Source organism: Truncatella angustata (genome assembly GCF_020726525.1).
Source record: "Truncatella angustata strain MPI-SDFR-AT-0073 chromosome Unknown BKA67scaffold_3, whole genome shotgun sequence".
Taxonomy (NCBI): Eukaryota; Fungi; Ascomycota; class Sordariomycetes; order Amphisphaeriales; family Sporocadaceae; genus Truncatella; species Truncatella angustata.
The window spans coordinates 3326081-3585985 of NW_025763383.1; the positions used below are offsets into that span (position 1 = coordinate 3326081).

The 259905-nt window shown below is 48.4% G+C and overlaps 89 protein-coding genes across 89 annotated transcripts in view; 39 read left to right on the plus strand and 50 right to left on the minus strand.

Moving 5' to 3' along the window:
* Positions 1-248: 248 nt before the first annotated feature.
* BKA67DRAFT_592076 (putative protease S8 tripeptidyl peptidase I) lies at positions 249-2578 on the plus strand (the record flags this gene model as incomplete). Its single annotated transcript, XM_046104799.1, has 6 exons — positions 249-318; positions 372-407; positions 462-1390; positions 1444-2232; positions 2286-2382; positions 2451-2578. The coding sequence occupies 6 exons, from the start codon at positions 249-251 to the stop codon at positions 2576-2578; spliced, it is 2049 nt and encodes a 682-aa protein (XP_045960199.1).
* Positions 2579-4007: 1429 nt separating this feature from the next.
* BKA67DRAFT_516514 (Tannase/feruloyl esterase) lies at positions 4008-5633 on the minus strand (the record flags this gene model as incomplete). Its single annotated transcript, XM_046097818.1, has 1 exon — positions 4008-5633. One exon carries the CDS (start codon positions 5631-5633, stop codon positions 4008-4010), a length of 1626 nt encoding a protein of 541 aa, XP_045960200.1.
* An 841-nt stretch (positions 5634-6474) lies between these two features.
* Positions 6475-8196, plus strand: BKA67DRAFT_592061 (Tannase/feruloyl esterase; the record flags this gene model as incomplete). Its single annotated transcript, XM_046104797.1, has 3 exons — positions 6475-6969; positions 7035-7811; positions 7867-8196. The coding sequence occupies 3 exons, from the start codon at positions 6475-6477 to the stop codon at positions 8194-8196; spliced, it is 1602 nt and encodes a 533-aa protein (XP_045960201.1).
* A 3352-nt stretch (positions 8197-11548) lies between these two features.
* Positions 11549-12675, minus strand: BKA67DRAFT_562217 (uncharacterized protein). Its single transcript, XM_046102583.1, has 2 exons — positions 12183-12675; positions 11549-12130 (listed from the first exon to the last, which is right to left on the minus strand). Exons 1-2 carry the CDS (start codon positions 12510-12512, stop codon positions 11747-11749), a joined length of 714 nt encoding a protein of 237 aa, XP_045960202.1. The 5' UTR covers positions 12513-12675; the 3' UTR covers positions 11549-11746.
* A 2964-nt stretch (positions 12676-15639) lies between these two features.
* BKA67DRAFT_592062 (catalase-like domain-containing protein) lies at positions 15640-17656 on the minus strand (the record flags this gene model as incomplete). The annotated part of the gene is made up of 5 exons (XM_046104798.1): positions 15640-17007; positions 17061-17131; positions 17181-17218; positions 17280-17336; positions 17391-17656. 5 exons carry the CDS (start codon positions 17654-17656, stop codon positions 15640-15642), a joined length of 1800 nt encoding a protein of 599 aa, XP_045960203.1.
* A 2518-nt stretch (positions 17657-20174) lies between these two features.
* On the plus strand, positions 20175-22107 carry BKA67DRAFT_562231 (uncharacterized protein). The gene is made up of 3 exons (XM_046102584.1): positions 20175-20423; positions 20540-20903; positions 20959-22107. The coding sequence occupies exons 2-3, from the start codon at positions 20541-20543 to the stop codon at positions 21616-21618; spliced, it is 1023 nt and encodes a 340-aa protein (XP_045960204.1). The 5' UTR covers positions 20175-20423; position 20540; the 3' UTR covers positions 21619-22107.
* Positions 22108-24588: 2481 nt separating this feature from the next.
* BKA67DRAFT_622298 (putative cytochrome P450 monooxygenase) lies at positions 24589-26658 on the minus strand. Its single transcript, XM_046105495.1, has 4 exons — positions 26361-26658; positions 25495-26289; positions 24947-25428; positions 24589-24884 (listed from the first exon to the last, which is right to left on the minus strand). Exons 1-4 carry the CDS (start codon positions 26418-26420, stop codon positions 24683-24685), a joined length of 1539 nt encoding a protein of 512 aa, XP_045960205.1. The 5' UTR covers positions 26421-26658; the 3' UTR covers positions 24589-24682.
* Positions 26659-27415: 757 nt separating this feature from the next.
* On the minus strand, positions 27416-29058 carry BKA67DRAFT_562233 (alpha-galactosidase). The gene has a single exon (XM_046102585.1). The coding sequence runs from the start codon at positions 28996-28998 to the stop codon at positions 27694-27696; it is 1305 nt and encodes a 434-aa protein (XP_045960206.1). The 5' UTR covers positions 28999-29058; the 3' UTR covers positions 27416-27693.
* Positions 29059-29749: 691 nt separating this feature from the next.
* BKA67DRAFT_252465 (cytochrome P450) lies at positions 29750-31760 on the plus strand. The gene is made up of 5 exons (XM_046095754.1): positions 29750-30214; positions 30266-30368; positions 30434-30502; positions 30564-31151; positions 31205-31760. The coding sequence occupies exons 1-5, from the start codon at positions 29864-29866 to the stop codon at positions 31633-31635; spliced, it is 1542 nt and encodes a 513-aa protein (XP_045960207.1). The 5' UTR covers positions 29750-29863; the 3' UTR covers positions 31636-31760.
* Positions 31761-32270: 510 nt separating this feature from the next.
* BKA67DRAFT_534850 (uncharacterized protein) lies at positions 32271-33454 on the minus strand (the record flags this gene model as incomplete). The annotated part of the gene is made up of 2 exons (XM_046099926.1): positions 32271-32800; positions 32860-33454. 2 exons carry the CDS (start codon positions 33452-33454, stop codon positions 32271-32273), a joined length of 1125 nt encoding a protein of 374 aa, XP_045960208.1.
* A 1405-nt stretch (positions 33455-34859) lies between these two features.
* BKA67DRAFT_562236 (uncharacterized protein) lies at positions 34860-36116 on the minus strand. The gene is made up of 2 exons (XM_046102586.1): positions 35850-36116; positions 34860-35769 (listed from the first exon to the last, which is right to left on the minus strand). The coding sequence occupies exons 1-2, from the start codon at positions 36043-36045 to the stop codon at positions 34949-34951; spliced, it is 1017 nt and encodes a 338-aa protein (XP_045960209.1). The 5' UTR covers positions 36046-36116; the 3' UTR covers positions 34860-34948.
* Positions 36117-36285: 169 nt separating this feature from the next.
* On the plus strand, positions 36286-37977 carry BKA67DRAFT_562237 (chaperonin 10-like protein). Its single transcript, XM_046102587.1, has 5 exons — positions 36286-36751; positions 36811-36833; positions 36894-37010; positions 37079-37638; positions 37700-37977. The coding sequence occupies exons 1-5, from the start codon at positions 36620-36622 to the stop codon at positions 37903-37905; spliced, it is 1038 nt and encodes a 345-aa protein (XP_045960210.1). The 5' UTR covers positions 36286-36619; the 3' UTR covers positions 37906-37977.
* A 407-nt stretch (positions 37978-38384) lies between these two features.
* On the plus strand, positions 38385-39598 carry BKA67DRAFT_675954 (glutathione S-transferase). The gene is made up of 2 exons (XM_046108793.1): positions 38385-38881; positions 38958-39598. Exons 1-2 carry the CDS (start codon positions 38828-38830, stop codon positions 39564-39566), a joined length of 663 nt encoding a protein of 220 aa, XP_045960211.1. The 5' UTR covers positions 38385-38827; the 3' UTR covers positions 39567-39598.
* A 527-nt stretch (positions 39599-40125) lies between these two features.
* BKA67DRAFT_516524 (uncharacterized protein) lies at positions 40126-41221 on the plus strand (the record flags this gene model as incomplete). The annotated part of the gene is made up of 4 exons (XM_046097819.1): positions 40126-40434; positions 40519-40735; positions 40812-40974; positions 41065-41221. The coding sequence occupies 4 exons, from the start codon at positions 40126-40128 to the stop codon at positions 41219-41221; spliced, it is 846 nt and encodes a 281-aa protein (XP_045960212.1).
* A 5201-nt stretch (positions 41222-46422) lies between these two features.
* Positions 46423-48071, minus strand: BKA67DRAFT_534855 (uncharacterized protein; the record flags this gene model as incomplete). The annotated part of the gene is made up of 6 exons (XM_046099927.1): positions 46423-46436; positions 46760-46790; positions 46882-46934; positions 47082-47221; positions 47281-47960; positions 48057-48071. The coding sequence occupies 6 exons, from the start codon at positions 48069-48071 to the stop codon at positions 46423-46425; spliced, it is 933 nt and encodes a 310-aa protein (XP_045960213.1).
* Positions 48072-48766: 695 nt separating this feature from the next.
* BKA67DRAFT_675964 (uncharacterized protein) lies at positions 48767-55160 on the minus strand. The gene is made up of 13 exons (XM_046108794.1): positions 54629-55160; positions 54464-54574; positions 53649-54415; positions 53368-53606; positions 52548-53309; positions 52085-52354; positions 51549-52032; positions 51173-51479; positions 50766-51114; positions 50513-50714; positions 49794-50453; positions 49162-49652; positions 48767-49061 (listed from the first exon to the last, which is right to left on the minus strand). Exons 1-13 carry the CDS (start codon positions 54788-54790, stop codon positions 48877-48879), a joined length of 4989 nt encoding a protein of 1662 aa, XP_045960214.1. The 5' UTR covers positions 54791-55160; the 3' UTR covers positions 48767-48876.
* A 1253-nt stretch (positions 55161-56413) lies between these two features.
* On the plus strand, positions 56414-58405 carry BKA67DRAFT_515771 (uncharacterized protein; the record flags this gene model as incomplete). Its single annotated transcript, XM_046097750.1, has 4 exons — positions 56414-57375; positions 57552-57732; positions 57783-57910; positions 57967-58405. 4 exons carry the CDS (start codon positions 56414-56416, stop codon positions 58403-58405), a joined length of 1710 nt encoding a protein of 569 aa, XP_045960215.1.
* Positions 58406-60866: 2461 nt separating this feature from the next.
* On the minus strand, positions 60867-62901 carry BKA67DRAFT_562245 (putative betaine aldehyde dehydrogenase). Its single transcript, XM_046102588.1, has 4 exons — positions 62626-62901; positions 62200-62568; positions 61695-62105; positions 60867-61632 (listed from the first exon to the last, which is right to left on the minus strand). The coding sequence occupies exons 1-4, from the start codon at positions 62662-62664 to the stop codon at positions 61003-61005; spliced, it is 1449 nt and encodes a 482-aa protein (XP_045960216.1). The 5' UTR covers positions 62665-62901; the 3' UTR covers positions 60867-61002.
* A 541-nt stretch (positions 62902-63442) lies between these two features.
* On the plus strand, positions 63443-64753 carry BKA67DRAFT_534859 (uncharacterized protein; the record flags this gene model as incomplete). The annotated part of the gene is made up of 3 exons (XM_046099928.1): positions 63443-63742; positions 63799-64252; positions 64308-64753. The coding sequence occupies 3 exons, from the start codon at positions 63443-63445 to the stop codon at positions 64751-64753; spliced, it is 1200 nt and encodes a 399-aa protein (XP_045960217.1).
* A 362-nt stretch (positions 64754-65115) lies between these two features.
* BKA67DRAFT_515647 (cytochrome P450) lies at positions 65116-67069 on the minus strand (the record flags this gene model as incomplete). The annotated part of the gene is made up of 4 exons (XM_046097745.1): positions 65116-65345; positions 65420-65880; positions 66009-66788; positions 66846-67069. 4 exons carry the CDS (start codon positions 67067-67069, stop codon positions 65116-65118), a joined length of 1695 nt encoding a protein of 564 aa, XP_045960218.1.
* An 897-nt stretch (positions 67070-67966) lies between these two features.
* On the minus strand, positions 67967-69290 carry BKA67DRAFT_562256 (uncharacterized protein). Its single transcript, XM_046102589.1, has 3 exons — positions 69032-69290; positions 68550-68970; positions 67967-68487 (listed from the first exon to the last, which is right to left on the minus strand). Exons 1-3 carry the CDS (start codon positions 69112-69114, stop codon positions 68266-68268), a joined length of 726 nt encoding a protein of 241 aa, XP_045960219.1. The 5' UTR covers positions 69115-69290; the 3' UTR covers positions 67967-68265.
* Positions 69291-69323: 33 nt separating this feature from the next.
* BKA67DRAFT_603703 (UbiA prenyltransferase family-domain-containing protein) lies at positions 69324-70793 on the minus strand. Its single transcript, XM_046105347.1, has 2 exons — positions 70006-70793; positions 69324-69933 (listed from the first exon to the last, which is right to left on the minus strand). Exons 1-2 carry the CDS (start codon positions 70623-70625, stop codon positions 69495-69497), a joined length of 1059 nt encoding a protein of 352 aa, XP_045960220.1. The 5' UTR covers positions 70626-70793; the 3' UTR covers positions 69324-69494.
* Positions 70794-70995: 202 nt separating this feature from the next.
* On the minus strand, positions 70996-72704 carry BKA67DRAFT_516327 (putative FAD-binding oxidoreductase; the record flags this gene model as incomplete). The annotated part of the gene is made up of 5 exons (XM_046097800.1): positions 70996-71810; positions 71868-71958; positions 72011-72072; positions 72134-72468; positions 72526-72704. The coding sequence occupies 5 exons, from the start codon at positions 72702-72704 to the stop codon at positions 70996-70998; spliced, it is 1482 nt and encodes a 493-aa protein (XP_045960221.1).
* Positions 72705-73612: 908 nt separating this feature from the next.
* On the plus strand, positions 73613-74746 carry BKA67DRAFT_657854 (uncharacterized protein; the record flags this gene model as incomplete). The annotated part of the gene is made up of 2 exons (XM_046107181.1): positions 73613-74402; positions 74532-74746. 2 exons carry the CDS (start codon positions 73613-73615, stop codon positions 74744-74746), a joined length of 1005 nt encoding a protein of 334 aa, XP_045960222.1.
* Positions 74747-75175: 429 nt separating this feature from the next.
* Positions 75176-77706, plus strand: BKA67DRAFT_562267 (cytochrome P450). The gene is made up of 8 exons (XM_046102590.1): positions 75176-75566; positions 75625-75809; positions 75879-76003; positions 76062-76284; positions 76338-76405; positions 76471-76542; positions 76605-77100; positions 77172-77706. The coding sequence occupies exons 1-8, from the start codon at positions 75338-75340 to the stop codon at positions 77277-77279; spliced, it is 1506 nt and encodes a 501-aa protein (XP_045960223.1). The 5' UTR covers positions 75176-75337; the 3' UTR covers positions 77280-77706.
* A 1659-nt stretch (positions 77707-79365) lies between these two features.
* On the plus strand, positions 79366-80280 carry BKA67DRAFT_534865 (glutathione S-transferase; the record flags this gene model as incomplete). Its single annotated transcript, XM_046099929.1, has 4 exons — positions 79366-79408; positions 79464-79540; positions 79587-80075; positions 80182-80280. 4 exons carry the CDS (start codon positions 79366-79368, stop codon positions 80278-80280), a joined length of 708 nt encoding a protein of 235 aa, XP_045960224.1.
* Positions 80281-80730: 450 nt separating this feature from the next.
* Positions 80731-81558, minus strand: BKA67DRAFT_636298 (A cutinase-like protein from cryptococcus Sp; the record flags this gene model as incomplete). Its single annotated transcript, XM_046105674.1, has 2 exons — positions 80921-81558; positions 80731-80853 (listed from the first exon to the last, which is right to left on the minus strand). The coding sequence occupies exons 1-2, from the start codon at positions 81488-81490 to the stop codon at positions 80731-80733; spliced, it is 693 nt and encodes a 230-aa protein (XP_045960225.1). The 5' UTR covers positions 81491-81558.
* A 2041-nt stretch (positions 81559-83599) lies between these two features.
* BKA67DRAFT_562271 (uncharacterized protein) lies at positions 83600-84982 on the minus strand. The gene is made up of 3 exons (XM_046102591.1): positions 84166-84982; positions 83964-84110; positions 83600-83907 (listed from the first exon to the last, which is right to left on the minus strand). The coding sequence occupies exons 1-3, from the start codon at positions 84487-84489 to the stop codon at positions 83824-83826; spliced, it is 555 nt and encodes a 184-aa protein (XP_045960226.1). The 5' UTR covers positions 84490-84982; the 3' UTR covers positions 83600-83823.
* A 25-nt stretch (positions 84983-85007) lies between these two features.
* Positions 85008-86923, plus strand: BKA67DRAFT_252646 (MFS transporter). Its single transcript, XM_046095755.1, has 5 exons — positions 85008-85350; positions 85404-85418; positions 85479-85871; positions 85924-86119; positions 86187-86923. Exons 1-5 carry the CDS (start codon positions 85114-85116, stop codon positions 86729-86731), a joined length of 1386 nt encoding a protein of 461 aa, XP_045960227.1. The 5' UTR covers positions 85008-85113; the 3' UTR covers positions 86732-86923.
* Positions 86924-89041: 2118 nt separating this feature from the next.
* BKA67DRAFT_603717 (pyridoxal phosphate-dependent transferase) lies at positions 89042-91135 on the minus strand (the record flags this gene model as incomplete). The annotated part of the gene is made up of 2 exons (XM_046105348.1): positions 89042-91036; positions 91076-91135. The coding sequence occupies 2 exons, from the start codon at positions 91133-91135 to the stop codon at positions 89258-89260; spliced, it is 1839 nt and encodes a 612-aa protein (XP_045960228.1). The 3' UTR covers positions 89042-89257.
* A 935-nt stretch (positions 91136-92070) lies between these two features.
* On the minus strand, positions 92071-93191 carry BKA67DRAFT_657860 (Alpha/Beta hydrolase protein; the record flags this gene model as incomplete). Its single annotated transcript, XM_046107182.1, has 4 exons — positions 92071-92381; positions 92426-92790; positions 92845-93137; positions 93186-93191. The coding sequence occupies 4 exons, from the start codon at positions 93189-93191 to the stop codon at positions 92071-92073; spliced, it is 975 nt and encodes a 324-aa protein (XP_045960229.1).
* Positions 93192-95004: 1813 nt separating this feature from the next.
* BKA67DRAFT_515839 (uncharacterized protein) lies at positions 95005-96453 on the plus strand (the record flags this gene model as incomplete). The annotated part of the gene is made up of 2 exons (XM_046097758.1): positions 95005-95321; positions 95355-96453. 2 exons carry the CDS (start codon positions 95005-95007, stop codon positions 96451-96453), a joined length of 1416 nt encoding a protein of 471 aa, XP_045960230.1.
* Positions 96454-97502: 1049 nt separating this feature from the next.
* Positions 97503-99401, plus strand: BKA67DRAFT_534872 (polysaccharide lyase family 1 protein; the record flags this gene model as incomplete). The annotated part of the gene is made up of 7 exons (XM_046099930.1): positions 97503-97565; positions 97708-97836; positions 97923-97987; positions 98082-98101; positions 98141-98712; positions 98773-98941; positions 99001-99401. The coding sequence occupies 7 exons, from the start codon at positions 97503-97505 to the stop codon at positions 99399-99401; spliced, it is 1419 nt and encodes a 472-aa protein (XP_045960231.1).
* Positions 99402-100287: 886 nt separating this feature from the next.
* Positions 100288-101753, minus strand: BKA67DRAFT_252844 (uncharacterized protein). Its single transcript, XM_046095756.1, has 3 exons — positions 101431-101753; positions 100493-101359; positions 100288-100444 (listed from the first exon to the last, which is right to left on the minus strand). The coding sequence occupies exons 1-3, from the start codon at positions 101550-101552 to the stop codon at positions 100375-100377; spliced, it is 1059 nt and encodes a 352-aa protein (XP_045960232.1). The 5' UTR covers positions 101553-101753; the 3' UTR covers positions 100288-100374.
* Positions 101754-103397: 1644 nt separating this feature from the next.
* Positions 103398-105641, plus strand: BKA67DRAFT_562290 (family 76 glycosyl hydrolase). The gene is made up of 3 exons (XM_046102592.1): positions 103398-103938; positions 104039-104760; positions 104815-105641. The coding sequence occupies exons 1-3, from the start codon at positions 103854-103856 to the stop codon at positions 105376-105378; spliced, it is 1371 nt and encodes a 456-aa protein (XP_045960233.1). The 5' UTR covers positions 103398-103853; the 3' UTR covers positions 105379-105641.
* A 1386-nt stretch (positions 105642-107027) lies between these two features.
* BKA67DRAFT_515013 (secretory lipase-domain-containing protein) lies at positions 107028-108352 on the plus strand (the record flags this gene model as incomplete). Its single annotated transcript, XM_046097691.1, has 2 exons — positions 107028-107254; positions 107308-108352. The coding sequence occupies 2 exons, from the start codon at positions 107028-107030 to the stop codon at positions 108350-108352; spliced, it is 1272 nt and encodes a 423-aa protein (XP_045960234.1).
* Positions 108353-110329: 1977 nt separating this feature from the next.
* BKA67DRAFT_534876 (thiamine diphosphate-binding protein) lies at positions 110330-110815 on the minus strand (the record flags this gene model as incomplete). Its single annotated transcript, XM_046099931.1, has 1 exon — positions 110330-110815. One exon carries the CDS (start codon positions 110813-110815, stop codon positions 110330-110332), a length of 486 nt encoding a protein of 161 aa, XP_045960235.1.
* Positions 110816-112554: 1739 nt separating this feature from the next.
* BKA67DRAFT_562310 (alcohol dehydrogenase) lies at positions 112555-113969 on the minus strand. Its single transcript, XM_046102593.1, has 4 exons — positions 113402-113969; positions 113250-113340; positions 112845-113199; positions 112555-112792 (listed from the first exon to the last, which is right to left on the minus strand). The coding sequence occupies exons 1-4, from the start codon at positions 113822-113824 to the stop codon at positions 112609-112611; spliced, it is 1053 nt and encodes a 350-aa protein (XP_045960236.1). The 5' UTR covers positions 113825-113969; the 3' UTR covers positions 112555-112608.
* Positions 113970-115546: 1577 nt separating this feature from the next.
* Positions 115547-116562, plus strand: BKA67DRAFT_657868 (uncharacterized protein; the record flags this gene model as incomplete). The annotated part of the gene is made up of 2 exons (XM_046107183.1): positions 115547-115699; positions 115777-116562. 2 exons carry the CDS (start codon positions 115547-115549, stop codon positions 116560-116562), a joined length of 939 nt encoding a protein of 312 aa, XP_045960237.1.
* A 234-nt stretch (positions 116563-116796) lies between these two features.
* Positions 116797-118515, minus strand: BKA67DRAFT_253045 (uncharacterized protein). Its single transcript, XM_046095757.1, has 3 exons — positions 117769-118515; positions 117467-117719; positions 116797-117408 (listed from the first exon to the last, which is right to left on the minus strand). The coding sequence occupies exons 1-3, from the start codon at positions 118050-118052 to the stop codon at positions 117031-117033; spliced, it is 915 nt and encodes a 304-aa protein (XP_045960238.1). The 5' UTR covers positions 118053-118515; the 3' UTR covers positions 116797-117030.
* Positions 118516-119836: 1321 nt separating this feature from the next.
* On the minus strand, positions 119837-121073 carry BKA67DRAFT_645385 (uncharacterized protein). The gene has a single exon (XM_046105877.1). It carries the CDS (start codon positions 120940-120942, stop codon positions 120094-120096), a length of 849 nt encoding a protein of 282 aa, XP_045960239.1. The 5' UTR covers positions 120943-121073; the 3' UTR covers positions 119837-120093.
* Positions 121074-121411: 338 nt separating this feature from the next.
* Positions 121412-122592, minus strand: BKA67DRAFT_562320 (thioredoxin-like protein). Its single transcript, XM_046102594.1, has 3 exons — positions 122485-122592; positions 122406-122426; positions 121412-122197 (listed from the first exon to the last, which is right to left on the minus strand). The coding sequence occupies exons 1-3, from the start codon at positions 122529-122531 to the stop codon at positions 121534-121536; spliced, it is 732 nt and encodes a 243-aa protein (XP_045960240.1). The 5' UTR covers positions 122532-122592; the 3' UTR covers positions 121412-121533.
* Positions 122593-123915: 1323 nt separating this feature from the next.
* Positions 123916-124893, plus strand: BKA67DRAFT_534882 (uncharacterized protein; the record flags this gene model as incomplete). Its single annotated transcript, XM_046099932.1, has 3 exons — positions 123916-124181; positions 124333-124642; positions 124714-124893. 3 exons carry the CDS (start codon positions 123916-123918, stop codon positions 124891-124893), a joined length of 756 nt encoding a protein of 251 aa, XP_045960241.1.
* A 505-nt stretch (positions 124894-125398) lies between these two features.
* BKA67DRAFT_657871 (uncharacterized protein) lies at positions 125399-125814 on the minus strand (the record flags this gene model as incomplete). Its single annotated transcript, XM_046107184.1, has 2 exons — positions 125399-125510; positions 125609-125814. The coding sequence occupies 2 exons, from the start codon at positions 125812-125814 to the stop codon at positions 125399-125401; spliced, it is 318 nt and encodes a 105-aa protein (XP_045960242.1).
* Positions 125815-129835: 4021 nt separating this feature from the next.
* Positions 129836-133009, minus strand: BKA67DRAFT_516077 (RNA dependent RNA polymerase-domain-containing protein; the record flags this gene model as incomplete). Its single annotated transcript, XM_046097780.1, has 3 exons — positions 129836-131925; positions 131978-132736; positions 132796-133009. 3 exons carry the CDS (start codon positions 133007-133009, stop codon positions 129836-129838), a joined length of 3063 nt encoding a protein of 1020 aa, XP_045960243.1.
* A 1535-nt stretch (positions 133010-134544) lies between these two features.
* Positions 134545-135284, minus strand: BKA67DRAFT_515188 (P-loop containing nucleoside triphosphate hydrolase protein; the record flags this gene model as incomplete). Its single annotated transcript, XM_046097708.1, has 2 exons — positions 134545-135188; positions 135248-135284. Coding segments are annotated over 2 exons (681 nt in total), but the record flags the coding sequence as incomplete, so codon positions are not given.
* A 536-nt stretch (positions 135285-135820) lies between these two features.
* Positions 135821-136322, plus strand: BKA67DRAFT_657874 (uncharacterized protein; the record flags this gene model as incomplete). The annotated part of the gene is made up of 2 exons (XM_046107185.1): positions 135821-135997; positions 136092-136322. 2 exons carry the CDS (start codon positions 135821-135823, stop codon positions 136320-136322), a joined length of 408 nt encoding a protein of 135 aa, XP_045960245.1.
* Positions 136323-136700: 378 nt separating this feature from the next.
* BKA67DRAFT_515637 (protein MSF1) lies at positions 136701-137252 on the minus strand (the record flags this gene model as incomplete). The annotated part of the gene is made up of 1 exon (XM_046097744.1): positions 136701-137252. The coding sequence occupies one exon, from the start codon at positions 137250-137252 to the stop codon at positions 136701-136703; it is 552 nt and encodes a 183-aa protein (XP_045960246.1).
* Positions 137253-139210: 1958 nt separating this feature from the next.
* BKA67DRAFT_534888 (uncharacterized protein) lies at positions 139211-140696 on the plus strand (the record flags this gene model as incomplete). Its single annotated transcript, XM_046099933.1, has 7 exons — positions 139211-139292; positions 139450-139454; positions 139576-139738; positions 139792-139980; positions 140041-140261; positions 140324-140459; positions 140617-140696. The coding sequence occupies 7 exons, from the start codon at positions 139211-139213 to the stop codon at positions 140694-140696; spliced, it is 876 nt and encodes a 291-aa protein (XP_045960247.1).
* Positions 140697-141204: 508 nt separating this feature from the next.
* BKA67DRAFT_657877 (uncharacterized protein) lies at positions 141205-142654 on the plus strand (the record flags this gene model as incomplete). Its single annotated transcript, XM_046107186.1, has 2 exons — positions 141205-142218; positions 142286-142654. The coding sequence occupies 2 exons, from the start codon at positions 141205-141207 to the stop codon at positions 142652-142654; spliced, it is 1383 nt and encodes a 460-aa protein (XP_045960248.1).
* A 1315-nt stretch (positions 142655-143969) lies between these two features.
* On the plus strand, positions 143970-145108 carry BKA67DRAFT_253314 (uncharacterized protein). Its single transcript, XM_046095760.1, has 2 exons — positions 143970-144474; positions 144579-145108. Exons 1-2 carry the CDS (start codon positions 144108-144110, stop codon positions 144686-144688), a joined length of 477 nt encoding a protein of 158 aa, XP_045960249.1. The 5' UTR covers positions 143970-144107; the 3' UTR covers positions 144689-145108.
* Positions 145109-145328: 220 nt separating this feature from the next.
* On the minus strand, positions 145329-146851 carry BKA67DRAFT_534891 (methionine aminopeptidase 2-like protein; the record flags this gene model as incomplete). Its single annotated transcript, XM_046099934.1, has 4 exons — positions 145329-145385; positions 145437-145523; positions 145574-146727; positions 146809-146851. 4 exons carry the CDS (start codon positions 146849-146851, stop codon positions 145329-145331), a joined length of 1341 nt encoding a protein of 446 aa, XP_045960250.1.
* Positions 146852-147744: 893 nt separating this feature from the next.
* Positions 147745-148196, minus strand: BKA67DRAFT_253170 (uncharacterized protein). Its single transcript, XM_046095759.1, has one exon. The coding sequence runs from the start codon at positions 148040-148042 to the stop codon at positions 147776-147778; it is 267 nt and encodes an 88-aa protein (XP_045960251.1). The 5' UTR covers positions 148043-148196; the 3' UTR covers positions 147745-147775.
* Positions 148197-148351: 155 nt separating this feature from the next.
* Positions 148352-149929, plus strand: BKA67DRAFT_657880 (uncharacterized protein; the record flags this gene model as incomplete). The annotated part of the gene is made up of 1 exon (XM_046107187.1): positions 148352-149929. One exon carries the CDS (start codon positions 148352-148354, stop codon positions 149927-149929), a length of 1578 nt encoding a protein of 525 aa, XP_045960252.1.
* A 4339-nt stretch (positions 149930-154268) lies between these two features.
* BKA67DRAFT_253668 (uncharacterized protein) lies at positions 154269-155544 on the plus strand. The gene is made up of 3 exons (XM_046095761.1): positions 154269-154514; positions 154570-154681; positions 154740-155544. The coding sequence occupies exons 2-3, from the start codon at positions 154675-154677 to the stop codon at positions 155375-155377; spliced, it is 645 nt and encodes a 214-aa protein (XP_045960253.1). The 5' UTR covers positions 154269-154514; positions 154570-154674; the 3' UTR covers positions 155378-155544.
* Positions 155545-156379: 835 nt separating this feature from the next.
* BKA67DRAFT_516173 (uncharacterized protein) lies at positions 156380-157720 on the plus strand (the record flags this gene model as incomplete). Its single annotated transcript, XM_046097791.1, has 1 exon — positions 156380-157720. The coding sequence occupies one exon, from the start codon at positions 156380-156382 to the stop codon at positions 157718-157720; it is 1341 nt and encodes a 446-aa protein (XP_045960254.1).
* Positions 157721-159367: 1647 nt separating this feature from the next.
* On the minus strand, positions 159368-160497 carry BKA67DRAFT_592093 (NADP-dependent oxidoreductase domain-containing protein; the record flags this gene model as incomplete). The annotated part of the gene is made up of 3 exons (XM_046104800.1): positions 159368-159865; positions 159914-160421; positions 160472-160497. The coding sequence occupies 3 exons, from the start codon at positions 160495-160497 to the stop codon at positions 159368-159370; spliced, it is 1032 nt and encodes a 343-aa protein (XP_045960255.1).
* A 1913-nt stretch (positions 160498-162410) lies between these two features.
* On the plus strand, positions 162411-163638 carry BKA67DRAFT_562395 (uncharacterized protein). Its single transcript, XM_046102595.1, has 4 exons — positions 162411-162530; positions 162593-162645; positions 162707-162875; positions 162930-163638. The coding sequence occupies exons 1-4, from the start codon at positions 162490-162492 to the stop codon at positions 163558-163560; spliced, it is 894 nt and encodes a 297-aa protein (XP_045960256.1). The 5' UTR covers positions 162411-162489; the 3' UTR covers positions 163561-163638.
* Positions 163639-163849: 211 nt separating this feature from the next.
* On the minus strand, positions 163850-165435 carry BKA67DRAFT_534896 (alcohol acetyltransferase-domain-containing protein; the record flags this gene model as incomplete). Its single annotated transcript, XM_046099935.1, has 2 exons — positions 163850-165305; positions 165365-165435. The coding sequence occupies 2 exons, from the start codon at positions 165433-165435 to the stop codon at positions 163850-163852; spliced, it is 1527 nt and encodes a 508-aa protein (XP_045960257.1).
* A 2340-nt stretch (positions 165436-167775) lies between these two features.
* Positions 167776-169273, minus strand: BKA67DRAFT_516010 (pyridoxal phosphate-dependent transferase; the record flags this gene model as incomplete). The annotated part of the gene is made up of 2 exons (XM_046097776.1): positions 167776-168320; positions 168448-169273. 2 exons carry the CDS (start codon positions 169271-169273, stop codon positions 167776-167778), a joined length of 1371 nt encoding a protein of 456 aa, XP_045960258.1.
* A 726-nt stretch (positions 169274-169999) lies between these two features.
* On the plus strand, positions 170000-172816 carry BKA67DRAFT_562403 (dethiobiotin synthetase). Its single transcript, XM_046102596.1, has 4 exons — positions 170000-170256; positions 170365-170455; positions 170509-171836; positions 171894-172816. Exons 1-4 carry the CDS (start codon positions 170069-170071, stop codon positions 172675-172677), a joined length of 2391 nt encoding a protein of 796 aa, XP_045960259.1. The 5' UTR covers positions 170000-170068; the 3' UTR covers positions 172678-172816.
* Positions 172817-180258: 7442 nt separating this feature from the next.
* BKA67DRAFT_562423 (uncharacterized protein) lies at positions 180259-182401 on the minus strand. Its single transcript, XM_046102597.1, has 4 exons — positions 182080-182401; positions 181333-181986; positions 181088-181222; positions 180259-181017 (listed from the first exon to the last, which is right to left on the minus strand). The coding sequence occupies exons 1-4, from the start codon at positions 182131-182133 to the stop codon at positions 180364-180366; spliced, it is 1497 nt and encodes a 498-aa protein (XP_045960260.1). The 5' UTR covers positions 182134-182401; the 3' UTR covers positions 180259-180363.
* A 153-nt stretch (positions 182402-182554) lies between these two features.
* Positions 182555-186147, plus strand: BKA67DRAFT_622378 (major facilitator superfamily domain-containing protein; the record flags this gene model as incomplete). Its single annotated transcript, XM_046105496.1, has 5 exons — positions 182555-183580; positions 184374-184398; positions 184854-184887; positions 184945-185527; positions 185596-186147. The coding sequence occupies exons 1-5, from the start codon at positions 182789-182791 to the stop codon at positions 186145-186147; spliced, it is 1986 nt and encodes a 661-aa protein (XP_045960261.1). The 5' UTR covers positions 182555-182788.
* Positions 186148-187226: 1079 nt separating this feature from the next.
* Positions 187227-188498, plus strand: BKA67DRAFT_657891 (uncharacterized protein; the record flags this gene model as incomplete). Its single annotated transcript, XM_046107188.1, has 1 exon — positions 187227-188498. The coding sequence occupies one exon, from the start codon at positions 187227-187229 to the stop codon at positions 188496-188498; it is 1272 nt and encodes a 423-aa protein (XP_045960262.1).
* A 1258-nt stretch (positions 188499-189756) lies between these two features.
* On the minus strand, positions 189757-191823 carry BKA67DRAFT_676046 (uncharacterized protein; the record flags this gene model as incomplete). Its single annotated transcript, XM_046108795.1, has 2 exons — positions 191540-191823; positions 189757-191177 (listed from the first exon to the last, which is right to left on the minus strand). The coding sequence occupies exons 1-2, from the start codon at positions 191580-191582 to the stop codon at positions 189757-189759; spliced, it is 1464 nt and encodes a 487-aa protein (XP_045960263.1). The 5' UTR covers positions 191583-191823.
* A 1639-nt stretch (positions 191824-193462) lies between these two features.
* Positions 193463-194501, minus strand: BKA67DRAFT_676049 (uncharacterized protein; the record flags this gene model as incomplete). Its single annotated transcript, XM_046108796.1, has 1 exon — positions 193463-194501. The coding sequence occupies exon 1, from the start codon at positions 194234-194236 to the stop codon at positions 193463-193465; it is 774 nt and encodes a 257-aa protein (XP_045960264.1). The 5' UTR covers positions 194237-194501.
* A 157-nt stretch (positions 194502-194658) lies between these two features.
* On the minus strand, positions 194659-196401 carry BKA67DRAFT_515594 (major facilitator superfamily-domain-containing protein; the record flags this gene model as incomplete). The annotated part of the gene is made up of 4 exons (XM_046097742.1): positions 194659-195306; positions 195362-195818; positions 195876-196124; positions 196181-196401. The coding sequence occupies 4 exons, from the start codon at positions 196399-196401 to the stop codon at positions 194659-194661; spliced, it is 1575 nt and encodes a 524-aa protein (XP_045960265.1).
* A 978-nt stretch (positions 196402-197379) lies between these two features.
* On the plus strand, positions 197380-199229 carry BKA67DRAFT_515976 (cytochrome P450; the record flags this gene model as incomplete). The annotated part of the gene is made up of 7 exons (XM_046097772.1): positions 197380-197620; positions 197679-197878; positions 197931-198292; positions 198347-198472; positions 198517-198805; positions 198860-199060; positions 199113-199229. The coding sequence occupies 7 exons, from the start codon at positions 197380-197382 to the stop codon at positions 199227-199229; spliced, it is 1536 nt and encodes a 511-aa protein (XP_045960266.1).
* Positions 199230-199769: 540 nt separating this feature from the next.
* On the minus strand, positions 199770-200941 carry BKA67DRAFT_515964 (uncharacterized protein; the record flags this gene model as incomplete). Its single annotated transcript, XM_046097770.1, has 8 exons — positions 199770-199823; positions 199877-200013; positions 200067-200123; positions 200173-200258; positions 200311-200390; positions 200445-200611; positions 200665-200672; positions 200730-200941. Coding segments are annotated over 8 exons (801 nt in total), but the record flags the coding sequence as incomplete, so codon positions are not given.
* A 969-nt stretch (positions 200942-201910) lies between these two features.
* On the minus strand, positions 201911-203013 carry BKA67DRAFT_690700 (uncharacterized protein; the record flags this gene model as incomplete). The annotated part of the gene is made up of 3 exons (XM_046109143.1): positions 202575-203013; positions 202230-202509; positions 201911-202167 (listed from the first exon to the last, which is right to left on the minus strand). The coding sequence occupies exons 1-3, from the start codon at positions 202854-202856 to the stop codon at positions 201911-201913; spliced, it is 819 nt and encodes a 272-aa protein (XP_045960268.1). The 5' UTR covers positions 202857-203013.
* An 812-nt stretch (positions 203014-203825) lies between these two features.
* BKA67DRAFT_676064 (uncharacterized protein) lies at positions 203826-205113 on the minus strand (the record flags this gene model as incomplete). The annotated part of the gene is made up of 4 exons (XM_046108798.1): positions 203826-204052; positions 204117-204251; positions 204307-204972; positions 205023-205113. The coding sequence occupies 4 exons, from the start codon at positions 205111-205113 to the stop codon at positions 203919-203921; spliced, it is 1026 nt and encodes a 341-aa protein (XP_045960269.1). The 3' UTR covers positions 203826-203918.
* A 373-nt stretch (positions 205114-205486) lies between these two features.
* Positions 205487-206191, plus strand: BKA67DRAFT_515779 (uncharacterized protein; the record flags this gene model as incomplete). The annotated part of the gene is made up of 3 exons (XM_046097753.1): positions 205487-205591; positions 205646-205771; positions 205823-206191. 3 exons carry the CDS (start codon positions 205487-205489, stop codon positions 206189-206191), a joined length of 600 nt encoding a protein of 199 aa, XP_045960270.1.
* Positions 206192-207256: 1065 nt separating this feature from the next.
* On the plus strand, positions 207257-215126 carry BKA67DRAFT_515368 (uncharacterized protein; the record flags this gene model as incomplete). The annotated part of the gene is made up of 12 exons (XM_046097720.1): positions 207257-207431; positions 207499-207970; positions 208025-208333; positions 208387-208511; positions 208564-208649; positions 208765-211820; positions 211892-212108; positions 212175-212864; positions 212914-213120; positions 213167-213669; positions 213731-214205; positions 214263-215126. The coding sequence occupies 12 exons, from the start codon at positions 207257-207259 to the stop codon at positions 215124-215126; spliced, it is 7179 nt and encodes a 2392-aa protein (XP_045960271.1).
* Positions 215127-216734: 1608 nt separating this feature from the next.
* Positions 216735-219920, minus strand: BKA67DRAFT_253944 (uncharacterized protein). Its single transcript, XM_046095762.1, has 3 exons — positions 219720-219920; positions 218398-219535; positions 216735-218346 (listed from the first exon to the last, which is right to left on the minus strand). Exons 1-3 carry the CDS (start codon positions 219788-219790, stop codon positions 216814-216816), a joined length of 2742 nt encoding a protein of 913 aa, XP_045960272.1. The 5' UTR covers positions 219791-219920; the 3' UTR covers positions 216735-216813.
* A 175-nt stretch (positions 219921-220095) lies between these two features.
* On the minus strand, positions 220096-221055 carry BKA67DRAFT_503304 (uncharacterized protein; the record flags this gene model as incomplete). The annotated part of the gene is made up of 1 exon (XM_046097099.1): positions 220096-221055. A coding segment is annotated over one exon (960 nt), but the record flags the coding sequence as incomplete, so codon positions are not given.
* A 798-nt stretch (positions 221056-221853) lies between these two features.
* BKA67DRAFT_534913 (uncharacterized protein) lies at positions 221854-223931 on the minus strand (the record flags this gene model as incomplete). The annotated part of the gene is made up of 2 exons (XM_046099936.1): positions 221854-222977; positions 223028-223931. The coding sequence occupies 2 exons, from the start codon at positions 223929-223931 to the stop codon at positions 221854-221856; spliced, it is 2028 nt and encodes a 675-aa protein (XP_045960274.1).
* Positions 223932-224636: 705 nt separating this feature from the next.
* On the minus strand, positions 224637-226738 carry BKA67DRAFT_562441 (cytochrome P450). Its single transcript, XM_046102598.1, has 4 exons — positions 226404-226738; positions 226189-226339; positions 226080-226108; positions 224637-225985 (listed from the first exon to the last, which is right to left on the minus strand). Exons 1-4 carry the CDS (start codon positions 226482-226484, stop codon positions 224690-224692), a joined length of 1557 nt encoding a protein of 518 aa, XP_045960275.1. The 5' UTR covers positions 226485-226738; the 3' UTR covers positions 224637-224689.
* A 691-nt stretch (positions 226739-227429) lies between these two features.
* Positions 227430-229177, plus strand: BKA67DRAFT_534915 (putative amino acid permease; the record flags this gene model as incomplete). The annotated part of the gene is made up of 3 exons (XM_046099937.1): positions 227430-227555; positions 227657-228652; positions 228752-229177. The coding sequence occupies 3 exons, from the start codon at positions 227430-227432 to the stop codon at positions 229175-229177; spliced, it is 1548 nt and encodes a 515-aa protein (XP_045960276.1).
* Positions 229178-230536: 1359 nt separating this feature from the next.
* BKA67DRAFT_603780 (sterol 24-C-methyltransferase) lies at positions 230537-232138 on the minus strand. Its single transcript, XM_046105350.1, has 2 exons — positions 231655-232138; positions 230537-231568 (listed from the first exon to the last, which is right to left on the minus strand). Exons 1-2 carry the CDS (start codon positions 231897-231899, stop codon positions 230659-230661), a joined length of 1155 nt encoding a protein of 384 aa, XP_045960277.1. The 5' UTR covers positions 231900-232138; the 3' UTR covers positions 230537-230658.
* Positions 232139-235911: 3773 nt separating this feature from the next.
* On the plus strand, positions 235912-237174 carry BKA67DRAFT_592110 (Sialidase; the record flags this gene model as incomplete). Its single annotated transcript, XM_046104801.1, has 2 exons — positions 235912-236432; positions 236544-237174. The coding sequence occupies 2 exons, from the start codon at positions 235912-235914 to the stop codon at positions 237172-237174; spliced, it is 1152 nt and encodes a 383-aa protein (XP_045960278.1).
* Positions 237175-239712: 2538 nt separating this feature from the next.
* On the minus strand, positions 239713-240621 carry BKA67DRAFT_534918 (family 11 glycosyl hydrolase; the record flags this gene model as incomplete). The annotated part of the gene is made up of 3 exons (XM_046099938.1): positions 239713-239996; positions 240068-240198; positions 240341-240621. The coding sequence occupies 3 exons, from the start codon at positions 240619-240621 to the stop codon at positions 239713-239715; spliced, it is 696 nt and encodes a 231-aa protein (XP_045960279.1).
* Positions 240622-243911: 3290 nt separating this feature from the next.
* BKA67DRAFT_515172 (alpha/beta superfamily hydrolase) lies at positions 243912-244908 on the minus strand (the record flags this gene model as incomplete). Its single annotated transcript, XM_046097706.1, has 2 exons — positions 243912-244700; positions 244798-244908. 2 exons carry the CDS (start codon positions 244906-244908, stop codon positions 243912-243914), a joined length of 900 nt encoding a protein of 299 aa, XP_045960280.1.
* Positions 244909-245710: 802 nt separating this feature from the next.
* On the plus strand, positions 245711-247469 carry BKA67DRAFT_562449 (chaperonin 10-like protein). Its single transcript, XM_046102599.1, has 5 exons — positions 245711-246145; positions 246196-246263; positions 246309-246613; positions 246696-246892; positions 246952-247469. The coding sequence occupies exons 1-5, from the start codon at positions 246036-246038 to the stop codon at positions 247331-247333; spliced, it is 1062 nt and encodes a 353-aa protein (XP_045960281.1). The 5' UTR covers positions 245711-246035; the 3' UTR covers positions 247334-247469.
* A 535-nt stretch (positions 247470-248004) lies between these two features.
* On the plus strand, positions 248005-248538 carry BKA67DRAFT_592114 (uncharacterized protein; the record flags this gene model as incomplete). The annotated part of the gene is made up of 1 exon (XM_046104802.1): positions 248005-248538. The coding sequence occupies one exon, from the start codon at positions 248005-248007 to the stop codon at positions 248536-248538; it is 534 nt and encodes a 177-aa protein (XP_045960282.1).
* Positions 248539-249340: 802 nt separating this feature from the next.
* BKA67DRAFT_592115 (beta-lactamase-like protein) lies at positions 249341-250183 on the plus strand (the record flags this gene model as incomplete). Its single annotated transcript, XM_046104803.1, has 1 exon — positions 249341-250183. The coding sequence occupies one exon, from the start codon at positions 249341-249343 to the stop codon at positions 250181-250183; it is 843 nt and encodes a 280-aa protein (XP_045960283.1).
* A 137-nt stretch (positions 250184-250320) lies between these two features.
* BKA67DRAFT_657912 (Alpha/Beta hydrolase protein) lies at positions 250321-251341 on the minus strand (the record flags this gene model as incomplete). The annotated part of the gene is made up of 3 exons (XM_046107189.1): positions 250321-250391; positions 250444-250870; positions 250925-251341. The coding sequence occupies 3 exons, from the start codon at positions 251339-251341 to the stop codon at positions 250321-250323; spliced, it is 915 nt and encodes a 304-aa protein (XP_045960284.1).
* Positions 251342-254419: 3078 nt separating this feature from the next.
* BKA67DRAFT_657913 (NADH-ubiquinone oxidoreductase B18 subunit-domain-containing protein) lies at positions 254420-254831 on the plus strand (the record flags this gene model as incomplete). Its single annotated transcript, XM_046107190.1, has 3 exons — positions 254420-254450; positions 254510-254634; positions 254727-254831. 3 exons carry the CDS (start codon positions 254420-254422, stop codon positions 254829-254831), a joined length of 261 nt encoding a protein of 86 aa, XP_045960285.1.
* A 255-nt stretch (positions 254832-255086) lies between these two features.
* BKA67DRAFT_507319 (voltage gated chloride channel) lies at positions 255087-257283 on the minus strand (the record flags this gene model as incomplete). Its single annotated transcript, XM_046097149.1, has 2 exons — positions 255087-256379; positions 256432-257283. Coding segments are annotated over 2 exons (2145 nt in total), but the record flags the coding sequence as incomplete, so codon positions are not given.
* A 1093-nt stretch (positions 257284-258376) lies between these two features.
* BKA67DRAFT_657915 (uncharacterized protein) overlaps positions 258377-259905 on the minus strand; it is a gene marked incomplete at both ends in the record, with an annotated part of 5328 nt that continues 3799 nt past the window's right edge. The window contains one exon of the mRNA XM_046107191.1: positions 258377-259905. This exon is cut by the window's right edge and continues 3467 nt beyond it. Coding sequence (XP_045960287.1) covers positions 258377-259905 — 1529 coding nt within the window.

The window sequence follows — 259905 nt, forward strand, 5'->3', positions numbered from 1 at the left end:
ATGACTTGGCAAATGACGACATCTCTCTCTTTCGACTGCCGAGTCATCCGTGTGTGCTCATTCCTATTCAGGCAGCTGTATAAAGTACAGGCTAATGCCGGCATTAGTGGAGTCGTAAAGGTTGATCACTATTGCACCACCGACCCAGCCTCTGACAAGGCTCCGAAGGCCATTTCCACTTCTTGTCGTTCCTCTCAGGTCTTCCCGAACCTTGGCGCGAGTATAGCTTCTCGGCGTGAACACCAATGATGAAGTTGCTTTTTGCGGTCAGCTTGGCGCTATCATGCTGCAATAGTCTCGTTGCCGCATCCCCATATAGTGCGCTTCAGTTATTCCAAACTTAAAGGACTCCACGCTAAACGAATGTCTAGGTGAGCATACTGTTCATGAATATCGCGATACCATCAGTGAGTCCTGCTGCTTCTCGACAGTTGTTGACTCATCTGACTAAATGGTCCAAGGTCTGAGATGGACAAGACACAACCGCGTGCCAAGCTACAGGCGTCTTCCGGTGAGAATCGGATTGACTCAATCCAACCTCGACAAAGCGGAAGATTATCTGCTTGATATCTCCCATCCCAAGTCGCCAAACTATGGTAAAATTTGGACACCTGAGGATGTCATCGCAGCATTTCAGCCTAGCGACACTGCCGTTCAGGCGGTGCGCGATTGGCTGGCTAGCCACGGTATCGTCGATGTGACACATTCCGAGAACAAGGGGTGGCTTGCATTTGATGCACCAGCGTCGCAGGTCGAGGCATTGTTGAAGACTGAGTACTATGAACATGCAGACCAGATCACAGGCGGTGTGGTGCCCGCGTGCGACATCTATTATGTTCCGGCAAAGATCCAGGAACATATTGACTACATTACGCCTGGTACCAAGCTCATGGCACCGGTGAAAAGCGACATTGACCTCAAGGTAAAGAGAGAAGGCCGGAAGGTCAGCCGTGGAGACAGACTTAAGAAAACAGCCAAACAAGAGTTCTCGCAAGAGCTTCTCAATGCTCTTTCGGCCAATGCCAGTGATCTCAGTACATGTGATCAGGCCATCACGCCGGCTTGTGTCGCAGCATTGTACAATATTCCACCTAGCAACGTCACTGCCCCTAATAATTCGTTGGGTGTTTTCGAGGCTGAACTACAGTACTGGGATCAACCAGACCTGGATCAGTTCTTTGCGAACTTCACGCCCTGGATTCCGAATGGCACTCACCCCCTCAACGAGGAAATCGACGGTGGTGTGGCCCAGACCGACAATATATCGCTTGCGGGCGGCGAGTCCATGTTAGATTTATTGCTGGCTTACCCTATTGTCTATCCCCAAACTATCACAGTACTCAACGTGGACGATATCCATTATCAGACATGGGAGAATGATACCTACACTGTGAGCAATCGTGTCTTTCCACGCATACCAGCTCTGACTAATAAATGCTGAAGTGGGGCTTCAACTCATTACTGGACGCCATTGATGGCTCTTATTGCACGTACAGCGCGTACAACGAAACTGGTGATCTGCCCAATTGGGATCCGACATATCCTGATCCTGGGCCCGACGGGTACAATGGTACCCTGCAATGCGGCGTCTTTGACCCGCCAAACGTCATCTCTTTGTCGTATGGCGGCCAGGAAGCAGATGTCCCCATTTCGTACCAAAAGCGTCAGTGCAATGAGTATCTGAAGCTTGGTCTGCAAGGCGTGACGTTTGTTTTCGCCTCTGGTGATTCGGGCGTTAGCAACTACCCCGAGCCCTACGGCTTCGATGGTCCGACGGGCTGTCTGGGTCCAGAATTGAACATTTTCAACCCTACCTGGCCAAACAATTGTCCTTGGCTTACCAACGTTGGTGCCACGAAGGTCTACGCCGGGTTTAGTGTCTTTGATCCGGAGAGTGCTGCTCTTGACATCGGCAAGAAGCTGAACTACTCTTCCGGTGGTGGTTTTAGTAACGTCTACCCGGTCCCTGACTACCAGAAAGCGGCCGTGGATGTCTTTTTCCGAGATCACGAGCCTGGGTATCCATTTTACGAGGAGCTGGTAGCAAATGCTGACAACTACACGTTGCCGAATATCACAGCCCTGGCGGGCGACACGGGTGGTATCTACAACAGGAACGGAAGGGGTATCCCGGATGTCGCTGCCAACGGCGACAACATTGCCGTCTTCGTCGGTGGCGAGTTCGGACTCAGCGGCGGCACAAGTGCGAGCACGCCTATATTTGCAGGCATTGTAGGTCTTCGGCATCTAACATAGTGCCTACGATAATGCTGATGAGACTGCAGATCAATCGGATCAACGATGAGCGGCTAGCGGTAGGCAAGAGCCCGGTTGGCTTCATTAACCCCGTGCTGTACGAGCATCCGGAGGTGTTTAATGATAGTGAGTCTCGCATTGTTCGCGGTCAGGTCCCAACCATTGCTGGTGTTTGCTAATATTGTACGCTTTAGTTACCAATGGTACGAACCCAGGTTGTGGTACTGATGGATTTAGTGCTGTTCCTGGCTGGGATCCAGTGACCGGCCTAGGGACGCCGAACTATCCCAAGTTGCTGGAGCTCTTTTTGTCCCTCCCATAAGCTAAATATTTCAAAGTGAAACCATGATTAGGAAATTCATGTTGCTCGCATAAAGGGAATCTTCAACTTGATTCCATCTCGTCTTTCGTGTCTCTTTGTTACTGTATGATCCATATCCAGATCTGTTTCTAATCTCTTTTCATTACAAGGGCGTAAAATATGTTTCATTACTGTGTCAAGTCCAACTTGAGCCTCAAATTCATCGATCCTGTCGCACAAACCTAGGATGAGGACGGAGTCGCTTTTTCATAGCAAATTCAACCACGCAGAAGATGAACCGGGACATTATCAAAGCGCTGAAGGCGTAGAGAATGGAAAGAGCTTGTTGCAAGTCGATATCCTTAGGTATGCTAATTGCCGGTACGTCGCGACGCATTCTGAAATGGAGGAGAGCGGTCGTAATCCAGAAGAGTGCGAACATGATGATGTGCACGAACAACCTCACAATGACGATTTTTTGACCTGAGTCCACTAATAGTAGTATTCTGGGAATAAATTCTCCAGTCTTGTCATGAGCTGATATTCAAGCCGCGTAACCGATAATTGTCATTGAACACCGATGATCGGTTGCTAATGTTTCCACTACGGATTTAGCCAATTTCGAATGTGGAATTCAAGTCACCTACTGCAACCACCAACATTTAATAGAATGGCACCTACTTCTGAGTTCTATACACCGCCGCAAATGCGCCGCTATTTTGGAGATTAAGAGAATGAGGAAGATGACGGCGAAGGGATGGATGGCAGATATCTCCATGGGTGACAATTTTCGATTTAAGGCTTGAGGACTGCCGTTTTGATGTACAACGCCACTGGCCGAAAGAGGATAATAATCTGCTCCAACAACTATTGTAGCTGTTAGAAGACCTCGAAAATGTCCGATCCGAAAGTTTGCGACCAGCTCGGCTGCCGTTCACATGTGTGCTGAGTGTGTTGATCCTTTGGGCCGTGATACCAAGTTGGATATATATCGTCGACATATCACCCAGTGCGAGCTGAAACAAGACTCCTCGCTTAGTTATATCTCTTGAGTTTCACTTTCAGCAGATGTCCTGCTTCCCTGACCGGCGAAAACTTTAGGTTCGGAGGTTATTAATTGCGGTTGACTGTCTTTGATGGTGCTATGCACCAAGCTAATTTCCTGTGTATTGTGAGTCTAGCTACAATAGATGAACCGTAGTTACGTCTATAATTGGCTGGCCAGCGTCCGCGGCAACTGAGGCACACCTGTTCATCCTAATCCTTTGGGAATTTCCCTAAAACTTAAGATATTTAACTACTCCACATTATAGGAAATTTAGATATTGGAAAATAGATCAGTCTGACAGAAGATTTCTGCACAATATAATAATCAAGCTAACTGTGCGTAATTGAAAGCATGACTAAAGGTATTTACAATCTTTCCGACGTTGCGTATGATATATTAAGCTTAGAAGAACGGAGCTTCGCTGGCAGGTGTCCCAACTTCCGCCCTTGGAGCGCAGCCAAAGGAAGAAGAATCAGTTATGCTACCACCCAGATATATTTGCTGGAGCGGGTATGCACAGAGACTTCTAGTGTATCCACTTGCGCTTACCGCAGTCAACGTTTCAGGGGCTACGCCGTTCTCGACCCATGAGATGAGCTGATCTAGTGCGCCGTCGGGAGATGGGCCTGTTCCCCCAAAGCAGTGGGCTACCCCAGGGGCTTCGTAAACGCGGAAGAAATCTCCTGCTTTAGAGTCGAGTTTTAACACCTTTTCATAATACGCAATTGTTCCGTTTGGTGGAATAGCATCATCTGCGAGTCCGTGCCATGAAATCATCTTGCCACCTTTTCTTCGAAATGCAGAGAGGTCTGGATTTGCAGCTCCAAGTGGCGAGTCGTAGTCTCGTTGTGACTGTCGTAGGTAGTTGAAGAAGTCCTCTTTGGTCATGGTGGATGGGTCCCAGTTTGGATCCTTGACGAGCAAGTATTGCAAATAGCTACTTACCAGTGGGCTCGACGATGCAGCGCACGTGCCGTTCAATATGTATTGCGTAATTATATAGCTGTCCAGTGCGGCATCTTTGTTCAAGCCAAACCAACCGACCCTCCCATTATCATTCTTAGGACCTGTCCATGCGGCTTCGACGATAGTAGCCCCGGGCTCAGTGAACTGTTGAGTAAAATTGTCGCAAGCGAAGCTCTGGCCTACAACGGTATGCGGATCAAACGTGCAAAGCTCCGGCAAGCCAATAATGCCATCTATTACCCCGTCCAACTTGTCGCATGCAGCAATCGCGGCTTCCGTGAAGGCTTTGAATTCACAAGGACTCGGGAAAACGCCTAAGTCATGCATAACCTGCGTAGCCCAATACCCCGCTGGAATGAAATTCTCAAAATTGATAGCCGGGGCCGTGGCCAAGATACCGTCGAAATCCTCAGCATACCTCTGTGCGATCATCAGAGCCTGGCGACCGCCTCCAGAGCACCCAGTAAAATATGAGTACTGTGGTTGAGAGCCGTAATAGCTTGCTGTAACAGCTTTCCCAATAACGGCCATCTCGTGTAACGAGCGAGAGCCGAAATTCTCTAATAAGTATAGGTTGACGTTTCCTGAACTCGTCAATGCCCATGACTCGGGGCTTTGGGCGGCTTCGGCTCCCTGAACATGACCAGCGTCGGTGTCAATAGTAACGTATCCTAAAGACACTGCCTGAGTCGAGTACAACGCACCAAAACTAGCGCTGTACCCTCCTCCTCCAAGTGCTTGGAGTCTCCCATTCCACAATGAGGCAGCGGGCAGCGAGACGTGGACGGTGATGCTATCACCCCAACCCGGATGCGTGTACGTCACGGTGACATTGCAGAAGTTGATTGTGTATGTACCTGCCACATTGCTCCCGGGGGCCAGCGAGAACGTGGTGTAATTAGAGACTGGGCTAGCGCTGATATCGGTAGCATTGGCACCAAATATCTCTGGGAAATTGAAAGAATTCGAGGAACACGGGAATCGATGGCCAAGAGGGGTACTGGATCCTAACGAGGACCAAGCAAGGATCGACGACAATTTGAATAGCCTACGGAGTGCCATAATCAAGAATAGGAGACTGGTGCAAGTTCAAAAACAGGATATGTGTCTGCGGAGAAGTTGAAGAACCCAGAGAGTTATATAAACAATCACGACATATGCACTACTACATATCTGATAAAATCAGATTGCGAGTGAGGAAAACTAGGCCCTTGTGCAGGTTACCAGAGCACGAGAGACACCAATGCCACGGTAGTATAGTATACGCGTACAGATCGCGACCTAATTAGCTGGCGCCTAGCTCAAATGTAAGTGGTAACGGACAGCGGATCGCCGCTGGAGATGAGGAAGGGTGGGGGGCATCAAGTCCTGGGAATATGTAAAGGGACAGGACTTTGCACTGCCAAGCCCGCTATAACCCTTTAGTGCGAGTGTAAACGTGATGACATGGGGTTATATTAGTAGATCTTCAGCCAATAGAACGATGCGCAGTACGCGTTTAGCAGATGATAGAGCTCCCTGTAACCCCATACTGTGGGATTCTACTAGTAGCGTGGAAGAGCAAAGAGGCTCCACGTTTGCCAAGTAAAAAAGGAAATAGGCAGGTTCGGTCGTTTGATATCTGAATGCCCACACTCTATACCTGGAACTAATTTGACATGGAGTGGTGTACACACATATGACCGAGCCTTAGAAATTCCGTTGGCGTTGATGATCTATTGACCAGCGAATACTGCTCAAAAGCACATCGTTTCCCTGTTTTGTTCGATTATTGTACCACGTCACTTCAACAAAATTTTAGGCCCATGGTTGTGCATCGTTATTGCCTATATATGACACCACTGGCTATACCGGGATGAATCAACACCCTCTTATTACCAGCTATCCAGCAAGCTCCTACATGATGGCATATCCAACTATCCCACCCTCGTCATGCTCCTCTGGAGTCATTCCAACGCCTTTTCTGTTCGGGGCGGAGATCATCTCCTTAGCCGCCTCCCCGATCCTCAATTTCACGGGTGTTGCTCCTGAAAAATATTACTATAACCACCCAACTGTTGTGGCAAATCAGGTCAACTTCTGTAACATTACCGTTACATACACGCACCCTGGCCAAAATGACGTTATTAATATTGAGACATGGCTTCCTCTTGACACTTGGAATGGCCGCCTTCAGGCCGTTGGCGGTGGCGGCTGGACACTTGGTCGTTTCCCACTTTCGACTATGGCAATGACAGGTGCAATCGGCCAGGGCTACGTAACTACTACCACGGATGCTGGTATACGGGGCAAAGACGGCCAAGCTGCATATGCGCCAGATGATTGGGTCCTTGTGAGTGAGGGAAATATCAACCTATACAATGTTCAAAACTTTGCCTCCGTGTCCCTCAACGATCAAGTGAGTGACTTATTAAAGCTGGCGTGTCACAATGTGTTTGACTTTCTACTGACCAAAACCTGTAGGCGATCATTGCGAAGGCTTTGATCAAGAGCTTCTATGGCCAGGGTCCCGAGTATTCTTACTGGAGCGGATGCTCACAAGGAGGGAGACAGGGTATGATGCTTGCGCAACGTTACCCCCATGCATACGATGGCATTGCTGCGGCTGCTCCGGCTATCAGCGTTTTAGAGCTCTTCGCCGGTACTCTTTGGGCGCAGGTTACTATGTTGGACCGAGGGGAGTATCCTGCCCCTTGCGAATTTAATTTTATAACCAGTGCTGTTATTTCATTCTGCGATCCCTTGGATGGAATTATAGATGGGCTTATTTCGGACGAATCACTCTGCCAATTTGATCCAATGGCTCTTGTTGGAGAGTCTTTTATATGTCCCGACACAAACAAAACCATCACCCTGAGCGAAACTGCCGCAGTGGTCGCAAAGGCTGCTTGGACTGGTCCGCGATCCCCAATGAATGATTTTATTTGGTATGGGCCTAACGTGGATTCTCGGCTATCTGGAGAAGTCAATGGCCCCGTCGCGACACAAGCTGACCTGGGTTATGCCCAGACAAAATGCCAAAATGAAACGTGCACCGGCGTTCCAGTTGGACTGGGAGATGCGTGGTTCAAATATTTCATGGAGAAAAACTCTACTTGGTCATGGACAAACCTGAATAAAAAGTCATTTGCGAAGCTATACTACGATTCAGTCCAGTACCAGTCGATTCTTGGGTCAAACGATCCCGACTTGTCGGAATTTCATGCTGCCGGTGGCAAGATCATCACATATCATGGCATGGTACGTTTCTTCTATTTTTTTTAATAGCGGATATCAAGTGGTTGATAAAATTCAGGCGGATGGTCTGATTCCCCTAAAGGGTACAGTGGACTATTATAGCAAGGTCCAGGAGCTTGTCCCGCATGTCCAAGACTTTTATCGCCTTTTTGAGGTTCCAGGCCTAGCCCACTGCTCTGGTGGTAATGGCGGACAACCAACGGCTACTTGGGACGCTCTCCTTAGGTGGGTAGAAAACGGCACAGCACCAGATACATTGCCTATCTCGCTTACTGACCCAGATGGAGTGGTACGAAACCGGATCCTCTGTCCCTATCCCCAAAAGTCAGCAATGAAAACCGGCTTCCCGCCTAACTCAACTGCATCAGAAGCCTGGGAGTGTCGGTAGATGGTGTAGCCGGGTGGATTTATATTTTGATGTTAAATGCGTGCAATGCCGTTCTTCGTCTGATTACATGATGGATTTCAAAATTAATTTGAATCAACGAAGAAATCATGGGTAGCAATAGCAACCAACGAAGACAGGCTTCAGCCAACGGTAATTCTCTTAGCTTCAGACATAGTACATAGTCTTCAAATTCAGCTTGGTGTTTTGCAGAGCTTTTTGGCCACTGCTGCACGATCAACGGTACCGGGCGGCTACACTGCTATATCCAGTAGTAAAAAATGACTTTTATAATTACTCGTCTGGTAGACTGCCGATAGAGGTGTCATTTGGTGTATCCTCGACTAATCTGGCAGGTAATACGGAGGATGTCTACCGTCGAAGGTCCCTCCACAAGAGCTTTCTGAATAGATGACATCTAGGATATCCAGGCTATCCACGAGATTCGCATTAGCAATTTCGATACCTTGGTCCTTTTGGGTAGCTCGATGGAGTAACCGCAAACGAGGCACGGAGACAGTGCTCATGGAATTTCTAGTGTCGTGCTATAGGCTCTTCTGAGATGAGCGGTTAGTTACGTAAGGTAACTGAAACCGTCCCGGAATGTCAATCATTGCTGTGTGGGAATCTCTGAAACCATTTCAGTCGATATTGCTTCAGCCGGTCAGCTTAGCTCGCCCAGAATTACAAGAGCTTGCACAACAGCATATACCGCCTGAATTTCAATTGCCACTACAAAACGGTTGTGCCTCCGACACTCACGAACTACGACATTAGAACCTCGTCAAGCTCTATCAACACACTTGATACATATCGCAGTCATCGATCCATCCATACCGATATTGACTATGAATTGGCCAACAATCAGTTTCGGAGCCCAAATCCTCAGGAAAACTTGTTTAAACAAGTAACTAATATGTGTGACGAACGACTAGTTTAGTCAATTTGGACATTTCATTTTGGAAAACAGTCCCGATCCCCGATGAGCTGGCCGCCAATGCTATCTCGCTATCTTTAGAGCCTGATCACCCTCTTCTCGGCACATTCAAACCATATCTATATGTCGCAGACCTAGTAAGCCATCGACAGGCTTCTTATTCTTCTTTTCTCGTGCAAGCTCTACTATACTAGGCATGTGTATGTTTTGGATATGTCCGTTCTTTCTACTATGCTCAAATAAGCTAGTATCATCTCGGAAAATGTACAGTGCTAATGAATACGTGGAAGCGGTATTCGTAGAAGTAGAGAGGCTCTGGGTTGTCGAAAAAGACTTCTGACTCAATACTCAACAAGGTTGGCATCCAGATACTAAGTCTAGCGTATATAGGCTAGGGAATTGATCGCCGTGTGCTAATCTACCGAGCAGAATCGGTGAATATGGGTATCCGGCTGGGTCTATTAGGAGTCGAGAACGAAACAATTACATCAATTCTTGCCGAAGTCCTAGCAGAAATGTTACAATCCCATGCATTACAACCTAGGGAGTCTACAATTGGCAAATGTAAGTGAGTATAGCTCTAATACGATAAGAAAGAATGATGTTTACCATATAAGCTGGTTACAACTTTTTACCGATAGCATAGACTCTCGTATCTAAAGTTTCCACCCACGTTACCGATACCGGGGGGCTTTGGCCACGACAGCCCAAACGGCTCTAGCTCGTCCTCCCCTAGTGACAAGATAACGCGTTATGTGCTCCCGCCGTATATAGGGAACACATTCCCACCTATCTGCGGATTCTGGTGGATCATTCGCGAAGTTCCACTTATTTGTCCTAGGGAAAGAATCTAGAAGAAAATGTGTCTATCGATTTTGCAGAGTTCAAATATCGTGAGTTGTTGGCATGGATAGAGAATTTGCCTTTACCGGCTATTCGTGGCATCAGACGTCCGCATTATGTTATAATATTCCAGTAAGTCAAGTATTACCAGAGCCTGGTCAATTTCTAGACTCGTAGATGCTAATAGCTTTAGTATATGGATTTATGTTGTTATTTTTGATATCTTTCGTCCGTTTGTTAATCGAGAGCAGCTAGAGCTGTTACGACTAAAACATTCTCCGCCATAGACAGCATACCTATGGCGGTATCCTAAGCATTTTTTAACCAGATTAAGCAACTCATCTTCCATTACCGTTCTAATTACAAATTATTTAGCGCACATGATCCCCTAGCAAACTACTCTATCATACGTTACTATATCAGTCCCGCAGGATTATAGAACCACCTTTGGCGAGACTGGTTCCTATTATGCATTTACGGTTACGAAACACTAAGACGTCCTTGAAGTATCGCTAAAACCATCAGCCATGGTCCTTCTTACTATGAGATTGCGTGATCCTAACATAACGAGTAAGGATGCACGGATACTTTTGGGTCAAATCGAAAACCGTGGGCTTGATAGTCTTGAGAATATCATAAGAGATTTTATTCATGGCCAAAAGGACGCCGAGATGAACTAGTATTCATCTCAAATCCGAGGAAGACGTTTTCACGTCGTTTTAAATGTACAAGAGAAGTCAGCGAACGACCCAAAGCGATCTCGTTTAGCTATATGCTTAATCACTTTGTCTTCTTAGTTTGGTGAGGTTGAAATCGCCCCAAGAACTTTACATCAGCTGCCGTCACCGGATCTGCTACCTCTAGAAGCGCATTAGAAGACAGAGAATGAGCAATCTCTCCGGCTTACGCCCGTCATGACATTCATGATTTCTTCACTGTCGGCCAAACCCGCTGTTTTGATGCGGTGGCCAGTAGGGTTAACTAGAGAATCGAGAAATTTCATCTGATTTGAAGCATCAGCTTGCCTCCTTGTGTCAATATCTTGCAAAGGATCCACACACTCACGAATCAAAGGCCTAGGGAAGGTTTAGCGATCCAGGGAAAACATAGAAATGTGGACTGAGGCGTCACTCGGAGGCATCGATATACATCCTTTGCGTAACACCAGTAGGTGCAATCATGTCTACGTGCTTAGTCCGTGCCCGTTGGTGTAGAGACACATTATTTGTGACTAGTCATGTTAATCGCATTCTCTCCTAGTCAAAGCCACATCTTTCAGTGGTACAGCTCCACTCATCGCTGCCGCCAAAGGGGGACGAAGGGGCAACGCAATTGTGGTTACTAGTAATCCCTCAGATATGACTTTCATAACATATACGGGGACTTCTTTTGTACTTAATCGGTCCCAACTCGGAGCGTTTTAATAGAGCACTATTTGAATTCGTGGTACGTGGTTATATTCCTCGTGGTTTTGTGATCAGTAGGTGCTAGCTAGACTGATAGCTTTGGTGATAGTGGTTTAGTTCCACCGGCCTCCTGGCTGCAATCAAGCTGGCAAACTGGAACACACCAGCTGGGGTTACGACGTTCAATCGATGGCAGCTTGGCTATATTCAATGAAGAATAAGGAAATATAAATAAACTCTACAGTAGACTGCATTCTTGACCCTAGCATTAGGCGCGCCTTGGATACGACACTCGTTAAATCGACCACATCAGCCTAGAGAGTTGATCTATAAGCATGGTCTTGTTAGCGGGCCATCCAATGATCATTCACTTTTTTGTTGTTGATTCTGCCACTTTCTGGGGTTGCAAGAGACCTATTCTAGGGCTGCTTCGTATCGACGCCGACGAGAGACTCATCCCTCTGCTAATCTGATCCGCACTATTTCTGAGATAATTGTCAATCACCTGGTGATTACACCCTGAGTGACAGAGTAGCTCGTGCCTTAGTGCCAGGACCTCGTTGCTCAGCTCGTCAAAAGCATTTCGTAATAATTGATTTCCCTCGCGTTCGATTTTTCGTTTCTCCTTCAGGGCTTCCTCTGCTGCTTTGCCTTTGGCACGGCATTTGGCTGCGGCCTTGCGATTGCGCTCTCGTCTAACAAGCTCAGTTATACCTTTGTGATGAAGTTCTTCGTGTAAAGAGTCATGGTGCTTTTCTCGTAGTCAGCGTCGCATACAGGGACGGCCTGGCAGGTGACTATACCTCAACATATTGGGAACTGTTAGGCTTATTGGTGCCCTGGTTTGCCCTTCGTCGTTTCGTTTTGCTGGGTGGGGTGCAGCTGTTGTCCTCAGCGCTTTGAAAACTGACTTGGCTCGTGCTTTTCGTGGAGAAGGATTGTAGGCAGTCTGGATTAACGGAACGGGCCGAGAATATCATCGATTGTAGCTTTTGTTCCAGGGTGGGGAGTATTGGTGCTGTGAATGATATTGATGACGCCGGGTCATGCTGGTACCGATCATCCCAATGAGCGGAGTTGTCGAGGCGGCTGTTGTCGAATGGGGAGAAGTTGTTGATTATACTGGCTGTCATGATCAGTTGGTTGTTTGATAACGAACAAAGAAAAGATGCCTGTCGGAAGGTGGCAGCAAGCTCTTTTATGCACAAAGGCAGATTTGATTGCCCTTGAATTTTGCTAAGTATTCCAATGATCTATGTCTAATTAGATCACCAGTAATGGGCGGGAGCAAAATGCTTGGGGAGTTTAGAGGTGGCGTCCCGAGGGGGGCAACATTGAACAATTGAAGCGCGGAGGGAGCGCCGAGAGCTCTGGTTGGTTGCAACTTCGGACGTTGTTCCAGCACTTTCAGCTAGTCTTCTGATTGGTCGTCAGGGTCACTCGCTCTTTGCTGATACGTAGAACTTGAAGGAGCACTATCCGTCATGGAGAGCGCATTATTTCCCATGCTTGCAAACTATGATGCAAATTTGCTGTTCGCATTTTTATGACAGAGTACTTGGAGTACCAAGTTGATTGTCAGTCAACTCCGCCCAAATCCCCATAGGTGTATCCGCAGATAGCCACATGAGGTCAGTAAGTTGTCTTCACTGGGCATACGAAGGCTGTACAAGATCATCTAAAACCTATAGTAGCACCTGCTCTCGATGACAAGTTTCCATGAAGAAAGATAAAAGTCCGCTGTTGCAACCCCGGGGCCTTGAACTCAATTTCCTGTCCCTCAATCCCCTCTCGGTTGCTCGGCTGAAATAGCTCAACGGTCCGTGCAGAACATACGGGAGACTGGGTAGTTGACATGGCAGCCCATACAAATGATTGGCCCTTCCGGGTCCAGGGCGGCTTCGCGCGCCACGTCATAATCAATGTATGAAATAGTATGGTTATACAGATTCACGAACATATTTGTGTGTGACTTGAATGGCTAAGACATAGTTTTAGAAAGCTGGCCCGGCTCTATCGTCTTCACTCTTTTCTCAAACCTTAAATTGAAGCCATCTACTGGTTAATAAATTCCACATATAAACGTTTTAATTAGTCTTCCTAGGTTTCGCGGCTTTTAGTTATCATTTCTAGGATATCGGCATTGCCCGCTTGTTCCGTACCCCTCATCGCTAGGCGGAACCCTTGAACCACACGCTGTAATAATTCATCCACTCGTAGCATACCTTCTAAGGTTGGTAGATGCTCCCCAAATTGCATAGAATCCTTACAAAGATCTTCCTTCTAACCCTTAGCCTCCTGCTTTTTGAGCAACATTCTTTCTTTCAGCGATAACGGAGGCACCATCTTGGGGGCTTCCAGATTATCCTGAATGGCATTGGTGGCATTTGACGCGCCGTGCGCTTCGTTGATGATCTGTTCCATGCAGCGGGGCGGTAATGGGCGATTCACATCTCTAGTGGCAGCCAATGGGTGTTCGTTTTGGTTGCCGTGTTAAAGCCCATGGTCGTGGATAGAAAGCCTCGCCCGCTCAATCTCTTCCCTATCTTTACGAAAGTTGCAAATGGCCAACTAGCACAAGTCCCCTACATACTAGACATCTTTCAATAGCTGCTCTCCTGCTCGCATAGCTTCCTCATAGGACGTGAGCTGTTCCTTATAATGAACCACCTCGCGCTGTCTAGAGTTGATCTTCTCTTCGAGGGACAGTGAATTGTTTTGCTTATTAGGATGGTAAGTGTCGGTTGGCCAGGTGTCAAGTTTAACGGCGTGGCTCACCTGGGCATTATCGCACCTAACGTGAAAGCTACTGATCACAACTTGTAACAAACCCTTGATACATTCAGTGTCCTCTCATAAAACGTCTCCTAATCATATAAACTCGCTGTAGAATGGGAGCTCTTTTTTGTACTCATTAGCTTCAAACACTACTAATACGATTATCTGTTAAAGCATGAGAGTAACTAAGCCGGCCATTTCCTCCTGATCAACATTAATCAAAGATCCATGCACTGTTGTGGCGGATAGACGATCTGACGATCTAGGCGAGGGGTCAATGCAGTGTCCATATTTGTGACACAGGTCTGGCTTGCCGGACAGTGCTGTGGAGTGTCACCGTGATGAGCGTCACTACTCTGTAGGGTCATGGTACTGATCAAAAGTATGTATTGATCCTCAGTAGAGTGTTGTTCAGTGATGTTGTTCCTCAGCTATTTTGAGGGATCCCTGAAGGCTATCTATCAAGGGTGGACTGTGCACCTCAGGCATCTACCCAACTGGTGGCACCAGGCAACCATTAACCTTAGTTACACCTGCCTAAATATATGGTCGACGCGGTTAGGTCAGTGCAAAACAGGTGGTGCACAGGACAAAAACGCCTAGGAAAACATAGCTAACAATCGCTGTGGCTTCAGTACATTCGTAAATCATTACATATCAATTCTGGACGGACGCTCTCCACTCTGTGACGCTGTAAGGCCGTAGTCCGCATCTATGGTGATTATTGCCAACCTCTCCTCACCTTGACCCTACGCTCTCACTCATTTCGCCCTACCGCTGTGAGTTTCCCTTGCTTTGTAAGGATTTCGCTCCCGTGTTAAATCGCGTTCCTTGAGTACGTGTATCGTGATGACGGCATTGAACACGTAGCGCGTCGAGTTCCACCTCTATGATCATTAATTTTCCTGCCCAACTTCAAATCTCCGCTTCCTTTGTATCCCTTTGCCCTGTGGTTGACGTCTTGATGGATATTATATCAAGTTATTTCAGCATCAAGCGGCTTTGGGCGGAAGTCGTTGTAATGCGAGGTGTCGTATCTATCCCCGGGTACATGTCTATTTTTGCGAACCACTTACCGTTGAGGCGACACCAGCGAAATCCGTGGTGCAGGATTGCGGGGCCTGTCACTAGGTGATAATGTTTTCATGTCATATGTACGGCGCTTTTAGGCCAGGTATCGACGATTCACCCTCAAGCCTAGGTGTTCTACTGAGATGAGTAGCAGTTAACTCTGATAAGAGTCATAAGCTGGAAGTGCTTGAACTTGTCATTGTCGAGGTTGTCCGTACGCCTTTCACCAAAACAGCGCAGACCGTACGTGAAGAGATTAATTTATCGCCCATACACAACACAATGTGAGATAATGCAATGAGATATCATTTCGCGATCATTCATAGGCGATCATTCCTCGGCAGCAAGAAATTTCAAATTAAGATACCCGCATCACATTTCAGCTCCGGTACTCCTATTCCGGAGAGCCTCCTATACATTATAGACAGGCACCTGAGGCGCGTATCCGGTCAACATCTCACCCGTAGGTGAAAACTTCTCCTCCTTGTACCACTTCTCGCAACCCCTCGAGAGCTCGACAACCTCGGTGAAGTCGAAATCCTTCTTCAGCTGCTCGTACACTCCCTGCGAGTACTCGGGCGCAATCCTATAGATCTGCGCCAGGTACTTCTTCTGGATGAGCGGGACGTTGCACAGATTCAAGAACTTGCCCGTGTTGTAGCAGGTGTTGGTCTTCTCCTTAACGCTCATAACGCGGGCCCACAGCTCGCGGGCCTGGTCGTAGTCGTTGTCCTTGCCCTCGTGCCAGTAGTGGCTCTTGCGGCTCATGATGCTGTCGCTGACCTGCATGGGCGCCTCGGCCGTGTCCGGCCGGAATTTGTACGTCTGGCTGTTGGGGTTATACTGCGGGTTACCGGCGTGGTTGGCGTCAGACCGCATGTTGCCGTCGAAGTTGATGCTCGAGTAGCTCTGCGCCATAAACGGGCAGTTGACCGGTATCTGGTGCAGGTTCGTGCTACCCATGCGGTGGTACTGTGCATCGCGGTAGAAGAACATGCGGAACTGCAGCAGCGCGTCGGGCGAGTCGCCGATCCCGGGCACCATGCTACCCGGCGAGAAGGCCGCCTGTTCCACATCCCGGTGGAAGTTCTCCGGGTTCTTGTTCAGCACCAGCCGCCCGAACTCCTGCATCGGGAACCGGTCCCGCGGCCACACTTTGGTCACATCGAATGGGTCGAAACCGAGCGTCTGCGGGCACGCGTCCTGCGGCTGCATCACCTGCACATACGCGGTCCACTCGGGCGTCTCGCCCGCCTCGATCGTGTCCCAGAGGTCACGCTTGGAGTAGTCCGGGTCCTCACCCATGGTGCGGATGGCCTCGTCGTACGCGAACTGCTTCGTGCCGTGCTTGGCCATGAAGTGGTACTTGATGTAGACGAACTCGTTCTGGGCGTTGACCCAGCGGAAGGTGTGGCAGCCGTAGCCGTTGTTGTGGCGCCAGCCCACGGGTGTGCCGTGGTCCGAGAAGAACATGAGGCCCGCGTGGTTGGCCTCGGGCGTGTTGGCCAGCAGGTCGAACAGGGAGTTGTTGTCCAGCAGGAAGTTGCGGTGCGAGCGCCACTGCGAGCGGATCACGTCGGGCCCCTGGATCGGGTCGCGGCAGAAGAAGACGGGGAAATTGAGACCGACGATGTCGTAGTTGCCCTCCTTGGTATAAAACTTGATGGCAAAACCACGAGGGTTACGTGCTTGGTCAGGGTACTCTCTACCCAGAGTTACCGTCGAGAAGCGAGTGAAGACGGGTGTCTTCTCACCGACCTTTTGGAGGAAGTTTGCTTTCTAGAGACGGTGTCAGCATAGCGAATGAGATTTTTGAGAAGATAACGACTTACCGTAAGATCTGAGACGTTCTTGGTCACCTCGAAATAACCGAAAGCACCACTGCCGCAAGGGTGGACCATACCTGAGCTATGTTAGAAGGTTGGTATCAATGAAACACTGGGCTTATATACGCTCTAAGTTCTTGGAACGGTTAAATGTTTGTTGCTTCCTGCTCAATTATTAGATCGCCTACTCATGTTGGTAGGATATAGTCCTAAGCGCAAACTTACTGGAACAAGTAGACATCACTAGCAACCGGAATACCACCAATGGTCTTGCTATGAGAGCTGCGAGAAGGTTAGTGATGCAATTCGAAATCTTGTCAGACTTAAGGAACTCACGCGTCGGGCCAGGGGATACCCTCATTGTTCGTGAAGTAGGGAGCATCATCATTTCTAATGCCCCCTTGAATAACACCCGAGATCTTGGCAGCTACATCGGCGGGTCCTTCGTTCGCACCCATCATATGAGTTGTTCTCGGTAGACGAGTCTCCGAGTGTCCAACACCCATAATGCCCGTGGCGATAGCTTCCAATGGGTGCTGAGTAATGGAATATTGGTTACTGTTGGACGCAAGTGGTCCGGTGCCGCTAGGTGCGAAAGACATGCCGGACACAATTCAGATCATGGGCTTGTAGTAGACTGAAGAAACACCCGACTTGTCTTTTGCTAATAGAATGGGCATTCAGTTATACACAGTTGTAGAGCCTTGGCAGCGAGGAGTCGTACGACTCCAATTTGACAACGAACAGTCGTGACGTTGGCCACACGGCATGAAGTCTATCTCTCACCTACCCTAGGTCTCAAAAAGGCCGGTGAGACTGTACAAGCACGTGAAAGGCGTAAATGAAGTTGAACCCATCGTCAATGGCTGCTTACCGTGACTTGGCGTTGAGTGTAAATTAGAAGGGGCTTTATTGGTCAGAACCATATTTGCAACAAGCTAGTCACGTATCGGTTCCGTCACTATGATTGCGACCATGGAGAGGTAAGGCACGACGTGTTCGAAATGGCCTATACCTGCATATCATACCTGAACAATAAGGCCTACTAACCACTTTTATTAGTATTGAGACGGCGTTACCAACTTTGGAAAGAGTCCCCGCAAATGCCCAGAGACAGGGTTGTTAAGCGGCATTAGTGGCCGGAGAGTTCTCTCCGGTCCACAATTGCCTCTGATAGGCCGAACTTGTAGAGTGTTGATCTGTCTGTATCAAGGGTGTGTCCCTACACGATGTCGACATGTCATACCTTCGTTGTCTAGAGAAAACATTGACCAATCATTCATTACCGAGATCTGGTAAACGCTCCGGCAAAAGTACCCAAATGGAAATTGTAAACTTCCAACGGTTTGAATGGAATTATCTTTACTGTGGAACGTTTACCTAATTAATCATCAGCATCGATCTCCCTTGATGCCCTCTCAGAACTAGGTTTACTGGCAATTCGTTGTATTGTGTGGCTGGGTTTGACAGTAAAGGAGCAGTTAACAACGCTTGTAAGATCTTTTCCCAATCCAGCTCTCTTACATTACGGTGATGCGCGGAAGGGATACCGGGTGGTCATATTTGCAGCTGTAAAGTACCGAAAAGGTGTTTGACCTACATCTAACTTCTTTTCCGAACGGCGACTGCTGATTATTTCACGAGAGCCCATCAAAGCAATGCACTTTCAATCACATTATCTCCTAAATCCATCCATGTACGGTCAGTCGTTAATACGGCAAGATGATAAGCCAGCACTCGATGGATTAATTTTCTCGCTAGATCCCATCCATTAATATGAAGTGGTGTACTGGGCATGCCGCGCTTTAATCGTCAAGCTTAGGTAAAAGAGAAATAAGCTCTCCCCTCTTTGTCTTTCAGAACGTTGTATCCCACGGCAACGCCTTCCTAAAATGACGCTAACTAGTACAATAACATAAGAAAATGTCAGTATGGATTGACCATAAAAAATGAAGCTGATTTCGATTCCTCCCGAGCCCCAGCTACCACGAAAATAGCCTAAGCAGCCATTATTCAAAGTGAGGCAACGCATGGCGTTTATGCCATGCTAGAAAAGTTCCATCTCGATGAGTATTGCCTCTTCACAGACCTCCAAACAATAGCTCACAGCCTACTACTTTGTAGGAACATGCCTTTTCACTCTGAAAGTACACCTTGCACGGTCACTCTGATTCGGAACCTCGGCCATGTGACGGCAATGGCCAATCGTGTACTCGCCACAAAGTCTAAAGCAATGATGCCTGAATAATTGACATTTGAATATATGAAGAACATCATCGGCAATTCAATGCCACGATTCTTTTATTACCACCATCACTCTGAGTGGACACATAATCGACTTGCGCTAGAGCTGCTTGTCTGCACCCTTTGGCCGTCTTGGAGGCCGACAACAAACTTGTCCTTCCAGCCAACCTATCTTGATTTGAAGACATCGAACAACTGTTGGGAACATATTCAAACCGGAGTACCGCAGACTCATGGGTCAAATAGTAATGGACGGGCATGTTTTCCGACGGATTCGAGGTTGGATACTGATTACAACTCATTTGGCAGCGCCAGCATGGTTCCGCAACAACGTGGATCAGCACGTGAGCGGGTCTGACATGTATATACTGTACATACACTGATACCTCCATAACCCTGCGATGTATGGCTCTGGGAGGCGTGATTTGCTCTAATAGTCCCGAAACCCATATCTCCCTCATCTTCTTACCGAACCGATTTTTTGGCGCACTCTAAGTTATACCAGCTTCTTACAGAATACGTACGCAGTATATGACACTGTTAACTTAAAGCCTGGCAAAACCCAATGGAACTGAGACTAGTCAGTTATTATACAGCATGCATCTAGCATATGGGCCCGCCGGTGTTAGTATAACTCACTGCAACCTAGCTTGGATGTTGACTTTATGCTTAAGCTTAGGCATTTTTCTTTGGCGAAGTGTTTACTGTGTAAAATCAACAATGGCGCTATTACGTACTTACTTTCGTAGAGGGAGAGTTTGCCCCGGGGCATTGATGACGGCAGTGTTACTCATTGCACCTGAATGACGTCATAGTGATAGGCTGGAATCTTTCCCCAAACGTCAATTCAGGCCGACCCCATTAGATCTCCAGGTCGTTCTAACGCATATACTCCAATTAGCCAGAGATGATATCGAAGACGCAACAGTTACGACTTCATTTGCTCGTAGCTGGTGCATTTAGAGTGGGTGGCTGACGTGATTATCCATTTCAGTAACTGCTTGTAGTTTCGTTTGCAAACACCTATCATTAGTACACGTATAGCTTGGAGAGTGATGCTTGAAATCGTCATTGGTTTGAAAATGGCACCGCTGATGGAAACTGAATCAACTATAGGTCCTAGAGGTGAGTTCACGATATATACCGACCAGCTTGTAGACAACTATTACTTAAATCTCGCATCTTAATACCCTTTACTTAACATGATACGCTTATTACTTAAATACTAAGAACTTAAGTAGTATGTATTACCGCGCCATTCGTCTAGCTAGTAGCGCTTTGCAAACTCTACAAACACAATCCCAGAGTGTAAGCAGAAGCCTCAAACCCCAGCCACAGTTCCAGCGTATAGCTGTTATCTCCCAACGATTTGCCTCCTCCAAGATAATCGAAGCAATTAAGGAAGACCACCGTCAGCTTGAATATTACCATGACCGTATTCTGAATGGGAAAAACGATGACGAGAAGATCCGCTATCAGAACGCTTTCGTTTGGGAGCTCACCCGCCATTCCATTGGTGAGGAGCTTGTTGTTTACCCGGCCTTAGAGAAACGACTGCCTTATGGTAAAGATATGGCGGATAAGGACCGTGAAGAGCATCAGACTGTGAGTTCACTAAATCGCACACGAAGATTTGGCATGTATGCCTGACATTGATTAGGTCAAGAATCTTCTCTACGAATTTCAGAAGCTTAAGCCTAGTGACTCCAATTTCCAGCCCACCTTGGATAAGTTGATGAAGAACTTGAAGCAGCATATCGAGGAAGAAGAGCATTCCGATCTGGTTGAGCTTGAGGAAGCACTCGATAATACCGAGTCGAGCGAGCTAAGCAGCAAGTTCGAGAGGACCAAGTATTTGACACCAACTCGCAGTCATCCTAACGCACCTAACAAGCCGCCGTTCGAGACCGTTGTTGGCTTGATGTCAGCCCCGCTTGACAGGATTGGCGACCTTTTGAGACGCTGGCCAAATGATGCTTCGCATCAAAGCAAGGGCGATCAGATTGAGGATCCGAACAAAGGTTTCCCGGCTGGTTTCCAGGTCTCAGACTTGACCTCCAACGCTACGGCAAAAGCCAAAGAAGGTGCGGAGACTATCTCCTCAAAGGTAGGAGATATTGCAAACAAGGTACGAGAGATGAGAGACATCTCGAAGAAGGTGGGAAATAAGTCTAGTCCTAAAGTGGGAGATTTTGCGAGCAAAACAGGAGACGCTGTGAAGAATGTCTTTGCTGGTCCCGGCGAAGCTACAACTGGTGCAGGCAAGAAGCAGGGTAAGGATAAGCGAGGTCACCCAGCTGCCGGCGGCCCTCCCATGTGATATGGCGGCACTGCTGTCATATGTCAAGTTATGAAAGCAACGGACTTCTGTGATTACATTCACAGAGGATGTGCAATATTCAAAAGCGCTGGATTGTAACTGAAATTTGTTCGACATATGTCTGGCCATGCAGCTTCTCCAGGCTACTCGAAACCTACAGGAAGCGCAGGTGGTCGTGTCTAAATTTGAATGACATGATGATATCTCACTCGGGCTTCTTTTTGCAGTATACTACCGCGGACACATTCGGTCGCAACCTCGAACTTATTATTCGCAGACCTCCAATATGTCGTTATGTAAAATAAGGGACTGGCACTAGAATCTGCTAAGTACCATGAAGCTATCAAGAGTATATCGAATAATTTAGTATGAGTCAAGTCAGATCAAAGTATATAGTTAGGCTAATGATTGTAAAGAGTGTAAGTGACATTTGTTTAGTTTGCTTGTGCGACATTCAACTGAACGCAGAGACCGGAGGCAGAATATGGTGGTCAGCAGCAGCTGAGACGCACTAAAGCAGATGTCAATTCAATGGAAGGTAAGAGGAATTGAGTGGGACCACAATTATAATACTTAGGTGCAGGTGGTCCAACTGATCAATCTGTGCCGCCACTCCCCAATCACAACTCAACAGCGTGGATCGGCACGTGAGTGGCTCTGAATGTACTCGGTATTCCACAAGCGCGAACTCGCCAATGGAGATATGATTCCGTCTTTCCCACACTGTACGGTGGCTCGTTTCTTTCTCCATAGTCTTCCTTTGGACACTAGCCTATCTTTATTGATACGAAGACGTCCATCACTATAATTGCTGATGTGTTCTGCTGCGAGTGCTTGCAGCTGGGAACCCGCCGACGTAGCTCGTTTGCACGAATCATATACCATCAACACGCGGAAACACTAACTTAGCCCGTCCCTACCATGCATCCTTCATCTCTCAAGAGCAGCGTATCGGTGATGGCGTATCGTGCACAATAAGACACAATTCGAAATAATCCTATCAGTAAAAGGGCTGGACGCTTTCCGTGCCTCATTCAAAAAGGGGCGCGACAACTAGCATACCCTCCACTTCCGAATCACTGAGCAAGCTTCGTCATGATGGTAATTTGGTCTAAATCCGTTGAGGCGTATTGCTACTCTCGATAGAAATACAAAATATAGTCCTAGCAATACTGTCTCAGAGACTCCGGCAAGCTTTCCCATGGACACCTCAGGATCGTGAGAGGGCAAGCTTGATCACAAACGGAAATGTTTTCGTTTACAAAGAGCACAACTGTGACATCAAGCGTTGGACCGATGATGTTCTTTGGAGTCTAAGCCGCATCCTAGGCAAGTTTTGTACTTACCGGCAGCTGGACAAGCCCACTCGAGCATGGAAAGAGGAAGAAGACAAAGTCAAAGGAGGAGAATGATGTTATCAGGGTCACCAGCAACGAGCGATCAAATTTCATTGGGCATGCAAAAGGGGGGAGGGGTCATAGGATCAGCAATGAATTCAATACAGCAGCAAAGATTCAAGATGAGATAATATGCCTCTTCAAAGGCAGGGAAGTCTGTAATAAATGCTTGTTTCGCAGCCTTATTGCACACATTCGAACATTATTTTACAGTGGCAATATGCTCCTATAGTTATTGCCCAATCTGGGAACCCTGAGTTTGATTTACCATTGAATTCTTCCATCGCAGTCTGAATTCCTGGCAGATTTGGGCACAACAACGAACAGTGTATTGAGATCGTCGTCTCAATGACAGCGACTAGCTTCGTCAAGCTTGAGATATTCAATATTTTGCTGTGTCCTTTGTGATTCTGGACCGTGAATATAATCTTTCTAGGGATTGAACACTGATGTGATGAATAGCTGACAACGGGATTTCAACACTCAAAGCGTCTGTCATGTTTGGATGCAAAGCTACAGATGATCGCGTAGTAGTGACGAAAAGTTTGTGCATCGGAAGATCCTGAGGTTGTACTATCTGGGTTAAATAGAGTCAATCTGAATGAGCGCTCTACAATATTGGGTAACAAAGATTTGGGACTAGTTTATTGAACTACATGCATGATGCGACGTTGGGCACGCCCCGGAGAAAAGAATTGGCGCCTTAATGTAGGTACAGCACTAGATGCAATGCAGCCAGTCAAACCTTATTGTCTCCTTGTTATGGTTCACCGTTCCTTTGTTGCACAATAGGCTTTTGGACAACATCAATACCACCAAAAACCGCCACGGCACCCTATTTAAAAATGAGGGGCACTAACTGAGGATGCTGAAGGCTGACGCTCTGAGTGTATTCAAGAATAGCATCAATTAACTTAGCACTACCCTTAAAATGGATCCGAGTTATTTTGGGGTTTAAGGTACTATAATCCGTGTCGTGGACTAAACACGCAAGTTCTTGTAGCGTTACAGTACTACCCGGGGACCTTGTTAATCAATTGCTTAACACTATACAAAGTCTATCTCTATAGACTTGTTCTATGGCCTGGTCTACTCTGCTAGGATAAACCCATCAAGTTTATACTCTTGGCAGTTTATATTACTACCCTTGGTATTAAGCTTGTCACGATAAAGTTAACTTCCATATTGAGTTAGCGTTCATACTGTCATTTTCAATTCTAGCTGATCCAGAGCCGGGTATCCAAGGTCATGAATTATATTCCTCAATTAAGCAAGTAGTTCTCGTGATAGCTAGGAATGTTTTATGGTGAAAAAAATCATGCTCTTGTTGTGGCAGGCACACTTTCAGACTGTTGTTTACATACGTTTCCCCCAATCTTTCGGCTTGGGTTGTACTGATTGGCCGACCTAGGCTCCCTTACCCACACAAGGCTAAGTCCGCTGGTCATGGCTTGTAACTATAACGTAACCCGTTTTGCAGCGATGTGATAAAACAATAGCTATTACGGCAAAGTAATATCACAGAAATTCACGGAATGGATTCTTTATGCTCTAGCAGAAGAACTCAATACTAATAGCATAAAATCTTTTGTAGGGTCCGATAGAGTATCTTATGTATTCCAGCTGCCTATACAATGAATCACTCCGTTGATATGCGGCGTAGCCATTCACGACACGGCTTTAAATACTTCGGCGCCTTGTAAGCAAATTTGCCCTGTCACCGGTGTTAGATAGACATTCAAGTTTGGTTTGTCCCATAACGTAAAAGCCTTCTGGCTATCCAGCCATCCACGACTATCATCTGCAAGCTTTATATCAAAGCTGAAGATGATCCTAGCCAAGATGAGTCGCATCTCCGCATATGCTAAGCTTAACAGTCTAATTAGCAAATATGTCGTTATATGCAATTTGGATCGTTAAAGAGGACCTACTTTTTACCAATACAATTGCGAGGTCCAGTACTAAATGGTTGCATCGCATCCAAATTATCATTGCTGAATTTAGGATCTCCCAAGAATCTCTCAGGGTGAAAGCCATATGGGTCTGTCCAACAGGACGGTTCGTGATTGATAGCCCACTGCCACACTGCAGTCGTCACACCTTCTGGGATGAAGCGGCCCGCCACCCTGGCGCCGCCTCTTGGAACACATCGAGGCATGCCAGTTGCCACTGGGGGGTAGCAACGCAGTGACTCGTTCAGGCACGCAAGCATGTAGTGCAGGCTACTGACAGAGGTTAGGGTGATCTCGCTCTCGTCCTTGAAGGCAGACCTGACTTCCATTTCGAGCTTCTTGAGAACTTCTGGGTGCGTAGCCAAGAGGAATGTAGCACCGCTGAGGAGTGTAGCCGTGGTCTCGGATCCAGCTACAATTAAGACAGCAGCATTACTCGCGAGCTGTGGGACAGTCAACTCCTGGTTTATTGTCAGCACTTATTCCTCATCATGCTTGTCAATATCGATAGATGAAAGTGAATTTACCAATTCGTTCTTCTTTTTAAGTAAGCCTTCAATAAGGTCTGGCCGTTCAGCACCAAGTTCCATCCTCTGCTGGACCTTGGCCAGCGTCAACGCCTGATGCTTGTCACGGCTCTTGAAGACCCCACTCTTCAGGATCCATTGCACCACAAATTTCATATCGACTATTGCAAACGACCGTAGCAAACTACCAACCTTGAACTGGGTGTTAACCATCTTGACCCAAGGGTGATAATTGGCATCTGCAAGGCAACCAAACGAGCTGCCAAATCCCAAGTCTCCGATAATATCGAAAGTCGCCCAGTTATACCATTCCCGTAGATTTACAGGCATTTTACCCCCGGCGGAATTCTCGTGTAACCTCTTGATCAAAAGATCGACGTATGAGCCGATGATGGGCTCTTGTTCACGCATGCTGCGGTCACTAAAGCCGTGCGCCAGTTGCCGCCGGATAAGACCGTGAGCTGCGCGGCTTGGCGTGTTGATGATGGATACCGGTACGTCATCTAGCATACGGTAGAATGCTGGATCTTTGATGAATTCTTCCTGTCCCGCAGATCGATGCCCATAGATGTCCTTCCATGCCTGCGGGTCGGAAAAGGCGAGCTCGTTCGGCCTGATACGCACGACTGGACCATACTTGCGGTGGAGATCCGCGATGTACCTGGGTTGTTGACCACTCATGAGACTAAGGGCGTGCGGGACAGGAGAGACACGGTGAGCTATTGGACCCGGGAACGATCGAAGAGGATGGAATACGAGGTTGTAGATGCTCTTGTAAAGACAATACATGAGGGCCTTCAGAAAAGAAATGTCATTATTGACGCCAGGTATAAGTAGGCTCACTATCAAGGTTGAGGGTGACTTACCAGAAACGCAGCCACGAGAGCAACGTCAGTTATGTGACTGTTTGCTATAGGAGGCGCCATTTCGGGACTATCGAGCAAAGTTGATGTCTGGACAAACTACTATAGTAATTGCAAACATACACTGGTATGCGCAGTGACGAAGGTTGGCATCTTGTCTTTGACTTAAGAGCGATGGCGATGACGGGAGGTTAAATACAGAAAAGTCAAATCAAGCACAGCGAGGAGTATGAGCGGACTTTGCTGATGCCGATAATGTCTAGCATAATATGCATAAATTGAACTTTCGACTTTTGTTTCGGCCTGCTTTGCATCTAGCGCTAGCCGGCAGCAGCCAGTCCCGGAGGTCTTAACCTTAGTACAGTAGGTGTAAGAACTTGTGCTACTCGCTCTATTACCTCCAAGCCCCTAAACCAAATAGGGCTAACACACACGGCTTCGAACGCTGAACACCACCGCAACAATAACAACACGTCTATCTCGCTGAATCGACTCCGCGCCCGACACTCCGAAATTAAGCTGGGTACAATCAACTCCGACATGTTCCTCTGAGCAGAATCGTATTCTCGGGAGTGGTAGCACTTTTAGCGTTTCTCGACTGTCGAGTAATTGATATACCATTGTATCCAGTGTGCGGGTCATCCTTGACGTCGTTTATCAGGTCTATATCACCTGCCTTGATATTGTATAGCTTATTTAGCGTTAGGAATAACTAGGAGCGTGTCTACCGTGTTATATCGTGTTGCGCCAAGCCATTCGAACGACCAGGAACAGGGCTTGTGGCGCCTAGTCGGATCTACATGTGATAATAGTGAATATTTTTCTAATCATCATTGAAAACCTTACAAGTATGAAATAACAATAGAACTACTGATTTAAACAGCATCCAGGAATTTCAAAGAATCGTAGAGGTAGGCGTACAGTGAAAACACGAGTATCTGTAATAATGAAAAGCATGAAGAGTACGTTGCCATGTTTTATGTCAAAAGCCCTGTAGACAAGGATTATTGACAGCAAAAGAAGGAAGTTAGTAGGAGCCTTGAAAACAGTTCCAAGCTACGTCTTTTTAGGAATAGAATGGCTAATCAACCGTTTAGTCTATTCCTCAACAAGAACATTGGCAAACATTTCTCAAGGAGGCTGGAAAATTACCCATGTTTTTGAAGAGTAGCATTGCAATAGGGAGCCAGTCCTTCAATAAGCAGCTCGTGAGAGCCGATGTCATATTGTTTTCAGAACGTGATTTTGTGTTCAATACGATAGAGGGTCTTCGTCAAGATGATTTCGATTTATCCAAATTACTTCTCATAGCACCCAAAGGAACTCAAATCAGATCTCAATTTGAAGAGTAGGTGCCATTAGGGAAGGAACATTGGTAGTAGAATCCGCAGTGCGGAAACGAAACTTCAGGCTCCGGTCCATCATCATTCAAGAGGAGGGCCGCAACACCGTGTCTTGGAACGGTGGCTGTCCAGTTGCGAACAGCGATCCCGACATCAGCGTGGCTCCACATATCGTAAACCCTGTATTGCCTCCCTGCACGTAGTGCCCACGATTCCGTCAGATTGAATGACATATCCTGTGTAGTGTCGAGAGTATTGAGGAGCATAATCACGACACCATAGGTGGAGTTACCAGACCAGAATTGCGCAGGATGGTCAGAATCTGATGTGTAATCGGGGTTCAATCCCCAACGGAAAGGCGAGATAGATTGGCCAACATTAGGATCCTGATTAATCCTGATCAAATCTTTGTTTATCAGAATGTCGACCGTTTGACTACTAACATGCGATAGGTCAGTTCCAATAATAAGTGGTGACTTCAATAAGGCCCAAGCAGTGAAATGAGTCTTTGCTTCGTCGTACGTTAGATTACCAACAGGCGTGCCTGTCCCAGTATTCCCAACTTCCAGGATGTCCATATCATTGTGGCCATAGAAGTCTGAGGCCCACCAACTAAAAGAAGCCTGATTGATAATACTTGTTATTGAGGACCACCAGGGTTTGATGTCACCATTGATTCGCCATGATTGGGAGATTTTGGGTCCCCACACAAAGACCTGTTGCCATCCCCATTCACACAGAGAATACTGGAATGGCGGCCGTCCCGTAGAGGCTGCTACTTGGGCAACTGCGTCTGCCATTAATTGATAGCGTCCGAACAGATTTTGCTGGGTGACGTTGTCAAAGGGAATGTAGCAATTGTCGTACTTGAGATAATCGAAACCCCACTCTTGCCAGGTGATCAGGTCTTGCAACTCGTGCCCATAAGATCCAGGATAACCGGCACAGGTCTGATAGCCGTTATCCGAGTATGCAGAGGCACTGATATTCATTGAGTTGATAGTTACTGTGAAGTTCTTCAAGCCATCCGGCCACTTGTCTGGGTCAGCGACGAGAGATCCATCCGTGCTTCGGGCCTTCAATGTGTAGCAATCGTCTAAGATGATGGAGTTGTACCCGGCATCTACCAAGCCAAGTTTAACCATGGCCTCGGCCTGCTGAAGGACAATATCCTGATTGTAATCGCAACCAAAGGCGTTAAAGGTATCGTAGCCCATTTTTGGAAGTCTTCCAACTCCATTATCCAGAGCTTGTGCTGTTCTAAACAGAAAAGCTAACTTGAAATAGTAAGTTTGCATCGTGGATTTTAGCTGCCGAAAATCGAAATGTGGAAATTTCGACGAGTTTCTCCATGATCTGGCGACAAAATCTTCAGATATACCAGAAAGCGGGCGCTCATGCTCCGCGTATCCCGATTGAGATTTCCGCTAGCTCTACATAACTCATTAACATAACTGGGCCACGCTAAAAATGAAAACTAATATTGACGTGACGCGCCTTTTCTGCTCCACCAACAATTACCGGTCAAATCCTAATCCCATGATTTGTGCCGAGTTCACTACCCAGGCTGGTGTTCCGTGAAGTCAAGGAGTACACGTTATATCTTACAACCATGTTCAATAATCTGTGTTCCACTCGTGTTTGGTCAACTCACCCCGACAAAGTTCTGATAGATACTGATCCGACCCTTGCCCAGAAGACTCCCGTCAATCGATGGACTCGATCAATGAATCGACTTCGCGATCACAGCGTGTGGGAAGAGGTTCAGATAGCAGCGAACTCTGGTCGATTATGGTAACAATGCTAGGCATAGCTCTGTGCATGATGTTGCGGGTTGGGTCGGTTTCCCTTAGCGTGAAGCGCATTTTGTGCTGCCGCAGGGCCGCTGCCTATACAGTTATGCACTGTGATATCGGTAGCTCTCTTTCCCGATAAAGTTATGACTTACAAGTTGGTGGGCGACTTCGCAGCGCATTATTTGCATATCTATGTGTCTCGATTTATTCGTGGTCCCGGGATAGCATCATCCGGTATCAAACATTTATTTCGCTTCACGTTGTGGTCTCACGAATGTCCGGCTCACTAGTTTTTGAATCAAAAGGTGCATCCAAAACTCGAGACAGCGTATTCATTTTTCATCATACTACAATATTTTAGCTTGCGATGGCTTCTTTCATAGAGACTCTCCTGGTTGGCAGTTCGCTTTTCCGGGCTTTAGCCGTTTTCTGCCTTCCCACTTTCATATTTCTTGTCGTTTTCTTTTACCGGAATGATCCAACAAGAGCTTTATATCCTACATTGAATGACCGGGGCCCATTTGAGTTCTCCGACGTGCGCTCGAAGAAGAATTTCGTTCTCAGAGGCCGTCAACTACTCCGTGAGGGCCTCGACAAGTTTGGTGGCAGGCCGTTCAGAATCCTTACTGATCATGGTCCTACCGTAATATTGCCCCCTTCGTATATACAGGAGCTCCGCAACCTCGACAATCTTAGTCACGTTCGGGCTATTGCTCAAGTTTGTTTATTCCTTTACTTTCTACGCTAGGCGCAGACTAATTCTATCCAGATTGTCGATGCCAAGGCTCCAGGTTTTGAGGCATTCTACGAGCTGGCCTACGGGGGGAATATAATTCAGGACGTCGTCAAAGCAAAGATCACACCAGCACTGAGTATGCTTAAAACCTGTATTGCGATGTAGGCATCTTTTATATGCTGACCACCATAATGCCTACAGATTTCGTATCGGCACCGCTCTCTGTTGAGACGTCTATGACTCTCGAGCATTATTTCACCAACAAGAAAGGTAGGTCCAATATGGAAATGATAACCTACCAAGTGAAGCAGGGAGCTAAGCTTTTACGCAGAATGGCATGCTATCCCTTTACATTCGGTTCTCCTCCAGGCTGTAGCCCGCGTATCTTCCCGCCTATTCCTCGGCGACGAGCTCTGTCGCGATCCAGATTGGCTTCGCATCACTACCACATATACCCACCATATAACGAAGGCGGCACTCGAACTAAAGCGTTGGCCGGCGTTCTTACGGCCAGTTGTCATTCGAATTCTCCCGCATGGCCGCGCACTGATCGGTCTGGTCCACGAAGCTGAAAGAGTGATGGGAGACGTACTCCAGAAGCGTCAGGCGCTTAAGGCTGTCGGAGAATCGCCCGAGTATACGGATTCCATCGAGTGGTTCGATCAGGTCGCCAACAGCCGCAGGTATAATCCTGTTCATGTGCAGCTGACCTTATCTTTTGTTGCCATTCACACAACCGCCGATTTGCTTACTCAAGTCATGTTTGACCTTGCCCAGCATCCCGAGTACATTGAGCCTCTGCGGCAAGAAGCTATCAAAGTTCTTGGAGAGCAAGGATGGAGGAAGCAATCCCTGTATAATCTTAAGTTAATGGATAGTGTCTTGAAAGAAGTTCAGAGACTGAGGCCGATCAACGATAGTACGTAAAATCTATCCCTCATACAGGTAACAAACTAACATGCCATGAATTAGCGTCTCTCCAACGACTAGCTTTGAAGGATGTTACGCTTGCGGACGGCATGAAGCTTCCTCGCGGCACTCTGCTAGCCGTTGCCTCAACACGCCACTGGGACCCTAAGGTCTACCATGAGCCCGAAAGGTTTGACGGATATCGTTTTTACAAACTTCGAGAGGAAAAGGGCAGAGAAAATACTTCACAGTTTGTCTCGACCAGCCAGGACCATCTTGGTTTCGGACACGGTGAGCATGCGTGCCCCGGCCGCTTCTTTGCCTCCAACGAGATTAAGATCATATTGTGTCATATTCTCTTGAAGTACGACTGGAGGTTGATCAAAGGTGAAGAGCCAGAGATCATCGTCCATGGTTTCAATTTGATTGCGGATCCCAAGACAAGGCTCGAGATCCGCAGACGAGAGGAAGAAATGATTATTGACAATCTGTAAAGGGATGAACGCTCTGGTGCCTCTAGCCCTAGTAGTGAAGACAACTGTATACATGAAAAGGACTTGGACTACGACCTCGTCGCCCAGCTCAGGCCGGAGGAACCACATAAGAAGCTAAGACGGGCTCATCGGTGATTCAAAGTTTTGTATACTAGTCTAGAGTATTATCCTATCTAAGAAAGAGCTGAAAGGTTATTCCTGACTAATAAACCCGAAGCTCTTAAAGCCATAAGTTTGAGCAAGATGACACTAATCGCCCTTCCAGTTTTTAGAGAGCCTAGTCATCTAATCTCCACCATCAAATCGCCAACAAATGCGGGGCCTTTCTCAAAATTCTTTCATCCATCGTGAGTTGCCGTCAACAAAGATCATCGCGCCATTGTCTTAGGTAAAGGTAGCACAGCCCCTTTCCGATGTAATTAGTGAATCTTAAAAACATTGTGTTCTGATTTGGTTTCCACCACGGTTCATTATCTTCAAATTATCGAATTCCATACCGTGCGCAACATGTTCCATTCCTCGACTGAGTCGAGGACGGCCTTAAGGATGGTGCTCAAGAATTCGCGATGGGCATAATTGTGGAGATGCAGGGCCCCAACAGAAATACACGGGGCATCTGGGCCCTATTCATTGAATTATAACATTGCCTCTAAGTGTTTATGGCGCTTGAGAGCATGATCAAAATCAGAATAGGCCTTGGTATCTTCACGGGCGTACGCATCATAAAGTCCGGCAACACCCCGCGCCGCGGCCGGAAGCTGCTGTTGCCAGGAATTCCAATTCCAGCCAATATCTTCGACTCGACCGGTGGCAAAGTCATGCACCACGATTTTGATTGGCATAGAGGCGATCGTGCGTGGTGTCGTGCCCCCTTCGGCTGTAAACTTGATCTCGCCGTGTTCTCCGTTGATGGTCCAAGTCACATGGGGCTCACCAGGGAATGGTTGACCTCGGCGGAAATTGACGAGCAGTGAAGCACCTTCTTGAATGAATCCATTGCCTTTCAACGTGGCGGTGACAAAAGCAATGTCCGGCACATCTGACTTGACGGTCTCAATGACTGTGCCCGTCTCTGAAGAGACAAGCCCTACCTCGAGCCGCTGCAGCTGACACTGGCTACGGATATCTTGGGCATCCCCAAGAACATGCTGCAGGAATTCCCATACTAAGGAGTGTCAGTATAGCAAGTATGGATTCGTAACAATCGCAAGAAGGAAAACGTACGGTGGCCGAAACCAATCGTGATCGCATTACCTCCCACTTCCAGATTCGTAAAGTATCTTAGAGACTCGGGCATAGTGTCCCGATCACTGGTGCCTCCCCTCGCCCTCACCTCAGAGCTGAGCACCTTTCCTATGCGGCCACATTTCAGAATATCTTGCACTGTATCAATGAAGGGCGCGGTGGGCCCTTGTAAGCCGATCACAGACTTGACCCCCTGCTCTCCAGCCAACTCAGCCAGCTCGCGGACCTGCGAGATGTTTGATGCTAGAGGCCATTCGACGAAGACGGCTTTGCCGGCGGCGATGCTCGGCTTGATCGTCTCATAATGCTTGTCAACGCAGGTGCTGCACACTACGAAGTCGACGTTAGCATCCTGAGCCAAATCATTGGGACTTCCGTAGGCTCGAGTGTCGGCTGGCAGCTGGAATTTCTCAATTGCTGAACGCGCTGACTCGACGCTCGAGTTGCAGAGGGCCACAATTTTGTACTGGGCCTGGCCGCGCGGAGAAATGAGATAGGGCAGGTGAGCGGCGCCAGCCCAGCTGCCAAGGTTAGTGGCAGACAAGCCGATGATTCCGAGCCGGATCGGAGCCATATTTCTAGGGAATGGGAAGAAGAAGAAGAAGAAGAAGAAGAGAAAATTGGCTCAACTCAGAATCGACATAATCTTAACAAACAACTTTATCTGCGGGCGTTTGGTCGATCTAATGTGTAACTGTTCCTCGAAGAGTTCCCTACCCGCATCCCAGACTCGAATTAAACTAATTGACTCGTGAGAGAAAGGACGGAAGAATATGGACCGGGCCGAAATTTGAGTGGTATGCTGGACGTAGGTGATAATGAAACCCACAATCCTCATCCTCATCTTGGTTAATATAGCGCGTCAGTCGATTGCAGTAGCGCCAAAAGCTAACGCAGCAGTACACCAGAGATCAATTGATGTTGCAACTACTACTACTACTACTACCAATGGTGCAATCATAATGTATACCCTGTTGAAAGAGTTTGGAGACGGGGCGTGATGTTTGATTTACAGCTCATTTAGTCGTAGTCCAGCTTCGGGGCGTAGGAATAAGTTTGTCGTCGAGCAAACCATCTATTGCAGAAAATAAAACCAGTCACCTGCTACATCCCCAGGGCTAGTTCCTCGAGGTAACCACAAAAGGCTCGGAGCTGAAAGTCCCCATGAGCTCTGTACAATGTCCTTGGGACTTGCAGTATCCGAATTTCACCAACTCTGTCTGTTTGCACCAGAAGTCGTTCCCCGACATAGAATAAGACAGCAGTCTCTGAATAGGTTTTCAAGTCTCTCTCAGCCTAAAAGCTTTCCACCTTTTCTATAGAAGTAACCTCGCCCGAAATCAAGGACAGCACTATGTCTAGCCTTATCATATACGTGGTCAGGCAGCTTAGGAAACAACAAGAAGCCAAGGCCCGTCAAGCGGATACATAGCATATACCTAACTACGGTTCTGCCTACGGGCTTGTCGCCCTAGGGCGCGATATATCTTAAGCCCCTACTCGTCATTCGTCTCTCTCGCCGTCCCCTCGGTGGCACCATCGCGCTTACAGTCATGTCTACTGTGTTTAATGACAAGAGCGGGCCTGATAATAGTAATTCAAAGACCGGTATTATGTACGTTTTCGTCGCTCTGATTCTTGTTATGTGGTTCTGCTTATTTTTACCAGTTTCCTGGGCAATGCGTGGATACTCGATGACATGGAGCATGAAATAGTGTACGGCATTTGTTTCTGGAGTTTGGTCACGGGAAAGAAGTTGAATAGAAAGAAAAGGTCTCGTGGATATGCTAGTACATACTGGATTTGCAGAGCAAGTTCAGGTGGCACAGGTACGAGTACTGGAGCTTTCGGCAATTTTTTCATGTCAGATGATAGCACTTGTGCGCATATAGCTATGTAATTCGTTATTGCGAGTATCTCTAGGTCTATTGTCGACAGGAATCTTATAGTTATGGCACTTTCAAATCCTTGAAAGCATCTTAGAAGGAGCAAGACTCAATTTGTTAACGTAATTAAACTTAATGCTTATAGTGAAGCCCCGGGACTGCCATTCAAGATAAAGACTCCATTATTCCGTCACTTCACACATAGTTGGCTCCCGACCAAGGTCCTTTTGCGTCCATTTGCATTCCCCTCGCATGGTCCTCCAAGAGTTAGTAGACTCCAATAGCTCATAACAGTCTTGGATCAGCCAAGGCCACTTGGATGCAAAAGCCTCGGTGACCTCCCAGCCTCGTGGGTCCCACGGCTCACCCCAGGCAATTATACCCCCGTAGTTGCTGCCAGCCACTTTCTGAAACCCTCTTAAGTCGCGACAGAGCTCTTTCTTGTCATATGATGACTCGTCATGGAGCAGCAGGTTATCACGAACCTTGGACCACGGTAAGATGTCAATCCACGGGTGATGAGCCACAGTGAGTTGGAACTGGGTCGGCCTCAAGCTTGAGGGCATTGAAGTGTCCGAAGTGAGGCCACCGTTGTTTGGAGCTATGAATGGGGATCGGGAATCTGGCGCCATGAACTCTCGAGTAATACCCAATGCTCTGGCGTTCACCACGAGTGCCCTGGTGCTGTTGAACTGAATAAGGCTGAGTAACATGTCTGCTCGTGGTGAGCAGGATAATCTCTGCTGTACTCTGGCGATAAAATAAAGCATGAACCTTTCGGTGCGCTCATGGTCGGGCTCACAGGCCGTAAACGATTCGAGCGTTAGAGGTTCATTGTATGGCGTCAATTGCATTACGTGACTGGCCGGACTACGTGGGATTGTTTGATGCTGAATGGAAGACTCAATATAGAACGTCCCATTCAAGCCCAGAAGACCCAGCGTATGGCAGGTCTCTTCTGGCGGCTGGCACGTGAGTTTCGTTTTCTCCTTTCTACGCCGACCTGCTCCGCACCGAATGCATTGCCACAGTCAGCAAAACGCCTGTCGGATGGAATGCGGATGGAATAAATGGAGAACTAACGCAACTTCCTCTGATGGATCCTATCCTGCAGCTTTTTTCTGGTTTTCGGATTGCTGATACCCGTCCAATCATCTCCGAGATCCCCGTCGATTTGCTGGGGCATAAGCTGGATTGGGATAGAGCGGATGGCAATTGCCTGGCCTATTGGCTCAGGCGGAGGGTCCCAGTGAGGCAATGGAACTGGCGAAGTCGACATGTCGTGGATTTGCAACCTACTGATGCAAAAACAAAAATCTGGAAGGCGGTGGAGTCTTGGCTTAAAGTAGCCGCTCCAGTTTACATACGTATAAGTAATCCAGATGTGTGGCGAAGCGCGCCAAGACGGTCTTGTCCTAGCTCAGAAGATTGACTTTCAGTCAATAGCGAAAGGTTTCCCCTAGACCAAAGTTTAGCAAAAGTGGATAAAAGCTAATGCAGCTGGCTGCTGACATCCACTTGATATTCCTTCATGAGGTGAAGGTACGCTTCCACAATCTCCTCCGCCATACCAGTCTTGCCCGCCGTCATATACTTCTGCATCTCGTACGAGACTCGACGTTATAGGCTGCGATAACTCCTGCCGGTGGAAACGGAGATACGCAACATGGGCACTAATGCATGACGTTCCTCGTATCTCAACATGGTGGAAATTTCTCGCTCTTCCATTTAGCCCGGAATAGTCAATTGAGTCTCGTACTATAAATGACTTCGGCAGTTTTCTTGCAATGCCAGTCAAATTCGCAGCTCCTTCATCACTCTAGATAAACCTGCACCTTCATAAATCATTCAGAATGACTAGCACTGTGAAAAACGAAGCTGCCTGGATCAAATCCGCCTCCCAATACCCTTTGGTTATCGAGGAGGGTCAGCTGCCCAAAGCAGGTCCGGGAGAGATTGTCATCAAGAATGCTGCAGTATCTATCGTAGGTACCATCACCAAATATCACTTGGAATCATCTTCTGACGTGGAGGTCTATTGCAGAACCCAATTGATTGGAAAATCCAGTATGTTGTCAAGTTCTTCACAAGCCACTATATGCTGTCTCAGGTTCTTACGTGAACTAGAGCCTATGGATTCTATTTCTCTAAGTACCCACACATCTTGGGTACCGATGTGGCTGGTCACGTAGAAATGGTCGGGTCCGGCGTCACTCGCCTCGCGAAAGGCGATCGAGTCATTGCGTAGGTTTCGATCCCTCTATGCACCGTGGCAACCTAACCCACGTTACTTACATTCACCATGACTACAGCCACTGCCATGGCCTACATACGAAGAACCCTGCCAATGGCGGCTTCCAGAACTACACCGTGGCTACGGATGCGCTGATCTCCCCGATCCCTGACTCCCTAAGCTTCGAGCAGGCTGTTGTCCTCCCTCTCGCCCTCTCGACTGCTTGCGCCGGTCTTTATCCAAAGCACTTGCTGAACCTTCCATTGCCGTCTGTCATCAAGCCCGAAAAGACAGGCAAGACAATCTTAATCTGGGGTGGTGCTTCCTCCGTCGGAGCGACTGCCATCCAGCTTGCAACGTTTTCGGGCGTGAGAGTGGTTACCACAGCATCTGCCGCTAATCACAGTTTCGTCAAATCACTTGGTGCTGACGCTGTCTTTGACTACAAGTCGTCCACGGTCATCGAGGACGTTACCCACGCCCTTACCGGGACTGACTTTGCCGGCGTCTACGATGCCGTAAGCATGGATTCTAGTTTCGATGCCGTAGCCTCTATCTTGGACAACCTTGGCCACAAGCAACCCGTGGCCACAGTCCTACCTGGAAACAAGAATATTGAGCGTTACAATGCTGAGTATGGTGAGTTTTCCTAAAGTCTAGATCACCCCATTGAAGAAGACAGCCTAATAATGATTTACAGTGCTTGCCTTTGCCACTATCCAGGAACCTCATCAGTATATCGGCGTATGGATCTGGAAGACCTTCATCTTTCAAGCACTAGCCAACGGATCATTCCAGGCCAAACCTGATCCTCTCGTAGCTGGCCACGGCGTGAGGGATATCCAGAAGGCGCTTGATCTACAGCGAGAGGGTGTTTCCGCCAAGAAGGTCGTGGTCACCTTCTAGAGCGATGCATTATAAATCCATAGCTGTCACTGCAAAGCATTGCCAATAAAAACATTGTTTGCATAGCAAGCCAGTTATTTCAAATTTTATGACCGCCACTACGATGAACAGACGCCTAAAGTTTCTACTATCTAGCTTCTAGCTAGATTGATCTACCATTTCCACTTTGGTCATTTTGGTCATATTCGATTTCGCGCGGGGATATCATCAGCGCAGTCACTATTAGTAGCAGAGCAATGAATCCGATCGTCTCACCATGCATGGAGACATGGCAAGTTCACTTTTGTCATGATGGTGTGTTACCTACCTAGGTTAGAAGTAATTGCCAGCGGCACCAGCCGAAGCATCCACTTTTTGCTTGCGGCGGGCTGGCGAAGTTCAAACGCTCGACTAAGGTAACCTAACCTTAGACTAATGCAAGTTACTGACGCGCTAATTTCATGCAACCTACTGACGAACCCCCCCCCCCCCGTCCCGGTCCTGTGTCATTATAGGTCATGGCACCGTTGTTCTCTGTTTCGAGACTAATGCGAGGCACTGACGTCCTATGTTCTCATACCAGTGTCCAGTTGGAATTCTAGTTCGTGGTGACCCCGTGGGTGGAAACGAGGACGCTTAGAAATCAACGAATTGTACAAGTACAGCAGGCATGCAGGGATCATTGGGAAGAGATATTCGAAAATCTAAGAATATATGACGATGGGGCTAGCGATGGAGCCTCAGTCTGTATGCTGCTGACTGACCGAGAGAGCAATTACGACGTGGGGCGAGGATGCTATAGAATTCTGCCGCAGCTGACTGCCGAAAACAAGTCAAGCATTACGATAGATTTTTGGGCTTAAGAGATCCCGTGCAGTCTGCCGGCTCCTAATTGAGCTTTTACTTTTTACTTATCAACTTGTCCAACGAATGATCCGTCAAAATGAGCTCCCTAGGTACTATTTGGACCTACCCGTCCAACCCCAGAGCGATGAAGGTACAATCTTGATCTACCCCATAATGGCTATACTCATCCATGAATCACGTCCTTTCGCTAATAATCACCTCACCAGATCGAAGCCGCTGCAGCCATGAATGGTCGGACGGTCGAATATGCCCCCAATTTTGTCATGCAAAAGACCAATAAAACGCCCGAGTTCCTTGCCGACTTTCCTCTGGCGCGCGTTCCGACCTTCAAGTCAGCTGGGGGTCTCACACTCTACGAATCAGACGCCATCGCCCTGTATGCCGCTGAGAGTGGCGGGGCATGTGAGCAGCTTCTGGGTACGAGTGTCGATGAGCGCGCCGTCGTTCGTCAATGGATCGGATTTGCCGACCACGAACTGTTCGGACCGCTCACGACCCTGATCCTGTGGCGATATGGAATGGGTCATTTTGATGAAAACGCCGAGAAAATTGCGCTGCAGCACCTGGTTTCCTCGCTCGACGTGGTGGAGAGACAGCTGCAGGGTACGCAGTATATCGCTTCCGAGAAACTAAGTCTGGCAGACCTTTCGATGGCGGCGGCGATGTACTGGGGTTTCGGCCAGGTCGTGGACAGGAAATTGAGGGGCAGATATACCCGGACCACGGAGTGGTACCTCCGAGTGATCCAGGACAAGCGCATTAATTCTGCTTTTGGGGAGGGAGATTTTATTGAGATCAGAAAGGAGCGCCCTTGAGTATCACTTGAGAGGTTAAACAAATATTACAGAGTATTAACTTGTATTCAAAAATAAATGAGAACATCACTTCTCAGCATGTTGAGTGATTCTAGTATATTGCTCAAAGTTACTAGTGCTATAGTATTAAGGACCGGCCGCGAGTTTAGAAATTGAGGAAGTTCCATCGAGCCGTAAACTTCTGGTTACCACCTGATGGGAATTTGCAGCTACGTTTTTCGCTTCTGGGCCCTCGTTACTCATTTAATCTCCGAGTTATGGAGGAAGCTGATAGATTTCACATATATTACTTGCCCATGTCCCCTAGAGGACCGTAAATCCAGTTCCGTTAACTCCGTATAACGGGACAAGAAAGTAGAAAATTTTTCGACTGCTAGTTCGCCTCTAGCCATATATAAATACGTTGTACCATAGTCAGTAAATCCCCCACCACCTTTTTTTCACGATACGCTACATCTGTCTCAACAAGTAATTTCAATCGCGGTTCACTGTCACCTGACCCGTCGATTCTACTATCAAATCCATTGTATTCATTTTGCAGTTTACTTCTCTGTTCATCATGACTATTGTCGTGGGAATCGCTGGTCTCACTGGCAAGTTCGCCCAATGCGTAGCGAAGGAACTCCACGCATATCCCGGGGTGAAACTCAAGGGCTTCTGCCGGAGCCAACAAAAGCTCCCGCAAGCGGCGCTGAAAATGTACGATATTGAAGTCGTCCAGGGTGATTTTGACAACGTGGCAGCTGTCGAGAAATTCGTGCGAGGCACCAATATCGTTGTTTGCTGCTATTTTGGCGAGCCAGACTTGATGATTCGGGGCCAGAAGATCTTGGTGGACGCGTGCTCCAAGTTCGACGTCCCGCGCTTCGTACCTAGCGACTTCGCCGTCGACTATACCAAGATACCTGTTGGCATGCTGTTCCCCAAGGAGTCGGCCAAGATCATCAAGGAGTACCTAGTAGAGAAGGGGGTTGCCGGTGTGCATGTTCTTGTCGGTGCGCTGACAGAGACGTTTTGGAGCGAGTACTTCCAGGTTTTTGACACCAAGACTCAAACAATTAGGTACTGGGAAACGGGTGATGAGAAGTGGGAGCTCACAACCTACGAGACTGCTGCGGCTTATACTGCGGCACTCGTGGTTGATCAGAATGCATCGGGTGTTTTCCGATGTAAGTTTGAATTTGATTCTCCAAGATACTGTGTTCCAGAAAGAAACACGATGCGGTAGGCTAACAAGAGGACAAGTTCGAGGAGATTGCAAGAGCATCTTAGAAATACGGGAACTGTACCAGCGTGTCTACGGATCCAGTCTCCCCCTGCAACGGTTAGGGTCTCTCGACGAACTATATCACACTGTCAACCGGGAGTTCGAAAAAGATCCCAACAATGCTATGGCATGGGCCCCTGGGTAGGCTTCCCTTGATGTTTCTTCGCTATGGTTTTTCCTGCCAGACAATTATTTTCGTCACCGCATGAACTGACGTAATTTCATACCTAGATGCTTCTCCTACTGGTGTATAAACGGCATTGCCTACCTCGGCGAGGACCTCGACAATCACAAGTTCCCCCACATCAAGCCAGTCGATATGGAGAGTTTCTTGAGGGCTCATGAGAAGGAGAGGGTCCCTGTTGCATTTCTGTCACTGGGATTCTAGGTTGCTTGATGTTTTTAAGTGCGCTGCCTGTGGGTTTGAAGTGAGGATACAAGGAAACACTACAATGAGGCTGATAGCTCACTTGGGTCGGTTGTGATGAAAGACTGCCTGATATGGCTTTCTCGTTACGTAAGGTTGTCTACAGCCCAGTTTGCTTGAATTCCGTTGTTTTGTCTTTAGGATTGAGCGTCGCTTTTGGAAATTGCATTCACAGCGACTGGTAGAGAAAGCAATTTTTAAACAATATGCATAATCTTACCGTGCCAACCCCTAGTGTCGTATTAGAAGATAGCTACTGAAACCAGCATGCCTGACGGACGCGAACAGAGATTCTTGCAAATATGGGAGTTCGTCATGTACTAATTTGGTACTGTATTGATTGGGTCTCCGGTTGGTGCGTACTTGCATGTGGCTCATCATCACCCGTAGGGGCGGGGGGGCCGCAGCGATTCTTTGAAAAGGGGTTGGCGTAGGAGATGGGTGCACTAAATAAGGACACGAATAGAACCATCAATCAATCCTAGATACACCTCTGACCTCTTGTTCTCACAAGTAGTACTGGACAAACAAAATAAAGCGGAAAGAAGCGCGTGTTTACACTCCTGCTGCATGCGTATTGTGGGCTTCACGTTGATTGGCTATTGCTGATTGTGCTCCCAATTACAACAAGTGGATAGCTCTTGATGGTGAGTAGGGTGTGTAGTGGTTGTGTCTGATTGGCAGTGATCCAGCAAGACCTAGAACTGCTTAGATGATTTCTTCACTTATTTGTGCTTATCTAGAATGGACCCTTCGGCTCATAAGTTGCGTTATCTTCCGGTACGCCATTGCAGTGTTAGTCAGTCACACAGCGGGGACCAAAGCAGAAACCTGCATCGTGCGGCTGAGGCCTTTATGGAGCACCTTAGGCTTGGGCCGCCTCGTTGCGAATGAGCACCAACGCCCATTCAACCAAAATGTGCTTGACCCGTTTTTACAATTCATGGGAAATATGGGAATCAATGTGACGATCTGCTTTAAGTTTCATTACATCAATACATCAATTAACCTGCACCCATGCCGTACACTTCTATCTTCAGCATGAACTACACGTGGAATCCAACAATATGCACCTTTCTCTTTCGTCTGCCCAAGACGACGAGCAGATGCACTGCATATGCTCTGTTCATACAATCCTTGCCTGTCCACGAAGCCAATCTCGCTGTCAAAAGAGATTTGGTTATGACATTACCGACAGCGAAAGCTACGGGTCTGAAGCCATCACGCACCTGATCATCCGTTACCGCTTGTACAAAAGTGATTGACCGAAATCTAGGCCAAGGCCCTGATATTCTTCGCGTATTCCAAACATAGACTGTTACTAAGCGTTATGGTCTCAAGCTAGGCAATGGTTTGTTGATTATATGGAGAATCAAGACCATGCTCTTTACCGGGGGGCAATTGCAGAATTCCGAGCACACCGACCCATCTTATTTCTGTGTCTGAGAACGGACGATCTCTTCGCCTCTGCGCCACAAAAGACATGAAAAACAGCGACTCTATCAAGTATCTGGCGCACACCCATTGTTGTAAAAGCAATCCATGCCCTTGTTACAACGCGTGATAACTTGGAGGCACTCTCAGAGAACATGACGAAGACCTTTCAGCACGCCATAATAGCTACGCGCCGGGTGCGATATCAGTTTATCTGGTTAGCTCACTTTGCATAACTCAAAACGACAAGGAGACTGGGCAATGGAAGCTTCTCTCATGGTATCTGTCTATTCTGGATGTAATCTGAACTTCGTCGCCGCTGATGCACAGGACGAATCATTCGGCTGTTTCATTGATCGCAGTGAATCCTGCTAGCTCACAGCCATACATTTCAAGAGAACTGTATCTGAATGTCAACCAGGTAGTCACAACTACTTGTCACACGAATGAATTGTGAGGCGGGGGTGGTGCTTTCAAGAGACTCCTCTAGCCCTGAGAAGCCTCTACTTTTGCAAGTAGCAGTTGTTTTGGGAATGGCGAGAACTCCAGGGTAATAAATCAAGCCTCACGGCGGTGACTTGGAATGCAGCACCACTGCGGGTTTCAATTGTACAATGGAGCGAATCAAAAGCAGCCGAACACATGGCTAAACAATGGCCAAGCATTCGTTTACTCGCAAACTGAAGTATCATATCCAAAAGACAAATTGATTGCCATCTACGGTGTAGCCCATCTATTTGCTAGAGCCAATAGTGTTGGATACCTCAACCAAGTTCCACCCTACGACAGCGGTTATGTTGCGGGACTGAGGCGTAATAGCCTGGAATGGCACCTTCTTTGGCACGTGCGTCGGTCTGCGAGGAGACCAAAAATTGAAGCTCTTGCGGCTTTGTCCTGGTCGTGGGAATCTCTTAATGGCGCTGTCAGAAGCAGGTTACTCCTCACTTATTCCTGACTAGTGATGCAAGGAGCTTCGTCATTCGAGATGAGTTCGGAACAATTCGATGTGGTGTCTGCCCCAAAACAAACGGTACTTTTGGAGAAGTCAATGGAGGATACCTCTGTGTCAGATGCACAATCCCAGAACGAATGAAAGCATATTTTAGAGTAAGACAGGCTGATATCAGCAATATACGCTGGGGTGAAGTATACCACAACCATTCTGATGAGCAATTATCGGCATATTTGATGATTCCTATCTGGAACAACATCCAGGGCACTTGCGGAATCATTCTTTCGCACGAAAGATTACGGATAACTATCGGAGGGTTGGCATATATTACGATCGGGTTTCAAGGTCAAATCTCGAGGGTGTCTATTCTATAGGTCGAGAAGTGTATACATGCAATACTGCGAGTGGGCCCATGCAATACCTCCCGCCAAGTCGCTGCGAAACTGTCCACTTATCAGAACTATTTGGCTGAAACGCCCAATGATGACACCTAGTGTAAGATAAATTACATACCCGGAAACTGATTCTACACTTGATGCACACGGTCATTCCAAAATCGCGATTACATCATCTCGAACGCAATGATAGTCGCGTAGGTCTAATCCGGAGAATCTAGTTTGTCTCGTAGTAACATGCGCAAGCAGGCTTAGACTTTAGACCGAATTTGGTCTTGCACAATCCATCCTGTTGCAATTTCATAAGGAAAGATACCGGGAACTACATTAGACTTGCAGCGAGTTTTTGTTAGGAAGAAAGTTTGTGAAAATGAACATAAGGAATGAGTGGAATGATGGACCAAGCCATTTTGTCCATGGCAATATCAAGACTGATTGTTAAGCCCTATTTTCCCGCCAGATCCCACCGGCAATGCAGCATGACGAGTTCCCGTATATGTGGTCCCATCGGAATGGAAGTTCCCCCAATCAGATGTGTACTTTCAGAACCGGCATCAGAGATAAAACTCAGTATCCAGATGAACCATAATTTCTTTGCAAAAAAAGTCGTCTGATTGATGAGATCGATTTAAAAAGAATGATATCCAACACCATTGTTGCACCCAATGACGCGACGCAATCCGGCGTTTTAGCCTCCCAAACTAACACGAAATGTATGTTAATCAAGCAGCTGATATAGCTGCAAGGATTCTGGCATTTGTTTCTCCTATTGCAATAGGAACGGTCACTCGCCCAGTATCTCGATCACCAGGCATGTCTCGAAAGTCTTGAACATGAACTGTCATGACTATAGCACATGCAAGTACGATAAGCCATTGCAAAAGTCTGCCATTGTGGCTTGTTGGATCCTGTAGAAGCATTTTGAGAGGGTCAGCCAAAAAACATGTGATCCCAATTCCGTTCAAGAAATTTTACAGGAGTGGGTCAGCGCTGCCTCTGAACTTATTATACCACAAACACGCAGCTAGCTCCAGTACAGATACTATTAAGCCGCCTATAGAAGCAGACATGCACACCACAAGAGTATAGAGGAAGTACAAGAGCCGGACAGTCTGTTGTTCACTGATTTTGCCTCTCGGTATTGGTCTCCATGACTTGTTGATGGCATCTTCTGCGCAACCTCGTAGTTTATTCTGTAAGTTGGAGACCAAAAAAGCACTCCAAGACCATAACATCATGATTGGGATTGCGTGGAAACCTGTTTTAAAATGTGATGGATGGTGACTGTAGAGCTCTTGGGCCACTGACCCATTTAAGATTGCGAATAGAACCCCAACAGTAGGCAGAGTATACATATCGTTGCAAATAAGGAGCCACATCGTGTACAAGTGATAATGTATGTAGTATTTGAAACCTGGATTGAAAGTCCGAACTGCTGTGTATCGGAGTTCCGGTATAAGGCGCTTTTGGATATGAACTTTGTTTGCTGAAAACATGATGAATCTGATAAAAGTTATAGATTCGAAACATATTGGATTATAGGCTCAGCCAATGCATCGACAATCATCGATAGATTGGTACATGTAAATCGACGCTGCTGAGAATAGAAGGAGTTTTAATAGATAGACGATGTCCGTCTTTTATTATTCTCAATTACTGGACCCCGTTTGACCTTTAGTAAGTAAAAAGAAAATCGCTCACGAATTCCGTAAAAGTGCTCAACTCTCAAAGTAAATAACATACTCTACAATACCGATATAGGATGAATGCGATGGTTTACCTAGTGTACCAATTAAGTAGATACCTAAGGTGCACGGTCCACCGTTAATAGAGCCTTCGGGGATCCCTCAGAATAGTTGAGGGACTACGCCAATCAACAACACTGTACGGAGGATCAATATACACCCTTTGATCAAGATAATATTCTACAGGGTTGTTACGAGCATCAGAATGAGATTGTTAGACCTTTATTCAATGGATGAGAGTGGTTGGGGGCGAGAGGAAAAATGTTTCCACAGAAAGGTCCGAAGGGGATTAGGCATATTGGTTCTAGGGGCAGTCTCTCCGCTCCGTGCTGCTCACCGAAGACTTTCTACCCCATGCATGAAAACTGCTTGTCACCATCCCACTGCGGCCTTTACCTCAAAATCGCGGGGAATAGAAATCATTAGTGATGCCGAAGTACATGTCAGCTTCTCACCACTAGTCTTCAGATAATTTCGTCGCCAATATTAGTATGATGGCCGCACAGCATACATGCTTGCCAGAAGTGCAAGAATATCTGCTATAAAACTACGAGCTCGCTGCCAGTATTTCGTGGAAAGGCTTCGCTAACGGCCACACCGCCCTGAAGCAACCGCATTTTCACATGCAAAATGCCGCTAACGCCAGCAAGCTGGAGACGTAGTATATAGCTCATGAGAATACGATATATAAATATATCCAAGTACACCGATCAAATTGAATATCCTATAAATAGAAGTTCTTTTCTCGACCAAGAGACGTCATAGTTGCAGTAAGGCTGTAGGAGTAAGCCTGCCCTAGCATTGATGCGTTGTGGTGAATTGATATTAGAAAGACTGTCCGACACATGTAGTTCTACGGTTGTGTAATTTGTTGTCGACCGCACAGGCTCACTCGAGACAGCGCATTGACCTAAATTAGGCGACAAAACTTGCCTTACTGAAGCACTTCCTCTCGATTGGACATGGTACTTACCTTGTGACGAAGAATCGCCTTCGGTCATTTGCTTGCGAATCAATGCCATAGTCGCATAACCATTATAAGCACCGCCATATTAAAATAACCCAGCAAAGAAATGTTGCGTGACTAATACTCACAATCAAAGCTGTAATAACTCGCAAAAAGCTCCTACTTAGGCCATGGTGGCCCCCTGAGGTACCGTATTAAATGTGCTACAGTCGTTATTAAGTCCCGTATTCAAATAGAGTCAACGTTCCTTATAACCGAAAGCTCCGTCGGGGATCTATATGGCTGTTGGTATACATAAAGTTGGCAAAATCATAATCAGGCGCCATACCATTACCCTCTGCCTCCATTTCCAAGTAACCCGGAGCATATTGCTCAATGGCCTCCGTCCAGTAATCGACATCTACATCATTATCGAAGTATTCTTGCTTTTCTTGAAGTAGTTCCAGGATTGGCAACTCCATATTGAGACTGCATTGATTTTAGCAATCACGACGCAGAACATTCCACAAAATATAGATAGGGCTTACGCTGCGTTTGCATCATCGTCGCCGCTGGCGTAGTCATATTCATCGATGACACGACTGCCGTACCACCCTAATCCGAAAACATAACAATAAACCATGTAGGTCCAGAGGGGCCACATCCGAGATGAGGTCTTGACTTGACCGTTATTATCGAGATCGCAAAGAAGCAATCTTCCGGTTTCAAGTGACTCTTGATCAGCGAAAAGCATTCCTCTGTCGAAGCTATGGAAGAAGACCGTGCCCTGAAGCGTCATGGCCATGTGATCGAAGTCAGCCGGCTCAACGAAACAGTGAGTATAGTAGTTTTCTGGCGTAATCACGGTATTGTTGGCAGGATTGGGATGCACCAAGACAACTTGATCCTTGCCGAAACTGTGGTCGGTGTCCTCGGCATCCAGGCGATACAACATAATGCACAACTTCGTCCACAGTGCACGATTTCGAGGGTCAAGGGGCTGCTGGACGATGAGATTGACGAATCCGCGTCGGATATGTTGTAGCGGGTCAGCATTCTTTAGCTGGTACGGGTACCAGCAGGCACCATCTGCGCGGTCTGGCGCCCTGCCTTGATACGAGTCCCGGTCCGCCTGGCTCATGGATGCCCATTGGTCCACCAGCTTGCGCCGCTGCTTCGTCTCGAAGTCTTTCTCTGTGATTCTTGAATCACGGGCCATGAAATTTTCCTTTAGCAAGTTAGTAAAGTATTCATCGTGTTCTACCAGGCGTGCTTCGAACCTCGAGAAACAATTGCCAGCCCCTGGTTAATTCGCTGAAGGCACCATTGAGAGGTTCATGATGGCATCGAATGTGAGAAGGGATGCCACCTGGCCAGTAATTAATAGGGTCCGTCATTGGGTATATTTTGCTCGTGAATTGTTGAGTCGTGACCTTTGATTGACGGGGAATTCAAGCTATTTAAAGTACCTGAGATTATACGTACTAGGTTAGTCTAGTCAGGGCTGGCGGCTAAGGTGTGGGATAGCCTGGCAGCGTATGTACTTGCAATCTCTCGGACCCGTTATAATAGTGGAAGCTCCGAAATAGTGTCGGGCTAGAAATCATTCCCCATAATTCTGACCTTGCAGTACCAGGTCTGCCAGGGAACTCACCAAAAGCCCAACTAGTGGTCCATACACAAGTGAGGTCACGGCGACTTGAAGGAAAAAGTGACTCATAGGATCATAGACAAAGACTGATACTCACAGCTGAGCAGATCAGCGACTGCCGATAGCATTGAGCTTGGCCCTTTATCGTATCAACAATCGCATGCATGGATGGACAGCGACTCAAATATGAGCAGCCCTGGAATCATGATTAAGGCAGCATTCTTTAGATGTGAGTGGACGCCTTGTACTTATAGATCCTTGTTTGACCTCTCATCTGATGTGTCCCATGCCAGAGATCTATGTTCGTCGTAGATTCAAGTCAAGACTGAATGACAATAATTTCCAATAACATTAGCGCTAGTATTTGATAACTTTCTACGCCATGCCTCGCCACTGTCCAAGGGGCTACCTTTGCCTCCTACTGCCTCCTACCTATATTACCAAGGGTTCGTCCCAAAGACAAAAGATAAGAGTCTTGAATTCATTCTGGTCGCTAATGAGATTTACTGTGTATGTGCTGGTGCAAGTGCCTCATGATATCAATTTTGGCATTACCCAACTCAGGAGCTGGCGTCACCAAAGCCTCTGCCTCACTTGAGCTGTCCGGGATCACATCTGGATCCACACTGCCGTCAGGATTAGTCGAGGTTTTCTCCCAGCCTGGTAACAGTTCCACATCTGTCAAATTGTTAGCGTCCAATTCTCATAGTTTGTGGCAAGAGTATAGATGATGATAGAGAACAAGGGCGTCGTATAGGTGTTAGAAATGGTGACTTACTCTCAACTACCCAGTTATTGCCGTCTCTAGAGTCCAGGCCGCGCTTGTCTAGAGAGTCCGCACTTGTGAACGTGATCTTGCAAGCAACAGTCTTCCACTTGCTAATCTTCTTGCTGCCGGAAATTGACTTCACTGTCTGACCCAAAATCTGGCAAACACCGTTGTTGCCAGTGGTTGTGCCAATTCTATAGTTGGTGGTGCTCATGAGGTTAATGCCACCAATGATATTCGTGATTTTCCAAGTAGAGGAGCTGTCGACAGATCCAGCGAACTTGCCAATATAACTCTGCCCTGCAACGGTGCTAGTCCCTCCATACATAAGCGTGACAGTGTACTTCCTTTCATTATTGCTTGGCCACGACCCATCATCCCATCTCTTACCAAGTGTGATGTCGTAGACTTGGGGAATCTTCGCGTTGACTTGGCCTTGGTACGTTTGGTACTCGACAGGGACACATGCTGCTTCAGCACCGTTGCCGCCTTCTTCGGACCTATTTCTAGTTAATAAGTACTAGAAATATAGTATTACTCCATAGCTGTTATAACATATGGGCTTCGCTAGTAGCACCGACAAGGCCGAACTTGAATAAGAAAGAATGGGCGGTATCGCAAAACGAGACATGTTGACTTACGCATTGAAAGGAAACTCATCACACGAGATGGAATCGATGTACCCTGCCATCCCTTTGTAGCTTTGCTTATTAACGGCTGCATTATATACACCCGTGGGCCACATGGCGGATTTAGTACTGGCACAAGAAGATGACACAGCGCTGCAGGCATCGGCGCGATTGCCGCCGTTGCCGCCGCTAGGAAGGTACGTCAGTTCCATCCAGTTGGAACCAGCAACGACGGCCTTGCCACTTGGTGTCTGCGTCACACCGCTGTCGAGGTAGTTCCGAACGTTCTCACAGATTCCAATGAAGGTGTACGAGGGAACGGCAGCCTGCGTGTTCTCGTTCAGGTTTGTGAAGCTCTGACTACCTCCCATGAAGTCACAGTTATAAAAAAGTGCCGGTATATCGACTGTGCAGGCTCTCTTGGATGCGGTGCTGTCGTCGTCGCTGCTTGAGTCGCAGCTGAGTTCGTCTTCCTCGGTACCGCAATTGATGAGACCGCTGAAGCAACCGGAGCTGGCGGTGCTGTTCTTGACCAACGAGGTCGTACTGCGCTTGGCATTATCCGAGTCCGAATTCGAGTAGGCGTAACACTTCTCTTCAACCAGGGTGAGTGGTTCATCTGAAGAGTATACATCGTATGCGCCACCCCAGTAGATGAGATCATCAACAAACCTGGTGGCCAAGAATCAGTACACGACAGAAAAGCGGAGACTTTGGCCAACTGGACTTACGAAACATCAGCTGAAATGAACATCTTATAGGTATAGTCAGCCCAGTAACAAAACTCTGCGGACACATCGCCACTGGTGCTTGCACTCGTCGATGCGCTGACTCCCATTTCGATGGTGTTGGTGACACCGGCGGTCACATAGCCTTCCATGAGTGTGCCACCTAGTACAGAGATGCCGAACTTAACTTCAGGCGTGAGAGAAACTAACAAATATTAGTCAGGTAAAGCACAAGAATGTAAGGGTAAAACCATACGGGCCAGGTTCCCAGTAGCTGAGATTGCGGCATCAAGAGAGGCGTCAACCGAGTATGTCTTTTTAGCATCGGCCAGGGCGTTGCCATCGGAGCCAGCCTCGGCATCATCTGCAGCAGCGTCCTCCGTGTTAGGAAAGTAGACGGTCGTCTTATCGAAAGCGAGGGAGACACCCGCATTGATCTCTCCCGAAACGCTGAGAGAGGCATCCATGGAGCCAGTCAAGGCAAACTCCGGACCAATGCTGATTAGACCCTTGATAGAGAGACCCGGAAGACCTACACCACTGATGATGTTCACGACGTCGCTGCTTGTCTGCACAGTCGCTTCTCCACGGAGAGTCATCAGAATCTTAACACAAAGTTAGACTATCCTACGGTGATTGGCGAGACGTTGAGGGTAAACTCACAGCTGCCGCTGGCTCAATGGAGAAGTATGCGTAGGCGCTGATCAACTCTGGGACCGGAAGAATCGAGCCCTCAAAATAATAACCGTATTGGGAATAAAGCCCAATATGAATGTTGGCGTCCAGGTCAAGTGTGGAGGTACCGAGTTTTGGGCAGGTTTTCTGGAAATGAAACAGCTTGAGCGTTTTCTCGTACTCCAAGGGAAGACTACCCTCTTCGTCCTCGACGATGGTAGTCATCTTCTTGAGCCAATTACTAAAAGAACCAAACCATCTCTTGCGGTCTGCAGGTGAGTCGGTGATTTCGTCCCTTGAAAAACCACGTATTGATCAGCTTCTACCACACTTAGAAGTATTTAAGCAACGGGATGGGACTTACCAGTACTCAAGAAGGTTTGTGTAGTCTATACGGAAGTTTACATTGCCTTTATCTTCCTCTGAAGCGGCAGCAAGGTCGTAGTCGGTGACCAACTCAAACTCTTCCTCAGTGGTGTCTCTCTTGGCTGACAGGATCCGTTCAAGGCTGACCACTCGGGCATACGGGCCAGCGCCAATGTGGTCCGGCATCTTGACAATTGTGTTTCGTGCACCACCGTTGAAAATAGATTGGCATCCTGTCTCATTGTTGTATCTAACGAGGGAGCTGCACCGAATGCGGTGTGTTTCCACAACATTCTCGAACGTGTCAGTCGCCGTTTTGAAGATGCTGCGCTTCTTTGTGTTTCCATTGACGTCGCGTTTAGTGATCTCCGTAGAGTCCTCATCCAAAAAGGTCCACTGGTCGACGAGAGACTCATCATAAGCGTCTGTATCGCCAGTGATCATGACAAGGGCAAAAGGGTCCTTGGAATCGTCATTGGTGGCTATAAAATTGGTTAGTAGCATTCAAGTATTGATGATGAACCTGCTTCTTACCATCCTCATTGGAACTCTCCTCGACGTTATAGTAATAGCTAACGTCGTCGTCATCCGGGTATTGGAAGAGGTCCTCTGGGTCAACAGGTAGATCAACGGTTGCGTCTGGCGGATCGCAGCAGAGTTTGACATAGCCATCACTGCAGGTCTTTGTATCTGTATCGTCATCAGGATTCACGATTCCTGGTCGCTGCGTAATCAAGACTTTATCATCTGGACATGTGTCCATGCAGTAGTCACCATCTTTCCACTCGCAGTTCTTGTAAGTATCTAAGAAATGTATTGTCAGCATGATTGAAACCGAGATGACCAGGCAACAGAAGCGCTGTACTTTCAGAAGGACAACAGAATGTCGCTGTGGATCCGAGCGTATACATTCGATAGTCTTCACACTGCTCATCTTCAGGGCTGAGGTCTTTTCGAAATTAGTACAAAACAGTGGAGTTTTAGCGCGGTCACTTACTTGGTCCTTCCCAATAAGATTCGTATTTGTAGGCGTATGGGAGGTCGTCTGAGCAGGACCCCATACAATCCGTCCAGGAGCACAATTCGAGCTCGGTGTTGGTGTTGCAACAAAGAGAACGAGCCCCAACAACGCACTTAGTATCACCAGTACTCTCTGTCCAGCTGTCCTGGATCAGTTCATATTTACCTGTGCCACAAAAAGCAGAGGTGCCGCCAGCGCACATGCCGTCTCCGTAAAGGGTATCATCACCACTCCAGAGGCAGCCTTCCGGCATTGCGCTCGTAGGACAACAAATCATACGATAGTCGCCTTCATCACAAATATCATCGTCTAGGTTCTCAATGACACCGTAAGAACCATCGTGAACATACTCCAAGACGCTGTAGTCCGTCTGGCATTGGCCTTTGCCAGACGCAAAACAGTCCGTAACATAGCAATCAGCACCAGTGTAAGCAGAATAGGCAGTGGCCAATTCTTTTTTCGTGGATGTGGTCTCGCTTCCGCCTGTGAGGAGGGAATCACCGTTGACGTCGTCATCAAGCAGGGCGCTAAGGGCCTGCCAGTCGTAGGTATCCTGGTCCACAGCCCAGATCATGATTCCGCCCAGACAATGGTCGTTGGCAAAGTCAATCTTCTGTTGAAACGTTTGATTCGTATCGAAAGAAACCCACTGGTCCTCGCCATATGTCATATAGTTGACTGCAGCATCCTCGTCCCAAACGAGGAGGCTGTTCGAATCAGCCATCAGCTCCACAATCTCTGAGACATAGTAAGTATCAATGATCCCTCTATCGTTCAATAGGACGGTACTACGCACCCTTGTATGACAGTATACCTGCTGTGGCAGTGCAATCGCCAGCTTGGCCGGCTCCTGCCCAAGCACAACCTGGGGTACTGCATTCGGTGTCGTCCAATGTGAAAGTGCGCCCATAGAATCCCATTCCCAGAACGATTTTAGAGGGGTCTACGTCGTTCCTCCAGAGAAGATCTAAAGCAATCTTGATCTCTGTGAGATTGGTGTGTCCCGCCAGCACTGACTCTGTCCATCTGGATCCACTGGTGAGAGAAGAAAATTACCCGACTCCTACTTGAACTTACTCGTTGTTACCATCCCAGGTACCATGCAAGTCATAGGACATAACATTCACCCAATTGACGCCTGTTTCTGATACCATGGCAGAGATATTGAAGTTTTGAAGATACCAATAACTGGTGGGAATCGTGAAAGTGATGCCGTAAGACGTCCCTTCTTCATCGAATACTGACCTAAGCTCCTTTAGCAGCTTAATGTAGTTCTCCGCATCTTCTTCGCTGCCACCTCGGTCGCTGGCCACTGGATATTCCCAGTCAAGGTCGACACCGTCAAACCCATATTCCATGACTGTATGGAGTACTGACTTGGACCAAGATTTTCTGCCAGCTGCGGTAGACGCCATTCTGGACCAGTAGTCAGCCGTATCTCCATCGTTGAAGGACCACCCTCCTATGGAAAGGAAACATGACAGGCCTGGATTGGTAGTCTTCAGGTCGATGAATTCGCTAATCAACTCAGCTAGATCGTTCTCGTCAGTTTGGTCCCAACTGATCGCCCATTCATCGTCATCGAGTTCGGTGAAAAGGGCAAAGGCGTAGTTGATGTGAGTCAAGCTAGAGGCGGCAATGTTGCTAGGCGTCCAAGAATCACACACGCGACTTGTGGACCAGGATTCGTAGTACCCAATAACCTTTTTCAGCACGTTATTGGAGGAGCAGGATGGCTCGGTGGGGGACTCGCAGTTGCTCTGGCAGCTGTGGTCATCATCGTCGTCAACCACAGTACAGAAGTCGGAAGTTGTTCCACAGAAACCATAGGCAGAACAGCACACCTGTCCATGGTAAGTGAAAGAAATCAAAATAATAACTGCGGTTCATACATTCAAGGGGCAAGTGGTGCCTTTCACCTCTGCATATTTACCGCAAGGAGCAGTTGCAGTGCAGTTGCTCACACAGGTATCCCCACAATATTCAGGTCCATAGCCACATATCTGAGAAAATTGTTAACTACTGGGACACATGAAATCAATAGAACTTAAACTCACACCCTGCGTCTCGCCGTCTTCAAGGCCACAACAAGCGCCGTTGGTACAACCGATGTCTTCGGTGCAGTAATAGGTTTGTGCATAAGCCAGAGAGAGAAATGAAAGTGAAATTAGAAAAAGAGTGACTGTGACACTTGACTGTGCCATTGTCTGACGATACATGATGAAAGAATGTCAGAGCGTGGCTTAAGGACTGACCAACAACCCAATACTGTTTCGCGATAGCTGCGAGAGTTAGGCAGAAGAGTGACAGTGTAAGCTGAGATCACAGGACTCCCTGTACTTAAGAGAACACAGACAACAGATGAATAAAATAATGTTCCAGTCTTGATACCCATGGGGACCAATACAGGAAGTATGATCCGAATCTAGTTTGCTATACGCACAAATTAGGCCATGCACTATGGGACCCTAGGAACAATATCAGACAAAATCGAATCATGTCCACCAAAGGGCCGACAAAAACTCGGCTCAAGTGCATCCTTCCGGAGTATCAAGGGCATTCCCATGCCTGCTCCAGACTAGATGTTGCGGATCAAAACTCGGATTTAATTTTCCGAAGTTGATGACAGCCCAGAAATTCCTATCGTGCTGACGAGGCTTGAGCGGGGTTGAAATGTCACCGACTTCGCGCTATTGAGCAATACCCGCTTTCTAGCCAGAAACTTATGTTGTAGATGGCCAAAGATATGACTATCCGTAACTATAATAGTAAGGTTAGATTCTCTATCCACCGGGCATGTTAGGAACAGGTAATTAGTGGACCATCTGTATATCCGCAGTGGATGCTTGACGGGTTAGCCTTGAAGGACGCGTAACACTTATAAAGACCCTCAATTAGGATTTAGCTGCACCAAATACTTGTGGAGAATATCGGCGCCCAGGGTCTTTTCAAGGCTGAGGCATCTCTGTATGGTGGAGTTACTGACAAGCGGCAGGCATGAGAGTTTGCACGATGTCCTACGCTCTCAGCAATATTTGCAACATGGTAGAAACATGAGAAACTGTTGAAATGTTTCATTTATTACTTGTGAAGATCTCGATTATGTGCTTTTTTCTCTTTTCTTTTCGTAGATTTTGTCGTGTTCTATCACACTTCGGAAAATTTAAACACGATCCCCAGAAAGCCGCAGTACACTAGTTTGACCCACGATGCGGACCCTTTATTTTGGTACATCTTCAACGGTAACTAATTTGGTGGAGCTGATGTAGTGCTTGTTGTGAGCCAAGAACGCTTGTCGCTTTTGCCCCGACCCGGTTCCAGAGGTTTTGGAACAATACTGACAGAACCCCTGCTACACGCTCAGTCAGATAGAGCAGTCTATGCAAGCATTACACCAGTTTAAACGGTCATTCAGTACTGGGTATCCCATGGAAAATAGACCATTCGACGGCTATATTATTGTTACTACGCGAGTTCATGCCCAATATGAACAGTCCCTGTGTGATCGGGTTACGAGAATTGCTAGTTATAGACTTTCTAAAGCTCAATTGTGCCGACCTCGGCTAAAAATATATAATCTAGCATACTCCACAACACACTCCATTAAAAGACCCCAAAATGTCAAGTTCTACGCCATATATGCACGATTAAAATTGGGTAATTCTTCGGAAATACCTGCAGAATCTAGGCTGGTGCCATGCTCCTTGGTCATTCAGACATCCCAGGCAAGAGATAGATAGTCTCATGGGCGTTATCAATCGTCGCCCTGGCATTTCTTCGTTGTGTTATTTCCTCAAAATCGTTCTTTACCTACTAGGCAACAGCCTACGAAGCGCCCGAAAATGCATTGTTCCTCTAGTATACAGTCACTCGTTTGGAGCTGCTTATTGCGGTTCACCATTGCCTCAGATATTCTCAACATCTATACCACTACCTCTCTTGGAAATACCACTGCGTCAGATTCGTGTATCTCGGCCTTAGTTGCTGACATCAGTTGCTACTCCAGCCTCAGCAGAGCGGTAACGAAGACAAACTCATGGGGTACGACTGCCCTAGGGAGACTGTGCACCCAGAATTGTACAGAGTCTCTGCAGCAATATGTCACCGCTGTTGAAAATGTCTGCGGCTCTGATATGTATAACATTTCAGGCACTCTACAAACAGCATCTAGTGCAGGAGAAAGGCTTCTCTGGAGGCAGTCCGTTACTTGTATAACCGACGATTCGTCGGGTGAATACTGTAACACCGAATTCCAGGATGCAGCCAATGGAACTGGATCTTCGAAGATCGGCTGCAGTCAGTGCTATCTTGACTACCTGTACACCATTGCCGACTCCGAGTATGGTAAGGGAATTGTCTCTGAATCCTACTTCGAGGAGAGAGCTGCTGCTTGTTCAGCTACCAGCTACTCTTTCATACATACTGCAACTGCCACGACGACTTCAACGGTGGTTTCGGCGACTTCCAATGCTCGCTGCAATATGACTGACACTGATACAATTGTGTACGAGGTACAAGCTGGCGATAGCTGCATCAGTATTTCAGCGGCCCAGAACGTGTCAACTGGACTTCTCGCTAGCACAAATGCTTTGAACCAGAACTGCACGTACCTGACAATAGGTCAGAACCTATGTCTCCCAGAGTCCTGCGAGGTATATATGGTGCAGCAAAATGACACATGCGACTCTATAGTCGACAGCCTGACCAGGGAGGTCACTGCAACAACTTTCATATCTTGGAACACCAATCTCAATAGTCAGTGCTTAAACATTGCAAGTCTTATGGGGACATATATTTGTATCAGGTTAGTCAGCGCACTGCATGGAACTCTCAAGCGGTCGCTACATAGCTAACGCACCTCAGTCCGCCAGGTACAGCCAGTATTCCATCCTATTTTCCCCTGATGACAGCCACTACAGCGGTGTAAGTCTTTACTCAAAACCTTGCTTGATTACGCGTGATTCTGATTCGAAAAACTAGTGCCGTTCCTACAAACGCTGTGACAACGTCAAACACTGACTGTGGTTACTGGTATACTATTGAGAGTGGCGATGAATGCGAAGACATTGTTGACGCCTATGGCATTTCTTTGGACGACTTTTATTTTCTCAACCCTCAGTTGGGTGGTTCTTGCAGCTCTCTTTGGCTTGGAAATGCCTATGTGAGTAATTAATATCTTGAATTCAATGGGTTTTGCTGACTATATATAAGTGCGTTGAAGCCGTTGGGAGTATCAAAACTTACTCTGGGTATAATTCAACTACCAGCAGCAGAAACTACACCACTCTTGGAAGTACTATAGACACGATCTCGACGAGGACTGTCAATCGTACAACAACGTAAGATATAGATTCTCTATTTGACATCTTGTTCTAGTTACCTGATGATTTGATAGCCATTTCTTTTACTCATGGCCTGCAGTCACCACCACAACCGTGACCTTCAACTCAACCGTCGCATCAATTTTGGCCGACTATAATCTCTGCAGCTCGGTGTTAGCCTACTACGATCTTTCCGAAGATGATGACCTTTCGGATGAAGCCTATGGCAATGATGAATGGATGGATGAGTATGAGCGAGTATGCGTGGTTGACCCGGACGCACTGCCGACTGTAGCCTTCAACACCGCCATCGCCCTCAACACCACCACCTCTGCCACGACGGGGGCGACAGCGACTGCAGGAACTGCCACTTTGACAGAAACTTCTACCAGCACCAGCGCCACGGCGACGGGGCTTAGCATCTCGCTGGATGGAACCTGTGGCTACGATACAAGCTATACCTGTTCTGGATCCAGCTTCGGTGACTGCTGCAGTATTTATGGATATTGGTAAGACTACTTCTTTACAGATGGAATTACTTGACTTTAACTTATATGATCACATAGCGGTTCCGATCTGGACTATTGTTCTACATATTGTGACACTCGTTATGGTAGTTGCAACGAATCCATTGCCACTGCCACTGCCACTGCCACAACGGCATCAGCCGCTGCGTCTTCCATCTCAACCATCTCTCCAGACGGTACTTGCGGCGAGGAAAACGGATACACTTGTGCTGGCTCAGAGTTTGGTGACTGTTGCTCCATATACGGATACTGGTACGGCCATGCCTACCTTGCATATTCATATAGTTGATCTTGGTTCGCTAATCTCTTATCTAGTGGTTCTACCGCCGATTACTGTTCTTCTAACTGCGACTCTTCGTTTGGGACATGTGATGCTTGATTCATAGTTCCCTTTATGGTGGGGATTATAAATAAGGAGTGTGCGGTCATGTCTAATTCGCCACCACGTTTGTTAGGGCGTTAAGGAAGGCTGTTTTGAACTTATAACACCTTGCCCTACTTTTCGGTTTTACTATATTCAACTATATATTTATACACATGTCGATACGATAATATCAGCCAAAAACCCAATGTATTTTCCATTGAACCTCCACTCCTATCAAAATGGATACGTCGCACGGCCAAAGGTAAGAGGAAACGAAGCAGGCTGGCGAAGCTGTACCTAAATGTGATTGCTAGCAGTGTCACCCCTCCTGGGCGCTCTTCCATTGAATTGTGCCTCATGTAGTTTCTTATGATGTTGATTCACCCGATTCACAACTACATATGCAAGATAAATATGGTGAAATCACGGTTACAATGAAAATCACAGCGTACTGGCTGTATCGGGTTTCAGAGATACTCATTAGCCATGAAAGAACTTAAGCAAGGTCTTCAAATGGGCGCCTTATCGACCCAGAATACTATAATCGGATTCTTCGAGCTTTTCTCGAAACAATCTTTCGTTGAGCCGTCTTTTGAGCATAGCGATGATAGTTTGACCTTTGTTCTGAATCACGAGCTTGCGGGGACAAAGCCTAAAACCATCTAGGTTCACATAGCTAAGTGCCTAGTGGAAGTTATGAAGCTTTTATTCTCCTGCATTGGGGCCTCTGATCAAGATTGATTGATCTATTCTGGTTCTCAGCCGACCCATACCACAGCCAACGATTAGTCTATATCTGCCGTAAGTCACTTTTCAACACAATGAGCTTGAATTTTCAGAAGATCATTACCATAATACGTACATATCTCACCAACCATTCCGTTGACTGGCTACAGAAGGTCGATTGTCAATCTTCGGGATCTTAGAAGGCATCTAGTCTATCTATATGAGGGCAATTCGTCAACACTATTCAGCTCCAGAGACATTAGGTTCCTTTTGTCTTTAGTATCATAATTTTAAGCCGACTGATCTGCTCCTAGGATCACACGATGATGCGGGTGCAATACAAACCCAATCCATAATTGTCCATTCTCCCTGGTGGCCGCTGGATGGAATATCCGAGATGTGGCCGTCCGGTATTCAAGAATGGACTAAAGCCTACGACGCCCACTCGTAGATATAGCATGAAGTATTGAAGACAAAAGAGGAAAACAATTAATTATTATTCCTTAATGTTATACAACTCGCAGAAAAATACGTTAGAGCTGGAAAAATGTCGTACCTAGCTCAATTATACAGCAAGAAAGAGATGGGTGTTCAAACCCGTTTCTGGACATTCCTGGATGAGGTGCATTATTTAAAGTAACAGGAGAGCACATCTTATGCGTATTTATACTACACCTTTTCACGGCGGAGTAACAATGCGTTATGGAGCCCTTCGTACAACAAAAGATGTGCAAGTCTCAGGAACGGATCCTGTTTGACTGAGTTGTACCCGAAGGAAAGCACCGGCTATCTCACCTGCTCTACCAAGAGTCTTGTCCTAATTTTGGGACCATTGAGACTCAGCTCTGTCCCTGTGACCGCAACACAAACACGAAATCCTAGGCTTCAGTTGCAAAGGGACCAAAAATAAAAAGGTTAACTGCATCGAATTCACAAAGTAAAAGCAGGTCAAGCAATCAAAAATGCCGGCGTTGCCATTTATTGTTGACGAATCGGAACGTGATCAAAGTAATGAGAGATGGTGGAGGTTCTAAAATAGGAGATCATGATGCATTCATCCAGTCGCTTGAGCATTGGGGTCCTGGAAAACTGACTACCTTCATGAAAAAACGAGTAATAAAGCATTCGATGATAACAAGACGGGCGGACAGAAAAACAGTTTGAATACAAAATATCTTAACGTCAGCAATAATGACTGCTGGCAGGATGCAGGTCGATAATGTCTTGAATTTAACGTAGCGTAACGGTTTAGTTTACATAATCACTGAAAACAAACTAGAATGACGCCTTAGACCCTGCCGAAGCAAGCGAGCTGGTACATTAAAGAAACTGAATGCTTTGCATGAGCTCAAGCTTAGTTCTAGCTGTTGTCTGAACAAGGTGAGGACACTGAATATGTTCTACGTGCACTTTCTCATTGTTACTCTAATTTACCCCCAGAGTTATGGACGAAAAGGGGCAGTGGCCAACAATGGCGTAGACGAAGGCATCCTTCACTTCCTAACCCAAACGGCCTGAGCATTGCACCACCCTTTGAGCCCATCAAGACCGGATTCGACACCAATTCCACTGGTCTTATGACCTCCAAACCCAACCTGTGGACCGACCTCGAAATGAGAGTTCACCCAGACAGTGCCGGCCTCCAGCCTGCGTGTTAGGCGCTCGGCACGCTTTATGTCTTTGCTCCAGACCGAGCCACCTAAGCCCATCAAGGACGCGTTAGCGCGTTGCAAGACGTCCTCCTCGTCAGACCACTTAAGAAGCGGCACAATGGGCCCAAACTGCTCCTCAACAACAAGACGCGAGTCATCAGGGGGGTTGTCAATCACGGTGGGCGGGAGGAAAAAGCCACTACCGGTCTTGGCGGATGATGGCTCGCCGCCATGTGCAACCTTCCATCCCTCTTTAGAGACGTGGCTATACATATCGAGCAGCTTGGCGTATTGCATGCTATTTTGGACAGGCCCAATTGCGGCCTCAGCATCCTCAGCACCTCCACTTTTGAGACCCTTGACGAACTCAACAAAGGCTGCAAGGAAAGCGTCATATATGTCTTCATGGACGTAGATACGCTTGATGCAAAAGCACACTTGACCGGTATGCAGGTAAGCTAGGGTTGCTACCTATTTGCAGGTGGCGGGTCAACTCTGTTGTCAATTTCCTTTTCTCAAGGGACTGTGCTTACCTTGGGTACGGTTGTCGCGAGGTCGGCGTCCGGCAAGATGATAGCAGCATCGTTGCCTCCTAGTTCGAGGGTTACACGCTTTAAAGTGCTGGCACTGGCTTGCATGACCTTCTTTCCAGTGGCCACCGACCCTGTGAAACTGATCTTTGCGACACCCGGGTGGGCTGTGAACATAGGACCTAGATCTTCTTCGCCGCTAAGGACATTGAATACTCCCTTCGGAAATATCTTGGCGCCCAATTCTCCCAGTTTTAAGGCTGTGTAGGGGCTGTATGGCGACGGCTTCCAAATGAATGTATTTCCGACAAGCAGCGCGGAAACAAGCTTAATAATTCCGAGCAGCATTGGGAAGTTCCATGGAACAATGCCAACACCTACTCCGATGGGGACATACCGAAGCACAATGCTCCGCTTCAAGTCACAAATAGGTCAGCGAGCGATAGAAAAAAGATGTGAAATATGACTTGACTTGTCCCGCGATGGTACGCGGTACTTAAGAACATACCTCGTCAGTATCTTCGATAATTTCCTCGGTCAGTCGGAAATTGAGAACCTGACGAATCTGGTGGCTAAGCAGGAACAGCTCGATGCCAACGGCTTGCGGGGGCTTTCCAGCCTCCCTTCCCAGCAGTTGAGAAAACTCCTTCTGATGGGCGTCGATGGCATCCACAAATTTGGTTAGATAAGCAGCACGATCGTCTTGAGATAGATCACGCCACAATGGGAAGGCCGCTTGGGCTGCTGCAACGGCACGGTCGACGTCTTCCTGTGTCGAGACAGGCACTTCGGCAAGCGCCTGTTCAGTACTGGGATCAACCGCCCTACGAGTTCTCACCGTGCCTGTAAGCTCGTTGTCGATCACATTATGGAACGTCTAGCGCGAGGATTAAATAAAGTGTGGCGAGTTGTTCTGGGAACAGGGTAAACGCACCTCGAAGTCAGCGAGCTCGTACTTGGCAGCTGTCGCCATGATGAAGAATTTCTTAGTCAGGAGTGCAATGTGTTTCAATAGCGGTCTGTTTGATTAAGCCACTGCGTGCTCGGAACATTGTAGAGGAAAGGAAACGAAAGACGGAGCTCGGATAATGATCAAATGAGTGGGAAGGAAGGCTTGCAGGCTCCAGTGAATTCCTAACAAGCATGCAATATTGCGACTAAAATCGGGAATCGGTACGGATCGGTATGTTGCGCTAAGGTTGTCATGAGGCGAGGAGTATTAAAGTACAGTGACTTGTAAAGTACGTAGATACCCCACAGGGGACTATGCAGGGCGGCCAGGATCTCTGGCACGATGTAACGTAGCCGCCCCTGACTCTCAAAGCAGCTATTTCGCTTTCTGTCAGGCCGCGTTCATACCTGCATAAAACCACTAAATACTTACTCAGCTGTGCCTTACAGTTGCACATCAAGATTATCTTTTTTATTGTGTCTTGTTCACTTCATGTGCTGTAACCCACGCGGCAGCAGGCTGTCAAGCGAGACCACATCCAATCGATGCTCTGCTGACAAAGATCCTGCAGGATTTTCAGACATGTTGCCCTCTCCCACAGCCAAATAAGCAGTGAGAGTTACAGGCTCCCTATTTTACATTACCACCCCACTATGTCTCTCTCACCCTCCACTATGTCTCTCTCACCCTCCACCCTCAACCAAGCAAAAAGCCTCACACAGGCAGGCATAAACAAGTTCGGCAGTTTTTCCTCTGCTCCTGTTTAAGGACCTCAGAGCCTTTGGGCCAGGATCTCGAAATGTCTTCTCCTCCAATTGAATACCCACCAGAATATGCCAACTATGATGGCGGTCCTCAAGTAGTTCGGATCATGACTGCTGTCATCGTTCTGGCTACTCTCTTCGTTGCGCTCCGACTCGTCATTCGACTGCACCGCCGTGTCGGATTGGCTCTGGATGACTGGCTCTCTGTGGCCTCGCTCATCTTCTTGTGGGCTGAATATGTTGATGGATACTTATGCATCAAGTACGGCGGCGTCGGGCTTCATCTTCCCATCGCCCTGGCGACTAAGCCTGACGCCTTGAAAAATACATTCATTGTCAGCTATGCACCCCCAATTCGCCAACTGGAAGTGGCTGACATAGGATATATTAGTACATGTTTGCCGGCGAACTGCTCTTCTTCACCTGTCTCGCTCTTATCAAGTGGAGCGTCCTGGCCATGTACTACCGCATCTTCCCGACACGCTTCATGAAGTGGGGATACATTGTGCTGGGCTCCATGACTGGCGCCTGGTGGATTGCTGTCATGATCGTCACGGTCTTTCAGTGCTCGCCTGTTCACAAGTACTGGGACCTCGCTACCCCCGGCACGTGTGTGAACGCCGCCGTGTTCTACATCAGTACAAACGGCGTGCCCAACATTGTCATGGACGCGATGATCCTTTGTTTGCCCATATACGAGGTCTACAAACTCCATGTTGCGCGAAAGGTGAAGGTCGCCATTGGCGCCAATTTCCTGATTGGTGCACTTGTAATTATAGCCAGCATTATCAAGTTGAAAGTCATGGTGGATATGTATAAGATGGGTTCCGAAGCAGACGTCACTTGTAGGCGCACCACTACCCTTATTTTCCCCGTCTAGGCTAACCATTTGTTTGGCAGACTATCTGGCGGAACTAATTATCTGGGTCGAAGTTGAGCCTGCTATGGGTATCATCTCAGCCTCTCTTCCCACCCTTCGCCCAATTCTGAGCTTTTTCTTACGCCATGTTGGACTAAGTCAGGACGCATCTGATCGGGCGAATACGCCTGGCAAATCACTCGTCACGTTTGGGCGGGTCAATATGCGGAAGAAGAGAAGCGGCTACACAACGGCGGTCAGCATTGACCAGGATCAAGAGTCGATGGAACGCCTTAGCGGATGGCCCGAGGAACACCTTGGTAAGACGACCGCTACCGTCGGTGTCGGACACGGAGACGTAGAACTCAACCGCATGGAATCCAACCAGCCGCAAACCACCAACGTAAAAACCGAGATGGCATGGACTGAATCTCATGTCAAGGAACAAAGGGACAAGGAAGAAGTCAAGTATAATCGGATGCAGTAGAGCCTAGCTTTCAGGCAACGAACTACGAATTATGTATAAAGGCGATAATGTAAGAAGACGAAATTGTATAAAGACGAAATCGCATAATTGAGGAAATTGTATAATCGAAATATTCTATGAATGGTACACAAAATAAAATGGTATAGTCTATAGCAGCGTGGCAAACGATCACCTTATAATTATATTCGAAATATTCTATGAATGGTACACAAATGAAACGGTATAGTCTATAGCAGCGTGGCAAACGATCACTTTATAATTATGCGGATTAATGTTAATCTCGGCCCATGGCAAGATTCTGTCGTAGGTAGGAGCGCTTTGTTACACGTCTTATTATCCATTGTGCATTCCAAAAGCAAGATTTATTTCGGCGACCGAATCTTTCGCCAACGGAAGGAAAGATCACGATCTGGAAACATGGCGATACTACCCGCATAGCGCCCATCGTTCTGTGCTGGCCTATCTGATTCCGCACCGTCCAAGTGTGTCCATTGAACAAACTCGAGATCGAACTTAGTAACAATTAGAGCCAGTGCCAGCATTATCTCCATTTTACCGAAATGGCGGCCTGGACACACCCAATGCCCGCCGCCTACAATTTCCCAGTCAGCCAGCCAGCCGGGCAAAAAGAAAACAGTGTCCAGACAGCAGAAGAATGGGGCTCACCATAAGGAAAAAAAGACGTCGGCCTCCCGTTCATGGCGAAACGCATCCGAGTAGTCGTGTCCCCGGTCCGTTCATCCCGGGACTCCTCAGTTCGGACGTGACGCCAGGCCCAGAACTCACGGGCAGGGTGCCCTTCAATAGCCCATACCTCCTCGTCCAAATGGGCTATGGTCGAGCACGTCTGCACAATTGCGCCCTTCTCTATCCAGCAGCCTGGTGCGATCTCGAAGGGTCCGTCGCGCACCTCGCGTGTCACGGCGAACGACACGTGCAGCCGCATAGTCTCGGTATAGAGCGACTGGAGAAGCGGAAGGCTCACAACGCGCCGAGCATCCAGCTCGCCCGTCTCGGCATCGATTGATTCCGTGAGAACCTCAGACCGCACTGCATTGAGTAGCTTCGGATCTTGGAGAAGCTCGGCCAAGGCCCAAGCGGTGATGGGCACCGTGTTGCCGTTAAGGCTTGAAACATATGATTGTCAGCCCCCAAGGGTCTTACACATAAAGGATTAATATAGACGGTGTCACGGGGGATTTCCTTCCGAAAGAAAAGGTCATGATAAACGGAAAGAATGAGAGCCATCGCTCACCCAAAAAGAGTTGCTAATGTGTGTCCAGCAGCAGTATGATCTGAAAAGCCTTGCTCGCGAAGCCACCGAGCGCTCTCTCTAGACAGATGCGAGCCGAAGTGCGGCTCCCATAGCGACTCAACGTCTACGCAGCCGGAGTCGAAATTGGCCCAAGCAGCATCGATGTGGCGGCGCACCATCGCGTGGAGGCGGTGTTTGGCACGAGCAGCTCGTGGCTGCAGAAAGCCGGGCGGGCCTGTAAGAAGCCGTCCTGCTACTTCATCATATGCCCAGTAGCATTCGGTGAAGCCGGGGTTGAGGTCGAATAGTCGTGTGCCAAACAACGTCTCGGCTGCGCACTCGGACATGTGCTTTCTCAGCGTGCCCAGCAGGCGCATTGACGCCCACCCCCCATCATGTAAGCCCTCACATTGCCTGTCAAGTCGCTGCGCGAAACGACGTGAAAATTCCATCGCTAGAGCGTCCGAATGCCTCGTATCGGTCAGATAGTCTGTGTAGAGCCGATTGTGGTTGCGCCAATACCGTTTGTCTGCTGCCAAGCCTTCGAATCCGGGCGCCGGCTTCGGTAGTCTACCAGACCTATCCTCCCTGAACTTGGCCATCTCAGCTTTGGTCATGCCCCATTGCTTCCCCATAAGAAGGTAGTGGATGAAGTTGCCATCCAGGATCTCAGGTGATCCGAATAGCCTCTGAACGTTCTGCGGGCTGGCAACGAAGTAGCAGGGCCGAAACCCAACGTAACATTTCACTACCTCGCTGTTAGTAGCTTCAAAGACCTCACTGGATATCCGAGCGTTAGAAGTAGAGGTCCCTGTCAATAGGATACTTGGAGCTCACCTGACCCGTTCCAGGAAAGCTGCCATGTCCGTCATAAAAAGGAACGTGTTAGAGACATAGGGAATGGATTCCGGCAGGTATGATAGACCATTGCTGCTATGCGACGTTTCCCGGCCAAATGCGTAAGACGAGAGCAACACAACACTTAAAACTAAGATAACTGGGATGGAAAAGTATGACGACAATCCGGTCAAAAAGGACGAAAAGCCATTGGTTGCGTCCATATTGATACACCTCTTGTGACACGACCGCCGAGATGTCTAGGACCACAGAAAGAAGGCATGGATAGGCAAGCCGTTGTTGACAATGATAAATTAGATGGGAGACCGTTTGACCCTGAAAAGCCTCGGCAATGCTACTGTGCCATTAATGGAACCAGCCTCATTTAACGTGTAGAGACGGGTACGAGTACAGCTCGAGAAGAATGCGAAAGTATTGGTCTATACCGGTCAAAATCATGCCACCCGTTTTAGCCTACATATCCGGAGTGCTACAGTAGGTGCTGCCCGAGACGATAGCTCCTGCAGCCGAGTTGAATTCAAGAGTGCGAGACCCGTAAGCCCGTACAACCTTGCATGCGTCCTCATATCTTAAATTTAAAAGAACCCTGGCAAGCAGTGGCCACTCATGGGAACGATCACATTGACCTGAGGGGAAGTCCAGGCAGGGCGACGCTGGCTGACCGGGGAGTTCACGGCTTGATCTTCCACCAGCCGAAATTGCGTGGGTAATCGTACCATCCTTGTTAAGGCGCGACACAGCTCTGCGCCGCAGCACCGCAGCACCGCAGCAGCACAGCATGGGCTGTCGCACGCTTGTGAGAAACATCGATCCTATAACTATAGGCCCCACGCGAGTTTTAAAGTTTACGTAGCACACAGCTGACTAGCTGACCTAGCCGACCCTTCCACTATCTTTGTGCTCTCGAGTAATGTTAGTCTAGATGAGTCCCGGCGCCATATATATCGATTCCATCACTCATGCTTGCACGGCCCGCACCGTTGCTCCGACTAAAAAGGTGGGGGAGAGAGGGAGGGGGTGAAGAGGGGGAGGGGGAGTACGATAACGGGGTAACTATACCAACGCGCTCGCCATGGAAGCCATTCACAGATGCAAGGGATATTTTTCGGCAACCAATCATGTACTGTATGAAAGAAAGAAAGAGATATTTTGAGTTTGAAAAAAGTATGAGTACATCGGAACGGCGGCACAGGTCTCTTGCCAACATCACCACGGTCCCCAGTCTTAAAGTGTGCGCAATAGCCGCCAAATCACGTAATTAATCCATGCAGGCGACTTTCATCTGATGATCTTGCATACATATCAAACCACTAAGCAGAGCAGTACGGTACTGGTCTAGACGGACGACATGCATTTGATCCTTGCAACTGTGCTGACATGCACTGACAGGCCAATCTAGCTACGCAGTTTTATTCTTGTCTGAAAATCGTCTCTGCAGGATGCAAGTCTCCATTTTCTCGCAGGCGAGATCCCAATCCGTCGTCCACTCCTTGTAGAAGGGCTGATATCCCAGCAAGCTGCCAGCCCACCTGCCGAGAACAATGCTCATGACACGGGAGACCAGGGAGCGCATAGGCACAAACCAGGGCAACGTGAGGTACGAGTCACCGGCATCGAACATCTAGATCAATGGAGATTCAAGGTCAGCCTTGAGTCAATGTATCAACAACGAGGACATCTTACACTCATAACCTGGATGAGGTCCAACTTTGCTCCATGTATAACCACTTGCTCCTGGTATGCGTACCAATTCTCAAAGAAGACCAGGTCCAGCGCAAAGGCGCTCGATATTTCTTCTGCCGACAGGAGGCAGCGCACCCTACTACAAATCTCGCTGCGGAAAGGGTAGAGGCGATGGTTGACACCGCGCCGCAGAGTAAATTCCGGGTCGCCAGGTCGCAAGATGTGCTCGACCCCCTCGACCTCGACCGCCAGGGCGCCTTCAGACACGCTCACATACTCTTCTTGAAGAGGGTGAAAATGCTCCGGCGGTTTGGACGGCAGATTGCGAAGGCGCGGGTGATCAGGGTAGAAGATGATCTCAAAAGAGAAGGCACGCCGAGCATCGGCGGGTAAGACGCGGGTGAGGATGGCGCCCTCAAAGCTGATGCAACTAGCTTGAGATAACTGATGACTAAATCTGGTTCTAAAGTTGGAAAACTTACGCGGTAATTGTGACTGTACCATCTTGGTTCCGCTGATGGGGTAAAGCGGCTCTCAGCCTCTCAGCAGCCGTCATAATCACCATCGTAGAAAAGAACAGCAGAAATTTACGAGCACACAGAGGAAATCAGAAATAATTTTCATTTGTCCTGGCCGTCGCAATTATGTAACAACATCGTCTGAACGGGGTTTTGCACCTCACGCGTGATGACTGAGACCATTGCCCTTTCAGGCGCTCGCAGGGATTGGTGAGAATTCAGCTGGCGACTTCAAAAACGCACGAGCTGCAGTGGCGTGCTGACCGCGCTGTATATAGTACTAATCTGGGGTCTCCGCGTCTAATGCCTGCCACTGTCCCATGCCGCCCATACCTTCTTGAAACGGAAGTTGAGTAGTGCACATCCGACCAAGCAAATGCTGACCCACGCAAGGGGCATTGACACCCCCTGTCTAGTCTCATAATCTTCACACAAATAAGCGATGCACGATATACTCGGTAGCCAGGGCACCTGCCATGGAAAAACCAGCGGTCCAGAAACCATGGCCGAACCACCACCAGCAGCTGCTTGAGTCTTTCAAATTGACATAAGCAATCATGCATCCGAGGGACAGCACACATCCACCTGGCGCGATAATCAGGTACGGCCACCATCCCATCACCCCCGAGGAGGTGGCACATGCCACGAGCATGGTCACCATGCCGCACAACAAGAAAGATAGTGCGGGCTTTGTGCCACGGTCACCCAGCATGACTGCCAGGCTGCGAAGCCCAAGTCTTTTGTCATCAACCAGGTCCTGGTGAGCGTATATAGTGTCGTATATGGCGGTCCAGAGGACACATGCCAGCGTGAGGTAAATGGCGGGAGGCGAGATGCGGAGCATCGATACGAATGCCGGCGACCAGCTATCTACGTTGGCATGCGAAAGGGTGAGGTAAGGTCCCACTGCAAACGGCTCTAGTCCCATGGCCGCACACCCAATGACGACGCCCCAGGCCAGACAGAAGCCCAGAACGAATTGAGCAAAGTGCGTGTGGCGCTTGGCGTACGGGTAGTACACCGTTGCGAAAGCGTTGGGCAGGACATAGAGAGCGGTCCCCTGCCCCTCGCGGCCGGCGAAGCCAACGTAAAGCACGGCGATACCCAGGAGAGCCTGAGAAACTGCAAAGGTAAAGGCGGCGCGGGCCGAGACGGCGCCGCGGGGGATGGGCCGTTGTCGGGTGCGCGCCACGGCCGCGTCGAGGGGTGCATCGACCAAGTCATTCCAGGCGTGTGCTGCGTTGGAGAAGAACAGGCTCCAGGGCAGCAGAACGGCACATGTGCGTAAAACATGGCCAGGGGGCGAGTCTCGGACAACCGCGGCAAGCAAAGCACCGAACAGGTGTGGGAAGTAGATCAGTGCCAGGCCCGCCGGGGGGCTCAGGCGCGCCAGTTGCACGTAGGGTATCCACGACTCCGGGAGCCTGGATACCCAGCGTCCAGAGTGCCGGCCTCCGTACTGCTGCGCGAGATCGGGTTTGGATCGTGCACCAGAAGCCTTTCCGTTGTGCGGAAGGCGTTTTTGGTTTCTCCCAACTGTCCGGGTCTGTTCTTGCATGCTGATGTGACTATGACAATGCAAACGGGATTTGAACAACAATAAAGTGTATGGATTGTGTCGAAGTACTTTACGATTAGACGATCAGGAGAACAGAGTATCTATGGTGAGATGGAAAACGTAGCCCGAATAAGGACATAAAGTATGTAGCAACCTTACGGTGTTCAGAGTACTTTGCACACCAAGTTGCCCACGAACGTTGCACGAGGTAGCACCAGTGATACTCTACATCGAAGTGGTCCCGAGCACAGATATGGACTATAACATACATGATGCAGCACAACACGTGACTTTACCAGGTCCTTTTCGCCCTCCCCCACGGCGATAGCCGTCTCATCCCGGAATTTCTTTCCGATGCAGTGTATCTAGTCTACAGCCCTAGCTTGAAACCCCCCGGAACCAACCTCTGGAATACCATGTGCGGATCATAACGTGCCTGCACGTCCTTCATCTTGGCCACATTTTCGGAGCCGTAACTCTGCAAGACTGCCTGACTATAGCTAGCGTCATTCGCGAAAATGTACTCCACCTCCAGGCCCCGCTCTACGGCTGCGTCCCAAATAGACTCCTGTATGTCAAGTGTGGCATTGTGCCCCGGGTCATCCTCCGAAGGCAGCCACCAGCCGGAATCCAACACAAACCAGGTTTGGTTGATGGCTGAGAGCCCAAATACATTGCCGCCACGCTCCTGGCCAGCGAGGACTAAGCTCGCCGAAATTGGCTGTAAGCCAATGGCCATGGAGCCCGCAGTGAGGGACTCAATCGGTGCCAGGTTCGCTGCCGAGGTTGTGATGTTATTGATAGCCTCGTACAAACCGGCGTCAGGCAGAAAACTGGTAGCAAACCAGTCGATTCGAGGAATGTCGGGAACATACTGGGCGCTCATCATATCAGTCAATGTTTGAATCTGGGTGGTGTCGCCAGTAGTTGGGATCGAGTAAAATGGTGCAAAGGCGGCCGGGTCCGCTTCAGGCTTGAGGTATACAATATCAAGGACAGCACCATTAGTTGCATTTGTTGTAAAAGCTTGTAGCATGACGTTGGCGTATGGATCTTTGTTCGGTGCAGCTTGGTATTCAGCCATGGCGGCGTACAGAGCTGGCAGCTGATCGAGTGCGTAAAACTTGAAGCCGCCCCATACAAGATGGATTTGATAGGTAGATAGCTTAAAGGAGGTGACTACGCCTGCCCCATAATCTAACTTTCAGTTCAAGTATCTTAAAGTCATGCAAATTCACTGACCAAAGTTGTTTGCTCCACCTTTGAGCGCCCAGTGCAGATCTGGGTGTTGGTCGGCGCTTGCAGTGACCAGCGATCCATTAGCAAGCACCACCTACGGTTTATTCAGTGCGAGATCCAGAACAAGCGGCGATGAGGCTACTAACCTCATGTTCTACCACGTTATCACAACCTAAACCATATAGATCTGAAAGGTACGAGAGACCACCTAAGCTCAGATAGTATTAGCACTCAGCCTATAATCGTTCAAGAATATAGAAACGACTTACTTTGGAGGAGAAACCCGCCTACTCCAACATCGACAACCCTACCACCAACAACAGTAACGTTATAGGGATCAAGAGCAGTGTAAACGGCGTTCCACCTATTACCGGTGCCGACCACTACCGTGCTCGAGGCTGCGTCATATGTAATTCCATTGAGATCAGCCAAATCAATCAGCACGCCGTTGTCGATGTTGGCAGCCCCAGGAGAAGGACTATGGCCACCGGAGCGAATGGCGAACTGGACCTGCTCGCCCACAAGGAGCTCTACAATCTTCTGGACCTCTGCCGCAGAGGCCGGCACGACAATGCATGCGGGATGGGCCGTGGCCGTGGCCGACCTTTGTTACATGGGTCAGAATCAAACTACATTTTGCAGTGGAGGGCTTTGTACTGACCAGTTCTCGCTGACCAGGGTACTGTAGTTTGCGCTGGAGGATAAATGAACTGCCCCTGGCAATATTTTAACCAGATCTTCGCACGCAGTCTCCACATTACTTTGATCAGCGCCTGGATCAGCTGCTGTAGTACCAAGGAGCAATGTAGTCACCGATACAATTAGAAGTAATAGAGACATGACGAGTTGCTTTATTATATTTCCATGATCTTGACCCAGCACGCCGCTCACTGCCTTGTAACTTATATACTTCGACTATACGGTATGCGGCGTCCATTCTGACTTTGCTTGTTACAATTCCTCATCCTCCGGCTGTTGGGGCCATTCTGGGACCAAGTCAGCCTAACAATGTATCTTTAGAAGTCCTTGTGGCTACAGATTATCTGTGAGCGGCATAGGATAGGATCAAAATCCCAGCATTTCGTCAGCATGGTTGACAGCATGGACGCACAATGGCCTGTCATGGCATGTCAGCCATCGAGGCACAATCCTGACAATGGGCGGACGAATCGTGCTGCAAGTCATAGCGGATACGTGGGATTTCTAACATTCATACATGATTAGTCTAGCCGCCGAAATGAGACTGAGCTTGGCGGCTTTCGCGGCTTTCGCGGCTTTCGCGGCTTGGCCCGCATTCAATGTCTTTGGCTATGTTCGCTATGTTCGATATATGCAACTATATGCTGCACCGACAGTGCAGCGGCGTGGTTGTGGCACAGCTTATCTAGGTTGTTCTCATTGGATGAGCGTATGCACCCAATGTGGAGATGGCCCGAGATCATTTCGCTTAAAATGGGAGTGGTCTCGTCAAGGCTGCCAATACGGATCCGTATGCAGTCCGCAGAGAAGTGATGAAAGGTCGGGTAGAGGTATAGTAAGTACCTGTACATGCTTCGGCAAGGTACCGGATTGCCTGCCTTACTGTGTAGGCATTATATGTGGGAAGTGTCCATCCGCCGAACGCGCGAGCTCCGGGGGCCAGGAGCAGTCAGAAGGTTAGCGCGGTCCTCCTGTTTTCAACTTCCCCACGGTTTCCGCTGAAAGTTAGTCTCCATCTTCGGCTTTCATACGTTTGAAGTCAGTTGGTCATGTCGAACACCATCATCATCACTGGAGCCAACGGCTCGCTGGCCGTCCCAGCTGTGGACTACCTTCTTGAGCATTCGCCGAAATCAACTTTGGTGCTCACGGTTCGCGACACCAGCGACGGCGATGCGAATACTAGCAAGCTGCGCAGCGTCGTTGCTAAGCATCCCGGAGCTCTCGTCTCAATCCGGGAGCTCGACCTTAGCCACCTCTCCGCCGTGCACGATTTTGCTCGCGATATTGCGGCAGAGGTTGCCAAGGGGTCCCTCCCCCAGCTCTCTGGCATCGTGGGCACCGCCTATTACTGGAATCTGGTAGGTCCGCTTGAGCTGACCGACGACGGCTACGAGAAGACAATTCAGGTCTCCTATTTGTCGCACTTCGCACTCGTCCTCCGCTTGATTAAGAGCTTCCGGCCTGAGGGTGGAAGAATTGTCCTGTTCACGAGCGACGGCCACGAGCCCGGTAAGAACGGGCTGGAGAAGATACCGCCAGCGATCTCTGCAGACCCGACCCAGCTTGAACTTCTCGTCAAACCCGCCAAAGATGCATCGCCCGACGCCCTTGGCCACGGCTTTCACCGCTACGCTAACTCCAAGCTCGCACTGGTCATGTTCACACATGCGCTCAACCGCCGTTTGCAGCAAGACGCCCAGCTGAAGGACATCACCGTTGTGGTCACAAACCCTGGAAACTTGGCAGACTCGCGCGCTCTGCTTGTCAACACCCCACTCAAGCTGACCATCTTGTCGAAATTTGTACTCCGGCCCTTGCGGCCGCTGCTTAGCCTGAGTAAGTCGGACCTGGCTGCAAAACTCACACATCATGCTTTTTACAGAAATCAAGGGATTGCTAGTTCTGAGGAGCTCCATCCAGCAAAGTCACTTGAGACAGGAAAGTGCTGACTCTTTTCCGGAATAGTGGATCCAACTGCACGAACTGCCGCCGCCGCCGGGATCGACGTTGCCCGCCTGGCTACCAATGAGGCCCATCCTGGCGAGCGTGGTTACTTCACGCTCCTCACGCCAGACCAGGGCTCTAAAGAGAGCCGGGACGAGACGGCACAAGACGCCCTCTGGTCGAAGAGCGTGCAGTGGGTGGGCTTGACAGCGCAAGACACGCCATTGGTCAAGTAAGGCGCTTTTGAGATATCGTGGCCATTGTGCCCTGTTTTAACACCAGCTTCTTGCCAATATTCACAACCGGCTGATGTGTTCAATAACCCGTATGGAAGATGCGCGGACATCTGAGTGGTGAATGTGATGAGATGGAATGTAATATGACGGTTGGCCCTATGAAATTGCTTTACAGCACCCCATATGTTTAGCTGCGCCCTTAAGGAGATACGACAAATAATCTAATGGAAGAAATGCAGGGAAAAAATGATCTTTTCGTACCTTCTCCAAGTAATCAATACGATCTTTGTCTTTATGCTGTGCAGAAAAATTGTTAATTTCGAGTATGCAAGCGGACGTCAATGAATCTCCAATTCTCCAAACAAGAAGGTTTGCTCTGACGGAGCATGCACCTACCGCTAACCTTTGGGCTACGCGGTAGGGGTATAACTGGGAATTCAGTACGACGCTACATCATTTCAAGTACACACTATCCACATTGGCCTATTGGCAGCAAAACCATCTGCGGCACATGCCGTAATCTAATTCTTTAAAACCCGAAGAGAGTCCCAAATCTAGTCTTCCTTTATTAATAATCTCACTTGTAACAATATGGAGCACGTCCAAGCATGGCTGAGCCTGGACACGGCCAAAGCAACCTTGATCGCTGTTATTCTTGTCGTGCTCCCTATAGTGCTTATTGCTACCGCATGGAGGGAAAATAATCGTCTCTTGTCGTTCCCCGGGCCGCCACTCGCTGCATGGACTCGCTTATACTCAGTTGGCATGGTTCTAACTGGCAGGGAACACGAGATATTATTAGATGCGCACAAAAAATACGGTACGAGTTATTGGCCTTAGAAACTTCTTTTCGGGTGTCCTAGCTCATGCATTGGTAGGGCCCATCGTGCGCTGGCAGCCCAACTTGCTGCTCATCAACGACCCGACCATGCTACCTAAGATTTACCACCTGCGTGCGAACAAGACGCCGCACTATAATCACTCACCCAGTGATGTAAAGGGTATGGTTGAGGAAAACGACTGGCAAAAGCATCGGGAAAAGCGTCACCGGATAGATCCCGCAGTAAGTCGCCTGGCAAAATGGCGTGCGCACCAAGATCGAGAGGATTAACCTGATTGGACTACTTCGTAGTTTTCTCCCAAGTCCATTTATGACAACGAAGCTTTAGCAGATGGGTTCATCGCTCAATGGATCAATGCCCTAGGGACCCGATTCGCGGCAACAGACCATATCTTCGATTTCTCAGACTGGGGAAAGTACGTCTTAGTTCCTGTGTGGCCCTTGTCTAACTGGCCAGCTGGACTGATTCTCTAGCTACTTGGTGTTGGACATAGTCACCAAGTTCTTTTTCGGCCAAGAGATAGGCTTCCTCGAACACGGAGACAAGAGCGGCATGTTAGCCGATACCCGTGCCAATGGTCCATCCATCCATGCACTTGCAAGGCTTCCACGGCTCAAGATGTTCTTACTTCGGTCCTTGGGGAGATTTCTGATTCCGACAGCTGGGGATGGTTCTGGCCTAGGAAATGTTCTCAAGGTGAGATTTAAGATGCTTTTGCAACCTTATATCCACTTACATTCAAGTTCTAGCTCAGAGACGATCTTTATGAGGAACGGTTGGCTAAGGGAAACAGTGTATCGCATATTGGGTTAGACATGTAAGTTGGCGACGCCTAGTCACTGGCAAAGATTTGTTGATTTGCTGATATATATGCCGCGGAAGGATTCTCTCCAGCAATATAAATCTTAGCGCTCACGATCACGAGGAGCTAAAAGAAGATGTCTTGTTTGTCATGTAAGCATTGCTCACCTCTTCAAACCAAAACAATCACAAGCTCATGCGCTTTACCTCACCAGTCTCGGCGCCAGCGACACCACTGGTCACGGCATCCGCTGTCTGGTCCGCAACCTGCTTCAAAATCCTGACTGCCTCACTCACCTCCGACAAGAGATCGACGCTACTGTTTTGAAGAACGGCGGCATCGACAACTTAACTTTTACGCATATCAACACTCAGATGCCGTACTTGTCCGCTTGCATCCGCGAGTCGCTGCGCTTCGACCCTCCCATTGTCAGCTTCCTGCCGCGGTGGGTTGACAACCCGGGCGGCGTCGAGCTGTGCGGCCGGCTCGTACCGGCTGGCGTCGAGGTGGCAGGCTCACCGTACGTGGCTAGCCGCAATCGTGAGCTCTTTGGTGAAGATGTGCACTTGTTCCGCCCTGAGCGCTACAGCGATGCTTCGCCTGAATGGGTGGCCAAGGCGGCGCGATACGACTTTACATTTGGGTACGGGCCGCGGCATTGCATTGGCAAGACTCTGAGCCACCTCATCACGGTCAAGGCGATTGTGCAGGTAAGCGCTACTGTTGTCATGATACAGTCTTTGAAACGTATTGTTGTCATCTCTGCTGATACTTGAACTAGCTTTTTCATCACTTCGATGTAACCTTAATCGAGCCTGGTTCCGGGAAGGCGTTTCTGAATTGGAACTATTCAGGCTTGAACGTAAAACTGGCAGCTAGGGTGCCTTGATTTATCCCAGTAAGTAATGATTTTGAAGGCAGTAATTAGGGATCAAGCGCAATCGTTCAAATGTCTTTTTTATGTATGCAGCGAATTCAAAGCCTACCACAAAAAGAAACAATATGAGGGCCAAATGTCTGGTGGCATAGAGCAGGTGACCTTGGATGTGTGGCCATTTTAAAAGAAAAGGTGGTCAGACAATTGACTGGGATATTTCTTGGTCATACGTGTGAGATATGCTCTTGAAATGGAAGATCAGTAGAAACTCGGGGATTGTTGGTGCCGCCCAACAAGGATCGATTTGGGAGCAAACCTTCCTCTATCTGCATATGTTTACAGGACATCCTAGAATTGACTTCATTCTAGCTCATTCTAGCTTGTACAAAGGATCACAGATCTTGGGACGTAGTTAGTATCAGCATTGCTTTGAGGGCAGACTATGCAAGGTCCGTAAATGTATATCGGATCAATGGGTTGATACCAAATTACCCGAAATGAGATATGGCCGCTTCTTCAACGAAAATGTCGGCGAAACGTATTACGGATGTATGACTGTAGAAACAGTGGTACTACCGTTGTTTCGAATAGTAGTTGTCATGATATATATCCGTTGCTATAGGATGCAAACTCATGTTCGGGTGAAAAGCACTCGCTTTCTAATTACATGCTCACTGAAACGTAAAAGAACACCTTTATCAGATAGAGTCATGGGCAGCGACGAGTATTGATGAGAATTAGATATTTCTTTTAGACACAAAGTGCGAAGATTTGTTATCAGCGAGCAATAAGGGTTAAATATCAGTAATAAGGCAGGCAGCGAGTTATACTACGACACCCCCGTTTGTAATCAAATCCGGTCTCGACTCGACTCAATGTCTTTGATATGTTATTCGATACCACGCCACCACCTCAGTCGTTCCCAATCAACGTCAAACTTCAATACTGGGATGTCAAGACAAGTATCCAATATGGCCTTATGGGTGTGTTTAACCTAGTATATCTGCGCTTCTTAGTGCTTGTTCTTCTTAACAATGAGATTTTTGATATTACCACAAAGCCTTCTCAAATGTTGAGTAAGTTCAGGGTTATTATATCGATTTTCAACTGGAACAAATACATTACCGACTTCAACAACCTTCCCAGAGCCTAGTGGTTATTTGTAGTGCGAAGAAGCGCACATGAAGAAGCCTACGCTTCAACAAGGCCAGTGCAGACTGAAATTTCGACAACCTTGATGAACTCTTCAACCTCTTGATTATTCAGGGCCCTCGCTTAAAGCCCACTTGAGCCTATAATCTTCTACAGTTCTTTTTGGAGGCTAGCTTCGTAAATGTGGAGAAGAATACTAAAGATGTACTGACTCGTCTCGCTCTTCAGACCAACGAGTCGAAGCGTCTTCTCCCAGCTGCCGTCCAGCAGACTAAGAACGACGCTTATGGAACATCTTTAAGCTCCACAGTGATTAGAGAAAGCCATAACCATTGCCTGTGTTTCTTTTAACACAAATGATCCTTCCCGATACGGATGACATGATAATCAGAATCGTCGTATCTTAAGTATTTCGATGTGTATTGCGACGTGTCACAATTCTTCCAAGGAGGCTGATGACTCCCCGGACTGGGCTTAGAAAACCACACCACATAGAACTCATGCGGTTCGAGCCGTTACTTTTCCGTTTGGAGCTATAGTAATACAAAGGGTCATCCCTTAATCCAGTGATCAATTTACCTCGGCATCTCAGGTAGTTGAATAACGTGGAACTTAGACCTGAACATCTTGGCGCATCGACAAGTGTCCGAAATACATAAGCATATCGTATTGAGCTAATAGCAACCCTGCAGGTATGGTGATGCGCACATAAGTTTATTTGACATAGGCATCATGGGTACGTACAAAAGGCCCGCGCGAACAGCTGCAAGCCGGTTGGTTACATAGCAAGCTATGATTACAAAGCAATCTTAAAACAGTTAGCTTATAGTAACCATGAGAACTTCCTAACGTTAATAACATATAGAGGTGTTCTGTACAAAGAAAGGGTATTTGTTGATCGACGGTGCTGATCCAGCTTTGAGCAATATTGACCTGGCTCCCCAATATGTCGGTCAATCCATTAAAGCCAATTCGTATTTTATTCACTCGTATGATTCCCATCCCATCGCTGTTTTCGGAATTGTTTCGCTGATTGTCAAGCAGCACCTGGCCCCAACCCGTGGAATGTGAACGCCTTTTTAGTGAACTGGAGTCTATTGAGCGAGCGTGAGCGTTATGCTGTTAGTGATACTAAAATTTCTGGAGTAGGCTATCTTCCTGTTCGAGGGACTTGGACTAAAGTATGAGATCGAGTCCTTCAGTTGGGCCCAAGTGAAGAAAAAGCCTTTCATTGATTTTAATCCCAACGGTCGAGTGCCGGCGATCGAAGACCCTAACACAGACCTAACTCTCTGGGAATCAGGTGCGATTTATCAGTATCCGATCGAGCATTACAACATCAATCATCGTCTTTCCTACGAGACCCTAAAGGAGCGCCATATCAGCAACCAATGGCTACACTTCCAGATGAGCGGGCAGGGCCCTTATTATGGCCAATGCGTCTGGTGCCGGCGCTCATACCCAAAGAAGATCAAGTCGGCGATCGACCGATATGCCAACGAGATCGAACGAGTCATCGGCGTGCTGGAGAGTGTGCTGGCTGCTAAGCCCCCAGATGCGCAGTGGCTCGTCGGCGACAACATGACGTTTGCTGATATGGCCTTCGTGCCTTGGAACGTTCACTTGAGTGAGGTCCTGCAGAAGTCCTGGGATGAGGTATGGGGGTCTCTCCTCATGTCCGCGCTTGGCATGAGCGCATGATCGACCTTCCTTCATGGAAGCGCTCCATGGTGATCCGGGCCCGCCTGACTGGATCCTCAAGGACTGTAGTGGAATAGTGTCCTCAAAGGCATCAAGTTATTTCGCAGACTACGAGAATCAGACTGCTGCCGATAAGTCAGACTCGACGAAGAAACCGTGAGATGATGAATAAACTCAGGTCATTTGGGAGGCGTGGTAGTCTGTATGAGACTCGCACCTCGGCTGACGCTATTCTTATTTCTCGATGAACATTGTAAAATGATCGGGCTTAAGGCATGTTTGTGTAGTGTTCAAAGGCATATTAGAGATTAATCACGTGAGTCGTGGGCGCTTATCACCAACCAAAACAATTTACCGGTATGTCCTGGATGTGAACTGTGCATATATTGATAAAACCCAACTATATCCCGAAAACTCCGTTATTGTTACGAATACATCAGGTCTGATACTATATCTCGGGTCGACAAAGAACAAGACTGGCAATAAGAAAAAGAAAAGATACCACATAGAAAAGCTATGAACATTTAAATCGTAAAGCCAGTAAAACAGTCACCCTTTGTCAAGTATTGAAGTAAGGGTGAGACAGTCTAGTCAAGTTGTGACAACTAGTCTAAGCACCAAGTTGCTTGACCGCAAAGCTGATTCCAAGCTTCTGAGTACCTGAATCAGTAGGATACGAGAGATGCTGCATATTGATGCCAACACCATGGGTAGTGTCACAAACTCCGTCACCCTAGTCATGTGGTTAGTAAGTCAACAAGACTTAGAAAGAAAAGAAAAGAAAAATGGCAGTCACTCACATAGATGCAAACATCCAGAGTCTTGGAAATCCAGTCATCAGGAATGCTCTTCCCTAAAGCTGCCGACAGCCCACTGACGTTCTTGGTTGTGGTGCCGCCGTTGTTGTCGACGTTGCACGCCAACCCAGCTTTGCGCTCGGGGTCTCCAATCAAGAACACCCCCTTGACCGCATTGAAGCTCGTACCGGTGAGGCTCGGAAGTGCGTTGACCGTCGCAGCGGCGCCTTGTGAATAGCCCTGGAGGATGAAGCACTCGTTGGGCGATGACTGGAGCGTAGATGTGATCTTGTTGATGATATCCTGCGTGCCGGCCGCGGAGTTCTGCGAGTAATCGGCAGCATAGACCGTGTTGTAGATCTTGCCCCCAGAGAGCTGGGAGGTGACCTGAGAATTAATTGACGTGAAACCAGCAGACTGGCCTTGAAGCTCGCCCGTACCGCGTGTGTTGATGATGGTGTAGGAAGGGCAGGCGCTTGAGCTGGCTCTGACCTCGAGCGAGGCATCGACCGGCGCTGCGCTTACAGACAAGGCCAACAGCGGAAGAAAAGTTAAGGACGAAGCGTGATGCATGATGGCAGATTTCAAGATTGATGAGGTACAAGGAGAGATTTAGATGTGATTTCAAGATCGGATGCCAGATGTGAGTGAATGAAGAGTAGCGATTCTTGGATAATGAACTGCCATTTATTTCGTCCTTTATATACAGTTGCCTCGTCCAAACATCACGCTATGGTTCCTCGGCTCGGCATTTGTGCTACGATAAGCTTAATTCCATGGAAATAAAGGAGTCTTGAACATGCAAATCTACATCATTGTAGGTCACGATGTGGAGGAGGAGTTTCAGGTCACTGGACCGGGCTCCTATGTGGCTCCAGTCTTGCAAGGCTATATCTATCGGAAAAAGATTGATTCTCCATAAATGAGATTCGGGATACGGCTCTGGACCCAGTGACTAGAGTTTAGGTCCCGAATTTCCAGTCCGGGAGTTTGGACTACGTTACTAGTCTCGTCGTTCGCTGTGCTAAGTGTGAAGTCTATTGGTCGCTAGTTACCTCGGCACTTTATTGGAGGCTGAAAAGAAAGCTTCTAGCGCTGTCAATCAGTGCTATAACGTCTTAGTGTTAGGATAATGGGGGGAATTGCTTGGAACGATTTGGAGGGCAAGTGACCCATTATTCGCGTTGAAAGCCGCATAGAGGAAAGTGTCATTATTAGGCTGTTTCCTGATACTGCGGGGCGCCTTTCACACATGGCGAGCGGGTCCGCAAATCATTGGGCGATGCACAAACTCAAGAGCTTGGCATGGCCTTCGGGGAATAAATGGAAGTTATAGCCAGGGTTTAATGCGTTTATGCGTCGTGGAGACCATGGATTCACGCCATTTATCGCGACGCAATAGAGATGGCCTGTGGTCTTTCGCGACTTTCACCCAAACAGTACGAGATGTGTCTTTCCTGGGGTTACACGGTAATCTATTAGTTTATCCTTCGCGTCATCAAATCATGATATGTAATGGCCTCATTTTTCGTCATGATGGGCTCTCTCCAATTGCCGTCTAAAGTTGCCTTCCATACGTATCGTTTTATGCTATCCCGGAATACTGGAAACTCGAATCAGGCTCATATACGAAGCCCGATATGCGTTTAGGGTTCGAATCACCGCGCCAGAGTACATTGCAGCATTGATCATTGTTTTGTCTCATCTGAAGGTCGAGGAGCAGGATTTGGCTTAATTTTGATATGAAATTCCTTCCTATGTCCACATGAAGATGCGCATCCGCCCCCAAGCCGTGCTTAGAGTACTTTTGACCAAAGTCATCGGGTCGGTATGGCCCGTTAGGCCCTGACGCGGTTAGGCCTTTACGCGAAGATCAGCGGTCCGAATCCGAAGCGGGTTGGTTTTAGTGAAAGAGAGATAATCCGTATGGAACCGAGGTATTACACTTAGCGCAGCCTAGGTCCGGATGTCGAGGACGAAGGCCGACTCAGTACTGATCTCTGCCTAAACGTTGCGATTCGTCTGAATGATATATATCTTCTTGAAGCGTCTATAAATCACATCGATGATATAACGAACTAGTCAGTCCATTAATAATGTTTCGCTTGCCAGAACAGCGAGAAAGCCGGCGATTATCGGTGGCCTTTTCTAGATTTGCTGGTGTATTGTTTATGGCAATTTGATGCACAACTTACGACGAATATGTTTCGTATGCTTCCAAATGTCAACATGCTATAGATAACCATTTTTGTGCTTTTCTCAAAATGCGAAAACACGTATGACGAAACATGATACTGAGAACGCAGAAAATGGGGTGATCTCGTAATCAGTAGCCCCAAATGGAAGAGAGTAGCTCTGACATGGTCACATTGGGTATAACTTGGAGACCATTGAATAAAGATCTCGAGGAGAATTTTTATGTATGATCCCAGAAACAACTACCTACGGACCTGGGTATGTTGAGTCCTTTAAACTTGATTTGATTGTAGTTCTACTCCTTGTGACTCTAGGCTCCGCTTGATGGGCGTCACTACTCTGTAGGGTCATGATACTGATCAAATGTGTGTATATTGATCCTCAGTAAAGTATTGTTCAGTTGGCGTGGTTCCTCAGCTATTCTGAGAGATCCCTGAAGGCTATCTATCAAGGGTGGACCGTGCACCTCAGGCATCTACCTAATTGGTGGCAACCACTACCACTACCATTGTTGTCATGACTGGTCCCCATGTGCCAGCAATCGACTCAATCACTCTGTGAAAACTACTTGGCCTGCTGTGCATAATTTCTGAGAGCTTTAGCTTCCATAACTTAGTCCCAGCCTTGGATGTGGAAGACCGCGCGCCGGGTTCCAATGAATGATAAAAACATAAATACCAGGCGCGTGCCTGGGGTTTCTCCTGTCCTTCTCAGGTCCATATCTCTCGTATGGACTTGAAAATCTTACAATCGGATTTGTGTCCTCTTTCGCTCCAGCCTTTGACTTGACAATCCTGCCGTTGCCTGGTGAGCACTATCCATCTCAAACAAAAGCAATCAATGTACTTACTTTACTGCAGTAAACAACAGTTTCGCATCCTGTGCATCTCATCAATCCTCCTACAGTACCCTGACAAGTTTCACACGCTTTACTCTTGTCATCATCGGTCAATCCTGATCCGAGCTCAAGCGTCTTTGTTAAGCTGCCAGGTATAGCCTGTGCTAATGTCAATCTTCGCGGCAGAAAATGGAGTCCAAAACCCTCTACCTACCTTGACTTTCTCACAATCTTCCTTCTCGATCACGAGCACGTCCTTTCTGCCTGGTCCTTTTTCTAACCTTCGCGCTTTAGGCAGGACGATCGTATTTCCTTTCTTTAAGCCTCTCGCCTTGAGGTCAAAATTTCTGTCCTCCTCAAAAGTCACTGCAAAATCCATTCCACTTTTGTCAGTGACGATCAGCGTCGGTTTGGTGATGGTCATGTTGTTTTTGACCTGTGCCACCATATACCACTCCCTATCTGATTCCACACTGTCTGTTGTTGTGGGTAGTGAGTAGAAGGTTGGGAAGGTTGAGTTGTTTGTGAATGACGGCATTTTAGGTCTAGCTCCAGTTGTGCTCCAGTGGAATCAATAGCAATTTACAATACCAACGGTGCGAGTCGCCAAAGGCCGCGGACGTGCAGAAGTGGTGGGTAATGATGTGATGTCTGAAAGATGGGAATAGAAGATTTGATGGTAAGAATTTATTTACAACCTCAAACTGAGAGATGTGTGTTCTGCCAGCCGTGGTGCTGCTCAGTGCAAGATCGCTGAAACATCAGGGGCCATGCATAGTGGGGTCGGTGGCCGAGCCATCTCATCCTCCTCAGAATTCACTCCGAGACCGCATTGTCGGTCATGTCAATGATGGGTGTCACAATATAACTTCTTCTGAACTCACAATTGAGTGTTATTGAGTAGAGATGTACAATTGAACTCTATTGGATTTCGTGCAAAGCATTTGTTGGTCTACTGCTTTCGACCTAGTTAGACCAGATTTAGGGTCGTTCGACGCTATGCCATTTGGCCAAGGTTAGGTTAGTTGGGTCCGATGTGCTCCGTACCGCGGTTAAACTCCGACTTTCCAGCTCGTCCAGGTAGCAACACGACAGGGCCCTAAGCTTTTGTTTCATCCATCTTGGTGCACTGCCAGTGTCAACACGGAACCGCCATACAGTGATGCCTCCTGCAAAGTCGCCGGAAGAGGTGGAGCCACTGCTTGATGCCGACCTTCAAGAATCAACATCTACAGGCGATGCGACACTTTCCGCGCCTCGGTTGAACCATGACGCGTTGACTGGTTCGGCACAGCACCACAATGACAGCCACGCCACGAACACGGACTGGTTGGGGTTGAGAATCGTGACAGCCATGTTCGCTTTCCTAGTCATGGGAATGATTCAGTCAACGACTGGTGTAAGCAACCCATCTTTGACTGTCGACAGACTTTGGCGTTGACATCTACCTAGGTCATGATCCCGCATGTAAGATACGTGGATTGCTGTCTTCAACATAGCAGCTGATCGTTGGAGTAGTGGGAAAAGCACTACGGCCTTTCAGATACACTTGTTTCCCTGATCTTTCTCCTGACGCCTCTGGGTTACTTTGTTGCAGCTTACTTCAATAGTGTCATACATCTGCAGCTGGGCCAACGGGGCATCGCTGTTATCGGACCAATATGTCAGCTCACCTTCGCAATCGGTCTCTGCACGCACCCACCGTATCCAGTTCTGCTTAGTCTCAGCATTTTCGGGGCGATAGGAACGGGCCTCCTTGATGGCTCTTGGTGTGCATGGGCTGGAGCCATGGAAAATGCCAACACGATCCAAGGATTCCTCCATGGGTCCTACTCTGTCGGCGCGAGCTTTGGACCATTCATTGCCGGAACCATGATTTCCGCTGCCGAAACTCCTTGGTGGCACTTTTACTATGTCTTGGTGAGCCGAACTATCTCACTGTAACTAGAACAATGCTTATCCATCTACATAGTCCGTATTTTGCGTTATTATGCTGGTCTCGTCGGTCTATGCGTTTCGCTTTCAAGATGGTAAAGCATATCGTGCAGAGAAGCATGACGGCACAGAGCAAGACGCTCATGCCCGTAAGCAAGACGACCTGGCAATCTTCAAGCACATTGCGACCTGGATTTGTGCAGCGTACTTCTTGGCATACGTTGGTATTGAGAGTCAGTTGATCTTGCGCCGCCCATACTGGGCAAGCAGTAATCCTTTCCTATTAACGTTAGGTGGTAGGCTCCATTACCGGCTGGATTGTGGTCTACATGATCCGCGCCCGCCACGCATCAGGTTATCTGGCAAGCATCTGCTCCTCCCTCTTCAACATTGGAATGGCAGTCGGGCGACTTTCTTTAGGTATCCTGACTGATAGACTGGGGGTGAGGCTAGCTATCATGATCTACCTGTCCACTGCGGCCATTCTACAAGCCTTGTTTGCGCTCGTCGAGCTACCCGCCGTCTCAGCGGCGATCATTACTATTATCGGCTTTCTGTTGGGGCCGATGTTTCCTTCTGGAGTAGTTATGATCACTCGACTGCTGCCAACACATTTGCATGTCGGCGCGGTCTCATTCGTCGCAGCGTTAGGAGAGGTTGGTGGTGCATTGCTGCCATTTGCATTAGGGGCTATTGCCGACCGTCTGGGTATTGGCGCATTTCAGTACATCATTTTGGCTCAACTCATTGTCACGTTGCTTATCTGGATGTGTTTTCCCCGATTACCGCCAAAGACTGTACTTGTTGACGCCTATGACGAATACGGTTCCTTACAGCGGAGCTAAAGAATAACTTCTTGGCCAATTGCCGGGTCGATTACTGAACAGACCGTGCTCCCCACATGCACAGAACAAATGATTGTCCTTCCAACAAATGACGCAGACCCGCAAATCGCGATAGCAAGCCTGAGCACAACGCGTGCAGCAAAGTAATATGGACCAATACCTACCCGTGCGGTCTTAGCGTCCTCACCTTTGTGCACTGTAAGAGCCTGGATCCCGTTTCACGACCTATAACTGGCAGCGGGCGTCATTGGCATTTAGGATGGTCTTGGTGCCGAGTTCATATCCATTACGCCAACAGCGTTGCTGTCATAGTTCGTTGTGTAAAAGAACAAGACCTCGTACAGATATGGGCGTGGGCCAGCGTGGTAATCATACATGATGTCATGGGTATTCCTACAAAAAAGTACCTTTTTGCCTTCGATGGCCGCAGTACTTCCTTGGCAATCGGTCCCATTAAAGATGTTTGGGTCATTCGATGGAATGAAAGACCATCCATCGCCGAGTTCCGTATGAGTCTGGCCGGCATTACCGGGATTTCAGCCCAGATCATTGGGATTTGGTTGGCCAAGGTTAGGGTTATGCGAATCGATGGGTTATTGAAGCAGCGTGTGGGCGGTCCTAGAAGTCGAGGCAAAGCTGGAGTCGGAGGAAAGAGAGAAGGAAAAAAGAAATAAAATAACGGGTGACTTTCTTCTAATCACAGGTCTGAGCTCTGCTATTATGCTGACCACGGCGGTACGGTGCATTACTGCTATAGGAAAGTCGCAACTCCGGGCTCACGGCATTCTTTCCATTACTGTGTCATTTCATTCATGCTACAATGCTTGAGCAGGCAATGCAGACTTGTCATACGACACATGGTGTAAACGGGTGACTATCATGACTAAAAGCCTAAGCGGTGTGGCATCACATGTCGAGCACGATCACCGTCCTGTTCCATAATTTTGAACCTCTGAGTGGCGGCCCGGAAAGGAAAGGCGACGTTCCTTCAGCCAGAGGGTATAGGCGAGGGCTTAACGACCGTGTCCACACCAACTCGTCCCACAGTAGCTAGATAACACAGGAGACACATGTTCAGATAGGTCCAGACCACCTATATTTCGGGCTTACCAGCCACGTACCTACGATGTACATATAAAATGTGTTACGGCACACATAGCTAAAATAGTTGGAATTTTACCTGGTCACCAACCCCAGAATCACACCACAATCCATTATTTTCAATCACCTCATATAAATCCAGAATAAATTATAAAGTTATACCTTCGTAATAAATTTCCTAGAAGTACCTATCTATAGGTTTTGCTCAGTATTCTTTATAAAACATATTTAACTATTAAAGATATCAGCTTTTCAATTGAAGACTTTTATTAATCCGTTAATATTCTCGGGGAAGTTATTAATTGCGCCAGAATGCCGAGCCTGCAGATGGCAATATATTACACAAGTACATCGAATTCCCATCCTCCGGCAGCATTCCTCCAGCAGCAGCATCCTCCAGCAGCATTCCTCCGGCAGCATTCCTCCAGCAGCATCCTCCAGCAGCATTCCTCCCCCGATGTGAAACTTAAGTTCATGTAAATATAATTGTAACTTAACCACATGATTGAATAATCTACAATAGTATTTATAAGATTACTGGGATGTTTTTAAGTAAACGAAATCGATTCATATATTTCTAAACTTTCTCTTCTAGAGATCTGTGATGATGAACATTATGAGTTCTACTGGGAAACAGAGGTGGTGACTAGACAAAGCTCAGGTCAGTGAACTCCCTGATACTCAACCAGCTAATTAATCATTCTACTGGGAAACAGAGGTGGTGACTAGACAAAGCTCAGGTCAGTGAACTCCCTGATACTCAACCAGCTAATCAATCATTCTACTCCTCATAGCTGCGTCTCATTCTAACGATACAGATAGTTCTCACCATAATAAAACGTGCTTAACCATGATCGAACTATTATAGCCGTGATCTATCACGATGTATAAAACATATATATATAAGCCGAGCGGCGCAGTTCGCCACGTTGATGGCCCAGATCAACCAGAATATCGTGACCGTCAGAGCTTGACCTTTCTTATCCGCCTCTGCTGCGCTTATTCTGACCGCCGGAGCATGATTCCATAGGCCGACTCAATTTGCCAAAAAGGTGGAATGAGACCCAAAACAACATCCCGAAAGAAACGTGACAGATATGGCGAAGCCTGCTGGGAACTGACCAAGAGCTCAGCTTTGTTTCTTAATATTTGTGCCAGAGAAAGATGAAACTATAATTTGTAATCAAGTCAACATATGGAACTTCTGGTAGAGCACAAGATGGTAGATAGCCAGGAATTTGAGAGTATTTACATTCAGTATCTGACAAGTAACACCTCCACCTAATGCCAATCGTTGTTATAGGCAAAGAGAGATCCGACTGCCTTACTTTTTACACTCTGCCTGGATGCCAGGAAATGGCCATTCCCTCACTTCATCCGGGCCTACTCTCTCCAATCATATGCGTCTCTGGATATCGAACGAGCCTAGCTACCTGCCTTACTACCCACGCCCTCCGTAGCCTCCAAAGCTTTCATAAACACCGACCTGAGGTATTCCGTCTCTTCTAATCCAACACTGATTCTCAGGAGATTCGGATTTACTCCAAAGCCTGCAGCCCAGTGCAGCTCCATGTAATGTGCTAGGATAACATATGGTGATGTCAATGTAAAATTTGTTCCCAAGCTTGGTCCTTTGGCCGTCTCAAGGCTGTCATAGAAGACAACTGCTTGTGCCTTCTGCTTGAATGTACATGAGAGCAGCCCACCGTATCCGCCGTGTGGCCGTTTACATGTCTCATAGTACGCCCGTGTTTTATTGTATTTTGGGTAGAAGACATTGTCGACGTTGGGATGAGCTCGCAGCATGTCCACAATAACCTCTGAATTCGCGTTGACTCTGTCAATCCTTGATCTGAAATCGCGGCTGTTTCGTTCCATGAAGATGACATCCTCGGGCCAATACGTATCCTCGAATTCTCGGTGCAATGTTGACTTGAGCGCACTGTAATACCGACTGTTTGGGTTTAAGACCAGACTTCCGCCCATGACATTGCAATCTCCTGAGAAGATCTTCGTAAGGCTACTTACGACAATGTCTGCAAACGGGAGTACATTGATGTTAACAAATGTGCCGACAGTCTCGTCTACCACCACCGCAAAGTCGTAAGTATCTGCCATCTTCCGTATTCTCACCAGATCGGGGCTTTTTAGCAACGGGTTACTGGGAAACTCGCAGAATAGTGCTTGGAACCTCTCCCCAACCTTTAGTCGAAGCTCGAGGTCATCCAAATCTCCGTCAGCTCCATTACCGTAGAATATGCAGCCGGGTCCAAAAATCTGAAGAATCTTCAAAGTATCGGCGTATGGAAAACCGAAGCTGATGCTCTTTCTGGGTGTGCTAGATTTGAGCAGAGTCTGGTGTGCCGTGAAGATTGCGCTCATGCCGCAAGGAAGGAGGTAGATGTCATCCTCCTTAAAATTAGGAACCCAGCGAGTATTCGTGTCCTGAGCTGGAAGATGTCCGGAGGTGATATCATTCTCCTTGAAAAAGCTTTGCGCGATACGTCGTCGAATTGCAGCCTTTGCATTGTCTACCAGGGATACATCCAGGTTCCGGCCGTACCGCTCCTCGAGAAATCGTGAGCTTTCCAAATCTTCGGTCTTCTCATCACCGAAACCATTGTTTCCTTGAGCAGGACTAGTTGCTACACTATTCGTAGTCCCAATAGAAGACAGCCGTTGATAACGCCGCGGCCCACGGAATGGCTTACCCTGTGGTTGGGGATGAGGAGATTGTGGCATCTGCTCGCGAATGAGCAACCCATCCCGAAAGAGGCTATGGCAGAACTCTGCTCGGCGGCTTGATATACCGTCACCGGAGCGCTGCCAATATTGTTTGAGATAAGGATACGCATCCACAGTACATAATACTGCGGAAATCGCCGGCGTAATCTGCTGAGTGGTCTCAGTGGTCCTAGCGAAAGGTTTCAAAATTAGATGGACTAGTTCCAGATCCGCCTGGACGGGCTTGGGTGCCTGCTCGTAGACAAAGTCCAGGCAGCGTTGTGCAATCCTCTTGGTAGGGAACAGCATGACGCGCTGATGAGGGCGTCCGTGGCTGGCCAGAATATCCTCACCAAATGCAACGATGCTTTTGTGGACGAAGAATCTTGGATAACCTGTGCTGAGTTTTCCAACCACCCACTGCTCTCCTTCTTCATAGCCAACAATCGCCTTCCATGTGGGCAATGAGACACTTACGGCCTTATCTATAGTCAGCCACTACGCCTCGATGATAAACACCATTCGACTCACATGGGTAGTGTTTGATGGTATTGAATCGCCCAGCTCAAATTGCGGCATTTTGAGTCTTGAAGCGATGAATACAACCAAGGTATTTAATTCTTGTGATATAGGCTGGCTAGATTCTCTGCACGGCGATGGGACACTCTAAATGTTAACTTTAAGCACTGATAGAAGCAGTGAGAATAGTGAGGAATGGCCTAACCTTTAATTTGTTTCCCAGTATTACTAAGATAGAAGAATGCGCCATTTGGGATTATCAACAATAAGTACATCTAGTGGCCGAAACCGGCGGGAGGTCTGGGACAAGGCTATGACTAGTAGGTAAAAATCTATGTTCGCTGCCAGTCAGTCGGTTCAAGCCATGCAAAATACGTCAGGATCGACCCGCTGCCAAGAATTGTTCTAGCACAACAACAGCAGTAAAGGAAGATGAAATAATGCTCCTCAAGTATTAGTTAACTTGGTCAACTCATAACGCAGTGTAATAACCTGCGGAGAGTTTCGCAAACCAGTTCTCCGCCCTTCATCTCAAAATTGACGAACAGAGAAACGGGTGCATTAATATAGCCATAGCAAGTTTTTCGGCACATGATGGTCATTCGGGATATTTAATGTTGCTCCGTACTGCGTATTATCAATTTGAAGCTGCTTCCGAATTGTCAATTCAAGAACAGGGAAGAAACATATTCGTGACGAGCAATTATGCTTTATCTGTTCGCTTATAAGACCCTTTTACAAATAACCACGACAGGCTGTACTTCGTCTCAATCAGTAGCAACTACCTAGTAACTAGTTTTAGAGCATTTTCAAACGTAGTCAAGCATAAGCGGTGCCGGAATAAAGCTCATTCTCGGTATCTTGTTAGTGCTAGGGTACCCAGCCATACATAGCCCAGAAGACACGTTGAGCACGACACCCAGAATCTATCCTAATACCATGAATGATTTATCATTGACGATTATTCTTTACCAAATATGGTGTAAATCCTATCATCAACGCGTCGCGAGTTTGTCCAAAAATGACCAAATCTTTGCTTTGACCAAGAGGACATCGTCCTCCTCGAGACCGTCCCAGAAATGGTCTCTACCTTCAAGCAGGTAGGTTTCATTATAGAGCCCTTTAGAGTTCAGAAACTCAGAGAAGAAGATCGTCTGCTCACAGGGAACCGCAGTATCCCCTTTTCCATGTGCAAGGACGATAGGCGGGTAACTATCTTTGACGGAGAACTGGGGGAAAAGATAGTGAAGATCAGGACGGGAGGCTGCTTCTTCCATTGACCCGACGCCGAAGGTACGCTTAAGGACTGAACCAGTTAGCATGAGAATAAACCAATTGAGCAGAACATACATTCTCCCTTCCGAAGCAAGTAGTGGTAAAACATGGAGTGAACTTCAGTCCCATCCTTGAAAGGCCGGCCCGTGACCGGCTTCCTGCCACCTTGAAAGTATTGTTCTATCTCAGCAGAATGCTTTTCTATGTCACTGAGTCGTTTATGGCCAATGATAGCGTCCGCTGGATGGGCGGTCGCATACCAATCCCCAACGAAACAATCGCCATACAATGCGACAAGGCCAGCAGGACGGGGGGTGAGGAGGTGGCCAGCTTGGAAGGTAAGATATCCTCCAGCACTCCCTCCGCTCACGAAAATGCTGTTAAGATCGATCGGGGTAAGAGAACGTCGCCTAAGTTCATCATTGAGATGGTTGTGGACACTTCATCTAGATGTCAGCCTCGAGTCTCATGCACCACCCAGCAGGAGCTTTTACTATGTCCACATATCCTTTAGATCATGCATTATATCAGCGATTGAACTCTCCGGCAGCAAACGATAGTCCACCGAACAAATCGTCCAGCCTCGTTCGTTGCAGCCATCCCGTAACCAGGTTGGGAAACCGAGCTTCCGAGAGCCAAGGTAGGTGGCACCAGCGTGATAATAGATGATTAGTGCGCCCGGCTTGTCGTGCTTCTCGGTAGGACTGTAGAGATCAAACTCAATGGGGATAGGATCGGTTTTGTAGGCGATGGTGGCTGTAGGGACAGCTGCAGTATCTGTCGGCACCTAATAAAGGGTAAGATAATTGGCATGGCATCAGTGCGGATCACTTACCGCCATCACGATATACCCAGGTGGACTGAATGATCACAAGGGCAAGTATGAATCGTCTAGTTGTACACCCAATAATGGAATGATTTTTTATAAAAATGAAGTCGTTGATACGATTTGAATTATCAGCGTTCACTATAAATATTCTAACATAGAACACTCCAGGTGACGGGCAGGGTACGTGTGCAACTCTGCGTTTTTATTACTAATGCGGTATTTTGACCATTGCGCAAGCTTTTCAAGAAATAGTCGTACTGCCTTCGACAGCGATGTTATGGCATGAGTAGCGTCTACTAGGCTGAGCATGCGCCGACGCTTATTTACCCAGTGGGTTGACTGCGTGCGCAACTAGAGAGCAATAACCAAGTTCGGCGTTGTGAACGAGAAGAGGAGATCATGCTCTTTATCGAGGATTTGCCAACCCGTCCCACATTTTTAAGCTCTTCCACATAGCGACCTAAAATTTAGGAACTACCTGATTACAAACCAAGCTCATAAATCTGTGCTCCTAACCCGGCACTATCTCGACGTTATTTAAAAAAGCACGTAATGGCATTTCGGGAGCGGATTGTTAATTTGGGGGAGTATGTACATTACAGGAGAGTCTACCCGAAACGTAGTTCCTCATACTCCCGTTGCAGTCCGGGGCCTCTCTCGGGACCATGAAAGGGCGGTAAGAGGCTGCGTTCCTCGGTGGCCTGTCGAAAATACAGTCGGGGAGAATAGTATAGTTCTCGCTGCAGAGGCGCACATGGGAAGGGCACTCCAGAATCAGAACGTGTTTCTCTCACAGAAAGGGGATATAGTAATGCCCGGTTCGGCGTGAAAGAAGGAGATCATGTTTAGGCTTCATGGAAGACAAGTTCCGTTTATCTTGAGCCCGACTCAAGAACACTATACCTTCAAAGATGAGTGTTACGTCTACGGTTTGAAAGGATGGAGAAGCTATGTATTACCCTCATGCTTGGCAAGACTTGGCTCTTCGATAGGGTATATTATGCAATGCTTGTAAAGACTACCGAGAGAGCGAGATGGATCATGGGATGGCGCATCACTTCATGAGGGTGGTTGGCGGGCGCCGAGATGCATAGAAAACTCTTGCGGGCTATGGCTCCAAAAGAGCGATGTGATGATTCCTACTTATAAGTCAAGGTTCTCGTTTGATTTAGGGCTTTGGCTTAGTCTAATCGGTAATCTGTACGGAGTTCTCCGTACTTGGTTCTTGATACGGATCCGTATACGAATTGTTCACCCCCGTTACCGAGTTTGTGGCGCAGAGGACGGCGCCCTAGCGATTGCTTTTGCAAAAGCCACGAGCCTGGCGGCAGTCCACAAAGAGTGGAGCTTCTTTTGGAGGGGGTATGGAGTTCTCTCCCGGGGGAGGGGCGCCCTCCAAGGGCCTTCTCCACATTTTTCAATCTTGGAGATGTTCTGAATCTCCATGGCTGAATGCTCATGCTCATGCTCATGCTCATCTCTCTCCGCAACAACGCCAGGACACATCGTCGCCCCTGCCTGCTTATCTGCTTCTGTTCTTGTAAATCATCAAGTGCCCGCGTAATGGTTGGTTACCGCGCAGTCTGCTCTGCCGTGGAGGTGTGGAGCTAGTTGGCACACAGCTTTGTCCTGTCTCGTCCCGGCTGACCTTCCGAGAGCCACATCAATCTTGGATATACACCGCCCCATCAACCTCCACGTCGTCGCCATGGCCCAGAATCGAGCCCACGCAACCGCCAAGAGGACCCTCACTAGTCCAGAGCATCAGGGTAGGTTTCAGGAAGCGCCGCCCAGGCCCATAACTGACGTTCAACAGAGCAAGACCATGACACACAAGCGCCAACGTCGGGCGACATTTCATAAGTCGTCACATCATCCTCCCATCCTAGGCAGGCATCGAGATGGACAGACAATCGAATCTGCACCTGAAAGCAGTCCCAAACCCCCTCATAAGCCACCGCCGATATCAAGGCCGCCCGCCAGTGACGATGCCATCGGCAACACTGCAGCCGGTAACGTGGAACTGAATAACCCGATAGAATTCTGGGCAAGGGAAGGACTCTGGCCGCCGCGCTTGTTCGAGCCCGACGTGGATCACTTGCTTGCCCGGAAGCGGTCCTTGTCCGCCTTGGGTGGATGTAAGTGATTGAACTCTGCTTCGTCCACAACACCGAGCGACCAGAAGCCACGCGAGGAGAAAAGTGCACAGTATCGAGATCAGCGTTACGAGACATTGCTTGCCACCAAGGGCAGTTTCATGGTCGAGTCTTCTCTAGACATAACCCTTCCAAGCAAGGTGCAGACCCAGTCGTTGCTCGACGAGTCACAACCTCCCCCTCAAGACACACTCTTCCGTGACGACGTCTTTAAACAAACCTACCGGAAAATTCACAATAAAAATGAGGCTCGAATCATCCAAGATGTGTCTCGGCTCATAGTCCCTTCGGCCGAGAGTCTTGCCGCATTTGACGGGGAGCACCTCGAGGTCCTGATAGAAAGTGTCAACGAAGGATGGAACAACTCGATTCCTCTCACCGGGACACGCCCGCAGCCCGACTATTCCGTTGGGTTCCAACGCGATGCATTTACCCAAGAACAGCTTGAGAAGTTATCACCGTTCATCAGCGACTTCATCGCCGGCGATCTATCCTACTTCATGGCTACGTATTACATGTACTTTCCTTTCCTCGCCTGCGAGGTGAAGTGCGGAGCTGCAGCACTGGACGTCGCGGATAGTCAGAACGCCCATAGCATGACCCTTGCGGCACGGGGCATCGTCGAGCTCTTTCGTCTTGTTGGGCGTGAGGATGACGTCAACCGGGAGATTCTTGCCTTCTCCATCTCTCACGACAACCGGTCTGTGCGGATATATGGTCATTACCCAGTGATGAATAGAAAGGAGACCAAGTATTACCGCTACCCTATCCATACGATCGACTTCACGGCACTTAATGGTAAGGTGAAGTGGACTTCCTATCAATTTACGAGGAATGTTTATGATACTTGGATGCCAGCTCACTTTAAGAGAATCTGCTTGGCCATAGACCAACTGCCGTCAAAGGCGGACTTTGATGTCCAGGCGCTTTCTGAGTCGGCCAGCCCCTCCCAGGGTGAAGAGCATCTGGCGCGATCTATGGCCGACGCCGCGTCGCTACTTGTGGATATGGACAATCAGTCCAACAAGGCTGGCCAGATGGACACTCCGGCTACATCATTTTCAAAACCGGGTCCTTCCAAGAGGAGGAAGAGCCCCGCCAAGAAGCCGTCGAAGTAGACAGTACACTATATAGTTATATTATACCCAGCACTAATGATGCCTAGTTCCAATAATCTAGATGTTGTTTTTAAAGCACCATTCTATACTCGCCCTGTCTAGGGGCAATTTGACCGTCATGGTGGCTCCATGGTTAAAAGCCCGACAAAACGCAGGAGGAGAGAAATCGACAAACTGAATAGGGCACCTACCGATGACTAGATCCTCTATACTTTCAAAGGCTACGGTCACAATGATGCATATAAAAATTCGTGATTATGGCGCAAATTTTTTTAAGTGAAGTACCAGCAAAATTTTACTTAGCATGAATACGAGCTCCAGGACGGGCTACAAGGCTAAGCGTTACATCTCAATACCAGCGCCGAGATAGCAAGCAATTCATTCTCCGACCAAGTAGTGGTGTTACGCATTTTACACCATACGATATGGTATAATTGATGTTAAAATCTGTACTCAAAGGTGAAACATTGGAATGAGCGCCTTGTTCCAACTGGTTACGGACCCTTCATAGTTTCAGTTCAAGTCAATAGCGCATCAGGTTGGCAGAATCAGCTGGAAGGGCAGATACGTCACTGCACCAGCTAGAAGAGGATGGATGACACGGTCGAAAAAGCAAGACACACGATTCGGACCGTGAGCTGACGTGCAAGAGTAGCTTCTAAAACATTTTAAGGTGTAATTTCATAAATTGGTCGTGCTAGTACAACATCTATCAAGGATAATTCAATAATCGACATATGCAAATCCCTACTTTGACTTCGGGACATTATGTGTCCATCCTATAATCAGGCGTTGTCTATTAAAATAGCTGTGTACTGCTTCGAACTACTCGTGAAGTTACATATGCTCGCAGGCTCGATGGTCGTCCTTCTGGTCTAGGTAGCCGAAGGGCAGCAAGGGAATATTAGGGTCACAAATCACCGACGGCCACTTCCTTCAAGACACTCTATCCATGATGACAAGAAATCCATGTTGACATAAAAGGTAGTATACGTAAGGCCATGCCGCAGAGATCGAATTCGGATATAGTTTTGAGCCTCCAACCAATTATGGCGGTGTCGAAGATTGGCGGACCAATGATGCTCCCGGGCAAAGTGCCGCCGCCGGATCTGGTAAGTAATTCGCAGACTAATTAACCTGACGCGCATAAAATGATCGCGACCTTGTTTCCCCGCGTCAGCGATGGGCATTTTGCGTATCATTTTACCTCGGTAGCCATCATGTTAGTAGGGCGTCGTTGCTTTGTTTGACAAGTGCCCGCCGTATGCCAAGCGCAGCTCGACGTGTAGAACCTGGTACTTGGGGCATACGCCAAGACTCTTGCAACGGCGGTTGGAGGAGGGAATTTTCCGACCTTCGGAAATTCTTCACTGTGCAACTGGAGTAAGTCTCGTGAACCACGCATACCATGATAATCAAGCCCAGGACCACAGCTCCGTGTGAGTCGAAGAGATGTAAAATGTTTGTAGAAATCAAAAGGCGGAAGCTCTGCTTCCGCCGATATCACGAGTCGAAAGGTCGTTGCTGGCGAAATGTGTGTCATTCTTTCTTTCTAGATCATGACAGTCTCGACTATTTAAGAAGCCAGTAGTAAACGTGATATAATTACATTTGCCTTGGATTTCAAGTCCGCACAATCTTGGCAATCGTGAGTTGGCAACAATGATGTCTCTCCTCTCATTTGCAGCTGTTGCCCTAGTGGCTCTGAGCAGCTTTACAAACGCTGCGCCTATTGAGGGCTCAGATAAACGTGCCATCTCCTCCATCGTCAGTGGCACACCCGTTGGAATGGCCTCTAGCGTCACTGGCGGTGGTACAGCAACTGTCGTCTATCCGACCACCATCGCTCAGCTGAAGGCGTACCTGACATCAGACGACCCGCAGAACATTGTCATCTCAGGTACGTTCAACTTCGTGGGGTCTGAAGGCACCACTTCCTTGACGGCTTGCGATGCATACCCGTGCACTACTTCAGCTGGTGGTCAGGCTCTCCTCAACACGCTCGGCGGGTGTGGGTCCAAGTCGACCTACAGCGTGTCCATCGACACGGCCGGGTACCAGGGCATTAACGTCAAGTCCAACAAGACGCTCGTTGGTAAGAACGGCGCGACGCTCAATGGGAAAGGGTTGCGTTTCGTGGGCGTCTCGAACATCATCATCCAGAACATTGCCATCACAAACCTCAATCCGAAGTACGTCTGGGGCGGCGACGCTATATCTCTGAGTCAGACCAACAATATCTGGATTGATCATGTTACGGTAAGTTTTGCTTCCGGAACCATGGATGAGGTAATGCCGACTAACGTTTCGTCGCATCAGACTTCGAGCCTTGGTCGACAGCATTACAGTTTTGGTACCAGCTATAACAATGCCGTTACGATATCCAACAGCTTCATCAACGGAAAGACGTCATACTCGGCATCATGCGATGGACACAGCTACTGGGGCCTCGAGCTTGTCGGATCCGGTGACCAGATCACATTCTACAGTGAGTTTCCATTTCACGCCAGACACCCCCCTCGGCGTCGCTAAATAGCCCCCTCCCAGAGAACTACGTCTACTACACCTCGGGCCGCAGCCCGGCCCTGTCGGGCAACACGCTCTTCCACGCCGTGAACAACGTCTGGTCGTCCAACACGGGCCACCTGCTCGAGGGCGACAGCAACGGCATGGGCCTGTACGAGGGCAACTACTTCACCAGCGTGCCGACGGTGGTAGCGTCGGGCTCCAGCATCCGCCTCTTCAGCTCCAACTCGGGCGACGTCTCCAAGTGCGCGTCCTACCTGGGTCGGAGCTGCGTCTCGAACAGCCTGTCCAGCTCCGGCGCCTTCAGCTACAGCGACACTAGCTTCCTCTACCTGTTCCAGGGCAAGACGAACATCGTGTCTGCGGCTTCGGCGTCGTCCATTCAGAGTACCGTCCCCAGCTCCGCAGGCAACACATTGTGATGACAAAAAAAAAAAAGGATATGTGAATGATGGTGAACAATCGGTTTGAAGAAAATGTTGTCACAGCTATTCATATCAGATATTTACGTCGTTGGTGGATCTATATCTATATATACAGATACAGTCAGGCTAATTATCGAAATGATATCGCTCGCAATTCTTACAAAATTTCAGTTTGCTACATCGGATAATCTAAAAAGAGGCGTTGTTTTAAAAACAATTCAAATGCAGCCGGTTGGTAGATAGGAGATGCGGGAAGTGTAGGATTCCTAATGATCGATTTGACCTGTCAGAGGAACACATGACACTTGGAGTGGATCCTCTGTCGCCCGACGGATAGGTGAAATTTAAATGAGACTGATCGTGGCAGAGGACGCAGTCAGCCAAAGCTTTTGGGGCGGGTTAAAACTGCAGTGAAATTGAAGCTGAGCCAGTGAGAGCGGTAGGAATGTTGCCACCGAATGATTCCGAGTCATGCGGACGTACAGACCGATAACTGAGATTTTGTAGCACTGGCTCATGGATTGCTTTTGAATACTAATGGGAAGGATGTGGATGGAGAATCAATGAATGAAATCTCAGTAGGACGTAGACGTTAACTCTAAAAGGCGTGAACTAACTCCTTAATTTCGACACTCGGTGATAAAAATTTGGCCATGTGTATTTTGTGCGTGGTTGTTCGGTCTGTAGGAGAGAACAAAAGATCGCAGATTTACCACTCCATCTAACAAAAGCAAGAAGTTGATAAACCAAGACGATTCCAAACCAAACAAATTTCGATTTGACTCAATTTGACTCATTTTGATGCTTAATAGCCTCGCTAGACAGGACGGCGACCACTTGACGTTCCAACGTCTCGGGCTATCACGGACCTAACAATCCATCAGATTCAGACATGGCAAGGTTATGAAGTTGGAATATATTCTCACTACTCTATAAACAATCTTTAGATACCAATCTGATTATTCATCGATCAATGGGCTGATTGTGACTCCAAGAAATTTGCAATGTCTGGTACCAAAATTTTATGCGTGTGGGAAGCCCTGCCATCATTAGCGAAATCAATGTGTAAGGAGAAACAGAAGACTCACAGGTGGCCAGAATTGTACCAAAAATATTCATCAAGATCAAGGCATCCATATTTCCCCGGGTTCGTCGCGGCCTCTAGCTGCGCGTAATCGGGGCAGTATGTCAAGTTGGTGATGCCGTACTGTCCAGGATTGTCCATGACCGCGTTCAAAAAGGTGTTGGCATCATAAACCATGGCCTTGACGGTGTCATGTTCATCAGCAAAATCCTGAGTGTGATTTGCCAAGATGCCATCCCATAGATCGATCTGCTCCTTACTCGGACTAGGTGTCGCCTTTGCCTGGTTCGCTGCTGTCCGGTCTAGGGGCGGCAAGTTGACAAACAAGAAGTTTCTGTACCCGGCGTGGAACAAGGGCGTTACCGATTGATCGAAGACGGCGTTGACCTCTGCCTCCCAGAAGTCGGCGAACGAGATATTAGTAGGCTTTTTGCTTTGGGAGTCGTTGACGTCATTTATACCGATCCAAATCGCAACCAGTGCCTTCTTGCGCTTATCGCCGATCCGCGGACCCAGAACCGGCTCTGCCCAAGTCAGGTACTGTGCCGTCTGGTTGACCAGGGGCGTGGTGTAGTTATGGTGCAGTGGAAGAAACTCTTCGGCGATGTCAGCGCCCGCGAAGGCAAAGTCCCAAAGCTGCACGTCACAATCCGAGGGCAGGTGCTCGCCAGGTTCCACGGCACAGTTGGTCAAGTATTCGACCCAGTTTGGACCGCCCTCGGCTGTACCTGTGAAGTTCTGCACTATGCGGTTGGTGAGTAGCTCGGTTGGCGTAAATGACAGTTCGCCAGGGAGGTAGTTCCCGATAAAGCTGTAGTTAGGGTAGCCATAAGTTCCTTGCACAAAGGTGTACGAATCACCAAAAGCAATCCTAGGTCAAGAGGTTAGTGTCCGTCGTTCAGGAGGACAATGTCGCCAGCCACTCTTTGGCCTGGAACTTACAGATATTCTATATCACCCCAGTTGAAATGGGACTTGTCCTCGTGAGGAATACACCCGGCACTTGCTATTGGTAGACCGAGAGCGATGAGGCTTAGCAATGAGGCTGCAATGGAAGGCGCCATTCTGACTGGTACTTGGCAGTCCGCGATATACTTCACTGCACGAGCCGAGCAGCCTCATCTTTGCTTCTTGAAAGTTGGGGTCACATCTATATAGCGTTCCAGACCAAGGGATACGCACTCATTAGTCCATCTTGAAATCATCGTGCGAAAGTTACCCCGATCGCATAGTAGCCAAGCAGAGATCCATTGGTGGAATATAGGGACTCGCAGACCCGCAACCCCAAATCCCCGCATAAACCCCTGATTGACCCAACCTTTCCCCACGCCATCCGTTTAGCCGGACCTTGCTCGTCATGACGATACAGCACCACGTTCTGGAGAAGAAGATCGTGGGGAGGTTGGACGATGCGTGCCATGGTTGAGCTTCTTAATACATCATCGCCAGCAGTTTAGTTTGGTAATTCAATGCCTTCTGGTTGTGACGCGGTCTGAACCCCTAGACAGGACAGAACCCCAGTTGAGAAGGTAGCGGTGATCCGATGTTGTTGGCGAGCATTCAATTGACCTAGTGTCGTGGCTCCGATGCATCTTACGGTACAATGCTTTAAAAGTAGAGATCCTCATTGTTACTGCTTGGAAACTGCCCGGCTTTTCTCTATTCCCAACGAGCTGCTATAGCATCGGCCATATTGCACACAGCATTATTCGGCGGATTCGCATCTTAAGCTATGATAAGAGCGTCTCGCAGCCTTTTTGCAACCGGCCGGGTCTAGAGTGTGGATCATCTCATGACGTAGGAATAGACGGCTTTTGAGAATATTAATTTTCGCCGGGTTGCCCGTGTGGCACGTCGAGTTTCCATATCTCTCGTGGCGATGAGATGCCAGACTAGAGCGAGTCACACCCTCTGGCAGCAGAAATACTTCAAGCCAGGAGGGACGGACAAATATGTCGAGAGTGCGGGTGCTTCGGCTTGGATAGCAAAAAGTAACACTTCAATCTCCAAAAAATCGAAATCAGGACCTGATAAAAGGCAACAGAAGAATCAAAAGTACATATTGGTTAGTCAAGGCGACGACGTGGTCTCGGTGCTAATTTATTGTTGATGAGAGATGTCACATGTCCAGAGTAAGGTATGGCTGGCTGTAATCACGTGATAATCACTAGCACCAGACTAAGATTAGACTAGTCTAGTCTTAGTTTGGTGTGTGATCTTTTGTCTCATGCAGGCACAAACAAGCTGACGCCGGGGGTTACACCAACACACCTAGATTTTGTTGGTGGATGCATCACTCGGGCATTGAAAGAATCTATCCCTGGTATCCTGCTTTGCGCGTTCTAGCAGCTAGTTCGCAAATGCGAGCGGTAGTGTACCGTTACTGTGTGTGGCGGCGACGACGAATTTGTTTGTAGCGACGCAAAGCCGCCTGCAATGGATTAGATAAGTTAGAGTCTATGCTTAACAATAGGCATGTTAAGCATGATTCTAGAACCTGTCCACTGACTATGTCCACTGTGTCCACTGTGTCCCCGGACCCTCACCTGGGGGAAAATTGGACATGGAAACGCCAAGGCAATCCACTCTCGCCACTCCCCACGATTGCCCAGACGGGCACTACAAGCTGGGCAAAAACACCCAAGCAATCCCAAGAGATTCAAGCAACTGCCGGGGGGAAAAGCTTGGACGGAGGGAACATGTTGAATGGCCACATACATAGAACATGGATCCGGGGGCCTAATACACGGCGACTGAGTTGCATAAACCCGAGCTAGATGGATACACTACAGAGTACTGTACGGCTTGTCGATTGTCGTCATAAATGTCGGAGACATGGGGGGGTTTAGATATGGGCTCTAATCAGGGAATTTGCGCGCTTCAGCTCTGATAGATTGCCCGCCACCTTTCTCCCTTCTCCAATGGAAGCTCGATCTCCCGCGCGTACATCTTACACACACACACACACACGCACAAACACATGCCTTTTCGGAATGGCCACTTCTATCTAGTCTTAGTCCAAAGTTAACTACCTGTTATATGCCCTGCTCCGAGTGAATCTGAATCTGAACCCCAAGCCTGCGAACCTGAACCACGCACCTGACGTTTGAACCTTAATCATTCACCCTCTTTCGGCTGCCCCTTGCGACCTGCATCCTCATCATTCCCTTGCTTCAATCAACAACCACAATCCTGCCCTTTTGACCTTCACATCCACCTTTTGCGATAGTGAGTCAAGCCCGACAATTTATGGTTCGCATCATTTAGGCGTCTTCTCTTCGCCCCCCTCGACGTTCTCGTCTTTGCCTTCGTAACTAGTCGCTCGTTTTTTTTTTTTCAAGTCGTCCACACAAACAAACACAACCATGGCGTCTTTCGTCCAGCGCGCCGCCTCGGCGCTTCTGCTCAGTGCACCTTTGGTGTCTGCAGTCTTGTCCATCGATTCCAACGGTATGCAGCCTTTCAAGTCTCGCCATGGCCACTCTCCATCTCTCTCATCTGAACCGCAGCGTCGCTACTGTTCCCTACTAATGCACTGCGCCCTCTCCAGATGCCATCAAGCAGACTGCGGCGGCACTTGCATACGATTTAATGAGCTACTACAGTGGAAATCAATCAGGGCAAACACCCGGTATCCTGCCCGGCCCCCCTCCCGCAGGCGATTACTATTGGTGGGAAGGTGGTGCGCTTTGGGGAACTATGATCGATTACTGGCATCTGACAGGCGACACCACGTACAACAAGGTTGTCACCGAGGCCATGCTATGGCAGGTCGGCCCCAACGAGGATTACATGCCCCCCAACGTCACTGCATCTCTCGGGAACGACGATCAGGGCTTCTGGGGCATGACTGCTATGCTTGCCGCCGAAGAGAACTTTCCCGACCCGCCTGCGGATCAACCCCAATGGCTCGCGCTGGCACAGGCCGTCTTCAATACTCAAGCTGCTCCAGATCGCCACGACACCACCTGCAATGGCGGTCTGCGATGGCAGATACCTTTCTCCAACAACGGATACAACTATAAGAACAGCATTGCGAACGGCTGTTTCTTCAACCTCGGCGCTCGTCTAGCTCGTTACACCAATAATGAGACCTATGCCAAGTGGGCCGAAGACACCTGGGACTGGGTCACAGGTGTTGGCTTTATGGATGACCAGTACAACATCTACGACGGTGCCCATGTCGAGAAGAACTGTACCGACATCAACAGGGCCCAGTTCTCGTACAACAACGGTGTCTATCTGCTTGGTGCTGCATACATGTACAACTACGTAAGTGTCTGTCGCGTTCCTGCCCCCAGAAACATGCTGACAGAACTCCCTTAGACCGATGGAAGCCAAGTCTGGAAGGACCGACTCGACGGTCTCATCGCTGGAACGCTTCGCGTCTTCTTCCCCAACAACATTGCCTTCGAGATAGCATGCGAAGAGCACATGACCTGTACCACGGACATGTTGAGTTTCAAGGGCTACGTCGCCCGTTGGATGTCAACCATCACTCAAATTGCCCCATACACTGCGGACCAGCTTCTGCCAATCCTGAAAACATCGGCGACTGCAGCAATCAGCCAGTGTACCGGCGGTACAAACCAGAGAGCTTGTGGTTTCCAATGGGCCACGGGTGCCTTTGATGGCAGTGTTGGTGCTGGCCAGACCATGAACGTACTCGGAGCTGTCTCGTCGTTACTTATTGGTCAATCCAAGGTCCCCGTTACCAACACCACCGGAGGCACCAGTGGTGGAAACTACAATGCCGGCCAGGACAGCGACTCATTCACCAACACGCTGACGCCGATAACGACCGGGGACAAGGCTGGTGCCGGTATTCTGACCGTGCTGATCTTGGCATCTGCTGCCGGTACCTTCGGCTGGATGAGCATGGGCATGTAGATGTGCACACCTGATCAATTGGTGAATGAAATACGAGTTAATGTTGTTACTTACATGTACCGAGCGCCTATATTTGCGCATTCGATGTTTTGAGTTTGGGATTTGGGTACCGGCGTCAAGGAAGCGAGGGCACGAATTGCCGTCTGACGACGATAGCAAAATGGACCTGGAATCGGCTGTTTTTTGTGTTAGCTCAGTCAGAGCTTTTAGTATTGATAATATAACACCCATTGATAGAGATCGCACGAAAGGAGATGTTACCACTTGCCTATGCCCAAAATGAACAATGCTGGTTAAATGTGGTCACAGGGAAACTGCATATCTATTATCACTTCATCTTGCGTGTAACACATGTGCAACTCAACCAGCTTAGCTTGCCAAGACTGCAGGTCGGCATCTGCATTTGGATATATGGGGCGCAGGACAAGTGGACGAGATCTCCACATGTTCGGCCCCAGCAGCTCGAGACTACCCATACGAGCATCTGGAAACGATTTCCGGGCAGTGCGTGGAAAGCTGAGCCGACCAGTGACGCCGCATAGAGAACATCCCACGCGTAGATCGAAGCAGATGACCGATTACCCATGAGTGAGAGCAAAGGTGCGCATGAGATCGGTAGACCAGTAGAGCTGGCGGGATGATTAGGCAGTCGAAGGTATTAATGCGAGTTATTATTGTAAGCTGGCTATGACTTACTTCTGGTATCCCTGAATAACCTACACCCGGTACCGATGGACACCGTGCGTCAGTCTCACTAATTAACGTTGAGCTCTGGGAAGGTGCTGAGAGGTGTTATCAAACACTTGGGCATACCCGTGTTCCGCTGCTGTGCCTTGGTAAATTACGTTATGCTGAGTATGGCAACGAACACCACGATTCTTACCATTACAGGAAAGTATTTGTAGTGCAGTCGATTGCTTATGTTATCAAGATTCAAGTGCTGAGCCGAACAGAATTTATCGCGGGAAGAGGAGTCTAGTCGAGAAAATAGGAATACGGAAGGAAGCAGTTTGGCTTAACATGCACGGAAATCAGCCCCTTGTTAATCATCCATGATTCTATCGTTTCCAAAATTGAATCAAGGTAAAATAGCTACACTTACTCTAATCTAACCTTTGAAACTTAACTACTGTTTCTGGTCAGTCCGAAAGGGAAACCTCCAAGAGACGGGAGACTCGTTGAAGAATGGGCACCATCCCCGACTTGGGTATACTTATCTGAGTAGTCACTATGTTCATCGGACATTGGTCACCACAACTTTGCAAATTTAAGTATTCCCGTTCGTCGACATGATGACAACGCGTTACCCCTCTCTGCCGTGTCACCCCAACTGTAAGACGACATGCAGCGACCCCCGAGTCCGGGCAATAACAACATTGTAAACATGACGGAAGACGGAAATCAACATTTCGTAATGCTCTGCCCCGTGCATACTTTAGACCTTGGGTTTCAGGCAAGAATCAGCTACCTAGGCAGCCGGTCAGCCAAATAGTTAGACGCGCGCCCTCCATATTAGAAATTTTTAAGCTCTTCAGAAGCAGCAGTTCTCATTCTACACGTACCACGTTAGTCCATATACATCATACCAGTAGGTTGATCGATGTGGGCACTTATTAGGCCTTCAATTCCTGCCGTTGTAAAACTGAGTTATGGCGCTATCATCTCCCACTGTCGCCGCTGGACCGGATGAGCTGGTTCTTCCGAGCCAGGACCCATGGTATACAGCCTTGCCTGGCTTTGAAGCGTGTAGCCCAGGAACTGTGCTCCGGGTCCGCACCTTGCCGGGAAGTTCTATCCCTTTCGATCATACCTCAAAAGCCTATCACATTTTGTACCGTACTACTGGCTCGCGATACCAGCCCGCCTGGGCAGTGGCGTGAGTGCCTTTAATACCTTTTGTGGATAAGCGTTTTATAAATGGTTAATTAGGTCATTATTTATCCCCGAAAACCCCTATACTCTGCCCTCGAGACATAATGTCTTACTGTCTTGCCAGGCTGCATATAACTCGGCGAATGTCGACTGGAGCCCCTCGTACCGGCTTTTCCAACCTGCACCCGCAAGTTCGCATGGAATTCCCACTGGCCACGACAGGTTCAATAAGATGCTGAGCCGTGGCTGGTACGTTGTCGTGCCCGATTTCGAAGGGCCCCGTGCTGCCTTTGGAGCATCTGTTTTGGCTGGCCATGCCACCCTCGATGGTATTCGCGCTGTGCTTTCGTTGATAAGCAACGACGATGTCTTGCTACCCAACGACGGGAGATTCAAATACGCAATGTGGGGATATAGCGGCGGCTCCCTTGCTTCCGAAAAGGCTGCCGAATTGCAAGTACAATACGCTCCTGAACTTTCGGCAGGCCTAGTAGGTGCGGCACTAGGCGGTTTAGTAAGTAATCTCGGAAATACGTTCAACGTTGTCAATAAGTCCCCTTATACGGGGAACCTTATCCTCGTCTTACTGGGTATTATGAACGAATACCCCGACGCTGATGCCTACATACGTAGCCGTCTTCGAACCGACGGTTCCCACAACGCTACCGGCTTCCTTGAGGGCCTTGACATGCAATCATTACAAGCTTTCCGTGCTTTCGCAAACCAGGATATTTACGCCTATTTCAAGAATGGTCAGGCTGATCTCAAGGAGTCGAAAGTCTTGCGCAGGATTGAAAAGGTTGAATGGATGCTTGGTTTCCACGGTACACCGGAGATTCCGCTCTTTGTTTATAAAGCGATTGGGGACCATATGACGCCTATTGCCGATACGGACGAGCATATTGCTCAGTATAAACGGTTTAACGTATCCATATTGTACGAGCGTAACACGGTTGGCGACCATATTTCCGAGATCGAGAACGGTCAAGAGCGTGCGATAGAGTGGTTGGCTAGTGTTTTTGATGGCACTTACGACGGTCTAGACCAAGGTGTACGGATTCGCGATGTCGCCGTGGACATCTATAAACCTCCTGTTGCCTAATGTCAGAAGCACCCCGATAGTGGGACATCGTTTGCCTGATTCGGCCGATTTATTCATGTGACTATGGGTTGCTTTGCGGCCGATCAAAAGCATACAGGTAGCTTGTTTGTAATGTCGGGCGATTCCCTATAAGCACAGCACTGCCACAGCACCAAATGCGGCATTGAGCATGTCAGCGCGACTGCTAACATCCCAAACATATTGAAACCAGAAGTATTTCTGGCCTCCTCAGTAGGTATATTAATACGTGGTGCAAGCAGAATAAAACGCGAGTTGTCGATATTCAACCAGACGCGACCCCGGATGCTGTATTTGCGCAAATCTACTCATGATGGATCCGTATAATGCCCATTTGAGACGATGCGCCTCAATTCTGGAATTTACCAGCAAGGTCGGAATTTTGGCAAGATCGCGGGGCCGTGCCGAAAACGCGAAAGCCTTGTCCAGGCCGCATGCAAGAGTAATCAAAGTCTCCACCAGCATGGGACGGATATGCAGCCGGTCGCCACGCGTTCTGCATAGGAGTACAGAAACTCCGCAGGATAGTCATGTCGTCGTTTGCAGGATTGGTGTGCAAGACGCATGTGCTGATTAGGCTTTGATTGAAATAACAACGCGTTGGAAATGAACGATTGTCATGTCAGACAATTCCCCGTGCCGGAGTGCGAGCGTTGCCTTTTCCCTGGTCAGAGATTGAGATGAGCAAACATGGGGGCTCACGTTTTCGTCTGAAGTGTATGTGAGTACAAACTTATCCTGCTTGTAGTTTTCTGATAATATAACTTCGAAGAAATCTACGGGGCTCCTGAGTATACCAAAACCTGCCATTAGCTCAAGCAGCAGCCCCGCCTCGACTTGATACTTGAAAGTGCCAGGAAAATATGTGCTCAATCATATCCTGCCTTGATAAGTTGGAATTACAACAGAAGGCGATTCTGTATCACAGCATGATTATCTTATTGCTTCCTGTCCGCGAACGCTTGACTAACTTATAACCATCCCTATGATAGACGATGAGAGGATCGGTAAATTACCGTTCTCGTCTCAATGGTAATGCTAGGCGATGTGCAGTGATTGTGATCGGATTCATGGCCAGCCTCAATATCTTTCCACACCTGACTGCTTTATTCTGCCTGCAGGCTGCCATCTTCGAGAGACTGAGCCTTGTAACAAAGTAAATTAGTACTCGAGCTACCCCAGCCTGTATGGCTTCACGCGTTGCCTACTCCCGCGCTGCAAACACCTATGGGATGCTTGAAACAGATCTGATTATAGCGTACGAACGAACTTGGCATTTATTTTCCGCACTGGCTCAACGGAACGTCAAACAACATCAAACAAAACATTGCGATCCATTAAGTCTCACCAGGCGGCGTGCAAGACCAAAGAGGTTGAACTTGTGGCTAAAACTCAGTGGATACAGGTACACATGAATGTTAAGCATATTTACGGCATGTGTATGTAGACCCATATATGCCGTCTATGTCAATTACCGTATTATTGCGAATAATATTCCTATGATTACCCCAGACATAGCCAGGCGCGCAAGGCAAAGGTACTAATAAGGGTCTATTTATACAAATGCGGTATTTTACTCATCTGAATGGGGGTCCGATACTAAGACCGTTAAGATGGGTTGTGGTGTGGCTGGGAGACGATGTACCTAAAGGTTCGCTCACTACCTAAACGAGTCCGGCATTATGAAAATACTTTTAGCGACCATTTCGAGAGTACCACAATAGTGTGTCATGTATTAAATATGCTCTGAATGCACAGATCTTCAAACAGACCAGCTGTTACCTGTCCTCGCACCAATCTATTTATAGTCAAGGTTTGTCGTTGGAGTATTGTTTGTACCACTATTGTCCCCAGTAAGAAGGCACGTAGAACTTATTAGTACTATCGAAGGGGGTTTTTCGTGATTTTTGAGACGAGTAATAGTGATAGTCGTTGATTGTCTATCACAGTTTTATTACTTCAATAACTAGGGCCTCTTTGGCTTGCAAGTCGCATTCTCTCGTTTTCCAAGAGACTTGTGAGCGGTCTAGTAGGTGCATCTTCACGGCCTGTAAATACCTCCACCATCCGAAGGACTAGACTGCTTTGCAGCAGCTCATCATTCAAGGCTGCTTGTAATTCGCCGAACGTCCTGACCGCGGCTGTGAAAGTGCCCTCTTCGGCACCGAAAAACCCAGGTGTCTGCAGGTATCGCCACGGTGCGACATCATTGTATTTCTGCTCCAATCCGTGGATGCAACTCTCGATAGTGTACCCACTGTTTTTCATCAAGAAGATGAAAACATTGAGGTTGTGACGAATTATAGTTCCAAGCTCTTGCACCATCATCTGCAAGCAGCCGTCTCCGATGGAAAGAACGGTACTCGAGCTCCAGGCAAGACTGCTTTCGGTAGTAGCGTCGAGTTCTCGTTGCGCCAATACGGTACCCTGGGCTACTGGAAGCATGTATCCTATTGACAGCTATATTACAGGAGTAAAGATCGTGACGTTCTTTGGTAACGATATCCGCCGAATGCCGTAGGCTGCAGTGCCAGTCTCTCCAAGGACGATGTCTTCAGGACGGATAAAGCAACTCATGATATCCCACAGCTTGTCTCAGGTGATGAGCGCATCGCGTAGTATAATAGTAAAGACGAAGGTCGTAGACTAGGGATATTGGGATAGATGGAGTATGATCTTGCTTTGGAGAGATCAATCCTCTCTACCATCAAATATAGTGCCAACCGGGTGGGAACGTAACAAATACAGAAATTACCAATCTGGACCTCTGTATCTCTGAAAACAATGGCTGTTTCTGTGTTTGGCGAACTGGTATATTCAAAGGTGTTGGTTGAACTAGAATGCGGCCCGAACCACAGAACCAGTCCGCTTGGTCGAAGAAATTCTTGATCCGGGTGTCAGCAAAACAACCACAATAAATTCCGTGCACATCTTTGCAAGTTTCATCTAATAATCCCTTGCCGAAAGATGTAAACCAGGTTGCTCATCCTGTTACTTGGACGAGTTTGTGTACATCCGCCGTGATACCCATGGCTCGGGCCTTGCTGTCCACCAGGATGACGGGCTATTTTAAAACAATTGCACCAGTCTAAACCCAGTCTCAAAGAAGCTAAGGTTTGTTGCTACTGTGTTGTTATGTCCTAGAGGACTTTGCGCTTTCACGGTGCCCTCGAGTGGTTGATCATGCGAGTCTTTTTTCGGGGCGATAGGCTGTAATTTGGTTTGCCCATCCTTACACAGAAATTGCCGTGTTGCACCCTCCTTTCTTGAATACTACATAAACCTCGAACTCGGGCGGAAGGATTTTCTGGAAATGGAACGTATCAGTCTAGCGACGATGACAGTAATAGACCTCACCGTTTTGGAATGGTGGTAGTTCCGCGGGTTGGACTAGTGATCCAAATTTGACTGGTTCGCAATTTTTTCAATCGATCATATACATACATGAGACAACGTCATATCTAGCCACAAACACGATGTTTATTCTCTCACGTCACAAAGGCATTTGAGTACATTTAAGGAACGTTGTCTTGACCCAAATCTATGTGAACAACACTTCGGATGGGGAATTGATTTCTTACAAAACATTTTGAGAAAAGCAAGTGAAGATTTCTTATTGAGAAAACTGTAGCTTACCACCATAATAGGCTTTCGCACTTACCCCATCTTTGAGACATATAGCCGAACATCTCTCCGGAATACAAGCTTACTTCGAGGCAGGGGATCGGATAGATCGCCTGCAATGCTTTTTTCTAAGTAATCCATTATTATCACGCTTTTTATGGTTTACATCGAGACACTAAAGTACCTGAAGTTGATGTGGAATTCTTCCGTTCTGACCGGTGGGATGTTATCTAAACAAAACCTTGGGAATAGTTGCCTTTGAGCAACGGACCGCGAAGTTGTCCAGGCCAAGAGAAAGCCCTGGTTCAGGCGATGTTATCTGTAAAGTTTTCTCAACGATCTAAGAGGATTTAGGGCCGGGACGATCTGGAATGGGCTGGTCGGTGAGCAAGAACGGCCAAAAGTTCTAACGGACGTAAAGTCGCATTTTTGAGGCTTGATACGATACGACCATTATAGTTTTACTATTTGAATGGTACAGGAATCTTCCCTTCGGTTTTGCCACGCAAGTATTGAAGTTCATGGGGCAGCCACCAATAGTATGTTAAGAAAGATAGGGACTTAGTCAATCTCATTTATTTCACAAGAACTAAGCTAAAGTACGATTGTAGAGCTCAAGAATCCCCTATCTTGATAACAACTTTTCCGACATGTCCTCCCGACAACAAAAGATCAAAAGCATCCTTGGACTCAAGGAACGGAAAGACCCGGTCAATCGTACTGGAGAACCGGACCTGTTTCTCTTGTAGAAACTCATTCATACGCAAGAAATCTGCTTTCGAACCTACAGCGATACCCCTATAGACATCTGTTAGTCTAGTACCCAAAAGTTCGGTTGAGTCCTACTTACTTCAGGGAAGCCCTTTTCGACATCAAACCCAGCAATGCAGCAGGGTTCCAATCGGCCGCCAACCCCTCAAGGAATCCCACGAGCGACACAACGCCGCCTCTTGCGCGTAACATGCTGATGTCTGTGAGGATCGATGCCGGCCCGGTGTTGTTGACCACGATGTCAACACCCTTGCCATCTGTGATGCGGGCTACTTCGGCAGCAACATCGGGAGTGGTTTTGTAGTTGATGCCACGGATCTCGGGGTTTAACCTTTTGATGTTGTCCAGTTTCTGATCGGACGATGACGTGATTATTGGTTGGATTCCCGCGGCGAGACAAATTAGCAGCGCGCACATGCTGACACCTCCGGTACCTGACTCATTTAGTGACAAGCATGCGGAATATGCAGGAGGCATATAATACCTTGTAGAAGTGCACTGCGGGCTACGCCTATGGAGGCCGGCGCATTGAGCGCTGTCCAAGCGGTGAGCGCCGCACAAGAGAGGACGGACCCCTGGGACCCAGCTATGTCAGGGCATGTCATATAACTAAAATCATATGGTGAGGGAACTTACCTCCTCCCATGTAAGATGCTCGGGTAACCTCAACAGCAATTTCTCGTCGAACACAGCGAACTCACGTAACACCCCGGGAACATCTCCACCGAGAGCTTGCATTGACGCATCTTCGGTTCCAGTGAAGTTGGTGGTGTCAAAAATGACGGTAACACGGTCCCCGATGCCAAAAGACTTCACCGCTGACCCGATCTTGACTACCTCGGCCGCGCAATCTGAGGCTGAAATGCCATGTTCCTCAACCTGGACGGGATAGTTGCCGACCAACATGCCGACATCGCGGTAGTTCAACGATACGGCATGGATCTTGATTAGGACCGCGGTCGGGTCCAGATCATCAGGCAGATCTTCAGATGAGAGCTCTATCGTCCTCGGGAAATCGCCCGAGGTTCGTCTGAAGGCTTGATATGTTTTGGGCGCCATGGTCAATCATGGGTTTTGAGAATTCGGAGACAATGCAAAGTTTGGTGTTTTATAAGCACAAATGAGTCTGCGTGTAGTTTCACGTATATATTCATTATATGTCAGTCTGTGCCAGTAAGATTAAGCACGGCACTTTTAGTCCGGATCTTTCGGAAATGGAGCCACGAAACTCTCCAATGTGGCCGATGCGGCTAACGACGCCGGCTTACCAATCGATCCGTATGCGTTGGACTATGCCTCAAATGTCTCCGAAAACATAAAGTTATAGAGTAACGGTTTAGTAACCACTCAACCGTGGACTGAAATTATGTGATAATCCAGCGTGATAAAACATTATTTTAACGAATAAAGTGATCATCGAGGTTTGGGGTCTCTGTTCAAGACCAACTTTTGCCGCCCACTAATGAATGGTAGCTGTCGGCATTCTACCCGATCCTTGGCGAGATTTGTGGTGCGCTCACTCGTTCGAAAAGGCTGGCTGGCCTTTTCAGTCATAATACGCGTTGTGGTCAAGATGCAAAAGCTTCCCGTGACGTAGAGGATACTGATCATGAAGAGGACTAATAGACTATGAAGAAGCCGTTCAACACTATCTTTGACTACCAGAGTTTGGCCATTTTCGTGTTCAGCAGGCGACAACTCTCGCCTAAGTTTTGATTTGTTATGCTAAGAACTGCGGTTATGATATCTCTTCATGTCCTATATGAGAAAGACGAAGAAAAAGGCGTTTATTTAAGGGTCCGAATCTGTTTTTTGTTTCATAGAAGGATAAATTCAAGGTATAAGGAGCTCTTCGTCGACGCAAGAACGCCGGAGAAATGGATACCGGGCCGAAATTGTTGGGACGAGTCAGCAGATCTCAATTATCACTGATGATTCGCGTTTATTATGCAATACCGGCCGAAGACTGCGCAGTAAAATACACCACAATCAGATGAGCCGTGACGACCTCTTGTGCGTGGACAACACTCCTGCTTCGGCGTCTGGTCAAACAAATTCATTGTTTGGAAAAGACTAGCTTTAAATCATTTCGGATAAACTGCTCGGGTTATTGAGTTTGAAGTGATAGAAATGGTACTTCTAGCAGTTACAATAGTAGAGTTGTCTTTTGCAAAACAAGGTAGTGGGTGTGCACAACAGACAATCCAAGAGCACGTGCCATGTGTATCATCTGCTCAAGCTTATAACTAAGTCTAAACAGCAATGGCTAGCGCAGCCCGCCACCCCAGCGCGACCTGTAATCCGTACCGTCTGCGCAGGCAAACTAGTTGTTGATACTCCGTACAAAAAGCCTAGACTGCGGGACCTCGAGGGCTGCCCTTCAGCTTTAGCAATCATAACATAATATCATATTATTGTATCGTGCATACTCAAAATGCATTCAAACCGGCCGGCAGGCAGGGAGTGGTCAGCTTCCAGCTATTGCCCATCGTAATTAAGCCCAACCCACCACGGTGGGTCGACTGAAGCGGTACCTGCTCTGCCTGCTCTGTTGTACCATTGACAATCGCCGCCCACGCGTTGCATGGCCCCTTGTCAACAATCAACGGGGGATATCAATGCGTGCATGAGGATCTTGGTAGGTGACGGAAAAACAGGGTTTCGTATCATGTTGGAATGGTGTGTCCCGCGAAGATCTTTTCTATTGATTGCACCTTCAATTGTCCGTCCACAATACTTGTAACACTGTTTGGGTTTTCTATTTCATTTATCAAAATCCTTATGGCTCCATTGAAGCTTACGGCGCCACTGCCAGCACTACCTAAGGTTAGGCAATACGGGCGCCGCCGAGAAGGCCTCGTCTTTGTCCTTCTCCTGGCTTTTTTCTTCATCTACAAGTCTGCCTTTATAGATGTTGTAGGTAGTTTTCTCAAGGTTCGTGCACTGCCAAGTCATTTCTCACTTTTGGATCGCAAGCCAAGCTCCAGAATTGCTAACCAGGGCACACTAAGATTGCCGGCCATGCACAGACATGCGGGCCCCCTGATGCCGAAGCTCGACATATTGCTCCATTGGCCCAGACCATACCTTCCGGCGATCGTCTGGCCATGATCGTTGAGAGCAATGCCTCGCGGTCGCCCAACTTGATCCCCATCATGCTGCACTTTGCCACCGTCCTGGGACCTGCCTGGTCGGTCGTGCTGTTCACGCTCGAAGAACACTGGGAGGTGCCCAGCTCGCCCGCATTCGCGCGGGCGGTTCAGCGGCGACAGATTGAGGTGCGGTATCTGCCACCCGCCACAGAGCTAATGAACAGCCGTAACGTCTCGACTTTTCTGACCCGGCCGTGGATCTGGGAGCAGGTCGGCTCGGCGCGTCGGGTGCTTATGTTTCAGTCGGACAGCGTCATATGCTCGCGGGCCGCGAACACCGTCGAGGACTTTTTTGAGTATGATTTTATCGGAGCACCGGTGGACGCGAAATATGGAGTGGGTTATAGCGGGGGGTTATCGCTTCGAAACCCAAAGTTTTTCCTAGCCGTCACGAGGGAGGCAGATGTTCAGAGGAGCCCTGAACAGCATGAAGACGAGTGGTTTTATACGGAGGCAAGGCGACGTGCTGACCAGGGTGTTACGCTACCGACTCAACGTGTCGCCGGACAATTTTCTGTCGGGTCGATCTATTATCCAAAGCCATTGAGCTATCACCAGCCAGGACGTTGGCAGCATGACAAGATGAAAGAAATTAGGGACTGGTGTCCTGAAGTGGGTATTCTGACAGAACATCGCGTAGTATGAGTTATACTATTGATGGGTTGGTCTTGTTTAGTTCCTCCGATGCAGCACAACTCCTGGCACATGTCCCAAATTAGGCCTTGGAATATTCCCTTCCACCAAGGATGAACTTGACCAAAACTCTCGTGTGTGTATATCCACTTCCAGCATTTTAGAGTCGCTGGTTATGTATGCACACTGTCGGATTATGCGTGCACACACTAGTTGCACCTGATTACTCTCCTGTACATGCAAAAATCGTGTACTTCAGTAGTAGCCTTGACTCCAGGTTACCTGGTCCTCTTTCCTTGTAAGGGACATTTTGGACACATAACGTTGGGTTCGACTGTGTGGGCTTCAGCCAAGCGTCGAGTGGATAAAGGCTGCTTTGCGTCCCGTGGAACATGAGCGTAGGCTGTTCACAACTGTCATGGACACGCAAATCCTCCACTATTTTGATTATCGATTACTAATTCGCTGTTTCTTGTCTTCCTACGTAGCCCTCGTCCAGGCTGTCCCGTCCATCTCATGCACGGTCTTTGGAGTGTGGTACTGCATATCCGGGGCTTCGTATATCTCTCGCGGTGCATTGTAGACTTCAGCGGCGTATTTCGGGGTAGGGGCCGGGTTGCTATCTAGCTGGTAGGTGGGTTGCGCAAACTGCATCTGTCTCTGCCGCTTCCGTCGCCTGAAAATAAAAATTATTGCAATGACGATAGCGAGCAGTGCAGCGAACGCTCCGACGCCGATGCCTGCTGCTGCACCAGCGGTCAGCCCACCGCCGGATGTGTTCTCTACTGCACTCGCACTCGCACTCGCACTCGCACTCGCACTGGAACTCGATGTATTCGTCACCGCATCTGCTGAGTTCTGAGCACGTGTCAGCTTATTATCCTCGCTCAAAATCGCGATGGAAAATTTGTCTTACCGTGCGAGAACCCGTCGAGGTAACAGAACTACTGGATGTCGAAGTGACGAGGTTACTGGCCTGGAACCGAACCTGAACACTGTACGCGTTCATGCCACCTGCATAGCCGGTGCTTGTTTTTGTTTCCGTTATGCCACTTTCAATCTCAATCACTGTCCAGGCAGTGGTGAGCGCAGTGTCCACGTGAAACACGCAGCCTAACGTCGTCTCCCAGTCGTAATAAACAGAGGTCTGGCATACATATTCGAATTGACTATCTTACGAATTAGAACTATCTCGATTAGATGGTCGTAGATGCTCACGTTGGACAGCATGTATATACTGTCTCCGTGACGGTGTCAATTGCGTTTATGCTGCCACACGCAGACGTGTACCCGAACGGACATGATGGAGCTGGGGAGTAATATTGCGAGGTGAGTCCAGCGTAACCGCTAGGGTAACACGAGGTCGCTGAAAAAGGGCCGTTGAGTAAATAGTAGAAACCAGCAGAGGGAACAACTTTGTAGACCAGGTCGAGTTCGTTGGCACAGGCAGAAGGTAGCGCGGCTGCTGCGGTTAGTGGGCCGAGGTTCTGGCCGACGGCCATTTTTTATTTTGTTTTCCTTTCCTCGCTCGCAGCTAAACCTGCGCGCGAAATGGATGGAAATGCCAAAAAGATCGGAAAGCACAGAAGTAAAGAGGCCTGAACCATGGTGCCGCACCTTATGTAGCGAGAATACCGCTCGTCTGACCACATGGCAATATTTCGCTTGCAGATTGAGGATTTCCTGTGCCACACTCCCGCATCAAGCTACAGGGGTTCTGGGGACTTTGCATGCTATGTACATAGCACACTCCCTGGCAAGGACAGGTACCTAGGCATGCGGGACGCCTAACCGAATTGGCTGCCGACGACTGAAGTCCTATATCACTGTACTCAACAGCTGGTAGCTGTCGATAATATTCAGCAAATACCTGGAGCGAACGGGACACCCGTGAGCCCTGTTACCAATCGGTGCTCTCGGAGCCGACTTTTATGGCCTCAAATTCAGACCTTGACTAACTCACCGGACTGAGCATCAAGTTGATATGTGATTCAAGTCATGGGATTTTTAATCATTTATTATAGTCTTTTGTTCAGATGTTCTTTTTTTCTGGATTTCCGAGTCTAAAACGTCAACGAGAAATATCTATCAGAACTCAGTAGTGGTGAAAAGGAAATGGTGCATGAGCGCAGCTGAACGCCTAGACTAGCGCTGTCAAAAGCGTAGCATGACAACGGACACTCAATTGCAGGGGCCCTGGTTCTCTAGTCACACAGACTTGACATGGCACCGCTGGGCGATTGGCTAAAAGGTCCCCCTGCTGAGGGTCTCTATCATTAATTTATCAAGTCCTGATGCAACAACCCCTGCTCCGTAAGATTCGCCCAGGTTGCTTCATTTCAGCGAGAAGTGCGCTTGGTACGCTTGTAAACTTATGAAAATACACAAACTGAAGGCTTGTCGCTGGTGGGGTCCATTTAAACTGCGACGACGGTGATTCAAACTCTCATATGGATCTGTACATATATATATAAGTAAGGCTCAGGCTTGAGTGTACGACGATATCCCTACGACAATGTCCCCATGGAGCCTCGCCGTTCGACAGCTGAACCTGCATTAGGGCGGCCGCAACGTCCGGGATGCCGCCAATCAAGTAGACAAAGACTGGCACCACCCACTGCACCCGAAACTTAATCTGCGACTATTCGCATGATGCGTCCGAGACTGTCACCAAGAATTCCGAACATCAATCGCAGTCCCCCCTTAACAGTAATGCTGACTGTTTCAAAATGGCGGAGTGAAGCATGAAGGTCAATCCTCCTGAGAACATAATACAATGAGTATGACTGCTGCCTCTTTGTGTTGAACAACCAGATCTGTGCTCGGTTGAGCTTCCGATTTTAGCTCGCTTGGATCATGCATTCAGGGTCGTTTAGGGCTAAGAGCCGCTAATGCACAAACCGTAGAACACGAGCGCTCGGGTCGCACTATAACGATGGTTACAGTCTTCTGTCACAGAGATCAGTAACTTAGCTTTGTTGTATACTAGCCCTCATTAATTGTATATTGCATGACGGTTTCCATGTTTTGTTTAGTTCAATTCCAACCCGGCCAGCAATAATAGATGCACTTTCGTCATGGTGTGTCTTCGGATTCCAATTCACTGAACCGCATACCATGGCTGAGATCGTTTGAATCGCAGGGTCCCGTCAAATACACCAGGTCATAGGCCCTAAACCATGATGACTAAGGTTCACTTGAATATATATAGCCAACGAAGGATATCTGGGTGGCTAGTAGATTATAGCTTGAGAAATGCATGAGCTTTTCAAATGCACCAACCAGCGCCGTTGTACCCTTGTCATCATACAGAAACAAACATTCAGGATACGGGTAACAACCCAATACATGTACGATAGGGCTAAACTCCACATATTAGATGAGTTGCATTTACGCTCCAAACTTTGTAATCCGAGAAGGTCCGAGATCATAATTCAATCCGCACGAATACGGACCAAAATATCTCCAAGTGTAGCAATCCTTATTCAAAGCCGAACAACGCCAATTTTTGTTATCATAGCCGGTCTAAACCGCAATTCTCGCCTAGTTAGAAACATTTAGTCGCAAATACGGGTCGTCGCCAAACGTCTTTCCTTCCCCGCGGCCCATTCTTCCAGCCGAGCTTCTCCATATCTCGTGCTTTGCATCAATCAACAAGTTCCTCCATTGGCCATCAGCGCTCTTAATCTTACATCTTCCTAATCCAATGCTTGGTGTTTGCAAATAGATTGCCTCCCAATGATTCGCGGGGACGTCATAAGCCTCGTGATAGATCCCGATGTGTGGCATTGATTTGACGTTGGCACTCCACCAATTCCAAGCATTCCTATGCATAGGTCCATGAGCGAATTTATGAAGGTCTTCCATCGTTTTAAAGTATCCGATTATGCTGAGATGGTCGTTCTTTAAGCCTGTTCTCGTGCGCCCGTTGATGAGCGAACCACCCAACCACCCATGCTCGCTCGGATGAGCATCGAGGTCTTCAACAAGAGATCTAAACAAATCACCGGTTGCTTTCGCGCCTGGGGCGAGTATACCCAGAGGGTGACTGATTCTGATACCGAGGATGAGCAGAGCAATGCCTTCTCCTGATGGGTTCAGTCCAGAGGAACCGCCTGGTCTAGGGAACATGACGCTCGCTTTATAGGGATTAACCTCTTGTAATTCAAGATTGGTTAGTAGGCCATAAGATACTAGAAGAGCGGGTATGAGGCGCAGCAGTAGAGCGCCAATGGTGATAGACACCACGAATCGGTAGGGGAATATGCAGGCAAGAAGTTGGAATATGAGAGCGCCAAAAACGATCCATGTTGTCGGACGGAAATTTCCAGCCACTGTTGGGTTATCGATTATCAGTACAACCGTTTGTGGTAACTTGAGTAGCCTGAGCATTTTCCCCCACCCTGAAAGATGGATTATTGGGTGTTCGTGGAGTAAACGTAATGTAGTTCTAATGCCGGGTGAGACTTTGCGAAAAGCTTTCCTTTTCTTTACACTTGAGGTGATCAGTGAATGATTGGAATATGATGGTCCGCTACACAACTCGTAAACCCACCCCGCATCTTACGAAGGCAACGCTGTCGCACAGGATCACGTGTTACCTGCATCGTTCCATTCCAGTCGACAGATCCATGGGTTCTAGATAGCGCCAGACGGTAACGGACTGACGCCTCTAAGAGATGCTGAATCATAATAAACAGATAGAGATTTAGAAGCAAAGATTTAATTATGAGGATGGGAGGGTAGTGATCGTCAGACCTCATTTATATGCCTACAATTTGGCAGACACTATAATTACAATCACACAGGGCTTTGTACTCGCAAATAGTCTTGAGAAACAAGAATTTTTCAATCATTTTATGTATGATCTCCTTTCCTGATTTAAACTGAACTAGTGACCGACCACTGCTACTCGGTGTTACTCCATGGCTTTTGCCACTTCAGTCATGTTAGATTATGCGAAAGTATTCTTTTTCTGGATTATTAGATACTTTCCTTAACTATAGTAGCGAGTGCTTTCTCATACTCTTCGACCTCCTTAGCACCTACAAGCGTCAAATCCCTCCTCCGGCCTTCAAAGATAATCGTCGGCACCGAGTCGACCCCGTCGATTCCTGCCATTTTAACCATCTGGCCAATCTCCCTCCTCCCCATATCTCTTTCCTCGACGACAACCCGCCGCGCATCAACTTCTTCCACCCCTGCTTCCTGACAAGCCGCCAACAGGGTCGCGTCGCTGCTGGGGTGCTTCCCTTCTTCGAAATACTGCCTGTACAGCGCTGCCAGGATTCTATTCGCTGTCTCCGGTCCATACTTTTCCCTGGATTTCTGCCCGTCCTCAAACACGACAGGGTTGTCTTCGAACTGTTCTGCCGTACCCTGAAAGATCTGGATCACGCGGTGCGCATCTACGGTGTTGGCCACCTGCCCGTCCCAGTTGAACTTGAAGTTAAGGGCAGTAGCATAAGAGTCCATCACGGTCTCATAAAGTTTGAACTTGGCTGGGTCCGAGTTGTATTTCTCGTGCGTGTACCATTCCCTCTTGACCTCGCCTGTGCAGGCCATAGTTGGGTAGAGCTGGTATGGTGCAAGACGTAGGTGGAAAGTTACGTCTTTCGAGTCAAGTTTGGAAATTGCTTTGTCCAGTCTAACAAAATATGTGTTAGTAGGGACTTTTTGCTCATTGTTCTGGTGTGAGTCAGAGTTCTGCCGCAGTTGTATTGAGTGGGCGTGTAATAATTAAGAGTGAGTGAGCCCAGCGGCGCTGACGTGCTTGGAACTAATTCAAGGAAATTGTGCTATACATAGCAGCTGGAAATTTGCATGGTCAACTTGAAGTTTTGGGTGGCCGATACCTTTTTTTCGATAAGTATGTCCTTTCAGAGAGCAACAAGTCAGTACTCGAAAGGGTTGTCAAGACACGCGATAACATACCACGGACATATCGTGTCAAATGTGAACGTTATTGTTGATTCGTACATCCTAGAAGAGGTGAGTATTTCAAAAGTACCCTTTGGTTGTATGCAAAGTGTTGAATGTACGGTGCGCGTTGAAATGCCTCGAGATGGTGTATACTCCGCAGAGTGAATGACGTCATATATGCTCCTAAGCTCCGGCGAACGGAGTATAGTTCGGACACAGAGACCTGTCACTGATTGGTACTTTGACACAATGCATTCACATTACTTTGCTTTTAACATGCTTATTGAGGAATATAATTGTATAACCAAGTATGTATACTAGTAAAGAATTGAGGTTTGTTGTTATCAAAACATCTTTGCCTCATTCAGGTTGGTGTGTTGAAAGTTGTTTTTCATTCATGTCCATCCTCATAGACACTTTCGACGTATATGGATTTCCAGGCAGTTAGTCTACGGCCAGTACAGCTCTTGGCATGTCTTTGTAGCTTTTTCCTGCCGTAGTTGTAACTCGACCAGCCACAACCGCGCATCTTATAAATACTATCCAAGCTATGTTACTAGCCTTTGCGTTTGCCACTCGCTTCCTTTAGTACATTGCAGTGCTGATTGTTATTGATGAGTTTCATCCACCCCAGGTACTCACCATGACTCCGATTTCCATGCAAATTCCAGAATCAAACTTTTGGGGCTGCTGTCGTCCTAAACTTGGCTATTGATGATGTACTCCAAGATTTCTAGGCAATCATTTTACGCTACGCGCGACAGAGTGTCAAGGTCCAATATGGCAGCGCTCACATCCACGATGGTCTGCAGCGCATGGGAAACGCCGATGCAGTGACCAAACATGTCGGGGTGGAAGTTCTAATCATTTCAATCGTGTAGACCGGCACTCTGTGGTCGGATCTTGTCATCACGTTCGCATTTCAATGAAACTGCGCTAGTCACAATTGCCGGGTAATTCATAGACAATGTACACTTGGAATGTGGCGGAAATGTCAATTTTTAGTCGTCACTGACACTCCCATTTGTACGATCATGGTTCTGGACATTGCTCTTTGCATGACTGCAGGTCTTGAGTGAAGAATTAATAGATCATGTTCCACGGGCAGAAGCGAACTCTTAGACATGCCACATTGGAGCGAATGTTTTCTAACCACTCCTACTTTTCTCCAGACCCCTCAATTAAGATATTAAATAATTTGGAGGTAGATCCTAGAAGGGCAAGGTGTGGCTCAGAGTCACAACTACTTGTCGTTATTCACATTGGCTTACAGGACACGGTCTACCAGGTTCGATAATCTTATAAATTATTCAGTCTATTACATCTGAACTCCCTAGGTGTCCGAAGTAATTCACTTCGTCGTTCTTTCCTCTATGATTCACTCATTAAGTCATGTATTTAAGAGTACAATGGGATATTGTTTTTTGACGACCTTTTACTACCATGGAATACCAACATGTTAACGAATCTATGGGAGAAGAGACTCCATTATCAACTATCATGGCTTCACAAGAGCTACAGCCTCTTGAGTGTTTTGGGCTGGTCCGTCGACAAGAAGAGCTTGACATACACGATCTGGATTTATGGTGCGGGTTGTTGAGTATTGTGTTTAAGAAGACAGAGTGGACAGATTATCTTATCACACCGAGTGATGATACCAATCTACATCTGCACCAATACTCTGTTTCCAAAAAGCATCATGCATACATGTAAGTCGTACTGAGCAGAAGTTCTTCTACATTCAAGCGTTATAAAACTAAGGCTAGCAACATGCGGAGAACACCAACATAGCCTCGTACAATACTGTTCTCATATATATTTCTAGCGAAAGTGATGGAGGCTAATTCATACTACCCGCAGTATTTCTTGGGCTTATCTCACGTATGGCCCCGACCGCACCAGAAAAACCGACATGCGTCTCTTTCAAATGGTCATTGATAACTGGAAGAAAGTCACATCTAAAAAGCTTCGTTGGATTGTTATCCGAGGTATTTCCAACAATGAGGCCAAAGAGTCGATGTACAACGAGTTCTTAAGGCAAGGGGTGGTACTTGAGGGTAATAATTGCGTTGAGGTTAATGCAACGCTGGAACAAAGCCTCTATTGTGGGAACCCCTTTATGAAATGCTTGTTTAAGCTAGCCGATGGACTCCATACGACGGTCAGCAATGTAAGATATTGCCGCTACTATGGATGTTTTACCATGTTTGCTGAACTGTTGGCTTGATACATTGGGGAAAGATAAGAGCAGAAGCTCTTCTCAGGGCTAACTCAATGCTGTATATGGAACATTGTGCTTGGGTGGTAGTTTCTGCCATTGGAAGTCTTGAAGATGAGCAAATGGGTATTGCGACATGTTTTCGGGGTAGCCAACCGGAATTACCTCAGAGAGTACTTCGCATCAATAGACTTCGCGACTAATAAGTCCACCCATGAGTTCGCTTTTGCGTTTGAGAGTTTAGTCATATCATTCTTGTTGAGATATTTCCCAAGGATTGTTTAAACGTATCTCAGGACTTCGCAGTCTTTCACATTTGCCCAATATGTATATTATACATTCAAAGACATGTTTATGGCGTTGATTTGACTCTATTATTGTTCTTTTATATGTCCATAACCCTTCCAATAAACTTTCCATTGAAGAATCGAGACCAGCAAACCGTCCTTGATTATGAGACACAGGATGTAATGTTACTGGCTGTGACATGTATTTAAGTTGTTTGGGTTTCGATCGTTATCTAATAGGGGCTTTTAAAAATCACTGCAATTGCTATGAAAATTTTAAGAAATTATGAATGACTATCCCTAGGCGCCATTGTTGAAAGGGACACCTGCCAGCCTCGGACCTCTGCCACTTGCCTTCTGCGGCATAAATCATATTTTTCATATTTCGTTCATACACTCCTCCCTAATCCTCTTGACACTTCTAGCACTGAACAGAGACAGAGCCAAACAGCACTGATGTGCATTGGTCGCCGTTGATATGGAGGCTCGAGCCCTGGCAGTTCGTGCCGCTCCAGGTATAGGTTGCGCAACCGCTAAGGTCCATAATGTCAGCTTGGCTTGTTTTCCGCTGACGTTATTCGACTTCGGCCTTGTGATTCGGGCTAGATAATTGAATAGTAAAGGGACATACTTCTCCGATACCGAGATGGAGGCCTTAGCACCACTAACGGGTTGGCATCTGTATCCATCCGTGACGGTGAAGCTTTGGGTGCTGCCACCGCAGGAGCTACCGCTGTACATGTTGACATTGGCCACATTGGCTTTGGGAACCACTGCGGGCGAGGCTGACGCCCAAGCGGCCAAGATGCTCAGGATAACAGCGTTCATAGCGTACATGTTTGATGTTGAAGGAAGAAAGATCTAGAAGTTCGCTGGGTGTATGAAGACTCTGCTGATGTGTGAAGATTCCTCGACTGTTCATCTGGGCGTGCGAAATGAGCTTTATATATTTTCTTCAGAGGCGAGTGTATGAAAATTTGACAAGAAGTCTCCACAGAGGCTTGAGATCACTCGGGACCGTAGAGATGGTTGAAATATGGCCACGAAATTTCTATTCGTAATCTTTAATCTGCTTAGTGAAAAGTGTTCTTCCATACCAATGTCTCGGTCCCGAAAAATCTATGCCGTACAACCAGAACCAAAAATACCCAACTCTGATTCGTTCAAAATGGGCAATGCATATGTGACCCTATATTTTGGTGTAAACCCAAAGGCCCGTCCATATATCTAGAAAGAAAACTTTTATCAAAAGTTTTCGTAGTGGTTATATCTAGTTGTACAGGTAACAGATCGAATTTGGTCATTCCATGAATATACCAGGAAGTGCAATTAAGCCTGTATCTATGAAAATAAATCATTGTCTGGTCTCATGCCTCCCAACCTATTAAAACACCTAGGGGTATTGTATTGGCTTGATTTCACAGTTAGCGATCAATATTTCCAGAACAAGGCCGGCACTCCCATTTACTAATATTGAAATTTCACTGTGGACTTTCGTCTGATCTCGTGGTAAAATACACCGAGCTCGTCCAGTATTGATGGGAAGTCATGTATAATCATACAGAAATTCTGCAAGCCACACCATATGCTCACATGTGATGATTCAAGCGACAAAATGGTGATCTTACCGCACCACACATACCCGCACGTCGTACAGGCTGTCTTTGTGTATGCCTACTTTACAATCTTTGGCAGTTTTATCAAGTTAGGATGTGTCCGACATTCCCAAAGCTCGTCGTAAGTTCCAGCGGAAGGATTTTACTCCATGATACTAAAATCAGCCTGAGCAGAATCATATCCGAACCTTACATGAAAAGTCGAAATCTTTTTCTATCGCTCACGTAAGACAGGGTGCCGCAAGAATCCAATCTCACAAACGTAGTGTTGTGCTCCTGCTATTGGTTGCAAATAATCAGCTAACCTAGTACAAAAGCGAAATTATGGATCAGAATCTTTGACTTTCGGCATTTAGCAAAGCACATGAGTGTCTGAAGGACCTTGCCAACGTGACTATGCGCGCAAAAGGAAATTGGCAATTCTCGCACTTGTGCTTACGGTCGTCGGTCATGTTTGATTTCAATTGGAGTACCTGTCATCCCACAGGAACGGGCGGAAAGGTTCTTTCGTTCCCGACACCCGAAGGCACAGCGTGACGGCATTCATGACGGTTGATTACTTCCGTGAGATTTCCGTGAAGCCCAGCCTCGGATACTGACTACTGACACATGCATATGTGTGGTTCTTTCGGTATTTACCGTCTTCGGCCCTCGTCGATCTGACTACTGGAGCCGAGTTTTCGATGTTCAACCTCGCCAATATTTATATCTGCGTGGGGGCGAGAATGTGATTAGCTATTTCGTGTAAAGCGTTGTATCAAATTATAACGCCATATGTTTTGATGTAGATATTTCATTAAAGCTGCGAAATACAACTTACTTGACTTCTTTGTCTGCCACATCCGTAGACTTTTACGTTGCGCCCATAGTCTAGATCTCTATACTCTAACTTAATGACTAGATTAGCCTCAATCTAGAGTCCGACTAATGCTCCCAATAGCTACGTATAGATCGATTAGCAGCGGTCCACGGCTGCATAACCATCGCTGGCGGGGCCCTTCACTAATTCTAGACACTGATGAGATGATGCTAAAAACACGTTTGGTAGGAGAGACAGCCGAATTTCTTGACCGACCTCATCTAACGGCATGTGTAAGCGGCATTGCCCTACGCATTAAACACTGCATTGCGCTGGGATGATCTATAAGGCGATCGGATTCGGATGCGGATCTATGGCGGTGAGGTCAACAGTAAAACACTAAAAGCTGCATAAACTTTACGTATTTATGGCTACTCACTGTGATCCTTTGGTCTTACTCTGCACCGCTATTGGTTAATCATTACTGCATTTCATTTACTATACGGTGCCTGGCGGTTCCTCCTTTGGTATCTGAGTAGTTCAGCGACGGTTGATGAAAGATATCTAGAGGGAGTTGAGATGACCGATCTTAGGTAAATAGTCAAAAAGATTCCAGTAGAGATGTCTCAACGTATATCAAGACAATATCATATACTGTACAGTTCTATCCAGTCAATCGGGCTCGTTAGTTATAATATATCCACCCCTGTCAATGGTAGATGCTCAACAAGATCTTATTTCCATGATTCCCTGCTCGGTCCTGGTTCTGGTCCTCTCACTGCGGCGTCTAAATGCGCATCTTTCAAAAGCGATGCGCTTTTCTTTGCAAAAGGCTTGCAGGCTAGGCCATGCGCTCAACCACTGAAGAGTCATGTACGGCTGCATAACGATTGCCCACCCAGTTGCGTACTGGATCAGACTATGATAAGGAAATCGTCGAGCGCCGCAACAGTTTTTGTCTAAGATAATGTTCTAATTTGTCAAATAGATTTAAAGCGCTACACCGCTTGTTCCAAGCGAAGAATCATTGAATCAGCGTCTCGACCGTACAAATCACCAACCTAACGACGCTTCCCATTTCTAATCAAGTTAACAGATATCAATAGTATTTAGTTCTTGAAGTGACGAAATTGATGTACCCTCCCTTATTTAATGACGATTTGGAGATTTACTTTTGAATCACAGTGTTTTCTTTTAAAAAAATAAAATTTAAAAAAAATGTAAATGCATATCCTTCCAACCTTCCTGCAACCTTACATTCACAGAATAGGCTCTTCTCCTATAGACTTCATAGCAAACACGTTCGCGGCTTTTATCGGTAGGGAATCAGAAATCATTTTAACCTCCGGGACAACAGTCCGAACCGCGTTTATCTGGAAGCAAAACGGCATGCCGGTGAATCTCCTTGTACCATGGACATCCGACATGAACGTGCCATGAGCTCCAGAGGAGCACATCGAGCTCTAGGCATGATGATAGTTTGGCAGACATATTGTGCTTGCTAAAAGTGGTCATATGTTCAGTAAAAAGGTTCTATACTTCAAGGCCGTTGCTACAAGAGCGGCCAAAACAGGAATTGAATATCCCTTACCCTGATGACGTGATGCATTCGGTTCCAGACGGAACCCTTCGTTGACGCGGAGAGCACCGCTGCTTTCTAACTGAAGATTTGCAGCAAAACTTTCCGCCTAAACTGAGCGCCGAATAGCGGTGTAGGAGTCATGCCGAAATTGTTCAAAGAATGTGTCATATACTGGGGCGTTGACGTGGTTGTTCTGCCTCTCCATGATACTCAAAAGTATCCCTGAGGGAGGAGACTTTATGGCGGGTTGCGCCGCCGACAAATCGCTTCTATTACGTTCGCTTTGAGCCTTAATGCAGGTGCTGGACATGCGACATCTGCAATAAGGCAAACTCGCTGGTTGCCTTTCTGCATCGAACGCTGCGTGGTATTTGTGAGTGGCTCGACAAGCTGATCAAGGGCTGATAAGAGAAGAGGATCGAGTTAATTTTGCTTGTGTTTGGTACGTCGTCTACCTACTGATTTGCGAGTCTGCCAAAAAAGCGGTGACCAAGAAATGCAACGAGTCTGGACGCGGACAGGTTGAAACCTCAACCTGGGATAAATGCATTCAAACAACAAGCGGGCCACGAATCTTCCACAACTCTGTGGCGCTGCATTATTGGGCTCGCTATCGCTGTGCTGATGCCCCCACAATCCTGCGAGCGTGTACTTAAACAATTTAGCAGAGTTAGTACCCGGCACAGATGCAAGACTAAAGTAGTGGTTGAACGTTAGGTCAATTTCAAAATAACTTAATTTTATTTTCGGACTGGCGCTGGACTGGCGCTGGACTAATTGATGCTTGCAGAACTAGTCTATGCAATATTCATCAAGCACTCAATCCCAATATAAGCTGACGAAGGCTCGTCTCTTCATGGTTCATCCTGTCTCCGAATTTGACGACTCCTCAGCAGCCCTCATACGCTGTATATATTTGCTATCTGGTCGCAGCACAGCTAGCATCTCCGCACTAACCAGGACTGGTGGTTTTCCTCCACCACTTCTCATTGCCTTGATGTATTGCAGTTGGCGCCCCGCTATCTGCCACACAAATCGTGGAGAGGTATTATTGTGAAATAACTTAAAGGTCAAGCTGGCCTTTAGCAGATTCCATTGCTGAAGCTCGACCGGTATGCAGCTTTGCTGCTCGAAGAGGTTGGCGAGGCGGTCATTGAGCTGGCCCTGTACTCCTGGACGTGGGCTTATCTCAAGCCATTTTGCATACACATACTGGACATTTCGTTGATAACTTGTATCATTCGATTGCGGTCTCATGACCTTTCGCCATTCAACTGCAGTAGCGTGTAGGTCAGCTTGGAGACAGTTTCGAACATTCGCAAGGCACAATATTTCGTCCGACTGTGCGGTAAAGATATGGAACACCCAGTCCTCGAATGTGTCCCAATAAGTTGAGAGATCAGCGTCGTAATTTTGAGCCAAGACTGTTCCGTCTGCTTTCCGTGGGGTCATAGAATCATAGATTGTCTTAAGCCCATCGTGTATTGTAGCCTTTAAGGTTTGTTTCAAATAATCAACAATACACATTGTGCCTTTCTCAAATCCCGGGCTGTTGATTTGAGGCTTGGGGCGGTGACATTTCGCTACTACCTCTTTCAAGTAAAGATACCATTTTTCAGTTGTCAAGTTGGAGCCTTGCTTGGCCTCATCGGCTAGTTCACTGAGGAGCCAACTCAACGAGATGGTCGCCTCATCGCTGACGGAATTTCCCTCGGCGCAAAACCTCTCTTTGTGATTCGTACAAATACCAAGGAACTTCTTCTTGAGGCTGAAGCAAAATGCTGCCTCTATCATGGAGGCAACATAGTCTCTTTCTCCATATTCGTGAATCATCTGCCCAACCGTTCTTTGATCTCGCGCAAAATAACGATCCAACTCAGGTTTCGGTGGCACTACCGAATTTGCAAAGTTGTTGACTATCTCAGGATCCCAACATACCCAAGCTTTATCACCATCGTAATCGCCGCCGGAAAGAATTTTCGCCAACGGCTCGTCGCCCGTGGTTGGGAAGACCACAACATCTCTGAGGTGACGGAGTTCTCTCTTGAACACTGCAGTGACCTTTTGAATATCACTCGGTAAATGGGCAGGACAACGGCTGACCAGGACATTCATTCCATCCAGGTCCATGAACTCATCTGGTCCATCTATAAACTTGGACGAGAAGCAAAGGTGGACTTCTCGTGGTCCCAACACGCGTTCAAAGTCAGCGATCATGAATACATATGCGGACCGGTTAAGCTTAACATTCATTTTTGTCGAAAGGGTGTTGTATTTTTGTTTTTGCAGGTCGAAGATAAGATCTTGGAGAAACTTGAGTTTAAGTGGATTGAAACCTCCATTAATGAGGAAATTCAGAATGTCGTGAGTAATCTCTGGAAGTCCGCCAAGAAATGGGATGCTGCCATCATAGCTGCCATCAACTCGGCGCGGAGCATTCTCATATACCCATTTGCTGAGCTGCTGAGGATGATCTAATGCTGATCCTAGGTCAAGGAGGTCGTTTCTAAGGTGGTCTGATAAGCGTTTGCTGATTGTCTCCAGTAGTAGAGCTTTGTTTACTGCTCTGTCTTCCAGAATTGGAAGAAATTGTGTGTTCAGAGTGGCAGGTCGAGGTTCTACTGCCCAAGTTTTGACCTCAAGAACTCGCTGATCATTGTCGGACCAGTCACAATTCCACTTGCGTTGGCGTTCGTATGTCTCGATCCAGTCCTCTTCATCGGTCGATGTCTTGTCGATAACCCACAGCCCTTTGGCACTGCCAATACGACCTTGAATAACACAAGGAGTGTATGCGATATTCAGCGTGTCACGTATCCTTACCATGTAGCCTTTGGATATCCGGCCAACACCATCATTCATTACCTCTCCCGTGGAAGACATTAAATTATCGACATGATTGCGTATTTGGGTTTCTTGCAGCTCGCCAATTGGGTCGGTCTTGGTTAAGCCTGTCAATCAATTTAGCGTTATCATTGGAGAATACGAAGGCGTACTACTTACCAAGTTGGATACGGGAGAACAGTTTTAGATAGCATTGATCTTGGTTCTGCGTGAATTGCAGATGCCAATTCAGCATTGCTTCCCGACGACACGATACCTTTGACGATGGTGCTTCATTCGAGGAAAGAGAATCTTGTAATTGGCTTGAAGAAAGACCAATCCCTTCTTCTGCGAAGAAATGAATTTTCTGCTGGACCAATGGCTTCGACCCAGGCGCAGGGCTATCTAGAGATTGAGAGGATTGTGGTGGACCGATCCAGAAAGCTGTCCACTTCCGGCCAACCATGGGATGAAGCTTTTGTGTAAGCCAGTGGGCAGTGACTTCCCTCGCATTGGGGGAACTCAGTGAGTTCCATGAGTCAATTGTTGGGAGAGTGATCTCAAGGAACCTATCCGAGCCGAACCGTCTATGGAGTCGACAGCTTTTGCTAAGCTGCAAAGGTCGAAGCCGCAACTTGAAGGTTGGCGTTGCTTTTTCTTCAATAGATACAGAAGCTTTTAGCAAAACCGCGCTATTGCCTGATCGAAAACTTTCCTGATGGCCGACGGACCAAGCACTAGGGTCCGACTCTTGAGGAAGTAACTTGCCCCTAAAAGCGTCATGCGACTGAAGGAATTCCCAAAATGTGTTTTGATCTATCCACTTATCATCATAGGCAATCTTCAAGTCCTTAAGGTCGACTTCACAATGTAAAGCCGCACGAGTGGTTTCCCACAACACTATAAGCGGAGCCTTCTCGAGCCCGACAGGAATACTTGCTGTATGCCCAGTTAGTCCAGTCAAGTTGCAATGACAAAATTGAAACTGGAAAACCTACGCCAAATAAGATCAAGGCGACGTTCAAGAGCTGTCGGCAGCTGATCAAAGGTCAAGTTTTTCTGCGATTCCAAATGCTTATCTGCTCGAAGTGAGGCCAAGCTGGATGATGTCACAACACAAGCTTCTGAATCTGATTTAACATCTTCAGACCCTGTGATCGACGGGCATGTTTTCGCTTCTGTAGCTTGAATTCTTAATAACTCATCGAACATATCCTCCAGAACATCTATGTCAGAGGATGTTGGGGAATATGAATGATTTGTTGGTGCGCGCAAAACAGTACAACTTTGCCCTACGTTTGACGAGGTACCTGAAGGTATGATTCCGGAGTCCGTATGTATTTCCTTTAACTCGTCCGGAGTACTTGGGACGGATGATACCATACTGTTATTTGAGCCGGTTGTGTTCGAGCGAAAGGTTAGATGGGATGCTTCAAATGTAGAGGCGACGCTCACATTATTGTCGGCTGTCTGAGTCATTTGAGAAACGGTTTTGGTAGGCATAGTGACACGATGTTGTTTTTACCACGAAACGATCTGTGGAAAGGCTGAGGGGCGGGCTTAGACTTTTGTGTATTTTTAATTAGGGACTAGACTACTGACTGAGTAATGAGAGGGGGAAAGCCTAACCTAGAACATTCGATCACTGGCAGTTGTGCTGGCTGCGAGATCGAGGATTCCAGGATAATACGAGACAAAGTGAAGTCTGTACTGGGCGAGACTGTTGAATATGCAACACTTCTGATGCCCATCTTCGCTCTGGTCGAATAGGAAAGAAACAAACCTCGGGGAAGGCAGGTCTGTCAGGCTAGAGCAATAAAAGATGCATGCAAGGCGATCACAATTTGATCCGATCAAGAAGAGCGCCAAGCCTCACAACTAATGCGTGTGCGTGTCCAGCTCATCAGATATTTAGCTTGATTGGCTTGTTTTTATATCACAGCAGTCAAGTTGGAGCCAGTCAGCCTCGTCCATGCCACACTAATGCAGGTAGGAGGCCAGCCAGCAGGCTTGCCTTGCATGGATCACAAACACTCGCACAAGGCTCTGAAGTCGCTACTGGACGAAACTATCATTGCAGCATCGCACTTGAGAGGCCCTCCATCGGGAAGAGTGGCGTCCCCTTCTTGCTAATTGTTGTCCTCGGCTGGCGTAAAAGTAGATCTTTCTCTAGAATAGCTCTTAAAACGCACTTAGTCACCGAACAGGCAGTAAATATCATGTTACAGTCCACGCAGAACCAGAAATATGTAGACATATTTTAAGCACAGTCGACTGCCGATTCTTGAACGGCCCTTGACTAACAAGACTCCCTACATCCATGAATTGGAGAGAGGCGCTGTCTGCTGTACCAATCGTTTCAGCCATCGCCGGCTGACTGTCGCTGTTGACCACATCGTCCAGAGTCTGATCGAGGGCGGGCAGTCTGGGCTGGCTTCGACGAGGCTGATGGAATCGAAAAAATGAAACACACATACGGTTATCGTCCAGAACCAGGTAGATTTACCAGTGGAGGCTACATTAAGAAAAAGACTGTTAAAGCAAGTGTTGAAAGGTCGGCAGTCAGCTTGATATAGCGAAGAAGTAGAATCTCTGGGCCTCAAAATACACCACGACTCTGTTGGTCGAATACTTCACGTGTACTTAGGAACCTAGGCACGATAGGTAAGATTCCTAGCCTGGTTAATTCCACCTTGGCTGAGAATACCGCGACGACTTTGCATTTCGTATCTTGTCAACCCGCTTCCTTATGGCTGAGCCCTATCTTCCTCGTCCTCTTTCTCCGGTGCCCACTCCTCATCCTCCAGGCTAAACACGATTTCATCGATATTGGGCACCTTGTGCGCTGCAAGGTGCTGCCCATTCGGAATGTCATTTCCATCCGCCCTCTTCAGCCCATCTTCCCTATTCGTCACAATCTTGGCAACCACATGCCTGTCCGCCAGCCTCTTCCGCGCAATATTCTCGTCCACTTGCACAAACCAGCGGAGATCCATCAGGTCTGCCGCCTGCCTCCAAGAGCCCTCGTCGAGGCAGACGTAGTTGCCCTCAAACACCACAATCCGGTGGCCGGGCTGGATCTCGATGTCATTGTCCACGGGATCCTTTGCCGCATGGTCGAATGACGGTGCGTAGATGGGGACCGTTTTGGACTTATCGAGAGGCACCCGCAATGACTGGACTAGTTTCAAAAACGACTGCTCGTCGAATGTGAATGGGGCGCCCCGTCGGTCGTGGGCCTCCTTGGGGTCCTTGAACGTATCCAGGACAGCCCGCGGCCAGTGGTAGCCGTCCATGGGACAGTATGCAGCAACAGGTCCAGAACCAGGGTACAATTCTGAACATCTTTCGTTCAGACGAGCCGTCACTTTCTTAGCCAGATGTGTCTTGCCTGGGCAGGAATCAGCGACGGTGTAGGCAGACGGTCTGGAGACGAGGGATACCACATACCTGAGCCTGGCATTCCGGCTATCGCAATCACTATACGGGATTAGATCGAATCATTTCTAATCGGCATCATTCAATTTATCTTCCCGAATTTAATATGTGATATTGGACGTTATCGTGGGGCGACTCACTGAGACGATGGTCCTCGGGAGTGCTCTGGTAGCGCTGCCACGCTTGATCAACGAGCCGGCGCACTTGTTCCTCCATTGTGGCTAAAGCTGATTATAACGGTGTAGTATATAAGTATAGATATAATCTTTAGTACAACACAACACAAGATGAGTTTGTACAAAGAGCTATTTCTGAGCATGTGCAAGCGTCTTGAGTTCCCATTCAACCCGTCCAGGTCTCCAAGAACATGCCCGAACCTGCCCCTCAATTGCCCCACCGAGCGCTGATGTCAAGCACGCTTTCAGGGACCACTGAACAGCGGGCCGCGGCGGAGACGGCGACACTCTTTTTTTCTCTCTCTTCTTCCTGTGGCCAATAGAACAAGCTAGCAAGAGCCCGAGGACACCATCGCGAAGATCGAAGATATATCTTGCGTAGCTATATACATATGCACCATACATAGGCATGGAAGATCTCGACTCGGGCTTGCTGGCCATTGGCCTTTCCGACGGCGACGACAGCGCCCCCGAGGCCGCAGAGCCCTCGAAGATCAAAATCCCCGGGACGGCCCGGACTGAGCAATCAGAAGAAGCGTTCCAGGCCGTGCAGCGGGGCTACACGGTCAAAGTTGAAAACGGCGAGGTAGGTGTTGTGACTGCTGCTTGGTTGTTCAAGATTGTGTTGTCCCCGTCGGCATGAGATTCGAATGACTCACTGACAGGGATCGCACGGATAGATATGGAAGGAGATCAGGTTACCCTTAGGACGCAAGGTCGCGAAGCCGGAGGCACAGGCGCTGCTGCACGCCGTGGAGGAGTTGTACTTCTTCAGGCGATATGATGAGGGAGCGGCATTTGTGAAGAAAGTGCTAGACGGTGAGGGTGGTGCCGGTGGGTTGGACAAAGACACGAGTAAGACACTCAGGTATTACCAAGACAAGTGCGAGCAGAAGGCTACGCACAAGTGAAGCAGGACACTACACAAATATGATACCCGTGGGGTGTAGGACGGCAGATGTTGCATGTGTGCGGTAGCATCAGAGGAGAGTTTGACATTATGTGAGAGGTCTCTGCTCTATATCTCTAGTCTCTATCATGTCTTCTAATTCTTCGCGGAATGGTAAAGACGTTCAAAACCAAAATCCACCAAATCTATTAACTTTTGGTGGGTATACCGGAACTCCATACTTTTTATCCCCCAAAAAAAAAACAATTGCCAAGTCTCTAAAACGCCGTCGCCAATGTCAACCATCTATGCAGAGTGCTTGTTGAAAGGATATGCGGAATCTCAAAACCAACTGCGACGCAGTAGAGTTGGAGAGGTCGTGGGTATCGTAAACATCCATCTATGCGAACTGCTTTGCCCGCTCTTCGGCAAATGCCATCCGGCTCATGGCCAAGACGGCCTCGAATCCCTCCTTGCCCTTGGCGGCGTTCTCCCTGAAGCGTGTGACGAGGGTGTCCTCGATGCTGTTCTTGATGCGTTGCCATCCTCCGCAGAGAGCGGTAATCCTCGCGTCTTGTGTGAACTGTGTCTGGTGGGCGTTGAGAGGCTTGTAGACGACGGTTTCTTGGACGTTGATCATGTTGGACAGGGTGATGTTCTGGGAGACCATGGTGACGGTCTTCTCGGCGGGGTTGACGTAGCTTGTCTCGAAGACCTGGCTTGTGTCCATGCCGCCAAAGATGGACTTGAGCCACTCGGGGGCGGCTTGCTTGCAGGTGATCAGTCGCTCAGTGCGAAGGATGCCGGTCGCGGGGTCGACATCGCGGCTGATGGTGTCGACCGCGATGACATGTGCCGACTTGTCGTTCCAAGGACCGTATTTTTGCCAGTTGGCGATGGAAACCTCCTCCCACGAGTAGTTGAAAGTCACAGAGTTGGAAAAGACCTTCATTTTGATCTGTCGCGTCGATGCAGTAGAGTCGAGGGGATGGATGTGTCGATAAACCAAAAAGGTTGTGGTTTGTTTGCTGTGCCGGGGCAAGTCGACAGGACGCAGAGGGGCGGCTTACTACGGCGCAGAGTTTCCTCTCGAGGGGAAGCGTCCGAGGTGCAGATTAATTAACAAGTGACGCTGGGCGGGATCTCTATTGATTATGAGTGAATAACACAAAGACAGAAACAAGGTCGTGACTGTTGATATAATGAATGTAATACGTGGCGTTGATTGCAAGGCAGGGAAGCGACGGGGATGAGCGCTTTAAAGGCAAGACGAAGGAAAAAAAAAAGAGCTTCCTCGCTTCCCGCTGTTCTCCTTTCGCAACTCTCCTCTCCGTTCGGCGTCAACCACGAAAAATTCCTTATCGATTTGAGCCGGGAACGCGCAGAGGCCAACCCGCATTCGCACTAAGCCGCGGTGAACTCTCGGGTCGCCACAGTTCTCGCGCGCTAGCCCTTCCACGGACTAGCCCGGGAGAGGACAGAGAATTCAACGGAAACAACAGGGCTTGGAAGGGGTCATTTGCAGTTCTCTGATTGGCTCGTGGGGTGTCTCCGATCTTTGTCCGCACCCTCCTTCCCATCCAGACTCGGCCATGATTAGCGGCAGCATAGGATGCAGATCTGGAGAAAGAGCGTGCTGATCTGGAGCAAGCAGGCAAGGCAGGCAAGCAGAAGCAGCAGAGGAGAGGAGAAATACTGGAGATTATTATGCATCACATGCACAAGTGGTATTGATCGGCCTTTTACTCCGTACCGATTCATCATCATCAATTCAGGGTCCTATTTCTTACGTACGTTCGTCGTGGTGATTTCATCTTGGTTCGAGGCTGATCAGCTCAAGCCTCAGCGTCAGCCTGTTGTAGGGCACGCTGAGTTGACGTCAAATGTCGACACAATTCCAATCTGAAAAGATGGGCAAGACACTGACAGCCACCAGCCACAAGGGCGACAATCGCGCCGAAGAACCACTGGGCCGCCATATGCCCGAGGCGGGCCGCCGGCTTCACTCTTCCAACAGTTGCCCTGCAGCACGCGACAAATTTTGTACTGCATGTGCACATCGCATACCTCACGTGCATCTTTCCGTCAAAAAGCCTAGCCCACACACATTTGCTTGTTAGTCTAGTCGATTCTGTAGCGTCCGTTGCACCGGCTCCTCCGCGCCCCGCTTCCAGGAAGTCGCCAAGCGCTTCCGGGGCGCATTAGCTCCCATGCGCAATAGTTCAAAACAGATCTCGGTCGCTGCTCGTGTGGTTTGGCCCTGAGCAACATTGATGCGAATGCCTCACGTCAACGGAATTCTTTGAGGTCTCCAATTCCAGACATTACGACATAACGACATGGACTTCCATGGCCTTGACTCTGCTAATTCCGTGACCATGAACGACCAAGTTAGTGTGTCGTAGCTCTCTTACAGTAACGAGCAATGTCATTTCTTCCACCACTATGGAACGCTGCACACGCAGGTGTTAGTGTTGAATGATGAACTCCTACAGTATTGAGGTGAAGTATCTCCCGTGAACGGTGGATGTTGTAGCTGTACTATAATCCATATTATGTTTTCCTTACCATAACAATTGCTTTCCTCCCGGTTTACGTCTTCCGACTATGTGTCGAGGCCGGGCCAGTCGCAGCTGAAACGATCCTTGGTCAACCTTATTGTCCTTACTCGTGCCAATACCCCAGCACGGGGAAGTGTGGATTGAAGCCACATATATCCCTGCCGAAGCGTTAAATCCGCACCGCTACGGTGGAACAGCCACCACTTGTATATCGTGACCATGCTGACCAATCGTTGAAGCCAATGATCAGAGACAAAGGCTGAGATCTTTCCATGTGGAGATTGGCATATTAGCGATAGTTCTCGAGCGGCAACAAAGTGTGTGCACCTATCACAAAAGAACTGGTGTCATGTTTTTAACGGTTAAACTTTTCCCCAAGAACTTTCGCTGGTGCCACGCTGAATTTGATGCTCAACTGATTGGAGGAGGAGGTAAGCACACCATGATTACTACCAGGCGAATAAGCATATGAAAATTCGGGATGTGCTTGGGGCGTTATGGCCAACGCCATTAGTGTCTCAAGACGGGTGTTGTTGCTCTCGTGGTTGTGCTCATTACGGTAGCAGTAGCAAAAAAACCATGATATAGCGGAGGTAAGTGAACTATGCTTGAAGTATTTAGGCATATAAGGATGTGGCATTTGGTGTCGTTTGGGTAGTAAGGTTGCAACCTCTCCTCTATACTGTCGTTCATTAATCAAGATATTATTAGCAGCCTGTCGCCATGTTGAAACGTGTGTTTACTATTCTCGCCAGCACGGTGGCCCTCGCTGCAGCGCAGACAATCGTTGATGGGTTCGACGACATCGTAGTCGGCCCACGCACTATTGGGCAGTCTCTTGATACTTACCGAGGACTGAGGTTCAATGGTGGTTTCTGTAGGCTGCATTCCGGTTTGACCTGAGATGCCGCCCGCTAAACTCCCTTCTAGATGTCCAGAATCCCCAGGATACGAATGGCGCCGTTCGCTTCGGCTTTAACCCACCTTCTGGACCTAACGGCCTTGTTTATTTCACATCTTTGGTCTCGGGTGCCCCCACACCCAACATCAAGGCTCACTACTCCGGCTCGACAACTAGCAACTTCACCTTGGAATCCTTCAAGTGGGGATGCGTAGTCGGTAAGAGCGGTGTTCCCTATAGCATCTCTCGTTGCAACTTGGCGGCTTTTGGCTACATAGCTGGCCGCAGGGTGGCCACCCAGGCGTTCTCGTTCGCCCCGAATGCACGCCTCCTGGTCGCGGACATGATCACAGCTACTCTCAGTGCGGACTTCCAAAATGTCGATACAGTACGGTTCGCTACAGTCTATGCACCTTCAGTGGCGGCTTTGGCTGCTTCAGGTTTTTCTGGAGGAACCTGGTTTGACGACTTGCAATTCACTCTGTACCAGAAAGAACCGGTAAGGAAATCCCACTGAGCCTCTATTGGATTCGGATACTGATGAATTTGTATTTGCTACAGGCTGGCATCCCGATCAGCACCGATAATCGTTGTGGTGAGGAATTCAACACGCGCTGTCCTGACGATCTATGCTGCAGTGTCGCGGGATATTGTGGTCCTTACGGTGGGTTGGACCCTTACTATTGGTGTGCCGCTAGTGAGTGTCAAATCGGGTTTGGAAGATGCGACCCAGCTACTACATAAGCGCGAGCAAAGGTCCGCCTCACCCGGTCATGCAAGTGCTTTGTTTACCACGACGTCCTGACGGCATCCGCGGTTTTACCATATTGCGATCCGCAATGAAGTATAGACAGCCTACTGCCTGGCAAAGGTTGACTCAGTCGCTAGCTCCGACAAGACCAACCTCGAAAGCGAGTATAAACAGCCATTCTGAAGTTCTGAGGATAAAAAGGTTCTCGGTCTTGGGGCTCCCACGTTTGACCCCTTCTTAATTAAAGTTCGATTGTTATCCATTCCACCAGCATGTATAGTATCCGAGAGGGTTTCGTGATAATATCTCGGTGACTTCTTGCATCCTCGTCGATTTCTCTATCGTCAATAGTCATGTATATGTGATCCAAACTCGCTGACGTAGAAAGTACCTATGCATGTTACACATGTACACACCATCGCGCTAGTACCATAAGTGGATACAACCCCTGAATCTGGCGGATGTGCTAACGGGAGCCCGGGCGTCGCAATCTGAAAAATCGACGATGACGAGTTCATGCTGCTGGTCAGCGGCCAGTCACTCATAATCACGTCTCTATATATCACGACTGTGCGAATACTAATGTGAGCATTGCAGCCATTCCTGCGAGCATGGAAATAATTGGTCCTGCTATCTCACTAACTCAAGGTTAACGGCGGCTGGCTGGATTCCTCACCACTACCCCCAAATAATGCTTGGCGCCTTGCAGCGGCTGCTGAGCCAGCGTGTTCCGCTCATCTTTGTCCTCCCGGTCGTTTTGGTCTCGGTCTATTACATATACACACAACAATCCGCATCGCTGTCGCAGGAGAACTGGCACCCTCACGCATTAGACGGCGATGAGCCCGTCCAGAAAGAGAGTCCTCAGTACCATGTGGTCGAGACGCACGAAGACGTGCGATGCAAGACCTTCCCGGATCCCGGGAACCTGCTGGTCGTGGTCAAGACGGGAGCCACAGAGGCCTACGAGAAGCTTCTGCCACAACTCATGACGAGTCTCACGTGCCCGAAGCGGCTGGAGATCTTTTCGGACTTGGAGGAGACGATTGGTACTCATCACCTCCACGATGCACTGAAGGATATCGACGAGGAAATGAAGCTGAACCATCCTGATTTCGAGATCTACCGCCTGCAGCAGGAGTACCAGAGCACGGGGCAGGACATCTCGGAACTCGCGAAGAAGCACAAGGTGGTCTGGAACCTGGACAAGTACAAGTTCATGCACATGGTGCAGAACACTTGGGCCATGCACCCGGATCTCGAATGGTACCTGTTCATCGAGTCCGACACCTATGTCTTCTGGGGCAACCTGAATCTGTGGTTGCAGCGCTTAGACCCGGCCGACAGTCTCTACCTTGGATCCGAAGCGCAGGCGGCCACGCACTGGTTCGCTCACGGCGGCAGCGGGTTCGTGATTTCCGGCGCCCTCCTGAAGAAGTTTGCCGGGGACGACGCGCAGATGGCCAGCCGCAACGACAAGATCCTAGAGAATGCCTGCTGCGGAGATATCGTCCTTGGGCGCGCCCTGAAGAAGTACGTGGGGGTCGAGGTGCAGAACCAGTGGCCGTGGTTCAACGGCGAGACGCCCTGGTCGATACCATACGGCCCAGACCGCTGGTGCCAGCCGGTCATCACCTTCCATCACCTCCAGCCGCGTCAGCGGACCATGATCTGGAACTTTGAGCAGAAGAGGAAGAACCCTGCGGTGAGGCGACGCCCCCTTCCGTATTAAAAACTGCTGTTTGATCTGGTGCTAACAAGGTGTCTCGTAGGAACCGCTCTTGTTTGAAGAGATCTCGGAACTCGCGTTTCCTGCGGGTGGCCTGAAGGATGAGAGGGAGGACTGGGACAACCTGGCAGACAACCTCATCGAGAATCCTGGAGGATCTCCGCATACGCTCGAGAGCTGCAAGCGAGCATGTAGCTACAGGGAGGACTGCTGGCAGTATCTCTGGTCGGATGGGGAGTGCCGCATCAGCACCAACGGGTTCCGCATGGGAGCCAAGAAGCCGTCGACCGGAGGCAGGAGGTGGATGTCCGGTTGGAAGACGCAGAAGATCGAGGCATTCAGGCGGGAAAACACCTGCAAAGAGCCATACTGGAGAGAAGACGGCTACCCGATAAGGAACTCGATCTTCTGAGAAAAGCAAATCAACAAGCAAAGCAAGCTGGAGTAATCACACAAATATTATCTGGGCTATGTTAGCCTGGGCGAATCGGATCTTTTTGGTATCGAGCTCGAATGCCATGGCCTGTGATCCATGTTATCTAGTCATGGTGTGTGATGTGGGGTCCCGGTGACCGATTTGTGATTGAAACATGTTACGAACATCACGACGAGTTACCAAGTCCTGAATTATGCATCGACGTTAGATACCAGACAACTCGAACGCTCCAAGCGAGAAGAGGTGTCCACAGTCTCAAGCAATAAATACGGTGCAGGGACGGGGCTCGCCAAGACTCGCTGAGCTGTGGCAAGCTCTTCCTCTCTAGAAGGCCACACACTTTATGCGCACCGCCCACACGACGGGTAAAGGTACCATGCACTCCGCCCCCACCCCTCCGAGAGACTTGTAGGAACCTGCTTACACGGCCCGGAGAACAGCTGCACACAACCATGTGCGGACCCCGGCACTCGCAGGCATCCTCTGTCACATCGGAGAATTCCAGCAATCTGTTTGGGTGACATCCCGCCACGGGTACATTGTTCTCGTCCTCGGTTCTGGGTAGGGCTGCTTACGTAGCTTGCACCTGGTCGCTAGCGACCGTGCGGTGCAGAGGGGGAATCAGCCGGGCCGGGAGCCGATGCGTGGCGCGCCCTTTTCCCTTTCTTACCTCAGACCGAACAATAAAGACCAGGCCTACACCGACAACCGATGAGATGGGTTTGAATGTACCGGGGGTTTGGTTCGCGAAAAACGCCACACTTCCTTTCTTGGCGCCGTTCAGAGCTCGCGGTGGACGACTAAGAGAGGCCCTGCGACGAAGCTTGCAGAGGCTTTTGGGAACTTTCAGGCACACGGTGACAAGTGCAACTTTGATTGGGCCGGATCGGCTTTTTGCTTAGTGAGGCTGTGGACATTCCCCAGCAGAAACTGAAGCGGAGCAGAAGGGTTTGCCGGGGGTGGGGGAACGTGAATGTTTCTTGACTGTATGACGCTGGCAAGCCTGTGGCCAGATATATTGGAGCATGACGGCGATGTGCCGTTGATAACCTTTGCGAGATTCAGCGCTGCAACTGCGAGCAAGCGTTTTGGGAGAAGTATTTGCCCGGCGAGACTGACCGAGTGTGTATGACACGCAGATCCGGAATGTCATGCTGTCGAGGTTGCATTATCGACAAGCAATGCTGTACCTCTCGAACCATTGACAGCGCCGCGGGCTTAACCCACCACATATTCTGGGTAGGATGCATCGAAGAAGATGCAGAACCGTTGGTAATACGAAGTCATGTGGCTGACAGGATGAGAACGCCTCTCACCTCATACCGTGATGCAACAGACAAAGCACGATTACTGATATTCCGCAGTGCCGCGCGACGGCATCAAGACTGCACGATTCTGGGTTATAAAAGGGGAAGGATCTCTCGACTTGATGTTTGTCTCACTCCCTAATCACAGCAGAACTCGGAAAGAACATCCTTCAGATCTCCTCAACCACAGACAGCCAAGCACTTCTCCCGGCAGATCAAACCCCCAAAAGAAATCCCCAAAGACAATGCAGTTCTCCAGCATCATCTCCCTCTTCGCTGCTGCTGCCGCTAGCGTGCAGGCCCTGCCCAGCGAGAAGCGCCAGGACGCCGCGCGCATCTACGCCAGATTCTACAGCGGCAGCGGCTGTGACGGGACGTGGGTCGAGGACACGGTGTGGCTCCAGGAGCCCGCCGGGACCTGCCTCGACGTCAACATCCCCTTTGGCTACAACAGCACCCTGTTCGCCGACAACCTGGCCACCCGCACCCGTAAGCCTCTCCAGATGAACAGCGCAACCCCTTTTGTGCTCTGATAAGATAAATAAATAAAAACTCCTCGAAAAGGTCCGAGACTAACGCCTTGAGTGTCATAGTGCGTGTCTACAACACTGATAACTGCAACGAGTCTGGCAACTTCTACGATGTCCCCGCTGGCAATGAAAACTGCTATGCCCAGCACATTGAGAGCGTGAAGTTTCTGTAGAGGGTTGCCTCAAGATAAGACAACTTCCGAGGTCAAAAGTTCTTCTGGGGCATGTGGAGATATGAAAGGTATGGGACATTTTGGGCGAGGATTCTTTGCTCTTAGATTCTTCTAGATGGGCGCCAACGCTCTGTTCTTTTCATAGCAGTCACTTAAAAACATCAATTCCCGAGAACACCTGGTATCGTCTCCTTGGCCAATTTCTATATCGGACAAACGCGTATAAGCCCTAAACAATAAATGAGAACAGGGCCATGACTCAGATGATGTGGTTTTCAGGGGGGTTGTGCCGCTTCCATGAGTAGTAATATCCTGGCTAAAGGATTTGGATACAGTGATTGAACCTTGGGCGGTTCCCGAACATACAGGAGTCCGGTTTTTTTTTTGTTGGAAAACCACGGCATTTTGGTCATCTAAACCACTTTGCGAGTGGGACGGTGCTCAACCATGACTGAGCTATGCTAGACTCGGGGTGGAAGGGTTCAAGAAGGATCGCGGAGCTTCGGGCTGTGAACCTCGTGAAAAAAATAAAATTTTGTAGATAGTTTCGTTCACTCATTCAGTAGCATTAAATCACTGAGTACTATTGCTTGTGTGCATCAATATAGTCGACTGCATGGTTATCCAACAGTCTAGTAACTTAGTAGTCGTCGCCACGGCTGATGACCTCCTTTACGGTCGGTCTCAGCAGGATGGTCTACGAATAGTCAGTGTGGCGCCCGAGTGTGTGCATTTGGGGTGTACTTACATGCTCGAACTGAGCAGTGTAGGAACCCTTCTTATCAACCAGAGGAGGGTAGTCCTCGACAACACCAGTCTTGACAAGATGGTTCAACTACCTTATGTTAGCCTGGTGGCAGGGCAGCAAAGGTGGGAGAAACTTACTCCGAGCAGGTATTTCTCCTGTCCGATTCTATCCAGGTATCTTCGGCACCAAGGGAGAGTACCAAAGTTCTTCTTGATGACATTCAAGAGAGGCTTGGCAGAAGCAATGCGCAGACCACTCGTTGGGGCATCTGGATTCAAGGCATAATGAGAGACTTCGCCCTCATCCCAGACCTTTCCGGTTCCAGTGCTGCCGAAAGTCTCGATGGCGAAGACGTCGCCCTCCTCCATCTTGGTGGTGTCGTTGGTCTTGACAATGGGCACGCTCTTGGTGCCGTGGATGCTGTAGGGCAAGATGGTGTGTCCACTCAGGTTTCTGATGGACTTGATAGGGTATGTGGTACCGTTGATCTCGCACTCGTAACTCTCCATGGTCTCCTGGATGAGCCCACCAAGCTCACCCAGACGAACGTCGATGCCGGCCTCCTTGACACCGGTGTTGGTGGCCTCCTTCACGGCCGTCAACAGGTTGTCGTACATGGGGTCGAAGGACATGGTGAAGGCACTGTCAACGATCCTTCCGTTGACGTGCACACCGATGTCGACCTTCATGACGTTGCTCTGCTGCAGGACGGTCTTGTTTCCGGCGTTGGGGCTGTAGTGCGCAGCGATGTGGTCCAGGTTTAAGCCGGTGGGGAAGCCCATGCCGGCCTTGATGGCGTCGCCCTCGGCGAGACCATCGTGGCCGACCAGACGGCGGACGCTGTCCTCGATGCCATTGGCGATCTCCGTCAGGGTCTGGCCAGGCTTGATGTTCTTCTGGGCCCACTGGCGGACCTGTCGATGGGTCTCGGCGGCGTGGCGGTAATCCACGAGGAAGTCAGTGTCGAGGTTGTCGAGGTGGCGCTTCTCCTCGCTCGTGGTCCGGTAGCTGTTCTCGTTCAGATAGGGGACCTCTTCGCCCTTGGGGTAGGTGTTGTTGCGGAACAGCTGCGAGAGGAGGACGCTGGGGGGGTCGGTCTGAGCGGTGGGAGCCTTCTTCTTCTTCCTGGGCTTTCTCTTCTTCTTCTTCTTGGCGGCCCCCTCTCCGCCCGGGCCGTTGGCACCCTCATCGGCATCATCGTCGGACTCGGCATCGGAGTTTTCGGCAAGGTTGCCGCTGGTAGCTGCTTTCACGTCTGGCTTACCGTTGGCGGCGCCGTCGGTCTCAGCCACTAGCAAAGGGATCAGCACCATGCCGACCATGGCTATGGCTGCGCGAGGTCGCTGTTGTTACAACAGAGCAAACGACTTACCACTGAGCTTTTGCAGCTCGTCGGCAGGAGCTTTGGCGGCCATGGTGTTTGAGGCTCGGATATGCTCTATGTTGAATATGGGAGGTGGCCTCGACAACTTTTTGCACTGGCTGTGACGACAATGCGGACGGTTTGACATTTCACCCCACCCAAACTTTTTATGCGCCCTGTCAGACGCGAAAAGGCGCGGGGTATCCGCACCTTCATAGTTCATATTTCATCGTTCATAAGTTAACTTAAGTTATTTCATATTCAATACTTCCATCCATATCTGGCGGCTTGTATCTATCGGGTATATGTCCCAACCGGGGCTGGTCTAACAACGTCCAAGTCCCACAAATAATTCGATGAACAGGTAGCCACGGATACCATAGAAGCCCCCGGAGGCACGGACTCCAGCCTGCTTGTCCAAGAGCTCCTGCCGACTTGAACCATGTCCGTGCTAACGGGTCCATGTCGGTAGTCACTATGGGCTGTTAGCAACGGGTTCAATATCTCTGGCATGATTTTTCCAATAAGACAACATGACGGCCGGGTACTTGAGGACTTGGCCAATGCGAGTACTCGCTATGCCGACCACGTTGCAGCCGAAGAGTACTATGCTAGGAAGAGGCCGGAAACTGTCTCTGTTATATAGTGAAACTCTAGCGTCGACAGGCATTCTCTATTTGAACGTCAAGCTAATTCCATGCTCGCCATGGAATATCTCTTATCCAAACATTTCACATGTCTTGTCCAGTTCTTTTACACAGCACCCATCAGAAGAACCTATCACTTACGAGCCGGAGCTAGTATACAACAGCGCATCCAGAAGTCACTTGAGCCAATTAAGTCGCAGGGGACAGCATAGTTCCCACTTTAGCACGTATGGTACGCTGTATTGCAGAAACAAGACGACCGTCTAATCAGAGACTGCAGTTAGTCCCTGAATCTTCACTGTTGGCCACTAAGCCCTACCAGGCTTGGTCTACCATCCGGCACTTAGCCCTCCAACGTATACAGTCATCGAACGTAAGCTAGGACACGCCGATACGACCAGCCGTTGCGACCAGGACGACCAATACGACTCGCCCCATGTAAGGAAACGGCCACGATATGCGTGTTCAGGTAACAGAGGGTGGTGGTCACAAAATAACAGGACTTGAAGTTGCCTGGCTAGGCCCCATCCAAGAGTGAAAAGTGATATTGGAGGAACACCTGGGCATTGTGGCGCTAGCAAGGCTCGGAGCAGCATGCCCCTGGCAGCCGCCTGGCTGGACAAGGTGAGAAACCAGCTTCAAGAAAGTCGGCACTTAACAATCCGTCAACTTAGTGGACGGTGGCCTATACGAATACGTACAATCAGGAGTACTATGTCCAGCTGCAAAAGACCCATGCGCCCATTCCCATCTCCGTAGTTTCTCACGTCAGCGCAGTTAGCCAGCGCCCGTGCGTCGTATTCTCCTCCATTCTAAGCAACTCAATCATGATGCTGATGGACACGACCAAAACACTCTCTTAGGCGCGCTGCTTTACTTCTCATCTGGTGACGCTCGCCTTAATTATGGCAGAACTTGCACCCACACCCGCAACCCGCAAAAGACAAAGCGCTCCCAAAGGCCGAAATGGGTGCCGAAGGTGCAAGGTGTCACACGTGCGGTGTTCTGAGGATAGACCAAATTGCAGCCGCTGCCTAAGGTTGGACATTCCATGCTTCTATGTGCCCTCCCGCCGCGAGAGGGAGCAGGCACTCGCACTCGCACCTGTTAGAGGCATTCGACCCAAGCCGTCAAACGATGGCGTAAGCCCCGGTAGCATAGACAGCCGCGAAGCTGACTATTACTTCCACCGATTCGTAGCTCATGTGGCCCCTGCCAGGAATATGGAAACTATGGGTAGCTGCCTCGATTTCTGGCTCAGAACCGTTCCCAGGGAGTCAGCCTCGAACGAAGGCGTCCGATACTTCACTATGGCACTTGGTGCGATGGATCTTGCCATGCATCAGCTAAGAGTGAAGAGTCAGCCCAGAAAGTCGGTAGAATATTTGTCTGCAGAGTATAGAGCCGCTCTGAGATACTACAATATAGCTCTACAACGGGTCCGGACGGAACTAGCCGACCAAGAACACCGGATGCAGCTTAGGACTTTTTTGATCTATTGCATGCTGCAAACGCTATTCGAGGGCTTGCAAGGCAATCTGGAGGCCTTTCGGAAGGTTTCCCACATGGGTTTCGAAATTTTGAAGCACCGTATCATGCAAGATGAGCTTCCCATCGCTGCTTCCGTCGATGATCAGGGCATAGAAGAGGCGAAGGTGTATTTGTCCCGAATGGTTGTGGTGATGTGCCTAATGGGCCCCGCTGCCAACCATTTGGAGATGGCGAAGATCAAAATCGTTATCCCTATTCGTGTGTCGATGCCTGATAGGCACGCCTCGGCATCGGAGTCCTGCAGACTCTTCAACGATTTCTACTCCCGTGCTGTGACTTGGATTCTGGACGTTGTCAGCTCGCTGTCCACGGGAGTGTGCACGATGGCGCACTTCTCCGGCGAATTCGTGACTGTCATAGGTCAGCTGCAGGAGTGGGGAACTTGTCTCGAATCCTTGGCTGGCATAGCTACACATCCCACCGATTGTACTCGATTGATAGTTCATCAATTGGATGCGAAATTCGGGGTTGTGTTCTTACAGTGTTTCCTTCATGGTTGCAGCTGGGATTTGTACAGGGAGGACTGCCTTGACATTCTCAAAATAGCGAGACACGCAGTGCAGGCTGTGGTTGAAACTCCGGAGGGGTATGGCTTTGTTCGGCAGGCTCTCCTCAAAGAAAAGCTGAACCCGATACTTACCCGACTTATCGAGAACTGCCAGGACCATGAAGTCCGTCGACAAGGTTTGGACATGATGATCCAAATAAGTGACGTCGCAGATTACCCGATATCACAGGCTTCTTCCTTTCTCATTGCCAACTGCACTCCAGGCGGCGTCGATGGCGAGACTATACAACTAGGCGATACTTATATGGCAGTCGGATACACCTGGGATAGAGAACGCAACCTGTTCAAGGTCAAGCTGGGCCGATCTACAGGGGCCACTGCTGATGTAACAAAGTTTGAGGGGCAGACGGGGCACGCAGTCTAGTCACGAGCATCACAACGATTATAGAATGTTTATAATAACTTAGGCAACCTCGGAAATTAAAGTATATGCGATACAATCAATCTCGCTCCTTCCGCAACCCATTTCTCAGACAGCATACTTCGTCCTCATTTGTTCTTGGACGTTGCGTGGTGAGTCGGACTCCTTGACGTGAGCTATGATGCTGATGTCATCCTCTGAAAGCATGCTGCCATACTGAGTTCGAACTGCAACATGATTGATTGCTGCATCCCCTCGCTACCCATACCACTTTTGTGACTGCTGCCTAAGCATGTAGAGTCCAGAATGTCTTATCACCCGGAAGAGAAAGGATTGACATTGATTAATATAAAAATGGAAAATATTAGGCAAAGGCTTGTGACTCAGCCATTGCAATCAATCCTAAAGCGCGCGGCTATATTTGGAACCATAATGCCAATTGTCTGATTACGTGGGACTACAACCTGATCCTTCCATGATATCACCCTCTATTGATACCGCGCAAGTTCAACCAACCTAATCTTCAATTTCTTCCAGCTTCAAAGCATCCCTTCTATCACCGGGCAGCGGCTAGTTCGGCATGGTATTGTCACCTGACACGTAATGTTGCCAATCTCCTATAGCATTTGCTCAAATGCGGTGTTGGCCTGGTTATCGGTATTCAAATTTACATCGGCCCGGAGCGCCCGTTCCAAAGGCCCGGCGGCCGCCAGGATCACGTCACGCCCGTGTCTGCGCCCTCTCGCCGAACAAGGTCGAAGAAGTCCTGCGTGAAGACGTCCCAGGGCGCTCCCGATCGCCGGCCTGGCTTGCCGGTGATATCCATGTTCCGAGAGCACGGATTTTGGTGGAAGGAGGCTTGAGGAAACAGGAGTACCGTGTTCCAACCAAACAAGCTTCGTTTTTGCTGAAAACACGGTCTTTGTCCGACGAATACCTGGATGTGCTGAATGCGTCACAGAGCATCAGTCAAACTTAGAGGGGGTGGGTGGCTTGATTGGCTTGGAAAATAAAAAAAGCTCAAAGAGTCAAGGGGAACAAAATGTAACGGGCCATGGGAGGCAACGTACTAGGACGTATCGGTAGGCACATTCGTGTATGCTTCTAGACGAAGTACGTACCCAGGTAGTTTAATAAGGTTGGATACTCATGTTTACGGGCGGCAATCGATGATCTAACGTGAGCCCCCCCTGTTGAACATGCGTAAATTGCAAAGGGTCAATTGATCAGGGACCAAAACGTTTTGAACAGGATAAGACCTGGCGCCTGAGTAGAAGCTCTGCAGGTATGCCGAGTCACGCTAAGGCGTTAGGCTCTGGTTACTACGTTCTTGTACCTGGTCTTTACCTGGTCTTATACCGCAATGGGGCAGGTATTTCCCCAGGGGGTAATACTCCGTACACGTTTTCTTATGCATAGCAGCACACTGAGCCAATCACATGGGTCAGTCGGTAGTTAAGGAACAGCAGACCCTCCTCAGCTCAAACCCGCTTTCTTTGTTCTAGCCTAGTTGAAGCACTAAAAGAAAACCTGCCCACTCATACTTATTTTCTTGAACTCCTCTTCCTTACTTACACGCAACCTGTCCTTCCCAGCTCCAGGCGCACCATCGAAGCGCACACCTTCAAGCCCTACCTGACATAATACTGCCGACGGCATTGATCGCGGCCTGCACGAAGATCGCGACCGTGTCTGGGCCTTCGTCGTCTAACGCTGCTATAACAGGCGCAGGACCAGCAGAAGCATCACCTACCCTGATGCTGATGCCGCCAATCATGATGATGATGACGACGACGTTTCATGATCCCGGCTCCTCGCGACGTTGGCCCGCTGCACACGCCGCTCGCTCGAATTTCACAATAGATTGGATCTCCTGGACGACCGGCATGGTGCGGCGCCGGTGCCGTGGCGCAGGAGCAAGGGGGTGGGGTTGCAGCGGGTTTATCCCAGTGATATCTGTACTGTATCTGGGTAGATGACGAGGCGTTGGAGTGTTTTCGGCTGGATGTGGACGAGAGTGGCGAGGAAGCAAGCGAAGATGACGACGATATACTTGTGAAGTGTAGAAGGATTGGGAGCCCCTGAGGCCGGACCCGCGCGAGTGACCTGTGGAACCCCGTGTCGAGGGATCCACTTACCCGGACGTCGGTTGGATGCGGGTCGAGCCGGCAGCGTCCCGGTGGTCGTGTACGAGCTTTTGCGGGATCAGAATAGCTGGTATGGGGGGTATCGCCGGCCTCCGGAGGTCGTGTGCAGGTAAAGACAGAGCAGCACCGCTGAATCATTCGGGGTTTCCAGACTGATGGCCGGGAGGTACAAGACAGGCCGTGGACTATGCTTTGAGAGCCATTCTATGTCTCACTACGGCGTCAAGAGTACCGACCCATGTGCAGTGTGCACGACCGAGCGCGGACGGATTTTGATTCCATGTATCTCTTCCTCCTCTCTCACCTCAAGCCCCTCGGCCAAATCTTTGACAAGATTGGAGAAGCCGCGAAAAATGACCTGGCTTCACACATCCGACCGATCGACTCTATTGACGAATGGTAATGGAGTTCGCGCATGCATGCAACACAATACAACATTGCCACTCTTCCTTCCAATCCCGTCACAGTTTGTATCCTGGGATATTACTAGACGGCTTCATATGTTCGATGGGCAGCACGACTGACAGCCAAATCGCCAGCAGCAATGGCCATGGTCCGAACGCAGTAGCAAATGAAAGCCCAGCAGCGACGAGACCAGATCGGGCGACAAATCAGCGTCGAAGCATGCCACGATCCTCGAATGCTGGAGACTGAGTAAGTTCTCCTATCTCTTGCCTTAAACTCACTTTTCTTGACGGCGGTGGTTTGAGTGTTGCATTGTGCCTGGTCAATATTTTAGGACGTGTTGGCACGGTGGGGATGGCGCGGGGAGCACTCAACTCAATCCAATGTGCGTATCTCAAGTACGAACCTCACTTTTCAACATCAATTCATTATATCGTTATTATCTAATTATTATATTAACAATGTTAATATATACGGTAATTAGACACATTTCTTAAATGATCCAAGGTTTAGTCAACCAGTTCATAACTCCACGGGATCTCTTCATAAAAACCGCCCATGTTCGGATTAGTCATTTGTCGGATGCCTGCGTACGCACTGACCATCTCCACTCCCTCGCCGCGTTCTTCGTTCGTCCCTCTTCAATCTTCATCTCTGCCATCATCGCCATCATCACCGCCATCACCATATCGGGCGTTTCCGTCCTTCTTCCTACCTTGCTGCTCGTGGCTTAAACCGACTAGCACTCGCACCCTTGATCATCTATTGACCGACTCCTACTCAGCGAGCGTGCGCGCAAGCAAACGAGCACCTTCGCTGAAAGGATTGGGATCTTGGGTAAGGAGCCTTCGCCGGCTGCCGGTAGCGAGCCTGGGTCGTGTTTAGGCCATCGACCGAGGTCTTTTGCTTTCAAACACTATAGGGCACTGATTCCTTCGTGCCGCCTTGCTGGTCGTGGCCAACAACAAACCGATCAGCACTCGCACCCTCGATCATCTATTGACCGACTCCTACTCAGCGAGCGTGCGCGCAAGCAAACGAGCACCTTCGCTGAAAGGATTGGGATCTTGGGTAAGGAGCCTTCGCCGGCTGCCGGTAGCGAGCCTGGATCGTGTCTTGTTGTTGGTTTCCTGGCCAGGCCAACGAGAGGAGGAGCCGTCTTAGCATGCCTATCGGCTCACTTGATCGCGAACTAACCGACTGATCCTTAGCCAGGCTATCAGCCAAGTTTGTTTGTTTCAACACGGTAAGCACTCTAACTGGCTTCCCTTTCATGACCGCTCTGTGTTTAGGTTCATGGGTGAGTCGATCATGCCACCCACCAAAGATGATACGTGTCGAGTTGCGGTGATAAACGAGCCTTTCTGCAAGGAGGCGTCAACTGTCGTCCTTGCGTTCAAGTTGGCGGACCACGAAAGCGACAGACAGACACTGCGCATGGGATTCAAGGCATGCTATAAACCGCCGGTTGTTACCTTTAGGTTCAATGTCAAAGTCTTCGGCTATGGCAAGAAGAAAGACAAAACGACGGTCTACTTCGATGTTCCTCGACAGCACATTTCATCACTTGAACAGAGCGACCACGTCGATATCACCACCGTCCCAGAACTCTACCGAGATAACATACCAAAGCTCGTGGGTGGTATCACGCGTGTTCGATTCTTGCTCAAACGCCCCGGCAACCTTATTCAACCCATCGGAGAGCAGTCCCTCAAGCCCGCCTCACAACGCATTCTCGCATCGATGACCTTGTTAGCCGAAGCTCTCGAGTTTGTTCTATTCATGCCGCACACAACCTTATCCAAAGAGCAAATCCAGTGCCTCAAACAAGCCGTCTCATCACCAACCTCTTCCGACGATCAGCAGCAGCAGGAGAAGGAGCATAATTGGTGGCTGAAGGCCTTGTATGGTGGTGCAGGCGGCAAGCTACTCAACACCCACACTACCACCGTCAGTCCAACAGCGATCGACAGTAACGATATAAGCACGGCTTCCGAGTCGGGCGATTCTACCATTGCTACGGATACTCCGCCAGCATACAAGAGGTCAGCGGTGCCCACCGATCATGGTTCTATTGGTGCCGAAACCTACGACTTGGCCACGGCCGCCGACTTAGGCGACGAGATCGCCACGCCTAGTCCACCCCCTTATAAGTCATTGGAGCCTCCGGATGGGGATCCTGCTTCAGCAGCTGAGATGACAGGTGTGTGCATATCTGCCCCCGACAAATTACGCTCGTCCCTCATGTTAACCAGTTTGTTGCCCTCCATCAGGGAAACGACTACGTGACTGTGAAGGCTTGAACGCTAGAATTTCCCGTAGGCGCTTGGGTAGTGAATCACGACCTGCAGATGGTGAACAATCATACTCTGAGGGCATCCTTGGAGCATCAAAGCTCAAAAGGCAACAGGACGTCGACACCTGTTCGCCATACCCTGTAACCCTATTTGTTTCGAAGCTCAACGAAATCCTCAGGAGAACCCAACACTTGGAGGAGGAGAATGGTGTTCTCAAGGCTGAGCTGTCTATTATGCGGAAAAGCCAACACCAAATGAATGCCAAGGTGGAAGAGATGATTGATAGGGATCACAAATATGTGAAAAGAATCCAGGACTTGGAGAATGAGAGTGCTGCTCTCGCAACCCAGATTAACAATCTGAGGCAAAGTCATGACGACATGGGGGAACGCCAAACTGATCTCGAGGATTGTCAAACTGATCTCGAGGAACGTCAAGCCGAACTCCTGGAACGTCAAACCGAACTTGAGGAAGATCAAGCCGAACTCAACGTCCGTCAGGAGAAAACAGAGGAAAAGTGTGATACGATCGATGTTGAGATCATGGATCAAGTACACACCGCGGTGAGGAATAGGCTCATAGGTGCCTTGGAAACAATGTGAACGTGACCGAGCCCCTGAAACGCAGTCCTGTTTCTGTGCCTTGTCCAACTACGAAGTCAACATCACGTTATGTTTGACGATCGTGTGGGATGGTAATATGTATAAGAAGTGCTGTACCCCAAACTTGCCCAGTCACTGCTTACAGAAATGGTCGGCTCGAAGGATTCGCTTGACAGACATGCATTATTCGGAGAGGCTTTTGGCCCTAATGCATATATACCAATGGTATGTCTGCCCACCGATGGTCGGACATGTAGACTTTTATTAGTTCGTGAAAGTATGGTTCAACTAAGGCGCCTTGTTACTTTCGTATCAGGATTTTTGTTGCCTTCTATTTCCTGGCCAGCATGTCTTTGATTGCTTCGCTTAACCGATTTAGCATCTAGTCTGCTCTCCCTGCTATTGCTTCTTCGCCTAGCCGCAAAATGATTTTATTTTATACTTTTGATGATTCTTTTTTAAAATTGCTGCTGCAGGTTGTCATGGAAATTCGGCAAAACCCCACATACGCTACCTTGAACTATGGACTGAAAAGGATGACAATACCTTCGTTATCACTAGCAGCAGTAAGTGAGGCCGCTACAATGAACAGAGACCTGACCCATCGATTCCAATAATGGTCAGACTACTCAATTGATGCAGTTAACAAGACTCGCGAGGAAGCCAAGGTGTTGACTTCTTCATCAGGCACCACTGCAACCATTAGTCAATTCACAGCGCCTGATCTGCAGGATATGTGGTCTGAGGTTCGTCTTTCGGAACATCGCGACTTCGGCTTTATCTATTTAAGACCGTGCTAACCTTAGTGAACGAACTGGGTCAAGTGCACTAAGAGTATGCACATATGATGATCTCATTCGCCAATACCCAAAACCGTCTCCGGTTCCAGTGATGCAGACAGCATGACGATCTCTTTCGTTGTATTTATGAAGCTAACGAAATCAGCGGCCTGATTTCTCCTCACTCATATTTCATGCATCAGAACAAACAGACTTAACCATCATGAAGAGCTCTGCAAATTACCCGCTGCGCAAGTGCGGCATCTACCGCAACCTCCCCGACTTTGATCCATCTATCCAGGGTCTCAACGCCATTATATGTGGTGCAAATGGCATATCTGGATTCGCCACCCTGCGTGCTCTTCTCGATGCCCCCGAGCGATGGGCCTGCATCTATACTCTGTCACGAAGCCCACTATCGAAGGAGCAAATGTCCCTTATTCCGCCTGCATTACATTCTCACATCAAGCATGTCCCAATCGACTTGTCTTCGCCGGGTGAAAAGATTGCAGCGGTCCTGCGGGAAGCCGACGTCCACGCAGACTACGTCTTCTTCTATTCTTATATACAGCCGGCGGACACCGGAGACTCTGGTATGAGCGTCAGTATGGCGGATGCACTTTATGAACTCAACGTTCCTTTGTTCAAAAACTTCCTCCAAGGAATGGAAATCGCTGAGCTTGAGCCCAAACGCGTCGTTTTGCAGACAGGAGGCAAGAATTATGGAGTCCACATTGGTCGCACCCGTACCCCATTTGTCGAATCTGATCCTCAGCCGCGACACCTACAGCCAAACTTCTACTACGCACAGGAGGATCTTCTCTTTCAATACTGTCAGAAGCATCCCGGGACGGGTTGGAATGTTATTCGCCCCGTGGCGATCATCGGTGTAGCCCAACGTGCCCCGCTGAATGCCTTTTACCCTTTCGGCATCTACGCAGCTGTCCAGGCACAAAAGCAAGAGCCATTGTCTTTTGGTGGGGATTTCGAATCGTGGCAATTTGAGCAGTCTCATTCGACCGCTCGGTTGACGGCATATTTGAGCGAATGGGCTGCGCTGGAAGATGAATGCAAAAACCAGGCCTTTAACGCACAGGATGGAGGGATGCTCAACTGGGATCGCTTCTTCGTCGAACTTGCACGCTGGTTCGGTGTAGACAAGGGTGTCCAGAATCCTGATCCTGAGGAGGCGAGATTGCGTATTCAAACTTTTGCGGGAGGCAAAGACGGCCCGTTGGGCTACGGGCCACCGACTGCTCTCAAGACGACCTTCCGATTAGCCGATTGGTTCCAGCAGCCTGAGAACAAAGTTGCATGGGAGCAAATCATGGCAAATTCCAATGGTCATGTCAAAGTCAATGTCTTCGAGGATCCAGCCATGAAAACTATTATTTCCGAATTTGATTACGCTAGACGGGGAAACCTGTCCATGAACAAAGCCCGGAGAATGGGATTCTGTGGGTTTGTTGAGACTTTAGAGAGCTTGCACGAGATGTATAAAGAGACGGGCGACTTCGGGGCGCTTCCTTCAATGAAGGTCGCTGGCGCGAACCCTTTGATTTAATATACACATGTTAATGGATGCTCCAGCTATCCATCTGGAAGCACCCACATAGGTAGCGTTCAGAGTATCAGAGGTTAGCTTGGATCCCCAACCGCAGCACCACACTCCGATCAATAGAGTTAATTTTGATCACTATCCGTGTCACGCGTCCATTACATGTTTTCCAGACGTTCAAATCATATTGATATTAATCGCAGTTATTACCTGCTCTAACATTCATTGGAATGATAACACAACTGTGCAATGTCAGCTTTTTATACCACCATTTGACATCTGTTGTGGGCGGTAATTAGCAAGAAATCATTATCCAATGAAGTCTTTAAGGTCCTCAAGAAGTTACTCTGGCAGCAGACCATGAAGTGAGGTCGTTCTAGACCGTGTGAGTTAAATGACATCCTAGATGTGCGACGTTTTGTTACTTGCAGCACCAAGGGTTCCATAACTAGCTCAGGCTTCATCTCTTCAGCCTTTCGAATGCAGTGATGCGTACCTCCCAAATACGTTCTTTTAGGTATTGCAAGGCACCGACGTCAAGAGGAAAGGAGCACACTATGAACTGATGTTGGTTCCAACGTGAGGGCAAGCTATAAGGGGGTTGAAGGGCGGATTCTAGTCGCACAATAGATTGCATATCAACTAACTACCAAATCGACTATCTTGGCTTTCAACTTTGCGTCTTGAATTATGGATCGCCATCCTGATGTACCTGCCTCACGGCTTGTGATAACAGTGGCCCGGGGGTCCGACCAGACGGGGAGCGTTAAGGACTGCGTCCCCACATGGTTGTGGTAATATTCAATTTAACAGCACCGTTGGTAGTAAAACTTGAAAAAGTATGGTGAAGGCGACTCGGTATCAGCTATAGGCGATATAATAGTGGGTTCAGCTCTATCAGTGACTCGGTAGCAAACGGTTCTACCGATTCTTGCCGAAGATGGACTGTAGCGGCAACCCCGTACAGTGCGCTGACCTCAGGGAATAATTTAATCTTAAGCATCGGGAGTCCTATGCAACTTGCTGACTTTTGCTTGGCAGAGCTGACTTCACTCCACTCAGGTGATCTAGGGCCGTCTCTAACTGGAGCCGTAGCCGCTAATGCAACCTGCTGACGTCCTGCCTGTAAGGCACTCAGTGGAGCAATGCTCAAATGCGACCAACTTCATGCAACCAGCTTACCTACCCAGTTACATCAATAAACATTTAGCACAGCATTGTCATTAGAGTCGCTGGGGAGAAGTGACTTCCATGTTATGGCATGAATTGATAAACATTGGTTGAGCTGCAACTCGATCTAATTATTCGGCGATGTCATGGCTCACTTAGCCCTATGCATGTTTGCATTGATGTGGGTGAGTGATTTGTATGTACTGAAACTGTAGCCCAGTAAAAGTCTCCATACGGTTTATTCGTTCTACTGTGAATACTCACGGTCCTTGGAGACTGGGGTTTTAGAAAAGTAGGTGCCCATTGCCGTAGCGGACGAGAATTGCATGCACTATAACAACTATCTACGTACGGGCTGATCCCGTCTTGTGTTCATAGCGAGCAAGCTACATGCAATCCTTTATAAACATGATTAGAAACTAACGAATACTTGTCCCAACCAAGCAATCAACCGTGGAATTGCTCCTTCACTGCTTTCCTCGCCTAGAATGGTATGGCGGGCTTTGGCACGTAAGGCTCCTCCATATATGCAATATCCTCTGTCGTCAAAGCAACTTTGACAGAACCAACGGCTTGATCAATCCTTTCCTTGGTCTCTAGACCACAAATAGGAATGCCTCCTTTTGCCATGATCCATGCTTGTGCGACTTGGGCCATGGAAACACCATGCTTGGCTGCAATGTCTTCGACGCGTCCAACAATGGCCTTATCCGCACCAATTTCGCTACTGCGAAAGAGCATGTTCAAGAAAGGATCGCTCTGCTCACGAGCGTCCGAGCGATCTGTCCACGAATGTGCCAAGACTCCTGCAGCCAAAGGCGACCACGGGAAGAGGCCCACACCCGTGGCATTACAATATGGATTCATCTCTCGCTCTTCTTCGCGATATAGTAAGTTATACAAGCCTTGCATCGAAATGAACTTGTGCCAGTTGTGCTTCTCAGCGACGTTTTGCAACATCTGAAACTCCCATGCGGCCATCTGATCGACGTGAGTAAGCCTGTCGGTGAGATGAGCAGAAATGCTTACCGAACTAGCGCCAATGTAGCGCACCTTGCCACTCTCGATGACATCGTTCAAAGCCTTCATGATCTCCTCAGGCGGAACATCACGATCCATGCGGTGGATTTGCAGGACATCGATATACGTACCCAACCTCTCCACACTTCGATCAACTGCATCAAGGATATGTTTCCTCGATAGGCCAACGCGATTAACTCGTTCATCATCATTCACCAGCAGTATGGCTGGGTCAATTGGACCTTTGTTTTCGTCGACAAACTGGCAGCATTTTGACATGATGACAAGTTTAGCTCGAGGAATCTTGTATTCCTTGATGGCAGCCCCAAGGATCTCTTCGGCATGGCCGTTGGAATACGTGTCGGCCACGTCCCACGTATTGATGCCCTTGTCGAAAGCATATTTCAGGATCGGAAGTGCTTGCTCCTTATCGAGCAACCACGGCTGCCATTTCTTATCGCCAAAGCTCATACAGCCAAGCACTACCTTGGATACTTTGAGCCCGGAGTTGCCGACTCTACTTCCAATATCAATATCATGAGAAAGGACGGAGGTGGTATCACTAACCGTGTGTATTCCATTTTAGTGGCCATCATTAATTGTTACCTTCTGTAATTAACCAAGAATTTGACTCAATAACTAAATAACATACCAAGTTAGATATCCAGCGGGGATTTGCTCCTAATTTATACGATAACTTAAATAATATCACGGTGTTAAGCCGGTGTTAAGTAAGATCTCTTATGATCGAACTTCGTATTTATATCAAAAGCCGGAGGGATCAGTCTCGTGATACCGTCTTTTGGTTGGACAAAAATACTACAACGGTGGAGACCGAGTTCAAACAAGATTAGATTTGCTACGCACTTCTGGCCATTCTGAATCGTGGTTTCTATTGAAACTGTTCCGATAGCATATTCTCGCATGCAACTTGCTTACTGGCATTAGCCTAGGTTCCCTTTCGTGCTAGACTAGACCATAAAAATATAGTATGGGGTAGACGACACCCTTGGTAACGCTTTGGTAATGGGTTGTGGTAGAAAGCTAAGCTATTGGAGTAACTTCGAGCTTATTACTACTATGTCGTTGTGTGCATGGCTTTATTTAAGGTTTCCGAGATCCGGTAATTTCCGCATTAGCTTCACATTGGACATAGTGCGCCAGTAATTGAATTTGCTTCACTACATAGTACGACTCACAATGCCAAGCCAGGTAAGCCTAACGTCCCGAAGTCGTCGTGTCCACTGGGGGAAAACTGAAAATATTAGATATCAATCCGTCGAGGTCTAGACTTGAGATGAGGTTTGGCATATCGAGCTTCGGGTAGCTGTCTACCCCATGCACGGGAGCTTGATTGTTCCCTGCCGCCGCAGTTGGCCGCGGGTTGTGATGGCAATCACTAAAGTAGATCAGCTCTTTACCAGTAGCGGGTAAAGCCTTATCGCGTGATTGAAATTGGAGGCTCGTTTACTGGTCGATGTGAGGGTCACGAAGCAGCGATACACCAGACGGTGTCGAAATTTGAAAAAAAAAAAAAAAAAAAAAAAAACCCCCCCGAAAGCTCAGACAGAGCTTTTCGGAAATTGGAGCCCTGGATTACCACTCACGTACACTTGTTGTGTTCTTCTGGGAGTCGGTGGACGGCTTTCATCCCAAAACCTCGGCAGCGGGCCTATACTTTGTCAGGCAAATGACCCTCATCATAGTCACAACCCTCCGGGACGCTCTCCGAAGTGGAAATGGTGTATCTGTAGTCGAAGCCTGCGCTCTGATACGAAGTGTTCGCTGGTCCAGCTGTTGGGCGCGCGGACCTGGTGTGGGCTTTATGGTACTTGGCGTCGTCCCCCACGGTCTCAAATACGATTAAGCTCCAGGAGCTGCAAAGTGCTTCGCTTCTAAGGTTAGCCTCTCCCCGCGCCGGAGTCCTCGTGGTTCCCGCTGTGCTGGTTAGCTTCGTGGGTACGTCGGTCCCCATGGGGTGCCTTCGCCCACAGTCGTGTCCAATGACTGTCAACAATGGACAGTACTCATCTGAGACGCGTTCTCACCGATCGTTATTATGATTGTTCAAGGGGCAACTTCGTACTGAGCACTGAATTTCCTGACCACCGACGGCAGCCCTCTTCCCGGCTATGTTCGCCGCAGGGTACGCTGCGCAATCGCGTTCTCGGCCTCTCGCAATTCAGCCGATATCTGTGTTACACAAAAACGTATATATATGAAAATATCGATAGTTAACGATAAACATATAGAGCAATGAGTTTAAAAGATTAGGTTTGTGAGTGTATTAATCGTATACCATTATAGCCACTGATTTCGCATTTTCTAAATTTGTATGAAGATACTGCATTTGAGGTGAGAGCGCTGAATTCATATGTACCTTAAGCACCCTTATAAGGCTTTAGGGCAACCTGGAGGCTACTACGGGTATGTGCGATTTCCCGCGGAACCCGGCCTCATTAACCTTGAAACCCCCACATTGCCACTCCACGAAATAAGTTCATGAACCTTGAAGTCTCTAGTTTTTTTGCTCTCATAACAACGACCAATCAAGTCTGCTACATTCTCACGATATCCTGCTCGCAATGCCTTTATTACACAACCAGAAATCCGTGCTAATCACGGGGTAAGCTCTTTCTTCTGGTTTTCTCGTTCTTACTTCAAAGAATAAAAGCCTAATGTGCGAAGATGTACGCCTGGCGGGATTGGCCATGCACTAGCTCTGGAGTTTCAAAAACAAGGTAAAATCCATTCAAGAGGTATTCTTTGCATCGCATATCTGATGTAGAGTATCTTTGGAAGGCTACTATGTGTTTGCGACAGCGAGGGACCCAGCTGTGATAGCTGATTTGGCCGGTCCATGGTTGAGCGTATTGCAGCTTGACGTGACTGATAGCGGAAGCATCGCGGCATGTCATTCGGAAGTCGAAAGAATCGGAGGCGGTCGATTAGACATACTCGTGAACAATGCGTGAGATATGATCATGAAGCATCCATTAAAAGGGCACGACTGACTACTCGTTAGTGGCCGTACACATACTCACCCAGCTCTTGACATCTCCATCCCAGATGTCCGAGAAACGTTCGAGACAAATGTCATAGGAGTCATGGCGATGGTGGCTGCATTTGGTGGACTCCTGATCAAAGCGGAAGGGCTGATCATCAACATTGCATCGTTGGCAGCGGTCACGCCTTACGTCTTCGGCAGTGTGTTTGGTGCGACGAAGGGTGCCATCATGAGCTATAGTCGGATCTTACGGCAGGAAATGCGGCCCTTCAACGTCAGGGTGATGGTTTTAATGGCAGGGTTTGTCAAGTCCAGCACAAGATCAACCCACCGGACGCTACCCGCAAATTCCTTTTACGATCGCATTCGCAACATGTTCGAGAAAAGGGTCACTTACAGCAAGACTACCTCTACACTAAGCCCAGCAGACTTTGCCGCCGACGTTGTCAGCAAGGCATTAAGGCCGGAATCCCGCTCTATCTTTCGCTCTTGGTTTGGTAGACCTGATTGGTATTGGAGTGGTGGTAAAGCAAGAGAGGTATGGTGGGCCAGGACAATCTTTGGAGAGTGGCTTACCGATATCATCTGTTGGAAAACCTTTCAACTAGAGAGGTTACAAGATATGGTAATTTTGGACCGCAAGCGCTAGCGTCTTTTATCAATATCATTTCTTAAACAGTGAATTCCATGAGTGCTCGCGAAACGTTTCAGAGTTCGCTACCCCAAACGCTTTGCCTGATAATTTCGAGTGAATACAACTTTGCACACATCAATTCCAAAAGATTGGTGTCACTCGAATATCTAACTACTGATAAGTGGGCGGCGACTGATAATCTGCAGGTTCTTCATAATTATGGACCCAAAACGAAATGGATTTAAATTATTGTTTCGTACAATATCTATTCAATCGTTTTGGTGCGCTAGCAAATATTTCGACGTCAATGTTTATCATGTAATACCAGACTGTGAATCCATGACCTCAAGTCTTTAATGATTCCATGCATCAGCTCCTCGTCTACGACGTCAACTTGCCAACTGAAGCTTATCACAAGCCCCTTGCCTTGAACAGTAACTGGATTAACACAAATTGCAGGCCCAATTGCGGTTGCGCTTTGGGAAAACAAAGCTCCTTCGACATTCCATAACTGATCGTTTTCTTGCACACCACTGTCCTCGATCAGTGTATTGTCTACCTTGCCAATATTGCTCAGCTCCCAGGATAGGAGTCGTGGTTTCTTAGACTCCGTTTTGAAGTAAGCCTTCCAGTCAGTGACTAGCTTCGACAGCCCCACAAGATCATTCTTGAGACCGGCATCCAATTTCTTGTTCAGCGTAGTTTTGACTTCCAGGGCGGTAGACCATATGAGAGACTCCAGCCTGGGGCTAACCTTCATGTCAACACGTAGCGAGTTGGCATATTGTCGCATCTCTGTCACAAGACTCTCGCCAAACTTGTGATAACACGAAGTGATCATGTTTCCCACTACCCGGTGGGGGTCTGTCCCGCCATTGCCGTTTGGATTTGAAGTCATGAAGGAGCGCAGTGATATTGGTGTCCCAGCAATAAATGCCTTAGCTTTGGTACGAGGTAGCCTAGTCGCCATAGCTAAGAGCATAAGGGCATGGAGAAGTCCAGTCAACGAAGTTTTATTTCGACGGCAGGTTGCGACAAGACGTTGTAGGATAAAATCATCAACTCGCAGGATATTGATGCGTGTCACGCAGTGATAAGGATATATTGGAGCCCAGTGTGCTTCCCATGGCAAATTTGGTGCCAAGACTGAGGGACGAAGCCCTCTCCATCCCTCCGTAAGGAGGAAGCCAGTTGAGAGTGGAAAGTCAAGCATCTGTTCCACTGATGAAGTCATTGTAAAAAGCTCGGGGATATGAAGAACATGATCCTTGAAATGTGTCCTGACCCAGTTCGATGGTGGCGTGTTCAATCCAAACAGAAGTGTTTCGTGGAATATCCTAGCACCCATACCATCAGAAGCTGCGTGATTTGCAACAAACACGACTTCCAATGAATTGTTTCTAACAGAATGCAGAACAATGACTCTCCACTGGGGCTTGGATTCCAGTTTGACGAAGCGGGTACTATGTTGTGTTTCCAGTGTCTTCAAAAGGACTTGGTCGAGGTCATCATCGTCAGCTGTGTACCATTCTAGGCACTGGCGGAAATGAATCTGGCTGAGCTTCACCCAAACAGGTCGTTTCGTGTCTTCACAGGCAATTCCTACTTGAAGTGATGAATGTTCCAATATCGTAAATGCCAAAGCTTTCTCGAAAATGTCCTTGATGCTGCTTCTCTCACTCCTCGTCATAGTATAACGACAAGTCAAAGCGCATGCGCAGTAGGAACCGGATAGTGTCTGTGTGAGCTGAAAACACTCGCTATGTCGCAAGTTAGCTATTTCTCAATACTGTCAAAAATATCAAAATTCTCATCTTACGATGGTCCAAGTTGTCGTAGCTTCTGGGACTCGATCTTGTCGACCGCGCGTTGGGTGCCAAGCCATCCCATGATGTCTTGACCTTTCTTAAATTATGTCTGAGTACGATGAATCTATGATCTCTAATCGACTGATAGAAACTGGCCATATTGTCAAGCCTTTTAACAGCGCACTGGATGCGACGAAGCACAGGCATACATCATTAGTGATACTCAATCCTCGTCTCCCTCGGGCCCCGTATGGACAATTGTTGGATCCATAAATCAATGTTACGGCATCCATCCACATAGGTTTCAATGCTTGAGACGAGGAATCTTAGATTTAGTGTTAATGCAGTAAAAGATGCCGAATGCGAGCTGTCTAGATATTATCTGATCCGAGACATGGTCAGCTGAAAATTACGCAATATGATTGGTCAGATGCCTTTTGGTTGTACCACTCGTAGGGCTATGTCATTTTCCGGGACATTGATTAAGTGCTGTGGCTGCGTGGATGACGAGTCTAACTTAGACTTTGTTCTGACTAGTTGGTGCACAGAAGGTCCTCACGACTGTGCGAGAGCCGTACAGCAGAGAAAACAAGAAAATAAAATCCGAAAGCCGCGGCAGCGGTCCAAGCGGAGCAATCGCCAAGGCTCGGGTTTGAGACTGGACATAACTTATAGCAACCAATTTCCGAGATCCGAGAAGCTCGCACGTGGACCAGTCGACTTGAAACCGTTGCTCGTAACTAGAACTTGCGGAGTTTCTGGTAAGAACGCGTCGCAATCACATGATTGCATTTGTCCTAATTTATGAATTTGTGTAAGCCTGACTGCCAATTGCTCAGTTCTAGAGCTATCAATGGCATTGTCATCTTTATGGCTCTAGCACTTCCTCTAACAGGAGATGACCAATGATTATGTCCTAGTTACTCTTGACTAGCTGGTTCAAAGCAGCTTTTCTATACTAGGAAGGGAGTTCTCATGGGTTTGCGACAATATACATGGCCAGGACATGATTTCATTCTAGCGGCGAGATCGTTTGCGCCAGTGCTGGCTTACATAGAGATCGTCGCCTTGCCCTCATGGTAGCTCGACCAACCCTGGTATCGTTACTCGCTTTGATATCCCGACTTGGCCATTGGTACTATGTGAGGCGGAGCCATGACATTCAATTACATACAATCAACTTTGGAAGGCCAGATAAACGCATTTAGCAGCTTTGTGGATCCCGAGAATATCGATAATGTAGCAAATATATTCTTCGTCGTATCTTACTAAGATGCTGGCCGTGTGATGAATATCCTCCTACGTTGAGCCAGTGATCAATCCTCCGATACTTTGACACTTGACATCATTTCTTTCACAACTCATGAACACCTTACATCTGGGAAACTTTGTTGATATTTTTACAATATCTCTACTATGATTATAAAATATAGAATTTAATTCGCAACTATGGGGAAGACAGTAAAGCACAGCTTCAAAGACGAAATATAAAAAAGGTATGTATTGGCCGCTTCCAAAAAGGGCAGCCAGGTAATCTCGAACTGTTCTAGTCTAAGGTTAGTGGAGTACTTCTATAAGGCGCCCATGGGAAGTGTCTGGTTCCACGGTCTGTTGCGTAAATAGCGGCTTATCACTAGATCAGCGCAATATGTCATTTATGAAACCAAGGGCGGTTGGCAAGAAATGAATATGCAGTACGGCAATTGTACAGAATTTCGAAGCCATTGGTCAGTGTACCCAGGGCTTCACGAACGAGTTTCCTGCCTCTAACTATAATCTCCGGCATCTTCTTGTAGAAATTTGAGGCAAAATTCTATCGCCTGCATATATACTCTTGGATTTGATGTGATGACGTAGCGTACCTAGTTACTTTTCCGACTAGCTAATTACATGAGGTGAATCCCCCGTACGATAATCTTCATGTCGTCATTACTCACTATTACATCTTAACAAACAAATACAAAAATTACGATTCAGAAGCTTCCGACAAACATCACGTGGAGTGCAGCGGATAACGCAGATACGTTGCGTGGTGCGAAGCACTATGGCTTGCGCCGGTAATAGGACGAACTTTATAACTCAGGAGCTCTAAAAATAATCCGAAGGGAACCATCTGGCAAGTTGTGGCGTGAAAGGAGTGCATTACCAATCAAATTTCACGTTCGTGAAGGAGGCTGAGGTGGAACGGAGGTAAGTAAAAGACCATGGGTTCCCGGTTATTGACGGCCAAGGGTGGGATGTACTTCCCAGGTGTCTCAAAAGCGCCAAGAAGCGGGACTCAACAGACGCTTGGAGGGCTTCTTTGGCCTTGAGAATAGCCTGGGGAGGAGTTAATTATCAATATAGGATGCATCGCGATTGAAATGGATGTTCTGACGTTCACTGTCGTTGGAAAGGTCTGTTCAGCTAATGCGTCAGTCCATCAAAGCTTGGCTTGATTGCCTATTCGGTTTGCAACCGCTGATACACGCCGACGATTGTCTTCCTCGATAATTTCCATAGTTTGTTGTTCTTGGACCCAATTGCCAATGGTATCGACCAGCCTTTCCACTTGGGCGATTGTGTTGCCAGCGTGTAGGCAAACACGAATCCTTTCGGTTCCTACGGGTACTGTGGGAGACATAATAGGCCTTACCATTAACCCGTCCATCTGGCAGTAAGCGGCGAGCTGTCGAGGACGTGTGGTATATATAGGGATGATAGGTGAAGTTCCTGGTCTTTGTTGTATGCGAAGGAAACTTTTAGTGGGCGACAGGCGTGATGAGAGAGCTTCGAGTAAATTGTGCAAACTTTGAATGAGATCTGCGAGGTGTTGTATCCTTAACTTGGTTCGCCCTCTTGCCAAATAGTCGTGAACGACGTCAATACTCACCAGTGATGAGTACGACATTGAAGTGGTGTAAATCAGCGTCCGAGCATAGTTGACCAGATACGACCGCACAGTGTCCGAACACAACACTATGCCTACTGACCTGTTAGCCTTCTCGTGACAAGAGCTCATTCAGCATGAGAGTGCTTGAAAATAGCGCAGCAAAACCAATGCCAAAAACGAGCGGGACCTCTGCGAATGACACTTGTCAAGAATCGTACGTACCTCCACTACACCCAATAGCTTTTCCAAAGCCATGAACTCTCGCCCAAACCTTTTCCTCCAATGCGAGTTCACATACCAGACCACGGCCTCTTTCGCCTAAGACGCCCACGGAGTGCGCTTCGTCCACAATGATGTAGCCGTTCCCGCGAGGTAGATATTGATCCACTTGACGCACAACGTCTTTGAGCTGCGTCACGCATCCATCCATACTATATATGCCCTCAACACATATGAAGATGTTGATGATACCCATTTTCGCCTTTTGTCCTTGGTCACCCAGCGTAACTTTCTGCAGGGTTTCCGCCAGACTGGGGATAGCGAATTGCTCAGATTGATTACCCGACCCATCAACCACAGAACTATGCGAGAATGCCATACAATGACTGGCACGACTTAAGCGCATGCCATCATGCACGCTCGCGTGTATTGCCTCATCGTATAGGACGATATCTCCAGGCTGTGGGACGCAGCTAAGAAGACCAATGTTCGCATCATAGGCTGAGTTGAAAAGCAGTCCTGCAGGTGAACCATGGAATCGTGCTATTTTCTGTTCGATTTCCTCAGCGAAGCTCGAGTTTCCATCCAGTAATCTTGAGCCTCCCGAGCCTAGGATTCCCTTCGAAAGCCCACCACACTCAGCGGCAGCAACTCTGGCTTCAAGACGCGCCAAGATTTCTCTTTGGATGGCAACATCTTGGGAGAGTGATAAGTAATCATTTGACGAGAAGTCAACCTTGTTGGGATCATTGATGGTAAGACGCCGCAATTTGTTGGCGTTTTGGCGCCTCGTCAAGATGGCCTCCAAGGTTGTTTCCAAGTGTTTCATAATTATAGTTGACTACGGTCGTAAGCCTTAAAGAGATACCGAACACACATTCTCTTTACGTGGTCGCGATTTGTGAGTGGCAGCAGTGCCGATTAGCGGGCTACATTATTCGTTCGCGGCACGCCGAGCATGGGCCAGGTTCGGAGTCACGAGGTACCCCTCCGCTCTTGGGACAGCCTCCGTAGAGCCTGCGCGTTTTGAAAATGAAGCATACAGTAGCAGCAGGTACAAGTCTTGTTCATTACGTACGGGTTTCCGGCAAACAAACAGAGTTTGCGCGATTTTATTGCTTTTTGCAGACGAGATTGGCTGTGATAATGCCACGCTATGTATGTCGCGCGTTATGTATGCGACCCAGCGTCGATCGGCTTGTGCAACACGAAATTAGCGCAGCCACGTGAAACTGACTGAAAACTGTATAATGATGATCTAACGTAGTCTTGGCTACTACGAGCAATCAATGCATGTATTAAAGGACGATATAAGTATGAAAGCGTATGATAAGTTGAATAATTTGGAGCCGCTAAGATGAAGTCTTCCAAATGTCCATTGTGAATGGCACCTATCTGTCTCTGTTGAGCGAATTGCACTTGAAGTTGCTTCAGCAGCAGTGGCAGTGCAGCTTCAAACCTTAGTGATGTCAGTAGGGTCGGCTAGAGGTGAGTGGGTCGCCCAAGATCTGTTGGGGTAACCTCAACTTTTTGTCTGGAGGTGCACAATTGGTTTACACAAACCGAAAGCGTTCTGTATTCTTACCTCTTTCTGAATTGAATCCCTTGTATAGTAGAGTGAGTGATGGCGCCAGCTGGGGCTTTACTCTGGCGTTCTCTACGAATATACCAAGTCTACGGCGCCAATACCGAGGTTGGCAAAACCATAATCACAACAGCATTGTGCAATGCTACCAAGAACGTCTTCAAGGACGGCGCGACCAACTATTTGAAGCCAGTCTCTACTGGGCCTGAAAATGAAGCCGATGCACGGTGTAATTTAATTCTATGATATCACTAGACACAGATCCATCTAACTGAGTGACAGAAGATAAGCATTTGACTTCAGTTGCGGTGCAGAAAATACTCACATGTGCGCAGCCACATCTCGAGGTATGCTCCAGAAGTCAATCAAGCGACGTTGCATCAATACGATCTTGCCGTAAGCCCACATGTCGCTGCACTCGGAAAGGTATGCAGTTGCCCAGATCCTCATGGAGCGATGCATGCTAAGAAACAGCTCAGTCCATTCCGTCGGATACAGAACTGCTGAAATCGATTTACGCCCATGCCTCGAAAACGGCAGCCAAAGGCGCAGGATGGCTGTTCATCGAGACCGCCGGAGGAGTTCACTCTCCTGGACCGTCGGGGAAGCCACAAGCAGAGCTGTATAAAGCTTTGCGATGTCCAGTCATCCTAATTGGAGACTCGAAGCTTGGCGGGATCTCTTTGACCATTTCGGCTTACGAGTCGCTCAAAATCCGAGGTTATGATGTTGAAGCCGTTATGCTTTTTCAAGAGGACCAGTATAAGAACTCGGACTACTTGACTGCCTACTTTAGAGAAAACCACGATGTCCCGGTATACGCTGTGCCACACCCACCATCGAGAGCTGATGAACCAGATTTGGATCTCCAAGCGATACACAAGTACTACCGCGAGTTGGGCCAGAGTCCTCTTCTAAAATCTGCCCTCACGCATCTGGAGGCGCAACACCAAACTCGATTATTAAAGCTTGGGTCCATGTCCGCCTTGGCGCACTCCAAAATCTGGTACCCCTTCACCCAGCAAAAACTCACCAATCCTGATACAATTACGGCCATTGACAGCGCCTGTGGTGATCATTTTCAGACCCTCATTCCGACATCGCAGCGTGATCGATCAGAGGACACCCAAACTGCGGCACTGCAGTCCTCATTCGACGGCTCCGCCTCCTGGTGGACACAGGGCCTTGGCCACGCCTCAACACCTCTAACACTTGCGGCTGCGTATGCTGCTGGCCGTTATGGTCATGTCATGTTCGCAGACTGTATCCACGCACCTGCGTTACGGCTTGCAACCGCTCTCCTAGATGGCATGCAGAATCCTCGGCTAACACGTGTCTTCTATTCCGACGACGGTAGCACTGGCGTTGAGGTCGCACTGAAAATGGCACTACGTGCGGCGCGGATGCGATACGGATGGGACATCAGCAGAACGAAGAGACTGGGCGTGATCGGACTGAAAGGTGGCTACCATGGAGACACGATTGGAGCAATGGATTGCGCCAATCCAAATGACTTCAACAAAGAGGTAGAGTGGTATGAGGGGCGAGGTTTGTGGTTCGATACGCCGAACATTTTATGCAAAGGAGGGAAATGGACCATTGACATGCCAGAGGGTATGGGCGAGTCCAAGACGTTCGAGAAACTGACAGACATCTTTGACATTGAAATACGGGAAGCAAGAGGGGACCATGAGCATTATGAGGGGCTCATTGAAAAGTCACTGATATCTCATCTCAAGAAAGGAAGAAAATTCGGCGCAGTACTTATCGAACCAGTCGTCCTTGGTGCAGGTGGTATGATGCTGGTGTAAGTGTTGAGACCACAAAAACGATGTCTGCGGGTGAGACGTTAATATGATTCCAGGGACCCTCTTTTCCAGCGCGCCTTGGTCAATGTCGTACGACGTTCATCTGAGCTCTTTAGCACCCTCAGTCCCAACGACAGCCCAAATCGTGAAACGACCTCTGGTCTGCAGGACTGGACTGGTCTACCTGTCATCTTCGACGAGGTCTTTACAGGACTCTATCGTCTCGGACGCTTCACATCGTCGTCGTTTCTCAAATTGCATGCGGATATCTCAGTGCATGCAAAACTGCTCACCGGTGGTCTCGTGCCTCTGTGTACGACACTAGCTTCAGAAAGTGTGTTTAAAGCATTTGAGAGCGACTCAAAAGCTGATGCGCTCCTCCATGGACACAGCTATACTGCACATCCTGTAGGTTGCCATGTTGCGGTAGAGAGCGTGGCACAGATGGAAAAGATGGAGCGTGAAGGCGATTGGGACTGGGCGAAGAAAGATGGATGGACAAATGGTGTAAATGCTGCGTCAAGCAGTCACCAAGATTTATGGTCGATATGGTCCAAAGAATTCATCAACTGGCTGTCCCATCAACAATCAGTCGAGGGAGCTTGGGCCCTGGGCAGCGTGCTAGCCATTCACATGCGCACGTCTGATGGTGGTGGATATACCAGTACTGTGGCTCAACAGCTTCGAGACCGCCTAAGGCACGATGCCAGTGGCGGCGAAGATGGTCCCTGCAATGTGCACAGTCGAGTTTTGGGCAATGTTATCTACTTCATGGGTAGCCAAACTTCGAAGAAGGCAGTTGTCAGGTCCATAGAAAAGTTGATCCAGGAAGCTCTATGAACATAATGAAGCAATTCTCGCAAACAACAAGCGCAAAATCTCCTCCTAATGCCTTTCGAACTCCACTGTTCAATCTAAAGCATGCATATTGGAAGACTGTTTAGTAGAAAATTTGCTCGTTTTGAGTAGCTAACTTCATATGCCATGCAGAGATATAGACGCTGCTGACGTGTTTGGCAACTCTTGCTTGCTTATAACAACAAGCACTCTGTTGGAGCCAGGGAATTTTACATATTCTTGGCTCCAAAGTATATTGTCAATACAGTCTCCATCAACTTCACCGTTTACGACGTCGGTGTTACCCACTTTGTCAGTGTTAGGGGCACCAGTTTGGCCAAACGATGACAGAAGAAAAAATACAATTTCAGTGTAAATTTACAAAGACCGAAAAGCAAAACGCAGTAGAGATTATAATTTCAAATCATAACGTCGCCAATCACGCTCCGTTCCACGCTGCGCTGTTCAAGTACAAACGTTGGCGGTTGACGGGAGATATCTATCCTAGACATGTAACTAATGCAATCAGTCTAATCATAATCTAAGAATACTTCACGTCTGTAATCACGACATCAATTTGTCTGTGTATACATACATATATATATATATATAGTTGAATCAAGAGGAGCTAAAATGATCATGATTCTATGCCGGTCGTCCTTACTATGGTTCACTATTCGATAATATTTTGTTAGAGAGCTACGAAAGAACTTGGAAGATACACGTAGTGTATTGCATATAGATAGTGGTTTTCGGCATGGAGATGTCCAAGACTAGAGGTTGTAGGATTAGAAAATGGCAGACCTTATGCTGAATTAAGCGCCAAATTAGTCTTAGCGCATAACAACGACTTCGTATTTTTCTGTCCAAAACGGTACACGGTAAAAACAACACTTTGACCGTTTTTAACCCGAATCTTTAAAGCACACTATAATAACTTTTTAATCACTTCTTTTAACACACTTTCCTAGCTGCATCAGCTGCTTATTATGAAAACACAGTACTATGTTATGACCCTGACACTGTTGTTGTGACCTGGGACGGCCCAACGATCCCGAAGACCCGTTCAATTGGCCAGCCCGGAAGAAGCGGCCGACTACCGGCCTAAGTCTCCTTACGACTTTCATTTCTGTTATGAACGGCATTATCATCTCCGTCGCCCATGAATCGATCAATGAAGCCTTTGGCATCTCGGATGCGTCATTTCCTCACTCCTATTGGCCAATTGCATCATGGGGCGTGGGAGGCGCGTTATTCTCGCTCGTTGTGCTCCCTGTCATGGAAGACTTTGGAATCCGTATCGTGTTCTTGATCGCCTGTCCCCATAAAGAGAAGTAAGTTGGCCACCACCATATGGCCCTTTCTGGTGGCCAAAGACAGCGAGGTCCAGTTTCAATTGTCTGCGACGTCGACATTGGCGCTCTTGTCAAGGAACAGTTTAACCACTTCAAAGCGGCCGTTGTATGAAGCATTATTGAGCGGTATACGTTCGTTTTTGTCCGGGATAGTCCAGTCGACACCCTTTTCAAGAAGCAGTTAACGACACGATATTTCCGAATATCAAGGGAATTGTGAACAGCTTTCGCATTGACTTCAAGGATGTGCTCCTCGCAAGAGCTGCTTTTGGATTAAGGATCTTGGAAGTGATAAAAGGCATAATGACGAGACTGTACACAGCCTGATTGATTGATTGATTGATTGTATTTAACGTGGGGACCGTCCCTTACTAGGGCAAACCACGCCTCCCAGAGCCATACATCGCAGGGTTTTGGAGGTATCAGTATCTACATACATTCCAGCCTGCGCACGTGCCAGTCCACGCTATTGCAGGACCTGAGTGAGAACACTCACTCAGTCCGTCAATTCAAACGGCCCTTCATCTCGGGCATGTCCTTGTGAAAAAGTTACTCCTCTCTACAAAACGCGCCCACTGCGCACTCTTCTCCCCCAAATATTGTGTATAAGCCGCCCTTGGCGTGTGCCTCGGGAGCAGTCGGTGTCCTTGCAATTTCCTACAGAAGAAAATATGCTCTGGTGTCTTTCTCTCTCCGCAACTGCAGTGGTTATTGGAGTCCGTATGCCCGAATCGTTCATGATATGCTGCAAAGTCGCCGTGGCCAGATCTTGCCGCCAGGAGCCTGTGCAGCGTAGCCCTTTTGAATGAGACGAGGTTCTTTGACACCGCCGCATATGAATGCACATCTTCATATCTGGCTTCGTCTTGCGCCGCCCACCAGCGGGCAAAATCGTCTTTTCTCTTTCCTTTGAGATGTCGCCGTACCCATGCAACCGTAGGCAGACTGTCTATCCTCGTCTCGAGCATTGCGCCTTCCTTGGCAAGTTTATCAGCAGCTTCGTTTCCTTCGATGTCTTGATGTCCCGGGATCCACTTGACCGTCACCCCAGGACTGTGCCCTGATGCAAGCTCCTGGAAACGTAGAAAGATGGCTTGCGACGATTCCGGTGGTGATCCATTTAGCCCGTCCACCACGGATGTGTTGTCCAGACAGACAAACAGTCGTTTATTCGGCCCGATCGTCCTCGCCGCTGCGAGTCCCTGCAACGCTCCGTGCACTTCGGCGTCGAAGACCTCTGCCCGGTGCAGCCTGCCTCGGTTTCGGTACACTTCTTCGGTGGTACCGCCTTTCCTAATGGTAAACCCCCAGCCTGTGCGCTTGTGTCCCTTTTCCTGTAACTGCGAGCCGTCCGAGTACACGATCAGCTCTTCTTCCTCATTTCTCTCCCGGAGCCATTCTTTGAGCAGCTCAGCTTCTCCATCCTTGCCTCCCCGATGTGGTGGTTTCTTGAAAGATGGCCGGACCAATTCTGGCCTCGGAAATATGGGGACTAGCTGATGGCATCTCTGGAGTCTTGTGGGGTCCTTTCGCGCTTGTAGTGGCAGCCGCCGCACTAGTGGATGCTCTTTGTCGACCCGCCCAAGCCGGAAACCGTGGCGTCGGCGGATGGACTCTGCCAGTATCTCAGCCGGCGGCATCTGCGACTCGAAATGCAGAATATGGCTTGGGTGCGTTCTCCACACAGGCAGAATGGCTCTCATTGCCGTTCGTAGAACGGACTGCATCTGCTGGAGCTGTTTCTTGACACGGCATGACGAAGTCGTGTTATCCTGCCTCGTCCTTTCCCGTCCTGGGTACCAGACCTCAAGGCCGTGCGTGAGGACCGGGATCACACAGGACGTGACGGCTTTCCTTGTCGACGCTACCGGAAGACCTCTGACGGTGTTGCATAGACTGCGGATGTGGTTCGCCACTCGGCTTGCCTTGCCCGTCCAGTGCTTGACATGGTCTCTGAAAGTCAGTTTCCTGTCGAGGAATACTCCAAGCCAGCGCATCGAAGGCTCTGCCCTCTTTCGGGCGGTGCCATGGGTGACGATAGGATTGTTGGTGTCTCTTTTCCTGGAAAAGTGCATAATCTCGGTCTTGGCAGGGTCAAATTCCACGCCATTGTCTTGTCCCCAGTCGATGAGCTCTCTCAGTTGTTCTGTCGCCTCGACGGCCGTTTCTTGGAGTGTCGTCCCGACGTTGAGGATCCCAATGTCGTCTGCATATCCAAATCGCCGCCGTCTTGTACCCAGTTTTCCGCAGATGGGTTCCGTGTAGAGCATGTACAGTATGGGAGACGTTGGTGAGCCTTGTGGCAGACCGCAGTGGAGCGGTTCGACCTCGGTCAGGGTATCCTCAAACCGCACCCTGGCAGAACGCTCTGTCATAAACGACTCTGTCCATCTGATCAGAAAGTGGGGCCAACCCTGCTCCCTCATCCGCACAACCAGTCGACCCACGAGGGCTGCATCGAAGGCACCTTTGACGTCCGCTGTTACTAGTGTGGCAACTAAGCCTTGGTCGAGAGCTTGTTCAATATCATGGACGAGTGCTGCTACTAGATCGGTCGCTGCACGCTTCGGCAAGGCCCCGAAGTGTTGTGGTGCCAAGATGCCGCGTTCAATCACTGTCCATGCTAGCCTTTTGCCGACTAGTCTTTCAAGCCCCTTCCCAAGACATGATAGGAGAGAGATGGGCCGATAGGTCCTGGGGTCAGAGTAGTCCTTCTTCCCTGGCTTGGGGATCATGACCACCTCGGCTACCTTGAATGGCTTCGGGTGGTACCCGACCATCAAGCACCTTTGAAAGAGGTCCGTTACATGCTTCCCAATGATAGGCCAGCATGCCTTGAGTATCTTCACGGTAAGACCATCCACCCCAGGCGAGGTGCTGCTAACCCCGACCGTGCATGCCTCGGCCTCCTCTAGCGATACGTGCTTTTCGAAGGGGATGGGTGTCCGCTGTCGCACTGGAACTGACCAAGGATTGGGAATGTCGTTTTCCCCGTTGTTTCGCTCTAGCGTGGCCCTTCGCAGTGCGTTCGCCTTGTCTAGCTGTGTCTCAAAGATTCTGTTACCGGTTATGATCGGGGGCGCGCTCAGACCTGCTGTCATCTTGTGCCAGGATATGATTTTGAACAGATCACTCGGGCTTTTGGCTCCGTCAATCACACCCCGCCAATACTCCCTCTTAGCCTTCCTCACAACCTGGCGGAAAACTTTCCTTGCGGTTTTCTTGTCCCCTTGACTCGTATTACTTTTTGCTGCGTTTCTGTATTCTTCAACCGCGGTTCTGCATTCATCATTCCACCAAACCGTAGATCGGAATCGTGACGTCCTCCGACCAGCTATTTTGATGCAGCTAGAGATAATCTCACCCAGGGTCTGAGCGTAGCCGTCTAGCTCCTCCCCAGTATAACCTAGCGATGGAAGTTCGTGCAGCCTGTCATGGACCATTTCCACCAGCTCAGGTATGTTGTCAACTGGTACGGTCCATCTACATGGCCTTGTCACCCGTTCCAGATCCCTAGAAATTGGTACCACGACCCGGAGTGTTTCATGGTCCGACGTCGAGTGGAGTGCCTCGCTGACTGCCGCCTCTGCCATTGGAATGTCGGAGAACACCAGGTCCAATACATGGCCATCGTCGTGCGTCGGCACATCGGGCTCGGAGATCAAGTCTAGGCCATGTGCAGACATGATGTTACCCAGCATCTCCCCTCCATGGTAGTTATGGTTACCCGATTCCCAAGAGGCGTCGCCGGCATTAAAGTCGCCCGCAACGACACATCCAGACGGTGGAATCCACTCTTCCAAAATCCTGTCGACTTGCTGCGGGTCTGTGGTTGACCTGTATACGCTAACAAAAGTAATACCTCGCACCTTGACCCACGTCACGTCCCTGGTCTGGTAAGGCCGGAGCTGTTGGGCTTGAAGGTGCTTCCTCACATAGACCAGCGACCTCGGCCGCGTTGTATCACTGTCCCAGTTATCTACCGGGGAAAACACGTTGTAGTTGGGATGCGCCTTGACCATCATTCTCCTGCCTGGTGGGACGCCGATCCACGGCTCCTGCATCAGAATAATGTCCGCCCTCTCTCCTTCGTAGTCGGCCAGGTTAAGAGCTAGTTCAGTCGGATCAATGCTCCTCTGCCCCCCTGCCGCATTCACGCAGTGCACAACAAGGTGTCCGCGTCGTGTCTGTGTCTGATTCCTAGTTGCATTTACGGGCATACGATAATCGTCTCCTCATTGTTGTCCTGTTGGCTCTCGTGAGCCGTGCCTGTTTCATCTTCGACTTGCATCGCATCAGCGCTCTGCCTGTCATCCCTGGCTTCGGTCCTGCCGCTTCCTGGAGCGACAGTACTCTCTTTTGCAGAGCTAAATGCCTGAGACCTCGCACGGTCGCCTGCCTGCCTTATCTCGCGTAATTGCTCCGCGCCTGGTCTGCGAATAATTCCTTTCACCACTTTCGGCCGTGCCGGGCACTTCTCAAAAGTGGCAGCATGCGGGCCGTGACAGTTGACGCATTTGGGGATTGGCTTGCTACAGTTGCCTTCGTGCACTGGTTTGGCACAGGTTCCGCAAATTATCTTTCCACAACGGTAATTTCTGCCATGAAAGGAGAAGCAATCTCCACACTGGGGAACTCGGGGTTCCCGGCGTAGACGGTACGACGTCATGGAGTGTGCAAAGAGCCTGAATGGCCGATTGATTTCCCCCGTAAAGGAGACGAGCCAGTCTGTCTCTGCGTCACCATCAGATGTATGCTTAGACAAGACACACCTCACAGGCCTTACGCCTGTCTGAAGTTCTGCCTCGTTGGCAACAGCCGTTTCGTCGATCTCGACTGTAAGCCCCTCCGCTGTCATGACTTTTCGTGGACAGCCCCGCAGCTTGTAGTGGTGCCACACGACATGTTCTTCAATTTTCTGTGCTTTGAGAATGTCGATAATCTCGCTCTGGAGGGCCAGGAGTTTTGCCTGGGTTGGCTTGTCCCGTGGGTGCAGCGTAAAGCCGGAAGCGCACCGGGTCACCTCGCGGAGTTCCAGATAGTCGAGTCCGAGTCTTCGCACGAGGGTGGACTTGACGCCATATGGTTCGAGTCGGGAGTTATCCATGCGCACAAATATGCGGTTGTCTTCTTGCTCCTTGCGGCGTGGCCGGTCCGTACGGTCCATGCGGTCCATGCCTCTTTCATCAGCTGCTGTATTTCGCTGAGCTCTGTGCGATGGAGCCGAAGTGTTCTTCGAGGCAGCTACTTGGGCGTAGGATGGTTTGACATGTTCTCCTGTCGGCGCTGCAGCATTGGCCTTCCGCCGTGCCGACCTATGTTCTGTAAGCCAATCATCGAGGCGGTTAGCGAAGAAGGAGCAGAACTCCATTGCATCGAGGTAAAGGTCGGTGCCTGCTTTTTGGAGGACTTGATCAATTGCATGCGCACAGTCCTGAAACAGCTTTATCTTTTCTTGCTGGATGCGCAGGTCGCGTTCAAGAACTGCAGCGACCTGATTCTGACAGTTGCCAGGGCTCGTTCTGCGCTCATCATCGTCGGCAGTGTATCTTCTGTCGTTGACTTCAACGGTGATGTCTTCAATCCGTGGTCGCTTAGCTCCGATGATGCTGTTGATCTTGCCAGTACCGCCTCTGGTGTTGAGGGGGGAGGATGGTGTGTAGTCGGTTTCAGTAACCTGTGACGGGCTGCTAGCAATGTCGCTAAGTAGGACTTGGCGGAGCCTGCTCGGGGTAGTGGGGCCGCATGGCTTCCTTGGGGTGCGAGGGAGAGAGGCTCCATCGCTTATAGTCCCCGGGCTGGAAGCGGGTGTGCCAGGCGGCTGGTCTATAGGGGTTGTCATTCAGGTCAAAAAGAATTTTTCGAATGCCAAGAGATATTAAGGGTGTACTCCAGTGGTGCCACTAAACTAGCGTAGTTGCCTTGTCACGCCCTAACAGCGGGGCGCCAAGAAAAATAGTTGTAAAAGTTCGTTGACTGTACACAGCCATGCGACGTATTTATAGGATCGAGCGAAACGGCCCCCTACCTTCTTGTATTATGGTTTACATTAAATTCATCGGGTAAAGGAATGACTGAAAGCAGTATAAGCGTCCCTTATGCGAGGTCGCTCCCCCCTCTGGGATAGTTCCCTCGCCTTTCGTCACGAACTGCGTACTTTCCTTACGCTGCGTGGCCACCGATCCCCATTGATAATCATGCACCTCACCCACTTTTATCACTTTTCGATGCTTCAATCACTTAGCATTCAACTGTTGGCTCCGGATGTATTTCTATGGAATAAACATCCGATAGAAACTGGACAGAAACTGGATCCTTTGGATATAACCATGGTCTATGAATGCTTGCCTAGCCTCTGAAGAAGTGCTCTTCCACGTTCATCCAACTCCATCGCCTTGCGTGCCGTATACAATGGAAATCCTGCCGACAAGAGTCCATAGAGCATGAATCCCTCTTGCGTTACGTATTCCATACTTTGATATATCTTAATACTCAACTCGATACAGAAATTCCGGAGTTCTGCTGTGTTTTCCGGTGTAGTGACATCAAGCTTTTGCAACTCTGGGCATCGTGCTAGTAGGCTTTGGATGTGTGACAAGCAGATAATCTGGAAGGACCATAAATAAATGAAAACATTGGCTCCACTCAAGTCTTGAAACCACAACAAAGTCTTGTGACATTCACTAGCATTCTTGGGTGTTCGTTGCCAGTACAATGGCACTGAGGAGTCTGCACTGAATGAATCGCTCCATGTCTGAAGGTTTGATCTGATTTCCACTAGCTCGGCAAGAGCTTCCTTGGCGGCAACCATAGTCGTGTTGGGAGGCTCGTCTTTCAGTATATCAAACTTTTCCAAAACTCCGGGTATGGTTGCCGCCAGGCTGAGGAGGTTTTGTAACGGTGCAGCATGATGATGCTGAAAGGGCTTTTCAATCCAGTCTTCGTGCACGAGAAACGTTGCCTTGCGGAGGATGAAAGCTTTGAGGATCTGCAGGAAAGTCTAGTAAGTCAAAGAACAATGCGAGGCAGTTGATATTGCTCATGCCCCTGGTACTCACCAACAAGGGTCTGAACCCGATGAACAATGTGTGATGTACGTTGGTACTAAAGAACTCGGGTGATGACGACCGCATCAGCTCACTGACGCCATCTACATGCACGAGCCAACTGTGAGGGTTCGTTGGTGAGAGAACCTATCATGGTTGTCAGAGAACGTTAGTACGCCTTTCAACATAGAAGTGGAGTAATGAACCAGGAGAGCTTTTCAGAGGGGTAGGGAAGGGAGTGAACCAAGGCTCTCTACCTCTAACAGAGTAAGACACATCACTGTCGCAATCTGTTCGCTTTTATAAACCCGTCCAGCCTGTTGGAGATCACGCCGTAGTAGGCGAAGAGTATGCTCGTAGCCGGATGAAATGGGTCGAAACATCTCTTTACCGGTTCTGTAGGCCGTAATGGATAACGCCAAGACGTTGATCGCGGAGTCCAGACATTCTCCGAGGGCGCCAGTTGCGCCACGGGTGAGTTCGGGGAGGGCTGTAGCCCATGAACCACAGACCCGGGGAGAATTTGGGATGGCATTCGCAATGTCATGTTGAAGTTCGCTGTATGGGACGTAGTTGCGAAGGATTAAGAAGATCTTCTCTTGCAAGGTGCCCGATAAAGAAGGGCCGATTGACTGGTTGTACGACAAGGAAGGTAGTTGTTTCGCAAGGCTATCAGCCTGAGTAGTGATGATCTGAGCAGGAGTGAGTGCATATGTTGGCTGCAAAGCGAGAGGAGGCAGAGGACGTGCCGCACATTGCTGGGTCCGTTTCGATGACGGTGGAACATGTGAAATTTTTGGTGCTAGCATAGGAGGAGTCGAGACAAACGGTACAAACAGAATATCGGGATATCCTTCGCAGCGGCGATTGCTCGAAAGGCACTGGGAACATGCCGGATGCTTGCCGTCGCACTACAATAGGCATGCAAGAGTCAATGACAATGTTTCGGTGAAGTGACCCAACGAAATGCTTATTCGGCAAGGACAGAGCAAGTGAAGACTAACACGGAGCTTGCGTCTTCTACAAGTATGACACACATTCTTCTTTCGGACCTTCATCGCGCTTGATCAAGACGTCGAAGAAATAAGTCGTGTATGAGTGTAAATGGAAGCTTTACGAAGGCTCGAAATCTGGCACAGAGAACAACCAGTGGTGTTATTCCGGCTAGTACAGACAAGCGTCGCGATTGATAGCGCTAGTGCGGAGATCCCTCTTGCTTGAAAAATACCCGACTCAAATGCGGTGACGGATGAGGATGAGAGTTCGTGAAGGAGTGGAGTCGGCAATGCATTTCCTGAATTTCCGAGGACATTAATAAGGTAACTTTTGACTGGAGTTCGGGTTTTGCAGCTTCTTTGGGATTAGCGGCATTATGATTATGCTAAGTCGATTGTGGATCACCCCATGGCAAAATGCCCTTAAATTTATTATAGCCTCAGCCAGCAAACTTTGGAAAAAGATTTCTCGACTGAACGATTGATTTGTAAGGGGCCTGAATCAGCAAAGTAGTTATTATTTGAAATCGTGGCCTTAGTAATCAGGTGCTTGTCCTTGATACAAATGGATGGTACTATCCGCAGCATTAATGTCGGCCTTGCTTCTATACTGGTCGCTCTATATTGCTTTGTCACTTGACACCAGAATAACGTCGACTACTTCCTAAATATCCTTGAAAATAATTGCACTTACGCTTGCGGGCTCATAATCACAACCATGTCTACCTCTACGTTTAGAAACAGGGTGACTATCACGCATATCGGAACTGCCACAGCAATCATCGACATTGATGGCATCACCTTTCTGACCGACCCTTTTTTCTCTCCTGCCGGCAGTGAATGGCCCACAGTACACGATAAAGAGCCTCTCAAAGTCCATGTCGACCCTGCTCTAGGCATGAACGAGCTTCCACATATCGATGCCGTCCTTTTGAGTCACGAGAACCATCCTGATAACCTCGATGAGCTCGGCCGCCAGCTACTCGATGGACGTCATGTCGTCACCACATGTGATGGTGCAAAGAATCTTGCCCCCAGACCCAGCGTCCTCGGCTTCAAGGACTGGGAGGAGAGAGACGTCCTCATCGCCGGAAAGCGTTTCCATATTACCGCTACTCCTTGCAAGCACTGGCCCGGTCATGAGTGCGTCGGGTTCATTGTCCGCACGGAAGATTTTGGTGTTGCCCCCGACGGTCTCCCGAATGCCATCTACTTCACCGGCGACACCGTTTATGTCGAAGAGCTCGCTAAGATAGCCGATAAGTATCATATTGCGGTTGCCCTGATGAATCTCGGCAAAGCCACCTTTTACGAAGTCACCAGCGAGGGTCTACCCGGTCAACCAGGCGATGTCCTTCAGATCACTATGGATGGTCGCCAAGCTGCTCGCCTCTTCCAAGATATCAAGGCAGGTGTACTTGTGCCTATGCACTATGAGGCCTGGGACCATTTTAAGCAGCATGAGGAAGAGCTCTCGCAAGAATTTAAAGAGGAGGGTGTTTTGTCAAAGGTTCGCTGGCTTAAACCCGGCAAGCCTGTACAGATAAACTGAGAGACGTCGAGGGAGCACGTAAGGAAGTACATAGTAGGGGAGAGAGAAACTGCGAAGGCCCTCCTTCGGGTGTAAGTAGTTGTCACCAGCTCATGAATAGATTTCACCTGTTGTATTAAATTTCATATCACCGATACAAGGTCAGCACAGAAGCAGAGCCAAAATTGAATACATGTTCCACCGAGTGCAGTATCTGAGCTTTATTGACTACTGGACTGAAGGGAGAAGCTAAGGAGCTTCGATCATTCTACTAGCCGATGGTCGGCATATTAGGATAATCATGCAGCCACACATAGTTCCTACATGACCCCTGACCACGGAAATAATATCGTTCTGGGAAATTATTTGGCGTACGGCGTTGAGGACATCTTTCTTTACGCTTCGGTCAGCTTTGTATCAAATCGGGAATAGACGAGATAATACATCGTGTACAACAAGTGTCATAGCCAGAATTGTCCTAATACATTTACGAGGTCCTCGTGATTTAAAATATGTTCATTGTTGATACGACATCATCATATCCTCCTATTATTGATATAGCGGAAATGGTTAGTTACTTTAAATTTTCTTTCTACACTAATGCGAAACAGTGTGTATTACAAATCTAAATCCGTCTTTGTCATGAAAATGCTGGATTTTCTTCTTTTTCCCATTTGGTTCTTCAGGCGGATTTTGACACTAACCCTTGCTTATCAATGAGTTCGGTCGTGCAGAGAGCTTAAAATGGTTCGGGTTTTGCAACCTTATTAAGTTTAGATCTACAACAAGCTTGATTTGTTATGTCATGCAAATATACCCTAGCCTCATCTCGATATAAAAGAACATATAATGAAAATGTAAAAGGTACTTATATTTGATAGTATTCTTTTACAACTCGAGTCTTGGCAACGAACTCATCTTGCGCATCATCTGTCAACGGTTGAGCCAACCGACAAAGTAGCGATATGGATAACAATCAATTTGTCCACAATCAAGGGGAAAGCCTTCCATGCAAAATCAAATCAAGATCGGGGGAGGAAGAAAACAGGCACTCATCGACTTCTCGGCAAGACATCCCAGCGAATGAGGATTTGGAGATGACCATTGTCCCAAATCTGGCTTTGAGCGACACACTGCCTGGCGCAGTCGCACCTACTAGTGCAGCACCAGAAGGAGGCTGGAGAGCCTGGATGGCTGGTAAATAAACCATTCGCGAAACAGATCGAGCAACGCTGACACCCTTTGCTGCTAGTATTGGCATGTTTTTTTACTATTATGAATACGTGGTTCGTTATACCTTTGATATCCATAGCTGTTTCGTTTAAGCTAACAAAGGTGTAAAGGGGCTTGATCATATCTTTCGGTGTCTTTCAGACCTACTATGTCACGACTTTGCACCGCGCACGCTCTGAAATTGCATGGGTCGGCTCCATAGCCGTCTTTTTGCTCTTTTTCATGGGACTCATCAGCGGTCGTCTGACAGATGCCGGTTATTTTCACATCACAACAATCGTCGGCGCACTTCTCGTCGTGCTTGGGACATTCATGACCTCTCTAGGTCATACATATTGGCAGATCATCCTCGCGCAAGGACTGTGCACCGGCTTGGGGAACGGATTTCTTCTCACCCCGATGATGACCGTTATCGCCACGTACTTTAGGAGAAGACTCGCACTTGTCATGGGGATAGTAGCCTGTGGAAGCGTGACAGGAGGTCTTATCTACCCTAGCATGGCAAGAACGTTGCTGCCAACGATAGGTTTTGGATGGACAATGAGGACGATTGGCTTCGTACAATTGGGTACATTCGCTATTGCTTTGGCGAGTGGTAGGCCGATGCGCTCCCATAAGAAGTCAGGACCGATTGTGGATTGGTCTGTCTTTAAGGAGGTGGCATTTACCTTGTATCTCATTGGTTGTTTCTTGGTAAGTCTCATGCTCCTTACTAGTGTTTTCAAATTTCATTACTCAAGAGGTTTTCTTACAAATTCCAGGCTTACTTGGGTGTCTTCTTCCCGTTCTTTTTCCTGAGTTCGTATGCAAAGGAGATACGAGGGACTTCGTATACGGAATCTTTGAACCTCACGCTCGTTTTGAATGGCATTGGGTTTGTAGCCCGCCTGCTGCCTAGTCTTATTGCCAGGTATTTTGGCACCATGAATGTTTTCATAGCATTCTTGTTCGCATCTGCACTATGCATGTATACCTGGATCCCGGTTCATTCGACCCCTGGGCTATACATCTGGACCACATTTTACAGTTTGTCCGTGGGCGGAGTTCAATCTCTTTCCCTTGCCGTGGTGCCTATTATTAACCCAGATATTTCAAAGATAGGAGCACGGCTAGGGATAATTTCTGCTGCAACAGGAATCGGAGCCCTACTAGGATCACCGGTTTCAGGTGCGATTATTTCCGCAAATGGGGGCTCATACGCTGGTGCCCAAGTTTTCTCAGGGAGTACTTTAATTGCTGGAGGCTTTTTTGTACTTGCCGCACGGGATTTTAAGAGGCGACAGAAACAAGAGGGCTTGTGGATGAAACTATGAATATAGAAGTTATACTTTGTATATTGGACTGTAATATGCGGGAGAGCATGGCGAAATGAGACTAGGGATTTAGCATGATAATAGGAGTGAATTGCTTCATGAGTTGACTTACTAGATAGGACAGTGATTTTGAACAGCACTCCCGTGATGCCCAAGGGCCTGAGTCGTTCAGAATATAACATGACCTTAAATACAACAAAATACCATGCAAGGCCCTGGCCTGATACTGAAACCTTGCACCGCGCAGGCACCAGCAAGCACACAATAGTATCTTCCTAACATATAGTCGGCAGTTCAAGAAAATCAACGATGATCTTGCAATCAAACTCCGGATAGAGGGTTCACCTCCAACAATATAGTTATCAAGCATTGGTTATCTGTAAGTAAGACGGCCTGAGGGTTTATATGCTTCGAGACCTCTTTACAGAATGGCATTCGTGTTTCAGCTAGCGGGACAAGATGGTTTTAATACTCTTGGGCGGATACATGCCACGCCACAAACCCATCAGATCTAACACAAAGCGCTGCGCGAAGTTTAAATGTCAGATAGCGTCTATTACCAGAAAGTGTTACTGACGTATGATAGATCTTATGGTTGCCCTGTTCGTCAAGTTCTGACTCGAGGCATCTTGAATAACGCTCAGAACAAGGAAAGCCCAAGTATATACAAATAGCTAATAACTAGCAATCCTACTCAGTAATTGTGCTCCTACACATCGGCCGATATTCTTGCTACCAAAACACAAGGAGAAGTTCGTGCTCTCCAGCACACTACGCGTCCCCCGGCCCCAGTGTTAAACCAGCGATCCTCGCACACAACCTTTTCGACTATTTTCTCGAAGGCAGGTCTAATTGCGACACGATTAAATGATCGCTATCTTCGGTACAAAAGCTATGAGCGCTTTCCCCCGTCTCCGATAGTATCTGCACTCACCAACCCGGGGACCCATAATAACCGCACGTTCTTTTCGTCAACCCCGCTCGGCCGCGCTTACAGGTGATCCATTGCCGCCCTTGACCCATTAGCTATATTAAGGTACACTACCAAGACTTGCATCGTGCAAGCGTACAACCAGTCCATGGTTGGCATCAGAAAATGGATCCGATCCAAGTTGGATTCTACGGCTCACGGCAAAGGTCGGCGGCAAGGACAGGCTATGCGTGATGACCTGCCTTTCCTCCCCTTATCGCGCCCCCGAGGATTGACGCCCGTGCCGTCATCACAAGATATTGCCAATCGATCGCAATCATTTTACAATTATGGTCTCTTCAGACATTTGCCATATGAGCTGCGACGTCAGATCCTTATTAACGCGTTTGGTGGTCAGACGCTACATTTGGACCTGACCTACGCCCGACCACTGGTGCGAAAGTTAACGTCAATGGACCTTAGTAATGGGATTGAACGGGCGCATTATGGCTTGGGCTCTGAACTGGTTGTCAACATGTCGCGAAGCGAAGGCTGGCAGTGGTTCAGCTGTGTATGCCATCGGCGCTTGGGATACTCGGAGAGCGAGATAGATGAGAGGCATACTGCCAACAAGTTTTACCAGACAATAGAACCATGTGATGACCAGTGCTTAAAGGGTCTGATGTGCGATAATGGGCAATGTGGATCTGCATGCTTTGTGGGCACCATGGGATGGATCTTGGCTTGTCGACAAGCCTACGTCGACGGGATCGAGATTCTTTACAGTACGAACACGTTCCATATCTCCAGCATGGACATAGTATCCAACATACCACGACTTCTGCCTCATTCGCGCCTCAGCAGTATCACCTCTCTCGAGCTTCTGTGGCAGCTCAACAGCTTCCAGTTTAGCAAGGGCGCGATCGAGGACTTCATCGAGCCCTTGTGGAAAGACCCCACGAAACAAGACTCCATGTTGCATACTCTTTGCGCTATGATTCCAGACACATTCCCACACGTCCGGAGGCTCTACATCTCATTCCAGTGCGAACTCGTCCCACCGTCTGACATACGGGATAATGACAACATTTCGAAAGTAGAGTCCATATTTCTAGGTCCCGTGGAGCAGATGCTACGCATACTGGGCCCAGGACGAGGCAAGCAGTTCAACGTGGCAATACAACGAGGTGGCTGGTATACCATGCTTTGGAAATACTATACACTACTAGGAACTAGACTGAGAGCTGAGTCATCAGACGGTCTGATGCGCGGCAAATTCTGGAAATCGCTCTGCCCATCAGGCAACAATGACCAAGACGTTAGAGGCGACTATGGGTATTGGATCTGCGCAGGATGGTGGGATATGGATGCAATCACATATGATCACTGGATTATGAGTAACTGGGGATGCAAATGGGTTGGGCCGACAGACACCTTCTGAGGCAAAAATAAATTCGTCGTGGTAAGCCTACAAGCGGCAGAGGCGTCTGATATTATCCAAACGAGGCTAATACCAATGGCGTCAAAAGAGTTATTCTCACTGGCTGTAAGAAGCAATCAGTTTCATATGAGGTCATACTTGATATATTAATACTAAACTGAGCTAAGCTAGCTGGCGGTTGTGTGCAGAATGCACACGGGGACTCCATTGGCCAAAACGCAAGTTGCGCAATTCAATACATTTCACTATGGTGGAATGTAGACATATTAGACAAACTAGACCCGGATGATTATATTAGAGGATCGAACTTTCACCTAAGAAATTTCATCTAGAAAATCTTGTCCACAAACTCTTTCATATAATTACCCGAGTTTGTGAGTAGTTCTATCTCAACAGCGGATCTTAGCGTATAACTCGGTTGATGAGACTCTAACAGTCGATAAAAAAGATTTTAGGGCCCATACATACAATCGATATTACCTATTAGACTAGCTTATTTTAGAGATAGTCGCTGCTTAAAGAACCCAGATAATAACAGAGCGTCCGTCAAGATGACATGTATTAAAGACAGGATGGAAAATAAAAAATCCTGATGGTGTTCAGTAACCTGAAAAGTTCTCCAACGCCGCGCACAAGCGGACACTCTTCCGGGCGTTCGAATTGTGGTCGGTAGCTTTGCAATGAGCCTCTTGCTACTAACCGCAAGTTAAGAGGCAGATTGTCGTTAGCTCGTAAGGTAGTACTGAAGACCCTTCACTGTTGCGAATACCCTCTGGCAGATGGAGGTGTGTCACATAGGACAAACTTTGCTACTGGTGTGTATCTCGAAGAGCTACATGGCATGTTATGCCTCCATTTCACATGGCCACTACACTTCGCGACCCCAAACGACGGAATCTCAGAAGTTAGTACAGGCGAAATGACACTCAAGATATTGATATTCTTGTGTAGGGGTCAATCACATTGAGCGAAGCCCCGTGTGGTTGATGAAGGCTTTAACGGCCGTCGATGCGATGTGGCTCAGAAACTCAGCAACGACTGACACTGGGTCACACAGCCCTTCCTTCGTAGGCGACGAGTCTGGCTGCCTCGTTATATATCAGTCATTGGCCATCAGAGCGCTCAAGCTTTGAAATGTGCCACACGGCAGCCATTGGCTGCGGTGCATGCCAAAATCCAACCGCGTCGCGACTGTCTCGTCAAAAGTACACCACACTGCATTTTGACACTATTGAGATTGTAAGATTCAACCGGTTTTCTAATCGTCTGCATTATCTTCAAGCTCATAAACTTGGTATCGCTCACTAGAATTGTCTTCCGTGGCAGACAACGGCCTATCAACAACTGTCGGCAAACATTCAGAGGCTTTACGCAATAATATTTGCAAATGCTTGTCGCTGCCTCCGAGTGTCGTGCCCACGATACGAATGATCTCAGATAAGTAATTTCTTGGCCCAACCTCCAGCATTGACGGCTCTGAGAAGATCGGCTTGAGAGATAACACATCGGCCAGAGAACAACCAATGTCGAAGACCTTTTCCAAAATGCCCACTCCGTTTGCCTCCAACGCCTTTAGTGGCACAAGCTTCGATACGAGAATGACTTCGCGGGCGATGGTGATTGGATACCGGAAGGACATGCTCTCCTCATTGCTCAAGCTCGAAAGCATTGTGTTTGACACGCACAATTGCCATATCATAATCTTCAGCCACTCCCGTGAAATGAGCAAGTCCGCCAACTGGCTGTCCGTGCAACCGGATGTGGTGGGCAAGGTATACATGAGAATTCTCTGCATTCTGACCAATAGCTCAGCGGGCAACGTCGGTAACACTACGGAATGATTCCACAGAGCAAAAAAGTCGTTGTCGAAGGGCTCAAACAAAGCAATTAAGGCGAAGAATCCAGGGAGAATTTCTTTCTCGACCTCAGTTCCTTCGTAGGGTAGTGCGATGGTTTTTTCTAGTGTTGGTGCTCTGTGCCGTTGAATAGCATATGCACGTTCTGTAATGAATAACACCCAGAACATCCGACGCGAATAGGTGGATAGGATAGGATCATTCTGGAGCGACGATGCAAAGGTATCCTCTTCATGTAGGTCAAGAAGCTGAAGGAAAGTGATGGCCTCACGAAGATAAAACCAAGCTGAGTTGTCTTTTCCGAGGCAGAACAAGGCCGAGAAAAGGAAGAAGGATGTTTGGACCGTAATCAGCGAAGGTGCTTCAATGTAGTTGCACGAGCACCTGGCCCTGATAGTTTCTTCTATAAGAAAAGACGCACTTGGTGTTTCATGCGTTAGAGCATACGGTGACGGCGATGGCAGAAATGCCGATGGCGTTGATGTTGACAAGGGAGCAAGGAGCCCCGGCGACTGTACCATGACGGCGCAGCAAGCGACTATCATTCCATAGGTCTCCGGGTCCGAACCTAAATCTAGCAACGCGGCCTCTATGTGTTGGCGATTTAGGATCGGGTTGATTGGATATTTGTACTCGAAGAAGGCATCCAAACATAGTGTTGCGAATCTGGTCTCCACGAGCGGCGATCCTTGAAATGGGCTCGAATCTGGAGCAAAGACATGGCGGGTGCTTTGTGAAGAGTCTACCGAGCCAGCAACAGGCGATAAGGCCAATGAATAACCGGGCGCAGCGAAAGACGGTCCCTGCCCCGGTCGGCGAGGTCCTTTCGGGCCGGTTTTCTTATGCACGGCGAGGTAGGTACAATATAGATCTGCATTTGTGCAATTAGTGCAGGGGTGCGCCCCATTGCAGCGGATTTTTCGCGTTCGACAACAATCGCATGCCTGCCTCACCTTTCCCATCGGCATAATTGCATAATGAAAGCAAAGCCCCAAGCGAGGCAATGCTACTTCAGAACTAATTCCGTAGACCAAAGAGACGTGACAGTTTTGCGAATGCTCCACGAGTTAAAATGGCGCGCGCAGAGATGGGAGATACCGAAACGGAACGGAACGGAAATAGTTTGGGGCGTAGATTATGCGGGTGGCCGAACCCAAATAGTGCACCGGCTATCGATTAGCGAACCGTCGTATCTGCGAACGTCATAGCGTTGGCTCATTGCACGCATATGCAGTGGCAGAATTCACCAACATGCATTTGGCTGGTAAATATCTTCAAATCCTCTGACCATCTAATCAAGCTGCTTTTGAGTGCCATGGAACAACCACAAAGCCATAAATTCTAACAAACAGGGGCATTCAGAGCTGCATCTCCAAGATTTCAGTGGAGTCGTTTCTCTGCCAAGATTTCAATCCATTATCCACAATGTAATTGCTGCAGTTCCTTGCCGCTACGTTGTTGTTATAGACACAATGATTTCTTGATAGTTGTCAATACACCGCTTGTATATGATATGCATGTATTCATTAATTACTTATTAACGAAGATCGACTTCGATAGATTAAAAGCCCGTACTATTTACTCTCGGTTACGTAATATAATTAGCAACGTATACACGTCTATGCTTACAGCCTCTTTGGGCTCTTGTTCTGATAAGCTGCTGAAGATTCGCGTTGTTGGTCAGGGCTAACTCCATCGTTCCATGAATATTACAATCATTTTGTTAGCCTGACTCCTCGCTGTTACGATTTCAACGACCGCATTCAGTACTTGGAAGTGGCATTGAGCCTCCTCTAGCTCGGGGTCGATAATGAGTTAGATAACCCTCACGCAACCAATATCGCCGCACGATCTTCCTCCATTCGCTATGCTTTTTCATGGGAGTCAGAGTTTGGCGAAGTTACTTTTCAAGATGTCATAGGGGAGACAGGCAAAGATAAATATGGTTGTCAGAAGATTTTGTTTTGCGTAATGGAGGCTAAGCTTGATGGTCGCTATCACTTCTGCGTGGATAGGTACAGCAACAAAGAGAATTTCTAAGAGGTTTTGACAGCAATCAATTCATGTTCAGCTGGTAGTTAAGGTCAAAAGGTTACGCGCGTGCTGAGCAGATGTTAAGCGGAATAGCGATGTAGGGAGGATGAACGGTTCAAGAGCTCGTCGCTGTTAAATCCACCGAGTTTCTTTGTCATACATAGCCAGCGACTTAGCGATAAACGATCCATAGAACAAATAATCCGTGAAATCATACTTGGATTGCATGCATAATTTCCGTTTAGATTAGGCTAGTTGAACTGATTTGCCGAAAAGCGACTTGAATCTATCAGGTTAGCTGACCGTAACATACGAACCTTGCACCGCCTAAGCTGCCCCGAACGGAATCTTAGAGTCAAGTACAATCAAAATCAATGATGTCCGTACGTCTGATAGATCAACAACTTTGTACTGGCTGTGCCCAACTGGGAGATGAACTTCAATCTCGTCGCTGGTGGCGCAAGTACAAGTTCGTTTGCGGTGGAAATAGTGGGGGTTCATGCAATTTTCGCATAGCATTAGGTAGTAAGTCAACACCTATTACCACACGGAAAAGACGTATCGTTAAGCCTCTTCAGAATTTGATTCACTGAACATTCTTACGTGATTGTCAAAATAGTAACCAGCCCAAACCGGCGTAGCTTATTACTATCCGTGATTGAACTGCAGGATTTATCTCGTGATCACAATAACAGTGCAATTTGTTTTAATTAATTACATCAGGTATGTACAACCCAGAGACTCTACGTAATTGATGACTTACCCTAATCAACTATACAAGATGTGATGGAGAGGGGAAGGAAAGTGACAGAATTGCAGCTAACATCTCTTTCTGATTCCATCGGCCGTACTAAAAGAACAATACCTTGTGTTGTAGTATTTTCTCATCAAGAGACCTGCAGAGACCCTCCGTGTTTAGCTCCTGAGCCGGCTGGGAGTTGCAGGCACGAATTGACACAAGGTAACAGCGGCTTTTCCCGCAATTCAACGTGAATAGCGTGTTTGTTCCCAGATAAAAGGCTATTGGTTCCATCAAGCGGTCTCATGTCAATATCTACAACAGCATCTCATAGACTACATAAGCAAGACACCACCATTCGAGTGAACCACGCTTCCGCTACTGTTCCAATCCTTCATCAGATACACATAAGCCTCAGCGACATCCTGAGGTCGACCCATCTTCCCCGTGGTATGTCCTTGAGCAATGGCTTGCCAAGTTCCTTGTCGAATCTCAGCTGGCATCGGGTTCCAAATTTCCGTCATAGTAGCTCCAGGACTAACAACATTGACCCGAGTTGGCTTCAACTCGAGTGCTAATCCACGAGCCATGCCGGGAATAGCAGCTGCGTAAGCAGCGGGGAGAACCCAATTTCCCTGGGGCCTCTCTCCAACACTTCCTCCCGTCAAGGTGATTGAGGATTCATGTCCCGGTCTTAGGTGCTTGGCGCCGACTTTAGCGACGAGGAGTGGTGCCATGAAGCTTAGGCTACTAGCTTGACGGATGATATTGACGTTCAACCCAGATACAGGGACCATAGCGGGGGTCGTGGCGGCAGTGAAGATAATATGGTCGAGTGGGCCTTCAATACTCTGGAAGAGCTGTTCAAGCTTATCTTCCAAATCATCGGCATCGGACAGATCACAGGTTCGCCCTGTAACCGAGCCGGAAGGACAGAGATTCTTCAGACGCCCAATAGCTGAAGTGACCTTCTCGGGCTGCGACGAAACGATAATGACATGCGCTCCTTCGGATATGGAAGCTTGTGCCACGGCAAAGCCTATGCCACTAGTCCCACCAACGATAAGTACAACCCGTGCCAATAGCTTCTGTTCGTAGGAGCCACCCATGACGAGAGATGCTTAAGTGGATATCGAGCAGTACTAGCAGTAGATGAAGGACCAAATTGGTGTAAAATTGGTAAAGAGAGGAATATGGAGGAGACCGCGCCGTTTTCATGGGAATACAGTCCTTTTTATGCCTCGCCCGAACGCCTTAACATGCATGATCTATGACACACCCCTGCTAAGTCAGATTATTCCTCCACTACCTCAGAAAGGCTAGTTGTACATCATGCTAATTACGCCAGTCTTTTCTTAAATTGGTCGTAATTCGCGCCTAATATCAGAAATCCCAAATATTGTAGACTATGCAGCCCTTTGCCTCTGCACTCCTGCGGTTCAATCACATTTAGGTTGCGCTCCTGCACAATACCATCAACAACGCTACATAATCCACAATGTTGCCCAAACTGGATGCAGGAGACTGCATCTCAAGCACCGCCACCAGTAGCTTCTAGGAACAAGCGTTCCCGTTTCATACAGATAGCCAGGACGACCGTCAGAGCGCCTCCTGCCATTACTAGGACATACGCGTCATTTAAACTGTGAACGATGGCTTGCAGCACAGCAATTCGATCTGCACTGCTGAGACTTTCAAAAAACGAACTTCCAGCTCCCTGAACAGCACCATGAATCACGTCAAGCGGCGTGTCCGGAGCTACCTCCTGTATGCCCTGCACGGCCTTGTTGAGGAACACAGAAGTTGCGATAGAAAGCGCAAGGGTAATGCCCGTCATTTGAGCAAATCCTATGAAAGCGGTGGCTTCGGCTACGCGGCTAGCCGGGACCTTGGCTTGTGCGACCGAAAACGTAGCCTGTGAGTAACTTCCAGCACCGATGCCTATCAGAATTCCATAACCATAAATCTGGCTGGCACTGGAGTCAATGGTGATTGTGTACATGAGGGCAGAGCCTATGACAACGAGGATGCCACCACCCAGGAACCAGGGCATGTAGTAGCCGAACTTGCTCATGATGGCGCCATTCATAATGGTCGCGAAAACCATGAGGAAAACGAATGGAAGGAGGCGAACACCGGCTTGGAGAGCGCTATCGCCTCTGACAAACTGGAAAAAGAGCTATTTCATGGTATTAGCGAGTCGTTTCTTTTGTACCCTTCAGAATGGAACTTACCGGGATGAAGTAGATAGGAATAAAAGCGCACGAGATGGCAGCAGCTGTTTGCGCAAACAAGATGTCCAATTCCCAATTTCGCACCAAGTCGCCGGGAAAGAGACGGCGTTCGGGGGTGGTGAAAATGGAATAGCCTTGCTGCAGACTGAACAAAATCCAAAGAACAATTGCACAGACAAAGCACCCGATAATCTGCCCGCTGTTCCAGGCGTATACAGAACCACCAAAGCTAATAGCCATGACACCGGATACCTGAGCACCAATAATCAGGATGGTGCCGGCATAATCAATGTTGCTCGCTCGCTTCGATACACTAACGCCGGGCATCGGGTCATGGGAGGGCAACAGGAAGAAGTAGGCCGGCGCAGCGAGGGCACCGATGCAGAGATTGATGTAAAAGGCCCATCGCCATGTCGCCGAGCTGTCTGAGAAGGCACCGCCAATAATTGGACCAAGACTGTGAAGCAAATTAGTGTTGTTCGTCACAAGGGAAGGTGGCTAGCTCATCACTTACACAGTGCCACTACCCCAAGTGAACCCTATGAAACCTAGATATAATGGCCTTTCAATTGTCGATGTGCTGACAGATATCAAGTTCATCGCGCCCATGTAGATTCCTGTACCGCCAACACCGCATATAGCTCGACCAACGATGAAGGCGTTCATGGTTGGTGCAGCACCGCAGATGGCAGAGCCAATTTCGAAGAGGAGGACGGCGGCGATAAAGAGCTTCTTGCCATTGAATTGGCCAAAGAGCTTTCCCCTGTGGTTGAGAGTTAGCTCGATGCAAAAAAAATCTCTGATATTAGCGGGACTCACCATAGCAAATTCATGGCTACGCTACCAAGGGCGAAAGACACAGATACCCATGGCAGCTTTTCGATCTCGCCAAAACTTTCAAGGATCTTTGGTTGAACGAGAGCAACGATAGTATTGTCAAGAGCAAAGAGGAAGACAGAAGACAGGATGGCTGCGACGCAGATTCCCCAGACGATACCGCTTAACTTGCGTGGTGATTTGTCGTCGTGTAGAACGGGCATCTCCTCGGTATTTCCAGCATGAGTATGAACTTGATGGTCAGCTTCCTGGTGCTTCTCGTGAGTTAAGGAGGCTTCTTGTGCCTCCACACGATCAGAAGATTGGTTTGACATGCTGGACAGCGAAACGAATACAATGCTGCTGAGGCGTTGCTGCTGTGAGTGTAAATCCTCTCAGACTCATGAACTTTTGACTGAAGCGATCGAGGTAGATATTCTCTCACATTGTCCCTGTTGATTTAAATTCAAACTAGAAACGGGAGCATGGCCAAGGTGTGATCTTCTCAACCACGGGCGGGAACTAAGAGACTCTCTTCATTTCCACCATACCTACTGGCGTGTGGCTTGCATCCCCGGATGAACTTGGATCACGGATTCGTGCCGCGAAGGTGTGGGGTCACATTGGTGCTCGGACTTCGGTGGGTTTCCTTCATGAGGCGTTTGCAAGTTGTGGAAGTACGCAGGTACGTACTTTGCTGTGGCCAAGTATTGGGCCGGCAAAGCATTCGGAGTGGTGTAAGTGTTGAGGCGTCTGCAAAACGTGGGAGACATGTGTTACGGCATAACAATTCGGCCGGTTGGCGTTTTAATTGATCAAGACCTTTAGGTGGCGTTTTCTGCAGCACTTCAATGGTTCTCTCCCCTGTTTCCAATTAGCCCGGTACCGTGGGGCAAAACGCCATCAAACCCCCCCACGCCACCCGCCCATACACCCTGTAAGCCACCTCTCGGCTCGGGTATGCAGTACAATAGTACAAAGAAATTTATGTACCTTGGTACCATGTATGGTAGATACATGGTTACATGCATGTCAGATCTAGTAACTCCATGGGATTGAGAATGAAGGAATAGAAGAATCGGATAACATGAGGCAGTTAATGCTAAATACAAAGATTTTCCCGATACATAATGCTTGAATCATGAAGAACTCCTTATGATACCTGAAATTATGTCCAGTGGAATATGAAACCATTAAGAGAAATGGCTGCTTCGGATTTTCTCAAGAGGATAGTAACCGATATTCCTTATTCATTCAAAGATGTCGTGTCCTACTTTATTTTTGCCACAGCCGTCACGTTGATCCTTAGCTATGCCAAAAGCTGGTATAAGCTTCGCGATTTCAAGGGACCATGGGTAGCATCATTTTCGGAATTCTGGCTTTTCAGGAAAGCCATCACCGGAGAAATGCATCTTCATCTTGCCGATGTCTGCGCCCAATACGGTTCGCGATCCAGTCCAAAATTTGTCTAATGCCAAACATATACTGAAGTTAGAGATAGGCGATAGTTTGGTTCGTGTCGGACCGAATGAATTAGTTACTTCCGACCCGGAAATTGGACGCCATATGTCATCGACGAGGTTAAAGCATCAAAAGGCACAGTGGTATGCGAGCTTGAAAGTGGATCCCTATGTTGATAACATCTTTTCCGAACTTGACCCTGATAAACATGACAAGATACGGGCACAGATATCCTCAGCTGTAAGTGGTTACGTTTTCTGATTGGGTGTGGCAAGTCTCTAATATATCCAAGTTCACCTTGAAAGAAAACCCTCATCTTATGACTAAAATTGACGAGTCTATAAGCTTGTTTGTTGACTTGATAGAGCGCAAGTACATCTCTACCAGTACCGAGACAAAGCCCATGGACTTTGCGCTCGTCTCACAATACTTTAGCTTGGATGTGATCACCTCTATTGTCTTCGGGCATCCCTTTGGATACCTTGCTGAAGACAAGGACATCTATGGTTACGTGGGAACCATCAACCAGATGCTACCGTTTGTCAGTGTCTGTTCAGCCACACCTACGCTTGGCAGGCTCTTCAATATGAAGTGGATCCAAACACTCCTCGGGCCTAGCACGAAAGATAAGGACGGACCTGGAAAACTTATGGCGTACGTATCAAATAATATTGTTGCCAAGCCATGGTACTGATGAAAGACCCCTAGCATGGCACAACAGTATGTTGGTACTCGATTTGGCGCCGAGAAGGAGACCAAGGATGATATGCTTGGGTCTTTCCTATCACACGGAATGGCCAAGCGACAAGCGGAATCAGAAATTCTCACCCAAATGTACGTGTCTCGATTGCATTGATTACTCATGCTGATTATAGCAGCTTGGCGGGCTCAGATACGACATCTACAGCAGTCCGAGCTATCTTCCTCTTTATCATCACAAATCCCAATGTACATGCCAAGCTTTTGGCAGAGATTGATAGTGCCATCCAGGAGAATCAGATTTCAAATCCAATTACTGACGAGCAAGCTAAGAAACTTCAGTATCTGCAAGCTGTCATCAAGGAAGGCTTGCGCATCTGGCCACCTTTCACTGGAATGCTAATGAAGAAGGTCAACCCAGGAGGTGAAATGATCAAAGGACAATTTGTCCCGGGGGGTACAAGCATTGTAAGCCTATTATCTTCATGGAAGTATCTTCTTAGCATCTAATCATCATTTTAGGGTCACTGTGGTTGGGGAATGCAACGCGGGCCTGAGTTTGGACACGACGTGAATGTGTTTAGGCCAGAACGCTGGCTTGAGGCAGACGCGGAGCAAAAGATTCAAATGGAAAAGACAGTCGACATCATCTTCGGGTCGGGCCGATGGGCCTGTCTTGGTAAAATGATTGTCTATGTAGAGCTGAACAAGATCTTCGTCGAGGTTCGTCACTCCGAGAAACCTGTGGAAGATCTGCTTGATTGACACCTTATAGCTATTACGACGTTTCGAATTTGCGGTAGTTGACCCTGATAAGGTATGGAATAGTCGGAACTTTACCTTATTCCTTCAGAACAAGATGTGGCTCCGGATCACAAAGAGGAACAAGTGAGTTCAATATATCACGGAGATATCTTCCTTGATCCTCATATATGTATCCGTAAGATTATATATGTTGAAAATTGATATTGAAGACTTTTGGTTTTGTAAGATGGTGAAACAAATGCAATAGTGTGGACATACATATTTTAAGATTATTCGTTACTTTTAGAGCATCCGCCAATGGCCTGATGTTTAATAATAGGAATGTCAGGTGTAAATCCTAAACTTGATGGTAGAAGATGTAGATTAACGCCCATATATGAAATGAACCGTGCCGGTGTCATTTTGGATAACAGTGCAATGTGATCATTAATAGTCCTAGGTTAGAGACGTTACAGTAACCCAAAGTGCATAAGATATCTGTAAGACTGTAATCATGGACAAAATAAAGACATGCAGCCTTCCGCCTGCTATGAGTTCGCCATAGGAAAGGACACTTAATTATTTTATTTTTAGCTTATAATATATGAGACTTAAATACATCTTTACCCCTGCCAACGCATTCTAGAAAATAGACAATTGGAATATTTGCTATATACCGTCTCTTTCGCTAAATTGTATGCTCCAGCCTTTTCAGGCCGAACCATCTATAGAAAAGCCAGTCCTAATATTAGAAGATCTTAGCAAATACCAGCTGCGGATGCGAATAATACCTACAAATATGGTTCGAGGAAACAAACCATCTAGTAATCTAACGGCTGTGGTAGAATTTCCATGCCAAAACCAAGGAGGTGGGGATTTTTTCAAGATATTCTCAACAACCCCTTTGGCATAGGCGTCTGGTGTCATGGTATCTATCACAGAAATTAAGCGTCGGCAGCATAATTTTTGTTAAGGGGTGTCTCACCAGGGGTGCGATGAATATGAGCTTTGAACGTGTCGGCTATTGGCATAAACACAGAGTCTTACCCCAAGTTAGTTATAAGAGTTTTGAGCTATGACAAAAGTCTCACCTTCAGGAAGGGCCCGGTTGTCATGGACATCGCTTTTCAGGATATTCGTAGCGACCTCTCCAGATATGACATTCATCACGCGTACACTAAGGTTCCCCCGTTAAGATCCTATTGGTTTTATGCCAGCTAGGTACTCACCCGAAGGGCTTCATCTCGACTCTTAATGTGTTGCCATAGTGGTGAAGAGCAGCTTTTGAAGAGTTATATGATGCCCCAAACTGCATTATGCAACGTCAGTAAGGTCAACTGAATTTTTAGAGTAGATGAAATACCACATAAGGAGAGATTCCTCCTATTGAACCAATGTTCACGATGATACCTTTAGCAGAGATGATAGATCTATGGAAATGGTGAACCATGCGCATGGGTCCGAAGACGTTCACTGCGAACATCTTTTCGACAGCACGGACATCTGTATCTGCTGCTGTCATAGTATAACCTTTTAACACGTCAGTCTAGTTCTATGCCAGATCATTGGAGTAATTTGCATACAAATGCCACTGAAAATGTTGAATTAGCGAGGTTTCATGTGCAGAGTCAGTCTGGTAGAGCCGTACGCATTGTTGATCAAGACGTCTAATTTACCATCCGTGATGACTCCCACTCGCTTTACAACCGATTGCACCTGTTCTTCAGACGTGACATCCAAGTTTACGACTCGGATGGATGGGTGCTCAAGGTGTTGACGGTCCTCGTGTTCTAGCAATGTAGCGATAACGGTAAAGTTATTTGCAACGAGTTGTTGAGTCAAGGCATGACCGATCCCCCCTTGCCGCACCTGAAGCCATCACACCATTAGCCACAGCTGATTTCCATCTGATAATTCGATTGTCTTACCCAGTAATCAAGGCAAACTTCGCCGAGGTCATCCTGTTCTTCGAGTTGAACCAAGTTATCAATATTGGAGGACTTGCTATCGATCTACAAACTTCGGTGGGCTCCCATAGATTCAGTTGTTGAATATCATCCGCCACGGTCGGTACAACAATCATGCCGCTGATGGCATCGACATCAGCGAACGAAGCGCCACTTGAAGGTTTACACTCGGGTACAATGATGACAATCAATCCTTCGGCGGTACCCTGCAAGTTCTGTGGGGGATGCCTATGTAATCACCACATCTCTGGTAATTGAGAATTGAGAGATAAGGAGTTTGGTCCTTTTGCACATGCGGACAGGCATATGAGGTTGCAGTGTAGGCCTATCGGGCGTGCTGGGCATAACCTAAGGGTCTATCCTTTCATACTTAAGCGAGGATGAATCATTTGGGTCTCGTTGCACATGCTCATAGCATGTGGCGAAGCAGCTGCAAGCTTACCAGGCGCTGATTGAAGCGGAAGCTATCTTGGCACTTAAGCGAGCTGATAGTCTTGGTATCAGGGTATAATTGCTTACGAAGCACGAGATCGAGCTCCGTGGAGATCTGCAAGATCTTACAGAGCCTCAAGAAGACCGTAATCTTCATATTTCTGATACACCACGTAATACCCCTATACGCATCACGGGCAATAAACCTTGAAATACATGGGTATACGGGGCGGCCCATTAGTATCGAGAGCTCCGGGTCTGCAGCTAATCGTGTCATCCTTTCAATCCTTACAACACAGATGATTGGTTTAAGCTGGTTGTACCTTGTTCACGCATATAAGCGCTTTATGCACGACAAGGAAGCAATTTCAACCTATCAGTTCGTATGTACTTTCTAGAGCCCGCTCCATTCAAATTAAGTCCCTGACTTTCAAGTATGCACAGTCAACGTGGCCCCACCGTCGACAATCAGCCCTACGCCCGTCACGTAGCTGGATTTGTCACTACTCAAGAACATCACCACGTTCGACACATCTTCGGGGCTGGCTATGCGTCCGAGGGGCACAACGCTATCAATGTGGCTTTTGAGGGATTTATCGCCCTCGATGGCCCGATCTATCATGGGTGTGTCCACCCATGAAGGGCATACAGCATTTACCCGAATGCCGTATTTGGCGTTGTCAAGTGCTGAAGAAACTGCATTAGCAACATATACTACTAATTAATAACCTTGAACTGCATGAGCTTACCAGCATTGCGGGTCAGGCCAAGCACGGCATGCTTGGCAACAGTATACTGGGTAATGTAGGCTGTTGCCATAAACGAGTTACAGCTTCCTAAATTGATGATAGATCCTCGTCCAACATCTAGAGGCCCGGTTCGACCCTGGATGACGCGTCGTTCTTGGCCCTGCATTACTCTTGTAGCCGCTTTGACGCATAGGAATGTGCCCTTGACGTTCACGTTGTGGAATCTGTCAAGTTCATCGACAGACGAGCTTGCAATCTCTGCCGGGTTCTGAACGCCTATCTGCAAGACAATCAGTACAAGTAAAAGGAGACTTTCGAATAGTAGGGTGAGGGGAATTGACTTACACCTGCACTATTCACAAGATAGTCAAGCCTCCCGTATCTTTTAGTTGCGGCCGAGACCATGTCATTGACGCTCGTCTCGCTAGATACATCAACGTGAAAGGCGATAGCCTCAAAATCTTGGTGTATTGCAAGCTTTCGGCTTTCGTCGGCAGAAGATTGCGCCGCGTCGACGTCGATGTCAGCCACGATGATAGCTCTGACTCCTTCATATGCATAGGCAAGGGTGCAGTCACGGCCGATGCCACTGCCGCCTCCGGTTACGATAGCTACACCGCCAAGCATGTTGACTAAGGATTGTTGATACCGTTTTTGCAGGGTGTGAGGACCCTGAGACAAATTGGGGATGACATCTAGTGATATATTCCACCTCACCAATCAAGGTGAATAGGTTTAGTCCTCGGGCGGCCCTCCCAGCGCCACCGGGAAATATTGCGCCGAGTTTACTGACGCGTATGGTTCTAGAATGTATAGCCGCAGGCACAAACAAATGCATGTCAGCATTTGGTACATAATCCTTGCAAGGTCTCATTGCACGCGGGGCCAATGTATTGGATTCAATCATTGTCTTGAAATGTATTTCATCCACCGGCTGTCATGGAATCCATCCGGTGCTGCATGGAAGACTACATGATGATTATGCACATTCCGTATGTAAATTTGCATAGAAACTCTCCTTTACGGACTCTCTTGCACGACTGAACTAGGATAAAAGACTGGGTTATGTTTGAACCAATCAATTTCTGGAAATTCGCTAAAGATTTGGAGAAACTTGGGAGGGCCCCAAGAATCATTGTACTTGTACATGCATACCTACCCTGTGTGGGGTCCAACCCGTTTTGTTAGGTCAATCGTTTAAGAGTTAGCTTTTGCACGGAACTTGCCAATAACAACCACGCGCAAGCCTCGTGTTGAAACAGTAATATACTGAGAAATCCGTAGCGACTGTTCTTGCAACTTCAAATTAGGGTTTACAGAGATGTACTGGTAATTTGCATAAGAGTTGACTTCGTCTTACTCATTATGGAACGGCTTCAAATCGTGAAACAAGGTTCGTAAAACAAGCTATAAGTTTGAATGAAGCATGTCCCTCACAAAGCTACCATTAGACAATTGATAATCCGTCACATGTTTCATAACTATTCAAGTAATTGTAGTTCGAAGTTCAGATAAAACAAGTTGAACTGGCAGTTCGTATTCTTATACTCTGAGCTGCATTTATCTATTATCCATGCTCGTACTCGTAAGGAAACAACCCGCCGCTCTCCTGTAAAATATTGGTGAAATCATGATATTTCATAATCAGCATCTGTTACCCACAGAAACTTGAGATCCAGAATGATGAAACTAGAACTCAAGATCAAACTTCTGTTTAGCCCATTTTTCACTAAGTTCCCAGAGCTTCTTAGCCACATCCAAAGAGTTTGCGTGTTTCCCTGGCTGCGTGATCTGGCAGTCCATGAGATAAATAGCCTCCGTTTCTAAGTTATCATCGCTCTTTAGCTTAAGGGGTAAATTGTCGGTGTACATTAGCTAATAACTCACCATTGAGGGCGGGGTCAAAGGCTGCTACCAAAGTAGTTGCAGATCCCTGGTTTGGATTCTTGTTAAGCAAGCCACTTTTAACTATGCGCTGGACTTCTTCTTCATCGTAGTGGCGCCCGATGTTTGTGAGGATGCCTTTGTAACATATCAGCAGGATGGTCTCGTCAAGAAGGGAATACTCTTGACACACCTCCAGGGTTGAGAGCAACAGCAGTGACCCCACGTTGGCGAAGGTGGTGTTTGATGTAAAGGCAGAACAAGATGTTTGCAGCTTTGGACTGGCCATAGGCTGCTTCAGGGATGTAGACTTTATCGCAGTTGATGCCCATCTTTGACATCAACGCAACGTTCGGAAGTTCCTCAGGTGGGAGTTCGTTTGTGGTGAAGTTGATATCCGAAAACCGAATTGGTGAGAAGTTATGCCAGTTACCAGTTAGGTTGACGACTCTGGTGGCTCCCGGTTCATTGTGCTTAGCAGCAACCAGGAGCTTCGGCATGAGCAAATTGGTCAACAGGAAATGGCCTAGGTGATTGACAGCAAATTGGATCTCGTAGCCGTCTTCAGAAAGTGTGCGCTCCTGAACAGACATGACACCAGCATTGTTGATCAGGATATCAAGATGATGGATAACCCCGTTGATTTCGTCGGCTGCTTCTCGTATAGACGTCTGAGAGGAGAGGTCAAGCCGAATGACTTTAGAAACAAGCTCCGGAAATTGTTTATGCAGTTTATTGGCTACAGCCTCAGCTTTGGCCGCGTCTCTGGCTGCCAGGATCAAGAGCTCGGGCTTCTGCGATGCAATAGCAAGAGCTGTCGCCTCGCCCAATCCTCCGGGGCTTACGCCAGTGATGAGAACTTCAAAAATTTAGCAATGCAAAGAGGTTTACAAAAAAAAAAAAACTTACCAGTCTTTCCTGAGATGTTCTTCGAGAGTGCGACAGAAACCTCTGTGGCCGTGGTTTCTTTACCGAAGTCGGGATTTGAAGTAACCGACATGATACCTTCTTGTTCGCTAAACTCGTGTGGGAATTGTAAATATCTATTGAACTAGCAGCACAGGATGAGAAGTAAAAATGCTAGACACGGAGCGAGCTTTTATTGGGTTTAATAGTTGTTATGTATAATAGGAAACATCTGCTTGTTATTGCGTTCTTGGCGTTCTTGAAGCTTTATTCACTTATCGGGGTAATCGCTAATTGATTTAAGGTACTGGTACATGGGGCTAGCTGCTTCTACGTTTAAAACTGTACAGTTGATACATATAAAAGACTACCCATCAGCCAGGTTGCCAGCCTTACGACACAACATAATCAAACTATTTTCTTCATATCTTAGGGAACTTTTGAGCTCCACCCTAGATTCCCGCAACATGACAACCTCTGGTGATATTACCGGCTTTCCAGCTCCTGGACTTCGTGATCCTTTCCGTTATGTTACAGGCCACGACGGAAGCGGCAACTCAATTTTTGTTCAGGTGTGTTTGTATGCTGTGACGATCCTGTTTCCTGACTCTCACACATATTTCTAGACCGACCATGGAGATCACCGAGCTATCATGGTCGAAGGCGCTGCTGCTCAAGCCATTTTTTATAGCACTGGAGAAAATCCAGTGGAGGTCAATGGCAATACTGATATGGAATTTGTAAAAACGAGGGTATGAGTATCAACTGATAAGCTCCAAAACCACCTTCTCACTTGTGTCCAGCCGTCTCTACATATCCCAAACGGATGCGTGGTCCGAATGATTGACTTCGCTCCTGGTGTTGAATCTAACCTTCACCGAGCTTTGTGTATAGGCATCGGTACGGTTTGCGAAGGGGAAATGGAGTTGAGTCTGGACAGTGGGGAGAAGCGCATCATGCACCCAGGGGACGTGTCTGTCAACCGCGGTGCAATGCATCGCTGGCGAAACGTCTCCAAAGATAAGCCAGCACGTATGCTCTATGTGCTGCTTGATGTTAAGCCGATCATTGTGAACGGAAAGGCCCTAGAGTTCGATCTAGGCTACCTTGAGCATGAATATGCTGATTATGAGGGGGCTGAGGACGGAACCGAGAAGGTCAATGAGACGTAGATCTTGGGAGTTTCAATGGACCCGAAACATAGTAGCATGGGGTTGTATGTTAGTAACTTAGTTGGCTATATCATTAAACTTGCTATCAGACCAGGTAATGAATCTATATGCAGCTTATTAAACTGAATGCGCGGGACTTATGAACTGCATTTCTCCCATGCGCCTGCTCTAACAGCCATTTAGATACATCCATGCAACCATCAAAAGTATGGAATGTAGCACTGCATATTATGGCACATCCTAGATCGCACCCCTGGTGTCCAAGCTCTAGATAATCAAGTGGATGTAACGTAAGACCATTGCTTATTCTAGGATGAGGTAAGAATGTAGGGTTATCTTCCAGGGTGTCGAATCCTTCCGCAGCTAGTCAAATAGTATGCATGGTGTGCAGGATAGAATACCGATAGATGTGTGCAAGGCTGGCGCCGGTTAACGGTATGACTGATAAAGAATTGTCTCATAATAAGCGGATGAATGACCTTCTGCCTGAAGGATCTGTGTACCCCCATGGAGTCATGCAGGAGGGATCTTAATGCACCCAAATATGCGCTGGTTCTGTATCTCTGGCCCTTGATGACACCATAGGTCGTTAGCGACCCTGCAGGATACCTATCTGATAACAGGACATTATGTACATGAATATAGACGGGTCTGGATCATCATACACTAGTATAGGACTATTCGCACGCCACGAAAGATGATCTATGCAGGATTATACGGACCATAGAAGCGAGATGATTTTTGTTGGCTCTTCAAAAATACTAACCAACTTGAGGATCGCGTAAAATCGCTAAGCACCTCAACCACATGTACGATAACTAGGTATTACACAACTCATTCCGTAGTAGCGGCCAGACTAGTCAGTAATAACATGGGCATCTAAAGCCGAGACCGATAGACATTCCTGCCTCTCTTGTAGATATAAGATGGAATCGGCTGTCTCATAAAGTTGAGTAGCTCTCGAGAATACCTTGCATGTCTGCAATCAACTGTAACTTTCTCTTCTACGGCCTGACTTTGAAGATTTCTTTGAGGGGAAGTTGATCCCTCTAAAATACCACAAACATGGCCCCACACAGTACCGTAGACTATGAGGCATCTCACCCAAATGGGTACCACAATGGCATCAATGGCACGAATGGCGTCAATGGTGGTTCACCACACGTAACCAATGGAGTTAATGGGCATGCCCATCCCACAGCAGCTCTGTCACCCGAACCTATTGCAATCATTGGAATCGGTATGTTAACTTTTCTGATATTCATCTTTGACCAGAGAATTTCTGATACTGACCTATTGGTTATTAGGATGTCGTCTCCCAGGAGGCTGCGACTCTAGCACGACGCTATGGGACCTCTTAGCGTCTGGGAGGTCCGCCCAAGGTCCAATTCCAAATTCCAGATTCAACGTCGATGGTTTTTACCATCCTAATGTAGATCGTCCTGGTAGTATGAACACCACGGGCGGATACTTCATTGATGAAGACATTCGTGGCTTCGAAAACTCATTTTTTGGAATCAATAACCTAGAGGCCATGTACATGGACCCACAGCAAAGAAAACTTCTGGAGGTTGTCTTTGAATGTCTCGAAAACGCAGGTGTCACATTGGAGCAGGCTTCTGGGGCAAATATTGGCTGCTATGTCGGAAACTTTGTTACCGACTTCATCACTATGCAGCTTAAGGACCCGGAATACGTCCATCGCTATACTGCGACGGGTCTCGGAACGACAATCCTAGCTAATCGAATTAGTCATGCGTTCAACTTAAAGGGTCCCAGGTATGGTCCTCAATACCAAGGGTTTTGAGATGGAGTGCTGATATATCCATATAGTTTCGTTCTTGACACAGCCTGTTCCTCGTCTCTCTACTGCTTACATGTGGCCTGCTCAGCCCTTTGGGCTGGAGAGTGTACTTCTGCACTTGTAGCTGGGGCCAATCTTATTCAGTCTCCAGATCAACATCTGGGTACGATGAAGGCTGGAGTTTTATCCAAAACGTCTACTTGCCATACTTTTGACTCTTCAGCCGATGGATACGGTAGAGCAGAAGGCGTCGGAGTTTTATTAGTTAAAAAACTCAGCGATGCAATCAGAGATGGCGACACAATTCGCTCCGTTATACGTGGAACCGCTATTAACAGGTAAATTGCCACGTCGTATGTGACTGTTCTAGGTGATACTAAATACATAATAGCAATGGAAAAACAAACGGCATAACACTCCCTAGCGCAGATGGCCAGGAAGCTGTGATACGAAAGGCCTACGACCAAGCGGGCCTTGATTACTATGGGACTCAATATGTTGAGTGCCACGGAACAGGTAACAGCCCAGCACCTCATAAAAACACGAAACACAACTTACAACGTATTAGGTACTGCTGTTGGAGACCCTATCGAAGTCGAGGCATTGTCACGAGTTTTCCAGAGGCCGAAAGGCTCACCACTGCTCATTGGCTCAGTAAGTTGAATGAAATTGCAGGCATAATCTTGCGAATAGTATAGTTTACACAAACCACTCATTATTTCATCTACACTTCTTGAATTTGCTAATTTGCTTTATTGTTATTATTAAGGTCAAGACCAACTTGGGCCACAGCGAGGCTGCGAGTGGTATCTCAAGTATTATCAAGGTCACACTTGCTTTGGAGAAGGGTCAAATCCCACCTACGGTCGGTGTAAAACAGATCAACCCAAAAATCAAAACCGATGATTGGAATGTCAAGATCGTTACTGAGACTGCGGAATGGCCGTGGAATAAGCATGACCCGAGAAGGTCTTTCAGAAGAGCGAGTATCAACTCATTCGGTTATGGAGGTGCCAATGCACACTGTATCATAGAGTCAGCCGAGATGCACGTTCCGAGAGGCTACAAGAACTCTTCAGAAGCGATACCGCTAGCCAGGACCACGATGCTGTTGCCGTTCTCGGCAACAAATATTGAGGCGCTTAAGCACAGGGTCACCGATCTGGCCAAAGTTCTGGACAGCCGTGTCATCAGTACTGCTGATGCTGCCTACACTTTGGGAACCAAGCGATCGCATCTTCCAGTCCGTGGTTTTCTGCTTGCCGGCCACACTTTACACAAGGATCTGAGTATTGATAACTTACGATTACCCATCGAAGGCAAGTCGTACTCAAAGTTTCCTTTGGCATTTGTCTTCACTGGTCAGGGTGCTCAATGGGCTCAAATGGGTTTCGAGCTTATGGAAGAGTTTCCCAGTTTTCGAAGGAGCATACAACGGCTAGATTCGGCCCTCCAAACGCTGCCCCATGCACCAACATGGACTCTGCAGGGTGCTATTCTCGAGCCTGCAGAGACAAGCACGATCAATCAAGCTTCGAGAAGTCAACCTGTGTGCACTGCTATACAGATCGCCTTGATCCAACTACTGGCACAATGGGGCATTCACCCTTCCACAGTCTTAGGTCATTCGTCAGGAGAGATAGCCGCTGCCTATGCCGCTGGTCATATATCATCAGAACAGGCGATCGCGTTTGCTTACTATCGCGGATATGTGGTGGCTAAGAGCAAGATGGTTGGAGCGATGATGGCGGCCGGGTTAGGTCAAGCCGAAGCTACGGCCAAGATTGAAGAACTTGGCCTATCTACGAAGATCAGAGTCGCTTGTGTTAATTCACCAAGCAGTACTACCATCAGCGGAGACGTTGATGGCATCAACCTGTTCAAGGAGGCTCTGGATAGCAATGGTACATTTGCGAGGCTCCTGAAGACTGACGGCAAAGCATATCATTCTCATCACATGACAGTGGTTGGCGATGAGTACGAAAACCTTTTGGAATCAGCTATGCTCCACTTGGAAGACGGACCTTTGTTACGGTCCGATGTTCGGTTTATCTCCTCCGTCACTGGCAATGTGTTTCATGACTCGTTTGGTCCAGATTACTGGAGGCGAAACCTTGAGTCGCCTGTCTTGTTCAGCAGCGCAGTTGAGCAGACTATCAAGATCGGGTCATATCATATGGTAGAGATTGGACCTCACTCTGCACTGGAACTTCCCATCAAGCAGATTAGGTCACACTTGAACATTAATGAGAGCAAGGCCCATTATGGTTCTGTTCTATCTCGCGGGAAGAACTCCATCACTACCGTCTTAAATCTCATTGGCGATTTATATCTCCATGGACACGAGATTTCGTTCAAGTCAGTGAACTTTATCGACTCGTCTATCCCGAAACGTAAAGTATCGGGATATCAAGGTACCTTCCTTAACGACCTGCCCAATTACCGGTGGAATTACGACGATGTGGTTTTCAACGAGCCTCGAGCCAGTGTTGAGTGGAGGACCCGCAAGCACAAGAGACATGACCTCCTTGGATCTATGGTTCTGGGCGACGGTGGTCTTATCAAGACATGGCGAAACATCCTGAAATCGAAGGATGTCCCATGGATTGAGGGGCATAAGCTGGATCATACTACAGTTTTTCCTGCTGCGGGATATATAGCCATGGCCATCGAGGCTATATCCCAAATAACGCAAAACACGTCTCCGAGCAAGCCAGGCTTCATAATTCGCGATGTTAAAATCTTGAAGGCATTTCCATTGCCACAGGAGGAAAACAGTCCCGGCACAGAGCTTTTTACTACTCTCCACCCTGTTGAGTCAGAGACCGGGACATGGCATCAATTCACTATTAGTACGTTCGATCTAGGTCAAGCGACTATCCATTCAAGTGGCCTAATTAAGCTCGACGAGGCAACAACATCGATCAAGCGGAGCCTAGGAGTCGACGAGAAACTCATGGAGCCCTCCGCCCCTCGAACCTGGTACAAGAGATTCACCAAAGCCGGACTCAACTACCAAGACAAGTTCCAATGTCTCACAGAGATCCAGTGCCATGGGAAGAGAGAGTTGATGCACACGCACGCCAAGACAGGCTTGCTCCAAGGGGGTGGCGAAGGCCTGACGTCGGAGTCAGACTATGTTATTCACCCTGTCACTATTGATGGACTTCTCCAAGCTGGAATCATTGCCAGCACTGCCGGTCAGGTCAATAAACTCGACGCCAAAGTCCCAGTTCAGATCGAGCAGATCAGGATACACAGCCCGACAGTCCGTAGTGGAGAAACAATGAGTGTCGACGCAATCTCAGTCCCTATGGGGTTTGGAACTATCAAGATCTCAGCTGAGCTCTACAATGACGTCGGCCAAGTTTTCATGCAGATTGATCAGTGCCGTGCGGTTGTCTACAATAGTGGTACGCAGCAAGCTCCTGAAGATGAAAGACACCCTATGCTTCGGGTGCTGTGGAAACCGGATATCACAACCTTTGCGAGTGAAGATCAAATCACCTTCTCGAATTTTATCCAGAAGTTTGCTTCCACTTTTAAAGTGCAGGGTGGGCAGCCAGGCGAGATTGGTATCGCCGCTGCCTTAGATCTAATCTGCCACAAAGATCCCAAGTTGCACGTCCTTAACCTTTGGCCCGAAGCTGATGACTTCCTCACTGAGCTTTTGCGATTGGAAACTCCATTCCGAAGGAGCAAAGGCTACACTAGTGGGTTTATCAATGAAGAGGGAGAGGTATTTTCACAGGTAGCACCCTCTTCTGGAGAGGCAGTGAAACCACTCCCGATCCCCAAGGATCAAGCCTTCAACGTCATAATAATGTCACCGGTAAGTCCTGATGGAGATGGCTTACTTGCGCAACTTCACTAAACTATGCATAGACTAGCAAAAGCTCAACGGCTCCACGCCCTTTCGACAAGGTCGTGTCCTTGCTTGCTGATAAAGGCACTATCCTTTTGAATGGCACTGTTCCTGAGTCTGAACGTTTTGGAGGCCGAAAGTTTACAACACTTCAATCTCAAAATGTAGCTGACCAAAACGTCACATTGGTGCAGCTTCAAGAAGAGTCGAGTAGCACGACTAATGACTCCGAAAGAGACGTTTTCTTGGTGAGTACATACAGCGCATGCCTAGCCTTCAGAGCGCACTTTTCTAACTTATCGTTCTCGATGTAGGTTGAACGCGATCCAGATCATGAGCTGAACACGCAACTTGCTCTTGACGTATCTCGATACACCGGGCGTCCAGTTCACCGCATTTCTCTGGACAAGGTAACTCCAGCGGCCCTTGGACCTCGGGCCACCGTGATAGCCACGGTTGAATTACAAGAAGCCCTCCTCTCCAATATGAGCAGCGAGGAGATGGCCCTCGTCAAAAACCTGACGGATAATGCATCCGTTCTTATTTGGCTCACTGGCGGCGGGCTCTTCGCGGGTGCCAAGCCAGAATTTGCTGTCGTATATGGATTAAGCCGGGCCCTGATGCTTGAGCAGCCATCGTTGCGGTTCTTCACCATCGATGTTGATCCGAAGAATATCGACCTGAAGTCAACAGGCAGGAACGTCGTCAAGGTCTTACAACAAGTTTTGGAAAGTCCAGCCCCAGACTTCGAGTTTATACAAGATTCCGGAGCACTACACATCAGTCGTTTTGTACCAGATGAGACATCGAATCGAACTTTCCGAAGGAAACAAGGTCTCGAGAGCCTTCATGCACCCCTAGCTGAAGTAAAACCGGGCAATTTCATCATTGGAGCTCCTGGTCAACTCGACTCTATTCTCTTTGAGAGTGAGCAACGTGACGAGGGAGATCTCCCATCCGGCCACGTTAAAGTAGATGTCAAGGCCGTCGGATTGACACCTCAGGTGCGTTCACTAGACACAATTTACAGGTTGAATGCTAATATTGGTACAGGATTTGGACGTCTTCACTGGTGACTCTAAAGTGGCTGGAACGTCTAGCTCATCTCAGTTCACTGGCGTTGTTACTGCCATTGGAACAAATGTTACTAGTTTGGCGCCCGGCGATCGCGTTGTGGTCCTGGCCCCGGGGCGTTTCGCAACAACTGAGCAAGTGCCAGACTGGGCGTGTCAAAAGCTTGTAGAAGGTGAAGATCTTACGGTAAGTGAAATTTTGAGCCGGTAGACTGGTTACTAACATGTTTAAGATCGTGTCAAGCATCCCCGTTCCATTTATCACCGCTTTATATGCGATTCACCACCAAGCACATCTAGAAAATGGAGACTCTGTTCTCATCTCTTGCGGCACAGAATTGGCGGGTGTGATTGCAATTCGTATCGCACAGAAGGTCGGTGCTGAAGTCTTCGTTGTTGCTCCTGAAAACTTGAAGGCAGACCTGGTCAGCCTACATGGGCTGTCACCCGACAACGTCTTCGAAACTGGGGACGCTGCCGTTCTTGAGAAGGTACTCCGCAAGACAGACGGCAATGGCGTTGATGCAGTCCTAGATTTCAATTCTCGGCAGCCTTTCCCAGACAGTTTGACTTTATCCGCTGGATTTGGCCGCCTGGTACGAATTGGGCAGAAGGCTAATACGAGCAACTTGTCTGCCACCTCCAATGCAAGTCACAAGAACGTCGCAATCTTCAATCTAGATATAGCATACCTTCTTGGCATTAAGTCTTCCGCAGGAAGAAAAGTCCTCCAAAGGTAGATTCCCCTGGAACTACCGTTGGCCTAATCCTCTCCCCGTTCACTGACATGCGTGCAGGCTATTTGCAGACGCCATCGCCCTATACCGCGAAGATAACTTGCACCTCGATGAGAACTTACAAATCTTCAATGTTGACCGAGTAGCGGACGCGTTCCGTAGTGTTGCATCCAAATCTGCCGGTGGCGTGGTAGTGTCGTTCCAGGTCGAAACATCGGTAGTCAAGACGATCCCCCTCAAGTACACCACCAACCTCAGCCCCGACAAGGTATACATCATGGTCGGTTGTCTTGGTGGCCTCGGTCGAAGCATCAGTAAGTGGATGGTCAAGCGAGGCGCTAGAAAGTTCGTTTTCATGGGCCGCACCGGCACAGATCGAGCCCCGGCCCGACGACTAGTCGATGACTTGAGCCGCTCTGGTGCGAAGGTGACTGTCATTCGTGGCGACGTAGTCAATTACGCAGACGTTGATAAAGCCATCAAGGCTGCGGACGGCCCTATAGGTGGTGTCATTCAGGCTGCAATGGGACTTGATGTGAGTACTCCTTTGCACACCCAGACGTATTTGAAAGATTGCTGACTAGTTTCGCAGGAGGCTCTATTTACGACCATGTCAAGTGAATACTGGCACACAGGTCTGGCACCGAAGCTAACTGGTACTTGGAACCTACACAACGCCCTTCATGGCCAAGAGTCCGAATTAGACTTCTTCTTGATGACGTCCTCAGTCTCTGGCAGCGTCGGCACAGCAACAGAGGGCAACTACTGCAGTGCCAATTACTTCCTTGATGTCTTTGCCCGTTACCGTCGCCATCTTGGTTTGTCTGCTATTTCCGTCGGGTTGGGGATGATCTCCGAGGTCGGCTACCTACACGAGAACCCAGAAATCGAAGCCCTTCTCATCCGGAAAGGTATCCAGGCCATCAACGAAGACGAGATGCTGCAGATAATTGATGTCTCTATCTCATCTAAGTGGACTCCATTGGACGACTATGACTCGTTGGCCCATGCTCACGTCCTCACTGGCTTGGAGCCACTAGGGCTCAAGGAGCTGCGGGCAAAGGGTTTCGAGGGTACCAGTCCCGTCATGGGCGACCCACGTGCATCTCTCCTTTCTGCTGCTATTGATGACCAGGATGACGGATCCAACAACGCTGCCAACAGTGGATTGCCGGCAGAAGTAGCTCAAGCACTGGAATCTGGAGAGTCCCTTGAAAACGCCGTGCTCAAGGCTCTAGGCAAGAAGTTCTCGAACCTTGTTCTTGTGGCCGCGGATAAGTTGGATACTACCAAGCCGATTAACGACATCGGAGTTGATAGTATGCTGGCTGCCGAGTTCCGAGGGTGGTTATTCCAGATTTTCCAAGTGGATGTTCCTTTCTTGACCTTACTCTCGAACACTACCACACTGCTCTCACTTGCAGAACTAGTGACTAAAAGTATAGAGACGGCTTGAACCAAAGATTGATTTTTTGATACTTAGAGTCTACTAACTTAAAATGGCAGTCGGCATTTGACTTAGTCACTGTCTGACGGCTGATCAGATGAGACCAATTGGATAAAGATTACCAGGTTAGCTAGATAGCTTTCTATCATACTTACGGTGCTCTAATAATGCCAGCCCCATACTCAACATTTGACCTGTTTCTTCGAATTCTAAATAAATATCATCGATGATTGCTTCACAGTCCATGACAGTATCTATGTCATAATTCTATCGAAATTTACAAACTTGCAATTCGACGTTGTTCATCAGTACATACATCGTATTTAATATGTTAAGAGTAGCAAGGGTCTTAAGACATTTAAATATCGCATGTATAAATTACATAGCTCGATCACTTGATCTGAGTTGGAAAGTGATAAGATGCCGAAGCTATCTAGGTATAGACTTTGGTCTCAACTTAAGGTATCTTCTGGCTTTGAACCACTAAAGTGACAAGCGACTAAGAGGAAGCTGACTGCTCGTTTTTGAAGCTAATGTTAACAAAATCCTTCATTTTTGTGCTCGATTGATGCCGAGTGGTTCTACATGAGGGCAACAAATTGGGTCACCTTGGCCGAAAAAACGACTGTTCCACCCTATCGTTATAGATATCAAAGAAAAATACATGAGAAGAACCTTCCTCCCAATTTCATTCGGCTTGATGAGAAAGCCACCCGATCCACCGAAACATGTTTCGCGATATTGACCACACGCTAATGTATCAGCTGTGCTACGCTCCCACCTAGCACAACTTATTCGACGGCCATAAAACGGAGAATTTCCGAAGATTGGTATGGCGATGCAAAAGAATGCGACAGAATGTGTTCCTCCGCAGGGCTCGCGAATTCTATGATCACTAGAATATGTATTTCAACGTTGATAGACACGTCACGTATGATGATCAATAGTAGTATATTGATATGGAGTGAGATGAGGACCAGAGCTATTATCTATTCCACTAAAAGCTACCTAGAATGGTTGCCCTAGGTGTGTACCTGAGGCATCCATCAATTATTCCCCTTCTATGGTCGACCCTTGCACTCACGTATGACTAGGGTAATGGCTAGACATTCGCTGTGACACTAGAAAGGAAGTAAGATCCACGGCATATCGTTGCTGGAACGGTACTAGGTTATACCTTATCTACTGCCCATCCAAGTGAGACGATGGCGATGGTCATGATGTTTATAAGCATGACTCCCGTTGTGCAGAGCCGAAAGGGAAACTAATCGTAGGGCTCATGGCCATATTCAAATCATTCTGATTTAATGCAACATGAACAAAACTGTGGTTCTGCCTGAAATTTGTCGCAAGAACTATAAGTTCTGCACAGTAAAAAGAAACGCCAGGAATAGTGTTAAACTATGGAGAGCCTTCTTCCTTCAAGGCAATCAAACGGAACGAGCTCCACTGATACCATTAATAGGTGTATTCAAAAGATATGCGTATATGCCTTCTAGAAATCCTTTTGCATTCTCGGAGAATGACACTCCATCTGTATTCGCATTTGCGATGTTTCCAGGATCTTATAGTCAGCATTAGGTTGTGAGACTCTACGGTTTGCGCGGCGCTCCAGGAGGAATGTTGCACTGCTAAAGGTCAAAGTTAGAAGTTGTCATCATCCAGTATGACGAAAGAGATAATTCTCTTCAATTGACTAATAACGCTCAAGAACCCACTGCCTCCTCTCCTCCGCCTCCATAGGCTCTAGCACGCCAAGCTCGGCGGTCTTGACATCGACATACCTCTGCACGAACTCCCGGCCCAACCAACCGACCAGCTCCGTGTCCTTCTGTAAGATCTGTAACGCCTCTCTCAAGTCCTTGGGTAGCATGGTCGTGATGCCCAACTCCCTCCTCTCGTCCTCGCTCAACTTGGCTGGGTCTCCCTGATAGTCACTCCACCTCAGCTTCTCTTTGGCCACAAACCCGTGCGTGCCGGCAGAAACGACAGCAGCGATCACAAAGTAGGGGTTCGCGAGTCCGTCGACCGTCTTCAGCTCCCAGTGGCTATCTCTGCACTTGCGCAGCGGGGCCTCCTTGTTCTGGGTGCCCCAGGTGACCCAGCGGCCGCCGGCCCAGGCCGAATCGACCATGCGCTCGTAGCTCGTGGGGTTGCTGTATGCGAAGGCGATGAGGGCCGGGAGGTGCCTGAGGATACCGGCGTAGAACGGCTCGTAGACCTCCCTCCTGTCTCCGCCGTGCGAGGCGATGGACATGTGCATGTGGCTTGCGCTTCCGCAGTTCGTCGGGAACGGCTTAGGGTGCAGCGTCATCCTGAACCCGTGCCTGGCTGCTATAGCTTCGACGATCTGTCGGGTGTGTAGGAGAGCCTCGCAGGCCTCCATGGGTGACTTGGCTGGCAACACGATCTCGTACTGGCCTAAGGCGTTCTCGGGATGGAACATTTCAATATCGATTCCTGCATCGGTTAGGGCATCGAGGATCTCGTCGATGGCGGTGTTAAAGCTGCCTTCCCGACCTGTATCGGCGAGGACGCGGGACATGCTCCACGCATGGCCATCGTTGCGTAGAGTGAGATATTTCTCGGGACTGTTGCGGTCGGGATTGCGTTCCACGACAACGAACTCGAGCTCGAAACCCACGAGAAACTCTAAACCATGACTTCTTGCATTTTCTACAGACTTTCTGAGCAGTGTCTTAGGGCAAAGGTTAGACTCCGTGCCATTTTCGTTCCTAGCCTCGCAGAAAACAGACACATGACCTTCAGTTGGGCCAGATACCAAGGAATGTAAGTTGATCTGCAGATCATACACGCCCGAGGATGACACATTCGGGATTATCATATCCGTCTGCAGCAGGCCGAAACAGGCATTGGTTAGGGAGCAGGTCACAGGTTTGCCACGCTTCACTAGGTCCAAAACCCGTCGCAAGGGTATCAGTCGACACCTTGTGCTGGATGTGTAGTCATGCCAGCAAACCCTGAGCCATTTACATTTGCGATCAACCACCAATGATGTAAGCCTCTCGATGAGGAGCGGCGATCGCATTCGTTTGAGGTCCTCTTTGCCCTCCACATGATTTACTACTGCCGTGGATTGGGACAAAGAACTCAGTGGTTTCAGACCGAGATTGTAGAGATCGTTTGAATTGTTGTAAAAGATGTCCTGGACAAGCTGGATGGCTTGACCCTCCTCAAGCTGACCACTGGCTACGTGTCCTCCAATAATCTGATTTGCTAGTCAGAAGATACGGTGCAGAGAGAGCAATAAGAGTCTTACAGTTTTCACTACCGATCGAATTTGCGTCAAAGCAATCAGATACATCTCTGGGTGTGAATGGCCGTCCGTACTCAAGAGGACTTTTGACCAAGGAGTGAGCTCGAGAACTTGCTTTAATATTCCCTCTTGCCCGTCTTGGTTTAAAAAAGGGAAAACCTCCCCAATATCAGCGTAGACATTGGGATACATGGTGGCGAGGTATCCTGCTTCTCTGGTCCATGGATAGCTTGAGTGGAGCAGGACGATAGGTACTTCCGGGTATTGACTTATGAAAGTCTGCATGTGCGACGGAGAAGACTTGGTCAGTATGATGTCTGTATCCCCCAGGCCTGTGTGGAACTGGATCGGTTTCTTGTACTCCGACTTGCTAAGCTTGATATTGCTTGCTGTCATATGAACTAAGGCATGATTGAGCGGCAGCGCATGCTCGGGACGTTTGAACGGATCGCCCCGTTGTTTCTCGTGTATTTCAACCATGGATTGAAAGGCTCGCCTCGCTCTCTCCGAAAGCTTGTCGCTTTTCCAAGGTATATCGAGACCGCCTCTGTAGCAGATGACGGACTTGAACCCGACGACTTCGGGATCTGCGATCGACCGCTTGATCTCATTTTCGAAAACTTTGAGGAATTCCTGCAGGAGTGTATCCGACGACGAGGAGCCCTTGCTCGTGGACAGGACACTCTCAAAGATGCCACTGGCGACCGTCTCGATCCTGACGATGCGCTTGCATTTGCTTTTGACAAACGCATCGTGCCAGGAATACCGTTGAATCTCGTCGGCGCCCCCGAACCCATCATCTAGAAGTAGCGTCTGGATGCCCTCGAGACATGTCCTAGTCCATGCATCCCAGTCCTTAGCACGCTCTTCCGCGACAGCAGATTCAACCGCTGTCCAAGTCCGCTCACATCCTAGCGTTTGTGCAAGGCATTTTGTTGCACGAATATGTGCGAGACTGGTTTTGGAGTGTTCTAGCGCCTTATCGCCTTGCGCTTCCGATGCAATGGACAGTAAAGGCACTTTGTTGCTATGATTTGGCTTGAGAAGGTTGTGACAATGGTTGTCAATCAACGGTGTGCTGGCGATTGCATCATTCAATGCGTTGAAGGCGCCAAACGTCGCCATGGTGGGTGAAGCTGCTCTGATAACCGTCAACAGATTTCTCCAGCCACGACACACGTGCACATGCAGAGTGAACAGCCTGCTGGGGAATAGGGAGGCAGAAATCGAGGACGTAATAAAGGTGAGGTTTGTTTAATGCTGACAGATACCGGGAGGCTTACTTGGAGCGGCCATATGCAAGATCGGGAGCACTGGCCACTAACCTTAGTCCCTGCAAGTCGGCGGTCCACAGCATGCATGTGCTGGTGCCAGGGTGCTCCAGTACACCTCTCATTTTCGAGAGTCAATCCGTGTGAACACGGGGTTTGAGTCGTGCAACAGGGCTCATAGAAATATGGGTAATTGAGACCTATATCGAGGTTCAAGGCTCAGGCCAAGGTGGTTCGCTTGAGAATTCTGATACTACTGCTTCGCGGTGGTATAGAGCCTAGTCTAGTCTAAAGACACAGAACATGAGACTGGCCTTCCCGTTGCCGCTATGGCCCCAGTCCAGCCTGAATAGTTCCACATTGAAATTACCGTTGGCAGATGACTTTACTCGTCGAACGTCATCTTCTTTCCTGCCGCTGCGGGCTGCGTGGTCTCTTCTCGCCGCGGAGGCCTCTGCCCATCCTGCTGGTCCCTTGGCGGCCTGTCTTTTCCGAAACGCTTTTTGTACCGCACCTGATCATCCTCGGCGAATTGGATCTTGAGATCTCTTCCACGTATCCTGTTGACCCACCACTTTCGCATCTTGTACTTCTTTTCGCCAGCGTCTGCGTCCTCGCCGTCCTTTGGCTCTTTGAAGTCGTCCTCGGTCTCGATTTCCTCCTTTATCCGGACAAAACCCTTGACTGCGGATTCGGCTGACTCGACCAGCTTGAACTTGACCCAGCCAAAGCCCTTGCACTTTCCGGAGTCCTCGAAGGTGGCCACCTTGACCCAGTCAATCTCACCGCACTTCTCAAAATGGGCCCATAGGTCATCCTCTGTAGCCTGGAAGGGCAGGTTTCCGACGTAGATCTTCCTGCTGCCGTCGACTTTCTTGGTGTCTTCCGTGTCGGCTTCTGCGGTTTCCGTGTTTTCTTTCTGCGGCCTCCCCTCGAAGCTGGAGGAGCTCTTGATCAAGACATTGCGGCCCTCCAACAGAGTCTCGGTGAGCGACATGGCAGCGACAGCAGCAGCCTCCGTGTCGAAGTCGATGTACGCGAAGCCTCTGTTCTGCGGCTTCTTCTCCTCGCCAGGGAATCGTGGTCGGGCATTCTTGTTTGTCGGCAGGTTCACTCTTGTGATGTTGGCCTCCTGGATGACACCGCCGGACTGCTCGACCAGCCACTTGAAGAGGTCGGCTCTTGTGAGGTAGAAAGGCAGGTTTCCTATCCAGATGCCGTACTCGGAGCGCTTAGACTTCTTATCCTTGGCGTTCTCGGCCTCATCGTCGCTGTTCGGCTTGGCGGGGAGTGGCTTTCCTTTCTTGAGGAGGCGCTTGGCCTTCTTGGAAGGTGGTTCGGGAAGAGAAAGGTCGACCTCGATCTCATCTACTTGTGTCTTGCGCTTCTTGGAGTCAATTTGCGGCGTCGGCTCGGGGGAGCTCGACGGCGTCGGAGACGACATGATTGTGAATCTGTCAAGCCGGTCTCGATCGTCTGTCTGAAAGGTGCCTGCTCTTGATGTCCTGGTCAAGATGTTTGTGGGTACCGTGTTCCGGTGCTCTTCTCGGTATTTCCAATGGAGAATTCAATTGCGGACTCTGCCCGTCGGGAATTTTTTCTGGGGCAGATAAGATAACAAGTGAGATAACAGATAACGCTGATGATAGTGACACTGAAGCTACACCCAACTGAATATGCACCTAGCGGGTATGAGCCCATTTGCGCACCCCCTTATGAATCTGCACAATTATGAATAAACACGAAAAAGAAGCAATATTTACAGTAGATACACGGTCAAGCTGAATTCTTAACACTAAATTAATAGCGAGTACAATCCTAGCGACACCATGATTCTAACCGGCGCTATGGCGCATAATGGGAACATTTCCAGCAGAGGTCATTCAAGGTCTGGTGGACTAGTACTAACCTTAGTCTAGTCACAATCAATCGTCGCCCATGAGAGTACTGTATATTCGCCGAGCTGTGAGAGGCGCTTGGAGGCCAGGCAACTGCTCTTCGGTTTCCATTATAATGAGGTTGGACTCATTGGTTAGAAGTACATATCATGGCTACGAGCTGACGATGCGACATTTCCCAAGCGACAGATCTCAGCGATCAAACGCCATTGGCTTGATTGGTACAGGAAGGGTTGATTTCCAAGCGACCCGCCAGAGAATCAAGTCTGACATGGTGACACAGGCGCCACTCATCCGCTACCTATCCGTGTGAACGCCAGGTTTCCTACACGGTCCTCTTTCAACTGCACGTTCATGCATTTTGCTCCCTCTTCCAATTTGCCGATCGTCAATGGCTGGAACACAGCTCTGTCTTCTGGCCACAGCCCGAATCCGGTTCTGAAGTAGGCGATTGCTGATGATTTCAGGACCGGGCCGTTCCGAGTCAGAAGGACAGTGATTACGAGAATTAGAGCTCCCAGCACTGTCTCAGTCAAAGGTAAAACGATCCATGGCCAGCGGACGTAAATGAATGTTTCCTTGAAATAGGCAGTGCCAGCAATGACCTCTGCATCCCAGTTGTCCCCGGAAGTCGAAGAACGTATCTGCCCATTAATAGCAGAAACTACGTTGTTCAACACATCGAAAGGGTGTTGCCGACTTAAGGCAGTTCCAAACCCAGCGCCAAAGTTGACATTGCCCTGGCCAAGATACGTGGTCTGCAGAACATACTCGCTATTCGACAGCGCTTGACTCAAGTACATTCCCAAATATATTTCAGTCGCAGCTGACACGTTGTAGACTGTTTGGTTGGAAGCTGTTGTGTACGTATTGGTCCGCGCATTCCATTCCCCGGTATGGTAGAATAATTTCTCTGACGAGCTAGAACCTTCTTGGATGCTGGTAGCTGAGAGTTCCGTGTTATTCACAGTTTTCTCGCACCAGGTGAAATTGGCACGATACACATCGATCGGAAGAGTAGTGCTCTTTTCATCCCAGTAATCTGTCATGTTGACAGCTACAAATTCCCATGACCCAGATATCCCAGTCCTTCGGAATACCGAGTTGAATGACGGCCCTGTATCATTCATCTGTATAGCAGTGCTCGGTGACCAATTCGGAAGGCTGTAATTGCAATGCAACTCCGGAAATACTGGCTTCGGTTCGTAGCTACAGCTGGCGTTTATAATATCGGTAATCATTTCCGTGTCCATACAGAGAGCAAGAATTTTGAACTCCGGTACCGTGCATCGGGTGGCGGGTTGAGGACAGCTGAAGTAAGGCTGGAATGGCGTGTTTTTACCTACCGCAGCTGCGTTACTGACAGAGGACTGGAAAGCGAAAGTGTCGACCGATGGTTCAAATGCTGTGCTGGCTATTCATTGTAAGTATTGCAACACGATTTGGCGTGGAGAGAATATCTACCTCCTGAACGCATCGTCCATGGTCTTTCAAAAGCCTTCGAGGTGTAATTTGTAGCAATCCCCATCTGGACAGTTACATTATGAAGTTCAGTTTCCTGGACGGGGAACTCCAAAACTTGCTGAGCGCACGCCTCTATTCCCAACGTGGCTATAGCGACCAGTGCGAGTGCGGCGGCTAGACGCGCTCGTGCACGCAAACATATTTTTGCCAGTAACATGATCGACCCCCAAGGACCACGGCTGGCATCATCAAACGTTTGAATATCGACGAGCTTCCTTTCATTGAGCTCGAAATGACGCCACTTCAACTGACTGGTGCATGCAGCAAGTGACACCAACAAGTTTGCTTTGGCCAGTGTTGTCAGAACGGCAATCACAGTGTTGGGTTGAATCGGAAGGCGCCAATCCGCAAGTGGTGTGTTGTCAATACGAAAAAGCATCACAATCAATGCAACCATGCACCCAATACACAGGACCATTGCAAGTATCTCCCACCACCACCACCACGATACAGGGCCCTCCTGATAACCAGAGTTTCGCGCTTCCTTCCAAGATTGCTTGTGCTGCAGCGGTGTAGAAACATTTTCTTCCTGCTCTTGATCACCGTGAAGGACCGTCTCGTAAACAATGTGATTATGCATAGTAGATGTGGATAAGTCGCTGACAGATATGTTGTTGCGGTCAATCAAAAATTGATTATACCCCTCCCAGTCTGGTCTGTTCCTGACATTATTATTGACATCGAACATTTCGGGAGCTCCAAGAAAACCCGAACGGTAGTCATGTGTATTTTGAACTATTGTGTCATTGTATACTCGGTATGATTGAACATCGTCCGCTTCATGAGGTCTTCGTTGGTATGAGAAGTCATCGGTCGTTAATGCTCCGGATGATGCGTCGTTCATTGTGAAGACTAAATAAATCTGCAAATGCGTCCTCGGAAGCTCGAGCGCGCGCAAGGCTCCTGAGTATTGGGTCATTTATGTGCTTTGGGATCCTGTGCATAGCACATCTAATTTGGCCCCCACTGGCACACTCGGAGCTGAAACTGCAGTGCTACCACACCAAGTAAGCACAGCCTTATTGAGTGCACCAATTCTCAGCTCCTGGATAGCCCATTGACAAAAACTGTGCGGACAGCTCCGCCGGGTAGCCAATGAGGGGATAGATAGATGTATATCTATAAATGGGGAGCCAGGTTAGCAACGCCGCTCTATGCGCGCAACGTCGTGCGTCCCCTGCAAAATTGAAGTTCCCAAGCACTTGTGCATCTTAGGAATACACTAAGATTGTTCTTGTTTGATATAATCTAAGCATTGACCCTTAATGGTACCTGCGACCGCGGCGCACGACTATTGACACAAGACTAGAAGCAAGACGAAGTGTTGCCCTAAGCTGGTATTACGGACGTAGCCGTCACAAATAATTTCTTCTACCCTCCATAAAACGTATAGCTCTTCAGTCCGATAATAATATCAAGTGTGAATAAAAGGTTAATTTCTTATAAATATATTTTTAATTAAACGTAAGTTATTGGAAATAATAGCGTCATTTATTTATTAATTGAAATGAAATATATTAAATAAATATTTATAAGTTATAATTACTTTGCTTCCTATCATAGATCATTACTCTGTTGAAACTCCACACTAAAATTATCTTATCAATCCTTCAAACGTAATTGAACTTTAAGGCCATCTGCATAACCAATGATCCAGTCATTAATGAAAAACTCATCGCCCCTAGTCCCCCCACGGTTCAAAGATGCCCTCATGTTACGAGAGCTTGATTCCTTGACAATCAAATCATACCTGTAGACTATATGAAACAACGCTGCTTGAATTGCATGGTAGGCCACCATTTTCCCTGGGCATGCCCGCGGACCTTTCAGGAAAGGGCTAAAGGCAGCAATCATCCTTGGGTCGATCGGTCGTTCGAGCCACCTCTCGGGGCGGTACTCATGGGGATAAGGGTAGATGCCCGGGTTTCGGTGCAGTGCGTACGTAGACGTCCCCAGCGTCATGCCTGCCGGTACCGTTACTCCGTCCACCACGATAGACCCCGCATTGACTTCTCGTGGTATGCTGCTCGGCTTGGGTGGTGTAAGCCGCATCGTCTCGTCGATGCACGCGCGCAGGTACTTGAGCGACGCCAGTGTGGCGTCTGTGATGTGTTCCGGGTCTGCGGCGCTGGACCTGATCTCCTCTGTCGCTTTTGCTAGCGCGTCTGGATGACTGCCCCAATAGAAAAGGGTAGCGAGTATAGTCAACCGTACGGCATCACTTCCTGCCGCAATAAGTAGCGAGCTATCGGCTCGCAGATCAATCTCGCTGTAGAGATCTGCCTTGATAAGCTTTCCGAATATGTCGCTTGGCTCGTTGCCACCGGCCTTCTCGTCGTCCATTCTATGGGCCCGTTCGTTTACTTGGCTCTCGGCAAGATTTTGATACCTCTGCACGTTTGTTACGTACCGCATGCCCAGACGCGACGGCCACCTCGAGCCTAGGAGCCGGCGGAAAAATTGCAGGGAGCGTGCGAACCCGCTCCAGTACAGGAACAGGCTAGCATCTTGCAAACACATTGGAACCCAACGGAACTTGGCGTACCGGAGCATATCCATTGACCGCCCAAAGGCAATAGTGGTGATGACATCAAACGCATACCAGGCTGCCGCGTTGTTGACGTCGATAAGCCCACCGTTTCTGCCAGCATCCTCCCATACGACCGACGTGAATTTCTGCGCAAGGTCGTTGATAATATGGAAACTTTTCTCCCGAGAAGGCATCATACGATCGAGCACCCTGCGCCGTGCTGCGTGGGACTCGCTGTCTTGTGTCATCTGGATGCTTTGGCCACCTTCGGCCCCACCGTCGAGAAGCCCGTAGAACTCGTCGCCTTTGAACACATTCGCGGATTTCGCATGGATGGTTTGGAGGGCTGAGAGTGTATCGAACGAGAGCTAGATTATGTACATCTGGAATGAGCAAAAACGCAAATCATCTGGTCACATCAAGGTTATATCCTCTGACGAAGAAACTAGGATGTGTACATACCGAGTCGGGTCCGATGCGTACCACGCTTCCTGTTATAACGTGGTCAAAAAAAGAAAAAAAGTAATCGTGAAAGCAAGATTAATACTCGACATAATCGAAGTGCACTAACCGTGCTTCCGGTGAGCTTCGATCTCACATATGTGTCGATTCCCTTGGCGGCATTGCCATATCCTGGGTAGTCCCGATATGCGTTGGAGGAACGGGCCAGGTATTCCGGCGAGAGGGTGGAACCAGAGACGATAAGAAACAAGTCCAAGCAACTGGGCTGTTAGTATTCAAGAAAAGTGTAAAACTGTTAAAGGACCATAGAAGATTGAGACGTACGAAGGCAGCGAATGCTAGAGCGCCACAAATTGCAACTCTAATACTAGCATACCACCATGATTGTTCCAAAATGCCATCCATGATAATTTATGTTTTGTTAGTTTTTTGTTAGATATATAGTTCCAGGTTTCGTGGTCTAATATACAACAATGACTTGACTGTCGAAATACTCCAAAAAGCGTTCAGAGAAAGAGTTTTGGTAATGTGAAAGCCTAAAAGGGTGGCGACTCCCAGAACACGAGTTTCATGATTTTATCGGATTATCGACACTGAGTTGATGCCAGTCCAGTCTGTAACTTGATTTTGCCGATTCTCAAATATGCAGAATATCAATATTGTCCATGCTCAAAGTGCGGGGAACCAGCTCTTGCGTTATCAATTCCCGTCAAGATAAGTCCATAGATGCAGGCCGCCACAATCTGCCGAATGCAACAATTTGCGAGATAAGAGCGGTCTTCCTGCAGTGCTACTCTTATTACTTGAATTATTGGATGAACGGTAGCCTCATTCCAATATTCTTCTCCTAGACATAGCAAGCGCCAGATCTCGTAGTACACGAATGCATGATTACAGCATCCGGCGAACGGATATCCAACATCTTCCACCAAGCCGATTCTGTAGCTTTAAATAACTATTCGGTTACCTATACTAGATTGAATGTAAATTAAGGACTCATCAGTAGCGGAAACTTCGATTGCCAGGCCATGTCTTAAGGCGGAGCTCGTTTCGAGACGCAACGGACCGCCGTGGCCGCATTCTGCGGCATGCAGCCTCCGTATACTGAGCTCATGCATTGTTACATGACACGTCTGCCGCAGTGGTAGCACGCCACTCCACTTGGCACAGTGATAAAACTTACTCTGTTCTGGTGATCAGAGAGCTCTTGCCGTTGAACAACGTTCCCGAGCTTTTTGGGCCACACACCAACCTAATCAGTGCTAATAATTTTACGAAGATCTACTTCACGCCACCGAGAAAGGTCTGCTGATACAACGCAATTCACAGACTCGGCGAGACTCTTTTATAATGGCCCAAGACATGCGCGTAGTTGTCGACGATGGCAAGGTGGAGGTGACTCAGTCACACCTCGGGGAGAAACTTGATATATACAATTCCGAGCTGGAGAGCAACTCGACCGAGGGAATAGTCGAGGTACTGAAATCATGCTCGGGAGAAAGCTTGTATTGAAGACACTTAAAAAGTGTTTTCGTATTTCTCATTACTTCTCCCGAAGTCCAGCTAATCATCCATAGAGATACATATCCTATCTCCCAACCCTTTACTTCGGCTTTACCCTGCAGGCCTGCTGGGAAGCCGTGGGTCTCTCCCTCCAGCTGAATCTACTCAACGGGGGTCCTGCCTCGCTTGTCTATGGCGGCCTACTCACTAGCATTGGGTCCATTCTAATAGCGCTCTCCCTGGCCGAAATGGCCTCAGCCGACCCGGCAGTCGGCGCGCAATATCGATGGTCGGCGGCATTCGCGCCTTTCGCCCCGCGCTTCTGGGGCCTGTTCCAGGGCTGGATCACGGTGTTTGCATGGATGACGAGCACGGCCGCTAGCCTGGCGTACCTGGCGCAGAGCCTGTTGGCCGTTGTCGTCCTGTGGCATCCTGAATTTGAGGTGCAGGCCTGGCAGAACGCCCTGGTGATGTGTGCGTTTTGCATCCCCCCACTCGTGGTTAATCTGTGGTTCAGGCGCATCATCGTTCCCTTGGAGTGGATGGGCGCTGTGGGACACGGTGTCTTCTGGATCGCGAGCATGGCAGTTCTGGGCGCGCTGGCGCCTAGAAGCAGCCATACTGCCGTGTGGACGAACTTGACCACCGGGCTCAGTGGCTGGGACCAGCCGTGGGTCACGTTCGGAATCGGGATCTTGCCTCTCGCTTTCCCGACCACGTCGTTTGATGGTGTAATCCACATGAGTCAAGAGGTCAAGGACGCCAAGCGGAACGTGCCGGCCGCCATGGTGTTGTCCGTCGTGTTGAATTGCGTCATGATGTTTGTTTGGTTGGTTGTGGCGGCGTACTCTCTCGGGAATGTGGATGTTCTAGCAGAAGCGCCGCTGGGCGTGGCCCTCGTCGGCCTGTACATGCAGGCCACTGGATCGAAGGAGGCATCGACATTCTTGATCATTTGCCACACTTTCATTATCTATGTCTCGCTTGCCAACATCTTTGCCTCGTCCGCCAGGCTAACTCGAGCCTTCAGCGTGAACAACGGACTGCCATTTTCGAAACATATTGCTCATGTAAGTTAAATCTCTGAGAATAAGCCAGGAACTCACTGGCAGGTGGCTTCTCGTCTTACTAGTATGATGGTACCCAAATAGCTAACACACAGACCAAAGGTATCCCGTCGCTTCAATCAGCCCTTACCCGCCCTCTTTCTTGTTATCTCGGTGTGTCTCATTCTATGCATTATCTCAATCGGTAGCACCACCGCGTTTAATGCGATGATATCAATTCCCTTGATCGCCTTATACATCTCCTATGGAATTCCTATAGCGTTCCTTCTCGCTTTGAGGATTCGTGGGTGCGCCCCCGACCTCGGCCCGTTCCGTCTTCGTCGGGCTGGTATCTTGGTGAACGGCTTATCGGTCGCCTACATCTTATATGTCTTGATCTTCGCGGCGCTTCCAACGGTCCTACCCGTCACCTCCGCAAATATGAACTATGCCGGGCCCGTCGTGTTAGCTGTTATGTTGGCGGCTGGAGCGGATTGGTGCGTATCTGGTTGGAAACGCTTTAAGTTGCCAGGGGCAATTACCAATTGACGACGCACTAGGATGTGCGGAAAACTGAACTTATTCATGGTCCCCAATATTTGATACAGCGCATCCCTGTTCAGCAGCTAATAGCATTTGCCTATTCCTCTAACAAGACGCGAATAGTCTGTTTGCTGGACATATTTCACATAAATGCAAAGCTATATCGAGACAAGATTTAATCTAATAATTTGCCGCACAAACATACACCTTTGAATCTATGCTAGTGATATTTCAACTACAGGGACTACCTATAACTTCAGGTCGTCTCTTGACCATTTAAACTCACTGATTGATGGTCCGAAAAAGATAGCCTGAACAAAAGAAAGCATCGTCGTTACGGATGAAGTTCGAGCTATATTAGGAGGAATGAGTGAAACCCGCAGTCCCCGGAGCGAGCCAGGTGGCTAGGTAAAGAAAGCATGGCGCTAGTGAACAATGTTTTTTCCATCAAAGGTTAGAGAAAAGAAAAGAAATAGTCATTCTTATGGCTGTTCCGAATATCATGATATCATACGTAAGTGCTCGTTGCTGTTCTTTAAGGGCGACCCGCAGCAATCAATGAAGGTGCTGGCTATTTCAAGACGACGAGCCTATCACGATAGCTGGCGCGAAATCTTAACGCGACAATAACTTGATCAACGCTCAAGACGTCAATCATCTTGCACATATTGTGTATAATTGGCCATTGCTCCGAAGAACGGTGTGATTGAGCTCTGCCTGCTAACAAGTCATAATTGTACAATATAACACTGATTATCTCACATTATTCAAATTGATAAATACACGTATATGTGAAGTTAGATTGTTTTGGCGTAGGTGGCTGTATATGGACTTCTTAGATGAAGCAGCCTTTCATAATCGTTCTTTCGTATAGAAATGATCGAACAATCGATTAGCTACGGATATCAAGAGTCATGAGCTTTAATTGTATGCTCATGGTCATATTTTTTATCTAAGTAAGAGCAGCTGATTTCTGTACACGTAATTAGGAGAATAGTTTATAGCTGCTAAACGTGCATAAATTCCAGTATAAACCAGTGAGACAGATCAGCGCATGACTGGGTGCATGTACCTTTTCAGTGCGCATATGAACACAACTTGTAGAGCGTCGCGGGAAGCGGAGGGTCGGAGTTTATCCGGTATCGGACTGCTATTGGGTATATAAGGGCTGTAATCCTCCATATGCGATAGAGAGTAGGGCTCAGCGCGTCGATACTAGCACCCTAGCACTCCCTTGCAACACCATCGTTTGGTACGGAGATGAGGCTGTGTAAATACTGTTTATCGATGTTTCAACACTGCATCATACGATAGCTAGGTTGGGTCTGACTCATGAAACTTCGAAAACATGCGATCTGAGGACAACCCAGTTCTACTGGCATTAATATATCACACCGGATTTGCTAGTCCTAAAGACGCGCAAACGGTTGGTCGTGGGGAAACGTTGTCTGAACAATTCGCCTTACAGCCCCCAGCTCCTCCGGAAGCTAACCACTCTCTCTTACTGCCGGCTTCCGTCCAATCATAAGATACATAGGCGTAAAGAGCTTCTGCTTTCCCCCAGCAACAAGCGCATCCGCGGCGGTGGCCAATGCGTCCGCCGTTTTCTTTGTGCCCCCGGGCGCAACACCAACTGCCTCCAAGAACCCTGTGAAATGGTGCGCAACGGATCGACCCCAGTGTGTCATGCGTATGCAAGCGAATGCATCGAAAATCGATTGCATGTACTTCATTTCGCCCGCAATCGGCCAATACCACGGCAAGTAGTCTGGACGATCTGCCAGATCCTCATGACAAAGCAGTTCAAAGCCTACAGACTTCATGGCCTCGACACCCTTAGATATGGTCACCATGTTAGAGATTCCGCTTCCCAGCTCTATATCCAAACGAATACGACGATGCTCCACATTTTCGCAGTCGTAGTCATCTGTCATCAGCCATTCATACACACCACAAGTACCACCAGGCCTTAACACCCGAAACATCTCACCGTAGACGACCTCAAGTCTGGGTGCGTGTACGGTAGCCTCAATAGCATACACAGCGTCAAAAGTGTTATCGGGGAAGGGCATCTGCATGAAGTCTCCCTTGACGAACTTCAGCTGGTCCGAAAGCTTCTCCTTGACGGCATAGCGTATTGCACGGTCGATTTGGTAGTCGCTGTTGTTTAAGCCAGTTATGTGTGCACCGGTGAACTTGGAGATCTCGCGAGCCGGGCCGCCAACGCCGCAGCCCACGTCTAGAACTCTCATACCCTCCTTGATGCCAGTATGATAAGCGAGATAATGTTCATGGCGGGCAATTGCGTTGCAAATACGCTCACCCAGAGAGAAGCGGCAGAAATGGAACGACTGCCCCCAACCATACTCGTAAAGATCGGAAGCGAGGTTATAGTAGCTGACAAATGATTAGGTCGCTAGGACGTGAGATGATGGATGTGCATGAAGATGGGTGACGGGAGGGGACGGAAATAAGCGACCTACTGTTTGGTAAGACTGGCATACTCAGCCTTTCTGGACTCTCGGTCGCCCGCAGTCTCCTCATCAGCCCTTTTGTTTTCGAAATGTTTGAAGTACTCGTCAACAGCGACTTTCTTTGCCTCACTATTCTTACTGAACATGGCAGCCACGCCTCCATTAGCCTGCGCTGAGCTTCCGTGTAGCATTTTGTTAAAGTCGGCATCACGTTTGTGATCCTCCATTTCCAGTCCACCCGCTACACCAACCATGGCTGCAAAAATTGGGATATCAAGAGAAAAGAGTTGGCTGATATCTGCGGAAGTTTGGGCAGGAACGATACCTGAGCAAGTCAGGCCTCACAGTGGTATTGTTGAAGTCCAGGTACTGCAGTGCACAAACTTCTTATATAATACTAGGGGTCTTTGCCAGCTGTGAGTATGTCAAAGCGGCCAATGGCCGGATTCAACTGAACCTAGTTGTCGTATTTCGTTTTGAAGTCAAAAGTGCGAACACGAATACGAACAAGAAATCGACGCCTGGGTCTCCACAATGCTTTTATATTGAGATTGATTTAGACAAAAATATGATTTGGAAGACCTTGTTGATCAAGCCCGCAAATAATCGCGTCTACAAGATTTAACACGAATACGGAAACAGTACGTGGATGGAGTTAATCTTGTCCTCCTTGGCTCCGCCATCTCTGCGACAGCTGAAAAGTTGAACAAAGGACATTTGAACCGTTGAATTGGCGTTAGATCCATCTGTGCAATAAAAGCCATCGGTTCGCTGGTTGTAGACGCCAAAAAAGCATATCTGGTCAGCGTGTAGCCGCTAACCTGATTGTCTGTGTCATGGCTCGTGTCAGAAGAGCGCGTGGAAGAACAAGATACTCCCATTTGCTAGATACGCTCCAGGACTCCGGTCCCTCGTTGAAATCGATACTCGTTCATGGCAATGGGCCAAAATGAGGAAATTGCAGCTGGACTCGATTATATCTTATTCTATCCTATTTACTTAATTGGCAAGACTGTCAAACCTGACGAGCTCTGACTCTCTGCATTGGGGCACGAAACCTCGACACTGCCAGCGAGCGACAGAATAAGAAACACCGTAGACGTGAGACTTACTACATCGAGTGCTCATGGTGATACAGGCTCTCGTAATCAGCCGAATAAGTCAGATTTTGAGCAAGCAATCATCAGGGGCATAGGTCGTTGTGAATCCGACAAGCTCAGCCCTTCCCCCTTGGCAGCCTTCAGTGTCCGGCAGGGCCACCATGACATTCACACCTCAACTGCGCTATGGTGGTCAGTCCTACACCTTAGCTGAGCTATTTCAAAATACACGCATAACACTTTTAATTAACTATTGTATTAGAATCGATCTTATATTGTAGCTATACGTCATTATGAATGAATTTCAAATAAACCTAAAGTAAATCTCAAGTTAAAATATATAGTTAGAATCAACTGTGAATTAGTTTACATGTTTATTCATAAATTACACGATCGCATGCATAGTAACATTTAAGCGGTTTGGGCAACGACTACGGATCCCTACAGCTAATCGAAACCTTAGTGGGCCACTTATAGCATAACTCAGCTAACCTAAAGCACAGATCACCATAGCTGGGTTGATGTGTAGTATCCACCCGTCGCTAAAACTTACAAGGGGGCGCTTGTCTGTATGGATCCGTAGTCTCTGTGTACCATAGTATGTAACCTAGTACAGATCCGTACACTACATCCACTGAAGCTTTTGGTATATTACTGATCACCCACCGCCGCGTGCACGCGTTTAAATGTCATACTATACTATGTAATCAGTAACATCCCGGCATCCGCTACATTCGACAGTTCAGTGTACTATGGTAGTGTATGTTACCTCTGATTAGCGGTCGCAAAAAGGCTTTATGCGATGATAGAGAGAAATGGCAACGGTGATTCCGTAAGAAGGCACAGTATCTTGAAATTCAATTGTGTCTGGAGGAGATATCTGGGTCCACAACTGAAAGCGCGCGCAGTCACAGTGGTGTAAGAAGATTGGAAACAGGAAGCGAGAGAAGTTGCCGGAAGAATTCGAGCTTCCAGTAGTATTGGACTTAGCTCGACTGCGTGGCTCTCTGGCCAGACGCTCCGACACCCATTGATTTATTGTGAACTCCACCCTTGGCCTCGTGAAAGATGGAGTTTCGATTACCGAGACGGCAAGCGTTGCTATTGGAGACCATGGATTACTCATTAGGGTGCGCAAAAAGGGTCTCCGTAGAATCAGCGCACCACCGATTGGTTCGCTTTTGGCTTCCCGCTCTTGCAAAGATAACGGCGATTGGCTCAACCATGATAATGGTTATCCACCATAATCCCCACATTGCCAAAAGCCTTTACATAGTTCACGTTAATTTCTTCAAGGCAGAAATTCTAATGCTCGAACTTTATCCACATAATAGTAATATCATGCAGTATTTGTTGAAACCAAAGTCTTATACTGGAAGTTTTGGAGTGGTTCCCACTTTGTTGAGCGCTTGGCAGCACCCGCACAGAGATCTGTCGGAAGTTACATGGACGTCCGTCTAGAACTGTTGTCTCGCTTGGCTGCCAAGGCGTTATTTCCTCAATAGCTTGCGGATCGCAAACAGTCCGTACAAATACACTATAAGCCATCATAGCCGCTGTACGGGAACGCCCCTTATTCTCATGATCGGATTGGGGCCAGTCAACCGCTTCGACGCTACGTAGTTACGGAGCTATGCGACAACACGCATAAGGGCTGAAGAGTCGTCATTTTAGTCGTCGAACGGAAGGGAGAGTGAGCCTCAAAATCATTGTCGCCTCACTGTCATGTGGGTTCAGCACTAGACTAACTCGAGATTGACAAATCTGACATAGCCAAGGCGCGCCAAACCTGGAAACGTTGAATCATGGTCACAAGAACCACAAATGTAGGGGAGTTATGCAGCATGGGTAAAAGGGAGCCGCTTGACATGCGGCTGCAATGACTTGCGCAAATTGCCGCAGCATTTGTAGTATAATATGTGGAAATCGCTTACTTCTGGTTGACTTCGTCCCATGCCGAATTCTGTCAGGCTTCGCTCATTGCAAGGTACAGCCACTTCCGGCGTGGGTGAATATTCGGCTTGGATCTCAGCCAAGATCTCGGTCAGAGATCAATCCATCTCTGCTACGTTCAACATACCATCCACAATGGTACACATCACCAGCGATCAGACGTCTCCACAGTGGGTTAGACTGCCTGCAGGTATTTATCCAGAGGGAGATTATCTGGCCACGAACGTTCGCGAATGACCATGCGCTTCACCAGGCCAAGGTTGGCACTCGAAGATGATGTAAAAAGGAATATCACAATCGTAACATCGATGTGACGGTGTCATCTCCACGGTATGGCATATCCGTTCCGAGAACAAGAAAAGGAAGAGACATTTTTTACTGCACAAGGTTGCCGTTAGTATGTACACTTCATGTACTGACCAAAATATAGGTCTATTACGGCTATTCAATGACCCATTAAGGTTTTCACTACGATGCCGTAGCTCCGCTTGTCAGACACGACACGGATAGACCCTAGAGGGCAGTGATACCGTACCATGGCTCTGAGCTAGTGAGTGTAATTCTAATAATTAGGATTGTATTGTTCCTTGCGGCACACTGGAAGGCGCGCCCGATTTGTGGTGAATTCTGATCCATCGACTTAATCTGTTGGCAGCCCAAACAGCTGTCAGTGAGGACGTCAACATTCTGCCTAAAAGAACAATATTCTGAGAGGGGAAGTATAGACGCAGTCGCCTATGTATGTACGAAGTCGTGTTCTAGCGATTTCTCCAGTCTACAGAACTCTTCTACAGCGAACTATAGGGCACTGCTACGCCGGGATTAATTTAGCGATCTCACAGATCTAGCTTAGAAGTAACCCAAGAGAAAGAACCAAGTCTTGAGTTTAAATTGAGTTGCACCACCTGCATTCCCTCGTTCCTCTGATGCCGTTTAGCGTGGTAGAAAACGTGGGGAACTTTAAGCTAAAGCCGGTTAAATAGAGGTCCTCTTTCTCGCCTCTGGAATGTCCGGGTATTTGGTACAGGATCAAATGACCGCACGTGATTGGTGTGGAATGGGGTGCACATTGAAGGACGAGCCGTATTCGCTTGACATACGACAGTACATAAATATGTAATGCGGTGCTAGTAGTCGAGGGGGAAAGGGAAGAACGGTGAACTAACATCTGACCCAAGCTGAAAAGCCGTGGGCAAGCCCAACTGTCACCAAGATGTTGCTTGCAACTATCGCTGCTGGCATTTTATTTCTTGCCTCTATCTCCTCCGCCAAGCTTTGCCCTCCTACTCCCAAGCCGTGGGGCTTTTTCACTAACAACACCATCTACCAGACCAGTGGCAACGAGAGTATCACTTATCCTCGCTACACTGAGTTGGAAGATGGAACCATCTTTGCCACTGCGTCTCTGACAGGCCATAACCCCAGCTACTTCCCCGTTTTCGAGAGCAGGGATGGCGGTGCTAGCTGGACATACATCTCCAACCTGACAGACCAAGTCAATGGTTGGGGATTTAGCGCGCAGCCAGCTCTGACGGAACTGACGGAGCCGGTAGGCGGCTACAAAGCGGGAACGATTCTCGGTGCCGGTAACAGCTGGAGTGACAAAGGCACGAGAATTGACCTGTACGCTAGCAAGGATAGAGCAAGGACTTGGGAGTTCGTTAGTCATATCGTTGAGGGCGGACGACCAAACACTACTAACGGAGCTACGCCTGTTTGGGAGCCCTATCTCTTGTGAGTATATTGTGATTTGTTATTTCGTTATTCTTACTCTCTTTATGTGTTACTGTCTTCACCTCATTCCTTCTACATCATTGGGATGGGACAAACTGAGCCACGGAATAGAGTGTATAACCACGAGCTTGTTGCTTATTATTCCGATCAAGGCGATCCCTTACATGGTCAGAAGCTTAGCCACCAGACTTCCTCTGACCTAAAGACCTGGGGTCCTGCCATCAACGATGTAGCTTACAACTTGTACGAGGCTCGCCCGGGCATGACGGTAGTAGCATACATCCCGCCTTTGCACAAATGGATTTTAGTGCACGAGCGACCAATCGGCAACTCAAGCTCCTATGGTTCTAATTACCCTGTGTATTACGTGATGGCGGACTCGCCCCTCGAGTTTGGTCAGAACGAGGACATGCCTATTGTGATCAACAATACCACGGTTCCGAATGCCTCACCATACGTCGTCTGGAGTCCCGTTGGCGGCCCAAACGGCACCATCATCGTGTCTGACGCGGACCGTCGTCAGATATACACGAACCATTTCGGAGGTGCCTTAAATCGGTGGGAAGAGCATGCGACGCCCGCAGGTGCTGTGTACAGCCGCGCTATACAAGTTTTCAAGAAATACCCCGATCATTTGCTGATATACGGCGGAGAGACATTCGACGATTTTGATGCAGGCTTACACACACCATTCTCGGCCACTGTGGTCAATCTGAACGACGTCTTAAAAACGAATGCTTGATTCCGCCGTTGATAAACAGCAATGCAGCATCAGAACGTAAAGAAGTAATTCAAAAATACGAAGGCCAGTATTTCATCAAGTAATAATATATTGTTGCCAATTTATCGTGAGATCTCCCGAAGTTGTCATTAGAGGAGTCATTCTAGTTCTCTGTGTCGTGTGCAGTTCAGCATATGAAGAGTTTGAATCAATACCACAATACAAAAACTCCTCCAACTGCACATCACGGCGGTCTACAAGCGCTGTCTTTTTTGGGCACTTCAAAGGGACCTCCGTAAAACTGAAGAGCCCCCAATCAAGAACGAATGTAGCATCGACGGGGAGTCAGCTTCATAGTCCGCATCGTGTGCCACAAGCGACGTTAAGTGTTACCTGACGCAACCTGATGATAGAGACATGAGTACTTCTCACATGCGAAATTGTAGACCAGGTCAGTCAACTCGGCGCATCAAGTCCTTTTTTCTTTTGGGACAGAGCTCCAAATCCACCGGAGTCTTATGGCATGTCCGGATCTAAAGGAGTGCCGGATACTGCGTTGGGTAGATGTTGATTGCTATAATATGCCTCCTTGGGTCGCTGGAAAGGTTGTGAAGTTACCATATCATGTTGTAAATGCCGCGGCCACCACCCCGCAATTGCCATTATAGCAAGCATATGTCCTCATTTTGCAGTGACAGCTAGCCATCACGAAACTGCTCATCCCTGCATTTAGCATGCCTTCGCTGGTCGTGGGCAGCGCCGCAGAATCAGCTGTGTCTTAAACATGTACATCACGGCCGATCACTGCGGCCGATTTTGTAAAGAACATCTCGCCTGGTTGGAATCCTGGAAACACCAAGGATGCCATACCTGACGAGACGTCCTGGGTTCAGCTTCTGCTGGTCAACTCGACTTTGCAAATATTAAATGCCACGATTTCAGTTCGAGTCTATCAGTAACATACGCCGGCCACTTTACTTCTGAAGAACCCAACTATGCTGGTATCCTGGCATGGCTGCAGCGTGTATCGGACGTCGTAGGTATGATAACATCTAATAGCCTCCATGTTATGGTCATAGCTTTATCCATCAGCCGCTAAGGCTAACCGAACTGAAATGCAAGAGAAGTTTTATTGCATATGGTATCGATTTGAGACATAGTTAGCCTAAGCTACTGAGGGTGACATTTGAGGTGCTAAACAAGTTGCAAGCTGACTTTATCAGAGCTACCAACAGTACAGGCCGGTTTGAAGGCAAACTTGACTCTGTATTCAATTACGGCGCAGATCTACAACTGCAAGCATATGAATGGGCTCCACCTAAGCTTGGCTTTAATACCTTCAAAGTTACAGCCACTTCTGCACAGCAAGACCTCGTGATACCAATCACCTAGCGCAGTCGGCCTCAAATTGCTACCTTAAATGGTATCTATACAAACGGAATCTATCTTGGGGACGATTGCACACAATGGCTTGGACCTCCCCCAAAAAGCACGTCTGGTAAGTTGTCTCATCTTTTGTTTGGAACCAAGCGGGCACATAGCTAATACTGCCAGTAGACAGGAGGATGTTTGTTTACTAAGAATACGGTGACGCTGTCTGCCTCGGTGCTCAGTGGCTTCCAAACTGAGAGCGCAGCAGCTGAGATCGCCTTGGAATTTTATCCCCGGGTACCAGTAGCAATGCGACTCTGACGATCACACTTTAATTGTATTAGCACGGCCGCGGATGGCTGGCTGCATCTGCACTTCTGCGCTTTTGAAACAGGGTATTCCTCGGGGATGAACTGGTGCGAGACTCGACTAACTAGGTTATAGACGTTTGAACAAACTGCGCTCACTAATTATTTACCGCACACACGATGTTATAACCCTCAGCAAGCTCAGCTTTGTGATATCAGCTTGGATTATTTCAAACCAGTGTTTAACAGCGTTATATAAATGTACGTCGAAATTATCTTCGTGATAATTGTTGTAATTTAGAATCCTAGAGGTTTATACTTTCTAAACTTTATAAATGGCGCAGAAAGTATACATAATAATAAGTATTGATCGATGTCACGAACAAGGGCAGTTGGTGTGTGCCGCCAGTATCTGGGATGTAGTGTCGTTATTTACAAAATTTACGAGCTTACTGCCAAGTTACGCAACATCAATATATATAAGAGGGCAACGACTGGGTCCATACGTGCTATCAGCTGGCAAACCAAATATCAGCCCCTAACAATCAAGGAACTCATAACACCTCATTTCTCCCAAGGGAAAAGGGTCTAAAAATAACCTTTATTTGAGATGAAAAAACCCCTTCTACCGAGGGATGGCATATACGATGTCAAATGATTGATCGATTGATACAATTCGCTGGACGGCAAATCACATTAAAGAATGCTATATCTTATTCTTTAATATGTAAGAAGAGAAAGCAAGGGGTAGAATAAGTGAGGAACGTCATTCCCTTTCACCTTCAGAACGAGTCTTGACCGACAGTTCGGCTTACCATACCACATACTCATGCCAGGGAAGCAGTAACTTCGGGTGGATGAAGTCGCCTTGCACAAATCTCTATCCGGATCCCGAAACGGTGTATTGGGAGTACCCTTGGGCATTTCCCCAACCCTCAGTCGAGATGGTCTGGTAGTTCAATTGCCCCAGCTTGAGGCCAAACTGCTGCCAGCCGTACACATGGTTGCCAAAGGTGATGGTACCCCCGTTAGGGCGGGGGCTCTGGCGGACTGAGATGTACTGGTCGAATGTTGCAGTACCCACAATCGAAGGCTGATTGTACTGGGTATGTTTGTAGACGTTGTAGTAGGCGCCATCCGTGTAGTAGTTGCCCAAGTAGGTACCTTACCAGACAGTCAGTTATACTGGTTCGGTTGTTGGAGGATATAGAACAAGAAAGAAATTGAGTACATACCTTGTGCGGCACCCTGTCCATTGCTCCACTCCTGGACGTAATACTCAATCAGTGGATTCTGTGACCATCCGTAGAGGGAGACAAGCACGGTTCCTGCAGAAGCACTGGTAGAGCCAGAGAATGTGACAGCTCTATATGGGTTTAAAAACATTAGTTATTTAAAACATGCATACGAGTTGAGATGGAAAGCAAGTCTATGAGCCAAACTTTTCATAGGAGGACAGTCTGTGTCGGCCTGATAAGCGGCCACACAACGGATGTGAGTTTGCATACCTGGTATAAGATCCAGTGCTCCAGCCTTTTCCAACTACGAAATCTTGGGCACCTGAGAATGACACAGAGTATCCATTACCAGTGGGTGAAACATTCACAGTGCCACTAGTCTTGTAGTTCTGGTTGTAGTCCTGGCGGGCAAAGAGGCTGTGCGGCCCAATATCGAAATCTGGCGCGTCGCGGTCAGTGATCTCAGCTGTGATGTTCTCAACAGGTGCAGCGAAAGCGCTGGTCAGAAGAGAGGCAGCGAATGCAAAATGCGTTAGGTTAAGGACCACCATGGCTACTTCGTTGTCAGGCAAATAGATGGGTAGAATCCAAGGTGAAGAAGGAATAGACTTTGCTGTAAGTTTAAAAGAGCATACCAAACAGATTGTAGGTAAAGGTCCTATTTATAATCTTCTGAGGAGACTTTCGACCGGTACGCCTCTCTGTGAAAGAGGTCCGTCGGATACACTAGCCCTAGTCATGTTACCATCGGGGGTCAACGGCAGCAACACCGAGAATAATCAAGAAACTGCCTCTCCAGCTTATTATGGTGTATACAAAGTAAATTCCATCACATCTGGACTTCTCATAGATCTATTTTAAGTGAGGCTTATCTTGATTTCAGCATCGCGTCATGGATCCCGTCTTCTTCGTTGTAACTCAAATTCCTCATATGTGCATCGATGTTGAGTACAAATGCTAAAAATCAAGATTCTCCTATCAAGCGCGTTTCGGCTACGGCTTTGGTCGACCTCAACGGCGAACGTATTGGCTCCCGCCTGGAACTCACGGGATTTATACCGGTAACAAGCGGTTCACTGAAGTCACCTCCGAATCTTGGCATTGGGGCAAACATAGTGTCACTGTCCTAAGTAAGCTGTTTATTGTATGCTCACTCTGTGGAGTCCTCGTGTAACCAGAATGAGAGGCACTAGTGTTGGGTCATGTTAGGAACTATTATTATTTCGCAATCCACTCTACTTCGAGAACGGAAGCTTGACCCCTGTATTATCTGATGACCCACAATCTCCTGTGAGATCACCCAAACATTTAACCGTACCTTGGATCATACCTCAAAGCCCATGAATCGACCGGGTAATAGCATGGATAAATGTGACTACCGTCCCTGATTCGCTGGGTGAAGTAGTATGGAGATATCAACCAAGATCTGAGCCCATTGCTCAATCACCTTGAGTCTTTCACTACAGCAAATTTCGGTTTAGTGGTAGTCAAGTCCGATTTCTGTACCAAGCGCAGGGACCACACGAGTCAGGTGTGTCTGCTAGCCTTGCATTTGGAGCACAGCTTACAGAGGCTGACGCGTCGAGTCTAACCACCCGAACAATATCGAAAGTAAGAGGCTCTTTTGATATGCAGACATGGGGTGCAATGCCCGGTCAAGAAAGCGGGGATAAGCTCCGTGGGGTACATGGCAGCTTATTAGCGCGCCAATAGAATCTTCCACGCGCGCCAGTAAGTTATCCAAGAGACGTGGCCGGCAATGAATTCGGTTACGTGCCGGATGCAGGAAAAAGATGCAAGAAACAACGGTTTTTCAACTCTTTGAGCGGGATACGAGCTGGGGACAAAGAAACTCAAAGTGGAAGAAAGAGGATGAACTGTGATCTGCGTTCAAACAGGGATGAATATCCAGCAGACTGAAAAAGAACAAAAAGTGGAAAATTAGGGAAGGGCAGCCGCTGCCGCTGGATATTTTCTAACCTCCTACCCTCAATCAACTCAATTTCACAAAATCAAAAAGGCAAATGTTAATTCCAAAGCCCTTTTCGAAGTAGTTTTGTAATAAATCTAACAGCTAGATTATTTCTTTTTGAACTTTTCGTTTCTGTTCACCAGTTTAAGTGTCATTAGAAAGCGACAATTCCCAGACAGGTGTTACCATCAATCATTCTTAAGTTCTCTTTTCTATCTTGTCTTCTGCTGCCATTATTGTGCGAAGCAGAGCAAGATTCTACAAGGTCTCTTGAAAGGCACTACTTTTCATCTATCTGTTAACATGAGAGGCTCTCTATCTCTGCTTTTGACGATACAAAAAAAGATACAAGCTAGAGACAGCGACCATCACAATGCTGCTGGAACAAGTAGCCGAGCATGTGAGACACAATTTGATATATGATTTGTGGAATTGCCAAGGATCCATTATCATTCTTGAGCGGGACACCATACTCGTGCCGACATTTCCGAGACTTTGATTTCTCGCGAATCTCATTCCGAGTTAGGCTAAAATGAAGGCATTGCCACGTTGCAACGCAGCTATTGATGCGGCTTTATCTTTCCTCTGCTTTGTAGCTCCGTGATCTTGTCAAGCATCCTTTCCTTATCGAGATGTGCAAGAACCATTCTTCGTGTTTGGTTGGAGGTTTCTATGAGCGCACGGATTGCACTCATTCCCTCTGATCGAAGTAACCCAGTGAAGAAACAGTACCGGATCCTTCCTTCCACCAACCAAGCCAGGATGATTTCCAAGAGACTCATCCTCGCCATTGATTCAGAAACTTTAAGGACCCAGGCCATGTGGAAGCGCCGGATCTTTTTCAGCAGCTTGAGATACCGTCAGTTATACAGTACTTTAGATTGAAAGTCCCAAGTATGACGAGTAGTTGATACTCTAAATACATATCTGCTCTGCTGAGCTCCTTTAAAATCCCTTTTACGTGGGGGTCAACAGCAAAGAAGTTTCCATCGATATGTAAAGGATAAAGATAATACTGGCTGCCACAGACAGCCACAAGTACATACCATATTTGGAAGGTTTGGTAGAGATAGTAACGAAACAACCACTGTTCTGTCAAACACCGATCCGTTCTCACGTATTTATCTGGAGAAATCTTCAATCACTCAAGTAACCATTCAGTATACCACAGTCCAACTTATTGACAAGAGAATATAATACAACTGCATACAGTTCCTATACCAACTAGCCAGGGCTTCGAAATGCTTCAACATTTTAGCTCCGGAATTGTTCTTGGGAGAAGCTGTTTCTTGTTTATTTGTAGCTATAACGTTGAAATGATGGGTCATGCAGGATGGTGCCTGTAACAAAATGGGGAAAGATAGGGACAGATACAAGCATCACATGAATCATTCTTGGTATGAATAATGTGATACATGATTGTTTCAACATGGGATAGCAGGCCCATTTCCACTTTATGCTTGTGAATTTAAGAAGTAGGTGTAAAGATGGAAACGGACCCCGTTCCTGGGGGAGAAACTGCGAGGAAATTTCCATAGTTGCGATTGGTGGAGAAGCTGGAACAAGGCGTGTTTTTGAATGTAAGACGTGATACGGTGGGCCGAGTTCTTATATTACAGCAATGATAATTGAATTTTTGGCGTACTCTTCACAAGACGAAAGCTGCTTCCAATTTGCCGCGACAGGGAATCAGCACCGAGACCGTTGAAAGCCAGGGAAGGCACACGGGCTAAGTGTCTTGTATTCGAATCCAAGACCGAAAATCTGAAAGAAGGATGCATGGGCCAGGAAAAATTGTATTGGGCGCCAATACCGGTGGTAATGAGTACAGTAGTAGGCCAGGTATTGTTCTTGGTATTAAGTTGACAACTACTTAACATATCGTTGTAGGAACCGGATCTGCGCATTGATATTGTCTCGAAAGAAATCCCCCAGGTATATATCAAAGTGGCCGCATTCTTTCAGAAAATGCAACTGCTTCGGCTCCCGAGCCTTGTTGAAGGCATCCATCTGGGACGATGTTGAAATAAGGACGTCGTTACCTGGGATGACAAACAGGAGCGGTGTGGGGGAGATCCTATGGATCATTGCCTGAGCCTCAAAACTGAGCATGTGCAGTTGTGTTTGAGACGTGACATAGTTTTCCCACTGGCTGCCACAATTCCGTTGCTGAATCAAAATGTCGTATGCATCCTTAGTTGGGAACATGGCGTGTGTTTTAGACGGATCAGCAGACTCTCGATCAGACGCAACCAGTGGTACAGTAGAATGACCCAGATCGGAAGTGATCCGTTTTCTGTCCTCCAGTAGCTCTGGAATGCGATGCTTGAATGCTAGAGACCGAGTTTCGCCAGATACGGCAGGCGCTTGAATGATGGCAGCTATGATTCGCTTGTCTATAGCTGCCGCATAGATGACATTGCCGCCCGAGAAGCTACTGCCCCAGTATATTATCCTGTCGCCGTCGACACAGGGCAAGGTGATGGCATAGTTGAATGCGTCGAAGTAGTCGGTTTGCTGCAACGCTGGGTTCGACTCATGTCGAGGTAGACCATCGCTGTCTCCCCAGTTACGGTTATCGTAGAGCAAGACGGCGTATCCTGCCTCATTGAAAGCGGAGGCGAACCGAGGTAGTAAGAAGTGGCGAGTGCCGCCAAGCTGTGTGATATTTAGACAAGTCAACGCTCCGACATACCGTAGCATGACTGCTGAAGAGAAAGAAGCAGAACAGGGACGGGGAAGGGAGAAAACTAACTCCATGGGTCATGATGATGCATGGCGAGATCTCGTGCCTTGGATACAACCATCCGCGAAGAATGGTGCCATCGCAGGCCTTGAATTCAATGTCTTGACGGGACAGAGTCATATTTGCCGGTATGGGTATGAAAAAGAAAGTAACGGCATTATAGTCGAGGCAAACGTCTTATGATTTAATGACTGCAATATTATATATCCATCATGATAGCAAACTCTGGGTGCTTTCATGAGTTGGACGGCTATAAAGGGTTATAGAAACCTCATTGAGCGGTCGACTCCAAGTCAGCTGCCGACGTTCCCCCTGGAAGGATCAATAATCAGTAAAGCCTCGATGACTTCACAATGTGTCATAGCACTCTGCCCCTGTCACCTGAGCCGTGTTGCCCCGGTATGATAATTGCAATCATGTAGGTTGAAATACTTCGTCTGTCCGAGACAACCTGCAACCTCTGCATTCAAGCTGCTCGGGTGTTAAGGGTCTTTCGTATAGAGGCAGACGGCACAAGCCGACGATCTCGAAAGCATCAAAAAATTGTATTTAGGCCGAGGCATATGTGGAGAAGACAAAATGGCCTAGCCAGCCCGTTCGTTCCCAACGCCGCATTGAGGGTCACTCAAAGGCCCAGACGAAGAGCCTTGCATGGCCGAGCTCGGTGAGTTTACTATCAGCATCCGCGACGACAGTGTCACCATTCCGACCGCAAGAGGGGGCGACAAGCTTACAAACACCTCTGGTATCCACAAATAAGTGCATGTAATGGGATGGAAACATCCCGCTCTTACTCAGCCGACTTGCATTAACTTCCCGGGCTCTGGGCGTCATGAGATAAACTTAGGGACTATAAAAAAGCGGAGAAGCCGCGGTTCCACGGCCAATCATCTCCACCCCGCTGAGTTGGTTGCCACCCCCGGAATCCTTGTCGCAACGGTAGGCCGGGGATGCTGAGTTAGGTCAGGAACACTAGGCAAAAGTAACTTTTATAAGTAACGACCTATTCTCTTTCCTCGTCCTCGGGTGAAGCTTCCGAGTCATGCCGACACCAATAATCACTGCCCGTATAGACTTTTCTTTTGTTATTTTCCATAAACAAGACATTGAGTCATAACGCCGGCAGCGGATAAGTCCAACTTCTCTTCCATACTATACGGAAGTTCTGGCGTGATTGATAGATCATCAGATTCCTCGCCATTTCTCACAGCGAAATCAAACAGCGTCATCTAAACACATCAGGTGTAATGGCTACTATGAAAGCGGTTGGTGTATCTGCCTATGGCTCCATCGACAATTTCGAAGCCCGCGAGATTCCTCGACCTGCAAGTCCGACGGGGCGTGATGTTCTTATCAAGTAAGTTATTCGACCCCGTTCTGTTGCTTCATTCCTAACGAGATCGTCAGGGTCAAGGCTTGCTCTGTCAATCCAATCGACACCAAGATCCGGGCTGGCATCTACGACGACGCACCAGGTAAGCCTCCCGCTATGGTGCTACTCAGCCGCTAATTAGGACGAGATTACTACAAGTTTGCCCCCAAAGGCTTCCACATCATTGGATACGATGGTGCTGGGACTGTTCTGGAAGTTGGCCCGGACTGCAAATTCTTCAAGCCCGGCGATGACATTTCGTGGGTTGGAGCGACAACTCGCCAGGGCAGTAATGCAGAGTACCAGCTCGTCAGCGAATTTCACTGCGCTCACAAACCCAAGTCGGTCGACTTTGTCGAAGCAGCGAGCTTTGGCTTGACTTTTGGAACAGCCTATCAGTCCCTGCACCACCGACTTGAGATTAAACCCAATGAGAATGTCGGAATACTGATTGTACGTGTCATTCATCTTCCATCAAGTGCTAGTTATGAATAAGTCTATCATACTTTAGCTGACATGCTATCGCGCAAATTAGATCAATGGTGGCGGCGGAGTAGGCAGTGCTGCTATCCAGCTGGCACGCAACGTCTTGAACCTGCCAGCAGTGGTTGCTACTGCGTCTCGACAAGAAACTATGGATTCTTGTAAGCGAATGGGCGCCACTCATGTAGTCAACCACCGGCATGATCTTGTGGAACAAGTCAAAGCCTTGAACCTAGACGTCCCGATCAAGTATGCCAATGCCTAGTACCTGACTGTCCACCATGTACCATGCTGATTATGCTGACTAGATATGTCTACATCCTGGCAAATACTGAACAATATGTTGATGCCATCGCCAAAATCTGCGCACCCTTCGGCAAGGTTTGCACCATTGTCCAGGCTGACGTCAGTCTCTACGGAACCGAGTTCATGTCCAAGTCAATGACCTTCTCCTGGGACTGGCTCGGCTCTGCGGCGTATCATCGCACCAATGTTGAAGGCTATCACGACATGTTTACAACCTTGTCGCGCCTGATAGATGAGCGAAAGCTTGTCCCCACTCTTGGCAAGCGGTACAAGTTGACTCTTGCAGGTCTAAAGGAAGCCCATCGCCAAATCGAGTCTAAGACCACTGTAGGTAAGATTGGTCTTGGCGTGAACGAGCCGGGTGAGGGTGTTCCCTTTGCTTGAGGTAGTTCATGGCCTTAGCAAGGGACTTAGAGCACGAAACCGACGTCATTACTTAGGATAGATTTGACCTACATCAAATAGATATGCCTTAATTGAACTTTGGTACCACTGTCTGTACAGGAAGTACCACCACTGATTTAATCGTCTTCAGACCAGCTGGAGCAAGCATTAAATGTAAAAGCCACCAACTCTCCTAGTACAGCTAAGGTGAAGAATCAAGTCGATATATCCCACTGATAAGAGTCGGACGTGGTTCCGCGTATTATACGTACAGCCGACCTGTGTGGCAAGTGCACCAGACTACAGGGGGAAGTGAAAACAGGAGAAACGAAAAAGAATACGGGTACGTAGGGCGGGGTATATAGTTTGCCTGAGCAAATCAAGCCAGCTCGGCGTTGCTAAGGGCAGGTCATTTGTCCATGTACTGACATCCAAATGTCCAGAGCAACATTGTGCCTCGAATAAACGTTACACGATTTCCATGCGGGGCCACTAATACCGTGTAAAGTCGCAGTTGAATAGCTATATATATCCAATGCCCATCACTAAAGATTCAAGTACTTAATTCCACACACTTCTCTGATCTGCACGCTCCAATCAGTATACCTTGACCCTCAAGTATTTTACTCTTTTGAAAGACGCTCCAAATCCAATACTTGCAAATTGACATCATGCCTCGGGTTGTCAGTTACATGTCCGGCGCCCAGTGGGACATGGATGGCCCGTCTTCACCGACTCAGAGATTCTTCAAGCAATATGTCGATGCCGTAGACTCCAGAGGCTATGATAGCGGCTCCGGCCTCAAGTTCTACTCAGAGGGCGTGGTCTTTCACAACCAGAACAACGCGGTCTATCGCGGAGGGGATGAGATGTGGGCCTGGATGAAGAAACTGTTTGGCGTGTTCGAACGAATCCATCACGACTGGATCCAATTTCTGGAGATTGAACGCGACGATGGAACAAGCCAAATCTACACTCAGAACATTCGCAATCTGTGGCTTCGCGGAAACAAGGATATGGAGCCAACTGTCAGCATCCCTGTTACCATGATTGCCATCATCGGGAAGAGCAACGACGAGAAGACTCCAGAGGGACTGCATTTCAAGGAGGTCTGGCTGTATTGGGACACTGCTCTGCTTTTACCCTTTCTTCCAAAGGAAGCTGTGGTCTTTAAGACGGAGAATATCTTGCATGCAAACGAGTAATAGAGTAATAGTCAAAATTCAATAGCTCCAATACAATGCTGCTGCTGGTTCGACTGGGACTCGCCCTTGCATTCAAAACAACCATGACTTAAACCATATTGAAAGCGATTTGTAAAAGTACTTAATCATTCATATCGTCACGATCGCGATGTTCAAGTCCTCAAACGGCATCAGAGACTAGATATATTCATTGTTACTCGGTGGTTCTCTCTTCACCAGATGTCCGGCGACAATAGAAAGAAACACTGCAACTAAAAACAAGACCCTGTACAGAGGCGTACAATCCGTCAATGCGTCATTGATCTGATAAATCAGCTTCAGGCATCCCGGATGTACGGAAAGGACTGCACATGGGTAAGCAGTTAGTTGATAAATGGGTCCCTGCTATCATGTCCGCTGCCGAAGTGTGGTGTGTCTGTTACCCATTGCCCACCGTAAAAAGTGGGTCTCTGATCCAGCCTGCCTCGGCTCGCTGGTGGGCCCCGGAATGACCGTACCCGGAATGACCGTAGACACTGCCGAGACCACGTGGAGCGCAGGATTGATTACTATACATCCGGCGTCATGATACTATCCCTTACAGTGCTTAGTCATTATTCGCCTAGCCCTGAGTGCTTGTCTATCCCTCGTTCACTCTGGCTTGAGCCGGTTAGATTACTGAACATGCCGGCTTAACCATTGGCAAATATGCAGACACCTGGTTCACCCACGTACAGCATGGGCTATAATAACGATGGTGCTTTTGGACAGACCTTTACTGGCCATCCATACCACCATTCAAACAAATCTTCACTGCCCGAAGATGGGTCTGCAATACAAAGTATTTTTCAGCAAGCGTGCTTCAGCCACCCGAACTGGGCCAGTCGGTCATGACAACCTGAAGTGGGTTCCCACCTCATCTACCTTGATCTACGGAGCCAAAGACGCTGTATTGGTCGACGCGCAGCCAACCTCGGACGCTTCACATGAGCTTCTGGACTGGGTTGTTGCAAGCGGGCACAACATCACACACGTTTACGTCACTCATGCCCACGGCGACCATTTCTTTGGCAGCGCACTCATCCTGGAACGGTTCCCGGACGCGGTTCTGGTCGCAACTCCCGAAGTTGTGGCCAGGATGGAACTCGAGACTGCGCCAGAGCGTCTGACTGGTCTCTGGGAAAAGTTGTTTCCTAACCAGATTCCCCGGACGCTCAAGATCGCCCAGCCTCTTTCTCGGGACCAGTTTGAACTAGAAGGCGAGAAGCTGGAAGTCCTCAGGACTGGCCACACAGACACGGATGACACGACGACTCTTTGGGTCCCGTCCATCAAGCTCGCTGTGACGGGCGACGCCGTGTACGCAAACACCCACCCGTACCTGGGCGAGTCGGGAACGGCCGCCAAGCGGGGCGAATGGATTGATGCGTTGAACAAGATAGCCGCACTCGGACCTGAGCATGTTGTGGGTGGGCATAGCGATCCAAGCAAGGGGTTCGGGCCTGAAGCAATCCACGAGACAAAGACGTACTTGGAGAACTTTGACAAGATCAGTTCCGACACCGGTACGGCTGAAGAACTTTATGAGCGCATGCTGGAGATTTATCCTGAGCTTCTAAACCCAGGATCTCTCTGGGCAGGTGCTTTTTTGACCAAGCGGCCGTAACTTGGCCATCTTAGGTGATCCAGCGACATACAGGTAGCCAACTAGCCATACGAAGTGGCGGCAGTCACTCATACATGCTTATTCCTTTAAACTCTTGGCCAATTGTTCATTTTCTTGCTCTAACTCTCGATGACCATCTATATTTCAAGGCTTCCAACAAAGTCAAGAATATCGTTTCGCAGACGGTCTGCGTAGCCAAGAACCAAAACTGTAGAAAGGATTAGCCCAGCTTCCTTGCTATTGAGACGCTATTAACTCACCATGCCCCCCTCCTTCATATATGCGGAGTCTTGCCTGAGCTACCAGCTTTTGGATAAGCTCAGCACTCGCCTCGACCGGAACCCCTCCGTCACTTCCGCCGTGAATCAGAAGAAAAGGCTTATCAAAGGTTTGCCCAAAGGTCTGCATCGCCTCGAATAGATCCTCCGACGTGTAGATCTGGAGGCATCGCTCAACAGCAATTGGATCAGCTTCGAAAAATATTCCTTCGAAAAACGCCAATTCTTTCTCTGAGAGCGAACCGGACGTTCCAACTCCAAAGGGGCCATTGAAGCCATTGGAGAGGAAGTTAGGTCTATCCTTTCTCAATGACATCAGCGTCGCATCCCAGACGCTGCGGGGCAAAGCCTTCGGGTTTTTGGGAGAGGCAACAGGATGTGGCAGGCAAGTACTAATCCATATCATGCCCTATCACTTCATCAGTCTACTTGCTTCAACAGCTTGACCTCTTGTCCTACTTACACGACAGTTTTCCTGGATGTAAGTACTATCAGTGTACGCCAAAAGCGCCTCGCCCGTGCCCATGCTGGTGGCGATAAAGACAAAAGGGCCTGGCTGGATTTTCTCCAACAGGCCCGCAACGTCATCCCCGAGCTCCTTGTAGCCAATGCCATTTCCAACGGCATCGCCGGTCCATTGGCTTTTCCCGAAGCCGCGTCTATCAGGGGCGATGACCCGGAATCTGTGCGTCTCGCAAAGACTCAGCAAGATCGAGTCGTACATGCGGGATGAGAGAGGCCACTGGTGGAGGAACACGAGTGTGAGCCCTTGGGCTGCTGGAGACTGTTCGTTTGCATCGAAAGGAGGCGGTCTATTTTCTGGGCCGTAATAGCGATAGAATAAATCTGTTCCATCGATCGAGCTGAGGTGTCGAGGCATGTTGGTTGCGTGATATTTCTGAAGGACAATAACCATCAGAAATGAGAAAACAATAAGTAGGAACAGATGCAGATTAATATTTGAGCTCCTCGTGCTGAAGTTGAAAGTAGGGGTGGTCTGGTCCAGAGAGAGTGTCGCAATACCGCTAGACCACAAAAAGTGGGCACCACATTAACGTGGGCAGTATGCTTGGATATAGGCTCATCTTGACAGAGAGATTATAACTTGAAGGCCGAGGGATCTCCAAGCACTCCCTCTTTTCCTCTTCCGGTAGTGTAAACTGCCGAACAATCAGTCGGCTTTGATTTATAGTCATGATTACTATCCAAGAACCGATCCATACTAGGTTCTCAATCAACCTGTGAGGTGCCGAGGTCCATGGTTCTCCTGTACTCGCGCCTCTAGCCTCTTGCAAGCCTCCCCGGTTGGAAATAGTTCAGCTTCCAGACTGGTCTTGCGGCGACTGATAGGTGGCCGCCTGGGCGCGCCCACCGACTAATCACTACCGAGTACATCCTCCCATTGGTGCGTGCGAGACGCGCTCTGAAGTAGCAATGAGTCACCGAGCTGTGGGTAGAAATGGCCCAAACATTTGTGGAAGATATCCTCCCGCCGGAAGTCATATACAACTCACGTGAAGCTCTTCTTACAGCCATCAATTCCTTGGCGAAGCCTCGAGGGTATGCTTTTACTACCGGCAAGTCTACAAAGACCTCAAGCGGGCGGGTCAAGGTGGTGTACGCATGTGACCGAAACACACAGTCGCCGAGCTTATCTTCCGAATGAGTTCACCGCACCTCGAGCCGAAGGACTAGCTGCAAATTTTCTCTTCTCGCCAAAGATTCGCAGGATGAGAGTGCATAGATCCTGAGCCATCGTCCGAATAAAGAATGGGGTAAGCACAATCACCCACCAAGCGAGCACCTCTCTGCATACCTAGTATATCGACCATTTAAAGAGCAAGATACTGCCACCATCTCTAGCCTTACAATATCTAGAACTACTCCGCAAGATATAAGAACTATCTCCATAATCATTCGGTGACGCTAGCAACCCAACGGGACATATACAATCACGTCGCGGAGACGAGAAGAGACCTACATAAAGGCCAGAGCAGCATCAAGCGCTGGTTGACTAATCAGACAAAGAATGGTTTTAGTGGCAAGTCCGTCTAGACTCAGATAATTAATTGACAGCAATCTTTTTCGCTCGTCCGAATTCTGTGACATACTTACAGTACAACCCTGATGTTTTATTATTAGATTACATATATAATACAAGCAAGCACCACATACCACTGGTTGACATTATTGGAGTCGATTCTTGCCAGCGTTCTTTCTGCATAGAGTTTGCCTTTCTTTGGGCAAATCAGAAAAGGATTACTCGTGGACACTAGAGCACCTTAGATCGCTCTATTAACTTGAGCATCCCGCACTCATTCTGACTGATAGATACCTCATGGCTATGAATGCTGCTATAGTCTGGTTCTCTTCTTCCGTAGCACTGCTTTGCCTATAGACGTAGATTTTGTGTCAAGCATGTATGAAGGAACATGTCGAGTGGTTCAAGATATTACCCAAGGAGGCGGCAGCAGCGATCAAGAAGTGGACCTACCATATGAAAAGGATCAGAATCAGCCAGGGATATTGAGAAGTGACGGAAATCGTGATTCTATCGAGAATCAGAGAGCAAGATAGTGGAACAGAAATAGCTGAACTACCATTTGGGTGGAACAAGTGAGTTCAAATGTTCAAGTACTTTTGGGGTGGACACCTGCTATGTTACCACATTGTCAGCTTAGCACATGTCGCTATATAAAGGTCGAATACTAAACAGCCTGTATTACCAGAAAGCACGTACGGATATACAAGAAGCACCGCGAAATCATTCGCCGCATGCAGGTTTACCGCGGTGAGATGGCAGGCGGCCATCCACAGTTCCCTGCTCAGTCCAAACCTGCACTTGTCAAGCTAGACGGCTCACTGGAGTTCGTCACTGATACCGAACATACTGCCGAGAATGATGCGATTATCGAGCAGTATATTCGAGAACACGTCAGCACTACTTAGCACTCATTAGGGACATGCAAGAAGACTCCCGGTGAGGTGCTAGGTGTGGTAGATTGTTCCCTCACAGTCTCCAGCGTAGAGAGTTTCAAGGTGGAGACTTGAGCATTTCGCTAAGCAATGTTGGTGAAACCACAAACACCACCGCATTGGCAATTGGATAGAGGGCGGCAGATATCTTTATCAAGGAGCTTGGTCTTGAGAAGCATTGCGATACTAGATGTCCTGTCTAGTGCACTAGTAGTCGCACTATTTGCCTGATGATTTATATGCACTACAGGGTCCAATGCCAAAAAAGTTTTATGCCGTGAACAATAGTCCATCATTTGATCAATTTCTTCTGTAATACCTGTGTTTAATGAGCTGTCGAACTAAAGATTGATGGTGATTCCAACGTTTGCCGCCGCATCGGGAGAGCATGTCGAATTAGCCCGATGATTGGCCACGACATTACGAGCAATGTGTTGACGTCGAGCATTGACAATTGTTCAAGTCACGGCATCCACGGAATTAGGGTGTACCCGACGATTGGTAGATCGAGAGCTTAGCAGAACAACGTGGCCACAGTAAAGCCGCTGGCAAACCTATGCAAGAACCTCGAGTTCCTGACCACTTGGCGATTTCGCGGACGGATCACAAACGTCCAGTAGAGACGAGGTCAGACGACATAGTCTGTGTTTGTAAGGGCGGGCACGGTACGGTGGTAATACTTGGTCCGATAGGAGCAAAACATTGTTCCCTGCAGACAGGTACAATTAATTGTGTATTACTCAAAGGCACCCCGGTCTGCCCGGTAGTGGACTGGAACATACTGGTTCTGGGCAAGGGTTTGGAGGTCGAAGGTTGAAGGTGGGTCCGTCTGTGGCGTGCGTGTTGTGGCTTGTGCGGGTCCAAGCGCCCTGGCTCTTTCGCCGGACTGGGACTGGAACTGCAATCGGAACTCGAAGCTTGAACATCATCGTCGCAATTATTCAGATCAATTCACGCCAGAGCCCCGTACGTGACCGCAAACATGGCCGGAAGCTCGTTCGAATCGTTGCCCAGTAAGCCGAACCAGCCACCACAGCCAATGCTGGCGATTGGCAGCTAATCACCACCACAGAGGCAACCCGCGAGGAGATGCGCGAGGCCAAACTCCCCCTCGCATACAGAGACGGCTGCGCCAACCTGTTGATCCCTCTGAACCGATGCCGAACAGAGAGCTACTACCTGCCGTGGAAGTGTGGTGTACGTGTGCCCAGAGGACAAGTCCACCGACCCGATTGACACGAGGGCACCGCCGAGAATTCAGTGAATGCTAACCGCCCCCGAACATATAGGACGAGCGACACAGCTACGAGAAGTGCCAATACGACGAGTTCAAGAAGCGAGTGGCCAAGATGAACGAGCTGAGGGAAGCCAAGGAGGGCGCACGAAGCAACTAGACTGGCATTGGCATGAATGGAGATCGGGCGAGGTCAAGCCCATTGTACATATACCCCCAACAAGATGGGACATTCCGCCACGAAATACAACAAAACACCTATCCGATATCGCCATTGATGTCCACTGCCCCTCTATCTCCTTCAAAACCATCGTAACCTGGGGCCTGCTGCAGATGTGAGATGAGACCTGTCCGGGTCCCGGCCCTCGAGATTATGGCATGCTTGGAAACCACGGGAAACTTCCAGACACTACCTCTTTAACCGATCTACATAGCTAACCAACCGTTTCTTGATAATGACGCCCAACACCCGAGCAGTATCTTCTTCCACGACAATCAGGAACCGGAGTCCCAGTTTACCAAACATCTCCACCGCCATTTCAACTGGCGAGCCCTTGCAGATTGTCAGCGGAGCTTTGTCTACAAAGTCGCTCAGGGGACCTTCGAGCAGATCCACTTCGCTCTGTCCTCCCTCCAGCAGCGAAAGCCCGAATTCCAGCTCTGATTCGGGCAAGTAGCCGTGGCAGGTACCCTTTTCGGTCACGAGCACAAGGCCGGCGTCCATTAGACCTCTTGCCTTGAGCTGCTTCAGCTTGCCTTCTATTGTAGTTCTTGAAATCTTGTACTCGGCGCCCACATGCAGGGTAATCTCCTCCATCGTCCGTCTGGGCGGGATCAGATCTTCCACTGTGCCTCCGTTTTCCCGCACGAGCTGAAGTGCATGTTCCGGGTCCAGAAACGGGTGGCCCAGAACGTGCTGCGCGAGATCGTACACGCTCTCTAATGATATGGCGTCCGCAACCCACTTGGCAGTCAAGATTGCCATCATGAACGGCAGTATGTAATTCACCTCGCCTGTCAGCTCAAACATGATTACCGTCAGACTGACTGTCATCCTGCTTACGCCCGCGAGGAAGGCAGCGCTGCCGACCATGGCAAATATCCCAGGCGAGATCGAATGGAACAGAAACGGGAGCTGCCCGACCAGGCGCCCGAACAGAGCTCCTGCATCCAGCGCTGGAATGATGATGCCAGAGGGCACCTTGCAGCCGAAGGTAATGATGGTCAAAACGAGCTTGATGAGTGTCCCCTCGATGAGCCAGAAGTAGTACATCCCCTTGTGTTCGCTCCATTCCTGAGCGCAGAGCCACGAATCTTCCTGGGGCCTGTTGCAATCCACCAATAGCTTCGACATGACCACGTCACCCGTGTCACGGATCATGCGATTAGGGAACTGCAAAACGGCAGTCACCAATACGACCAGAGTCAATTCCAATACCGGGTGGTTTTTGATGAGACTGTATTTCCGGAAATGCTTGGACCAGAGAAAGTTGGCTTGGCAGAAAACACCACCGAAGATGCCACCAGCTATACCGAGAATGACGAATACGAGATAATGAACCGGCTCATAGTTGGTGCCGTAGTTCGTCTCGAAGAGCACCAGCTTCCCTGTCCCGGTAGGATTCAGCTGCTTGAGAGTGACTGCTGCCACCATCGAACAAAGGAAGGACTTCCAGAGGACTCGGCGTGGGAAGTACGTGCTGATTTCCTGCATCATGTCAATAAAAGCCAAACCACGAAAGACAATCAGAGCTGCTTACTTCGTAGCTGAACAACACACCGCCAATCGGCGCGCCAAACGCGACGCTCAGACCAGCACTGCAGGCCACGGACAGCATTTCTCTGAGCTTCTTGTCATTTGCGCCGTATTTTGGAAACCATTGAGCAACGATGTACCCGACACAGGTCGAGATGTGCACAAACGGCCCTTCCTTGCCAAGACACATACCCGTGGCCACTGCGAACGTCGCCCCGACCGCCTTGACCAGCAGGACCTTCAGGTCCAGGAAATGCGGTATGACGAAGCCCGAGAGGATCGTTTTGATCTCGGGTATGCCCGATCCTGCGGCCATGTACATCATCTTACCGCCTCCGTCGCTCTTTCCTCTGTTCCTCGGTTCTGTCTCGTCGGCCTCGCCGTCTATTTCTTCCTCCTGCTCCACAGCCGGCAGCTTCGCCCTCGTCAACATGGTGACGTTACCAGCCACGAGGCCAAACAGCAACGCGAAAGCGACGTAGACGGCATAACCCCTGGCCCAATCCGCACCGCCCCAGCTCCTCCAGTCCTCGCACGCCTGTCCTCCGCCGTCCCCGTCCGGCCGCCTGACCTCCCTCCCGCAGCACCTGCCCCTCTCCAGCAAGGGGTTCCAGGCACAGTACCCCTCCTTCCAGTCCGCGGCCAGGGCGACCGCGACGTCGACCCCCGCCGCCACCAGGGCCGTCAGGACCCCGATGACGCCCGCGGCGACCCACCCCTGCGCCCCTTCCCACCACCGCGCGAGGCCGCCGCGCAGGCCGCCCGCGCCCCACCGCTCCCGGGCGGACCGCAGCCGCGCCGAGTCCCTGGCCAGCTCGTGCAGCCAGTCGATGGTCGCGTAGTCGTTGTAGGGCAGGCGCTCGCCGCCGCCGGGGGCACATGGGTGCGGGCCGCGTTCCTGCTTGGAGAGTTGTGAGGAGAGGAGGGATTCGAGATCTGCGGTATTGTCGTGGTGGGACGGTGGTGGTGCTGTGGAGGGAGGGGGGTGCGGGGGGAGGAGGAGGGGAGTTGATTCCGTGGGTTCTGGGGTGTTGCTGTCCGGCATTGTGTTGGATGGTCCGGTGAATGTCGAGCACGTCAAGCTTTCTCCCGGTAGAGCTGGATTTTGATACTGGGGGAAGTATGAGTTAACTTTCTAAAAAGGTTGGGAAAAAATTTCTTACTGAAAACAAGTGTTATTTCTTATGTCTGTGTCTACACAACGTATTATACCAGAGCGGCAGAACACCGCTGGTAACTACTATAAAGCGTCCGATCTCAGGGTTTCCACGTTCGCATTCACAAAACCATACTTGCACCTCATCCTATGAAGAAGAACGAACATTGAACCCCAGGAAATCACCGCTATCTACGGAAGCTTATCAGTCCGCCCTCACTCAGATTCCCCACGGTGTTGCTTGTGAGTGAGGGATGTCTGGTCAACGCTTCATGTCAATTAGTCGTTCTTTTAGGGGTGGTTTCTATTGATAAGGCTAACCACGATCCCGCGGCCCGGTACGTCACAGATAAGCGCATACCCACGAGTGATTGGCGCCAAGCTTTTTGGGGATCTTGATGCCCTTCCCTCCATGCAGGCGAGAGCCGGTCGATCGGATATCTGTCTAGACTAGCCTAGAGATCTAGATCCTGCTTACGTAGGGGGAAAACGTTCCCTTGGTATGGGTTTATTTGACTAATAATGTTGGCACGCGGGCCTATTTGTCTAGCTGTGGGGTTTCAGTTGTTTCGCAATGAAGAAAGTGCACAGGAACACGACGGACAGAAGTCATCGATGTACAAGTTCAAACCATTCATGTTAGCTGATCTAGCTATGACAACACTGCTCACTGGGTATAACGTCCAATACAATACTGTTCTCACACGCGAACACTCTTCCGCTTGCCAATCGGCGTTCGTGCTTCAACTCCTCCTGCAACTGAAAATACTCAAAGCCAATCGCGGTACATCTCCTAGAACAAACTCTTGACCTTGGTGCCTTTCTTGAGTCTCTTCATCGCAGCCGCAGCACTCTCCATACCTCTAAGCTGAGAGTTGTACGAGTTCTGAGAGGTACCGACATCTCTCCTAGTCTTCGGCGCTTTCTTCTGGGACGCCAATGGGGCCGTGGAGCCTCCGGCAGGACGGCTCTTCTTAACCCAGCCGGGTGCTTTCGGTGATCTCGCACGCGAGATGTTCTCTTCGTCGTCGTCTCTTGCTGGTGAGTAGCTTTCATCCTTGTCGTCATCTGGATAATGTTCTACGAATTTCGGTTCGTCGCTATCGCTGCTGATCTCGAGAACTTGTGTGCCGGACGGGATTGAAAAGTTATATTGCGACGAGGTGCGATTCGAACGTCTGGTCTTTGATGCCGGGGGGGAGTCTCGAGTCTTGATGGGTGGCGATGCTGGGACCTGGGACTTCTTGGTACCCTCTCGACGAAGAATGGGAGGTGGCGAGATCTTCATGTCGGTACGAGCACGCGGTGGGAGTGATGAAAGACGGTCAAAGTCAGAGCCACAACCCATGTACCGATCGTTGTTGGCTGCACCACCAAACGAGGAAGACTGGGTCTGCGGCTTTGAAGACTGGCTCTTTTTCTTGAAGCTATCACTGATCTTGCTTACGCTTTGTGAGACTTCTTCGTCCTCAGAAAAGTCGTCCAATTTCCGCATGGCCTCTTCGTACTCGGCGTCGTGCTCATTCGACGTCTGTGATTTCTCTGACTTCATACTCGACAGCAGTTGAACCTTCGAGGGGCTCTGTGTATTTCGTTGTGAAGTCGCTGCTGTACACCAGACTGTCCCCAGAGAGGCCAACGAGCAAGGTGTCGATGAAACAGAATCCGTCAAGTCTCGTTTTGACGGGCTATCCTTGACGTAAGCACTATGCTTCTTCGGTGTTTCGAGGTTGCCGTTCTTCTGAGCAGAAGAAGGAACTGGGGTCTCATCCTGGTCTTCGCTATCGCCGACGATCTCCGTGACCTTTCCCAAGACAAGCGAAACTCCGTGGTTTTGTTGATCATCATGCCCAGTAGAATCTTCAGTCGTGGCTCTAAAAGTGAACGGTTGGTCCATATCCAGATTCATGGACATGTCAGGTTGTCGGCCGCTACGAACACTGCTTGCAGACGAGGAAGGAACTTTACGCTTGTGATGAGAAATTCTCGGTGTTCCAGTGATGACATCTGCTTCATGTATTTGCATCGAGGATTCTTCGTATTCAGGGGCAGAATCCGAAAACGTAGGGTCGAAAGTGGTTTGCTCGATTAATGCAGAAATGCCATCAGAGAGCTCTAAAGGCAAAACATCGCCAGCCGACACGTCGATGATACTTGTCGTTCCATCGTGCAATTGACGTGAAGGGCTGCTAACCTGTGAAAGGTCAGATACTGAGTTCTCGGCTGGCGATCTAACTTTTCCCAAATGGCCGACAGTGGAGATGGAGTGTTGTGCAATACCTTCTAGAAATGAGTTCGGGGTCTCGGATGGTTCGCTCGACT

What these genes read in the sequence shown, in the direction of transcription:
- BKA67DRAFT_562217 (XM_046102583.1), bottom strand. Translation starts at nt 12,512, where the DNA reads ATGACAGCCAGTATAATCAACAACTTCTCCCCATTCGACAACAGCCGC. An exon ending in ACAGTTCCCAATATGTTGAG is followed by an intron (nt 12,131 to 12,182) that starts GTATAGTCACCT and finishes CTACGAGAAAAG; the next exon opens with CACCATGACTCTTTACACGA.
- BKA67DRAFT_562231 (XM_046102584.1), top strand. Translation starts at nt 20,541, where the DNA reads ATGTATTACCGCGCCATTCGTCTAGCTAGTAGCGCTTTGCAAACTCTA. An exon ending in ACCGTGAAGAGCATCAGACT is followed by an intron (nt 20,904 to 20,958) that starts GTGAGTTCACTA and finishes GACATTGATTAG; the next exon opens with GTCAAGAATCTTCTCTACGA.
- BKA67DRAFT_622298 (XM_046105495.1), bottom strand. Translation starts at nt 26,420, where the DNA reads ATGGCGCCTCCTATAGCAAACAGTCACATAACTGACGTTGCTCTCGTG. An exon ending in CTCTCGTGGCTGCGTTTCTG is followed by an intron (nt 26,290 to 26,360) that starts GTAAGTCACCCT and finishes TCTTTTCTGAAG; the next exon opens with GCCCTCATGTATTGTCTTTA. An exon ending in CGCAATTGTATTGGTAAAAA is followed by an intron (nt 24,885 to 24,946) that starts GTAGGTCCTCTT and finishes TAGACTGTTAAG; the next exon opens with CTTAGCATATGCGGAGATGC.
- BKA67DRAFT_562233 (XM_046102585.1), bottom strand. Translation starts at nt 28,998, where the DNA reads ATGCAAACTTACTATTTCAAGTTAGCTTTTCTGTTTAGAACAGCACAA.
- BKA67DRAFT_252465 (XM_046095754.1), top strand. Translation starts at nt 29,864, where the DNA reads ATGGCTTCTTTCATAGAGACTCTCCTGGTTGGCAGTTCGCTTTTCCGG. An exon ending in AAAGATCACACCAGCACTGA is followed by an intron (nt 30,369 to 30,433) that starts GTATGCTTAAAA and finishes TAATGCCTACAG; the next exon opens with ATTTCGTATCGGCACCGCTC. An exon ending in ACTGAGGCCGATCAACGATA is followed by an intron (nt 31,152 to 31,204) that starts GTACGTAAAATC and finishes GCCATGAATTAG; the next exon opens with CGTCTCTCCAACGACTAGCT.
- BKA67DRAFT_562236 (XM_046102586.1), bottom strand. Translation starts at nt 36,045, where the DNA reads ATGTCGACTTCGCCAGTTCCATTGCCTCACTGGGACCCTCCGCCTGAG. An exon ending in GATCCATCAGAGGAAGTTGC is followed by an intron (nt 35,770 to 35,849) that starts GTTAGTTCTCCA and finishes GGTGCGGAGCAG; the next exon opens with GTCGGCGTAGAAAGGAGAAA.
- BKA67DRAFT_562237 (XM_046102587.1), top strand. Translation starts at nt 36,620, where the DNA reads ATGACTAGCACTGTGAAAAACGAAGCTGCCTGGATCAAATCCGCCTCC. An exon ending in AGAATGCTGCAGTATCTATC is followed by an intron (nt 36,752 to 36,810) that starts GTAGGTACCATC and finishes GGTCTATTGCAG; the next exon opens with AACCCAATTGATTGGAAAAT. An exon ending in GCGTTACAATGCTGAGTATG is followed by an intron (nt 37,639 to 37,699) that starts GTGAGTTTTCCT and finishes AATGATTTACAG; the next exon opens with TGCTTGCCTTTGCCACTATC.
- BKA67DRAFT_675954 (XM_046108793.1), top strand. Translation starts at nt 38,828, where the DNA reads ATGAGCTCCCTAGGTACTATTTGGACCTACCCGTCCAACCCCAGAGCG. An exon ending in CCAACCCCAGAGCGATGAAG is followed by an intron (nt 38,882 to 38,957) that starts GTACAATCTTGA and finishes TCACCTCACCAG; the next exon opens with ATCGAAGCCGCTGCAGCCAT.
- BKA67DRAFT_675964 (XM_046108794.1), bottom strand. Translation starts at nt 54,790, where the DNA reads ATGTATCGTCAGACAATGGCACAGTCAAGTGTCACAGTCACTCTTTTT. An exon ending in CCATTGAGCCAGCGGCAGCT is followed by an intron (nt 51,115 to 51,172) that starts GTGAGTTTACCC and finishes CTTTGTGTTAAG; the next exon opens with ATTCTGATGACTCTCCGTGG. An exon ending in AGCTACTGGGAACCTGGCCC is followed by an intron (nt 50,715 to 50,765) that starts GTATGGTTTTAC and finishes AATATTTGTTAG; the next exon opens with TTTCTCTCACGCCTGAAGTT.
- BKA67DRAFT_562245 (XM_046102588.1), bottom strand. Translation starts at nt 62,664, where the DNA reads ATGGCGACAGCTGCCAAGTACGAGCTCGCTGACTTCGAG. An exon ending in TTATCGAAGATACTGACGAG is followed by an intron (nt 62,106 to 62,199) that starts GTATGTTCTTAA and finishes TGTGACTTGAAG; the next exon opens with CGGAGCATTGTGCTTCGGTA. An exon ending in TCGCGACAACCGTACCCAAG is followed by an intron (nt 61,633 to 61,694) that starts GTAAGCACAGTC and finishes ACCTGCAAATAG; the next exon opens with GTAGCAACCCTAGCTTACCT.
- BKA67DRAFT_562256 (XM_046102589.1), bottom strand. Translation starts at nt 69,114, where the DNA reads ATGGTGATTATGACGGCTGCTGAGAGGCTGAGAGCCGCTTTACCCCAT. An exon ending in GGTACAGTCACAATTACCGC is followed by an intron (nt 68,971 to 69,031) that starts GTAAGTTTTCCA and finishes TAGTTGCATCAG; the next exon opens with CTTTGAGGGCGCCATCCTCA. An exon ending in ACCTCATCCAGGTTATGAGT is followed by an intron (nt 68,488 to 68,549) that starts GTAAGATGTCCT and finishes CCATTGATCTAG; the next exon opens with ATGTTCGATGCCGGTGACTC.
- BKA67DRAFT_603703 (XM_046105347.1), bottom strand. Translation starts at nt 70,625, where the DNA reads ATGCAAGAACAGACCCGGACAGTTGGGAGAAACCAAAAACGCCTTCCG. An exon ending in GCCTGGGGCGTCGTCATTGG is followed by an intron (nt 69,934 to 70,005) that starts GTGTGCGGCCAT and finishes CAACGTAGATAG; the next exon opens with CTGGTCGCCGGCATTCGTAT.
- BKA67DRAFT_562267 (XM_046102590.1), top strand. Translation starts at nt 75,338, where the DNA reads ATGGAGCACGTCCAAGCATGGCTGAGCCTGGACACGGCCAAAGCAACC. An exon ending in AGATGCGCACAAAAAATACG is followed by an intron (nt 75,567 to 75,624) that starts GTACGAGTTATT and finishes ATGCATTGGTAG; the next exon opens with GGCCCATCGTGCGCTGGCAG. An exon ending in CGGTCAAGGCGATTGTGCAG is followed by an intron (nt 77,101 to 77,171) that starts GTAAGCGCTACT and finishes TACTTGAACTAG; the next exon opens with CTTTTTCATCACTTCGATGT.
- BKA67DRAFT_562271 (XM_046102591.1), bottom strand. Translation starts at nt 84,489, where the DNA reads ATGCCGTCATTCACAAACAACTCAACCTTCCCAACCTTCTACTCACTA. An exon ending in AAGATTGTGAGAAAGTCAAG is followed by an intron (nt 84,111 to 84,165) that starts GTAGGTAGAGGG and finishes ACATTAGCACAG; the next exon opens with GCTATACCTGGCAGCTTAAC. An exon ending in CTGTTGTTTACTGCAGTAAA is followed by an intron (nt 83,908 to 83,963) that starts GTAAGTACATTG and finishes AGGCAACGGCAG; the next exon opens with GATTGTCAAGTCAAAGGCTG.
- BKA67DRAFT_252646 (XM_046095755.1), top strand. Translation starts at nt 85,114, where the DNA reads ATGCCTCCTGCAAAGTCGCCGGAAGAGGTGGAGCCACTGCTTGATGCC. An exon ending in GGCACTTTTACTATGTCTTG is followed by an intron (nt 85,872 to 85,923) that starts GTGAGCCGAACT and finishes CCATCTACATAG; the next exon opens with TCCGTATTTTGCGTTATTAT. An exon ending in GGCATACGTTGGTATTGAGA is followed by an intron (nt 86,120 to 86,186) that starts GTCAGTTGATCT and finishes GTTAGGTGGTAG; the next exon opens with GCTCCATTACCGGCTGGATT.
- BKA67DRAFT_252844 (XM_046095756.1), bottom strand. Translation starts at nt 101,552, where the DNA reads ATGGCGCCTTCCATTGCAGCCTCATTGCTAAGCCTCATCGCTCTCGGT. An exon ending in TGGGGTGATATAGAATATCT is followed by an intron (nt 101,360 to 101,430) that starts GTAAGTTCCAGG and finishes CTCTTGACCTAG; the next exon opens with GATTGCTTTTGGTGATTCGT. An exon ending in TGGTACAATTCTGGCCACCT is followed by an intron (nt 100,445 to 100,492) that starts GTGAGTCTTCTG and finishes TAATGATGGCAG; the next exon opens with GGCTTCCCACACGCATAAAA.
- BKA67DRAFT_562290 (XM_046102592.1), top strand. Translation starts at nt 103,854, where the DNA reads ATGGCGTCTTTCGTCCAGCGCGCCGCCTCGGCGCTTCTGCTCAGTGCA. An exon ending in CTTGTCCATCGATTCCAACG is followed by an intron (nt 103,939 to 104,038) that starts GTATGCAGCCTT and finishes CGCCCTCTCCAG; the next exon opens with ATGCCATCAAGCAGACTGCG. An exon ending in CTGCATACATGTACAACTAC is followed by an intron (nt 104,761 to 104,814) that starts GTAAGTGTCTGT and finishes GAACTCCCTTAG; the next exon opens with ACCGATGGAAGCCAAGTCTG.
- BKA67DRAFT_562310 (XM_046102593.1), bottom strand. Translation starts at nt 113,824, where the DNA reads ATGGCGCCCAAAACATATCAAGCCTTCAGACGAACCTCGGGCGATTTC. An exon ending in AGCATCTTACATGGGAGGAG is followed by an intron (nt 113,341 to 113,401) that starts GTAAGTTCCCTC and finishes GCTGGGTCCCAG; the next exon opens with GGGTCCGTCCTCTCTTGTGC. An exon ending in CCGCAGTGCACTTCTACAAG is followed by an intron (nt 113,200 to 113,249) that starts GTATTATATGCC and finishes TAAATGAGTCAG; the next exon opens with GTACCGGAGGTGTCAGCATG.
- BKA67DRAFT_253045 (XM_046095757.1), bottom strand. Translation starts at nt 118,052, where the DNA reads ATGGCCGTCGGCCAGAACCTCGGCCCACTAACCGCAGCAGCCGCGCTA. An exon ending in GTATATACATGCTGTCCAAC is followed by an intron (nt 117,720 to 117,768) that starts GTGAGCATCTAC and finishes TTCGTAAGATAG; the next exon opens with TCAATTCGAATATGTATGCC. An exon ending in CCTCGACGGGTTCTCGCACG is followed by an intron (nt 117,409 to 117,466) that starts GTAAGACAAATT and finishes ACACGTGCTCAG; the next exon opens with AACTCAGCAGATGCGGTGAC.
- BKA67DRAFT_645385 (XM_046105877.1), bottom strand. Translation starts at nt 120,942, where the DNA reads ATGCTCAGGCTACTCAAGTTACCACAAACGGTTGTACTGATAATCGAT.
- BKA67DRAFT_562320 (XM_046102594.1), bottom strand. Translation starts at nt 122,531, where the DNA reads ATGTACGAATCAACAATAACGTTCACATTTGACACGATATGTCCGTG. An exon ending in TTTGACACGATATGTCCGTG is followed by an intron (nt 122,427 to 122,484) that starts GTATGTTATCGC and finishes GCTCTCTGAAAG; the next exon opens with GACATACTTATCGAAAAAAA. An exon ending in ACATACTTATCGAAAAAAAG is followed by an intron (nt 122,198 to 122,405) that starts GTATCGGCCACC and finishes ATATTTTGTTAG; the next exon opens with ACTGGACAAAGCAATTTCCA.
- BKA67DRAFT_253314 (XM_046095760.1), top strand. Translation starts at nt 144,108, where the DNA reads ATGTTTGTCTCACTCCCTAATCACAGCAGAACTCGGAAAGAACATCCT. An exon ending in CAACCTGGCCACCCGCACCC is followed by an intron (nt 144,475 to 144,578) that starts GTAAGCCTCTCC and finishes TGAGTGTCATAG; the next exon opens with TGCGTGTCTACAACACTGAT.
- BKA67DRAFT_253170 (XM_046095759.1), bottom strand. Translation starts at nt 148,042, where the DNA reads ATGCTGCTCCGAGCCTTGCTAGCGCCACAATGCCCAGGTGTTCCTCCA.
- BKA67DRAFT_562395 (XM_046102595.1), top strand. Translation starts at nt 162,490, where the DNA reads ATGCCTTTATTACACAACCAGAAATCCGTGCTAATCACGGG. An exon ending in AAATCCGTGCTAATCACGGG is followed by an intron (nt 162,531 to 162,592) that starts GTAAGCTCTTTC and finishes TAATGTGCGAAG; the next exon opens with ATGTACGCCTGGCGGGATTG. An exon ending in GACATACTCGTGAACAATGC is followed by an intron (nt 162,876 to 162,929) that starts GTGAGATATGAT and finishes ACTACTCGTTAG; the next exon opens with TGGCCGTACACATACTCACC.
- BKA67DRAFT_562403 (XM_046102596.1), top strand. Translation starts at nt 170,069, where the DNA reads ATGGCGCCAGCTGGGGCTTTACTCTGGCGTTCTCTACGAATATACCAA. An exon ending in ATGTCGCTGCACTCGGAAAG is followed by an intron (nt 170,456 to 170,508) that starts GTATGCAGTTGC and finishes GAAACAGCTCAG; the next exon opens with TCCATTCCGTCGGATACAGA. An exon ending in GCAGGTGGTATGATGCTGGT is followed by an intron (nt 171,837 to 171,893) that starts GTAAGTGTTGAG and finishes ATATGATTCCAG; the next exon opens with GGACCCTCTTTTCCAGCGCG.
- BKA67DRAFT_562423 (XM_046102597.1), bottom strand. Translation starts at nt 182,133, where the DNA reads ATGAAGGTCCGAAAGAAGAATGTGTGTCATACTTGTAGAAGACGCAAG. An exon ending in TGTGTCTTACTCTGTTAGAG is followed by an intron (nt 181,223 to 181,332) that starts GTAGAGAGCCTT and finishes CAACCATGATAG; the next exon opens with GTTCTCTCACCAACGAACCC. An exon ending in TCGGGTTCAGACCCTTGTTG is followed by an intron (nt 181,018 to 181,087) that starts GTGAGTACCAGG and finishes ACTTTCCTGCAG; the next exon opens with ATCCTCAAAGCTTTCATCCT.
- BKA67DRAFT_253944 (XM_046095762.1), bottom strand. Translation starts at nt 219,790, where the DNA reads ATGAGAGGTGTACTGGAGCACCCTGGCACCAGCACATGCATGCTGTGG. An exon ending in GCCGACTTGCAGGGACTAAG is followed by an intron (nt 219,536 to 219,719) that starts GTTAGTGGCCAG and finishes GACGGTTATCAG; the next exon opens with AGCAGCTTCACCCACCATGG. An exon ending in TTCGATCGGTAGTGAAAACT is followed by an intron (nt 218,347 to 218,397) that starts GTAAGACTCTTA and finishes CTAGCAAATCAG; the next exon opens with ATTATTGGAGGACACGTAGC.
- BKA67DRAFT_562441 (XM_046102598.1), bottom strand. Translation starts at nt 226,484, where the DNA reads ATGGATGGCATTTTGGAACAATCATGGTGGTATGCTAGTATTAGAGTT. An exon ending in CTCTAGCATTCGCTGCCTTC is followed by an intron (nt 226,340 to 226,403) that starts GTACGTCTCAAT and finishes CTAACAGCCCAG; the next exon opens with TTGCTTGGACTTGTTTCTTA. An exon ending in TACGCATCGGACCCGACTCG is followed by an intron (nt 225,986 to 226,079) that starts GTATGTACACAT and finishes TACATAATCTAG; the next exon opens with CTCTCGTTCGATACACTCTC.
- BKA67DRAFT_603780 (XM_046105350.1), bottom strand. Translation starts at nt 231,899, where the DNA reads ATGGTTGGTGTAGCGGGTGGACTGGAAATGGAGGATCACAAACGTGAT. An exon ending in TATGCCAGTCTTACCAAACA is followed by an intron (nt 231,569 to 231,654) that starts GTAGGTCGCTTA and finishes ATCATTTGTCAG; the next exon opens with CTACTATAACCTCGCTTCCG.
- BKA67DRAFT_562449 (XM_046102599.1), top strand. Translation starts at nt 246,036, where the DNA reads ATGGCTACTATGAAAGCGGTTGGTGTATCTGCCTATGGCTCCATCGAC. An exon ending in GGGCGTGATGTTCTTATCAA is followed by an intron (nt 246,146 to 246,195) that starts GTAAGTTATTCG and finishes CGAGATCGTCAG; the next exon opens with GGTCAAGGCTTGCTCTGTCA. An exon ending in AACCTAGACGTCCCGATCAA is followed by an intron (nt 246,893 to 246,951) that starts GTATGCCAATGC and finishes TATGCTGACTAG; the next exon opens with ATATGTCTACATCCTGGCAA.